This window comes from Macaca mulatta, chromosome 2 (assembly GCF_049350105.2).
Source record: "Macaca mulatta isolate MMU2019108-1 chromosome 2, T2T-MMU8v2.0, whole genome shotgun sequence".
Lineage (NCBI taxonomy): Eukaryota > Metazoa > Chordata > Mammalia > Primates > Cercopithecidae > Macaca > Macaca mulatta.
This window is the reverse complement of record NC_133407.1, coordinates 164,627,887-164,916,244: the sequence shown is the minus strand read 5'-3', so window position 1 is coordinate 164,916,244 and position 288,358 is coordinate 164,627,887. Positions and strand designations below refer to the sequence as shown.

The window sequence follows — 288,358 nt, the reverse complement described above, 5'->3', positions numbered from 1 at the left end:
TGGCCCTTGCCTGGCAATGGCTGGGTCCTTCCACATACCTGCGTTGCTTCTGCTTTCTCTGAGGTGTGATGGCTTTGTATTTCCCATCTCTGAATGTCCTCCCTTGCTGCTGTCAACCCACACGTCTAACTCTCTCTCATTCCCTGCCATCCCTTTTCTTCATCTTTGCTTTTCCCCTGGGTATCTCTTCATCCCACCCCTTAACGCACATGCCCATCCATTTTCATCTGTCCCTTTCCCCACCACTTACCTGGCCATAATGTTAGTCTAAAGTACATTTTATTTGTTATGCCTATTGATTAAAGCTTTATGTTCCCTCTTCTTAATTAACTTATCATTCATCCTTCTCCCATATATTGCTGTTGTATATTTCAAACAATAGATATATTGCTGATAAAGCTATTTGTAAATCAATGTTCTGTAAACTGAATCATGTTTCAAATGTACTAGAAGAACTTGCTAGATAAAAGAATAGTGTGATGAAAAATTAAAACAATTCCCAATAATGCATATTTTTGTATGTTTGAAGTTTCAGATAATGGCCATGTAAAATAAAACAAACTCATTTTAATGCCACCTGCCACAATCATTCTACCACAGTTTGGTTGATCACGTCAAGATAGATAGTAAATCTAAAAATAAAAGTCTGTAGAAGGTACTAGATGATTCCCCCTGGAGACTCTTCTATATGAAAATGGAAGCGCTGGAAGATGAAGGATGAATGAGTACATGCTTAAGGTTTGAAAATTTACAAAAGGTAAACATGCAAAGAAGATTCATTCATTATATATACATACGTTTAGTTACTGTTATATTCCAGGCAATCTGCGAAGTATTGAAGATAAAAACTGGATTAAGACAGTGCTTGCCCTCAAGGATTCACAGTCTAATAGGGGATACAAGCACAAAAATAATTTCAAAACAATGTGTAAGTATTACATAAATAATGGTAGAATGTATCTTTTTTAAGGCTTAGTTGTGGCACCATGTGGGGAAAGCTTCACAAGAGCAGAAACTGGGTTTGTTTCATCTCCAGTGTCTAGCTCAGAGCCCCACTTACATCAGACACACAACAAATATTTGCTGTTAAGCTGTCGAGTGATCCACTCTGCTGTGGTGGGAGTTGGAAAGAGCAAATCAGTAAGGGCGTCAATGAGGAGAAGATACTTAAACTGGGACTTCAAGAAGAATAGATGTTCTACAGTAAGGCAAGGATGGAAAACAGCATTCCAGGTAGGAGAAACTATGCATTGAAGTACAGAGGTGACGGAGATCACTGCATGCTCAAAAACTGCAAGTGCCTCAATGTCAAGGCAGCACACATCACTCAGAAAGTCATCTCTCATATTACCAGGAGAAAGGAGAAACTACTTTCTTTTATGTGTAGCTCACTATCTTGGTTTCTTTTTCCCCTTTATGGTTTTGCCTATACTTATCATTGAGTTGTCTCCTGTTCCTCTATGCCTCTTTGACAAAATTGGTCCCTCAAAGGTCTGTCTATTAATTCTTCCAAATACTAGCCCCTCTTTTCTTTTCTTTCCTTTCCTTTTTTAAAAATTTTATTTATTTATTTATTTATTTATTTTTCTGCGACAGAGTCTCACTCTGTCACCCAGGCTTGAGTGCAGTGGCGCAATCTCTGCTCACTGCAAACTCCACCTCCCCAGTTCAAGAGATTCTCTTGCATCAGCCTCCCGAGTAGCTGGGATTATAGGCATGCACCATCACGCCTGGCTAATTTTTGTGTTTTTTCAGTAGAGATGGGGTTTTGCCATGTTGGCCAGCCTGATCTCGAACTCCTGACCTCAAGTGATCAGCCCGCCTCGGCCTCCCAAAGTGCTGGGATTGCAGGTGTGAGCCATTGCACCGGCCCCTTCTTTTCTTATACTCCTAAGCTAATGTCTTATCTCAATTGTTTGAAGTAGTTCCTTAGCATGTATATGTTAGTGCAAGATGTGCTACTCATTCCAAATGACTTTTTGGCTGCCCCTGTAGGACCTGTCAGAGATGGTATACCAACTATGTGGGTTTTCATAGGTAGCATGAACTTACATCCAGGATTTTCTGGGACACATTTTATTTTAAACACTCTGTTCTATTGTTCTCTAAACCTTCAAAGTCTCTGAAGTTTGAATGTTTCATCTTCTATCTATGTATCCCAGTCTGATTCACAGCATGAAGCCGCACAAACTTTTTTTGTTAGATCTTCTGTCACAATTTTTGTTTCAGAAAATCTGAAGACCTGCTTCATGGGTCTTGTCCCCTACAACAATTTGTACACCTTAACATTTGGTGCAACAACTTTTCTTCTCCATGGCTACTCCGGAAATAGGAGCTGCATGTTTGTCATGAGTGTGCAACACATTAGCTGAAAACTGGAAGCTATCAGCATTGCCCTCAGGAAGGGCAGAAGCAGTAATAAAGGTAATGAGGCGGAATGTACAATGCATGGGCTTTACAGCCAGCCAGGCCTCATTCAAATTCCATCTCTCTCACTTACTAACTGAGTAACTGCCTAGCACAGAAGCTTGTCTTGGCCCATCTCAGTGCTTTTCCTCTTCCACCAAGGGGTGAAATAGAGGCAGGAGGTCTCCTAGTCAGTGAAGTTGGTCACCTACCAATGCCTAATGCAAAAAGAAAATATTAATAGATACTCTTGGCCTTCTCCACCTGAAGATTTCCTTCTGCCATCAGTCACATATGTTCCTATACCACCTTCATGTGGAGATATGGCCCACACTCTATCCCTTCTCTCTTCTGATCAGTCTTCCCTTTATTCTCCCTGCCCCAAGTTTGCAAGCAATAATACCCCAAAGTGTAACTGTGACTCACACAGCCACAAGCTAGAGAAAGGGGTCATGAGCTAGGCAAAGGCTCTTTGCAAACCTTAGATTTTCAACCTGAGTTCCCAGCTCTCACTTCTCTCTCACCCCTCAAGGATGCTGCATAAGATTCTGTAAGTTTGTCCTGCACAGATGTGCCCAACCCAGTCAAGGGATGCACTCATGCAGCCACATAACTGCTAATGGCTGTCTTTTCCTAAATCACACAAAGATACTGGATGGGCCAGTAGTGGCCCTTTTTCTGACGAAGTAAATGTGCTCCAGATGACCATTTATATAATGCCTGCTCAGGACCCATCACCTGCTCAGAGCCCCCTCCTTCCCTTCTCTTGCCCTCCCCTTATCACCCCAGCTGTCTTTTTGTCTTCTCTTTTCAATTTATTCTCCTCTTTATTCTCCTTTCAACCCTTCCACATGCCTTGGTCATTTTATGGGAATATAAGGACCATGCATTTCATCTTACAATTACACCAGACCCTCCTTAATTCTAACTCTTATCGACTCCAAATTGGCCTTCTGGGGCTGAAGTATAGGGCAGGACTGCACAGCAACATGTGGGCAGTCATTTTCTAAGAACTAAAATACACACCCGATTTACATGACTATTTGCATTTGTGTATAAATTACACATCAATATGTATCCTCCTAAGATAGTGAGTTACTAAAATAATTTTGCTACTCTCAAACTTGTCATTGCTCAATTTTTCCTCTCTTCCTCTTGTTACAACACCCACACACATCTTTTCATTCCTTGGGAGAAAGAAAATGGGAATAAAAACAGGAGAAGAGAGAGAAAGAATACGCTAAGAGTGGAATACAGGAGAAAATGGAGCAAAGGAAAAGATAAACATGAGAAAAGGGAAGTATCAGAGAAATAATAAACATTTTTGAGGAATCATATAAAGGATACCACTATCATGATCTTGAAATTATGATTAGACACAATGTAATTCACCCCCAAAGAAAGCAAAATAAATATAAACTCAATTATACACAACCCCTCCATAATTTCAGGTAAAAATTATTAGAACTTAAATTCTTCAAGAAGTTTCCTTAATCGGTCGCTTTGCTGTACAAATATAGATTCAGTGTTTTAACAGTAAGTGAATGCCATAAAATACTTCAGTTTCAACTGTTTTGTGCTCACATGAAACTGGCTTTATGCAGTGGCACTACAAGAGGATCAAACAAGATGGAATCTCTCTTCCCTGCCCCATCCCATTCCACCCCAAATCAGGCATCCAGGCAGCCATGTCTTCACCGCAGGCAGGCGAATCATATTCTTTCTCCTAGGTATCTGCCCTTGGGACTCAGAGATGCCAGGTAGTCTGAGCTCTTCGTTTGAGCTCACGAACTGAGTTTGCCTTAGAGAAAGCCATCTTCAGCTGGGCAGAAAGAAGTTCAAACAATGACTGCAGAGAGAGAAAACTAAAGTAGAGAGAAATCTTGAGGTTTAAAACGTGCTTATGCCTAGGTTTGGGTGGGTTGTTAGCTTCAGGTTGCAATCCCATTTTCTGCCCTTGGGAACTCTGAGACACCCATGGGTCCTTATTAATAAACTCCCACTCTCTGTGCCAGTCAGTGTGAATAGGTTTTTGTTATTTTCCACCAAAAGAATCTTGACTACGATTATTTAATCAAATTAATCCAGAGGTATTTCCATTTCAGTTTTGTATTTCTAATCATGTTTAACACATTTGAAGTGTTTTACGGATGATGGGATATTTTTTCTTTTTCTATTAAATAAACTTGACTCTTTAAGATTAAAATATGGTTAGTTTGTCTAAGGAACTTTCCTTAACAGCATTATATTTTCAACCATAACAATATCAGATACTGTAGGGACACGTATCACTTTGTGTTACACAATATGTTATGGCTTTGCGAATTACACATCTTGGAAAATAAAATACATTGAAGTTCAATAAAAGTCTTACCCATGGGCCTCACTTCTTCATTTCTGCCATCAAAATACCAATACCTCATTAAATGTGAACAAACCTTAGAAATGTGCTAATTCACTTAATAAATACATGGAAAGAGCAAAGGCACAAATAACCAAAAAAAAAAAAAAAAGCAGTAAGAATGAGGCAATAATAATAAAAAAGAATAACTATGGTAAATTCTGCAGGACAGGCTGCAGACTTGATAAGAATTTATTATAGTAGAACTAAGAAAGTAGAACGTGGTTGGAGATTCACAAAACCTAGAGGAGGAATCTGTGCCAGCCAGAATAGAGTCCATTCTCTCTGCCCTACTTGTGTGTGGCACCCAGGAGTTAATATCAAAAACCCATAATGCATAATTTCTTGTTGGTTGTATAACCATGCATTAAAGCTAATATATGATGAAATGCATGTCCTTTACATTGCACAGTGTAGAATCAGTCATTCTCAACTATTTTTTTATATTTTCAGAAAAATATAGACTCAGATAATTTATAATCTATGCATTCAAAACAATGTTTATTTCTGTCCTACAAATTATGCGTATGACTGGGAGATCCAGTCCCTGCTGTTAGTTGAGACAGGTTTGAACTAATCCTATGTTCATGCTCTAATTTCTCCATTCACTGTTACTAATGTAACTGAAGTTGGATTGAAAGACACAGAACCATAATTATCATTATTAATATTCAATATCTACTGTGTGCCAAAGACTGTCAGGTGACATACAAATATATATATATATATATATATATATATATATATATATATATATATGACAAATAAAATTATCTTTCCAATTCTATAGGGCAGGTATTACTCTACCTATTTTACAGATAGCAAACTGAGGTTTAAAGAAATTAGATAATTTGTCTAAATCACACAATAAGTACATGAGGGTATCAAGATTGAACCCAAGTCTCTCTTAATCCATAGTTCATATATTTCTATTTCACTTGGACTGAATATAAAACTACACTAAACAGCCTCTGAAAAAAATGAAAAGAAAGATACTCATTCAATAACTTATTTGTTCATTCATAAATTTTAATTTATTTTTATTAAGTGCTACTGCTGTGTTGCACAACTTCAGGGGTACCCCTCACAATGTATCTCATATTAGGCTCTCCCCACTAGCACAACAGTGTGTCTAGTGCTCCTGGAACTGCAAAACTTACAGACCCTGTCTACCATTGCATGAGGCCTTGTATAAGACACCAAAGTAAGGCAGACAGGCCTTTCCTTACAGAAGCTTATGGTCTGTTCTTTCTGAGGATAAATAAAATACCTATTAACCATTAAATAAAATACCATAATGCCTCGAGAAAAGTAAAAATACCGTGGACCTTCCAAAGCAAGCATCCAATTTCCCAAAGGGCTGCTTGAGGAGATTAATAAAGGAGCCCTTTAAATACCATGAGCAATTTGCTAACTGCACAGGTGGCCTGACATGGACCACTGCTGCCAAACACATTCAAAGACACCACAAGGAAGCGAGGCGAATGGGAAAAGCTTTTTTACATTTTTTAATCTCCTGTGTTGATTTATCTTCCTCTGTGCTATGAGTGGAAACAAGTCCTTCTCCCTCCTCCTCTCAATTTCACCTCCTCTCCCATTTCCACACACACACACACACACAACCGACACTCTCCAATTTAAATTTATAATTCATCTGCGTTCCTCTTCATTCGGGTTTCAGTGATTCAAGATTAGGGAATGCAAATAGGTGTTCTCTTGTTACCTGCCCTAGCTCAATAATCACTTGTCAGTACACTGACAATACATGAAATTAAAGGACATCTGAAAAGACCCATGATTCTAAGAATAGACATCAGAAAATATTAAAAAGTAATGAATCTATAATTGGACACCAAGTAAACCTCCCTTCATTGTATTTCTTTGGCTCATAGATATCTGATAATGCACTTATGCCTACGAAAGTTAAGTATATTAGGTCAAGGATTCAATTTTGATATTTTTTCACATATCTAACATTATCTATTTCTATAGTTCCATAAAAATATTAAACTGATACTAATCATATAGATATGTGAATACACACACACACACACACATACCCCAATGCATGTTCCCTACCCTGAAATAAACTGCAGCTGTTCTGCATTTCCCTTCTTCCATTGGTACCTAAGATTTTATTCTTACTGAGGAAGGAAGATACTAATTTTTTGCTCTAGTAGTCAGAAGATTAGAAGCATTAAAACAGATGTGCCACAGTCATGTTTATTTGAGTTATTTTTTAAATCTAAAGACCAAAAGGAAGCAAATCTAATTGGTAGATACATGAAACAGGGCTGCTTTCTCAAATAGATTATTTTCTTGCTGCTGACTTTCTTCTCATGCTCTATCCAATGCCTCATCTTTGAAAATACAGGGTTTGCTTTATAATGAATCTTAGGAAATCCTCCCTGTCACTCAGCCAGCCAGGAGCAGTCCTCTATGGCATGGCACATCCCTTCAGAGGTGGCTACGCCCGTCCTGCGGAGAAGACATCAGAAATTCCCCAGAGGGAAGAAAAAACACAAAACAGACGGCTTTGAAGTCAAATAAAGAATTAAGTGAGAAAGGGTGTTTTCCTTTGGGGAGGAAGAAGATTGGGGAAGGTTACAGAGAAGATGGGGACTAGACAGACTGGGAAAAGGATTGCCCTCTTAACTCCAGGGGGAAATCCGCAGTAAGTGATGCCTTAGACCAAACCAAACCTGCCTGGTCCTTAGAAACCTGAGTGTCATCAAATACAGATTTGTGGGTTACACCCCCAAAAAAATTGCTGAATCAAAACCTCTGGAGATTGAGCCTAGGAATGTGTACGTTTTTAAAGTGTACCAACCACTGGAGCTTATTTGTGTTTGGAACCTTACATGACACAGAAATATATGCTGTTTTATCCTAGTAGAAGCCAGTTTCCTCAGTGCTGATGCAGAGCCTGGGGTGGGATGAGGCCCTCATTAAATTGGGGAATTGAAGGGCAGAGGAACAGCAGTTTTCAGTAAGCAAACCCTACTAGGAGATGGCTATAATTTAGACATGAAGCCACAGCCCTGGAATTAAGTGGCAAGACCATGAATGGAAAGAAAAATATAAATGCAGGTATTATACAGAAACATTGAATGCAATGTGTTGGCTGGTTGAATACTAAATGTGTTCAAATATAGTGATACTGAGGTTTGACTTTGTGTCTGAGAACCCACATCTTCTCTCGACCTCCACAACCACCTCCCTTGCCCTTATTTGCATTATTCTTACAGTCTCCAGATCAGACCAGTGTCTCTAGGTCCACTCTTGCCCATCTCCTTTCCCTTTTCTACCTATGTTGTTTTCCTTGTTACTTTGACCTGTAAGGTTTCCTCCCACTACAACCCACATCCCAAGACTTTCAGGAATGCTATTTTTGTCCCTAAAATGTCCTTCCTTAGCCCTGATTCATCAATCAGATCTCAGGGCAAACATCCTTCTCAGAGAAGCTTTCTCTCCCCTCCAGTCTAGGTCAGGCCCCTGTTATACATTTGCATGGCTCCCAGTACTTTTCCTTTATTCCTCCTCTCAGGTGTGTGGCAAGCTATATTTTTGTGATGAGAGAATTAATAATATAACTCTTCCACATGGATGCAAACTCCACTGAGGTAGGGACCATATCCCTTAGTACATAATCTACCCAGAATCTAGCACAGTGTCTGAAATAAAATAGATAATTGTATTTGTTGATTGGTGGGGGTGGAGAAAACAAAAATACTTGGATGGCTGGGAGAATAAGAATACCACTGAAAACATAAAGAAACCAGGAAAGAAAAGAAAAACAAAATGTTGGATTTCAAGGATTGACAATAAGCTGACAGAAGCAAGTTCAGGTGGAGATATGTAAAGATAATAATAATTACAATGACATTTGACTTAAATGTATAATGGATCATGCATGTTGCAGTTTAGGGCTGAATATAATGTTTTGAAACATATCACGTAAGTGGTAATGACTGAGAAGTCCAAATGAAAACAGATACATAGACAATAATGTCCAAGAACCAGGTACTGGGTCTCAGGGAATGTCCATGGTGAGGTAGTGAGAGAGTTATGTGAGAGAAGGATGTACCGGAAGGACATAAGACAAACCAAGATGGTGTAGTGAAACAGCACGAGGGAGGCAGTTTTCCAATCGGCATCATTAAGGTTGTCAAATGCTGCAGAGAAGATAAGGATGGTAAGGATCAAACAGACCATTGGTATTGGCGAAAGTCTGCCCCTTAAAGAGTTGAGCACTGGAAGCTCTATCATGAATGACAGGTAAGCAAGTTAAGCAGCAGACAAAAGCCTATATTCAAGCATCACCCACATATATATCTGCAAATGTAACCCCAACATCTTGAACAGGTCAGTGTGTCCAGCAGCAAATTAAAGGCTCTTCGGATAGCATAAATAAACACAATGTTCCTCCCTCACTCTTCTTACAATCTTAGTCAGATGCATGGGTTCTACCTTCCCTCTGTTCAAAAGCATCTCTGACTGTCCTGGATGTTTGCTGACCTAGAACACACATCTTTTCAGGTGTGGTCATTCACCATGCTTTCCTAGGGCTTTCTGGATGGTGCTATTTTGTTCTTATTAAAGGGGTACTAAAGAAACACCAACAATGAAGGGCCTTGCCCAAATCTCCCCCAGATTAGAACTCCAACTTGTTCCCACCTGAACCAATTACGTCACATACCCTCAGTGAATATTTACTGATTCTGATGGTAATGTTATGGCCTTTGAGTGTACCCATTTTTTTCCAGCAGAGCAGAGCTTATTTTGTTATCAAATATTTGTGAAATATTTTATTAAATATCAGTATAAAATTCAAAGACATAGTGGCATCCCTTCTTGGGATGCTAATTGGCAAACATAAAGGGAGGGTGGATTGGGGCAAACATTGAAATCATCCACTGATGGCGGTTCCGACTGGTCCATAACAACACTGACACCTTAAAGTATGTAAAAGGTCTCCCAGCACTTTGAGAGGCTGAGGCAGGGGGGTCACGAGGTCAGGAGATCAAGACCACCCTGGCTAACACGGTGAAACCCCATCTCTACTAAAAATACAAAAGATTAGCCGGACGTGGTGGCGGGCACCTGTAGTCCCAGCTACTCGGGAGGCTGAGGCAGGAGAATGGCACGAACCAGGGAGGCAGAGCTTTCTGTGAGCCGAGATCATGCCACTGCACTGCAGCCTGGGCAACAGAGCAAGACTGCATCTCAAATAAAATAAAATAAAATAAAATAAAATAAAATAAAATAATAAATTAAAAAGTGTGTAAAAGGTCAAAGAGGTCACTAATTTAAGAGTTCCCGTAAAGCCATAAAGTAATACTGGAAATTAATGCGTGTACTCCCCCATCTAGATCACAGCACAGATTTTAAAAAAAGAGCTGAAAAATGGACTAGGCCAGTTTGTATCCAGAAGTGGACACCAGAACCAGGAAAGTCCATTTCTTCCAGCATTGATAAGCAGACACATGAAAATCTGGTTGCATAAAGAGTTTTACCAAATACTGGCTCCTATTTTGAATGTAGTGTTTCACACTCACCACTGTATCCCTTTCAGGTCCACTTCACTTAGCAAATGTGCCCACCTTTGGATGGGCTCATCCATGGCCCTCCAGGATCAGTAGCATAATGGGTCAATTCTCAGAATGTTTACATGTGACCTTAGGTACCCACAACTACCAAAGAGAAGGCAGACAAGGGAAAGGGAAGTTAAATTCCTTCATCCCTTTGCTCTGACATCAGCCTTGCCTTCCCTGTCCTCCTGTTCACCCAAAAAATAGATTTGCTTATTACAAGTAACCCTGGATATATCAAGGAGTCCTAATGACTTTAATTGTCCACCACTTCATGAGGAGCCAGCCAGCAATGTATCATCTAGAAATAGAAGGAAATAGATAGCAGTCCCCTTCTTTGGTATATTCAGACTACATCTGATACCTGTAATCCATGCTGGGAGTGACATTTTATTAGGGATGCAGAAAAATTGAAGTAAGTTCAAACTATGGTAAACAGAGGGCTTCAAAACAATATCATATGGAGACAAAGTGAAGGAATTGGGGCTACACTGCCCTACAGTAGAGAAGAATAAGATGGAGTTGGTGCAGGGCAGGGAGGCAGGGGACACCAATGTATTGTTAAGCCGTACTGTCATCATTGCTTTTTCCATGTTCCCCACAAGACTGTGAGCCTGGGGTGTACAATGACCATATCTTATTTGTGTTGGAGTCCCACTACAGGCTTGGGCCTATAATAGGCAGTCAGTAAATACTTGGTTTTAAAAAAGTGGATAAGTGAAAATTGCCTTCAAATTTTCAAAGAACTACCATATGGAAATATTAGATTTTGCACTTTGTGGTCTCAAGTAACACAACCAGGAGCAATGGATAGAAGGTATAAGGAAGTATCTTTGTATCAATATGAAGAAGAACTTCCTATAGAGCTCTTTAGAGAGGGTGAGCATTTTCCTTGGAGGTAACTAACAAAGAACAACCAAATTTGGGCCAGTCATAATAATGCAGGGGAGATTTGAGCACCAAGTGGGTTTACCTAGATCATGGTTCTAAATCTTGGCTACACAGTAAAATCTGAGAGTTCATTTTGTTTTTATGCAAATGGTTGGCACAATCCCCCAGAAGCTTGGTTTCAACTGGTCTAGGTCATGAGTATTTCTAAAAGCGCTCCAGATGAGTCTAATGTGCAACCAGGAGTAAGAAGCGCTAGTCGAGATGAAACGTTAAGGTTCCTTCCAACTTAATACCCTGTGACTCTACATCTGAAGAAATGGGAGCATCTATTTAAAACACCCCAATTTTGACTGACTACCTAATTCATTAGATTTCCTTTAACATTTGTTAAATAAATAAGGCATCTAAGGCAATATTCCAAACAATATTCTAGCTATTCCAAACAGAATAGAAAATTGAATAGAAGGCAGGGGGAGGGGAAGAGACAGTGAGTGTGTGCGCTATTAAAAAACATATCTTAATTTGTAGTTTGCAAATTCTAAATAACTAGATTTGCACTTTACCAAAATTTTAGAAAGTGCTGGCTGTACAAACATGTAAATTTCTTCTCCTGAAGCTTCCTGATATGGAACCTCAGCAGTTGGATCACCAGTAGGTGTGGATTTAATCAAAGACCTCAGAATTCTCAAATCTCAAAACACTGTTTGAGACCTTTCAGCCTCAGGGCTGAAAATATAGAAAGTGAATGGGAGAGTACATATGGTTGTTAGAATGCAAGTAGGTGACAATTAGATAATTGCATATGCTGCTTTTTATCCTGAACTATTTTAGTAAAAGTCTGCTCTTTGGTAAATGAATAATTCACTTATGTATCTCAAATACATTTTAAATGTGTTATATTTGAAAGTGGGTAAGATACATTTATATAATTTATCACTTTTTAATAGGTTGAGAAGTGGTTTGGGGCCCTAGATGGAAGAAACTGATTACTTGAATTTCTAGGAAAACAGAAAAGAGATGAGCATTTCATTCTTTCCTTTCATCCAATAACTAGAGGAAAATTCTATTTAATGCCTCCTCTAGTTTCTGGTTTCCTTTGACTTGGCTTCCAAGATCCAGATTATGTTGACTGACCCTGTTCAGTTACCTGTGGTTCCCAATAATTGAGGACTTAACTTATCTACATCTGCATCCTTAGAGGAGATCATAATTTTAGAATAAATGTATAATATTATCAAAATATAAAAGTCTTAAAAACACATTGAAACAAATATATAATTAGCTTCCAGTAAAGAGAGTTGGGTGGTAAGAAGGCCCAATGCCATATCCATAAAGTTCCAACAGTCTAAGTGCAGCAACAGAAGGTCAGCTCTTCAACCAGACAGACATACAATACTCTCCATTAAATAACACAGACACTGCACTTTTTTTTAAGACAAAGTCTCACTCTGTCACCCAGGCTGGAGTGCAATGGCACAATCATGGTTCACTGCAACCTCCGCCTCCCGGACTCAGGTGATTCTTTTGCCTTAGCCTCCAGAGTAGCTGGGACTACAGGAGTGCACTATACCAAGCTAGTTTTTGTAGAGATGGGTTTCACCACATTGCTCAGGCTGGTCTCAAACTCATGGGCTCAAGCAAATTACCCACCTCAGCCTTCCAAAGTGCTAGGACTACAGGCATGAGGCACACCATGCCTGGCCAACACTGCATTTTTAAACAATATGTTTGAACAGAGTTTTTGGAGAGTGATCACTATATTCAGGGTAAAAAGCTTCAGAAATTGAAAACATTATTACCTTCAAGAATAAAATTTCTACACAGTAATTTTTAATAAGATTCATGATCAAATTTTCTTTATAAAACCATTGTCTTTTAAAACTTCTATTTCATTTTTAATAAGTCTATAGTACAGCAGGAGAAAAGGTAGGAGGCTCTGGGATGAGTGGGTTTTCCACTTTTAAATAAGATGATCAGAGAAGGCCTTACTGAGAAGGTGACATTTTGGGGAAAGAACCTAAGGAGGTGAGGGAATTAGTCATACAACATATATGGAGAAAGAAAGTTCCAAGTAGAAGGAGCTGCAAATGAAAATCTTCTGAGGTAGGAATGTGGCTGGAGTATTGGAAGTCAGTGTTGTTACTGACAACACACAGAGAAAGAGGCTATTAGGACATTAGCTCAGAAATGGGTTTAAAGAGCCTTCTAGGCCTCCGGAAGGACTGGCAATTACTCTGAGTGAAATGTGGATCCATTCAAGGTTTTGAGCAGAGGAGTAGCATAACCTGAATTTTGTTTTTAAAGCATAATCCTGGCTTCCACACTGAAGCTCTACTAGAACGCACCAGGGCAGAAGCAGGAACACATTCAGGAAGGATATTGCAACAAACCAGGTGAAAGAATATGGTGGCTGGGACCACCACAGTGATAGCTGAGAAATGATAAACCATGGTCAATTCTGGATATACAGATATTGGGAAGATAAAACTATTAAGCTATGCTGATGCATTTAAGTGAAATGTGAGATCAAAAGATAAGTTAAGAATGACTTCAAGGGTTTGGGCCCAAGCAACTAGAAGGAAAGAGTTGCCCTTTACTGATAAGGGAAGACTAAGAGGCGCATGTTTTGGGGAGAAGTTCACTTATACATTAATTTTTCAACATGCCTGTTACCAATTCAAGTGGAGAGTTGAGCAAGCTCATGGTTCTATATATCTCTCATCCACGGGAGAGTTTCAGGCCAGATATATATATTTGGGCATCTTGAATATGAATTTAAATCCATGAGATGGGATAGGCATGAGTATAGACAAAATAGGAAAGACATCCAAGGACTGAACCCTAGAGGACGCAATATTTAGAAGTCAGGAAAAAAAAAAAAAAAGAAGTCAGGAAGATTAGGCTGCATCAGTCAATGGGAGAGAGATGGAGCTGTCAGTGAAGTGCAAGGAAACCAGAAGAGTGTGATGTCCTGGAAGTCAAGTGAATAAATGGTTTCAAGTAGAAAAGTATAACCCAACGTGTTAAATGCGGTGATAGCACAATTAGAATGGGAGCTGGGAACCGATCTCTGTTTTTAGCTATGGGGAAGGCATTGGTGGTCATTATAAGAGTACTTCGGCTGGAGTGGAGGGAGTGAAAGTCCTGAGTGGAATGGATTTGAGACAGAAGAAGAGGAAGTTTAGAGAGAAACCACCCAAGTAGCCATCATAGACTGCAGGAGACAATGAAGAACTAAATGGATGTATCCCCCAATTTAAGCAGTTGAACTCAGCACACATAAAATGGGCCCCATATTCCTACTCTTAGAGGAAGAAAGGGGTGTTCATCTCTTTCTCATAAGGTGATTCATTTTTAAACTGCTTCATCTTGTCAGTCTACCTGGCCTCCAAATCTAAGTCACAGTATTTCTGCTCAATTTGACAAACTCATCCGTGGCAGGCTTAGATTTCATCTCCAACCATTTTTTTAGGCCATAATACAATTCCACACCTCAAATGCTTCAGGCCTCCACCCAATCAATAAATTGCAGTTAATGTCCTTAGGGAAAATGTTCTTTGATGAGTGTCGGTGTTAGCAGCCAATCCAAGCCCATTAACTTGCACATCTGGAAATAAGGTGAGTAAGGAAAATGAGGCTGATGGCTTCAATTTAGTTTTGATTTATCAGCATCACAATAACCTGACTCAACTACATACAATTCAGGGTGATTGGATGAATTTGCTGAGTAGAGGCCCAGGACTGAACTAATAAGGAGGTGGAAGGTTAGGATCCAGGACTATTGGTAGAGTTGTTTCAAAGGACCAGGTGTAGAGTCGCGGAGCAAGAATAAAAGGGCACCTAGTAAGACGCGCAGAGGCTCAAATCCCAGAAAAGCCATCAGGGCTGATGTGGCTCCACATCACTCACAGTTCCTGTGACTTTTGATCCTTACTATCATCTAAAACAAACAAATATTTCTATAATTTAATCCCCTTAAAATGTCTTATTGTCTATGTTTCTCATTCAAGTCCCTTAGCAGGCAATCACCTCCATTTCCTAGATGGAAAAACTGAGCTAGAAGAGGGTAAAGTACACAGAACAGTTAACAGTGATAGCAGGTAAAAGAGCATGCTTTGTTTCAGTTAACAACACATTCCCCTAAGGAGGTAAGGAATTGGCTATTTGCAATTGACAAGATTTGAGAAGTATATATATATGTAATGGGGTGAAAACAGTTTTATCAGCTAACACCACAATTCTCCTTATGGAGAAAATGGCCATGGTTAGAAAAATACCTTGATAAATAGCAGATTCTGATTTATCCAGAACAATTCAAAATTTTGACTTGTATCCGAGGGAAATTATTAATACTCTCCACTATAACTTTCAAAATTGTTCCAGTTCCTAGGATATGGTCACCCTATTGACACACATTCTCTCTCTCTCTCTCTCTCTCTCTCTCTCTCTCTCTCTCTCTCTCTTCCTCCACACACACATACATACCCCATATATAAGCTACCTGAGTAGAGGCAAGTAGGAAGGTGAGATCTCACCCAAGAGGAGGGATTAGCCAAACACAAACAGCTCTGCCTTTGATATAAACATGAATAGAAAGAAGAACAGAAGAGATAAAAAAAACAAGTAAAATTCAAAGTTAGTAGGCAGATACTGCATGGCTGGCATACTACGTTGGGATTAATGGTCAAATTCCCTTCCCCGTAGCAAGGTGGCCAAAGCACTTTTAAGAACAAGGATATCTGATTTTCAATTTGAAATTATTTTTGTTCCTACAATATAAAGCCTTCCCTTTCTCCCTCTTCAGTCAAGTCCACCATATATGCAACTGCTTTAGGTAAGATTTTTTTTTTTAAACACATAGAAAGTAAGGAAACCTGAGTTTACAGCCAGGGCTAAGTGACAGAGAACAAAAAGAATACACAAACGACAAATGATAATGCAAAAACTGAAATACAGGGAACCAGAAGGTTAGAGCCAAAGGTGACCACAAACATGTAAGTCTCCCAGGAATTCTCAGATTCCTGGGCCTGGTGTGGAACTTTAAGGACAATGTCCTGTAATTCTGAAAGAGCAGAAACACCCAGCTCATGTTTGGGCTTCATCAATAGTGAATGCAATAGGGATTGACAGTTGTTGCTTAATTATAAAAGGCAGTCAGTGTTCCTTAATTTTATTCAAAGTTAAACCTGTAAGTATAAATTTATTTGCCAATGTATTAATCTGGAGTCCAGGGTGCTGCTTCTACCACGAGCCTGTTGGTAAGAGTCTTCTATTATCTTTCTTGTATAAACCACATCCATCATGTAGCATCTGATTTCTTCAGATAAAACAAAAAAAATCTTAATGCAGAATTCTCCTAGACTTTTATTATTTCTTTAACTTTTTGCAGATGTTTTGTCCACTCCTAATTTGATAACAATTCATATTAACAACTTGTATTTAAATCTTTCTAAAGAAGCTTAGCTTTCATAGAAATGCTTTTTGCTTGCATTAACATCCCATCTATTTGTATAATTTTTTTTAATTATATAATTATAATAGCAAATACAACTGGCATTTAAAAGTTTGCTACAAATGCACCTGATTCTTGAGAGGTGGAAATGTCATCCACAGGAGTTGAAGTGCCAGGGATATTGCCCCAACTCACACGGTGCCTGTCATTCTCAGGGTCAGGTTCCAGCCCCAGCTGAGGTCTGAGGGGTGTGGGTGGGTTCCGCAGGGAGCTGGAAGAACACTGGAGAGACAGCAGGTAGATGACATGGTTTTATTCAGTAGCCCCTTCACAGGGTTGGTGTTACATTTATACACTACACAGACAATAGTGGCTGGGAGCCAGGTGGTGAGATTCTCTATGTTATGTCTAGATGGCCGTGATTATATAAGACACGGGACTGTGTGCCTGCACCCCAATCCCACTGAGTCATCTAGGCTGTTTACCTCAGCCTATACCTGTTACCGTATGCCTGCTAGGATGAAATATAGTCATGCTCCTTACACTCCACCCCCTAGGCGGAGGGGGTCCTCTTGGTGGGGACCTGTGCACGTAAGGCAGCACCCCGGACCCATAGGCCACAGCAACAATACAGAGAGCAACAGCCTACCATTAATATTCCTGCTATGTCACTTCGCTAAGGTGGACGTCGGCGCCGTCCCTGTCCAGGGAGGGTGGCGCGGGGCGATCGCTATCCATGAGCACACCCATCCTGCTATCGGGTAAGTGGTCTGCATGACGACTGCAGCCTGTCCTCCCACACTCTTTATGAGCCTGAAGGGCAGCATATACAGTTACTAACTGCTTTCCCAGCCTGCGGGGTGGTTATCCATGAACCCACCCATCCTGCTATTACTAACTGCTTCTTTATCAAGGAATACCAGAGCTCAGCTCCCTTGCATAATTGGGACCAAAAGCCTATTGACGTACTCCGGTGCTCCATGTGCTACCACAGGCCCTAAAGGAAACAATCTGTGGTCACATGCACATCTAGCTTAAATGGGCACCCCGGCCCACTACCCATAGGGCTTGTGCCTGCTAAATAGCCTGCTTGGCTACCAGGAAGTCTGCTTTAGCTGCACACCCATCTCCTGGAGCACCTGCACCGAATCTGTGTGTGATTGCCATTTACTCACAGTTTCTGGTATCTCACCGGCATCATGCCAAACAGTCTGTATGGCTGCCATCAGCCACTTGATTAACATGTGGTCACCTTGCCCGTGTGCCAACCCTTGGCACAACTGCAGCCGCTGACGAAGGGAGGGGTGAGTTGCGATAGAAGCCAGCTTCTCCATCTCGGAGGCGGAGCAAGAAATGCGGTCAGCCCCCTCATCCCAAAGACAGAGTCATCAGGGCTGGGAGGGGCTCCCCTGGGCGCTGCCTGCATTGCCTACCTAATTTCCGCAACTCATGGAGGGTATAAACACCATAAGAGGCGTATTCCACCACTGTGGGAGGCCCCTGGGCTCTCCTCTGGGGTCCCGTCGGCTGCCCATGTTCTACTTCTGACGGATCACAGGGCGAGCCCACCACGGAGGAGCCTCCTTCTTCTCCGCACCAGACCAAACGGGAGTATCCGGCCTGGAGGATGGGCTCAAGGTCGCGTTGAGAGCTGTTTCCACTGCCTGCTCCAGGCTGCTTATCTGAGCCTCTAAAGTGCCCTGCTTGCACCTGGAGGTCCTTCACCCCCAGGTTTTGCTCCAAGCTGTGCATTTGGGCTCCCAGGCACTCAACTTGTGCCTGCAGGTCCCTTACCTGTACCATGTCCCACGGAGACTGTGCATGTGCTTCATGTAGTATGGTCAGAAACACCTATCCAACTCTGCCGGCGAAGATGCATTTCTTCTTGGTGCTGTGAGCTTCCAGCTGCTTCAGTGCCTTCTCCACACTCGTGAGAGACCCGTCCACTGCCTCCCACATTTCCACTGGGGCCCACCTAAGCAGCACCTCTACCACTGCCTACCACAGCCCATGCTGTGGCCACATAGCCAACCCGGGAGCCCCAGGGGCTCAAGACCCACTCACCTCATCCTGCCAACGACTATGCCAAATGTCATGCTCAGGGTCAGGTTCCATTTCCAGCTGAGAGCTGAGGGGAGGGGGTGGATGTGGGGCAGGGAGCTGGAAGAACACTCAAGAGACAGCAGGTAGATGAGACCCAACTTTATTCAGCAGCCCCTTCACAGGGTCAGTATTACATCTATACACTACACAGACAACAGTGGCTGAGAGACAGGTGGTGACCTTCTCTATGTTATGTCTACATGGCTATGATTATATAAGACACGGGACTGTGCTCTTGTACCCCAAACCCGCTGAGTCATCTAGGCTGTTTACCTTGGCCATGCCTGCTGCCCTATGCCTGCTTGGCTGCAGCACAGCCATGTTTTTCACGGTGCCCCATTTTTTACAGAGGAAAGAGCAAGCTCTGGTATTCTAGGGAGCTTGGTAAGTGGAGTTCAGCTTCTAAAAAGCTTCCTTTGGGTCTACACATAATTTTCTCAAAGGGTTAAACAGCTTGCCATTGGAAAGTACATGGAAATACGGCCCTGCCTTGCTCCCTCTAGCAAACGCATCGCACTTTTTTATTTATTTATTTATTTATTTATTTATTTATTTATTTATTTATTTGAGATGTAGTCTCGCCCTGTCACCCAGGCTGGAGTGCAGTGGCACGACTTGGCTCACTGCAATCTCCGCCTCCCAGGTTCAAGCGACTCTCCTGCCTCAGCCTGCCTCCCGGGTAGCTGAGATTACAGGCATGTGCCACCACGCCTAGCTAATTTTTGTATTTTTAGTAGAGACGGTATTTCACCATATTGGCCAGGCTGGTCTTCAACTCCTGACCTCTTGATCCACCTGCCTTGGCCTCCCAAAGTGCTGGGATTACAGGCATGAGCCACCATGCCTGGCCTCAAAGGTATCACTTTCAACCTTCCAGATCCCCATGATCTCCATTCAGTGGGTCCAGAGTCCAGAGAACCACCTCTCCTCGTGGGAAAAATTCACTCCCAATCCTAACTGAATGATCATACTCAGTGACAGGCTTTGACATAGGCTCAAACTTCAGTGAAGCCTCATAAAAGAAGCTAGGCTGTACCAAAAGCCAGACAGAAGAGTTCCAGGAGATTCTCAACAAAAAGTTGTAACGTTTAGTGGTAATGACTAAATGTATGTATTCAGTGTAAATTAGGACTCTCTTCTTCAGCTGGAAAGGGCAGAGAGCTAAATCTGAGAAGCAGTCAAAGAAAGCAAATTTTCTCCTAATCGGAAAAGCACAATCATGGTGAAGTAGAGCAGGTAAATGGAGCTAGGGTGTGTAATTGGGATTGTTTTTCTTTTCCTGCAAACGATGAGAAAGAAAAAGTGGGCATCTGAGGAAAAGGAAGCTAAGACTTCCAGAAGATGACTTTGTTTCTTAACTGAGGACAGATTAAGCCTTGAGAATTATCTTGGTAAAGAAAAACTGAAGACACCTACAGTCTGGGGAAGGGCCATTTAAAGGGACTTCTGATGTCAAATTCTAAAGTGATAACACTATTTCTTTAAAGTTGTGGACTTTTAAAGGACTGATATGAATCAGTATAAGCAGTTAATAAGCAAGTTTCATAGCTGTACCTAGATTCCATGTGTCTTTAAATTTTACTGATCATATGTATTCTTCATAGAGTGTTTAATAAATTCCACATAGTGGGGAATTTAGTACAAGAGATTATTTCTTATAAGAAGGGCAAAAATTGAGTAAAAGAAATGTCCCATTTGTTCTGGTACTCTACCCCTCACACATGGGCAGTCTAGCCCACCATACCTGAATCAGTTTAATCAGAGACCTAGCACTGCAGGTAAACCGGCAGCAGACTGAAAACTATATGGAGTATTGGTAACTGACAGAAGGTAGGGGATGTAAAAAGTGACTCAAATTGAACTGGAGATGTTGTTGATTTGTTTTTATATTTTAAAAAAATACTAAAAGAAGCAAAGAAAGTAAACGAAGTTGCTATTTGGGGACTGGGGAACAAATACACAAATTTTGTTTTACCTGCCCCCAACCTTGCCTGACAAATGAAGACTTTGGTTCCAGCCTAGCATTTGTGTTTTGAAGTTGGAAGGTAGATATTAGTGGAGTCTCCACACTTCCCTCTTCTCTTGTTCTCCCCCAGCTCAAATTCATAGCAAGAAGGCCCACACGCTGAGGCCTCTGCGGGAAACCGTCAACAGTAGCTGCTAATGGGAAACCTAATGACACTTTAATGGGACTAGTAAAGCTAAGAGAGTTGTGCAGATAATATTTATAATAGAAGAAAAAAGAAACTACACACTAAGCGGAAACAGGAGCTGGCCAACCTGACTGGGAACTGTTAAGCCCAATAAAGAAAAAGCTGTAGTCCTAGAGAAAGGACATTTATCACTCCTTTGAAGGCTTCCATCACATCCACTGTAGCTGACAAACAGAGAGAGTACTGAGGCAACATTCATGGGGCACCATGACATCTCACAGGACACCTGTGCTAAGCAGCAAGCTGTAGACTGAGGTTTTTCCTTCATTTGAATTTATGAAACAGTTTTAACCAATAGGAAATAGGCTGGGTGTCCAAGACCTGGGCTAAATCCAACTGAAACAAAACATGTTGTCAATTGAATTTAAACATGGCCATTGTAGCAGAAGAGCATCGTTCTACAAATCTTTCCCAAGCCCTGTTACATCACTTTGTTTTACCATCTAACCCAAATTCATCTTTATAGCCTGAATATTTCCATCCCATCCATTCTAGTAGTAATAACATATCTGAAACTCTAAAATGACGTTTCTCCAACTAGAATCCCCAGGTCAGTAACATCAGCATCACCTGGGAACTTGTGAGAACTACAAATTCTTGAGCGCAATCTCAAGCCTCCAGCAAATCTTGAGGGTAGAACCCAGAATCTGTAGTTCAACAAGCCTTCCAGGTGATTCTTCTACATGCTCAAGCTTGAGAACCATTGGTCTGTTACAGAACAGTGTTACACTGGATCTCAAACTTAGCTGCATGTTGTAATCTCCTATAAAACTTTTTTTAATGCTGATGGCTGGTTCCTAATTCCTCTCTGACCTCCAGAGATTCTGATTTAATTGGCACCAGGTGCACCCTAGATGTCTAATTTTTCTTAACTCTCCAGGTGATTCTAATGTGTAAGAAAGCATGAAAACCACCAGAACATACTCAGAAACTGAAAGTGAACAGCCAGCTTGTCATACCTGGGTCAAAAAGCAGATAGATAGTCAACAGATATTCAGAGCCACCGATTATAAAGAGTACTAGAAAATCTATACTGAGCGACTCAGCCATGTTTTTCCCTGATTATACTTCATCAAAAGAGAAAATAAATTTGCGTGCAAAGTCTTAGACTTGATTTATTTAAGTATAATTTGAGAACTAATGTTTTGTCTTTGCTGGTAGTGAGCTCAGAAGTTAATTTTGTCTTTAGGAATTTTGTCTCCCCTTTTTAAAGTGTCTGACTCCTGCCTTTTACATCTATTTGAAAGTTCTGTGGCCATGCTTCTCACACTGAAGTACACATGTGCCCAGGTTGTGCCATGGTGTGCTGTGGGATCCAGGAAACCACAGGTTAAAGGTTGCTCATATGTCTGGCAACTCCAATGTATTCAAAGCTAGGTAATTTAAAACTTCTTAATATTCCTATGAATATTGCGAATTGGAAGGCAAAATTTAATCATTCTGGGTTCTCCCCTCAAAGCCTCCTGAGAACAGTGTCCACCTATTCTCCTCTGCCATTAGGAGCACCGCACTAGGCAACTTGAAAAGACACGAACATTGTATATATCAGCCTTATTGAAAACTGCCTGAAATTATTCCGGAAGAAAGAAAATTATAAATAAATGAAGACACCCCTTCTATGCATTTGTTCAAAAGCAGTTATTAGTATATCGATATCTCCTCTCCTTCAACCACTATTTATTCTTTGGAGTATCTCAGACTCCAATACTCCATAAAGAGAAAGGAGCTATTCCCTATTTGATATGATTGATAGATTGATACATATGATTCTACTGTGGGAGACATTCAGGACACCTTCAAAGTATTAACAACAATAAAGTTAACCCCTTGTCTTTCTAAATGAGACCTGACTTTGGGACTAGTTCCAGGTGTGTATATCTGTCTCTGGGAGGACGATGATGGGAGCAGGTCAGAACTTAGTGGTAGAGACAAAAAGGAACTCAGCAAGAAGCAAAAAAGAAATAGTGTTGAGTCACTAATGATCAAGGAAATGCAAATCAAAACCACAATGAGATACTACCTTACTCCTGCCAGAGTGGCTATAATTAAAAAATCAAAAAATAATAGATGTTAGCATGGATGCATTGCAAAAGGAAGAGTTCTATACTGCTGGCGGGAATGTAAGCTAGTACAGCCATTATGGAAAACAGTGTGGAGATTGCTTAAAGAACTAAAAGTAGAACTACCATTTGATCCAGCAATCCTACTACTGTGTATCTACCCAGAGGAAAAGAAGTCATTATACTAAAAAGATACTTACACATGAATGTTTATGGGACCACAATTCACAGTTGTAAAAATATGGAATCAGCCCAAATGCACATCAATCAATAAGTGGATAAAGAAATTGTGGTATATATACATGCAATGGACTACTACTCAGCCATGAAAAGGAATGAATTAATGGCATTCACTGCAACCTGGGTGGAACTGGAGACTGTTATTCTAAGTGAAGTAACTCAGGAATGGAAAACCAAACATTGTATGTTCTCACTCATAAGTGGGAGCTAAGCTATGAGGATGTAAAGGCATAAGAATGATATAGTGGACTTTGGAGACTTGGGGGAAAGAGTGGGAGGGGGGTGAGGGATAAAAGACCACAAATTGGGTTCAGTACATACTGTTCATGTGATGGGTGCACGAAAATCTCAGGCATCACCGCTAAAGAACTTACTCATGTAACTGAATACCACCTGCTCCCCAAAAACATATGGAAATAAAAAATTATAAAACAGAATTTTTTTAAAAGTGTAAAAGTGTTGAAATTGGGATTCCAGGGGAAAACTTGTAAACATATACAAGGTAAAAGCTTGAGAAAATAGGACATTCCCACCCTCTTTCACAAGAATGAGAGTACAGAGTGGAGAATGAGTGACAAAAATCCAAATCAGGATTGCAACCTCAAGGAAACATTGTCAACATTTTATACAGAATTTTTGTGCCCTATTTACACATTTATAACACCCAAAGGGTTTATTGTCCAGTCTTTCTGCTATCCTCCAGGTGAAAAAATAGAACTCTGCTTTTCAGAGCTTTTACATTTAAAAAAGAAAAATGAAAAAAAGGTAATAATATTCCCCATAGAGTTGACCCTGTCTCCTAGCTTTTTCTTCTTCACAACCGAGTTTGAGCTTGTGGAATTGGCTTTGTGGGGTGTTTTTTATTTAACTTTTGCTTTAGGCACTGGACGCTGCACTGTATTTTGGGGACTTCTCACTTCTGTTGTGTTCCACTGAGGGCAGATGGCGGCACAAATAAGTGCAGCATCCCTTGGGTGTGTCAATATTTTAGAGAAATGCAATTTCTCTCTTTCTGTCAGAAAAAAAAATATATATATAAAGCTCCTAACTATCCTTAGCATTACCTGTTCTAAGCAACAAAATAGGCATACCCAGGAAACTGAGGAGGTGAGCCTCTAACCTTCCACAAACATCACATTTGAGCCAGAGCATATTAGTACCAGCGAGAAACTCAGTAAACCTATTCTAACAATAAAAGAATGGGGCACAGAGAGAAAAAAAAAAAAAATGAACTCTCAGGACCACACAGCCAGTGAGACCAGAGTCCCAGTCTCTGAGTTAGTTTTCTTTTCCCCGCAATCTACCTCATCACGCCCCTGAAATGCCACAGAGCACAGCTGGGCTGCAAGCTGCTGTTGCAACCAGCAAACAATGATAAAGGAAACAGAATAAAGCCTAACGAGATGGGAAGAATAGGAATGAAAACTTGACACTTGACAAGTGTGGAATATTGATGCCTACACAGGAGGCAACCAGAGGAGCTGCAATAGGTCTTGACTCACAGGCAAGCAACAGAAGCAGAAAGCAATAGCAGGGACAGAGAAGCCAAATGAGACTGCACAGGAAGCTCCAGAGGATGCAGGTGAGGGCCAGGCCTAGGGCGGAGACCCTCTTGCCTCTCTCCTGGTTTGATGCTCCTAGACGAGTACAAGGTACAAGGCCTGGCACATGTGTTCTTGCACCCAGAGATGTGGAAAGGACAACAGATTCTAGAATATATTCTAACTTCTCTGTCCTCATCTGCAAAATTGAAGCAAATACTCCTGCCCAGTAAAAATGAAGTGAGACAGATGAACTTCTTTTTAAATTACAAAGAAGGGCAAAATAGCACTTGTCTTTGTCAGTTAGGACTTCTAGAAGAAAGTACCGTAAACTAGGTGGCTTATAAACAACAGACATGTATTCCTCACAGTCCTGGAGGCTGGAGCACCCACCATCAGGGTTCCAGCATGGTCAGATTGTGGTGGGGGGCCGCTTCGGGTTGCAGCTGCTGACTTCTCATTGTATCCTTACTTGGAGGAAAGAGGGCTATATAGAGCTCTCATGGGTCCCTTTTTTTTAGAGCTCTAATCCCATTCATCAAAGCTCCACCCTAGGCCAAGCACAGTGGCTCATGTCTGGAGTCCTAACACTTCGGGAAGCTGAGGTGGGAGGATCACTTTAACTCAGGAGTTTGAGACCAGCCTGGGCAACATGGTGAGACCCCATCTCTGCGAAAAATACAAAAGTTAGCCAGGCATGGTGGTGTATGCCTGTGGCTGAAGGTGAAGGAGAAGCAGGCACTTTCTTCACAAGGCATGGGAGAGAGAAAAAGCACAGGGGAAACTGCCACTTTTAAAATCATCAGATCTTGTGAGAACTCCCTCACTATAATCAGACAGCACCGGGGAACCACCCCCATGATCCAATCACCTCCCACCAGGTCCTGCCCTCGACAGTTGGGGATTACAATTCGAGATGAGATTTGCAGGGGATACAGAGCCAAACCATATCAGCTACCTATTTCAAATCCAATCCCAGATGGGCTTATCTAGATACACCTTTGTCTTGAAAAGATTTCCCTCTGTCCCCTTCTGACTATCCAGGTGTGGAAGACCAAATATCAGTGACAGTTTAGTCTTCAAATCAAGAAGAGAAATACAGCTAGAACAAAGTAAAAAAGAAAGAGAAAAACTATTCCATCAGAATCATCAGTTTTAACATTAACTAGCTAGCCCGAGAATCAAATATTCAATGCATGATTTTGGAAATTTTTTAATAATAACTTGAAATAATTGCCTTTATTTGGCTTTCTTTTTATACATGCAAGAAATTAAATGTTCTAGTAAGTCAAAGAAATACAGCTGAAAAATAGCAAAAGGCATATTGGATAGAAATGACAGAAACCACAGTTATCCGATCTGTATCAAAAATATTAAACAAAGAAAAAATACTCATTATTCTGTCAGCTTTAAGACATTTTCAGCTTGTTCAAACTGGAACACGTCCCCCTGTGGTCTTGTAAAACTCAGTGGATTGGAGTAAAGCAATGTAAGCAGTAGCTTCATCTTCAAAGATGCCATGTAAAATATACATATTAACAAGCAGGGTTGGGTTTTTTTCCTTTTGTTCTTATCCCTTCTGTTTGTTTCTCTGCTCTGTTCCAAGAACTGGCATGTCTTAGTAGTGTAATATCCACTAGAGTTTACATTTTCCTTCACCTACAATCACCTCCCAACCTTGAAGCTTCCACCACTGCCCTCTTGGCTTTCTCCAGTGGGGACTGAACTTCTGGAGCCAGTAAATTTTTTGAACCTACATCTCTTTCCTCAAAGACAGTACCTGGTAAATAATGCCCAGGTTACTGTTTATATTTGTAAAAGCAAATAAACCAAAATGGCATGTTTGTGGGTATGTGTCTTCATGATTCTCTCTGTAAATTTTTGAGTAACTGATCGGACCACGAACAAGCAGATTCTTAGATCTGAAACAAGGATGTAATGTATAAATTCAAGATTTTACATACACATTGCAAAACTGGGGAGTTACATATACATCTCAAAATTTGGGAGTTCCAATACACCATACCATTCCCATTTTGGTGGATTACTGTAGATAAGATTCGGGATTCCATTCATCTCATCCTGACCACACACCATCCTTTGCAAAGGGTAGGTGGATGAAGTCAGGAAGCAGGACAAATGTGAAATAAGAGATAGAAGTCCTGATGATGTCAGCTCTTTGAATTTTAGCTTCCTTTTTCCTTCCCACCCAAGGCTATTGAGGTATGTCTCTCTAAAGGTAAAGTAGCTACCAAGGGAGTGGTGACACTCTGTGCTTCATCCTTACAGTGCAAATTAGCAACCATTTTTGGAGACTCCAAAAATTATGAAAATCTGTATCTCCAGCATTTAGCACAGTGTCTGGCACATTGGAGACCCCCAAAATAATGCCTGTTTAAAATAAAAAGGAAACATGCTGAGAGGCCAGAGGGAGCAGACAACCAAGATGTTGGAACCTAGGAAATGGACAAACCCACCAGAGTGGGGCAGGTGGACCAAGCTTTTAGAATTCGACAGCAGAAGTGTATGCAGGTGTTTTGAGCATCATAAGAGTTTGGCATGGGCCACCAGCAGTCAGACAGGGGTCAGGCCTGAAAAAGACTTACTGCAGCTGGAGACTGCCTCATGGTGTCTGAACACCCAGGATAAGCCTCCAGGAACTAGGTAAGCACCCTGCTGTGTAGGCCAGGACTTGCTTTAAAGCTCTCACAGTGCAGCTGCTGAAAGAAAAGACAGTGTTCCTTAAATCTCCCTGCCTTTCCTAGAAACACAATTGGCCCTTGAGACCAAAGTGGAGCTGAACCTAAAACAACCATATCAACAATAAATACTGATATGGTATTCACTGTGCTGGGTACTGTTAAACATATTCACCCTATGAAGTGGACACTATTATTAATCACCTCCATTTTACAGATAAAGAAATGGAGGCACAGAGCCCTTCAATGCTTGCCCAAGGTCATGCAGCTAATAAATGGCACAGCTGGAATGTGAACCTAGGCAGCCTGGTGCCAGAGCCCACGTTCTTCACACCACATCTGCTTCCTTGTAGGGCCCCTGGCTGCGGGATGCTGACAGGGGTGGTCAGGAAGCCTTCTGTACTTCCTAAGCAGTTTCAATGAATCCAGTTGCCTATATGGAGAACTCCCTGATGAGATCCACACTTTCAGATGTGCAGAATTAGAAAGCAGCGGAGCACATAACCAAAGACTCATACACAGGACTGCACAACCCTATAAGAACAATTCAGCAGGGAAAAAGCCCCAAAGGCCCTGAGGTTTGCTCATGCAGTGAATTTAAAATTTGCGCATTATGACTCAGATGTGCAGAAATGGAGCTTAATTCCCCATACTCTCAAGCCCCTATTTCCATTTGCCTGCCCCTATAAAGCCACCAAACAATCACTTGTGGTTTAAAACAGTCTCCTTCGGGTCGATGTTCAGGGCAGTCAGGAGTATCCCCTTTATTGTTCTCCTTCCCTTCCCCCAGAGGGTGGACTTAGCTACTGTCTTAACCCTGGAGAAAGGAGTTCTGGGTGAGAAGTCCTGTCCCCCTCTTACTCCTGGGCAAAAGCTTCTTTAGCCTGTTGATATTTCAATTAAAATTAAATAAATGAAAAATCAGTTTCTCAGTCACACTGGTCACATTTTAAGTGCTTTATAGCCATCTGTGGCTAATGGCTACCAGAATTGAATAGTACAGACATAGAACAATTTCTGTCATCATAGAATATTCTATTGGACAACACTGTGTGTGTGTGTGTGTGTGTGTGTGTGTGTGTGTGTGTGTGTGTGTGTGTGTGTGTCTGGGCATCTGGGTGTTATGTGTGTATTCTTGTCTATGTATAGTTTAGTTTCTTTTGAAAATAACAGACACACAATAAAACACATTTATAAGAAGACATTCAAAAGTCAAGTTAGAGATCCATGGTTTGCAGAACCACGTTCTGCCAACTGGTCACAGTGGAATCTTTGAGCAAGTTACCTAGTCTCCCTGAGTCTGTTTCCTTGTCTTTAAAATAGACAATAACACCAGTGCTACAAATCTCACAAGTGGTTGTAGGATCACACGAGATAATGCATCTAGAAGTACTTTCAAATTTTTAAGACAAAATTTAAATTTATCTAGTGTTATTCCTATTCTAATAAAGGATTACTCTTATATTTTTAAAGGAAAAAAGCTTGTAGCAGAACCCGGACTCATTATATCTCAGGTGCTAAAGGAATTTGCATCTGTATTTCAGAGCTACTCTGTTAGTATGATAAAATCACAAAGAACAGACAATGTATAAGAAGACTGAATATGGAATAGCTCTTAAGTTTTTAAAAGGAAGAAAAAGAATGGTTCTACTAAACTATGGAACAACACATTACTTATCAATTCTCAGAAAATTTAGTGCATACTTTATAAAAAATGATTTCAAAATATTCAAGACACAATGTATGTGTTAGAATTACTAGGCTATTCATCTGCAGACCAAATAATTTAAAAAATAAAAAATAAAAATAAAAGCAAAACTAAAGAATTACTCATGAAGCTAAAAAACTTCAGGGAAATTGCAAACATAGTATGCCTTGATTTAAGCAAAATATTTAATATTCTTCAATATACCCTTATTGTTTGAATGGTGAGATGGGGACTGTATTAGTCCATTTTGCATTGTTATAAAGAAATACCTGAGACCAGGTAGTTTATAAAGAAAAGAGGTTTATTTGGCTCGTGGCTCTGCAGGCTATGCAAGCATGGCACCAGCATCTGCCTGGCTTCTGGTGAGGCCTCAGAAAACATTTGCTCACCGTGATGGGTTAACAGGGAGCAGGCATGTCACACGGCGAGAGGGAGCAGGAGAGAGAAGGGAAATGCCACACTCTTTTTTAACAATCAATTCTCACATGAACTAATTAAACGAGAACTCACTTATTACCAAGGGGATGGCACCAAGCCATTCATGAAGGATCTACCTCCATGACCCAGACTCCTCTTACCAGGTCCCACCTCCAATACTGAGGATCACATTTCAACATGAGATTTGGAGGGGATAAACGTCCAAACTATATCAGAGACTAACGGCATGATTAGGTCTACTCATGTCTGTTTGAAAAATTACCCCAAGGTAGTGTTAATTTTGTGTTCAAAGTTAGCTTGAAAGGGAGTCTGGAGACCCTTGTCCTTGGACTATTTATTTTGCACATTTTGACAAGAATGGATGCTCTCAAGGGAAGCCTTTGCATATGACAACAACATACAGCAATTCACCTAAGCTTCAGCAGAGCTGGACTTTGAAGGAACGCTCTCCAGACGGGTAGGGCAGACATTCACCTCCATCTTGTTTAGCCTCACCTGTACATTCTCCTTGGGATGCCTTTCTGTAATCCCCAAGGCCGCCCATCACACCCCAGCTCCCAGGATTACTTTTATATGATGGAAATAAGATGAAGAACAGCTGGCAATGGGAAAGAGCCCACTGAGCAACATAATGGAAGCCTACTACTGCTTTCCTCATGGTGGGAGACCACCAGATCTCTGGATAAGAGCACACAGACATACACACACACCCACAAATTAGTACCGGGACATTGTGTCCTGTTAAACGTACTACAACCATGCAAAGATCGATATTATTAACCTTACCTTAGAATTAAGGGAACTCATCATCAGAATGGTTAAGTAAATTGCTTAGGGCCACAGGGTCACCAGGTAGCACAACTTGGATTCCTGCCCTGGGTCTCCTAACTCCCAAGCCTCTAGTCTTTCCTCTGCCTCACATCTGAACACAGCCAGGAACTGTCTTCACTCCCCACAATGTACCACTCTCTCTTTGTTCTTTCTCTGCCTTCTTCTTCTCTTTCTCTCATTCCCACTTTCTTTCCTTTTTTAGTATCTGCTCTTATCCATGCCTCATACCTATTCAGGTTTAGGCAGGTTTTGTACCACTAGATTTCTTAAGGAGAGGCCACGGGCTGATCCCTGCCCTACAAAATAATATTCATGTTCCTCCAAAGGCAAAACTACTAGGTATCCCAAATACACTTAGTAATGACCCATATTTTAGTGGTTGTTCCATTTTCAACTCCATTGGGACAAATAATTGTCCTATATTTTAAACTGGAATTAGGGTGTGGAGGGTGTATATGTGTGTGTGAGTGAGAGAAAGAAAGAGAGAACATGCAAAAACCTCACTTGCTGATTTTATTATGGAAACTGCCAGGTCAATCATATTTTGTTCAATCAGCATTCACAAAGCATGACCTCTCTCACCCAACACACACCTACTATCAGATACCAATAACCTCTGTCTGTAGCACTGACATCTGGACCCTCAATATTATCATTCACATCTTGCATGTTCATTTTAACCTTTATAACATTCCTATCTGATAGGAGTAAAAAATATTACCATTCCCATTTTGAGTAATCAACAAATTCTCTAATGTCGGTCATTAAATATATATGACATTTTATCTCCAAGTCTCTAAATCTGGATTCTCCTGGCTTCCACGCCAGCTCTCTCTAACCTCACAAGGCTCCTTGATAACACTGCTAGGAGGAAAACTAGGTCCCCTGCCCTCTTATTCAGGTGTTTTTGCAGCTGAAGTTCACATCCTTTAAAAGGAGGGAAGTTGACATGGAAATAATTTATTCTCCCTTTAAGTAAAAAAGAGAAAAAAGGAATAGGAAAATAAAAAGACAAAACCTCCTACCACTTCAAATGCAGCAAGATGACCAGCTTCATGCCTAACAGGGAATTAGTTATCCACAATTATAGAGAGCTAAGAAATCTAAGAGCAGAGGTCTCAGAGTTCTTCCAGCTCGACTCCAGTTCCATGCACAGAATCTCTGGCATGTGATGACATTAGTGACACTAAAATGTTCACTGAGTGCCCTCTAAGTTGCAGGTGTTTTTCTTAGGAGTTTCATATGTTTTCTCTTGTTTACTATCTACCACCCTAAGAAGGAACTATTATCATAGCATTTTACAGATGAGAAAAGACATTATTGCTTGCCCTTAATCTTCATAATAGTCCAAAAAGATTGTTGTTACCATGATTGCCATTTTAGGACTCATGAACTGAGGCTCAGAAAGGTCAAGTGGCTTGCCCATGGTCCCACGGGTCTTCTGATATGGAGCCTGCAGCTCCTTCACAGAGCAATAGCTCAGCAGCCCAGAAAATGCCTTCACACTCTCCTCCCATTTGACCATTCGTTACAACACATTTAAGATCAGACCCTGACGGTGACATTCTGCAAATAAGTCCAACACTGGATGTTGTAGAATCTCAGTGAAGAAAGGCCGGCACTCACCCCTAAGGATATCCACAGTCAATAATTCAAAACGTAGGCATGAATTTGTCACTAAGCCAACTTAACCCTCAAAAAAAAAAAAAGTTTCATAAGAAGAGAATCTTTAAAAGAGAAACAGAATTGATGGCTTAGGAAAGGTAAAGTTACGGAAACGGGTTGTAAATCCTGGTCATAAATTAGGGCTGAAAGGAAGAGGATTTTTGATTCAGTCGCTGAGTAAACTGTCTTATTGGATACACTACCACCACCTTGTGGTGAGGAGCAGGAACTCACAAAGTACCACCTGTTTGGCACCACGTACACTAAAACATACCTTTGCTGTGGAGGTAAACAATGTTGGATACAAACCACAATGCTCCAGAATTTCATCACCAAAGTGATGATGGTTATTTTGACTAACATAGACTACTTTTCAAAGAGCATGTTTGTTTTTATCTCAGAGAGGGCAAAATGCAAAATGAGACCAGTCCTCTGGTGCATTTCAAGAGTATCTTTATTGATGAATGTGAAAACATAATATTGAGATATGAGATTATCTCACATTTGTGTAGCATTTTTCACATACATGATTTTATTTTGTTATCAAAACAACACTGTGAGTTAGGCAGACAATATATTGATCCCATTTCACAGACAAGGAGAGAGGTTCATTTGTGTTAAGCATTAGTGTGAAGTTACTTGTGAAGCTCCCAGAGAAAGTTCGGTAGTTATTAAGCCTTCTCAGGAACTGAGGATATTGTAAATACGAGTATGCTGAAAAGGTAAAAGAGTTAGGATCAAGAGTCAGTCAAGCAAATGATCCATTCACTTCTAAATAACTTCTAAGCAGTTGATTTATCAGCAAAAGTGTGCTAGAGTTCAAAAATTATTTATTTTTGAATCATGGCAACAAATGCCCCCATGAAATAGGCAGCCACAATTGTCTGGACCACTGGGCCAGACCCATGCCATATCCATGTGTTGATTCATCACTAAATCCTTCAGGGACAACATGTTTATATAGAAAACATTTTTGCCAAGCTGGCCTCATCATACTGCAGTTGAAATAATTACATCATCCAAATCAGACCTCCTCACCCCATCCCCAAGTTGTCCAAAATCTGCTTGTAATTTCTTGTGTGAGCTCCTGTCCACAAAACATCAGAGACATTATTTTCATTCCTCTGTCTGGACTGAGACAAAGAACCCCATTTAGCAAATAATAGTTCTAGATGCAATCTTCCTACTAGGCCTGTGGCCTGGTTCATGGTGAAATGACATGCATTTGACAATTTTTTTTGACTATGCTTTTAGTGAGAGCTGTGTCAGGGATGGGGTGCTCACCTGTCCCATTTGAGAGACGGCTTACTTGATGTCTTATTTTTGTGTGATATCATGAGACATTTGGAAGCTCGTCTGTTCATTAAGCATTAATCTGATTGATCTCAAATGTCAATTCACCAAATCTATGATAAACATTATAAAAAATTCATACATTAATCTTTTCTGCATTTATAATTATTTTGTATTAGATTTTTTTTAAGAAAAGGTGTAGAGCTTGACAAATTATTCTAAATTTTATTTGGAAAAAGGAATAGATAAGAATATATTTTTAAATACCTTAAAGAAGAATGGGGAACTTTTTCTTCAGGATATTAGTTATTCCAAATATTTTTCCCTGTTTATTATTTGCCTTTTAATTTGATGGTGAAGTTATTTGACATAGATTACTAGAATCAGAAGATTTAGGAGAATTTTTGGCTAAAGATCAATATTTTTCTTCCTTGCTTTGCCCCAAATTAATTAATAGGTTCTTTTTTAAAGGCAGTGATTGAAAGGTCCAGATACCTATCAGACATATTTTTAACAAAGTTCCTTTATTTTCTACTCAAGATAACATCAAGAAATCATCAGATATCTCTTCTCCTTGACCTGTTTCAGAGACCTGAGCCAAACCGAAGGCATATCTGCACACACACACACGCACAGATACACACATGCACACACACACGCACACACCCCTCATACACCACATGCTGCCTTAGGTGCAACTATATTCAAGTGATATGACCTGGTCCCTTCATCTCTCCCCTGAGAAATCATAGCCCCCATCATACTCCAGATGACTGACAGTAATCACTTTCAATCGCTTTTTCCTTTTTTCATCTAGGTCTCCACGAAGTGGGCTTCCCGATCTCTAAACAAGATTTTACAAAGTAGCCAATATGCAAACATTTTGATGACATAATACAATATAAAGGTAGTGAACATTTTAAGAACTCATTCTCTTTTCCATTGTTATAACTTATATATATGTAGACATACACACACACGTATCACACACACATATATGTGTGTGTACATATATATTTCTAAATAATAAATTAGACCACACTGTTCACAGACGAAGGATATGTTTTCCCATAGCAAAGACTGAGAAACCTATTGGCATATGGTAGCAAGACTATCTGAGGGATCCTGAGAACTCCAGGTCAAACAATATTAAGAACACGAATGAATGGAAGACATCTCAAAGAATATTTTTGATATATTTGTTTCTAGTTTATATGTCAATAAAATAAGAAATCAATAATGAATATATGAAAGTGCTACAGGAAAATAGAGAAAAAACATAGACAATTCCAGCAAACAAATAAAAAATGACTGCTAAAACCACAACGCCTATCACTAGCAGCTGCTAAAAATATGTTAAATAAAAATAATGATAATTAAGGTAATGGAAACTATATCAGCAATGAAATACTTTTTTGTCTCTATCAGGCTGGAAAATATTAAAACCATGAGAACATTATAAAAATGCCCTATTGTCCAATAACACGTATATATTTTATACTGCCATTGCCCCATGCCACTCATTGTGAAAACACTAAGACAATATGTATTAAAAATCTTAAAATTTATATACTCTTTGACTTAGTAATTTCAATTCTAGATAACTACGCTAAGGAAATCATCAGAAATGCAGGCAAATTTATGTGCAAATATGTTTATTATAGCATTATTTATTATAGTGATAAATGGAAGCAGTAAAAATGCTCATGATAGAGGACTGCTTAAATAAATTAGAGGCCGTACATACATGCATACCATGGACTGTTACACAGTCGTTAAAAATTACATTCACAAGGAATTGGAATGACATGGGGAAATGCTTACAATGCACTCAATAAAAGAAGCAGAATATACAGCTATTTATATAGCAAAATCTCATCATTTTTAAAGTAAGTTTGTAGCAAAGAAAAATAACTAAAAAGTATGAAACTGTGAACAATATATAAGATTATACGTGATTTTTATTTCACTCTTTATAAAACTTATTTTTCCAAACTTTCCATGATGATCATGATTACTTTAATAATTAGAGATATATTAATTTAAAATACATTCCATTCACGGCCCTGTAAAACCTTTGCTCTAGCCCTGCTTGTTTCCTAAATACATCAGGCTTTTCCAGATCCCTGTGCTTTTCTGCTTAATGTCTGACTGCTTGGAAGGCCTTACAGGAACTTGAAAATCAGTTCTTCCAGGTGGCATTCTTTGAAGCCCCGAGTAAGAATTGGTTGTTACTTCATTTTTATTTTAAAACCACTTGATACTTGGCTGTAGGACGCCATTTACTAAATTAATCATAATTATTCATTTATGTGTGTGTCTCCCCATTGGACTTTGAACTTTTCAAAAGCCGTGGGTCTTAGAAACCCTTAAATCTCCAATATCTGGTACTATTCCTAGCATGCCATAAATATTAAATGCATGCATGAGTGAATGATAAATGTATGGAATGATGGATGGATAGATGGAAACCTATAAATTTTCAAAAGGCAATAGAATCTAGAAGCTAAGGCATCTTCAAGTTGTTTCCTGTATGTGGATGTGTACATACTACAAATGACATACAGGAAACCCTATGTTGAGCATTCCTAAGACAAGTTGAGCTATAATTAGCTTATAATAGAACTGAAATTTTTCTAGCTGAAACAACAAATCTGTTATCCTACTTTGCTGTAAATGGCTTTCTACGAAGGATACCCACACGCTTTTTTATTATTAAAAACCATTCCAATAAAAGATATGCTAAAAAATTATTGTAATTTCTACTAATTAAAAACTAATTAAGTCATTTGCTGAATAATACATGTACTCTACTTGCATTATCTATAAGCATGCTCTTCGCTTACAAATATTTGTCTCCATTTCATTAAAGTAATTAAACTGCTCCAAGTACGGTTATTTTTACAAGCATTTTATAGCCAACTCTCAATTTTCCATACCAATGGAGAAGTATAATTGAAATATTTAAAACTGAATAACAGATAATACAGAACCTCCCTGCAGTTCTTCTCCTCCTCCAGTTTAGCAAACAACAAAAGCAACCATCCTGAGGTTTAACTCAGCTGTCTTCCCTCACGCCCACTCTGGTAGCCTATACAGAAAATAATTACACGTAAATAGTATGACTGTATTCATGCACTTAGGTCTCCTTCCCACTCCCACCTCTCAACACTCTCATTTTAATGTATGTTGAGGCAAGATGGAGGAATGTGCTCGCCTACTTTACCAGGGAAGAGGGACCATCCCGAAATCAATGACAAAATTAATTGCACTCTGTCTCTCCTACCACATTGCTCATACTTTGTCCCTGGCAATTATGACAATTCCTTAAGTTCCTAGAAAAAGAAATGCTGCATCAAGCAAAAATTCTTTATGCTAAGAATTATAATGGAGATTCTGAGTGAAGGTGTCAGCGTGCACGTCACATTGTGCCTGGGTGCAGCATTTTTTGCTATTATAAAGGAAAGTGAATTATGTGGAGGATGCATTCTTCTTCCCAAAATGGGAGGGAGCATAATTATGAAGGGGCAGAGAGTAAATATAAGTTGGATGCATCTAATTACATATATTTAGAAATGTGACGAGAAAACATTTATTGCAAATGGGTTGACAATCTATCTTCCATAATAGGCACTTTGTTGTGGATAAACAGAATAGAGCCCTTCTAACTCCCTAATGCTGGTTTTTGCCCTAAGTGTCAGAGGCTATAGTAATACTGCCTGTGAGAGGAGAGAAATGGTGCCAAGTAGAGAAAGCACCATCCGCAGAGGCAGAGTCATGCAGTGGGGAAAGCTATGAGGAGAACAGGGAGGGAAGAAGGTGGTCAGGGAACAAGCTGGTGCATGGGGCATAAAGATTGATTCCAGGCTGGGCACAGGGGCTCACTCCTGTAATCCCAGCACTTTGGGAGGCTGAGGCGGGCAGATCACCTGAGGTCAGGAGTTCGAGACCAGCCTGGCCAACGTGGAGAAGCCCCATCTCTACTAAAAATACAAAATTAGCCAGGCGTGGTGGTGGTGGGTGCCTGTAATCCCAGCTACTCAGGCGGCTGAGGCAGGAGAATCAGTTGAACCTGGGAGGCGGAGGTTGCAGTGAGCTGAGATCACACCATTGCACTCCAGCCTAGTCAACAGAGCCAGACTCCATCTCAAAAATAAAAATAAAAAATAAAAAAGGATTGATTCCAAGGGCCTGGAAACTACAGTTGTGCTACAAAACAGATTACAGATAGATAGATAGTGGTGGTGGGGGAAGTGCTGGTGATGGATATGTAAATAAAAAGAAAGAATATTTGTTATACACCCCTAGTGCACAATAAGTATTTAATAAATGTACTAAGCACTTGAGGTCCTCAGAGACATTTGGTTCCTAAGGTTAAAGACACAAAAGAAGTTGTTGGACAAGAGGCAGCGGGAGGTGGTTTTGTTGTTTTGTTTCATTTTTAATACAGGCCTCAGAGGCGGTACTCAAAATGTGTTCAGAAGGCTTGAAACAGAATTAAATTCAGACCCTGCATGTTAGATGGCATCTCCTTTATTCTGGACTTTCCCCTGCTTTAAATTTTATTGGATTTTAATCGGAGACCATCTGATGAAATGTTCTGAACCTAGATTAGAATGTAGCATGTACAACAGCTGAATGAGAGGGAGGACAGTGGAATCACATAATGGAATATAAAATAGATTTTAAAAGCAATAAAACTGCAGCAGGTGGAGGGGTCTCCTGAGGGTCAAGAAGAAGCGGGAATGTTGAGGTGCTCTCTCACTGCCCAGAGAAAGAGGAATCCATCAGTCCCTCCCTGGGACTGTGCCCAGGATGTGCCCATCCTACCCAGGGCACAGGAGAAAGGAGAAGCAGAGCCTGAGCTGGTTTATGCAAATAAAACTGAACAATATTATAAAAAGAAATAGCCAGCGCCCCCAAGGACCCAAGGCAGGCCCTTGACTTCTCCAAAATTCATGATGAGAGACAATGGAGGCCAGTTTTGCTCTACCACCTAGAGCAGGGCTTCTCAAATTCACTGTGCAACTGAACTCAGGTCTTATTAAAATGCAGATTCTGATTTTGAAGGTTAAAGATGGGCCTGAGAGTCTGCATTGCCAGCAAGTTTGCAAATGATGCTGATGTTGCTGTTCCAGGAATCACACTTTGGGTGGTGAGATATAAAGGTGCTTTGCTCACCTGCATCAGCATCACTTAGTGCCCAGTGAAAACTCCGACTCCTGAGCCCCACCCAGACACGCATCCCTAGGGACAGTACCTGGGGATATGCAGGTTTTACAAGCTCTCCGGTTTTTTGTTTGTTTGTTTTGTTTTGTTTCTTAGACAGGATCCTGCTCTGTCACCCAGGCTGGAGGGCAGTTGCACCATCTCAGCTCACTGCAACCTCCCCCTCCCAGGTTCAAGCCATTCTCCTGTCTCAGTCTCCCGAGTAGCTGGGATTACAGGTGCTTGCCACCATGCCCAGCTAATGTTTTTTTGTATTTTTAGTAAGTAGAGATGGGGTTTCACCATATTGGTCAGGCTTGTCTCAGGCTCCTGACCTCAGGTGATCCACCTGCCTCGGCCTCCCAAAGTGCTGGGATTACAAACATGAGCCACCGCGCCCGGCCACTCTCCAGTTGATTTTTATGCCTACCCTTCCAAATGCCAGGCAAATTCTTGAGAATTTATAATAAGGAGTTATCCACATAATTATAAGACAGGAAGGTGAGCAACAAGTTAACCAGAAGAACTGAGAGTGATGTGAGGAGGTGTGGGGAGTGGCTATCATCTGGGAGTTCAAGAGCGAGTCCACAAACAGAAAAGGGCACCAGGAACCCTCACTTTGGGGCATCCAGTGCATGCTTTAGGGCAAGCAAAGCTACTTAAGGAGTACATCTGCCTGAGTCGATTTTTTTTTTCTTAAAACAAATCTCATTACACTATTTTATTTAATGGAATCATTTTGGGAGCCATTTTCACTCTGCTCATTCTCCCTCACATCCTCTGCCCACATCCCATTACCAAGTCCTGTTGGCTCAGCCTCCAAGATCCATCCTCCCATGCGTCTCCTTCTCCCATTCCCAATGCCATCATCCTAGTCCCACCCGTTACCTTCTCTCACCTGGGCCACAGCAACCGTCTCCTAGCTGGTGCCCCAATTTCTGTCTTGTCCCCTAACATCCATTGTCTATTCCACAGCTAGCCTAGAACTACTTCAGAAGCTTCCCTTTGCATTCAGAATAAAATCATCACTGAAGCTGTGAAAGCCCAACAGGATCTTATCCCTACATTTTTCTTGAACCTCATCTTTCTCTCTCTTTGCTCCAGCTACACCAGTTTTCTTTAGTTTCTCAAATACACAAAGCTTGTTCCCACCTCAAGGTCCTTACCCATGCTCATTTTTCTGTTGTTTGCCAAACATAGCTAGCCCCACTCTCACTTTAGGTATAATCCTAAGTATCACTTTTCCAGAGAGAACTTCCCTACCCACCTAACCTTGAGTAGATCCCTCTCCAGACCCTCGTTGTTCCTTTATAACATATATTATAATTGGCAGTGATTTTACTTTGTATGTGTCCTTCTCTTCCATTGTAACTCTGATTCTCAAACTGTGGTCCCAGACAAGCAGCACCAGCATCACTTGGGAAACTCTGAGAGTTGAGCCCACTGCTGTTTTCTCAATCTGTCCTAGTAAGTTGGTGGATGCTGAAGTTTCAGAACCACTGTACTAGATTGTAACCACCATGGGAGTAAAAACTGCATCCGTCTTGTCCATCATTATATGTCCAGCTCTTAGATTTGGGCATATAGTATATCCTTGGTAACATTTTCCTCAAATAAATAGATAAATGAGTCCCATGAGGCAGACAATTTACATTTCCCAACCAGTATCCCATTCCAGTATACTTACAAAAGCTCTATTTGAAAGAGAAATCTCACAGAAACTTGGCTTTCAATGGTGGAGTTCTAAGCAGGCTCCAGAGTAGAGAATCCATTATAGGGGACAAGACAGAAATTGGAAGACCAGCTAGGAGAGTGTTGCAGTGGTCTGGCTGAGCGATGATGATGATGGCAACTAGAGTGATGGTGGTGGAAATGGAGAGAAGGAGGTAAATTTCAGGATGGATCTTAGAGTCTGAGCCACTAGGACTTGATGTGACTAGTCACAGGCGAACGGGTGTGAAGGAAATGCGGGGTCAGGAAAGGTATAACCTGCATCATGCTCGTGGTGAAAACGGGGGAGCACAAGTATAGTGAGTTCCAAGTAAGGAAAGTGCAGCAATCAAATGAATCAGCAGACTGCCTTTGCTTAAGAATGGTCAACCTGGGCCCTCTCCTCTCCCTTCCTATGGGCCCTTTTCTCTCCCTCCTTAACTCGCTTCTATTCCACCATCCCAGAAAACACATGCAAAAAGTAGATCTGCTAATGTAACCCAAAAATGAATATATGGAAGAAATCAAAGCACATTTAGTGGCCTCACATGTTTATTAATGTGGCTGAGGATGTTGCAGCTTGTACAGGGTGAATGGCTCATTCAGGTCACACAGCTGCTGGAGGCCATCAGGACCAAGCCCCAGTCTCCCACCTCTCAATCTATTGGAAGACTTACTTTATTGGATGCTCTGTGGGAAAACAAGAAAAACTCTAGGGTTCAACATGTTTGGAAATGCTGCAAGCAATAATCCCTCTAGAGAGTTTCAGTGGTGGACATTATATTAAGGTTACAAAAAGTCTTCCATCAGAGAAACATGTTTAATCCAGCACTCTGCAAACAGCTTTGGCCATGAATTCCCACTGGCCCACAGAGCTTCATAGCATCTATTAGCACCCTCAGACTATATATACGAAGCATGAGCCATAGGAAAAAGAAGGATAAGTTAATCCCAGTTTAAAGGTTATGCCTCATAGAAGTCCTAGTATCTTTGCCCACAGAGCTTCATAGCATCTATTAGCACCTTCAGACTATATATACAAAGCATGAACCATAGGAAAAAGAAGGATAAGTTAATCCCAGTTTAAAGGTTATGCCTCATAGAAGTCCTAGTATCTTTGCCCACAGAGCTTCATGGCATCTATTAGCACCCTCAGACTATATATACGAAGCATGAGCCATAGGAAAAAGAAGGATAAGTTAATCCCACTTTAAAGGTTATGCCTGAATTTTTCATATGCTCAAAGAAGTCCTGATATCTTTGCCATGTTTATCCACATTTTGAAACCTTTAAGTGACTATTTTAAACAGCTAGCTGGGCTCGTTGAAGGTACTTGGCTAACACCAAGGGAAAATAACATGGGAAGCCCCACGGGGCTGATGCTCTCATGAGGTATTCCTTAATGCTTAGGACATGGGCTTCCCAGGCCTGATCTGTGGTGACCTGTACTCACAAGGTCTCCCCTGCCAGTTTCCCTTTTCTGTTGTATGACCACAGCTTGCACAGAAGCCCCAGTGTGAACAAAAGGAAGTGGTAAACAGTGATGCATAGGCCAGGGGTGGTAATAGTGATGCATAACCCAGAGTGATCAGGCAATGCTGCTCACCAGGAAGGCGAGGGATGGGGGATAGGAACTGGTGCTCAGGAGGCCCATACCTGGAGCCATGGAGACTTGCGTAGGCTTGAGGCAAAACTCGGAGACCTGGAGGAGATCTCCCAGAAATATAAGATTCTGAAAGAAGGGATTTCTTGGAGGGGTGCACAGGCTTAGGACCTTCCCAATGGGCAATGTCCTGAGAAGGACACTGGGAGCTTCACTGGGCTGGGTCATCCAACTGTGAGGCAGGGAACAGTCGGAAGAGCTGAAGCTTTAGAATTCACACAGACCAGCGTCCAAATAAGCAAGCTTATCATGTTTTAGTTTCATAACTTTAGACAAATTACTGAATGCCCCCAAGCCTTGGTTTCTGCATATGTAAAAAAGACACCATAATTTCTGCCTCTCAATTGCTGAGTGGTTTAAATCACATAATGAGTATGCAAACACTGACAGATAATAAAAGTATAACCAAACACAGGTATAAATGTAATAATTATTACATTTATATACAGTTATATACAGTTATACAGTTAAATTATTACATTTATATACAGTTGTTTATTGAGCATTTATAATGTGCCAGGCACGGGGTTAAGTACATGAAGAGACATTAGGTTGTTTAAACCTTCTAGGAAACCTCTGAGGTAGATACTCAAACACAGCTCTGATTTTATACCTGAAGAAATTGAAGCCCAGGGAAGCCAAGTTAACTTGCCCAGAGGCACACAGATAGAAGGCAGTGTAGCTGAGATCAGAATGCAGAGAGTCTGAGTACAGGAAATATTTTCTACTCTGCAAACACTGATGCAAGAAAGTGGCAGAGAGGCAGACAGGCACCTTAACAGACAAGCAGCCAAGCTCACTAGGAGGGTGGGCTGTATGTGCCACGACAGTCAACAGCCCCTCCTGGGGTCAGTTTAGCAAGCAGAATCTTTTGAGTTCAATTTGCACATTCTTCCTGAGACGGAAAAGGAACTAAAAATTCCATCAGGGTATTTACCCCGTCCTCATCATGGACGGCAAAGAAAGCCTAACTGGGTGACAATGGCCAGAGGGGATATGTGCTGGCACAAGAGGTGGCCATAGTGTGCTCTGTGCTGACTCCTGGAACAAGCATCTCCCTCCAGCCCCTCGGGCTGAGCCCTACGCTGAAGAGACAGGGTGCACAATGCAGGTCAGCCCGGCAGCAGGAGGCCCCACGTCAGCCACATCAGGTGGCAACTGACCACAAGCCCCCTGTGGATGCCCATTGAGTGTGGTTTGTGCAGCAGCCCTTGGCAATCCTGAGGCAAAAGCTCCGAGGTGGAGATTAAACCATAAGAAAGCTATTTACCTAGTTGGGATTTGATGGACAAGCCCAGTCAACCCTGAGTGATCTTTGGAAGAAGGTCTGTGGGGGCTTTAAGGAGTGAAAGCATCCATGGAATGGGGTAAAAGCAACTTTCACAGCACCTGGCCACACCAGGCAGTCCTCAAAGGTGTGTAGAGCGCAATTACTCCAGTAAATAACAGATTCCAGTCATCTGTACCCAGATTTCCTGGGCTGGGAAGAGGCAGACACCAGCAGAGGAGATCCTCTCTGTTTTGCAAGATGGGTGCACAGGCTTAGGACCTTCCCAATGGGGAATGGCCTGGTCAGGACATTGAGGAGGGCTTGAGGAGAACCCTTGAGATGAATTGCATCTCAGGGTTAGGTTAAAGGGTTGGAGTAGGGGATTTCAGATTTGAGGCTGTAGTGCAGGGCACGGGAAGGAGTGCTACATGCCTGCCCCAAATCCCATATGCATCATGAAATTCAGTATAGAAAAGTATATCTCATGAGTGAAATTATCTCAGCCAGAAACCTACAGAGCAGTCCAGAAAACCAAGCAGTGTAGATGAGAAGGACAAAAATCTGTCTTAAAGCACTTGAGGCAGAAGATGAGGCTGGGAGAAGGAAAGAAAGAAAGGGGAAAAAAAGAAAGGGGAGAAAAAGAAAGGAAAAAGGTAAAGAAGAAACAAACGAGGAAGGGAAACAGGGAGGGAGGAGACAAGGGCTCCTAAATTAAATCCTTTAGATTAAGAAACTGCATATCCAAGCCCAGCCCATACGTGATACAACACTTTTATTCTATTGGTTAGAATTTCAATAAAATCTATTGGTTTAAAATAATACCGTCAGACTTTCAGACGAGTCTGCTCTTCACTATAGCTTTACTCTTGTGATAAAGTAAAAAAAGAGTTTAAAATTAAACGTGAATGATAAAAACCTCAAAATTTTCAAGTCAAATTTCATTAACTGATAAAGGTCTACCCTGAGCCCTGGGCAAGGGCAGTGGAACGGATTTGGTTAATTTGGAAGATTAAAGGCGTTTTGAATAATTGAGGCCACATTAGAGAGACTCCATAGTTCAAATGACGTTCCAAAGTCAAGAGACTAAAGAGCTAAGAGTTCTTACCCTAAAAGCCTTGAACTTCAAGGGCTGATAAGAAGAAACAGACAAGACCAATTGGTAATCTACCTGTTTATAAGTAGATTTATCTTTCCTTTGGTTGAGGAATTTGACCAGTAGAGTCTTGAATATTTTAAGGTGTTCTGTATAAAGTAATGTGTTATCTTGACAGTTTATTAGCAACAAAGTCAAGAAGGTCAAAACTGAAGACTCCTTCTATAATTTTATTTCCGCTCTGCTTACATCTTAATAAAAGGTATCTCTTGCAACAGTAAACAGAAACCAATCTGCATTTGCAGGTGCAGAAAAAGGTGCTTTCAAATCTATTATAATCACAGAATGATATAAGCTTACAAGGATGAGCATTACTCAACATTCTTTAGACCTTGGCAAGTTACAAAATGATCTCTCTTTTCTTGGTTAAATAGAAAGTAAATAACAAAGTCAATAGGATCCAAATCTAAACCAGTTAAGACTATACTCATTTTGTTATTGTTGTAATTAATAATTTATGCAGTGCTTTATAGCAGGGATCCCCAAATCCTGGATCACAAACTGGTACCTGTTAGATACCAGGCTGCACAGCAGGAGGTGAGTGACTGGAAAGTGAGCGTTACTGCCTGAGCGCTGCCTCCTGTCAGATTAGCAGCAGCATTAGATTCTCATAGGAGTATAAACCCTATTGTGAACTGTATATGCAAGGGATCTAGGTTACGCGCTCCTTATGAGAATCTAACTAATGCCTGATGATCTGAGGTGGAACAGTTTCATCGGCAACCATCTTCCCCCAATCCCCACGGCTGTGGAAAAACTGTCTTCCATGTAACCAGTCCCTGGTGCTTTATAGGTTACTAACAATTTCCCACAGTTCATTGGTCAGCACTGCTTTGGTTGAAGGTATGTGTGTTAGGGGCAGGTCGGACCTGAGTGTCTCATCCCTCACTCCCACACATCCTATGAGGTAGCCCTTGAGGCTGAATGAGACACAGAATTTTAATAACTATAGCCATAAATTGTCTGATTTTATAATCTATTTACTATCATGGTTATAGTTGCCTCCTTAACTTATCTTTCTTCTTCTCTTGGTAAACATCAAGATTATCATTCTAGAACCCACACCCTGCCCACTGTAGCCCATGTGCTTTGGTGGAAACTAAGGCACACCTGATTTCAGATCTGGGACATGTAGGAAAATAAGTGTTATCCTGTCCCTAGGCCACAGTTAGTGATTCAAGGCTAGGAATATAACACAATGTGGGCCCATGAAATTGTGTGCTGGAGTTTTCTAGGAGGACATAAGATAGAGCATCCCCTCTTTTCCAAATGACTCCCAGTGGGTTCCCATATTTACACACAGCAAATGTGGACAAGAAACCTGTTCCTCGAGTTGGAGAGTGATGCAGAATTATTCTCAAGATGAGGTTCGTACATAGGAAGGCAGAAAAGGACAGAGAGAAAAAGAAATACACTGACATTGTGGTCTGCTGAATCACACCCATCCTGAAGCTCACCATGGTTCTAGACCTCTGATTACATGAGCTAATAAATTTTTTTGATTACTTAAGCTAATTTGATTTGGATTTTCTGTTACTTGTAACTGATTTGACCCTAACTGATATAGTTACTAAGTGAGGTTGTTTGATCAAACGTTCTCTCTTCATTTTAGAAATAAGTGTGAAGTTCTAATATTTTATATGACACAAGAGCACACAGCTAGTAATTGATGAAACAAAGGCTCAAATTCAAATCCACCTACTCCAAGTTCAGTGCTCTTTCTTTTGACATATGCTCTGTCCATGATGGGTCCTGAAAAGCCCCTTTTTCAGATTTATGATTGCCACTAGGTTTGAATTTAAATATTTCAACATTATGCAATTAAAATACAAATTTGAGTGTTGGCTCAAAAAAATTATCTGTTAATGAGTAGCAGTGTTACTTTTTATAGAAAAGCACCATCAACCCACTTGTGGACTGGGCAGTAAACCCATCAAATAGCTCCACTCATACCACCACCACCAATATCAGGCATGAAGACAGGGTGGCCAAAATATGTGTAGATGGCTAGGTATGCTGTTCTTATAGGAAAGGTTATAAAATATATTATAACAGAAGTCCTGGGTCAGTTATTTAATGCCAGTTAACAACATTGGTTATTAGGCAGTGTAGAATCTTAAACATAGTTGTCTTCCAAGAGTCTGTTATCTAATGGGAAGAGAGAAGATATGGATACCCTCTCCTGCTACTTCTCTCCACTATATTCCTCTCCCATAGCCTGGTTGTAAGATTAACTCTATGCACGTACATGCTAAATAATTGAGGGTGGATCAGGAATCTTTCTACCGTCATAGAAAAAAGGGCCCAGCTTTCCTTAAAAATCAACTAATTAGGCTGTGAACAGTGGCTCATGCCTGTAATCCTAGCATTTTGGGAGGCCAAGGTGGGAGGATGGCTTGAGCCCAGGAGTTCAAGACCAGCCTGAGCAACATGGCAAACCCCGTCTCTATAAAAACTACAAAATTTATTCGGGCATGGTAGCACGTGCCTGTAGTCCCAGCTACTTGGGAGGCTGAAGTGGGAGGATTGCTAGAGCCCAGAAGGCAGTGGTTGCAGCAAGCCAAGATGGCATCACTGCACTCCAGCCTGGATGACAGAGTGAGACCCTGTCTCAAAAATAAAAAAATTTTTTAAATGAATTGCATAAAAGTGGGTACAGGCAGGAGGAATAGAGAGAAAACAGAATAAAGAAAAGTGATTTGTTCCCTGAAGTGATACCTCAGGTCATCAAAGATGTAGATGCAAGTTGAACCAAAGGTGAAAAAACTTGGACTGCCTAGAGGTAAAACAGACACCAATTATCATTCTTTTAAGTTAACATTATTTTTATTACAACTAATTTCAGACTGATAGAGAGGAGTAGAACTAGGTAGTTATAGCCTATAGCCCCTATAGAAAGGGTTAAGCTCTTTCCACTACTTGGAATATTGACTTCTTCTCTTTTAAAATTTCTGCATAGTAAGAAGGTCAAGAATAGTGCTCAGGAGTTCTAGATTCAAGATAGATTTAAAAATCTGGATCCAACGCCCATTTCCAACATTAACTATTACATGACTGCATGACTGGAGAAATTACTGAATCTCTTCAAAACTATTTCCTCATCTATAAGATGGGTTGTTGTAAGGATTAAAAATACCTGTGAAATATTTGAGAAATAGTAAGTATTCAATAGATTGAAGATGCTATTAACTACCATATTCCAATCATCATTAAAAACTTTGGGCCAGGTGCAGTGGCTCACGCCTGTAATCCCAGCACTTTGGGAGGCCGAGGCAGGCAGATCACAAGGTCAGGAGATTGAGATCATCCTGGCTAACACAGTGAAACCCCGTCTCTACTAAAAATACAAAAAATTAGTCAGACGTGGTGGCGGGCGCCTGTAGTCCCAGCTACTTGGAAGGCTGAGGCAGGAGAATGGCATGAACCCAGAAGATGGAGTTTGCAGTAAGCCGAGATGGCACCACTGCCCTCCAGCCTGGACGACAGAGTGAGACTGTCTCAAAACAAAAACAAAAACAAAAACAAAAAAACTTTGCCCAGATTCCTAATTGCAGATCAAGTGTTCTCTGGCTTCCCACAAACCCTGATCATCTGACCTAGAGCAGCTACTGAAGCAGCAGTTACTGATGCTCTTCTAAAAGCTCTGGCCACAGACTCCAGAGAGGGTTTCAGTATTAACTCTTTCCATTCCAGACACTCCTTCTTAGGTGGTTTTGCAGACTCTCGGTAGGCTAAAGATCATTCCCCTACATCACTGCTTTGTTTTCTGGGTTCCTGAGCTCTTTCCCAGGTTGTCTTAGCTCAGATATACCTGCCCTAGCAGTAAGCAACTTCTGATGATCCAGGTTAGCATCCTGGAGAAGGGGTAGCTCTTGGTGGGAACCATTGTATAAGGCAGGATTCATGTGATCCTTTTTCACAGAGGGTCTGGGAAACTGCAAAGGCTCACGTCTCTTTCTATATTACGGTAAAGACTTATGAGTCTCAAGGGCTCCTATATGGGCCTTGTCTGAGAATCTTTACTCCAGTTCCAAGCACAAACTCAGGTAAGATTTTATATCAGTTAAGGTACAGTCAGGAGACAGAAAGCACCAAAGAAATGTGAAGAGAGAGAATTTAATATAAAGAATGGTATAAGGCTATTAGCCAAGAAACAGAAAGAAGGAAAGAACATTAAGGTACTATGGAGGCATCAACTGCAGGAAACAGCTATCACTTTTAGGGCTTGGAGAACAAAGTAGTTTGCAATTATTAAAACTTAAAGAAGGAAAAAAAAATACAGGAGGGACATTGACCTCCGGGGGGAGTGGAGGGGTAGTAGCTGACTAGTGCTATTGTCTCTGAGGGGAAATAATAAAACTGATCTTCCAGGAGTTGGAAAATCTATAAACCAAATTCAGGTACTGCTACAAAAAGGAACTGCTGCTGCCAGAGTGAAGAAGCTTTACTGAGTGACACCCAAAGGAACAAAAAGCAAACAGAAAGGAGTTAAGTCCCTTCTTCTTCCTTTCGCCTCTCAGCCTCCCTCTTAGTACCCCCTACTGGCAACATGAGTAAGTGACCAGCTGGCAAACCATTAATGTGATTGTTAGAGTATCACAAAGCCAAGTGTAGGAGGGTGCTTTGGAGGTAAGAAACAATGGATTAATGACTGACAGAAAGCACCTATCCTTCCCCTTGACCAGATATTTTCCACACTGGGAAATTGTGGAGGCTCAGAGACATCCACTATGCTCTTCCCTATTTCAAAGGACCCCCAATATTTAGCCCCAGTAGCCCCTGAAGAAGCCGAGGATTTCCCAAGAATATGAAAGGCATAAAGGACCTCCTAAAACTGTCCAGACTAGATCTAGTTCCTAGGTTATAAATTCTAGTAAAAATGAGAGCAACTAAGAGAAACAGCCAAGTCTCTAATATCCACAAATGCCTAAATACTGTCTCCTATGACCATCACCACTGCTCCACCAAAGTTCCTAAGATGATTAATAGATAGATAGAACAGAGCCAAAAATGCATGATCATTATCACCATGAGTTGTTTACCCCAATCCCAGTGTGGTCCTCGGTGACCAGACTTAATCATATGGAAGGCCCCTTTTGCCGAAGAGGCATATAAACATAGCAAACTCAGAGACCCCTAGGTCCCTTTCCCATAAGCTGACACTCACATCTTAATCCTGTGAATATTACCACTCTAATGAGAAGGAAAAGCAATTCCAAGGAAAAACACATCAAGAAAATAGTTTCTTCCTACCATCCAAGCTTACACATAAAGGCAGGTAAGCTCTTCCCAGGAGGAAAAAAGAAGTAAAGGAAGAGGGTCACCCTTACTCCTCTCACCAAGGCCCAACTTCAAGTAATATGGGCCAATAAATGCCCTTAGACCTGTTTGGACACAAAGCAAGGAAACAAAAAATGGTTCCAAGATGAGTCATGAGCTCCCAGTAGACTAAAATTACCCTGACTATTCTCTTTCCCTAGTATGGTTTTCTTCCTCAAAATAATATTCCAGTAACATATCCAAAAAAAACTCGGTCTTTCACAAAGCCACATTTCCCATCCTTGTTCCCAATTTTATAAAAAGACTTAAAATCCAGGAGATTACCAGTTTAGCTCATCAAAACTATTGCCTACAGGAACATCTGAGATGGGTTAAAGCAGAACATTAAGTTGTTACCAAGGACATGTATTACATAAGTCCATATTAGTCCATTTTGTGCTGTTATAACAAAATACCACAGATGGGTAATTTGTAATGAACAGAGATGCATTGATTTGTGGTTCTAGAGGCTGGGAAGTCCAAGATCAAGGGACCAGCATTTTATGAGGGCCTCCTTCCCTCCATAGCAAAAGGGCAAAGAGAAAATAAGAGAGAGCAGGAGATAACAAAACTCATTCTTTCATAAAGAACTCACTCCCTCAATAATGACATTAATTCATTCATAAAGGCAGAGCTCTCATGGCCAAATTACCTCCCATTAGGACCCACCTCCCAACACTGTTTCATTGAGGATTACCACTAGCACTTCATAAAAGTCAAGCACAGTACACAGGCACCCACAAAAGATCATTGGAAACTGGAAACACTGATTTTCAAGCTAAATATCTCAGTAAATTAAGTGACAGAGAAGCGGTTAACAGCGAGACACAATTAATGCCCTGGAACACCAATTATAAGAACAATCTCAAAGCACAGAAAAAAAAAATTGTAAGGGGAAAGATAAAAGACTTAAAGGATAAATTCAAGAGAATAGAAATGCCAATAATAGGAGTTGTAGACATCACAATTGAAATACAGGAATGAGAAGAAATAATTAAAGTAAATAAAATAAAAGAGGACTTCATGAGATGAAGGAAAATTCAAAATTTCAGATTAAAAGTATACATTAAATTACAGACAAATTTGACTGAAAAAGATATTCCCAAGTATATCCTGTTAAAACTGCTGAATTCCAAGGATAACAAAAATATTATAAGTTTCTAACAGGAAGAATTAATTATCTACTAAGAACTAGTATAAAACTCCTTATCAACCACATTGGAAGCTAGATGTTGGTATACTATCTAAAAAACTACTGAGAGGAAAGAACTGCAACCCAAGAATTCTGTATCCAACCCTGATATTATTTAACTGTCAGTAGGAAAAACTAATAATTTGTAGATATGCATGTCATTCATATTTCACCAGAATAAAATGCCCAGGAAAGCACTATAATAAAAAACAAATGATTCATAACAGAAAACTCAATATCTAACATAGTGAAGAGGAGAGGAAACAATGAAGAATATCAAGCTTTGCAGCCTGTGTGTGTGAGAGAGAAAGAGAGAGAGAGAGAGAGAGAGAGAGAGAGAGAGAGAGAGAGATAGAGAGAGATGGAGACGGAGATAGACACAGAGAAAACAATAAATGGATACTGATAAACTGTGGGAATGAGTGATGTAGGCACTAAATAAGGATTATTAAAATAGAAGGAATAAACATCAGTGAAAATTTTAATAATGCCTAAGAACAAAAAGTATTAAACTATTTCAGCAAAATGTTAAGATCAGGAGTACAGAGAGGAAAGAGAATGTTGATGTATTCCAAAGTGTCACCTGGGTTTGGGCTGGAATTTATTAGATGATGAAAGTTAACATATTCTTAAAGTTTTATTTTATTGACATCATGGTGAGAGAATAGGAGGGGGCATACAGGGTCTTGATAAGGGAAACAGGCAAAATGTTTAAAAATTAAATAGTAGAGAAATATGTATATGAGTTTGAATAACACAAAAGAAAATGGCAAAGTATAGTAGAACTTCCAAATTAACAAGAGGAGACAAATTAAATGAATATCAACTTTAATAAACCAGCAAAAATAATAATTTTAAAATAATACTCATTTGGATTATTTAAATACTTTTAGTATTACATTTTAATTTATCTATTGGCTTTTTGGTTATTTTTTTGTTTTATCTTATTTCTAATGGCTTCTCAAGGGGTTTTAAGATAAATAACCTTACCATCTCAGTCTAATTAGAGATCATTATGTACCAGTTTTTATAAAAGTAGAAGACTCCCAACCATATAGCTCCCTTCACCAAACTTTATGCTGTAAATATTATATATACTGCATATTTGTGCAGTGAAAAACCCAGTTTTTGCTTTTTTCAGTCATACATAATTTAAAGACTTTAAGAGATTTTTAAAAAGTCTTTTGTATTCACCCAGAGATTTGCCACTGTTGTTTTTCCTTCATTTCTGAAGATTCTTTCATCCTGAAAAAAACTTTCGTAGACATTTCTGAGAAAGCAGATCCACCCATGATGATTCTCTTAGCTTGCCTTCATCTAAAAAAATCATCTTCATTTTATCTTCATTACTGATGAATATTTTCACTGGACATAGAATTTGAGATTGACAGTTCATTTCTTTCAGTATTTAAAGTTTTCGTTTCATTCTTTTCTGTCCTTCAAGGTTTTTGATGAGCAATCTATAATCATTCTAATCATTGCCTCCCTGTATGTAACATGTAATTTTTCTCTAGTTGCTTTCAAGACTTGCTTCTTTATTTTTTCTTACATCACTTTGACTATGCTATATCTGGGTGCAGCACTCTGAGTTTGTCTTGTTTAGGTTTCACTGAGCTTCCTGAATGTAAATGTATGGGCTTTTCCCCTCCAGATTTGGAAAGTTTTTGCCATTATTTCTTAAAATTTGTTTTTTCTCACAATCTCTTTTTCTTCTAATTCTAGAACTCCCATAAAATGTATGTTAGAACTTTTAATATTGTTCCACAGCTCTCAAAGGCTCTGCTCATTTTTTCAATCTTTTATTTCTTTGTTCCTCAGACTGGACAATTTCTATTGGTCTATCTTAAAATTCCCTTACTTATCTGTCTTATCCACCATGATTTTATGCTAATCCAGTACACTTTTCTAGTTTATATATTGTATTTTTAGTCCTAAACTTTTCATTTTATCCTTATAATTTTTATTTCTCTTCAGAGAGCTCACATTTTTTTCATTTACTTCAAGTGTGTTTCTATTAGTCCATTTTCACACTGCTATAAAGAACTACCTGAAACTGGGTAATTTCTAAACAAAAAAGGTTTAATTGACTCACAGTTCCACAAGGCTGGGGATGCCTCAGAAAACTTACAATCATGACTGAAGGTGAAGGAGAAGCAAGGCACGTCTTACATGGCAGCAGAGGAGAGAGAGAGATGGAATTGCCACATACTTTTAAAGCATCAGATCTTGTGAGAACTCACCCACTATCATGAGAACAGCATGAGGGAACCTGTCCCTATGATCCAATCATCCCTCCCTCAGTATGTGTGGATTACAACTTGAGATGAGATTTGGTTGGGGACACAGAGCCAAACCATATTATTCTGCCCCTGGATTCTCCAAAATTACATGTCCTTCTCATATGTCAAAACACAGTCATGGCTTCCCAACAGTATCCCCAATTCCAGCATTAACTCAAAAGTCCAAGTCCAAAGTTTCATCTGCCTGTGAGCCTGTAAAATCAAAAACAAGTTAGCTGCTTCCAAGATACCATGGAGGTACAGGCACTGGGTAAATGCTTTCATTCCAAATGGGAGAAATTGGCCAAAACAAAGGGGCTATAGGCCTCATGCAAGTCCAAAACCAAGAGATCAGTTTTAAATCTTAAAGCTCCAAAATAATCTCCTTTGACTCCATGTCTCACATCCAGGGCACACTGATGCAAGGGGTGGGTTCCCATGGCCTTGGGAAGCTCTGCCTTCCCAAGGTAGGGTACAGCCCTCTTGGTTGCTTTCATGGGCTGGCATTGAGTGCCTATGGATTCGATGCTGGATTTAGCATTCAGAGGTCTATAGGATACTAGCCCTCTTCTCACAGCCCCACCACGCAGTGATCCAATGGGGACTCTGTGTGGGGACTTCAACCTCACATTTCCTCTCTGCACTGCCCTAGTAAGAGGTTCTCCACGAGGGCTCTGCCCCTGCAGCAGATTTCTGCCTGGATATCCAGGCATTTCATACATCCTCTGAAATCTAGACGGTGGCTCCCAAGCCTCAACTCTTGTCTTTTGTGCACCCACAGGCCCAACACCGTGTGGAAGCCACCAAGGCTTGGGGCTTGCATTCTATGAAGACACCACTAGAGCTGTACCTTTGCCCCTTTTAGCCATGGCTGGAGCTGGAGTGGCTGGGATGCAGGGCACCATGTCCTGAGGCTGCACAGAGCAGCAGGGCCCTGGGCTCAGCAAATGAAAGCATTTTGCCCTCCTAGGCCTCCAAGCCTGTGATGGGAGGGGCTGCCATGAAGACCTCTGACATGCCCTAGAGACATTTTCCCCATTGTCTTGGCTAATAACATTTGGCTCCTCATTACTTATGCAAATTTTTGCAGCCAGCCTGAAGGTCTCCCCAGAAAATGGGTTTTTCATTTCTACTTCATGGCCAGGCTGCAAAAAACATTTTTTTTTTTTTTGGTGGAGTCTTGCTTGGTTGCCAGGCTGGAGTACAGTGGCACAATCTCAGCTCACTGCAACCTCTGCCTCCTGGGTTCAAGTGATTCTCCTGCCTCAGCCTCCCAAGTAGCTGGGACGATAGGCACACACACCACACCTAGCTAATTTTTGTATTTTTAGTAGAGACAAGGTTTCACCATGTCGGCCAGGCTGGTCACAATCTCCTGACCTCATGATCCACCTGCCTCGGCCTCCAAAAGTGCTGGGATTATAGGTTTGAGCCACCATGCCAGGCCCAGGCTACAAACTTTTATGCTCTGCTTCCCTTCTAAACATAAGTTCCAATTTCAGATCATCTGCTTTTTGAATGCATATGACTATATTCTGTTAGGAGCACCCAGGTCACACCTTGAATGGTTTGCTGCTTAGAAATTTCTTCCCCTAGATACCCTAAATCATCTCTCTCCAGTTCAAAGTTCCAAAGATCCCTAGAGCAGGCGCATAATGCCACAAATCTCTTTGCTAAAGCATAGCAAGAGTGATGTTTGCTCCAGTTCCCAATAAGTTTCTCATCTCTATCCAAGACCACTTCAGCCTGGACTTCATTATCCATATCACCATCAGCATTCTAGTTAAAACCATTCAACACATCTCTAGAACGTTCCAAACTTTCCCTCATCTTCCTGTCTTCTTCTGAGCCCTCGAAACTGTTCCAACCCCTGCCTGTCCCTCAGTTCCAAAGTAGCTTCCACATTTCCAGGTAGATTTATAGCAGTGCCCCAAAATCTTGGTACCAATTTTCTGTATTAGTCCATTTTCACCCTGCTATAATTAACTACCTGAGACTGGGTAATTTATAAACAAAAGAGGTTTAATTGACTCAGTTCTGCATGACTGCAGAGGCCTAAGGAAACTTACAATCATGGCAGAAGGCAAAGGGGAAGCAAAGTACATTTTACATGGTGGCAGAGGAGAATGAGTGAGGGAAACTCCACACACTTTTAAACCATCAGATCTTGCGAGAACTCACTCACTGTCATGAGAACAGCATGGGGGAACCACACTTATGATCCAGTCACCTCCCACCAGTTCCCTCCTTCAACACATGAGGATTAGAATTCAAGATGAGATATGGGTGAGTACATAGAGCCAAACCATATCAGTGTTTAACTTAACTTCATGGAGCATAGATATAAAAAAAAGTTTAAAAATTTTGTCTGATAATTCTAACAACTGAGTGATCTCAGGATTGGTCTCTGTTGATTGTCTTTTCCCTTGAGAATCAATCACATTTTTCTGACACTTTGTATGTCAAGTATCAGATTATTATGTCATGCAGACTTTGGGTTCTATTAATAATCCTTTGTGTTTATGGGTATGTAAAACTGGGTCTCTCATATATCTCCAGAATGTAAAAAGTTTTAGCCACTTTACAAAACAGTTTTGCAGTATCTTGTAATGTTCAACATAAACCTACTAAGTAACTCAGCCATTTTATTCTAACATATTTGCCCAAGATACATAAAAGCACATGTCCATACAAAGACTCCTACATGACAGTTCACAGCAGCTTCCTTCATGAACTCCCAAAACTGAAAAAAAAAAAAACATATATTCATCAATAGGCCACTGAATAAACAAATTGTGATATATCCATAAAATGGAATACAAAAGAAAGGAACTATTCCTACACACAAAATAGATGGGTCTCAAAATCATATGCCCTTTGAAATAAGTTAGGCAAAAAAGAGTGCATACTATATGATTCCACTCATATAAAATTTTATATGTAAACTAATGTATATTAGCAAAACACAGAACTGTGTTTGCCTAAAGACAGGAGTGAAGAGAGGGAGAGAATAAAAAGAAACACAAAGAAACTTTTGCAGGTGTTAGAAACATTTGTTATCTTGATTGACTATGATTTACAAATGTATACATATATCAAATGTGATCAAACTGTCCACTTTAAATCTGTACATTTCATGTGATTTAATTATTTACATCTCAATAAATGGGATGAAAAGAGGACCAAACCATGTAATGAAAACAAAGCATAAAACAAGAGAGATGAAGTACCATCAAATATATCAGTCCTTACATTGGGTATGATTGAATTCTTCCACTAAAAGATAAAAGACAAAGTTTGTTTTCTCTTTAAAAAAAATTCTAAGCTTAAAAAAAAAACACTTAAAGCACTCATGATAGGTTGAAAATAAAGAGATATACAATGAAATCCTAGGAAGATATAGATAAAAGAAAGCTGGATGGAGCATTTTAAAATCAGATCACCATGTAATGAATACAAAGCATAAAACAAGAGAGATGGAATACCATCAAGTAAATCATTCCTTACATTGTGCATGATTGAATTATTCCACTAAAAGATAAAAGACAAAAATTTTCTCTTTTAAAAAAATTTAACCTTAAAAGAAACACTTAAAGCAGACATGAGAGGTTAAGAACAAAGAGATATACAATGAAATACTGGGAAAATATAGATAAAAGAAAGTTGGATGGAGCATTTTAAAATCAGACAAGTTTATTTTTTAAAAATTTTCATTCTCAGCAAACTATCGCAAGAACAGAAAACCAAACACCGCATGTTCTCGCTCATAGGTGGGAACTGAACAATGAGATCACTTGGACTCGGGGAGGGGAACATCACACACCGGGGCCTATCACAGGGAGGTGGGAGGGGGGAGGGATTGCATTGGGAGTTATACCTGATGTAAATGACGAGTTGATGGGTGCTGACGAGTTAATGGGTGCAGCATGCCAACATGGCACAGGTATACATATGTAACAAACCTGCACATTATCCACATGTACCCTAGAACTTAAAAGTATAATTAAAAAAAAAAATTTTTTTTAAAGCAAGATCAGCTGGGCCCAGTGGCACATGCCTGTAATCCCAGTGAGGGACTAAGTGGCTAAATTGGCTGGACTTCCTGGGTCAATAGGGACTTCCCTAAGGTGACTTTCCCCTAAGCCAAAATGAGTCACAGCTGCAAGCTAAGGGATTTAAACTTCAACCAATCATATAGGGAGTTTAAGCTCTAGCTGCAGCCTGATGTTTTCAACCAATCAAGCCTGTCAACCCACAAGCAGATAGAAAATAAGCTAATTCTATAGGACAGGAAAAAGAAAAGGGGAGGGGTCATGAGGGGATATAAGCATAAGACACTCAAGCCAGGCCACCTTCCAGGTCCCCTTCTACCGCGTGGAAGCTTTACTTTTGCTTTTGCTTTACTTTCGCTTTTGCTTTAATAAATCTTGCCACTGCACACTCTTTGGGTCCATACATTTCTCTAGTCAAGCTGTAACACTCGCCCTGTGGTCCACGGCTTCATTTCTTGAAGCCCGTGAGACTATGAACCCTTCAATTGAGAAGAAAACCTTTGATCAGGAGGAGACTTCTTGTCTCATTTCTGGGGGCTCGTCCAGGATTTCTCCAAAGCAGTGCATAACATCAGACCCCTTTTGCTTGCTATTCTGTTCTATCATCTTGCTAGAAATTGGAGGAAAACACTGACACCTGTCGGCCATTTAAAAGTGACAAGTGCAGCCGCTGCACTTAAGACACGCATGTGAGGCTTTCTGGGAAAGGGCTCTCTAACAACCCCTGGCCCTCTGGGCTAGGAGCATTAGTTTGCCTGGAACCAGTTCCACCTTTCTCTACCTTTCCTGGGAAAAGCTGAGGGCTGGCTGCAAGTGGAAAACCGTAGTCCCGAACTCCTGGCACTGACCCAGTCGAGATCATGGCACAGCGAGAATCCTCCACTCCACAGCTGCCCATGCATGCATTCCCTGCCCTTTCTGACCCATGCCTCCTGGGTCCTAATGTCCTCAGAGAAGACTTTCTTGAGGCACTACCCTCCAGGATCTTTCCTACCCCTGAGTCTAAGAATCTTTTGGCTAGGAGCCTAAGTCGAATGGGGAGGCAATCCAAAAACCCTTGCTCATGGTGCCCTCAGGCTTATTCTTATGCAAATGGGTATCAATATCCTTATACAGGACCTGTCCCTCATAACCTGTACCCTCAGCACTATCTGGGACATCAAAAGGTATGTCAGTGGCTGATAGAAGGCCTGAGACATTTTTCCTTTTGTTGCCTTAAACTTACTCCAAATTGTAGAGGCCACTTTAATTACCATCTTTCCTGTCTGGGATCAGTGATTAGAACTGTAGAACATCTCCACTCGAAGCAGTCAGATGTATGGGCAGAAAACAATATAATAAACAATAGGTCCCCTGGTCCAAGGCCAAAGGTCAATGAATATTCTTATAAGGGCAAATGGGGACAGAAAACTTGGATACAAAAAGCACTGTTTCAACCTTGGTCCTCCAATTTGCCACTGCCTACTCTAAACCTGTTGTGCTCCGGTGCCATTTTCAAGGAATTCATCTTGCTGGGACAGCTCCAAGCCCAGAAATATTCTAACAGCTGCCTAGTCTCTGAACTCAAAATACACCCCGACCTAAGACCCGCTCATAGATGCAAAGGCAATTGTGGGCATGCTGGTAAGGAGCCACTAAAATCCAGCCCCCTTTTTTGTGGCTAAAAAGTTGCAGGAAATGTGTGCACACAAAACTGCCACGTCGGTAAATGCAATCAAATCCAATCAGTAGGGTTCCATGGGTAATTGCACACCCTGGAAAGTAAAGGACACTAGGACCATAGGTGACACACTACGGCTATTGCTTACTAGGGGAGGACTGGGGTATTGCAGGATCTGGCCAGCAGCTCACAATGCAATGGGGCTCTTTCTTTGTTCCCAGGTGGATCAGCAGGTCAAGAAATAATAGACACACACAAGATAGTGAAAGCTGGGTCCGGGGGGGGTCCCCGCCTTCTGGTCCAGTGATGCTGCCAATGCACTGGATATACCAGCATTTATTATTAAGTTTAGTGAGGTCAGTGTAGGTTAGTGAGGGATTTAGGGTCAGTTGATTATGAGGTGAGATGGTCACATGGGGATGAAGTAATTCTTTAACATAACATCTATATGCAGAAGTACTGTATACAGAGATAAGAATTTACAATATAGTATGTGCATCAGTAATTTCTAACAGAGCCTTAAAACAGAAACACAGTCTTTCCATAACCTATGATTAGCAAGATATTAATCAGCAGTAACAGTTGCAGCAAAAGCTGCTTACAAACAATCCATAGAAACAGTACTAGACAACCAGTTAGACCAGAAATTCTCAGAAGGCAGTATGCCTTAACCCTAAAGAGGTCTAGAAGAGCCGTGGCAAGATGAGGGTGTTTATAGCCCTATCTTATCCATATGAACAGGCACCCCTCACGTGTCCGTTTATAGGCTCTCCACAAAGGTCACATTCCATTTCAGAGCTAGGAACATTTGCTTTTCTGTGATAGGAATCTTTGTGATGTGAAACCTCCCTGACTACACGTCCATTCATAGGCTCTCTGCAGGGGGAAGCACATCACACACTGTTGGCTCATTCTGGCAGTCCAACCTGACATTGTCTTTACATAATCCTGCATGCAATTTTGTATTTATAATTTTGTATTATAATCAGGAGCATTTCATATTTTATTCTGTAGCAATAGTTTCAGGGGGTCTCCCTACATAGGGGTGTGGGTACTCCTATGTTCTCCTTTCAGATGGGAGATGTTCCCTCAAAAGTGAAGCCACCCCTGAGGTGTATTCTGGATAACTGGGGCCAATTTGACCCTCAAATGCTGAAGAAGTGACTTATATTTTTCTGCAGCACTGCCTGGCCACAATATTCTCTTCCTGGAGGAGAGACATGGATGCCCAAGGGAAGTAAAAACTATAATACCATCCTACAGTTAGATCTCTTCTGTAAACGAGAGGGCAAATGGAGTGAAGTGCCATATGTACAGGTTTTTTTCTAAGGGATAACCCACAATTATGTAAAAAGTGTAATTGACATCCTACCAGGGGTCCTCAAAGCCTACCCTCATACCCTGGTCTCCCCACAGCTCCCTCTCCCACTAGTAAGAACTCTTCTTTGGCCATAATGATCCAAAAGGAACCAGACAAAAAGGCAGTCAAGGAACAAAAAGGTGCCAATGGCCCTTGCTTGTGCCCCCTCCAAGCCATGGGAGGAGGAGGAGACTTTGGCCCGGCGTGAGTACATGTCTCCTTTTCCCTCTTAGACTTAAAACAGATCAAACCGGACCTAGGAAAATTCTCAGATAATCCTGATGGATACATAGACATCTTACAGGGATTAGGACAATCTTTTGATTTAGCATGGAGAGACATTATGTTGTTGTTAGGTCAAACATCAACTCCCAACGAAAAAGAGGCCACCTTAGCTGTGGCCCGGGAATTTGGGGATCTCTGGTACCTAAGCCAGGTAAATGATAAAATGACATCAGAAGAAAGGGAACAACTCCCTACAGGCCAACAGGCGGTTCTCAGTGTGGATCCCCATTAGGACCTTGATTCTGAGCACGGAGACTGGAGTCGCAGGCACTTACTGACTTGTATACTAGAGAAATTAAGAAAGACCAGAAAAAAGCCAATGAATTATTCAGTGATGTCCACCAGAATGCAGGGAAAAGAAGAAAACCCTATGGCGTGTTTAGAGAGGCTAAGGGAAGCATTAAGAAAGCATAACTCCTTGTCACCTGATGCTATTGAAGGCCAACTAATTTTAAAGGATAAGTTTATCACTCAGTCAGCTGCAGACATTAGAAAAAACTTCAAAAGTCTGCCCTGGGACCCAAGCAAAATTTGGAAACTCTATTGAGTTTGGCAACTTTGGTGTTTTACAATAGGGATCAGGAGGAGCAGGCTGAATGAGACAGACAAGACAAGGAAAGGCCTCTGCCTTCGTCATGACCTAAGGCAGACGAATTTCAGTGGCTCTGAAAGAAGGAAGGGCTGGGCAGGCAACCTGCCTAACAGGGCTTGTTATCAGTGCAGCTTACAGGGGCACTTCAAAAAGGACTGCCCAAACAAAAATAAACTGCACCCTCGTCCATGTCCCTTGTGCCAGAGGGATCACTGGAAGGCACACTGCCCCTGAGGGCAAAGCCAGAGGCCACTAACCAGATGTTCCAACAACAGGACTGAGGGTGCCTGGGGCAGGCACCAGCCCATGCCATCACCCTCACAGAGCCCCAGGTAAGCTTAACCATTGAGGGCCAGGAAACTAACTTCCTCTGGACACTGGCACGGCCTCGTCAATTTTACTCTTCGGTCCTGGACAACTATCCTCCAGGTCCGTTACCATCAAAGGGATCCCAGGACAGCCAGTTAGTAGGTATTTCTCCCACCCCCTAAATTATGACTGGGGAACATTATTTTTCTCACATGCCTTTCTTATTATGCCTGAAAGCCCTACTCCTTTACTAGGAAGGGACATATTGGCTAAAGCAGAGGCCATTATACACTTGAATATAGGAGAAGGAATACCTGTTTGCTGCCCTTTACTCGAGGAAGGAGTTAGTCCTGAAGTCTGGGCACAGGAAGAACAATATGGATGAGCAAAAAATGCTCATCCAGGTCAAGTTAAATTAAAGATTCTACCTCCTTTCCTTATCAAAGCCAGTAGCCCAACAAGGGTTACAAAAGATCATTAAAGACCTAAAAGCAGAGGGATTAGTAAAGCCATGCAACAGTCCATGCAACACTCCTATTCTAGTCATACAAAAACCCAACGGACAACGGAGGTTAGTGCAAGACCTCAGAATTATCAGTGAGGCAGTTGTTCCTCTGTATCCAATTGTACCTAATCCTTATAACCTACTCTCCCAGATACCAGGGGAAGCAGAATGGTTTACAGTCCTAGATCTTAAAGGATGCTTTCCTCTGCATCCCTCTGCATCCTGACTCTCAATTTTTATTTGCCTTTAAAGATCTGTCAAACCCAGCATCTCACCTTACCTGGACTGTCCTGCCCCAAGGATTCAGAGATAGCCCCCATTTATTCGGCCAGGCCTTAGCCCAATACTTAAGTCAGTTCTCCCACACGGATGTTCTCATCCTTCAATATGTAGATGATTTGCTGTTAACTACTAACTCAGAGAACTTATGTCATCAGGCCACCCAAGCACTTTTAAACTTTCCCGCCACTTGTGGCTACGAGGTTTCAAAAGCAGAAGCTCAACTATGTTTACAACAGGTTAAATACCTAGGGCTAAATCTATCCAAAGGCATTAGGGCCCTTAGTGAAGAACATATTCAACCCACTCTGGCTTAGCCTCGCCCCAAGACATTAAAACAACTAAGAGTTTCTTGGCATAACAGGCTTCTGCCAGATATGGATCCCCAGGCGAGTTGGCCAGGTCACTATTACGTTAATTAAGAAAACTCAAAAAGCTAATACTCATTTAGTAGAATGGATACCTGAGGCAGAAACAGCTTTTCAGGCCCTAAAAAAGGCCCTGACCCAGGCCCCAGTGTTAAGTTTGCCAACAGGGCAAAGCTTCTCTTTATATGTCACAGAAAGAACTGGAATAGCTCTTGGAGTTCTTACTCAGGTCCAAGGGACCAATTTGCTACTTAAGTAAGGAAACTGACATAGTTTCAAAAGGCTGGCCTCACTGTCTATGGGTGGTGGCTGCAGTAGCCATCTTGGTATCTGAGGCAGTTAAAATAATACAGGGAAGAGATCTTACTGTATATGAACCTCCCATGATGTAAAAGGTATACTGCTAAGGGGGGGTTATGGCTATCAGAAAACCACCTGCTTAAATATCAGGCTCTATTACTTAAAGGGCCGGTACTGCAACTGCACACTTTTGCACCTTTTAACCCAGCCACATTTCTCCCAAACAGTGAAGAAGAAATAGAGCATAACTGTCAACAAGTTACAGCCCAAACCTATGTTGCTTCAGAGGACCTTCTAGAGGTCCCCTTAATTGATCCTATCCTCAACTTCTATACTGATGGACTTTGGAAAGCAGGATACGCAGTGGTCAGTGATAATGCAATACTTGAAAGTAACCCCCTCGCTCCAGGTACCAGTGCACAATTGGCAGAATTGGTAGCACTCACCCAAGCACTGGAACTGGGAAAAGGAAAGCAAGTAAATATATATACAGATTCCAAATATGCTTACCTAGTTCTTCACGTCCATGCTGCAATATGGAAAGAAAGGGAATTCTTAACCTCAGAGGGAACACCCATTAAGCCTCAAGAAGCGATTATGAAATTATTGCAGGCTGTGCAAAAACCTAAAGAGGTGGCAGTCTTACACTGCCGGGGCATCAAAAAGGGAGAGAGAGGAAAGCAGAAGGAAACCGCCGAGCAGATGCTGAAGCCAAAAAAGCCGCAAGATGGGATCCTCCATTAGAAGTGCCCATAGAGAGACCTTTAATATGGGACACTCCTCTCCAAGAGACCAAACCCCAATATTCATCTGAAGAAATAGAGTGGGGAACCTTACGAGGACATAGTTTCCTCCTTTCAGGATGACTAGCAACTGAGGAAGGAAAAATACTTTTACCTGCAGCTAGCCAATGGAAGATACTAAAAACTCTTCATCAGACATTCCATCTAGGTATCGATAACACCTATCAAATTCTAAACCATTGTTTATAGGACAGGGCCTTTTCAAAACTATTCAGCAAATAGTGAAGGCCTGTGAAGTCTGTCAAAGAAATAACCCCCCTGCCTTATCGCCAGGCTCCTTCAGGAGAACAAAAACAGGTAGTTACCCTGGAGAGGACTGGTAACTAAACCTCACCCACATTCCCAAATCCCAGGGACTTCGATACTTCCTAGTCTTGGTAGACACCTTCCTCAGTTGGGTTGAAGCCTTCCCCTGTAAGACAGAAAAAGCTCAGGAAGTAATGAAAACCTTAATTCATGAAATAATTCCCAGATTCCGGCTTCCCCATACTTTACAAATTTACAATGGCCCAGCCTTCAAGGCTGCAGTAACTCAGGGAATACCCAAAGCACTAGGACTACAATACCACCTCCACTGTGAATGGAGACCACAGTCCTCAGGAAAAGCTGAAAAAATGAATGAAACACTCAAAAAACACTTAAAAATACTAACACAGGAAACTCACCTCGCATGGCCCACTCTGTTACCCTTGGCTTTGTTAAGAATCTGTAACTCCCCTTAAATAATAGGGTTCAGTCCCTATGAAATGCTCTATGGACAGCCTTTTCTCATGAATGACCTAGTAATTGATAGGGAAACAACAGACCTTGTGAAAAGCATAACTTCCCTAGCAAAATTTCAGCAAATTCTAAAAGCATTGCCTGAAAGACATCAGAGAGAAAAAGGAAAAGAGCTATTCCATCCCAGAGACCTAGTATTAGTCAAATCCCTTCCCTCTACCTCCCCGTCCCTAGGCCCCTCCAGTCATCCTCTCTACTCCAACTTCAGTTAAAGTAGTTGGGATAGAATCTTGGTTTCATCACACTTGAATCAAGCCCTGGACATCACCAGGAGGACCCGAGGAACCAACAACCCAGAACCCTGAAAACAATGCCTCCTACACCTGTGAACCACTGAAGGACCTGTGTCTGCTCTTCAACCAAATGCCTAAGGAAATTAACTAATCACCACTCTCCCCTATGGCCCCCTCCTATTTCAAATTCCTCCTAATAGTCTTTATGCTTCCCTCGGCTAATACTGTCCCTTCATGTACCTGCACCACCCCTGGCTTCAGTTCTTCATGACTCCTGGGAAACATGGCAGTAGTCAATTTTGCACGCCTGTTTGGAGGGGGGCCTCCTTTACCACCCAAACTTATATGTGCAGAGAGTGCTATAAGGCTGCTACCCTCTGTACACATGCAGGCACCAAGTATTGGACAGGGAAAATGAAAGAGCTGATTGTCCAGGCGGATATGGGGCCACTCCTTGTTGGACCTACTATACACATGTTGATCTACCCAACGGAGGTAGGGTCCAAGATCAAGCCCTAGAGCAACATCTTCAGAAGGTGATCTCCAAACTGGTTCAAACCCCCAGAACACCCAATCCCTACAAAGGATTAGACTTCTCAAGCTACATAAAATCCTTCGTACTCACTCCCTCTTGCTAAATTTATTTAATGTCACCCTTACCGAAATTCACAGGGCCCCCAGCCAAAATCCAACTGACTGCTGGATTTGCCTCCCCTTATGCTTTAAACCATATGTCCCAGTTCCTGTTCCCAAACATTGGAATGTCACCGAACTGAGAACAAACACTACAGGCCTGGTAGGCCATTTAGTCTCAAATCTAGAAATAACACATACATCAAATCTCACCTGTGTAAAGTTTAGCACAACAATTGACACAGCTGCCTTCCAGTGCAAAATATGGGTTACCCTACCTCCACGACTCTCTTGCTTACCATCAGGAGTCTTTTCTGTTTGTGGCTCCACAGCTTACCGCTGCTTAAATGGTTCCTAAGAAAGTCTATGCTTTCTCTTCTTTTTGGCGCCCCCCAATGACTATCAACACTGATCAGGAGTTACAGGATTTTCTTCTACTCAAACTCCATTACAAACGGGCACTGGTCATTCCATTCATTATCAGGGCTGGGATCCTAGGAGAACTAGGAACTGGCATTGGAGGCATTACCAACTCCACCCAATTTGGTGATCACCGAATAACACAGCTGGGCCGGGCGTGGTGACTCAAGCCTGTAATCCCAGCACTTTGGGAGGCCGAGACAGGCGGATCACGAGGTCAGGAGATCGAGACCATCCTTGCTAACATGGTGAAACCCCGTCTCTACTAAAAAAAATACAAAAAACTAGCTGGGTGTGGTGGTGGGCGCCTGTAGTCCCAGCTACTCCGGAGGCTGAGGCAGGAGAATGGCGTAAATCCAGGAGGTGGAGCTTGCAGTGAGCTGAGATCCAGCCACTGCACTCCAGCCTGGGCAACAGAGTGAGACTCTGTCTCAAAAAAAAAACAAAAAACCACAGCTGATCATTACGTCAAAAGAAAAGCGTTGAGATTACAAAGAAAACTTAATAAAAATACAAATATAGTAGAATGGTTCAAAACTTCTCTTTCAGGAATGGGTAGCTCTACCACACAAAAAAGTAAGCAAATACCTAGAGAAACAGGCTGATGCAATCAATAAATTGAGTAATACAATCAATAACTGTATTAGATATATGAAAACCCACATAGCTCTAAATAGAGAACATACATTTTTGTCTTATGTCCATAAAACATTTACAAAAATAATCATGTATTTTTCTTAAAGATTTATTAAGAGAATATAGTTTATAGGCTATATTTTTTATTCATAATCAATTAGAAACAAAAAATAAAAGTTGCTTTCTAAGGTACTGTCAGAACTTTTCTGAGGCTAAAATATTGCTTGACATTGATCACGACACAACATGAAACTTGTGGGCAGAAAATTTAGGATTAAGTTTTGTCTGATTTTCCTGACTGTGTGACATTGGGGCAGTCACACAAACCCTATGAGATTCCAACTCATATAAAATAATGCTGACTCTACCCACTCTACGAATTTTATAAAAGTTGTTACTAACAACCAGGCCAATTGAGGTCATGAAGATTATAGCATTTTTCAAATTATAAAGTACCATGCAAGCATAGGGTTTCTGTAAGAAAATGCACCCAAGTAGCAATCAATTGAACTCATGAAAAGACTTTAGAAAAAGCGAAAATGCTTTAGAAATATATTCCTCCTTTTTGGGGGTCTGCCTATACATGTATGCAAAGATCTTTTCAAAGAAATCCAGAAAAGCCGTTCATACTTGGAATAGTAGAAGCTTTAGCAACTAACAATGATAACTTGTTACTCACTTACAACTAATGAGGAGTAAAAGTCCCTCAGATAGGCACTACTTAAATATTTGATGACTAATAAATTAAATGTTAATTAAATACTTCAATGATTTTCTTCCCTGACCAGCATATAATTAACATTTAATTTGTTATAAAATATTTAAAGTTATGAAATATCCTATGGCATCAAAATGTCTCCATTGTCAAATCATCTTGGGACAATGTGTCAAGGGCACAAGAGGTTAGACTGGCATTTAAACCTCAGGAGACAGAACATAAAAAGTACCTTTTGTGATTTTCTTACATAACGAAACTGAGAATAAGATAAGGGAAATCTCATTTTCCCATTAAATTTAACCATAGAATGTATAACTAAGTGCTACTAAGGTGTAAGGGATGAAATAGGAATGAGATATCCTTCCAAGACTAAACCTACGTTGAATCATGAATGTTGCAACCACCTTAAGTGAAAAACACAATTAAAAGTTGGTTAGGAAGAAAGCATCATTCTCTTTGGCTTCTTTGAACTTGAAATACATGTGGAAGAACAAATGTTAGGAGGTAGATTGGATAGGATAGTTATTTAGCAAGACAAGGGGTGCCGTGAGAGAGGTGTCCTACTCCTAACTTCCCCACAGGACTGGCTGGAAGTCCCAGACAGAAATGCGTTTTCCATATTGGTTTTAAGCTAATCTTGGAAAGTACATGAGCCTGGGCTTAAATAAGGAAAGTAGGGGCTGGTAGGGCAGAGACTGCTGTGGAAAGACAACTAGATAATAAGGATAGAGGGATTTGAGGTCTGAGGAATGAGCATCCACATTGTTAGTCTTTAAGACCATGCACAATAGTCACCACAAGAAACAACATTTCTTGTAGATCATCAGCAGATCTATGTGATGAACCAGGCTAAGAGCAATCCCCTCAAAGAAGGCTCCCCTGACAAATGCCCACAACATCAAAGGGAACAGGTGGGTTTCTCTACCAAAGACCATGACCCGGGGTGTAGTGTCTTCCCTTCCATGCTTTCATGACCCACTTGCCTGAATGGTCTTCAACACCAACCCCAGTTCAGTGGTTCAGAATACACGTGTTCTATGAGAGGTGAGATCAGTGTGTATTCACACCAGACACTAGACCTTGGCCAGCTCCAAGAGCTTTCCAACCCCCCTAAATTTCTATTACTACAGGTATGATGATAAAATTACCTACTCAAAATCCTTGACTCATCAGCTCACTTCCACCTCATGTTTAAAGAGAGAATAGCTCCATCTCCAGTCCCCCAGCCCCAAGGAATATATTCTGCTCAGCCCAATATATGCCGTTAATAAAAATCTCATTTTGCTTGTCAGTGATTGATTTAGGAGGAAATAGGGACCTCGTTCTCGCCACAGAGATACGAGAAGAGGTGTACTGGGATCTCTCTATGAAGAAGCAGAACTAGGAAAGCAAGTTCTCATAATCTCCTTCTGGTGGTTATGTCTGTACACAACTACAGAACAGAGGCAAACATCTCGTCACCATGGGAAGGATGACTCTGAAGATCAAGCATCCCACTAAAGATGAAAATGAAAAGAATGAAAGAGGCTGGCCATTCTTGACATTAGTGAGCTACTGAATTAACCTCCTCTGGGGATGCCCCACCTCTGGATTTCTTACACTGTGTCTTTTCTTTTTTTATATATGTATTCCTTCTTCTCTTCCATTATGCAGCCTTCCATTATTGCTAACTTCTATTTTCTCAATATTTCTGCCCTTTATAAAAACTAATATTAATTCCCTCCTATCTGATTCACACAGAACTCCTACTTGGTCAAGTTACAGCCTTCTCACATTTAGTCTAGCTCAATTCAACAAACATAAATTTAGTGCCCACTGTGTGTTAGTTACTAGGATTTGAGCTAGTAGTAAAGTTCACACTGCCTCCATATAATGTGTCTAAAATCTAAATTGCAATACGATTGCAGTTGCCTCTTCCAGACAGCAGTGCTTCTGAGTTGTCCTGTAATTTTAGATACAGGGGACATCCAAAATTGCATAAATAATAGTGTCTACACCAGAAATTGACTTTATTTTCATTCCTGTAACTTCCATCCCACCCTCCATTCCACAAAGTTATTTCATTCACTGCTACCTCCAGGTCCAGAGGCAGCCATTTCAGGGAATCCACAAAGTTATTTCATTCACTGCTACCTCCAGGTCCAGAGGCAGCCATTTCAGGGAACAGATTTGAGTTTAACAAGAAAGATCTATAAACTTCTAGGACTGAACATGGCTTCATTAGACACCACCATTTTGCAGCTACCTTATAAGCCTTGGTTTTCTTGTTTGCTTTTCTCTACCTCTTCTGCTTCTACAGAACTATAAGTCTCAACTCTTTCCCTGGATGGTATACTGCCTACATTGCTTTGCTCTTCAGGAAACTGTGGCCCAAATCAGGCTTGCCTACATGGTTTCTTACCTGCTCTGTGGTAGGTTTCTCATCCTAGCTCTACTTTCCAAGCTTGACATTAACCACTGACTTGTTACATAAGAAAAGCTGCTGCCCATAACCCAGAATGACAGATGTAGTCACAGTTCTAAGAAATATCAGCAAGGCTGAGAGAAATATGTACATAATACTGTGAAACACACTATTCTATGGATATAAGCCAGGCCAAGTGACAAGTAATTTTTCAGTGGAAAGGTGATAAAGCAATAAAGGAAAATTACACAGGGATAATGACATATGTACTAACAAAGAATATGGGCATACTTTGTTTTTTCATGCTTCATGTTATTATGCTTTATAGATATTGCATATTTTACAAATTGAAGGTTTATGCCAAACCTGCATCTAGTAATTCTATCAGCTCCATTTTTCCATCAGCATCCACTCACTTCATGTCTTCGTGTCACATTTTGGTAATTCTCACAATATTTTAAACATTTTCATTATTATCATTATATCTGTTATGGCAATCCGCAGTCAGTGATCTTCAATGCTACAACTCTAATTGTCTTAGAGCACCACTGACTGTGCCCATATGATAGCCAACTTAACAAAAAATGTTGTGTGTGTTCTAACTATTCCACCAACCAGTCATTCCCCTGCCTCTCTCCTTTTCCTTGGGCCTCCCTATTCCCTGAGACAAAACAATATTGAAATTAGATCAACTAGCAACCCTACAATTACCTCTTAGTGTTGAAGTGAAAGAAGAGTCACACATCTTTCAATTCAAATCAAAAGCTAGAAGTGATTAAGCTTAATGAGGAACACATGTCAAAGCCAAGCTACGCCTAAATCTTGGCCTCTTATACCAACAGTTAGCCAAGTTATGAATGAAAAGGAAAAACTAGTGAAGGAAATTAAAAGTACTACTCCAGTGGAAACACAAATGATAAGAAAGGGAAACAGCCCTGTATTAGTTCATTTTCACACTGCTGTAAAGAAAGATCTGAGACTGGGTAATTTATAAAGGAAAGAAATTTAATTGACTCACAGTTCTACATGGCTGAGGAGGCCTCAGGAAACTTACAATCATGGTGGATGGTGACGGGGAAGCAAGGCATGTTTTACATGATGGCAGGAGAAAGAGAGAGTGAAGGGCAAACTGATATTTTTAAACCATCAGATCTTGTGAGAACTCACTCACTATCATGCGAACAGCATGGGGGAAACTGCCCCCATCATTCAATCACCTCCCACCAGGTCCCTCCCTTGACATGTGGGGATTAGAATTTGAGATGAGATTTGGGTGGGGACACAGAGCTCAACCATATCAAGCCTTATTGCTAATATGGAGAAAGTTTTAATGGTCTGGATAAAAGTTCAAATAAGCAAACAGTCCCTTAAGCCAAAACCTAATCTAGAACAAGATCCTAACTCTCCTCAATTCTATGAAGACCAAGAGAGGTGAGGAAGCTAAAGAAAAAAAGTCTGAAGCTAGCAGAAGTTGGTTAATGAGTTTCATGAAAAAAAGCTGTCCCATAACATAAAAGTGTAAAGCAAAACAGCAAGTACTGATAGAGAAGCTGTAGCAAGTTATCCAGGAGAAATAACTAAGATCATTAATAAAGGCGGCTACACTCAACAACAGATCTTTGATGTAGCTGAAACAGCCTTCCACTGAAAAATGATGCCATCTAGGATTTCCATAGCTAGAAAGGAGAAGGCAATAGCTGGCTTCAAAGCTTCAAAAAACTGTCTCTCTTGTTAGGAGCTAATGCAACTAATGACTTTAAGTTGAAGCCAATGTTCAGTTATCATTTCAAAAATCCTTAAGCCCTTAAGAATTATGTAAAATCTACTCTGTGCTCTGTAAATGAAACAACAAACCTCAGATGACAGAACACCTCTTTGAAACATGGTTTACTGAATATTTTAAGCCAAATGTTGAGATCTGCTGCTCAGAAAAAAAGAATCCTTTCAAAATATTATTACTTATTGATAATGTACCTGGTAACCCAAGAGCTCTAATGGAGATGTACAAGAGGATTAATGTTGTTTCATGCCATCCATTCTGCAGTCTATGGATCAAGGAGTAAGTTTTACATTCAAGTCTTACATTTTAAGAAATATATTTTATAAGGCAATAGCTGCCATAGATAATGATTCATGATGGATCTCGGCAAAGTCAATTGAAAACCTCCTGGAAATGATTCACCATCCCAAATGCCACTAAGAACACTTGTGATTCACGGTAGGAGGTCTAAATACCAAAACTAATGGGAATTTGGAAGAAGTTGATTTCAACCTTCACAGGTGACTGTAAGGGGTTCAAGATTTCAGTGGAGGAAGTCACTGCAAATGTGGTGGAAATAGCAGGAAAACTACTAGAAGTGAAACCTGAAGATGTGACTGAATTTCTGTAACCTCATGATAAAACTTTAAGAAATGAGGAGTTGCTTCTTATGGATAAGGAAAGAAGGTGGTTTCTTGATATATAATCTACTCCTGGTGAAGATGCTCTGAACATTGTTGAAATGACAACAAATAATTGAGAATATTAGATAAAAGTTGATAAAGCAGTAGCAGAGTTTGAGAGAAAAGACTCCAAATCTGAAGGAAGTTCTACTTGGGTAAAATGCTATCAAACAGCATTGCATGCTACAGAGAACTCTTTTGTGAAAATAACCATTAATGCAGCACATTTCAGCATTGCCTTTTTTAAAGAAATTGCCAGTCACCTCAACTTTCAGCAACCACCACCCTGATTAGCCAGCAGTCATCAACTCTCAGGCAAGACCTTCCACCAGCAGAAAGTTAGGTCTTACTGAAGTCCCAGATGATTGTAGTATTTTTTAGCCATTAAGTATTTTTAATTACAGTATCTGCATTCTTATTGTAGACATAATGCTATTGCACACTGAATGGACTAAAATATAGTGTAAATGTAAGTTTTATATATACTGGGAAACAAAAAAAAATGTGTGTGACATATTATTGTGATACTCAGTTTACTGTGGTGGTCTAAAACTGAGAGGTCAGTATCTCTGAGATACTCCTGTATATGTAGAAGTTCTTTGATCTATGTGAAGCTTTAAAATGTTAGATTGGAGGAAAATGGTCAACAGAATGAAAGGCTGAGAAAAAAATGAGGTTTTGGGAAACATCATGAATCTTAGTTCATTTCAGCTACTGTAACAAAACATCATGGGCTGGGTATCTTATAAACAACAGAAATTTATTTCTTACAATTCTGTAGATCTCGAAAGTCCAAGATCAGAGTGGTGGCAGATTTGGTGTCTAGTGAGGTCTCATATCCTGATTCATAAGTGGTGCCTTCTCACTGTGTCCTCACGTGGGATTAGCTAGCTCTCTAGGACCCTTTTTTGTCTTATTATTATTTTCAATTAAAATATAATAATTGTATATATTTATGGGATACAAATATATGTATACAATGTGTAATGATCAATCCAGGGTAATTAGCATATCGATAACCTCAAGCATTCATGTTGGGAACATTCAAAATCCAATCTTCTAGCTATTTAAAAATTAAAAATAAGTTGTTAATTATAGTCACCCTATGGTGCTATAAAACACTAAAACTTATTCCTCTTATCTGGCTGTACTTTTGTATTCATTAACCAACCTATGGCTATCCTTTCCTACCCCCACTCTTCCCTACCTCTGGAAACCACTATTCTACTCACTACTTCTATGAGATCAACTTTTTTAGCTTCCACATATGAGATATTTTTCTTTCTGTCCCTGGCTTATTTCACTTAATGTAATGTCCTTCAAGCCCATCTGTGTTGTCACACATGCCAGAATTTTGTTCTTTTTATGGCTGAATAATATTCCATTGTGTATATACACCACATTTTCTTTATCAATTTATCTGTTGATGGGCACTTAGGTTGATTCCATATCTTGGCTATTGTGAATAGTACTGCAATAAACAAGAGAATGCAGATACCTTTTTGACATACTGACATTCTGTCCTTTGGATATATGCCCAGTAATGGGACTGATGGATCATACAGTAGTACTATTTTTAGTTTGGCTGAGGAATCTCCATACTGTTTTTCATAATGACTGTAACAATTTACATTCCCATCAACAGTGTATGAGTTCTCCTTTCTCCACATTCTCACTAGCATTTGTTATTTTTTGTCTTTTGGATAATAGGCATTCTAACTAGGGTGAGATGATAGCTCATTATGGCTTTGATTTGTGTTTCCCTGATGATTACTGATGAGCAGTTTCTCATATACCTGCTAGTATACATCATTTGTATGTCTTCTTTTAAGAGATGTCTATTCAGATAATTGGCCCATTTTTTAATCAAATTACTTGGGTTTTTGCTGTTGAGTCATTTGAGTTCCTTGCATATTTTAAATATTAATCCCTTGTTGGAAGAAGAGTTTGCAAATATTTTCTTTAACTCTGCATGTTGTCTCTTCACTTAGTTGATTTTTTGTTTATTTGTTTTGCTGTGCAAGAACCATTTTACTTTGATACAGTCCCATTTGTAGTTTTTGTTTTTATTGCCTATGCTATTGAAGCTGTAACCATAAAAACCTTTGCCTAGACCAATGTCCAGAAGCATTTCTCCCATACTTTCTTTTTTTTTTTTTTTTTTTTTTTTGTAGGTACATAGTAGGTGATATTGTTTAGCTCTATGTCCCCACCCAAATCTCATCTTGAATTATACTCCCAAAATTCCCACATGTTGTGGGAGGGACTTGATGGGAGATAATCTGAATCATGGGGAAAGTTTCCCCTATACTGTTCTCATGGTAGTGAATCAGTCTCATGAAAGTTCTTGGCTTTATCAACGGTTTCTGCTTTTGCATCTTCCTAATTTTCTCTTGCCACTGCCATGTAAGAAGTGCCTTTTGCCTCCCACCATGATTCTGAGGCCTTCCCAGCCATGTGGAACTGTAGGTCCAATTAAACCTCTTTTTTCTTCCCAGTCTTGGGTATGTCTTTAGCAGCAGTGTGAAAACAGACTAATACAGAAGGTGTGTATATTTATGTGGTATATAAGATGTTTTGATAAAGGCATGCAATGTGAAATAATCACATCATGGACAATGATGTAGCCATCCCCTCAAGTATTTATCCTTCATGTTACCAACAATCCAATTACACTCTTTATTTTTAAATTTACAATTAAGTTATTATTGACTGTAGTCACTCTATTGTGCTGTCAAATAATAGGTCTTATTCTTTTTAACTAATTTTTTGTGTCTATTAATCATCCCCACCTGGCGCCCAGCCCACCACTACCCTTCCCAGCCTCTGATAACCATCCCTCTACTCTCTATGTACATAGGTTCAATTGTTTTGATTTTTACACCCCACAAATAAATAAGACATGTTATGTTTGTCTTTCTGTGCCTGCCTTGTTTCACTTGTAATAATCTCCAGTTCCATCCATGTTATTAAAAATGACTTGATCTCATTATTTTTATGGCTGAATAGTACTCCATTGCGTATATGTACCACATTTTCATTATCTATCCATCTGTTGGTGGACACTGAGGATGCTTCCGAATTTGACTATTGTGAACAATGCTGCAAAAAACATGGGAGGGAAGTTTTTTTTATATAAACTGACTTTCTTTCTTTTTGGTATATATGCAGCAGTAGGATTTCTGGATCACATGGTAGCTCTATTTTTAGCTTTTTGAGGAGCCTCCAGTGTACACCCTCACCAGCATTTGTTATTGCAAGTCTTTTGAACATAAACCATTTTAACTGGGGTCAGATGATATCTTATTGTAGTTTTAATTTGCATTTTTCTGATGATCAATGATGTTGAGCACCTTTTCATGTCTGTTTGCCACTTGTACAGCATTTCTTATTTTAAGAAATGTCTATTCAAAACTTTTGCCCATTTTTTGAACAGACTATTAGATATTTTCCTACAGAGTTGGTTGAGATCCTTATATATTCTAGTTATTAGTCTCTTGTAGATAGTTTACAGATACTTTCTCCCATTCTGTGGCTTGTCTCTTCACTTTGTTGTTTTTCTTCTCTGTGCAGAAGCTTGTTAACTTGATACAGTCCCATTTGGCCATGTTTGCTTTGGTTGTCTGTGTTTGTGGGGTATTACTCAAAAAATTTTTGCCCAGACAATATCCTGGAGATTTCCCCCAATGTTTTCTTCTAGGAGTCTCATAGTTTGAGGTTTTAGATTTAAGTCTTTAATCCATTTTGATTTTATTTTTGTATATGGTGAGATATAGGGGTCTAGTTTCATTCTTCTGGGTATGCATATCCAATTTTCCCAGCACCATTTACTGAATAGACTTTTTCCCCAGTGTATGTTGTTGGCACTTTTGTCAAAAATGAGTTCACTGTATATTGTGTGGGTTTGTTTCTGGGTTCTCTATTCTATTTCACTGGTCAATGTGTCTGTTTTTATGCCGGTTCCATGCTGTCTTGGTTACTATACCTCTGCAGTATAATTTGAAGTCAGGTATTGTGATTCCTCCAGCTTTGTCCTTTTGCTTAGGATAGCGTTATCTATTCTGGGTCTTTTGTTGCTCTGTATAAATTTTAGGATTGTTTTTTCTATTTCTGTGAAGAATGTCATTGGCATTTGACAGAGATTGCATTGAATCTGTAGATTGCTTCAGGTAGTATAAACTTTTTAACAATATTGATTCTTCCAATCCATAAACATAAAATATTTTTTCATTTTTTGGTGTCCATTTCACTTTCTTTTGTCAGGTTTTATAGTTTTTACTATAGAGATCTTTAGTTTCATTGGTTAATTCCTAGTTATTTAATTTTATTTGTGGCTATTACAAATGGGATTACTTTTATGATTTCTTTTTCAGATTGCTCACTGTTGGCATTTAGAAATGTTACTGATATTTGTATGTTGATTTTGTATCCTAATTTACTGAATTTGTCTATCAATTCTAATAGGTTTTTTTTTTTTGTGGAGGCTTTAGGTTTTTTTAAATACAAGATCATATCATATGAAAACAAGGAAAACTGTGTATTTTCAAATAGCTTGCCTTCAAGCTCAGCAAGCCTTTCTTCTGCTTGAGCCATTCTGCTGTTTAAGGACTTTGATGCATTCTTCAGTATGCCAATTGCGTTTTTCAGCTCCAGAATTTCTGCTTGATTCTTTTAAATGATTTCAATCTCTTTGTTAAATTTATCTGATAGAATTCTGAATTCCTTCTCTGTGTTTTCTTGAATTTCTTTTAGCTTCCTCAGCACATGTATTTTGAATTCTCTGTCTGGAAGGTCGCATATCTGTTTCTCCAGGATTGGTGCCTGCTGCCTTTATTAGCTCATTTGGTGAAGTCATGTTTTCCTGGATGGTGATGATGCTGGTAGATGTTCTTTGGTTCTGGGCATTGAAGTGTCAGGTTTTTATTTTAGTCTTCACTGTCTGGTCTTGTACTTGTACCTGTCCTTCTTAAAAAGACTTTCCAGGTATTTAAAAGGACTTGGGTGTTATGATCTAAGTTGTATCTACTTAGGGGGTACCCCAAACCCAGTAACACTGTAGTTCTTGTAGACTCTTAGAGGTATATCCTTGGTTGTCCTGGATAAGATCCATGAGAATTCTTTGGATTACCAGATAGAGACTCTTGTTCTCTTCCCTTATGTCCTTATGTCCCCCAAACAAACAGAATCTCTCTGTTCCGAGCCACCTAAAGTTGGGTATGGAGTGACACAGCACCCCTGTGGCCATCACCACTATGACTGTGCTGGGTCAAACCTGTAGCTAGCACAGCACTGGGTCTCACCTAAGGCCTGCTACAACTACTCTCTGGCTACTCCCTCTTTGCTACCTTGGGGCTCTATATTCAGCAGGTAGTGAGGCTAGCCAGGCCTGTATCCTTCCCTTCAGGGTAGCAAGTTTTGTCAGGCCCTGGGTGGGTCCAGAGGTGCCTGGCAATCAGTGACTAGGATCAAAAACCTTAGAAGTCTACCTGGTGTTCTGTGGTATTGTGGCTGAGCTGGCACTCAAACCCACAAGACACAGTCCTTCCCATTCTTCTCTCCCCTTTCCAAAGGCAGAGAAGCTTCACCCCAGGTCACGAGGAGTACTGCCAGACTACTGCTGCCACCCCAGGCCACAAGGAGTACTGCCGATGTTTCCTTAAGGCCCTAGGGCTCTTAACTCAGCTTGTAGTGAATGCTGCCTGGCCTGGAACTCACCCCTCAGAGCAATGGGCTCCCCTCTTTCCCAGGGCAGGTCCAGAGAAGCTGTGCAAAAGTCAAGTTCTGGAACTGGAGACCCCAAGAGGTCACTTGGTGCTCTACCCCTCTGTATCTGTGCCAGTACCTAAGGTGCAAGACAAAGTCCACTTTACTTTTCTCTCTGCCTTTCACAAGCAGAAGGAGTTTTATCTGGTAGCACCACAGCTGGTAATATGCTGAGTCTCACCTGAAGCCAGTAAGTCTCAGAGTCTCACCCAAGGCCCTTGAAGTAGTGCCGGGGTATCATTGCTGGTTTTTCAGGGCCCACGGGCTCCTCAGTTAGCAGATGATGAACGCTGCCAGGACTTGGCCCTTCCCTTCAAGACAGTGGGTCCCCTTCTGGCCCAAGTTGTGTCTAGAAATGTTGTCTGGGAGCTAGGGCCTGGAACGGGGACCTCATGGCTCTGACTGGTGGCCTACTGTGCTTGGCTGAGCTGGTATCCAAGATATAACACAAAGTCCTCCCCACTCTTCCCTCTCCTCTCTTCAAGTGGAAGGAAGGGGTCTCTCTTGGAGCCACAAGCCATGCAGCCTAGGGTAAGGGGAGAAGTGATGCCAGCACTCCCATAGTTGCCCGGCTGGTGTCTCATTGGGTCACATGCCACTCCAGTCCATTGTCTCTGGGCCAGGTTCAGGCCTAGGACTCATCTAGCCTTATGGCCTAGACTGCCTTTCAAGTTTATTTACAGACTGAGAGCACTTTGGCCCTTGGTAGCAATGTTTGTGGGCACTGAAGTTCAGACTGCTTCTCGGCGATTCCCCTCTGGCTAGGGCTGGTTTCAATGCTCCCTCCCTACACGTGCTTCAGCTGAGTTTGGTCCAGTTGTCCTTTCTGCTCTAACAGGGCAGCACTGAATTCAATGTCTCACTGTTGCTGTACTCTCCCTCCCTTATCCTCCAGAGCTACTCTGGGCACCACCTGCCATTGCCAGGGGTGGGAAAGGGGTGGTGTTGCACTCCAGGACTGTTTTTTCTACCTCTTCAGTGCCTTTTTCAGTGATACAGAGTTAAAACCAGGTACCATGAGGGATCACCTGATTTTCTGTTCTTATGAAGGTGTTTTCATCTGTGTAGATAGTTGTTAAATTGGTGTCCTTGAGGGGAGGATGATTGGCGGATCCTTCTATTCTACTATCTTCCTCCTGATAAATCTCTCTTCTATGTTTTCTTCTAGTAGTTTCATCATTTCAGGTCTCACAATTAAGTCTTTAATTCATTTTGGTTAATTTTTGTGTATGCTGAGAGATATGGGTCTAGTTCCATTTTTATGCATATGAATGTCCAGTTTTACCAGCACCATTTATCAAAGATACTATTTCTTCTCCAATGTATGTTCTTGGCAACTTTATCAAAAATCAGTAAGCTGTAAATAAATGGATTTATTTCTGGCTTCTGTATTCTCTTCAACTGGTCTATGGGCGTATTATTATTCCAGTACTATTCTGTTTAGCTTACTATAGTTTTGTAGTATATTTTAAAGTCTGATAGTATGAGGCCTCCAGCTTTATTCTCTTTCTTAGAATTCCTTTGGCTATTCAAGGTCTTTAGTGGTTCCATATAAATTTTAAGATTGCTTTTTTCTATTTCTGTGAAGACTGTCAGTGGTGTTTTGATAGGGATTCCATTGAATCTGTAGATAACTTTTGGTAGTATGGTCATTTTCACAATATTTTTCCAATCTATGAATATATCTTTCCATTTTTTGTTTTGTGTCCTCTTCAATTTCTTTCACTAGTGTTTTACAGTTTTCCTTGTAGAAACCACTTACCTCCTTTGTTACATTTATTTCTAGATATTTAATTATTTTTTGTAGTTATTGTAAATGAGATTGTTTTCTTAAAATTTATATGGAATCAAAAAAGACCTTGAATAGCTAAAGCTGCAGGAGACCCCAGTGGTGAAGTCTGTAGGTGTCCAAGATGTTGATGGGGGTTGCTGGGATTATCTTGCTTACCTCATCACCACAGGGAGAAGTTCCTTCTCATTCCCAACTGATCCTGTTTGGGAAATGGGGTGGTGGAGGCCCAGCATTTCCTGCTGTTTTCTATGTGACCATCTCAATTTTTTACGCTCTTTAGAGTTTTGTTTTGTTTTGTCTTTTAAACTCTTATGATATACTCCAGCACTCTCCCTGTTATTTTTATTAAAATAATTGTTTATTCATTGCTCTGGCTTTGTGACAGAGATGAGCTCAAGGAGATTCTAGTTAGCCATCATGATGCTTATGTCACTGGGGTCTCTTTTATAAGGGCAATAATCCCAATCATGACAGTTCTGCCTTCATAATCTAATCACAGCCCAAAGGTCCCACTTCCTATTATCATTACCTTGGGGATTTGAATTTTAACATATAAATTTTGGGGGAAGACACAAACATTCAGACTATGGCATCATGTGATTTACAATTTCAGAGGTCATATTAACTAAGTCAGAATACAGAACATCTAGATTAGTATTGCTTTTAGAGGAGGAACTCTCATTTTTGTTGCACTTATACCCAGGGGTGATTCAACAGAGAAGCTGAGCACAACAGATAGTGTTCATCAGATACTACTCAAGCAAATGGCAGATCTAACAGTCTCATGCTGTCAGAAATTACATGAACCTCACATGAGGTTTTACAGCAACATCAGCTTCGGTAATGGCTGAAACTTTGCTTACAGTGTCAGATGTTTTCATGGTAGAACAGCTTTCAGTCATGCCATTTAACTCTCCAATGAGCCCGCCACAGTGATAAAGCTCTTCAGATCCCTAGACTTGCAGGGAACATCAGCATCACGCATAATTATCATCCTCAGAGAAAAAGTCCATTAATGATCTGGGCTGAAACAAGGTCTGAATACTAATGAAAGGGTGGCCTTCTAGGATATTAATTAGGGGTGACACTTTCAGGGCAAGTTTGACTTTTCTTCCACAGATTCCAGTTGAAACTGTGCATTGCATGTGAGCAAAATGCAGATCAGAATGAGAAAAGAAAAGAAGAAACAGCAGAGGATTGGCAAAAAAGCAACAAAAGGGAAAATGACCATGAAAAGCAAGTCAAGAAAATTCCAATCCTAAAACACAAAATGTAATTCAGGTGCCTATAACTCAGATATTAGCTTCCCTCTCCCTGTCATTTGAGATTTAGTAGAAGTGGGTCCACCCTTCTTTCACAAGCTCTGTGGGTAGTGTAATACTTTACTGCAAGATATCTGAGAATCTCTAGGGTTTATGCTCTCAAAGATTTTTGGATTCTAAGTTTCTCAATCTGCTGAACATGATGTTTCTCCTGCATTTCTCATGCCTGTGATTCTTGCCTCTCTCTTTGACAGTTGAAGTATGGTCTTGAGATTGGTGTATTGGTAATCCCTGGGTCTTGTCAGTAATGCAGACTTTCCCACCTCAGACCTACTAGATCAAAATCTGCAAGGTTAACAAGATCCCCAGTGATTTTCATGCATATTAAAGTTTAAGAAGCTCTACTATAATCAATGCAGACAATCTAGATATGGAATACAGTTACTTCTTTGTCTCCCAGAAGAAGCATGGTAGGAATAACAGGTTTTATTACAGATTTGGTACAGTGGAGGGGTTTATACAGAAGCAATGCCTATACTTTATAATTGCATATTAGGTGCCCCTAAATTTAGAAGTCCTTGAACCATATTTTTTATTTATTTTATTTTATTTTATTTTATTTTTGAGACAGGGTCTCACTCTGTTGCCTAGGCTGGAGTGCAGTGGTGCAATCTCAGCTCACTGTAACCTGCACCTCCTGGGTTCAAGCAATTCTCCACCTCAGCCTCCCAAGTAGCTGGGACTACAGGTGTGCACCAACCACCACACCCAGCTAATTTTTGTATTTTTGGGTAGAGACAGGGTTTCACCATGTTGGCCAGGCTGGTCTCAAACTCCTGACCTCAAGTGATCTGCCAGCCTCAGCCTCCCAAAGTGCTGAGATTACAGGCATGAGCCACCATGCTCAGTCTTTTTGGACCATCTTGACTGTTGCTTGACTACCTCTTTTTCTCAAATCTCTCATCTCAATTCCTCTCATTTTAATTTTCAGACTAATTTAGTTCTCCACCCACAACCAGGCTTTAGGCTCACATTTGCATATGTAAAGATTCATTTATGTCCTCCAATAAAAGAGTTATCTACTCTTGCTCTCAACCTTTGGTACCCCAGAAAAACTTGCGGTGACTTTGAAGTTTCATCCTTTCCTGTCTTTCTTTCCTTCTGGCCTCTATGAGTAGAAAGAAGTTGTACAGACACATAATTTTTCTCTGACATGAAGTATGTCATCTCTACCCCACTTAAAAGGCGGAAACTGCTATAGTCACTTTGGATTTTGAAACATTCTTTTTTATCCAACTACATGCCTAAATCTCAATTCTTCATTGTAAAGCAAGATAAGAATAGCTTGGGTCATTCAAATCCACAGAGTCTAAACACCATATGTGAGAAACCACTTTCAAATATTTTAACAGAATTACAGACAGGGAATGAGAATTATTCTAAGAACAAGTTCTAATTGGTTTTTCTTTATTGGATCATTCTGTTTTGTCAAGACCAGCTATTATCTCAGACTCATGACTCTGGCTGGAGTAACCTAGTATCACCTTCCTTATCCAAGTTATTGACTGCTTGTGGGTTTTAGAGGGATGTCTCTCTAGAATTGGTTACAGTCCATAACTGGACATTACTAAATATTCCTGGCCAAGGCAGGTGTTGAATATGGGTTTTCTCTGTGTTCCCACCCAAATCTCATGCTAAATTGGAATCCTCAGTGTTGGAAGAGGGACCTGGTGGGAGGTGATTGGATCACGGGGGTGGATTTTTCCCTTGCTATTCTCATTATAGTGAATTCTCATGAGATCTGGTTGTTTAAAAGTGTGTAGCAGCTCCCCCTTTGCTCTCTGTCTCCTGCTCTGCCATAATAAAATGTATTTGTTTCCCCTTCACTTTCCACAATGATTGTAAGTTTCCTGAGGCCTTCCAGTCACGCTTCCTATACAACCTATGGAACTGTGACTCAATTAAACCTCTTTTCTTCATAAATTATGGAGTCTCAGGTAGTTCTTTATAGAAGTGTGAGAACAGACTAATACAGAGACTAGGTACCAGAGAAGTGGGGCATTGCTATGAAGATACCTGAAAACATGGAAGTAACTTTGGAACTGGGTAACAGGCAGAGGTTGGAACAGTTTGGAGGGCCAAGAAGAAGACAGAAAGATGAGGGAAAGTCTGGAACTTCCTAGAAACTTGTTGAATGGTTGTGACCAAACGATGCAAACGATGACAGTTATATGGATGGTGAAGTCCAGGCTGAGGTGGTCTCAGATGGAGATAAAGAACTTATTGGGAACTGGAGTAAAGGTCACTCTTGCTATGCTTTAGCAAAGAGACTGGTGGCATTGTGCCCTGCTTAGGGATCCGTAGAACTTTGTAGTAGAGAGAGATGATTTAGGTTATCTGGCAGAAGAAATGTCTAAGCAGCAAAGTGTTCAAGATGTGGCCTGGCTGCTCCTAACAATATACACTCATATGCATTCACAAAGAGATGGTCTGAAAATGAAACACATTTAAAAGGGAAGCAGAGCATAAAAGTTGAAAAACTGTGCAGCCTGACTGTGTGGTAGGAAAGAAAAACCCATTTTCTGGAGAGGAATTTAAGGCTGCAGAAAGCTGCATAAATAAAGAGGAGCCAAATGTTAATACCCAAGACAATGGGAAAAATGACTCAAGGTCATTTCAGAGACCTTTGTGATAGCCCCTCTCATCACAGACCTGGAGGCCTAGGAGGGAAAAATGGTTTTCCAGGCCAGGCCCAGGGCCCCACTGCTCTGTGAGCTGCAGGACCTGGTGCTCTGAGTCCCAGCCACTCCAGCGCCAGCCATGGCTAAAAGGGGCCAAGGTACAGCTACAGCCCTTACTTCAGAGGGCGCAAGCCCCAAGCCTTGGTGGCTTCCACAAGGTGTTGGGCCTGTGGGTGCACAAAAGACAAGAGTTGAGGCTTGGGAGCCACTGCCTAGATTTCAGAGGATGTATGCAAATGCCTGGATGTCCAGGCAGAAGTCTGCTCCAGAGGCAGAACCCTCATGGAGAACCTCTACTAGGACAGTGCAGAGAGGAAATGTGAAGTTGGAGCCCCCACACAGAGTCCCCACTGGGGCACTGCCTAGTGGAGCTGTGAGAAGAGGGCCACCATCCTATAGACCACAGAATAGTAGATCCAGCACTAAAGCCACAGGCACTCAATGCCAGCTCATGAAAGCAACCTAGGGGGCTGTACCTTTCAGATCATGGAGGCAGAGCTGCCCAAGTCCTTGGGAGCCCACCCCTTGCATTACTGTGCCCTGGATGTAAGACACAGAGTCAAAGGAGATTATTTTGGAGCTTTAAGGTTTAATGACTGTCCTTCTGTGCTTTGGACTTGCATGGGGCCTGTAGCCCCTTTGTTTTGGCCAATTTCTCCCATTTGGAAAGAAAGCATTTACCTAATGCCTGTACTTCCACTGTATCCTGGAAGTAACTAAATTGTTTTTGATTTTCAGGCTCATAGGCATAAGGGACTTGGCTTGTCTCAGATGAGACTTTGGACCTGAATTTTGGGTTAATGCTGGAATTAGTTAAAATTTTGTGGGACTGTTGTGAAGGCATAATTGGTTTTGAAATGTGAGAAGGACTTGAGATTTGGGGGGTGGGGATCAAGGGCAGAATGGTATCGCTTAGGTCTGTGTTCCCACCCAAATCTCGTATCAAATTATAATCCCCAGTGTTGGAGGAGGGACCTCGTGGGAGGTGATTGGATCATGGGGCTGGATTTCCCCCTTGTTGTTCTCATGATAGTGGGTGAGTTCTCATGAGATCTGATGGTTTAAAAGTGTGACACTACCCCCCTTTCTCTCCTGCTCTGCCATGGGAAGATGTGCCTTGCTTCCCCTTCATCTTCTGCCATGATTGTAAGTTTCCTGAAACCTCCCAGTCATACTTTCTATACAGCCTGTGGAACTGTGAGTCAACTAAACCTCTTTTCCTCATAAATTACCCAGTCTCAGGTATTTCTTTAAAACAGTGTGAGAATGAACCAATACAGTGTTTCCTTGGAATCAGATGACCAGGAACATAGGGAGTTATCAGACTTATTGAGAGAGTGGAAAGAAGAAAAGTTTCACCTATCTCCACATAAAGTGGAAGGAAGAGAATGTTTCACACATAGTAGATAGAAGGATTAACTTGGTGGGTGGCCTGCATGACCAATAACACATCAGATTAGTCTGTTTTATAATCAGCAACTTCTAGTATATACTAATCAACTTTGATCAATAGACGAGTTGATAAAAATAGTCTTGAGTTCAATTGAGTTCTAATATTCAGATTCACAAACTTTTTTTAGCATCTACTATGTGCCATGTGTGAGGCCTGGAAAACCACAAATACTTATGAAATAGTTACCACCTTCAAGGAGCAAATAATTACAAAATAGTTCCCATCTTCAAGGAGCATAGTCACAGGACAAAATTAATTTGAATATGATATGGTATTCCTATAATAAGTATACATTATATTAAATAATCACAGAATATTTATTTTCTTGTCTTGGGCAATCAAGGAAAGCTTCAGGAAAAGATATCACCTAGGAAGAGATTTTTCTATTCTTCTGTGGTGGAGATTCCTATCCTATTTTCATTATATCCTTTCACCATGAAAGTTAGGTTTCTAAGATAAGCAACATAACTTTCCTGAAGTTTTGTCTCAGAGCTATTAAAACAGAGATGTTGAAAGAGTCAACAAAGCTGTAATATGAATGTGAAGATCTATGGAAAACTGATGTTAGATTGTGAACTCCTGACATAAAATAATTTGGAGGATGATTACTAGATAACATTTCAAGCTGTGGTGACCTTATAAACTTATTGCCCAAATTAAGACACTCTGAGAGTAATTGAGGGACACTATTAATAATTCCTAGGCTACAAATACAAACTAAGACTAACTTGGGTGAGTTGGTAATAGGGTCACTCTAGTGTACGGCCATTATTTCCAGTCATCTGGGAAATAGTAAAGACTTCTAACAACAAACTTTTTAATGACCATTGGTCTTCCCATATCATATTGAAGTTAAACTGCTTGTGATAGATTTTTGAATAATATTCTGAAACATAAGATTAATTTTTGGCCTTGAAATTCAGCAACTTTTAAATGTTAAGTGCTGTTGTCTGAATGTTTTCAGAATTCATATGTTGAAACTTAATCCCTATGGTGGTGTTGTTATGAGGTGGGGACTTTAGGAAGATGATTAGTCATGCTGGCTCTCCTCTCATAAATGGATTAGTGCCTTATAGAAGATCTGGAGGGAAGTGACTTAGGGTCTTTTTGCCTTTTTGGCCCTGCAAATATGTGAGGACACAGCAAGAAGGTCCTCACCAGACAATGAATGCTGGTGACTTTATCTTGAACTGTCCAGCCTCCAGAACTGTAAGAAATAAATTTCTATTGTTTATAAATTACCCAGTCTATCATATTTTGTTCTTAGCAGCACAAATGGACTAAAACAATGAGACTAAGATCACATCTGAATTGACCATTTCTTAGAACAGGATGTGACCAGAGAGGAGGGTCCAGGAGAGCACTCAGCACAGCTATAGGGGACAGGCACTGGGGAAACTGAATCAGCCACTAAATGCCAACAAAGCTTCCTGACCTACGGCTCTCCTAAATCTTAGCTCATGTAAATACTCACCAGTGGCTGAGAGAGAAAGAGGAGGAGGAGCACAGGTAAAATCAGAGGCTATCTCAATTGGTAAGCAGAGACCATTGAAAAAGAATACAGGATAGGTAAGACTCAGCAAGTCAGGTCAGGAATCTGATATCTAGATGGTATTAAAGCCCAGTCATAGCCTTGGGTTCTGCCTGGAGAAACCTAAATCACAAATTCAATTACTGGTACTGCGGCACTGGGGGAATGCAATAGTCTTAAATACAATGTTGACTTTGCATGTATTTTAAAATATGTATAACAATGAGACATTTCAAATAGTGATAGTGGCTAATGTGCACTGAATAATGTTTCAGTGACTGTTCTAAGTGCTCCACATCTTAAATGCTGTAAACTATTATCCTCATTTTGCACTTGAGAAACTGAAGTATTGAGATATGAGCTGTGAAGTCTTGGAGGACACAGGAAGCAATGCATTTACTATTGTTGCAATTTTGTCACTTAAAAGGTAGACTTGGGCAGATGAGAAATAGGGCTCCTTTAAGGCAATGCTATTTACTTAAGAAGCGCATAATGAAGGTTTTGAGATTATCCTAGAGAGCATCTCAAAGGGTAAGATTTTTAAAATTCTTCCAAAAATAGTGAGAATTTTCCTGTTCATTTACACAATGCTAAGCTTGGTGCATTATTACAAACGCCCACTATAATTAATACAATAGTACAATGTAGTTCACCTAGAATTAATGGACGAGGGAGGAAGCAAACTTCCTCCTATTTCTCAAAGAGGTGTGGAGAGACAGAGAAGTTAGGGAAGACTTTCTAATAAAAAATCAGCTGTTGCAATCAAAGAAGCTTTAGCAGGAACCAAATTGCTAAGAACCAATGGCAAATTAGAAGATGGTAACTAGGTGCTGGGATCCTAAAAAGAGATCTACCACTCAGAAACTCAGACTGGAATTTGATAACCTTCTGAGAAATATCAGATTATTGTTAAAGCACATTCCAAAAAACTAGAGCTCCTATTTGGCTCAGGATGAATGTTTTTAATTTTGAATACTGCTCTGAATTGCTTATCATGAAAATATTTAATAATGCAATGTGACTACAATGTAGGAATGCACTGTAAAGAGGGGCAGAAGCTGAATAATTGACTGGGTAAAACAATCTCAGTTTAAAATGAGCAGGGCAGCTGGTTCATAAAAGAAATACTGTATACATGAGTGGAAGAAAATAGCTGGAGAAAAACTAAGAGAATCAAAAATAGTGTAACACAGAGAAAAGGAACTGCAGTTCCTTTCTCTTTTAAGTCCTAAATAGAAAGCCATGTGATGTAAGCAGTGGGTTTCTATAACACCCAGGAGCCCAGACAACAACTAAAGATCTAAAGATGTGCTTTTGGCAGTAGAGTTGGAGAAAAGAATAGACTCCAGATGACTTAGATGATGCCCCCATGGAGGCCCGGGAAATATTTGCTAAGGTGTCAGCCACATGGACAAGGTAAAGAACATCACAGTTGGCCACACAAGACATTCGGGCCTCTATATGAAATTAATGTTTGTTGTGTGTTGTTTCCCAGTAAAATTTCAAATTAACTATTTCTTTGATAAGAAATCGCCATAATTCTTAGAGTGCTGAAAGGGAGAAAATGAACCAACTATAGTCATGGCCAGTGAAATTAATTACCCGAAGATTTTCTGTAAAGGGCTCTGGATTAGGTCACAGCACACTTACGTTAAATGCTGTACGAGATATTCTCCAAAAAAATGTCCTAAATGGGGCCTAGATCTCCTGGCACTGTCATATAAGGAGTTCTTCTGATGGGACTAAATTGAACAAATAGAAAGTAATCGTTATCTGCTAGAAAGGTGTAGCCAGGTCTTTTTGTACCCTTCCAAAAGAAAAACTGTACATCTTCCATGAGAAAGATAAGCATGTACAGGTATACAATACATAATAATCACATTAGGGTAGATGGGGTATCCATCACCTCAAGCATTTATCCTTTCTATTACAAACAACCCAATTATACTCTTTTAGTTATTTTAAATGTACAATAAATTATTATTGACTCTAGTCACCTGTTATGCTATCAAATACTAGATCTTATTCATTCTAACTATATTTTTGTGCCCACTAACTATTTCCACTCCACCTCCCGCACTCACTACCTTTCCCAGCCTCTGGTAGCCATTATTCTACTCTATTATTTGTAAGCCTCATGGTAACCATAAAATTTAAAACAACAGATACACAAAAGAATAAAAAGCAAGAAATTAAAGCATACTACCAGAGAAAACCACCTGCATTAAAAGGAAGACTGGAAGCAAGGAAAGAAAGAAGACCACAAAACAACCAGAAAACAAACAAAATGGCAGGAGTAAGTGCTAACTTATTAGTAATAACATTGAATGTAAATGGACTAAACTCTACAATCACAAGACAGAGTGGCTGAGTGGATTAAAAAGCAAGACCCATTGATCTGTTGCCCATAAGAAACACACTTTACCTATAAAAACACACATAGACTGAAAATAAAGGGATGGAAAAAAATATTCCATGCAAATAGAAACAACAAGAAAAAGAGCTGGAATAGCTATACTTATATCAGACAAGACATATTTCAAGACAAAACTTTAAAAAGAGACAAGGTCTCTTTTTATATAATGATAAAGCAGTAAATTCAACAAAAGGATATAACAATTATAAATATATATGCACCCAACACTGGAGCACCCAGATATATAAAGCAAATATTAGAGCTAAAGATAGAGACAGGCCATAATTCAATAATAGCTGGAGACTTCAAGACCCCACACTCAGAATTGGACAGATATCTGGACAGAGAAATGACGAACAAATAGTCATGATATCCTTACTTCTATTTTTACCTGGGAACCTTTTTGAGACTCATTTTATAAATAGGGTACGGTTGGAGCTGGATTGTTCCATTATGCCCATATTTACAAGGTAGAGGCATGTAATCTCGTTGTTTGACTTTTCTATTGACAAAGAACAACAGGGAGCACACTTAGAGTGCTGTTCAGCAACTCTTTCTAAAAGGGCTTTCAAGTACTAATTGATCAGGAACACACACCACTTCTTATCAAGGGCCAAAACCTAGTGAGCCATAACATTTAAAAAATAAAATAAAATTTGAGACAGGGTCACACTCTGTGGCCCAGGTGGGAGGACAGGGGTGCAATCATAGCTCACTGCAACCTCCATATCCTGGGCTCAAGCAATCCTCCCATCTCAGCCTTCTGAGTAGCTGAGACTACAGATGTGCACCACCACACCTAGCTAATTTTAGTATATTTATTTTCTGTTTTTCGGTTTTTGGTTTTTGGTTTTTTTGAGACAGAGTTTTCCTCTGTCACCCAGGCTACAGTGCACTGGCACAATCTCGGCTCACTGCAACATTCACCTCCCAGGTTCAAGCAATTCTCCTGCCTCAGTCACCCAAGTAGCTGGGATTACAAGCACCCACAACCATGCCCAGCTAGTTTTTTGTTGTTGTTGTTATTTTAGTAGAGACGGGTTTTCACCACATTGGCCAGGCTGGTCTCGAAATCCTGACCTCAGGTGATCCCCCTATCTTGGCCTTCCAAAGTGCTGAGATTATAGGCATGAGTCACCACACCCAGCCAATTTTTGTATATTTTACAGAGATGAGGTTTCACCATGTTGCCCAGGTTGATCCTGAACTCCTGGGCTCAAGCCATCCTCCCATTTCGGCTCCCAAAGTGCTGGGAATACAGGTGTGAGCCACTGTGCCCAGCCAAAATACATTCAATTTTCAAGTTTCTCACATCTCTCTTGGTAATTATGGAATATAGGCTGTTCTGGTGATGGCATCAGGTAAAGAGAGCACATTTCTTTTTTAATGTTATACATCAGGGGTCAGCAAACTATAGTCTGTGTGCTGAATCCAGCCAGTTCCCTGTGTTTGTAAATAGAGTTTTATTGGGACATAGCTATGTTCATTCATTTACATATTGTTTACGGGTACTTTTATGCTACAATGTTAGAAATGAGTAGTTGCAACAGAAACTGGTCCACAAAGCCTAAACTATTTTTTACCTGATCCTTTACAAAAAAGGTATGCCAACTCCTACCCTAAAGTAAAAAAGGATTTGAACTTTGTAAAATTCTGTGACAGTTTAGTTCTGTGAGCAAGTCCTGATGAATTGCTTCTCCTGCAATACAAGTAAGCAACAAAAGGTCAGTTGAGTCTCTGGGGTTGCTGTGATTGTAAGGCAAAGGCAGAACCATCTGGCCTGCTGAATCTCAGGAGACAAGTGTCTTCAGAGGTACCAGCCACAATTTCAGAGACCCAGGACTGGCTGCCAGTCTCATAAGGAGTTGTGGCATGTGGAGTGTGACCCAGAGGCATGTTAACCTTGAAACTCTGAACACTGCGATAGCCAACCACCACTAAAACTAATTGTCATAAACCTTGAAGAGAAATAACCTTCTCCCCAAAGTACTGGGCTTTCAGCTCTATCTCAGATAACAGCAACAGCAAATGGGACTTCCGGAAGGTGAAAACTCTGGGAAGCAGATTGCCCAGGAAAGAGGAGCTCAGCTTCTTCTCTGAGCTCACTGACCACTAAAGCAGAAAGGCCATTTCTACTTTTCACATTTGGGCAGGACAGCTCCTCTGAAATGCCCAATACTGATTCCCTTACTTTTCTCTCATGGAAATCTCTAAACTGTTTCTTCCACCTGTTGGCTCAGCTCTGCAGTGGTTCTTAGCCACTTGGATGCAAACCCTCCACAGAGTACAGTGGATTACTCTGGTCATTCTGCTACCGAATGGGCTTTGCTTACCTTTTAGCTCATGGGTCTGCATGTGAGGGAGGGAAGAGACAAGCCTTAGGGGTGTCCACGAGTTACTTTGTTGTGGATACGATGCACTTCCGAAAATTTCCTGCTGCCTCTTCTCCTATCATTGCCTCTGACAAAGTAGCTACGTATATCCACTAAAGGTGGCTACTGGCCAGGGGACACTGAACTCTGTGAAACTGGCCTGGATGTGCCTGCTTTCTAAATGGCTTAGGCAGAACCTTCAAGGTGTTTGAACTTAAATGGCAACTTGATTATTTTCACTGGTTCTCAGCCCCTTTCTGGTCTCTCCTCTTCCAATTGCAAAAAGGCCTAGCCTCTTTTGAGTGTGAGCTCCTAGTCCCCATCTGCTCCTCCTCTTCTACCAACTGTATCTGATATGTAATCACACTAATTATCATTCTGCTACATTACATTCCTCACAGGTTTGAGGAGAGGCTGGTTTCTGGGTGCAATTGGAACTAACCACTTCTCACCATGAGAGGGTCCTCCAGTTGGTTTTATGCCAGCTTCGTGCATCATGAGTTAATGCAGAGGAACTCCCAGTCCCAAAAGTAGATCCCAGTATTTGGTTCAATGCTATCTATATCTCAGGGGCAAGGATCAAGAGCCACAGTTCCCCCAACACGGTGACTGGGAAAACACCACCTAGCATTAGGGACTTCAACAACGCTAAACCAGGTCAGGTGATGAACATTCTCTGCTCTGGAAAGTACCTCAGGCTCATCAGCATATCTATGTGGGGCTCATCTGTGTGTGCTGGGGCGGGGCACGGCTGTGGTCGGGGTCACGGTTGATTCTCTCTCTCTCTCTCCTGCTCCCCTTGGCCAATCCTCACTTGTCTATCGGCCCCCATCATTTGTAAGTTAAACAAACAGTAAGTGATGGGGGCTGATAGACAGGTGAGGATTAAAGCAGACTGGGAGACAAAAAGACAGTGGTGCAGAGGATTCTCTCTCAAAAGCCTGAGAAAGGAATGAATAATTTTAGAAACAAAACCAAGCCTCTGCCAGTGAAAATACTGAGCCCCACTCTGCCAGAGCTCCTCCCTTTCCATGACAGAACTCTTGAGTTGGTCACCGTGCTGGAGAGTCACTACAAGTTCATCTTGATGGTAATGGAGAAAATTCCACCTCTGATCCCCCCAGGGCTGAAGTTACCCTATTCTTTCTATCACTATTGCATGGCAGATGATGTGAGGACCTGACCACCTCTGAAGTAGCAGACCTCATCCCCCCAGCCACCTGCTCCGGCCCCTTGCTACCTCCTCGTCACTACCTCTTTGTCACATCCCTCCATCCCTTGGTGCTTTGCTGCTCTTTCCTGTGCCTGCCACACTGTGGAGGTGGGAGAGGCTTTCTCACCACCAAGATTCCAATGTTCGAACATGGTCCTGGTATGGAATAAATTGTGCACCCCCTGCCTCAACTCATATGTGGAAGCCCTACCCCAAATGTGACTGTATTTGGAGACAGGCCCTTTAAGGAGGTAATTAAGCTTAAATGAAGTCTTAAGGGTGGGCCCCTAATCTGATGGCACTCGTGTCCCTATAAGAGGAGGAAGAGACCCTGGAGATCACTCTCCTTCCATGTGCATATAGAACGAAGGCTATGAGAGGGCGCAGGAAAAGGCAACCACATGCAAGTCAGGAAGAGAGGCCTCCACAGAAACCAACCCTGCTGCCACTTTGGTATTGGATTTCCAACCTCCAGAACTGTGAGAAAATTAATTTCTGTTGTTTAAGCCACCAAGTCCATGGAAGATTGTTATGGAAGCTGGAGTGGACAAATATGGTCCGACACAGGAGGGACATGCTTTGTCACTGGCTTCTAGTGTACCCTTCCATAGTATACCCTTCCACAGTGTACTCCTCAGAGCAGAGACTGAGACTTCTATCCTCAGTCTCTTACAGTACCTTCCACAAGAAGTTAAGAGACAGCCCTTCGGCACTAAGTCTCAGGAGCTATGAGAGGGAACATCAAGTTGTACTTGAAACTGTCCACCCTGCCCTTCCTGCCTAGCTTTGTCCAGAGTCTCAGCTGTAAGTTCCCTAAGTCCTCTTCACGATTTCCCTCAGCAGGCTCATTTATTTTGTCACCACCCAAAAAGGACCCCAGCCCTTCTCTTGACCCTATAGAAATCTTGCTTAGGAAGACAACACCGGCCTCTGCAGAACCCTTACTCTGCAATGATTGCTTTTTTCATTTAAAGGTATCTTTTCCTGTGTGTCTCTGTGCTTCTCACAGCATCTTTCCTTGTCTCTCTCTTTTGAAAATATCCTTGTTATTCTTTCTCTGTCTCACTCTTGAGGTCTGTCCTCATCGCTTACTCCTAGTGATTCCCTTTCTATTTCTTTTTCTTTCTTCTCTTTCACCCTTAACATTGAAGTATAAGTTATTTTTAACTTATTCAATATGGCTTGTTCTCTAATACTAATTTGATAAGTAAATGAGTCCAAAATATATGCCTCTTCTTGCATAACAACAAATAAGCAAAGAGAGATAAAATTAACAGCTTTTCTAATCCTTGACTCCACTTTTCCTGGGTTCCTCTGCTCAGCACTACTAACCAACATTTGTTGGTGCCACAAGGGGGCAGTGCGATCAAGCAGATTATTTAACCCAAGCAGCTATAAAAGAAGTCAGAGGAGGCAGGGAAAGGTAGAGGCAGAAATCAAGAAATTGCCTGCTTCTGTCACTGGGGAAGGCCCATGGCAGGCAAAGAGCATGGAGAATGATTCCACTGGCTTTCTGACTCATCAGTTTTTATATCTATGAAATGAGATTATACCCAACTAGAGGAACTTAAAGTTCATCCTGGCGCCAAAGTCTTTTGATTGAAAATCAAAAGGCAGGGGAGGGTGGTGAGGTCAAGGATGACTGAATCTTTGAGTACGGTTGAGCAGAGGGACCTGGAGGCTTGCTTACGCACATACTGACTGTGTGGTAATGAAATGGATAAAGAGAAAGATCTAGCTGGTATCTGGAAATTTGTGTCTAGAACTCAGAAGAAAAATGAGAAAAAGAAATGTGATTTGGGAGGTCACAAAAGCTACTTACATGGAGAGCCAAATGTTCTGCGATCTCCACCTGATGACTTAGGCAGGGCTCTGCTTCCCAGTCCTGTGTCTTCCTAACTCCCAAGCTGGGACCCAATATGCGCCTGTCCTAACTCTGTGATTTGTAAGCGACAAAAACTCAAGTCACATTAGAATTAGTGAAAAAGGTGACTGGTTCTTATCTCTGAATTCTAGAGAAGCACTAGCACAGTGTGAGACACACATGTCGTTTAAAAATTGTTAGTAGACACATTTTACAAAGCTGAAAGGTCAAGGTAAAATTAACTCTAGAAATGTATTTTTAAAATTCGGTATATCCAAAATTATTCCACTTTCAACATGTAATCAGAATGTTAAAATTATTGAGACATTTGAAAATTTGTGTACAAAACTCATCAAAATTGGTTGCATTTTACATTTCTGGCCATCTCAACTTGGCCTAGCTATATTTTATTTTATTTTTTTATTTTTTTATTTTTTTTTTTTTTTTTTTTGAGACGGAGTCTTGCTCTGTGCCCCAGGCTGGAGTGCAGTGGCGCGATCTCGGCTCACTGCAAGCTCCGCCTCCCGGGTTCACGCCATTCTCCTGCCTCAGCCTCCCGAGTAGCTGGGACTACAGGCGCCCGCCACCTCGCCCGGCTAATTTTCTTGTATTTTTAGTAGAGATGGGGTTTCACCGTGTTAGCCAGGATGGTCTCGATCTCCTGACCTCGTGATCCGCCCGTCTCGGCCTCCCAAAGTGCTGGGATTACAGGCTTGAGCCACCGCGCCCGGCCGGCCTAGCTATATTTTATGTGCTCAATAGCCACATGTGCCAATGGCAATCATATTAAACAGTGCAAATCTAAAGCTAGACCCTTGACGTAGGGCTGGATCCAAGAACTTAAATAGTGTGGTGTGTGCTAAGTTTTGCATTTCTTTGTACGTTGGGCTCATCCTCTCCAAAAAGATACTTTGGGGAAGATGGCCCACATGTAGTTGCAACTTATATTGTGCTTACACCTCACAGTCACAGAAGAAAAGACAATGCAGTTTCAATAGCCTTGATTGGTCCTGATGATGTCACGTGATCATCCATGAATCAATTACTGAGGCCAGGGGAATGGAACCAAGCCTAACCAACATTGTTTTCAATAGCTCGGCAAACAAAGCTCCGGTTGCCCAGGCCTGGCCATATGCTCCTCTCTGGACCTGACGATAGGATGAGGAGCCTGTTCAGCCCCACCTGAGCCACACAGAATCAAGGAAGATGGGTCTCCAAAAGAAGGGATGTGGCACACATCCCATACATCCATTTAACTGCCACTTGTAGATTTAAACAGCCCAGAGACCCTCGATTCCATGCAATCCTAAGGCAAGGGAGATTAGGAAGGTTGGTATTAATAGCTGTCCATCCAGTCACACCTTGATGACCAGTTCTTTTTCTACTTACACCATAATCGTAGTGTCACAGGAGTGGAATTCCACTGGATTCCCACTTCTGAATCTGCAAGTCCATTTAGCCAGCTTCTCAATGCCTGTGGCCAGATCCCAGATTCCTCTGAGGGTCTACCCTTTTCCTCCATCAGGCCCCTTGGAGCTTAGACTTAATTTTGACCACATGCCCTATCCTTTTTCCCTTGTGGAGCTCACATTTGCTCTGAAGCTCAGGATTAGTAATCGTAGGCTCAGCTCCTTCATTCAACTATAGTTGCCTTTGAGAGGTAACCTCAGTCCTCATGGCACTCTCCTGACACTGAACTCTGATAATTTAAATAGCAATAAAAAATAACACAGAGAAACTGTATACTATAAAGAATAACAACATAGTCTACGGAGCCGTATTAAAGCTGGGATTCAAATCCCAGCTCTGCCACTTAGTGTCTCTGTGATCTGTGATGTTGGGCCAATTAACCTTCCTATGCTTTTTTTTTTTTTTTTTTTTTTTGCCTTCAACATATGGATAAAAGACAACTTACTTACCAGGCTTGTGGTGTAAATTAGATCTATAAATATATGCAAAATGCTTAGTATCTTAGTAAAACCACTTTATGCACAGAGTTTATGGAGTTTTTACGTACACGATATTTAATCCACATAACAATCCAGTTGTGTAGGCAAGGTAGGGTTTAGTTAGAGAGCTAGAGAGTGGCAGGGCTGAAATTCCACGGCTGGCAATCTGATGAATTCCAGTCCAGTGCACCACCCAGTCTGCCCATTGCCTCCGACACCACCTGGGGGCAGCACAGGGCACAGTGTGAGCACTCAAGGACACCATAACTGGCTTGCCATTTACAGGTGCACATCAGTTAAAGAAGAATGAGTATTCCACGTCACAGTGAAACTGATTTTCATGTGGGGCTTGTAGGATCTGTCATTACTAATTCATCACACTTCAAATATTCAACCCAAATGTTGAATTTTTAAAGGTTGCAGTTTCATATAATTTGCAGTAAGTGTCACCCTACAGCTTCTGAACAATCAATGCCCCAGATCTAAAAGTAACAAGAAAGTGAAAAGGTATAATGCACATCATATAACATCACCTACATTTTAACCTAGATAAAACACCACAAAGCAAAAAGAAAAACAAAAAACATTGCACCATTTCATGTCACATTGCAGATGATTGTTTTTGCGGCATATTTCTTCCCACTGCATCCCCTTGACTCCCTATTCGTCAGGAAGTGTCTCTGGGACACGGTTATATGCTATTTGCTGGAGAGTGGCAGACTGTTAAAGTAGAATTTTCAAAAGTGTTACTCGTTCTGTTGTATTGATATCCCCCAAGTCCTTATGACTATCCCTGAGTTGGATCTTCTTGATGCAAAGCAGCCCCTAACAGCACACCATCCTCTCTGTACCTTCTTTGCTCTTCCCAGATCAACAGTCATGATGAACTTGGTTGCCCTTATAGCTGGACAAGCATTTTTTAGGACTATTTAAAAACATGGGGGATAATGGTCCCTTGTATTTGTTTTACCCCTTGTACTTTTCAAAGAATTTTAAAAATATATCTGTAATCTCACTTGAGATTTATAACTACCTTGTATAATGAGTAGGGCAGATACTGTATTCATTTTAGAAAAGTGGAACTAGGCTAGAGAGGTTAAGTCAATCGACTAAGATTACACAGCTGGTCAGCTGAAGGAAGTACCGCATTTCCCAAATCCAATCCCAGAACACATCCTGCTATTGTTAAGAACCAGGGTCTAATATGCATATTAGCATAACTTATGTGTGTTCCATACTATGTAGATTTTGACTGAAAGAGAATAATCAATTCAATAGTCTCAGCCGCAAAATCATAATCTCCCATTTATCTACAGTCTAGAATGGTAAAGAATAGAACTTTCTGGTTAGAGAGCCACACATGTATCTGATTTGATACTGCTAGAGTGCTATCCTACTCATGATTTATGTTAGGGTTTCTAGAATGTAAGTTTATTTGAGGAGACAGACTTTGGTTTATCTCTGCAACTCCACTCCTGGAACAGTCCCAGGCACATAGTAAGTGCTTAATTTGTAGTTTTAAATATTTAAAAATTTTAAATATTTGTTGAAAAAATAAAATCCAGAGAAAAACAAAGCAGAAAGGAAAAACAGTGAAAATGTGTGCACTGTGGCTTTGTACAATTCAGCTTTCTAGGTTTGCCTCAGTCACTTTATAGAGGTATATATCTTCCATTTTATATCTGATTCTATTCAATAGACAGAACTACAGAACAGAGGATACATTTAGCAGTAAGCATCCCTGCATTTTCCCTGAGCCCTTGTTATTTCCCCACTATTCATAAATGCCATATTCAAATATTAAAGTCATTCATAGTCATCCAAATCAGAATCTTCAATCCACAAAGGGATTTCCTGCCCTGACTCTCACCCCCCAATCGAGTTAATAGTTTCCAAGTTTTGTCCATCAGAAATGGCTGAGTTTTGAGAATAATATACTGTGATTTTTTAAGTGTGTTTTTCAATGGCCCTATACTTGGATTGTGTCCCATCCCATCATCAAATTGCTCCGGAAATATCACCAAACCCAGGCCATCAGAGGATTTCAACTGCTGCCTTGGGGCTAGAGGCTAGGGAGCACAGTAGAGTCTCATGGAGTATACTGGGCAGTTTGTCATCTGATTTTTCCATCGGAAAGAAAGACTGGGTTCCCAGGCACATGCATTTCTTGCCTGAATTATTGAAATAATCACCCAGCTAACTTATGAAACTTAGTTTCTCCTCCACTTTCTCATTCTGTAATATAGGGCTCACCTCATCACTTCACTTTCTGCTTTCAAACCGTATGGTGCTTCAGTTCCCAAGAATAAAGGAAAAAAACTTAGCAGTGCATATAAACCCCTGAACTCTGGCCCTAAACTATTTGACTGTATTACTGCTCTCTTCCACCAACTATCCATGAACAACACTACCTGCTATAATCAAAGTTAATAAACACTTTCAACAACCCCGTCTCAATTCCTTGATTATTCGGATTTCTCTGCCCTGGAATGTGCATTCCTCCCTCCTCTAATGCCTGAGAATGTTCACCAGTCAGGGCCCAATACTAAAAAATTCACCTGAGCACATATGATGTTGCCGGTAGTACAACTTGGTATAATCTTTCTAGAAAATAATTTGGCAATAGGTATCAGGGGACTAAAAGCTCATATTCTCTGGCCCAAGTATTTGCCCTATCTATCCTTTCTAAGGAAACAAACTTAAGAAATTATCCACCGGGAAATCCATTACAGTGTTATTTATAATAGTAAAAAATATAATTACCCAAATTTCCTCCTGTTGAAGAATGTTTAAAACAGCAACTTTCAAACTTTTTTGACTATGATCCTCAATAAGAAATAAAAGGTGTATTATAATCCAATTACACTATTCATTTATATCCACACAGCAAATACACATTTATGTGTGTGTGTGTGGAGAGATCTGAAATAAAATCTTCATGAGACAATACAAAATTTATCCACATATAATGCATACAATTTCATTTTTTAAAATGTTGATTACAACCCACTAAACCTACCAATTAATGAGCTGTGAGCCACTGTTTCAAAAACACTAGATTTAAAATATGATTGTAGTGTAATGGAATAATATTTAGTTATATAAATATTTCTTAAAATAATAATCACCCAAGAATATATTAATAGTGATATAAAGCAAGGTACTGGTCAGGTATGGTGGCTCATGCCTGTAATCTCAGCACTTTGGGAGGCCAAGGCAGGTGCATCACGAGGTCAGGGGATCAATACCAGCCTGGCCAGCATGGTGAAACTCAGTGTTTAGTAAAAATACAAAAAATCAGCTGGACATAGTGGCAGGTGCCTGTAATCCCAGCTACTGGGGAGGCCGAGGCAAGAGAATTGCTTGAACCCTGGAGGCAGAGGCTGCAGTGAGCCAAGATCATGCCACTGCACTCCAGCCCAGATGACAGAGTGAGACTCCATCTCAAAAAAAAAAAAAAAAAAAAAAAAAAAGCGAGGTACCAATTGTCTACACAGCCTGATTTTAATATTTTTTAAAGTATATATGCATTGGGATAGTTCTCTGGGCCCACTGCTAAGACAGAAGGTACTCCACTGTGGTCAACAATTTGCCTAATATTTCTAAGTTGCAGTTTCCTGCAGGGAGCATAACAGAAGAGCATGGGATTCAGACAATCCTGGAGTCCTGTGTGCTCTTGGATTAACTGTAAAATGTATTCATTTTATTTGGCTGGGCACAGTGGCTCATGCTGTAAACTCAGCACTTTGGGAGGCCGAGGCAGGCAGATGACTTAAGTCCAGTAATTCGAGACCATCCTGGGCGACACGGCAAAATCCCGCCTCTACAAAAAATACAAAAATTAGCTGGGCACAGTGGCACACGCCTGTAGTCCCAGCTACTTGGGGGACTGAAGTGGGAGGATCGCTTGAACCTCGGAGGTCAAGGCTGCAGTAAGCCAAGATCGCACCACTGCACTCCAGCCTGGGTGACAAAGTGAGAACCTGCCTCATTTAAAAGAAAAATAAAAGTACTCATTTTATTCAATAAACACCATTGGCTATAAATATTATATGCTCAGAACTACAAAATGTGAAGGTGCTCCAAATCTATCATGTGAAGGCAGACATTTGAACAAATAAATGCACTAGTGTTGCAGATGATGGACAGACGATGTACAATGGGGGCCAAAAAAGAGAAAGAGAGTGCTCATTTCTATTGGGAGATAATGCCTGAGCTGAGACTAAACATGGGTTTCCAAAAGGAAGAAGAGCAATCCAGATAGAAAGAAGGAGCACAGAGAAGGGTGAATCTTCGTGGTAAATTCACGGCATAGCACGCATACTGCCATGGTTGGAGCATAAGAAAAGGTGGGGATGGGGCTGAAAAGTGAATCTGGAGAATGGAGTGCAGGCAAAATCATGGAGGGCCTTGGGTGTAATGCCAAGGACCCTGGACACTCTGAGCCACTGATTCTTAAAAGAATGCACATAGTCTGTGCAGCTTTAAAGACGGCAGGTGCTTAGCTCACCCCCAGTAACACTAATTAGTTAGCCCTTGGTGAGATTTGCCATGTTTTATTTTTTTACTCAACCTCTTTGTGTAGGCAGTAAGGCGCCACTTAAGGAATGCAATAAGCAGAGGTGTAGCATCAGTTTCAATCAGCTACAGTGTGGAGAATGGATTGGAAGTGGACAAGATTGAAAGCAAGAGATCCACCTAAAGAGACCATCATGGTGGTCCAAGACAGTAAGGGCAAAAACACAGGCTAGAAAAAAAGGTGGAATACAGAGGAGAGGAAGGACATTGAAATGTCAAATACACAGTCCGGACTTACCATAGAGGCAGGGATGGTGTGAAAGGGTGGGTTGGATCATGGGGTTGAACCTCCCATGATCTCCTGCATCCCACCTAAATGCATAGCTAAAATAAAAACACATATTTTATGTGCTAAAAGAATCACAGGAAAAATCATCCACCTTCCCTTCCTCCATCCTGCACACTTTCCAATAAATTGTTGCCTCTAAGTAGTTCTTCCTTTTAAAGTCATAATTAGTGTCTGGGGGCAAAGAAAGGAGACATAAGGTGGAAGGGAATTAAGAATGACTACCTTTCCAACACTTCGGGGAAAATAATACTTAACCTCATGGAGTGAGAATAAGTAAGATAATGTATGGATTGTGTCTGGCCCAGGGTAGGCTCTCAAAAAAATCACTTCCTTTTCCTGGGAGGGAGTGACTAAAGCCTAAGCTCTCCCCTTGTCTGAGCAAAAATTTCTACCCAGCTCTGTCTTCCTCTCAAACATATTTATAAGTTTTCTAGTACAAGACTAAAATGACAAGTTTTCACTTTCTTTCTCAGATAAGACAGGATTTTTCTTTTCATCCTAAGGAATAAAGTCGGAACTGGATGAAAGATTTTCCCCTATCTGGTGTGTTCCATCAATTGAGAAGAAACTCTGTTTCCTGATAATCCTCTCTGAAATGTAACATTTTTTTTTCACTCTTATACTCAATGTGGGGAAAAAGGTGCTAGCAGCAACACATCTGAAGATTCCTTGTACCCATCTAAAAGTTAACTCCTCTTTAGTGCTTTGCAAGTAACCAAAAACACTACACTCCAAAAAAAAAAAGAAAGAAAGAAAGAAAGCAAGTTGCAAAGGACTCTATGAAAGCTGTTCTTTTTATAAAAGTGTGGTCACAAATCAATGCATTGTTAATGAAGAGTTTCCTCTATAAAACTCTTGAGTTAATGTGGAGACTCAAGACTTGCTTGTGACTTCTTCCTGTGGGGAGGGGTGAGCTGAGAGTTTACACAATGGGGGCTTTCAGCTCCATTTACTTTAGAAGAGCTTTGACCGAGAAGCCTGATGAGAGAACTGGCCTTTTCCCCACCTTTCCAAAATGTCAGCCCGGATTGTTTTGAGAACTAGCAAGAGTAGTGTACTGATCTAAAGCATTGAAATATTCCTTGAAAATTTAAAATTACCAGAAATGCACCTTTTTTCTTCTGAAAGCACAAACATTAGAAAATACTATATAGCGATTAGGAGCCAGGTTGTATACATGTGAATCCAGATCCCAGGTCTGCCCATGTAACCTTAGGCTAGTTACTTATCACTTGTACCTCAATGTTATCATCTGTAAAATGGGATAGTATTTGTACCTATCTCATACAGTGGTTGTGAGGATTAAAATGATTTAACAGACGTAAAGTGCTTAGAGCAGCACCTGGCAGATAGTTTCCTGTTACTGGATACTATTCAGAAGAGAGCTTCAAGCTGGATCCCCCTGTGAAGCTGCTGGAAACAAGTCTGCTCAATAACAGAGATTGTAAGTACTGGACCACAGGCCACATAGACCCACAGGAATGTATAATTAAGCAGGATTTAACTTAAAAAAATTCACTGAGAACATATACAATCCAAGAGAGATACAAATAAGCATTTTTGCCTTCTCTTGAAGATTCAAGAGACCTGGCCATCCTGGACCCAAGTCCTCCTGACCAGTCTTGGTGGGAGCTGAGTAGCCGCTAACCCCTTTGGGCAGAGCATAATCTCCAAGTCACCATGCTCCCCATCTGACCCAGTTCTCTCATTTACTTTACCTTCACAGACATTTCAGGTTGTGATCTCCATACTAAATGGATTGGGGCTCAGAAATCACAGCCTCACCTCTACTCACATCATAATACAGGATCAGCACTGTGAGGTTGGAGGGGTGAACACACCTTGATCTCTGGATGACTGAGAGAGGGGAGGTGAAGAAAAGAATTACAAGCTGGTTGTATATGAGACACAGGTCTTCTCTAATCTCTCCAGTGGAACTTCCTTTTTTCTCCTTATAAAATTCAAATACATGACTTAAAAAGTAAGCCAGTAACAGCTACAATTTATCTATAATTATGCCATTTTATACACATTATCTAACTGAATCCTCAGACCTATGATGTAGCAATTATAATCCCCATTCTATATCCCCAGAGAGGCTAAACAGCTTGCCTCAAGTCAGTAGGGGGTGACGAAGCTGGGACTGAAGTGCAGGACCAGGGTAGCAAAAGGCATCCTTCCATGTAGAATTTCCTCCAAATTCACCATGTCTTCAAAGATCTCTGTGTTCCCCTCAAAACCTCTCACCTACGAGAATTTCCTCAAACCAACCGTCCCCTGGCAAGAGCTCTGACTGTTGAGCTGAAGGTGGTAAGGCAACCAGTGTTTTATGCAAATTGCTAATGCCCTAGGAAACTGATGAGAAAGAATTAAATGGCTGTGAGACTCCCCAGTGTGTAGAAATTAAGAGGAGAAAAACTCAAAAAGTTTGACTGCATGGAAAAAAAATATTCTAATAGTCTTAGAAGTCAGAGATGGAAATTTTATTAAATAATTTTTAATGGGCAAAGAATGACTGGAAAGAATAAAGAACTCTGTCTATGCCAGGCCAAATTTGAGGCAGTACCAAGAACTTTACTATTTATTGGCTATCTTAGTGGAAGGACAGTATATGGCAACAGATGAGTAATGCCCTTGGCTCTACATCTGACAAGCTTTATGACCTTCAGCAAGGTACTTAACCCATGAAAGCCTGTTTCTTCATCTGTAAAATCAGCATAATACAGTACTGAAATTGAAATTGTTGAGGATTCTATGGGATATACACAAAGTGACCAGTATGCTGTCTAGCATACCTCTATAAATGTTGATGTTTTCCCACCCTCTTAATTATCCTCAGTGATTTGAAATTGACAATCACAAGATAAGTGTGTTATTTTGGAATGTGAGGAAAGGGGAGACAGGAGAAAGTATTTGGGTAGACAATAATTACTAAGGCTTTTCCTTTCTCTTAAACAAAAAACATCCCAAAGTGCTATTTTATATGCGGTAGCACTCAAATAGTACTTCTGGCAAAAAGAGTTGGAATACTGAGTAGGTGTAAATGACATAGCTATTGCCTAGAAATTTAAAGCTTCTGAACTACTACTAATAATGGCAAATATCAAGTGTTTACTATTACCAGACACTATGACATTCATCTTATGTGCATTATTTCATTTAGTACTCACAACCCCAAAGAAACTATTACATTATTTCTATCTTGTAGATGAAACTGAGTCTTAGAGAATTTTGTAGTTTGTCCAATGTAATGGACAACTGAAGCTCATTCATATATATATATATACACACACACACACACACACACACACACACCCCAAATGCAAAACTGCTGCAAATCTGATAAACTGAGGGAGCAACTGATGGATGATACAGAAATATGGCTTCAATGTAAGTTATAATAAGCTAAATTATCTATTCTAATCTGACCTGCTAAAATCAATCAGGTATCAACTGACCTCATGTGTTAAACACATAGTAGGCACCTATACTTACTGCTTTAATAAATTTGTCTCTATCATTAATGTCTTATGATTAAGTCAGAATTTTGTGCCCTGCGTTTACCTAAAATAGGGAAATAACACCTTCTTCACAAGGAAGCTGTGAGGAAAAGCTATAAATAGCTATATACACATAGAATTTACAAGTCAACTTTTCTCTGAATTGCATTTATTGTCTCTGCATTTTTTCTGTGAGGCTGAATATCATCTTACTTAACACAAGTGACTTGTCCAGAAGAGGGCTATTAGAAGGCAAAACGAGGATCCCAGATCTTTCTTTTTAGACATTGGTTCAGTCAGATAGAAATATCGACTGAGAAAAGCAACTGATTACTGACTAGTCTGGAAAAACTGTTTAACCATTCTTAGCCTCAGTTTCTGGACTTGTAAAATACGAGTGATGTTATCTTCCATGTAGGAGTGTGACGAAATTAAATTAGTATTTGAAATGCATTTTTTCACATACTGCCATGTAGTAAGCACAACAGATACTATTTTTTAAAAAAATCCTTCATAATTAGCATAAGATTCTTCCAAACCACTGCATTAAGTATGTTATCTCCACAGCTTTCCCAAACAATACTGCATCTCCAATAAAACATCAAATGCCCCCAGGGAACTGGCACAACCATTTGCCACCTGAGAAAACAACTCTGATGTGGCCTTGCTTTGGGAATATTCTAATATTTGACTGCTACTTTTAATACTGAAGTTAAGAGAACAAATCATATATTTTCAGTTTCATGAATTTAGCACATCCTTCAAGCACTTTCTCTGAATACAGCAACGTGTTAAGTGTTGTGACCATAACCAAGATATAGAAGTAGTCCCATACGCTTGAACTTGTATAAACATCCACTCACATATGACTTACTACTTGCTCACAGATGTGGATCCCTCCTGCAATACGGACTTTTTGAGGATACGGCTGCAGTTATTTCTCTGTTTTTACCTTCAAAACCCAGAACAATGTTTAGCACATAATTAAGGATCAAAAATTATTGTAGAATGACTCATTTTATAGTCCAGCAGGAGGGATCAATCATGTACACAAATACAGAAATAAAATACCAACTGTGGCCATTCTCTTACAGGTAGCAAATGCTATACCTCGTTAGAGAGGGCAGTCACTTCCCATTAGACTGAAAAAGAGAATTTACAGAGGACAATGCATTTGAATTGGACTTGCGGTACCAGAAGATTTGGGTGGAGATTATAGCTGGAAGGTGTAGGGGAGAAAAAACAGAAACAAAAAGAAAAAATTTACTTAAAGGGAAGGTGAAGAGCTCTGAAGCAAAGTTTGCACGTAGAGGAGGCACAGACATTGAGAATGAAAAAGGCAGTGAACTATTTGTGGAAGAAACTGAATAAGTCAAGGCAAGGAGTAACAATTTTATTTAATACACAATTGAGAATCCTTAAAGCTTTCAAATAGTAGGGTACTATGACATTTGTTTAACTGATGATTATTTCAAAAAGTAATGATTCAGGATTTCTGGTTCCAGCCAAGATGGGATAGGCCCACTACAAACTCCATTTTAAGATGGTCTAGCCTCTTAAAATTAACACAAAATTGACATAACACAACAAGCAAGCATGGGAAGACCCTAAACCGTAGAAAGGCAGCAGACTCTCTGAGGAAGTTGGGATTCCCCTTGCACTTAGCATTAACAAGGTGCAAAGAGGTGGTGTAAGGCAGGGCAGGTGACACTGTTTCCTCCTTCCTCTGGTTTCTGCCAATGGGGAGATAAGCCTCTACCCTCCACCTACCATCAACAAGCCCAAATGAAGGGGCACTCCACTTCCCTCTCCCCCGTTCCACTGGGGTCGGCAGGGAAGCAGGACAGTGAGTTTCTACCCCTACCCTATGGCAACAAGTGGCATGGTGTCACCAGGGCCCAGTTTATATTTCCTCTTAGGAGCAACCATGTGGTGCAACTTGATGCCCCACTTTCACCAAGAAGGTATAAGCAGAGCCAAAGGAGGAGCCATCCTTCTACCCTGTTCATCTGCATTGAGGCAGTATAAACATTCCACTGTCAGTGAGACCCAATGGTAGACTCAACATACACAGATCCAGAGTCCCATAATATCCAAAGTGTCAAACAGAAAACAGTCAACTCATCACCCCAAGAACTAGGAAAATCACAACTTGAGTGAGAAAGGACAATCCATACATGCCAACATCAAGATGAATCAGATGTTGAAAGTATCTGACAAGATATTTAATGCAGCCATCAAGTGCCTTAATTATAAATTCTCTTAAAACAAACAGAAAATTTACAAAATGTCAGTAAAGAAATAGAAATGAAGTAATACATGCTACTATATATGGATAAATGTAAAAACATTATGCTAAGTGAAATGAGCCACACACACACATAAAAACAAAACCTCACATATTATATGATACAATTTATAAGATATGTCCAGAATAGGCAAATCTACAAAGACAGAAAGTAGGTTAGTAGTTTCTGAGACTAAAGGTGGCATGGAATGAGGACTGTCTGTCAGTGGGTACAGCTTTCTTTTTGGGGTACTGAAAATGTTCAAATACTAGATTGTGGTGGTGCTTCTACAACTCTGCATACATACCAAAAACTACTGAAATGTATAATTTATATGAATTAACTTTATTGTATGTAAATTATATCTCAGTATAATTTAAACTAATAATTACATTTTGTTTTAAAAAGGAATGTCATCAAAATAAGAAGTCCAGTAACTGAAATAAAACCTTGCTGCCTGGGTTCAACAGTAGAATGGAAATGACAGAGGAAAGAATCAGTAAATTTGAAGTCAGCTCAATAGAATTTACACAATCTGAACAACAGAGATATAATAGTCTGAAAAAAATAAACGGGGATAATAACAAAAGATCCATCATCGGAGTCTGAGGGAAGATATGAGAAAGAGAGTATTTTAAAAGATAATGGCTGAACACTTCCCAATTTTTTCAACTGCTGAAAGAAAAGAATTGTCAACCATGATTACGATATCCAGTGAGGGATGAAGGGGAAACAGAGACATTCTCAGACAAAGAAAAACTAATAGAATTTGTTGCCAGTACATCTGTTTTTAAAGATTGGCTGAAGGGTTTTCTTCAAAGGAAATGACAGAAAAAGAAATCTCAGACAATCAGGAAGGAAGGAAGAACAAAATAAACCCAGATGTATAGATGTATACACTGGACTTCTCATCAGTTTTAAAAATCATACCTGATCATTAAAACAAAAATTAGACAACATCTTATACTAAAGAAGAAGATATTTAAAATAGAGAAAGAAAAGGGATGTAAATGGAATTAAGTTTCCACAAGTCAAAGTGGTAAAACATTGATACAGATAGACTGGGATATATTATGTGTCCATGTTTTAATACCTAGAACAAACACTAAAAATACATATGTATATACACAAAGCAATATACTAAAAACACTATAAATAAATAAAGATGGAATCCTACAAGTTATTCAAGTAACCCACAAGAGGGCAAGAAAAACAAAATGGATAATGAGAAACTGAGGGAGAAAAACAAATCATGCTCTGATTAAAAAGACAATAAGGAAATAATACAAACAATTTTATGCTCACAAAATTGACAGCCTAGAAAAAAAATCACAAACCACAAACTAGATTAAATAGTCAATCTTAATAGTCCTATAACCACTAAATAAATGGTATTAGTCATTTCAAACCTGAAATAGAAATCTCCAGGCACAGATTTCACTAGAGAATTCCATACACACACACACACAAATTCTCATCAAAATATTAACAAATCAAGTCCAGCAATGTTTAAAAAGAATTATACATCATGAGCAAATGGGATTTATTCCAGGTATGCCAGGCTGCTTCAACATTCAAACATCAAACAATGTAACCCAGCACATCAACACAACAGAGAAAAAAAAAAAAATTATGTAAATAAATGCAGAAAAAATATTTAACAGAATTCAACACCCATTCATGACTAAAACTCTCAGAAAATGAATAGAGTGAAACTTCCTCAACTGATAAAAAACATCTACCAAAACCTACACCTAACATCATATTTAGTGGTAAAAGAATGAACGCTTTCCCCCTGAGACTGGAAAAAGGGAACACCACTTTTATTTGGCATAGTACTGTTAAGTTGTGGTCATTGCAAGATGGTAAGAAAATGAAACAAAAGGCACACAGTTTGAAGAGGAAGAAATAAAACTACACCTATTTTCAAATGACATGATATTGTATGTAGAAAATCCCAAGTAATCTGTAAAGAAGTTTTAAAAAAAAAAACCCTCAGAATAAATAAATAAGCAAGGTTGCAAAATACAAAATCAACCACATAGAATCCAATCATTTAATCCAATCACTAAAACCAACATTTAAAAAACAGAATCATTTACAATTGTTTCAAAAAATTAAATACTTAAGTCCAAAGAAATATGTATCATATCTGTATTGTAAAAGTTATAAAATGCTAATGAAATAAAATGAAAGAAGACTTAAATGAATGAAGAGACATTGTGTTCATGGCTAAGAAAATTCAACATAGTAAAGATGTCAATTCTTCCCAAAATGGATTCTATAGGCTTCAACGTAATTCATATGGAAATGGCAAGGTGTTTTGTAGACAGAGACAACTTTATTTCTAAAATTTACAAAGGCACAGGACCTAGAATAATTCCTGTAACTTGGGGAAAAAAAAAAAGAACCAAGTGGGAGAAACTGCTCCACCAGATGTTAAGGCTTACTAAATTGCTACAGTTATCAGCATAGTATTGGTGGAGGGACTGACACACACACAAACACACACACACACACACACACACACACACAGAGAGAAATCAATGTAACAGCTAGAGGAGTCTGAAACAGATTCACACAAATATGCCTAAGTGATTTTTTACAAAGGTGCAAAAGCAATTCACTGAAGGAAGGACAGGCTTCAACAAATATTACTGGAGCAACTGGACATCCATAGACAAAAATATGAACCTCAACTTGTTATTTTAGAAATTAACTAAAAATGAATCACAGAATTAAATGTAAAACTCTAAAATTTTTATGGAAAAAAAATAGGAGAAAATCTTCAGAACCCAGGCAGATCTAGGAAAAAAGTTTAGACTTGACATCAGATGTACAATCCACAAAAGGACAAATTAAATTGTACCTCATCAAAATTTAAAACTTTTGCTTTATGAAAGACTGAAGAGAATGAAAAGACAGGCTACAAACTGGGAGAAAACACTTGCAAACAATATATTCGATAAAGGACCTGTATCTAGAATATGTAAAAACCTCTCAAAACTCAACAGTAAAAAAAAAAAAATTCTAGAAAATGGGCAAAAGACACAAGCAGGTATTTGTTGAAGAGGACGTAGAGATGACAAACAAGCACATGAAAAGATGTGCTTAGCCATCAAGAAAGTGTGAATTTAAACCATTATCACAAATTTCACATGTTCTCACTCATAGGAGTCAAAATGAGTGAAAAATTAAAACAATTGTTCTCATAAAGATAGAAAGTAGAATGATGATGATCAGAGGCTGGGAAGGATGGCAGGTAGTGGGGGGAAGTAGGAATGGTTTAGATGCAAAAATATAGTTAGAATGAATAAGATCTAGTATTTGATAACATAACAGGTTGTCTGTAGTCAACAATAACTTACTGTTATCTTTTTAAATAACTAAAAGAGTAGAACTGGAATGTTCTTAACACAAAGAAATAATAAATGCTTGAGGTGATGGAGATACCCTAATTACCCTGACTTGATTACCACACATTGTGTGCCTGTATCAAAATATCACATGTACCCCATAAACATATATAACTATTATGTACCAATAATAATTTAACAAAATTTTTTAAAACCACCATAAGATATGATATCACTACATACCTATCAAAATGGTGGCTACATGTAAAATTTTGATAATATCAAACGCTGTCAAGGATTCAGGGAAACAGGGTCACTCAGATGGCTGAAAGAAATGTAAAATTATATGGCCACCCGAGAAAAGAGTATGTCATTTTATTTCAAAACTAAACATGTACTTACCACATGCAACCCAGAAACTGCACTCCTGGACATTTATCCCAGAAAATGAAAACTTAACATTCACACACAAACCTATGCACACGTTTATAGCAGATTTATTCCTAATAGCCAAAAACTAGAAACAACACAAATATCCTTCATATCCTCCAATGGGTAAAATAAACTGTGCTACCTCTTCTGTACCATGGGAAACTACGCAGCAATAAAATGGAATGGATTATTGATACATGCTACAACTTGAATGGATCTCAAAGAAATTATTCTGAGCAAAAAATTTTATAACAGCAAAAGCCAATCCTCATACTGTATTCTACTTATACAGCATTCTCAAAATGACAAAATTACAGACATGAAGAACAGACAGTGATTGGTACAAATTAGGGACTTGGGAAGAAGGGTGGTGGCTATGACTATGAAAGGGTAGCATAAGGAATCCTGTATCCTGACTGTGGTGTTGGTCACATGAAATGTACATGACATTACTGAAAGCTGAAACCCTAGGAACAGAAACCAGACCAGTGATTGCTAAAGAGCGGTTGGGGAGAGTGGTTTAATTACAAAGGTAAGGAGGGGATTTTTGAGGGTGATGGAAATATTCTGTATCTTGATTGTAGTCATTGTTACATTCATCATACATCATACACACATCACCTTAAAATGGTGAATTTTACTGTATGCAAAATATGCCTCAATAAAGAACAAAAAAATCTGTTTGTAAATAAATGAATGTAAATACTAAAAAATGTTAAGAGTGGCATTCTATAAGTGGGAGTATTACTTGTTGATTTTTAAATCTTTTTTCAGTATTCTGTATTACTTTTTAAATAAAAACTAATGAAAGTTTTTTTAAAAATCTACACATTTGATAAACCTATATATAACTAAATATGCACATACACACGAGTGCATGTATAAGTGATGAAATCTGAGTATGGTTGATAGATTATATCCATGTCAACTTGTGATACTGTTCAATAATTATGCAAGATGTTACCACTGGGAGAAAGAGGTAAAAGGTATATGAGATCTCTATTATTTCTTTTTTTTTTTTTTTTTTTTTTTTGAGACGGAGTCTCGCTCTGTCGCCCAGGCTGGAGTGCAGTGGCCGGATCTCAGCTCACTGCAAGCTCCGCCTCCTGGGTTCAGGCCATTCTCCTGCCTCAGCCTCCTGAGTAGCTGGGACTACAGGCGCCCGCCACCTCGCCCGGCTAGTTTTTTGTATTTTTTAGTAGAGACGGGGTTTCACCGTGTTAGCCAGGATGGTCTCGATCTTCTGACCTAGTGATCCACCCGTCTCGGCCTTCCAAAGTACTGGGATTACAGGCTTGAGCCACCGCGCCCGGCCAAGATCTCTATTATTTCTTACAACTGCATGTAAAAGTATAATTATCTCAAAATAAAAAGTTAAAACAAAGGAATGATCCAGTACACATCAAGAGCTACAATCATGCTCATAACTCGACTTAGCAATTTCATTTCAGAAGTCAGCATTTATCTACTCAACACCCACAGGAGGCACTGTGGTAGGTGACGGAGATTCAGTGGTGAAAAAGGCAAGCATAGAGACTGTCTTCATGAACTTTCATTCTAGGAAATGGGAAAACAGTTCAATGTATGAAAAGGGTCATTAATCTTCAGTCATATGGGTAAGAATTGGAATCAAACTAAATTTTTAATAATAAGAGAAAGGTTATGTCATTTTTGGAATACCATATGCCTATTAAAATGATTATAAATATTATTTAACAGGATGGAGAAAAGCTTGTAACATTAAAGAGAATACTAAGTTTTAAAATGACATACTCATTAGTATTGATAATTAATGACAACTTATTTTATATGAATAAAATTTTATTGAATTTTAGATAATTAGAAAGAATAAAGAAATGCAAGATAAATGCTTTCTAAACAGCATCCGATAGCATCATCTTTTCAGTGTCATGGTATTTTCACTTTTCTTTATAAAAAGTATAGACATTCATTTATTTAAATTTTTACAAAGTAAGAACCATCAAATGGAAAAAAATAAGTAATGCTAAAGTAAATTCAGCTTTTTATCAATACTGAAATGGTTGGCAATGGTTAGGTTCTGAGTGTAGCCTTTTGGAAAAACAGTGTTTGCAGCAGCTGTTGGTGTCCATTCATTCAAATAACTAAAAAAAAAAAGTTAGGAAGGAAGCCACTCCCTGTGAAGACTATGCTTGCAGGAGAAGAGGGCAAAAAGCATGGTGGTAAGAGGGAGTGAGAGAACACATCCCAGAAAGAAAAGACACTCTTACTGAGACATGGGATGAGTATCATAAATAATCTAGGAAACAAATCTGGGAAGAAATTTGTGAGTTGCTTAAAGTGTGGTTAACGCAAGACAGTCAAATGACCAGATCTACATAGCACAAAATAAAGTGGGGGAGTTTGTAAATTAATCTGGTGAACCGCAAGGCCAGCCAAGCCAGGTAGTAACCACAAAAGGAATCCCTTTACAATGGTGTAAAATGCGTCTGGGCAACACTGCAACCCTGAGCTGACACAAATGTAGGGTAGACACTTCCAGCAGCACACCAGAAGATACACCTTTTGTCTCAGTCTTACCTCTTTTGCAAAAAGAATTATTTTGAAAAACAGAAAAACAACTTCTGCCCTCCCTGACAAGTAAGTTAAACTCTACTTGTCAAATAAAGAGAAAGTTATCTACCTCAGTACAAAAGGCATCAGGTGCTGTCCTCATTAATATTAACCTACTGTAATAGCAAGGGAGATCTGAACAACCTTGCTCTGAGAGGCTGCCCAGTAAGCCTACAACCTCTTAGCCCTACCTTCCCGCCCACACAACCCAGCTCGTTCATGATATGATGGACCTCTATGAGCTCACTAAATACAACCATTGAACAAGGTATTATACAACAGTCTTTTCTTTCTTAGCCCAATGCCTCTCATGTATTTTAAAAAAAAAATCTTCTATAAAAAAATATTTTTCCAGGAAAAAATAAACAGTAATTGCCATGGACCTGTAACAGATCCTAGAATAACACAGACAGGCAAGAATCTGTCAATATAGCAATATTCCAAATATGAAATTCATGGTTCAGGAAGACATAAATAAATAAATATGAAGGGGCTTCTCAAAGACGTTTCCTTTGTTTTCCCCCATTTCTTACTGAATTTTGCTCATGTAAAAAGTTTTGATTATATGATAGAAGAGTCAGCCCTGTTGGGACCAATATTAAACATTTATACCATTAAGCCCTCTACGTAACGAGGGAATTGGGAGAGACAGAACGTATCACAGGGTTGCTCATTATTTTCTTAAAGACACATACCTTTTAAAATAATTTCAGTATTTAAACTCCATCTGGCACTTTAGTCTCTTAAAAATTATTAAGTTAGGCATGAAGAACAAACCCATCTGGGCGGCAGTTTGGATTTTAAGTGCTATTTTGCTCTTGTATCTTTTTCCTTGGCTTGGCACATCTTTGAGATCCAGCAGAATCCCAGGACATCTTTGGTGGGGAAGTAAGTCTTCAGGATAGAGCATTCCAGTCCATTTTACACATCTTAGTGGCTAAGTAACAGCACTGCCTCCTTCTTTGTGCATTTTACTCATTATAAGGAAGTGTTTCTTTCCCAGCACTCCCCCACCCCACCCTCCCCCTTGTATGAGGGCACTCCATTTATTCATTTCTGAACACAACACTTCCTCATGTCCTATACCAAGGACCCGGCCCGACTCTGGGCTGGTACCATGACAGGTACTGCACCAATTCGCTCCAGCGTTGCATGGCTGATGGTGTAGGAATGACTGTGTGGAGGCCGAGGCTTCCTACTGACTGAGCCGTTGCTCCTGGACATCACCTGTGGTGATGACCCTCTGTTGGCTGTCACTACCAGAGTCTTATGTTGACCCGGGACCAGATGGCTCCCATTAGCATAAATGGACGGTATGCTGGCATTGCCTGAGCGGAGGGAGAAAGACTGGCCCAAGTCACTGAAGTGGTTGACTGACTCTGTGTTTCTATGAACTTTTGGATTGTTGCTCCAGTATCGACTGTTGTAGGTATTGGAAGAGGTTAGTGTGTTGTTGTCTGAGGAGGAAATCTCAGTGTGAAATGCTTTGGCAGAAGAACACTTGGGTGGAAGATCATCCTCTCTGAAAGGAACAAAATAAAGTTGTCATTAGGATTTACTTCAAGTTAATCCTATCCTCCTACCCTGGAATCTTTCTTTTCATGTTAAGGCTTATACATCCAAAAAACAAATCCAGGACGTCTCTCGTGAAAGCAGGCATGGCAACCCTGGATGGCCTCAGCTTTGGCATCCATTCCCTTTGAGACAATGGTCAAGAAAATCTCTCCTCAGCTTCTCAGTCTCCAACAGCAGAAAAGGAAATCTCAGATCTCTCAGAGAATGTCTCTTCCAGTACAACTTTTAAATATATATGTAAACAAAATTCACATAAATATGTTTATATATCATATAGTAAATATATAAAAAATCTTGATTTATATATATTTATAGTAAATATATAGTATCTTGCTTTATATTTATAGTAAATATTCATATATATAGTAAATATATATTTATTCACTCATAAATATTTACTATAAGTAGGAAATTGGTCCATGAAGAAATCTACTAAACTAGGTGTCATAAAATAGCTGGGAAATCAAACTATAGGTATGCAGAACTTCAAGAAATAATCAGAGTTGGCCTGACTGTATTGCTCTATGGAGACTGAGAAATAACTGTGGGGTGCTGATGAGAGGTTCTCCTCAGTAATCTTATCCTGGGGAAGACTCTATCCCTGCATATGGCCCAACACTTAAGAATTACAACAGGCTAAAAGAAGTCATTTAATTTAAGATGTTAACCAATTCATTTAACATTTATTGAGTACACTTTACAATATGTTTCATGTAAAAAAGACACAAATCCTACCTAAGAAACCTCTAGTCATGGAGGGTAGTAATCAATGAAGAAAGTTCACAAGTCTGAAAGGTTGGGCAAGGCGCTAAAGACAACTTATGTGAGGAGGTGATGGCTGGTCTAATCCAGAATCAGATTAAGGAATTTAGTAAAGAGATAGATCAAATGAGAAGCATAGTCCAGGAAGAGAGTAGAGGCTTGAGTAAAACCTCTGAGTAATGGGAAAATGCAGGACAGACTAGAAGGCAAAGTATGCTGAGAGTGGTGAGAGCGAAGATACGCAGGCAAGAATCAGATCCTGTAAGGCTATGGTATGTCTCACTATGGAGACTGGAGTCATTACAGCATTTTCAATACAGATATGCCATGATGAAATCTGAGACTGAGCCTGGACCCTCAAATCTCCCCAGTATGACTAGGTCACTTTTCTTTAAAGATCATGTTGGCACTATTTTCTTAAAATGTTCCTATTCTTGTCTGAACTACCTTTCTGAGCCAAATTGCCTTTCTGAGCCATAGTGCTGTGGCCTGACTGTGTACAGGCACTGGTATGCTCTTATGGCATTCCTTCTTGCTTTATGTTCACATCTATTATAAATGTCAATAGTAAACACATGCTTTAGACACTACCTTTCCCGTTGTGGTAGCCACCTAACCCTGCCTATCCCGGAGATATGGAAGAGAAGGGGAATTCTTCATTTGTATCTTCCTAGTTGGGCACATGCTGGACCGTCCCCTCCTTCATGATCCAGTGAATAAAGCTGTGTGGTACCATGAAGAAAAGTGATATACAAGAAAATATCATGTGGCCACTTTAATAGTCTTGGCCATTAGAGCTTTACGATTAGCAGATATATCTTAACTGCCAAAAATGAATAGAAATACACAATGGCTATGCAGGACAAATTTGAAAAATCTGACACACAAACCTTATTTCATTAGGAATTTCTTCTTCTTCCTCCTCTTTATTTTTGCTTCTCCAATAAAAGAATGCCCCCAAAATTAGTGCAATGCAAAAAATGATAATAACTGCACCAGTGCCAACGGCTCCAGCTATGAGTCCAATGTTCCTGGGCTGGGCTGCAAAATATATTTAAGGTATATTTAAGAAAAAAAGAAAGAGAGAAATAGCATATACCCATGCAACTGTAATAAGCACATAAGCTTACTAGATAATCTGCTTAAAATGTATAAAACTGTCTAAAATCTTTCATCCATATAAAGTTAAACCTCAATTAACTTTCTATATTGTCAGTGGCTAGGACCAACACATAGTAGGCTCTGAACATATTTTGAATGAATAAACAATTAAATGACTTGCACATTTTAGGAGAACAATACCTACAGTAGGTAACAGACAGCACCAATCTAACTTGCCTAATCTACCCTACACGAATGCTGGAAACTAGGGGATATCCTTCTACCTCAACCCAGCCAGATCACTCCCTTTCGCAACTGGAATTCAAATATCCCAGAATTCTCAACTAAAGAGAAGTTTTCTACACTGCCATTTACAACCTAGACACTCAAAAATTATGCAGATATAAAAAATTAGGAAAAAACACGAGAAGGTCTTGCTATACTCGTAAGATTATTACCATTTTCATAATATATATAGCATTATACAATAAGAACTTGTTCAATTTTATTGATCCTGAGGAGAAAGATATTTTGTCATAAAGATTATCATATTGCTGAGGCTGGAAAGTATACTAAAACATTTATAAACTATTTTCAATAATAATTAAAACCAAAACAATTTCTATTTAATCTTCAGATAACCTTAAGACAATTCAGCAGAACTCTTCATTTTCTGGTATAACAAAGATCTTAGAGTTTCAGATCCAGGGTTGACATCAGAATTCCATATGCTTACGTGAAATAACCTGGAGATCCAGAAGACAGGTGCTGGTTCCAATAGCGTTAGAAGCCACACACTGGTACAAACCTGAAGTCAGGGTACTGATGTTCCGGATGGTGACTGTTCCCTGGACCTGGTCTGTCACAAAAATAATAATCAAGTGAGGATTTGGCAGGACTAATAGCAAAACCAAAGAAATCAGGAGAAGACTACAAAAACAGATGAACACTGGAGAGCTATCAATAAATTTTTGGGGGGGGGTAGAGTGAGAAATTGGTTCATGAATGTTAAAGACTAAAATTACTGTATCACTTTAAAGACCTGGAACTTTGGAGGGCTGTCCTAAATAAGAACAATCTTAAAACTCAATCTGCAGGTTAGCATGTAAAGTCCTAAATGTTAGTAGATTTCTCTGAGGAAATGGTGGCTAATACTTATCCTAGAGAATTTAAGGTAACACCAAATTCTAGTTCTCAGGAACTGCAGTAACATAAAGATCATGTTAAACTTATAATAACTTTAACTTCATACCTGATGAAGAAAATATCAAATCTGTGCTCTAAGATATAGACTGTTACTCCCTAACAACAATTACAGTTGTTTGTGTTAAGTCAGATCCTCCAAGAAGTAGGCACCAAGACAAGCATGAGGTTTCCTGGAGGAAATACCAGTAAAAGAAATGTGAGAGGAAGCTGCAGGAGGCAGGGAGAGCCTCAGACTTCGGTGCAGGTCTCACCACTCACTGTCAAGGGGAGAGGGAAGCAAGGAAGATCGGGTAGGAAGAGTCTCAGGCTGCAACACAGTTTTATGGAAGTGTCCAGTAGGCAGATGGGGAGTCCTTGAGCCAAAGTCACATGTTAAAGGAGTCCCATGCTTTGCAGAAATAGGCCTGCATTAGGCCCTAACCCTAACCCTAACTCCTCATCACTGGCTGGGAGCAGCCCAGAGGAAGCTTGGTCTTGGTGCCAAGCAGTGGTGGATCTAGAGGAGAAGCAGCAGGGCTTTCAGTCAATTATGTTCCCCATATCAGGAGTCTGAACAATAACTTTTCAAGGCCACTGCACTGGTATTGCCAAGAAATGTTTCACTAGTCCACATTTTAGTAATTCATCATTAGCATATTTTGATTATTTATTCCTATAAAATACAAATGACTTACAGGAATAACTTTAAAAAGTTAATAGTTATTAATATGTGCCAGGCATTGCGTAAGCTTTTATATGTATTATTTCAATCTTTACAATTACCCTGAGGTATTTTTATTATTAATCTCATTGAACAGTCAAGGAGACTGAAGCTTTAGATGTGTAATAAGATTACACAGCTGGTTGTTAAGAAATTCAATTGGATGAAGGGGCTGTTTCACCTCTAAGCTCTAGGCTTCACTGCCTTCCTTATGCAGGAAAGAGAATACATTCAGTCATCTCAACCATTCAAAATAGTTGCAAATTTAGAAGTAAATGGAAAAGCTTCCTAATAGGACAAGTAAAAAAATACTCTGACACAAAGTCCAAGTATGCCTGGGGCTACACCTGGAGCTATCCCCACCCTGGGTTACTTATTTTTAGATGGAACTAAGATTTAGTTAACTGGTTTCTGCTGGCAACCATCATCTCTATCTAGATCAAAGGCAGAAGCAGACAGGAGGGTTCAGCAAAAGCAGACCTGAGTAAAGTGTGCATGCATTTATTAATTCATTCATTTAATAAATAAATATTTATTGAGCATCTTCCTTTGTGTTTGGTTTTCTGAGGATGGTGATAAAATAATGAACAAGACAGGCCCAGTCCCTTACCCTAATGAGACAAGTATACACACAATTACAATATATGGGGTAGTGCCAGCCAGAGATAGAGAACAGAGAGTGATAGGGGAGCATACAGGAGGGGCATCTAATGAGGGATTGAGAAATCAAATAGACTACAGGGGAGGAGAAAATAATTGCTGTCTCAAAAATTACCAGGCACACAGAAAGGTGCTAAATAAAGGTGATCAATAAATAAAAGGGCTGCCTACTCTTTAGTGTCTGTTGTGTACCACATACACTGTCCTAAGAAACATTGAATATGCCTCATTTAATCTTCGTAACAAGCTTATGTTCTATATTCCCTACTTTTCAAAGACAGCTCAGAGAAGCTATGTAATTTGTCCAAGATCACAGAGTATACAAGTAGCAGCAATCTATAAAATGAGGTTTGTCCAAGTTCAAAGCTTGTACTCACCATATATACACTTGGCATTCTAGTAAGGCATTTAAAATCACATTATTCTATAGGATGCATCTATAGAATATCTCCTGACCAATACATGTTCCAAAGCTGTTAGTATTATAAACTAAGCAACGTGCCTATCTCCCTCTTCAACACATGTACTAATATCATCAATGCAAGAAAACCATAATCTCCAGGCAATCAACTACATAATTTGTGTTCCTGGGGTTTTTGCTGTTGTTGTTGTTGTTGTTGTTGTTGTTGTTGTTGTTATTGTTGTTAGTGGTGGTGGGTTTTCTCCTAAGCTCTGGAATTCTAAAAATTTGAATAGAAAACTGGTAATTTTGTTGACATTTCCAGAGACAATTTGGGAAACTGTAAACAGCTCCTCTACGCAGCATTCTGGCATGCAGAAAGAGGTAAACTCTAAATATTCTTGCTTTAAAAAGTTATTTTTAAAACGTGAAGCCATTGTCTTCCTTTTGTCTCTATAGATGCCAACACCATGAGCATGTTACTGTAAGAAAATATTACTAAATGAGGTTGATATACCACGGTAGATTTAACTTGGAATATAATCAGAGAAGGAGACAGGTATATTGATAACAGAAGATTAACCAAAACAAAACAGCCTGTTTATGCAGACAAGGCAAAATAGAGAAGGGAGCAACTCCAGCAAACAGCAGACTGTTTGCAGCCACAAAGCACACAGCCCTTCCCGAAACTAGCAGGCTAATTCCTCAATCTGTCATTTCACTTGGTCTGCTTGGGCAGGGAAGTAGTTTTCTGAAATAAAGTCAGAGAAAAAATATTCTTTTGAGCTTCTTTTAAAGAATAGGGAAAGTTCAATGGCATGAAACTACATAGTTTGGGGAACTCAAAGGACATCACACTCCACTGTTTTAGTTCATAGCAACTATGTACCTGGTTCACCAGCTATATATCTGGCATAGAAGGCCCTTCTGAATTAGAAAAAAACAAATGTTAGTGTACATTTCCAGTTCCATCCTTTCTCCTTAGCTCCAGAATGCTGCCTCTGGCTGCCTAGTAGCTGATGTATCTGCTAAGAGCACATTCCAGTTGGACAGCCTAAGTTTGAATCTATTCTACCTACTACTAGTCATACGGTCTTGAGTGTGTTCCCTGTTCTTCATCAACATTTTAGTTTCCTCATCTGTAATTTGTAGCTACCAAAGTACCTACAACCGCAGATTATTGTGAGGACTAAATGAAAGGTTAGTATGGTACATGGTAATGTTTCCATGTGGGAATTCCTTCCTGGCACTTCTAGGGGAACTGATATATTTTTCTGAATCATAAAATATTCAATCAAGAAATATGAAAAATGTCCAGTGTCTCCCAATGGATATTAATTCCCAATAGATACTGATCTTCAGGATTTGAAGAGTGATAGATAAGAATTCTTAAATCATAAGTTATATATTTTTCATGATTTATATATTTTAAATAATGAGTGACTATAATAAACTGAAAATTTCTTATATAAAAGTTTCAGAAGTATTCTATAGGCTATGTAACAATGGATGCATACTTTATTGCTATTTGAATGAATATGTTACATCAAAATTACATATTTCAATAATATGTAAAAATGATCCTAACCTGAAAAAGATATTTAATTTTTAAAAATTGTAAATAAAGGGAAAATTAATACAAAATAAATGTCAAATAAAAATCTGTGGAAAAACTTAAAGATAACATCACAAATACTTAATATCAAACTCTATTACTCTTAAAGATAAATTTAAAATATAACATTGGACACAGAAAATTTTATTTCATTTTGTGTTGATGCTGGCTGAATTAAGGCAGAGATGGAGAAGGGACAGGGAAAGAACCTGTTCCCATTAATAGAATTTCCAAGAACACCATCCAGATGGATGTTAGGATACATCCCGCTTCACAGTAGCTCAGTTCCTTCAGACAATGATAAAAATATTTTGTCTGTTTGCCCTGATTTTGTTTTGGCATTGAAACAGATATTGTTTTTGCCAAATCAGACTTTAAATTCATTTCTGATCTCATGTTAGTATCCTGCAGAGCAACATTCTCATCCTCTTCTATTTGTGTTTCTGCCATTCAAGTATTCACAAAGAGCTGAAGCCTATAGCAAATATTCAAACTTGTGAAACTACCAAAGAACATTACTCAGCATTATTTGAATAATGTAGTATGTATAAATACATTAGTATTTCTTTGCAAAAATGATTCACCATTAGCAACATACAAGAAGGCCATGACCACACACTTATCACATGGCAAAAGCTACAAGCAAGACCAACTAATTGCATTTTGACTGCTTCTCTCCTACCCACTTCTGTTTACTCTGCTTTTACTTTTAACTGGACATCAACAGATTCTTCTGAATCAGTATATCTCTATGTTGACTGTTGCTCTTTAATTCTCAAAGAATGGCACATGGTGCTCAAGAAATGTTATCATTATCATTATTTCAATCCCCATCTAGAGGTCCCAGGAGACCACTCAACTCACTACTTTCCTCAAGCAAACTTCTACAAATTCCTCTTCTGAGTTAAGATGGTTACTGTTGATTCAGCAGTCCACAACAGGAATCTGGGTTAACTCTGACTCTTCTCAGTTCAAACATCTAATCAAGCTCCATATATTGTAATTTTTTCCTCAATCTCTCTTGAATCTTACCCTTCCCCGCTGTGCCTTCTCCATCCCTGTCACTAGAGACTTAGTTCAGGTCCTCTTCATTTCTTGATGGGGCTATTATCAAAGCCTTCCATTTATAACTGGCTGCCAATCTTTCAGTCTGATTACTGACACAGTTTCTAAAAGGCATATCTGGTGATCTTCTCTTGTTTATAAATGTCAGTGCATCTCTACAGTTAAAGATAACATCCAAACTCCTTGCATATTACATAAAGCCTTTCACAATCTGGACTTTACCTCTCTGGTCAAATCCCCATGTCGCTTTATGTCAGCTTCACAGATATTCTCACTTGAAAACGTCAAACTTTTACACTTGCAAGATTTTGTAAGCATGGTTCCCTGTATTTATAATACCCACTTTTAACCAGTAAAACTTCTATCCATCATTTAAGACCCCTTTCCTGCTTGGGAATCTTTTTCCCTATAAAATTCTTCCTGGACTCCTCAGGGACAAGTAATATTTCTATCATTTAAATTTTATAGCACTGCATACATTTTTATAGCACTAACATGTAGTGCTATGATTTTCTCTTTATATCCGTCTCCTCCATTAGGCAGTGAGCTCCAGGATGGAGATATGTTTCCTTGTATTTCTCTACCTTCCCCAACACTCAACTCTGAAGCAGTTGCACAGAATAAGGTGTGTGTTTATGTGTGTATGCATACACACACATATATTTAAAAATGAATGAATATATACACAAATTAATATAGTGATAATTGTTGGCATTTAATCTTTTTAAAAAGAGGAAGTACTGAACATTATATAGGATTTGCTTCTTTATGTCAGAGGGCAAAAAAAAAAAAAACTCAACTTCAGTTAGAATAACATCTTGATGAAGCAGAAAAAAGCACTCATTTATTCAGCACTTTTAGTGGGCAAAAATGTTTCTGCTCCCCATGAAAAAAATTATGGAACCACTCTTACTGGGAAGGGAAACAGCAGTGTCAGTCCAAGAAACAGAATCAGTGTGTGTGGTGGCTCATACCTATAATCCCAGCACTTTGGGAGGCCGAGGCATTTGAGACCAGCTTGGTCAACATAGCAAGGCCCCATCAGAACACTAAGGCACGAAGATAACTGAGCCCAGGAGTTTGAGGTTACAGTAAGCTGTCATCATGCCACTGCACTCCAGCCTGGGTGGGTAACAGAGCAAGACTTTGTCTCTAAAAAATGAGAGAAGAGAGACAGAGAGAGAGAGAGCAAAGAGGAGAGAGATGAGAGAGAGAGAGAGAGAGAGAAAGAGAATATCAAGATTCCTGAGTGTTACAACCACGCCAAGAGAATTTTAGTACTTCCTATCACTTTTGGGCAAACCTGCTCTCTTCTAGGAGCCTCAGTCTTCTCCCTCATGAGAGTGGGACCATGGTGATATTTAAGATACTCTCCTGCTACAGCTATGATTTCTAAAGATCTACACAGAGTTCTCAGGCAAGCAGGAGAGTTAATCATCTCTCTTCACTGTATTAAATTATGAAAGGATGAGGAAAACAGAGGATTTCTTACAAACCATGAAAGAAAAATGTACAATCTAGTTTGAGAAAATGCTAACCATTAATAATGAAACTAAATATACCATACTTTATATTTACCAAATAAAAGAATGGATAGAAAATGAATTGCCATTATTTACACATAATTTTTAAAAACACATTTTAAACTTCTCTATGCATCTTTAAAGTGTGAAGGATATTCTCCCCTTTAAGTCAGAAAGGAGGTGGCTTTTTTTCTAATTATCCCTCAGCTTTCCAAGTTTTCCTGACCATTGTGAGAAGTAACTGTGCTTATCTCCACCCTTGGTTGCCAAGAAGCTGCAGGACTTGGAGAGTGGGTGTCATTCCAGGAAGGAATTCCACTCCATGGCTTGATATGCAGCTCCTGTGAGCTAGCTCCAGCCCTGGATTTTCAATTGCTGCAGGACAAACCCCGTGTTGCCTCACATCTCCAATCATCTCACTCACCAGCACAGGGCCCAGCCGCCCAACCACCCTCACTGTACAGACAATCATCCCTTTCCTGTTTTGCTCATCCCTTCATCTTCCTGAAACCTCTAGAGCTGTTGGCAGAAACAAATAGAAAACATAACCTACAGCTTTAGAGAAACTATAGAAGAACGATCCAGGTGAAGAGTTTACATGAGGAAAACAGGAAAGGAATGTCACCATGAAGAAAAGTTAACTACACAACAAACAGAAGGATTAGCATACAAAGAGCATAAAGTTATGTGAAGTTCACTATAAAATTAGTATGCTTAAAATTATTAAACATATACAGAATAGTCACAATAATACAAGAGGATGATGCCATGAAGAGACAAAAGCAACACAGAAACAGAAATAGCCAGGTGCTGCGGCTCAAACCTGTAATACCAGCTACTCGGGAGGCTGAGGTCGGAGGATTGTTTAAGGGCCAGGAGTTTGAAGCTGCAGTGAGCAGTGATTGTGCCACTGCACTGCACCCTGGATGACAGAACGGGACTCTATCTCTTAAAAAAAGGAAAGAAAAGAAGAAAATAAATTTAAAACTCAGAGGACAGGCTGAACAGCCATCAGAGCAGGAGCGAGAACTGGTGATCCGGAAAAATAAAAAACAAAAACAAAAAATAACCAGAATGCCACACAGAAAGGTAAAGAAATTTACAGATAAGCAAAGGATTAAAAAACATGGTTTACAGAATTAAAAGACTAAACCAAGAGCTAATAGGAAGCAATAAACAAGAGAAAAGGCTATATTCAAAAATATAAGGACAGAGATTTTTCAATAAGTGACAAAAAAACTCTCAATTTAAGAAGCACCACAAGCCCACAGCAGGATTAATAAAAATTAACACATACCTAAAATATATTCTAGGATCTACACAACACCAAGTACAAAAAAAATGCAAAAAGCAAAGGTAGAAAAATGCAAATGCCTACAGACTACCAGGGGATTTCTCAACAGAAACAAGAAAGGTGGGAAGCAAATGAAACATTTTCAAATTCTCAAGAAACAATAACTGATAATCTAGCATTCTATACTCACTAAACTGCATTAAAGAGTATAGGGGAAAAAAGATATTTTCAGAAAAACAAACCTGAGAACAACTTAACACTCATAGATCATCCATGTAATACCTACTGAAGGGTGTGTGTACTTAAGAAAATGGAACACAGAAAAAATGACTGTGATGAAAGAAGCAATGTTGAGCCAAAAAACTGGCAAACTTTTGGGTAAATCTATATAAAACTGAAATGTATGTAAACAATGACAAAAATGGGGATGATTAATAAGGAGACAAGTTAAAAACAAGATGGAACAAATATACTAAAGCCAAGAAAATAACTAAAATGCAGACAATAAAAATACAGAAATTAAGCATATGAGAGAGAAGCTGAGAGTCATGGTGGACAGAATGAAAAGGTCCAAAAACTGGCTAATAGGAGAGAAGAGAGAGAACTGATGAGATGAAATATTCACACAGATTAGGGAAAATGGAAGAAAGACAGCTTTCTATGGTCCTATTATTTGGATAGAGATTAGAGATTTTTTTTTACTTCTAGACTACATTAAATCAAGTATGTATTTAAGAACTTTAAGAATAAGCACTAAGAGAAATACACTTATAACTTCAAAAGTAGAGGAGAAAAAATATTATAAAGAATATTCAAATAATCAGTAGAAGGTATGGGAAGAGGGGACAAAGAAAAAAGCAAAAAGCTTAATAAATGGAAAACCTCAAATAAAATATTAGACATTGAACCATACCCATAATCATTAATATAAATGAATTCAGAGGACAGACACTCTCAGATTACAAACTGAAAACCAAACTAATCCAGATATATGTTGTTTATAAGCACTATACCTAAAACATAAAGCACAGACAACTGAACGCCAATGAACCATATAATAGAAACATACCAACAAGAATTAACCAAAGAAAGCCACTGTATCTTTTAAGTTTAGTAATTAAAAAAACACAAAAAGCTTATTAAACATAGAGAAACAATGAAATACAACAAGCTTGTAAGCATCTAATGACACAGGCTCAAGATGGGTAAAGAAAATTGGCATAATTGTAAGAACAAATTGACAAATCCACAATCTTACAATGTGATTTTTAAATACATATTTCTCATAGTAACATAGCTGAAGCATGTAAAATATTGCTAAAGATACAGAACATTGAATAATACAACTATAACGCTTCCTATGCAATGCATGTACAAATACCCTAACACCTGCAACATAATGGCTCTTAAAGTCTCCACCTTGGTGGCTGCACTCCAAACACACTGGCCTCTTTGATAATTCACCAAGTACATGGACACATGCCTGCCTCAAAGCCTTCATATGTCCATTCCCTCTGCCTGGAATGCTCTCCAGTCCCCATATGCACAGGGCTCATTCCTTCATTATCTTTAAATATTTGCTAGAATATAATGAGGCTTACCCTAAGCACCTTACTCAAAACTGCTGCTCCTCATACCCTAACTAATCTATTTTACCCTGATCTAATTTTTCCCCACAGAACTTTTCACCTTGTAACAAATTCTACAATTTACTGATTATATTCCATCTCCACCCATTAGAATGTAAGCTCTACAAAGGAAAGAATATCCTGTTCAGCAACGTATCTTCAGCATCTAGAACAGTTTCTGGCACCTGATAGGTGCTTAACAAACATCTGAGGGAGGGAGGGAGGGAAGGAGGGAGGGAGGGAAGGAGGAAAGAAATTTATGCAAGTTACAAGAGGGGTTAGATAAAATCGAAATCGCAGTTTAGCAAGATAGATTTTTAAAATAGAGGAAAGGTACATATAAACAGTATTAGGAATGAAAAGGGGACTAAATACAGAGTTTAAAACTTCATAACAATGATGATGGTAATTTAAATATTAATATTTAGTAGGGGCTTACATATGCCAGCTGCTGTTCTGCACATCTTACATGCTTATTCAATCTTTATCCAACCATAAGTTAGTCATGATGATTGTCTCCATTTTACATATAAGAAAACTAAGACACAGGGTCACATACCCAGTGATTCCTGGATTCAGGGTTCAAAACTATGTCCACTGTCTCCAGAACTTACACTCTTAAATACATTATTCTGTTTTTGTATAGAGAATTCTATGAACATCTTGATGGTGATATGTACAACTTGGACAAAAAAGACATTTTCCAGAAAAACAGGGTATAGAAAGCCTGTACCATTAGAGAAACTAAATCAGAAATCAAAAATCTACGAAAAAACATAAGAGCAAGGCAAACATTCATAGGCAAATTCTATAGAATCATTATGATGCCCAACTTATTCATACTATTTCAAAGAATAGAAAAAAGGAAAAGTTGCCAAACTCTTAAGATTATTTCGTATTATATGGTACTAAAATTGAACCAGGACAATAGAAGACAGAAAAAAAAACCCATAGGCCGTTCTTACTGGTGATCACTGATGCAAATATTTTATTAAAATATTAGCAAACCCAATGGAACAATTTATTTTTAAAAATCACAATCAAAGAGACTTTATTCCATAAATGCAAGGATGTTTTAACAATAGAAAATGTTAAATGTAATTTATTTATTGAAATTCGGTCCCAGATAATTCTTTGTTATGAGGGTTTTCCTTGTGCATTACACAATTGTTTTTCTTTTTTCCCCAGCTTTATTGAAGCACAATTGACTAACAAAAATTGTATATATTTATGGTATATATTTTGATATACATAAATACTGTGAAAAGATTACCACACCCAATCTAATATGTCAGTCACATCACATAACTACCTTTGTGTGTATGTGTGGTTGGGAACAATTAAGATCTACTCTCAGCAAATTTCTAGCATACAATATAGTAACGCTAAATATAGTCACCATGCTGTACATTAGATCTCCAGAATTTATTCATCCTGAATAACGGAAACTTTGTACCCTTTAGCCCACATCTCCCCATTTCCCCCACTCCCCAGCCCATGGAAACCACCATTTTATTCTCTGTTTCTACCAGTTCAACTATTTTAGACTCCTCATTGTCTTAGTCTGTTTAGGCTGCTATAACAAAACACCATAGACTGGGTACTTTATAAGCAACAGAAATTTATTTCTCATAGTTCTGGAAGGCTGGGAACTCCAAGATTAAGACCCCAGCAGATTCAGTGTCTGGTAAGAGCCCATTTCCTGGTTTCTAGATGATGATGTCTTCTTGCTGTGTCTTTCAGGACAGTTCTTTGGGTGGTCTGGGACCAACTCAGTTCCTCCCATTTTCTTGCTTGCTGTTCTCAAGCATAAGTATAGAACATGCTGGGAATAAAACATCCTGAGTTAAGAAGGAACTGACTGGAACACCTCAGGCTCTGTTCCAGACCCTCCTAGAAACAGGATGTCCTTCAACACTTTAGCGCAGTGACACTTGGGTATAAAACTCAGAGTGAGCTGCTTTCTGGGTTCTCTCAGCTGATGTGCAAGTGGACATGTGCAGACGAGACTCTATCTGTTCCAGGAAACTTTTCTGAGCCTTGGGGAACTGGCTTTCACTGAATGCTAGGCTTCTGTTGTCCTTTGCTGCCTATTAAATAATAAATCCACTTCATGAAACTTGTTTTGTGTATGAATGCTCTGTCTCACCAGACTCGGGCAAGTAACCAGTGCACGGTAAATTTGCTTTACAGTCCTTACTTGGTGAAAGGAACTAGCTAATGCACTGAGTCTCTCTTATAAGGTTGAAGACATCATGTCTTTTTACCACTAAGTACTTTAGTGAATACTTCCTAAGAACAAAGACACTTTTTATATAATCACAGTAAATGTATCAAAGTTGAGAAATTTAACTCTGATCTAAGAGTATTAGCTAATCTATAGTTTATACTCAGTTTCATCAATTATCTCAACAATGTCCTTTATAGCTATTTCTCTTCCTGTTCAGATTCTAAGCCAAGGTTCTTCATTACATCTACTCATCTTAACCCATTTATGCCCAGTGTTCCATTACTGGAATGCTAAGCATGTGGGAGTTATTTACATCCTACTGCTCAAGGTCATCGCCAATGTCTGAATGCAAAAAATCAAAAACTTGCAACCTCAGGCATAAATGGGTTAACTCCCTAGTCTTTTTCAATCTTGATAGTTTTGCCTTCACATTTGTTTGTTTGAGGTTTCCTCATGATGAGATTTAGGTTATGTGTTTTTGACAGTAATATCACAGAAATGATGTGTCCTTCTCAGTATATATATTAAGAGGTACGTGACATCAGTTTGTCATAATATTGGTGAAGTTTACTTTGATCACTTGGTTAAAGTGGTATCCAACAGGTCTCTCCCTTATAAAGTTACTTTTTTGTCATTAATAAATAATTTGGGGGACATACGTTGTAACTAAATAGCCTGCTTCCCATCAAATTTTTGCTCACTGTTTCACCTCAGTGATGATTTTCTAACTCCATTATTCCTTGTATATACATCAGTTGGCATCATACTGAGAAAAAAAAAAGGCTTGCTCTTTGACTCCATTTATTTATCAGTAGGGATTTGGTGATTCTTATTTTATTCTATGGGCTATATATTTATTTTAACGTCTGAATTGTCCCAGATTTGGCTAGAGGGAGTTCCTGCAAGCTAGTCTCTACATATAAGAGAAATTCTTATCTCAATGTATTATTCCCCTGTCACCAACCAGACTTCTGGGATTCACTCTCCTAGTGTCAAATATTCTTTTTTTCAGAGAATGCATCATGAGTTTATATTAATAATGTAAACATAATTAGTAAAGTAAATCTTCTGAAAAAAATCTGAATTATTTTGGGGTAATATTCTATTTTGAGATCAACTTTATTAATATGGATATCAAGAGATAAATTTAGAAGAAAAATATTACCATTTAATGTACATGATTATGATAGATACGGTAATCCAAAGTAAGTTTGATAATCAATCCAGAGTTTATAAAAGACAAAGTTTTCATCCTTGTCATTCAAGTTCACTTTTATACCTAAAGCTGCAAAAAGTATTCAAGTTGAAAAAAGGATACAATATCAAGAAATCTGACTGATAGACACTTATCCAGAAATAAAGAGGTTATGGAAGGCTATTTCTACAGCTATTTCTCAACTTACATACAAATAACCACTGTCAATTGTTCATTTAAAATTCCAAACTCTATCCAATATTCCACAGAGATATTACAAATAAAAACAGAAAACGCTGCCACAGAGGACCTTGAGGATGATACTGTTAACCCCTTTATTTTTGTTTTAAAAAAGCAACATGGGCCCAGAGAGGCGAACTGTTACAGAAACAGTGGAAAATCTAAAATTTGAATATAGTTTTCAGTATGTCAAGACAAGGGCTATTTTAATCATGTCATTTACAATGGTGAGATTGACAAATCAGTCCACAAAAAGCAGCTATTTAGCCAACAGTGTGGCTGAAACATTTAGCAATGAGCAACAGTATTGCAGCAATCATTCTTAAAGTAATAAAAGTTATTATGTTGAAAAGTTTTTTTAATGATGAATTTGAGGCTAGGTTAATTAAAAGACGATTGTAAGGTCCATCAATATTTGTTGGGATTACTAGCAGAAATTTATAGGGTCTTTAGAGGCTTGTGGCGCTGGCTCTTTAATGTGAATAATTTTACAACAACTTAGGACTTTCCTTTTCAACGACAGGCGTGGACCATCAATATGATTCAGACTTATGTGGCCTAATTAAGGTTGTTTGTGGCCTCTCCATTAACTGCCAACACTTTACGTGTAAATTTCAGATTTGTAAATCTACCCTGAGAATACAACAAGAAACATTTTCTGTATTAGAGATGATGTAATACTCGAAGCTGCTAAATTTTATTTTCTTGAACTAGAGTATTTTATAATGTAATTCTATATCTTCCCCTCATTTTATTTGACAAAAATCTCTTCAATTTTTTAAGGATGTCCTCTTTAAAACTAAATTTAAGGAGCTGGGTTTACATGTAGAAATCATCCATGACACTCAGGCTTCCTCCATTATTACCTGTTTGGTGTGACCAATTCCAGGATCTCCTGTGACCTGAGGCCTTTTCCTTTACTCTTTCCTATCTTCCTCCTCTAACCAGATTTGAGGCTGAAAACAGGAGAATCGACCCTCCTGACACTATGCTCAGGTTTCTCCCAGTAAAACAGGCAGCTCTACCTCAAGCAGGAAGTGTATTCTCATATATAAATTTCAAGGATTGTCTTACAGTTAACACAAAGAAGCTATTATTTAGGTGCTTTAAATCTTCATGTGAATGGGAAGAGTTCCCATATATAGTTACCACTGGATGAAATACATTTCATAAAGGCAATATAGAGAAGAGAGAGAAAATGTTTTATTCACTTTAAAGTTGAAAACACAAAATGATCCAGAAAGCTTTTTCAGCAGTTATAGGGTGTTATTTTTCAAAACCTATTAAAGTTAATTACTTTTTTAATATTAGAATTGTCCATGATAACTAATAAAATGGGTAAAGCAGCACTGTACATACCCTGAGTAGCTGTTGGAGGTAGTTTGAGGGTATTGTCTAACTTCTCCCAAAGGTAAGTTGGTCGAGGAATGCCTTCCTCTGAGCTACAGAGCAGGATGACATCGCTGCCAATATCCTGGGATCCTTGGATTTGGCAGTGTGGGGCAGAAGGGGGAACTATAACAGGAAGAGTAAGCAATAGAGTACACATTTTACTGTGAGCCAAGTGATGACGGAGGAGACATCAACATTCAGTACACTGGACCCTTAGATTACATTGTTTTGGGAACATATACCAGGAGACAGCCTCACACCTGAACCCAGAGGAGTCATGTACCAATTCACGAGGCTTAGGCACAGGAGCAGACCGGCAGCTTTGGTAAGCAGAGAGCAAATGTGCACAAAGGGGCTTCACCTTTTGATTATATTTTCAAGGTATCTTAAAATCTTCTTTTCACTCTGCTTCCTCTGAAGAATTCTTAAGATCCATTGTATCAACATGTTGCTTTTAAAAACATTGCTGAAAGAGGCCACTTTTAGAGATTTCAGGGAAAAGCAACCCTTATCCTGCCAACTATCCTCTGGCAAAGACCACTTTAACAAGGTCCTGCGTTACTTTACAGACAAAAACCGGACAGACCTACTTTATACCAAATTCTGCTTTATGGTGGGGAAAGTGAAACTAAGGTTCAAGTAAAAGCAGAGTTGATAATAATGTAGTGGACATTTCACAACCATTAAGACTGGACACAAAAAACATGGAACAAAAATTACCAAAAAGAACACTAAAGGAAGAAGGTGGTAAAAACCAAAACAAAACAAAACCATAAACTAAGCCCATGGCTTGAAGTTTCATGCAGGGGAATGCAGACGGTAGAGTTTAAATCCAATTTATGATTTATCTGTAATGCTAATGACTTTTCAGTAAATATGTACACCCTTTCCAAAATGAATAAATGAATGAATGAAAAAATGAATGCAGAGTATACATAGGAATCAGAAAAAAAAAAAGACTGGGTAGGGGAAGAGAACAATAAAAGGGTGTGGTTAGGAAGAGTAAAAATCAGCAAATCCTAGTATCTACTGCGGTGGGGCAAACTAATCTTTGATTGCCTTTGTCATTGTCACTGTGATGCCAGGAACAGAAATCCAAAATAATTCTTTGGAGGTAGCATTAATTATAAAATAAATTAAGGACTTTCTTTTATCTTCTTTTTAAAAATGATGCTGAGAAGTTAAGTCTGGACAAATGAAAAAAGAAATAATGTTAGATAATATAGGAAGTCAGTCACCTAACTTATAGGTATAAGTATCCGAATATTTAATTCCATTAGTACACTATACTCAGTACTCAAGAGTATTTTAGAATCTATACCATTTTTAATATAATACAATGAATATGATTTTGAGAATAGAAATCCCCGACTTGGTCATTAGTTTTCTTACTCTGTTTGAAGGCTGGGAGAAAAAGGCACCAAAAGCAGAGGGAAAATGACAAGAATTCCCAACCCCCGTATTCTTAAGTGACTCAACAACAATGAAGGAAAAAGAAAGGGTGGGTGGAGTTTGACAAGGACTACAGGAGTAGATTCTGAGACTTGAGTAGGATGGAGGAGAATCAAGAACATCAACCTTCTCTAAGTACTTCTTCCATCTCCCCAGATGAACTGAGTTTAGCCACCTCTACACAAGTATTCATTTAGAAAGCAGTATTTTATATTAGAGACAGAAGAACTGAAAAATCAAACATGTTTATAACAGATATAACTTAGTATGAGATAGTCTAACAATATGGTGTAATGGAAAGAGTGCTGGTTTGAATAAGGAGATTTAAATTTTAATCTAAACTTTGTTGTTTATTTTCTATGCAATCTGGGGAAAAAAAAAACCTAAATCTATTTGGTCTCAGTATTAAGGTGATAATATTATTTATTCTTCAAACAAGGATACTTTTGAGAGTAAAAGGAGGCACTATTATAATTATGCCAGGACAACACGTGCAAGCCAAGAACTGTGGTGATCCTACTCAGTGTCACACAGATGTGAAGTAATAGTATTATTCTCACACATGCAAAAACTTCTGCTCTGTATTAAAATACGTCATTCTTGATTTAATTTGTGCTCAACAATAAGTTCTGTCCTGTAGAAGCTTAAGAAAACTGAGAGACCACTTCTGATGGTATTTGATACCATCTTTCTTCACCTTCAGAAGAAAGTCATTAAAGAGTAAGTTTTAGAGACCACCAGAAATGAAGAAAGGAGGGGGAGACTATATATAAGAAGCATGGAGAAGCAGAGAAGAGATGGAACTGAGAGAAGACAGAAAAGGAACATAAGCAGACTGAAGGTGTAGAAACAAGGGCAGAAGCAAGTATGCTTGAGAGTAGATTCGTAAGTCAAGCCCAAACAGCCCAGGACTCTTGTGTCACTCACCTAACACCGTGAGACCGGTGACCCCTATGTTCCTGCCCCCTATGTCTGGAAGGTTGTTGACCAGGCATTGGTAGGTTCCAGTATCTGATAACTGAGTGTTATTAATGAAGACAGAGACATTGGTGGCTGGCATGGTGCCTGTAAATCCTACCCTACCATGGAAACGAGGGGCACCGTCAAACATCTGTCCACCCTGATACAGGATGACCTGGAAAAGAAAGCAAAATAAATACACTGGCCACTCTATCCTCTCCTAGACACAAAACAATAACTATTTGGTAGACAGTACTAAAATGCTGCACCAAACGTTGGAAAATTTTATTTCTAATATGAGAGTTATCATCAACTTTTTTTCCAGTACTTGTTCATAGGTATCTTGGAGTTTTAATCTTTCACATACCAAATTAGAATAATATATTTTCCTTATCTAACACATCAGAACATAAAAAATGTCTTTGCTGATACCCACCCTACTATCAGTTCATAAATATTTTTACCAGTTCAAAAAATTGATTCCAAAATAAAAATTAAAAAATATTAGCACTGCCATTCTCATGCTTATTAGGTCACACAATGATAGATCATAGGTATAGATTGAAAGTAAATAAATGTCACAGAAGGGAAGTAGATTTACAAGTCCATGACTGCTGTTCTTATGTCAGCCTCTATTATCAAAGTTAAGTCTTCAGGGAAGACCTAGAATGACATAACAAAAAGCCCATTGGGCTGTGAGTGAGGGACTCAGTTCTATTCAAGTTCTACCTGTAAATTTATTTAGTAACTCTACTCAAGCTCTTTACTTCTTTAACTCCATCCTTGATTCCTAAAATAATAAGGTTGGACAAAATGATCTTGCAGGCAGAGTCTAACTACAAAAATTTTGTGAAGAAACAAAAGAAGCTTCTATTTAATTTCATATCAGAAAATTTAGCTTATCAAATATTTTGAGGTAATAATAAGCTTACTGAAGGAGAAAAGCTTCATTAACATTGTAAATAAAGGTATAAGCATTATCACAATTCATTAACTTCCTGGGCATTATTTTCTGCAGTGAGTTCTGCAAATTATGTGTCTTTTTCCTGTAATTTTGCAGCTTATTGGGGAGTAGCTTCCATTTTCATGTACATTCTTTCATGTACACATTATATTAATAATTTATATGAGACTTTTTGAGCTGGCTAACATGGCTAGTCATGTTTTACTTTAAAATACTAGTGAAATTAAATTAAAAAAAATCAACCACAACCTAATGTTACTTCCTTACTATTATCACTATCTTTTAAAAGTATGCTCTCAACCATCTATGTTGGTGCCAGTCCCTTACGGTCAAAATTGCCTATTAGCAATGTTTTTGATAAAATTACAGGTTCCTACACAAAACACTCAGGAGGATATTCTTAACATCTGTTACCTTTCTAAAAAGAGGATAGCCTCTTCTGATAGTTGACTGATAAGGCAGAGGAGTAGGCCTTAAAAGAGCACACACACATTGAAAATGCCACCTTACTCTTGAAACCAAAGATGTACTCAGGATGCTTCCCTACCCACCTCCTCTGAAAAGATTAACCTTTCAGAGGTAGCGCAGGATGGAACAGAAGTACCTGTTCAGGTTGGTTGGCATTGGAGAGAGGAGTGACCATCCAAATGACATTGAGGTTAATGAGGGCAGCGCTGGTAGTGAAAGTGCAGGGCAGGACTGCTGTCTGACCCCGGGCCACTTGGATACTCCCAGGGCTCTCTGACACTTCCAAGGATGCTGCAACACCTACAGAAGAAGGAACAGGAAGGTTATATGCTTGTCCTTTCCCGATAGTCCAAACTCCTTCAGGAAGGTTTGTGTGTTTTATGTTATCACATTATTATTGATCATGTGAACAGACTGACATGATAGTCTTACTAAACAACTCCTGACCAGTCACTGAGTCAAAATAATAAAAATGGTTCATCCCTTTACCTCCTGGAAACTACAATAAAAAAACATTAGAAGCTCTTTACTCTCTTTTGGAAGATGCTATCTGATATGCGGCCAGATTCAAATACGACACAGATGAATTCAACTGATGGGGTTTGATGAAAGATTAAAAATAAACTGAATTTTCGAAGTGTTGTTACATAAGCACAGTGCAAAATTAAATGTTTACATATAAATCTAACAAATCATATAAATCTAACAAAATACGTACAGCACCCATACACAGAAGAGTATACAATGCCTAATAAAAGAAATCAGTTAAGACTAAATATATGCAGACATATGTAACGTTCATGAATTGGTAGAGTCAATCTTAAGATGCCACTTGTCCCTAAATTGATCTATAGATTCAGAGCTAGTCCAGTCAAAATCCCAGTAGTTGTTTTGCAGATATTGACAAACTCTAAAACATATAGAAAGACAAAGAACTAGAACAGCCAAAAGAATACTGAAAAACAAGAATAAAGATGAAGAATTCACACTACCTGATTTTAAAACTTGCTATATAGCTGTAGTAGAAGAGTATGGTACTAGCCTTTTAAGGATAGTCATACAGATAAATGTCACAGGGTTGAGAGTACGGAAATAAATCTTTATATTTATGGTCAAATGCTGCTCAATAAAGGTACAAGACAACTACATGGGGCAAAAACAGTCTTTTCAACAAATGGTGCTGGGATCATTTTATAGCAATATGCCAAAAATTAAATATTCTGAATACAAAATCAACAGAAAATGATCACAGACCTAAATAAAAATCAACAGAAAATGTTCATAAACCTAAAAGAATCATAACATACAAGTACTCAGCAATTTCGTTTACTAGGAATCTACTGAAGTAAAATGAAAAAGTATGTCCACACGAAGACTTGTCCATGAATGTTCATAACAGCATTATTTATAACATGTCCTGAAAAGGAAATAATACAAATATCCATCAACTGGTGAATGGACAAACAAAATGTGATATATCCATACAACAGAATACTGTTCAGAAACAAAAATCATCAAAGTACTGATACATCTTACAACATGCATGAGCCTCCCAAAACATATTTCTCAAGGAAGCCAGATGCAAAACACTATGTAATATATGGTTCCACACATACAAAATGTCTAGAAAAGGCAAATCTATAGAGACAGAAAATATATTAGTACCACCCAGGGATACAAAGGATGGCAAAGGGACTTGTAAATAGACTTAAAGGGACTTTTTAGTGATGGAAAACTAAAACTAGGTTCATGTGATGGTTGCACTCTGCAAGTTTAAAAGTCACTGAAATTTTTTTTTTTTTTTTTTTTTTTGAGACAGAGTCTCACTCTGTTGCCCAGGCTGGAGTGCAGTGGCACTATCTCGGCTCACTGCAAGCTCTGCCTTCCAGGTTCATGCCATTCTCCTGCCTCAGCCTCCCGAGTAGCTGGGAGTATAGGCACCCGCCACCATGCCCGGCTAATTTTTTTGTATTTTTAGTAGAGACGGGGTTTCACCGTGTTAGCCAGGATGGTCTCAAGCTCCTGACCTCGTGATCCGGCTGCCTTGGCCTCCCAAAGTGCTGGGATTACAGGCGTGAGCCGCCGCACCCAGCCAAAAGTCACTTAATTTTATAGTTCAAAGGAGTAATTTTATGGACTATAAATTGTATGCCAATAACACTTAAAATTCTAAAAAAGAAAACTGATTCACCAGAGCCAACTCATGGGAAATCAAAATAACTGTTATCTCTTCTGCAAAGCCTCCTCCCTGGGATGATGAAACAGTATGGAAATAACAGTAGATCAAAATAGGCCATGGAGACCCTACAAAGAAGTTATTTTAGATCATGAAAAACACATTAAGTCTGTGACAGTATCTCAAACTGTTTTACTTTGAAGTGATAGTATCTCAATTCTCCCAAAAAAGTTAACAGAATAACACACTGTTATGATTACAATTAGTTTAAAAAATAAACATACATAACACCTTCCCTCTATAGAACTTCATGTTCTTCACATATAGTCTGATGATGTTCTCAGGAGTTAAATTTGCAGAATAAAATGTTTCATAAACTGTCTGTGATAGAATATAAAGATATTCTGTGATATATAGAAGTCTATAGAAGAAGAATGTAAAGAAGTCTGTGATAAAATATAAATTTGATGACATCAGGAAAAGTTTCTAAGATAAATAACATTAGGGGAAGTCTCTAAATTTTTAAAAAGAAATTGAAAGAACCTCAGGAATTAGTGACAGAAAGGGAAGGTTACTTGATCATGAAGCAGGCAATGAATAGAATGAGCTACCTCATAAGGTACAAGTGGGTGAGAAAATGTATTTGTTATAATGATATGATAAATTCACAATAAATGCTGATAGAGATGTTTTTAAGAATGAGTGTGGAAGTCAACTAGCGCCAGAACCTCCATCACTGCATTCTTCAGACAATACTCCAAGGAAGAGGTAAAGGAAATATGATCCCACCTTAAACTATACGGGATTGTAAGTACCTTCCACCAGCAATTCACTGATTTCAAGCTTAACTCAAATAATCTTTGATGTAAATTTTTAAAAATAACCAATATGAACTAAGAATGAAAGAGAAAGAGAAAGCAATCACAATAGGGTGAGCAGAGGACAAGGAGCTGTGCGTGACAGGGCTGGGAGCCAGGGAAGCCACAGGACTGCTGGCACAGAGCAAGCCTCTGGGGCAGCTGAAGTTGTGAAAGGCCAACTTCACTTACTTCACGTTTTTACATAAGTTCAATCCTAAATCTCACATTCTGAAATAGTTGAAGAAGAAATATTCTAGATGAGCTGCTTTCAGAACTTCAAAGGTGTAGGTTTAAAGCTGTACAGATCGGGTTTGAAATGTGGTACTTTCATCTATTTAGCTGGATGGCCCCAAACAAGTAACTTAATCTCTGAGTCAGTTGCTTCATCTGTAAGACAGAGCTAAATATTATCATCACATCATACAAGGAGTATGACGAGGGCAGTACCAGACGCTGAGAATGACTACCACCACCACTACAATTGCTAGCTAATAATTTTAGGTCACACTGACTACACCAAGTCCACATTAAGCTCTCTCTATATATAACATGTATTATATATATACATATATGCAAACTCATTTAATCCTATAAGGTACTTACTGACATTATTTTCATTTTACAGTAGAAAAACAGAGAATTAAAAATACAGCTCAAGGTCACACAGTCACAAAGCTAGGAAGTGGTAAAGGTCTGGCTTCCAACCCAGGCAGTTAGTCTATAAGAAACACACACTTACTACTACACATAACTCAACACACAGAAATCATTCCATATGTGTTTGTTGTTATTACTATCACCCCAACATTATATGAGGACAAAATTTAAAACCAGAATGGACTTTTACATAAAGGCATTAGAAACTCCTTCTACTTCCTGCTTCTCAATCTGCAAATCAGTCCGCCTCACCCTCATCTCCCTCTCTCCTGTCAGATTAGAGGAGTTTATCTAGGACCAACCCCGTATGTGAGCTTTAAATACCATCTGCTTGGTGGTAGTGACCTTATCATAGTGACCTTATCATAGACTGCCCCATCCCGTAACTTCAACCCCCTTCTCTGCACTGGAGACTTCCTGATAGCATTTAAACATCCTCAAGAATTTAAACTGAAAACAAAATTCCTACCTGCCTACACCCCACAGTCCTCACCAGGGAGGTCCTAGCTCTCTGATACTTCATGTTAATCTTTTTGAAAGCACTGTCTATACTCTCTCCACAGAATCTATTCCTACTCCATAGTCTTCAATCTACTTCTGCCCCAATCACTTCTTAAAAACAATTTTCGCTAGGCTTCCCAGAGACCTCCTCGTGGCTGTATGACACTTGTCATCATTCCTGGACTCTCGTAAACATCTGACAGAGATGACCCTTCCCTCCTCCTTACAACATACCTTTCTCTTAGCTTCAGTGATGTTAATATAATTCACTTCTGGTTTTCCTCCCAACTCTCTGGACACTTCTCACTTTCTCTTGCTGTTTTACCCTTTTCCACATGGTTATTAAATGTTGGTATTTCTGAAAGTGCTGACTTGATGCCTTATTCTAAACTATCTCCCTATAGAATTTCATTTACCATCATGAATTCAATTCTCATGTAAATGCTAATGGCTTTCGAATTCATATCTCTAATCAAAACCTCTCCTGCTATATCCAATTGTCTCCTAGACTTCACCACGTGGCTACCTCAAAGGTACCTCAAAAGTCAGCGTGTCCAAGATCAAACTATTCCTTTGCATGCTCACCTCCCAGATATATTCTGGCTCCTTCCTGATGCTCCCTATGATGGTGAATGGCTCAAACAGGGCCAAGCTGGGCAAGCCAGACATTTAGAAATCTGCAAGTCAATTCTGTCATCATCTCCCAAACCCAATCCATGATCAAATCTGGCACATTTTACTAACTAAATTTCTCTTGACTCCTGGAATCTGAGTCTTTACTCTGTTTCCTATCTTTCCTCTGTCTGGTTTGCTTTGTTCCAAACCTCAACTTCTTTACTTAGTAACCTACTCATAAACCCTGGCTTCTTTACTTAGTAACCTACTCATCATTTACAATAGCTCAAGTGATACCTTCTCACAAGAAAAGCCCTGACCTCTCAGTCTAGGTCAGAGTCTCACGAAGTAGTGTCAGAACACCACCAAGCTTTTAATCATACCTGGCGATTATTTAACAAATCCTCATCAGTATACTGTATGGTCTAAGAAAGCACACCACAGGAACTCAATAAATACATGTTGCTAAATTGATCTAATCCAATTCCTTCAATTTCCACATGAAAATATCAGGGTATTACATATACCCTGAGATACACACACACACACACAGACACACACACACACACACACACACACGTATATACATATACACACGTATACATATGTACATATATACATATATATATACACACACACACACACATATCAGATGCCAAAGAGAGTTTTAAGACAAACTGCCCTCAAGAATTTGCACAAAGAAGATAGCTGAAAATTGGTTACATAACTTTGAGGACTACACAAAGGGAATAAATGAGTCAAGGGTGAAACTCTGTAAAGAGGCTTTGTGGAGAGAACTTCTAAATTAGAGCTGTGGTACACTATAAAGACTCACTCACCCTATTCCCACCTTGTAGGTGAACACACATGAAAGCTGGTGCAGGGTCATCTTAGGTCCTAACAAGAGGGCTCGCTGATGGGACCTCAGTAGAGGAAAGTTGAAGCCGGATATCTGGACTCCTAGAGGGTATCTCACTGGCAGTCAGGGAACCATACTTATAATTCTGTATATAAATTAAGATTTTCTTGTTTTGTTTCATTTTTTAAATTTAAAGTGATCAGAAAAGTTGTATAACCTGCTTTAGTTTCTCATCTAGGGAAAGAACTGACTCATGAATGAATGTAAAGGTATGCAGAAGAAAACATTTAAGTTACTCTGTGAATGTGTCTCATGGTTCCTCTTTAGTATATTGATAGAACTATGTGTAATGAAAAGTTCCTTAGAATAAGAATGAGGGAAATGGGTGTTTTATTTTGCATTTTTCATGCTTAATTTTTTTCTATCCTATTTAAAAAAACGAAAAAAAAACCCCTATTTCCTTTTAAAGTATATTTCCATGTTTGAAATTCTAGGCAAGAATTTAAACTTGAATGCTAAATATTAGATTAAAAATCCACTTAGGCTGGGTGCAGTGGCTCACGCCTGTAATCCTAGCATTTTTGGGAGGCTGAGGCGGGCAGATCACTTGAGGTCAGGAGTTCGAGATCAGCCTGGCCAACAGGGTGAAACTCTGTCTCTACCAAAAATACAAAAATTAGCCAGGCATAGTGGTGGGCACCTGGTAGTCCCAGCTACTTGGGAGACTGAGGCAGGAGAGTCTCTTTAACCTGGGAGGGGAAGTGGAGGTTGCAGTGAGCCAAGATTGTACCACTGCACTCCAAACTGGGCAACAGAGTGAGATTCCATCTCAAAAAAAATAATAAATAAATAAAAATACTTAAAATATCTTACAATTTGCAATATTTACACGTAAAATGCATACTTTAAGAGCGAAAGTGACAGCATTTTGCACTTGAATCTTTTCTTTGTATTTCACCCAAGAAAAAATGAGTCAACTCATGAATTCTGAATGACTCTCAGCAATTACATAAAAAAGACATAAAGTGCATGGTCATATTTCCTCTGAGGAGTTAAAGTCATAAATACAGTTGTCTGTAATCCTTATTTATATTCCTATTTCCCAAGATTTAAAGCAGAAAGGCATTCACATTATTTCAAACCTCTTGGTACATGTTAGAGGAAATGAAGCTGGCCACAAAGAATCTTTAAAAATCCTAGGAAGTACCATCCACACTACACAGCCAAGAGAACAATGGACATTTTACAGTTATCTGCCTACTGCTAGAGTCAAATGACATGAAATCCCCCCTGCAAACGCATCAGAGAGAGAACGTCGGAAGTTCACAACGAGGACTGGCCCAAGCAATCCAATGGAGATTTCACAATAGCGTTCTCTGATGACTATGGAGCAAGGGCTCATGTTTCAGGATCAGCCCAACTGCCAGAACACTTCCCTCTGGGAATATAATCAGCAAAGCATCAAAAAGACTTTACGGCACTTTGGGAGACCTATGTTATCCTTCTGCCTAAAATGTTAATATCAATGGTCGCAAAATGCTTATTGGTTTATATCATCCCATATGATCTCACAAGCATTTCTTACATAAAGACATGTAAGGCATGTAATACAAACTTATTTAACCTATCAAATTAAGTTTTATAGTTTATCAGACTGACATGAATTCAAAAAGCAAAAATTCTACACTATCCTATCCTCGTTTTCTGAAGGAAACTAAGGAATACCACAATTCTCTAGCATTGTAGTAGTTTTTTAAACAAATCATTCTCCCTTCATATTTTAACCAAATTTTAATTAGATGAAATAATCTACCTTTATACTTACAATATACTCTTTCTTTTTACAAACTGCCATCTCAACTAACAAAAATGTTTGCATTAGCTGAAATTCAATTATATTTTGGCCATTTACTCAGTGCTAAGTGAAATGAAGAGTAATAGCTCACTAACTTATCAATATAGATGGCTCTATTACATATTGGTCATCTACATTAATCAATTTACAGGATCACTGCCAAGTTTCTACTTCATTTTATGTCATATCACACAATATATTTTATGGTTGGTATACGATGGCAAGCTACCATAAAATTATATATCTTCATTTTCTGGCTGAAGCATTAAACATTCATTACACAGTCTATGTAACATGTAATAGTCTGGCTGTAATATGTAATTGTATTCTATTTCTGTGGTACTACAGTTTCCCTTTAGATATAATTTCAGTGCTTTCTCATTGACTTCTCCCCTTCAACCACAAACATTGCTCAGGGACCATCCCAAGGGCAAAGAGCATGCCTTATACTGAATTAATGCACACTCTCTAGATTATCACTCCTCTTTGTCACTTTCCAAAAGATCTCTCTCTCTATATATATATATATATGTGTGTGTGTGTATGTGTACATATGTATATATGTGTATATATATATGCGTGTGTATACATGCTTATTTGATTCCTACATGTCATGGCATATATATTACGTGGGTAGCATTAACTCAGCAGTATCTCCTAAAACTTGGTGCGAACTTTATCAGAATTCTCTTCAGCAAGTTTCCTCTTATTATCACTTCCTCCTGATTTCATATCTGGCTATCAGTTTACATATTCTACTCCACTTAGGAATCCCCTTTTGAGGGGCAGTTAGTAACACCAGGCCTGCATTTCACATGGCAATTAATTAGTGCTGCCCCTTTAGACAAAACAGGAGCTTTCCACACTGCCAGGATCCCCACCCACTTCCTGTTATTCCACGATATAACCCACTTTACTCCATCATGTTACCTGTCTGACTCCTATGGGCATTTATGCTTGCAACCTCTTATTTAAAACTAAGCAAGTAATGTGATTACAATTAGCTATAAAGAATCAAGGCACAAAAGCAGAACCAGGTTTTGCAGTGTTATGATGGACATGCTACTATGATTGCTACCACACTCAAAACCGACTTCAGAGAAAGGACAAAGAAGCAATTCCTTGAACATGAGTCGCTATGGTTTATGAAATAGGATCTTATTTACATCCTGGCTACAAGTGATCATACAAGGAATCAGCAATTCACCAAGGAGAGGCTGGACAGCTAATTATGAGGTAACTATTATAAGATAATATAGTTTGAGAAAGCAAAGAATTTGGGAAAGCAGTAGCATGTGAAGACAGAAGAGTCAAGTAACTATAACAGGCATAAAGAGGGATATTACATAATGACAAAAGGGCAGTCTGATTCATCAAGAACATAACAGTCCTGCGTATGCACCTCACAACAGAGTTTCAAAGTACAAGAAGCAAACTCTGACAGAACTAAAAGGAGAAAAAGTAAAAAACCTGCAATTATGGTGATTGCAACAAGTCTCAGTCATTAACTTATAGAACAGATAAAAACAGTAAAAACACAGAAGACCTCAACAATGAACATAATATAAATGAAAATTTTAGGATGTTCTACCTAACATCATAGAATATACATTATTTTAAAGTAGACATGGAACATTCATCAAGGCAGAACATATTCTGGACTATAAAATGAACTTTAGAAATTTTTAAATAATTAAAGTTATACAAAGAATATGAGTTAAACTCAATTAACAGGAAGAAATCCAGAAAACCATCATGTATTTTTTTTAAATCACTTCGGGCCGGGTGCAGTGGCTCATGCCTGTAATCCCAGCACTCTGGGATGCCAAGGCAGGTGGATCACCTGAGGTTAGGGGTTCAAGACTGGCCTGGCCAACATGGTGAAACCCCGTCTCTACTAAAAATATAAAAATTAGCCAGGCGTGGTCGCATATGCCTATAGTCCCAGCTACTTGGGAGGCTGAGGCAGGAGAACTGCTTGAACCCAGGAGGCAAAGGTTGCAGTGAGCCAAGATCGTGCCACTGCACTCCAGCCTGGGTGGCAGAGCAAGACTCCCTCTCAAAAAAAAAAAAAAAAAAAAAAAAAAAAAAAAAAAAAATCACTTCTAAATAATTCACAGGTCAAAGAAGAAATCACAAGGAAGACTAGGAAATATTTTTAATTATGTGAATATGGAAACACAACATACCAAAATTTATGGGGAAGCAACCAAAGCATTACTTAGAGAAAAGTAATAGCAGCATCTAAATGTGCATATTAGAAAAGAAGAAAGGCTTATAATCAATGACCTAAGTTTCCACCTTAAGAAACTTTTAAAAAAAGTAATATAAATTAAATCAAATGCAGGCATACAGAAGCAAAGTATCAAGATGGAGTAGAATTCAATAAAGACAGAAAAACAACAGGGTAAATCAAATCAAAGTTTAGTTATCTGAGGTCAATAAAATTTATAAATCTCTAACCAGACTGACAAAGAATAAAGAGAAAAGTCACAAATTATCAATATCAGATAAGAAAGAAGAGACATAATTACAGATCCTACAGACATTAAAAGAAGAACAAAGAGATATTATCAGTACCAGTAATTCAAACAGCTAACAAATTTAATGGTAAAAGATTTTCCTCCGACAGTAAGGAACAAGGAGAGATGTCTGCTCTTCCACTTCTATTTAACATGCAGATCGTAGTCACTGCAATAAGGCAAGAATAAGAATTAAAAGACATATAGATTGAAAATTTTAAAGTAAAATTGTATTTATTTGCAGATAACACATCTACATTAAAAATTCTTACAAGTCTACAAAAAGAAACTAATTCTAATAAATGAGATTAGCAAGGTTTCAGAAATCAAGGCCAATATACAAACAGCAACTATTTTTCTATACAGTAGCAATGAATATTTGGAAATTAAAATTTGAAAATGATACCACTTACAATAGCATCCAAAACACGAAATAGTTAGGGATAACTTTAAGAAAATATCTGTAAGATCTGTGCAATGAAAATTACAAAATTTTTCTGAGAGAAATTTAAAGACTTTACTGCATGGAGAGACAAACTGTGACCATTAGTCAAAAGACTCAATACTGTTAAGAGGTCAAGTCAACCCAAATTTATCTTTAGATTTAATAGCATCCAAATCAAATTTTCACTGAGCTGTTTTGTATAAATAGACAAATTACTCCTGAAATGTATGTACAAAAGTGAATATTAAAATAGTCAAATTTTCAAAAAGAAGTTACAAAGTAATATAGATAAAGTAGCATTGGCATAAGGACATACAGAGAGTCCAAAAATTGATTCATACATAAATGGGCAACTGATTTCCAACAAAGGTGTCAAAGCCATTCAGTGGGAAGAGTTTACTCTTTTTGAAAAACTGCACTGGGGAAAAAATAATCTCCATATGCAAAAAAAAACAAAACAAAACAAAAAAACCTCTGCCCTTATCTAATACTTTATATAAAAACCAACTCAAACTAGATACAAAATTTAAACAGATCAATAAAAACTGTAAAACTTCTGGAAGAAAACACAGGAGAAATTCTCTGTGACTCTTAGTTAGAAAAAGCCTTCTGGAATAGGATACAAAACGCATTAACTACTTAAAAATTGAGAAGACCTCATCAAGATTAACAGTTTCTTGTCTTCAAAAGACACTATTAAGAAAATAAAAATACAAGCCATAGTTTGGGAAAAAATATTTTCAAAACGCAAGTTCTTATATTTATAATACCTAAAAACTCTTAAAGTTCAACAAAACAGCTCAATTTTTTAAATGCACAAAAGATTTGAACAGACACTTCACTATAGATAGAAAGCATACAAATGAGTGATAACACCCTGAAAAGACGCTCCACTTCATTAGTCAACAGGGAACTTAAAACCATATTGAGATAATACAAAACATCAACTAGAGTATACTATATTAACATGACAATGCTAAGTGTTGACGAGAATATATAACAACTAACTCTCATACATTTCTGAAGGAAATGAAAGGTAGTACAGTTATTTGGAAACATGTTCTTACAAAATTAAATGTATACTTAACTATAAATCTAGCAATTCCAATTACCGATATTTATGCAAGACAAGTAAAGATACAGATCCACAGGAAAACCTATATGCAAATGTTCACTGCATCTTTATTTTTAATAGCCAAAATACCAGACACAACTCAAATGCCCATCAACTTGCAAATGGATAAAACAATTGTGACATAGCCATTTAATTAAATATTACTTATGAAAAAAAAACACACAAACTTCTGATATATGCAAAATGACTAAATATTAAAGCTATTGTGTTAAGTGAAATAATCCAGAAACAAATGGCTATATACTGTATGTATCCATTAAAAAAAAAAAAAAATCCATGGAGAAAGCAAACCTATACGGGCAGAAAACAAAGCAGCAGTTGCCAGATGCCGGAGCTGGGACTGAGGGTTAGAGTGGGGCAGGGAATACTACATAGGGCAGAAGGGAACTCCTTGGAGGGATAGAAATATTGTACATCATGGTTATGGTAGTGAACACAAGACGAAACATTTGTCAAAACACAGTAAACTATATACCTAAAAAGAGGGATTTTATTGTATGTAAGTTATACTTATATAAATCTGATTTTTTAAATTTTTTTAGCAAAAGGTATGTTGGGAAGCTTACAGAATCATGGAGTTGACTTGAGAAACAAAGAAAGAGCTAATCTTCCAGGAAAACATCCATAACTATACCATAAAACTGGCTTAAGAAAATTGCTGCAACTGTCCCTGTCACCAAACCCCAAATGCCAAAACTTTACTGCAACTACGAATGATGTCCCACTGCTGTATCAGGCACTTAACCCTACAACACTATGACCCTGCAAAGCCATACATACTCTTATGCTGCTATGTTAGCAATAGAAGCTCAACATAGAGCTTGTTCTATCATGTTTCTTCTTTCAAGTTTCTTCTTTCCAGTCAGGGCCACAGATTCTCTATGTGAATCTGACTGAAGGGCCGAAGTCCAAGCTGCACAAGAGGCCAGAAATTCAAGTTCTCATTTCTAACACTGGGGAGGCAGACTCATAACGTGGGAATGCCTCCAAATAGAAATACTATTCAAAATATGATTGCACCCATGAATATGACTATGCTGACTATAGCAAGCAACAAATGAAAACATTAAAAATTATGTCTTTCTCCTTCCTCTCTCCTACCTCTTCTAAGCCTATCTTTGTCAAGCCCTCTGTGTATTCCTTTATCTTGTGGGCTTTGCAGGGTGGAAAGATGAAACTACCGAAGATCAACAGGCTTCCCGTCTCATGTGAAGCCTATGCTCACTGAGGAAGCTATACCAGGGCAGAGGAGGTGGGAGGGGCTGCCTTTGAGCCTGAAAAAGGAGAAAAAAGACTACTGGGAGGGAATGGAAGTTGGCCAAGTTCCTTGACAGAGGAAATCCACGCTCTACTTTGCTCAGAGGACAAAGGAAATAACGGTGCCTCAAAGAGGACGGCTGTCCTGGAGACTGGGGCTCTGGTCATAACAACATTCCATGTGTCCTACAAGGCACAGAAGCTGCAGAGCAACACAAAGGATCCTGTGGGCTTGAACAAAAAGCAGTTACTCCACAGAAGACCAGAGGGGTCCTCCCAGCATTCTGGCTCTATAAGAGACACTGCAGCGTATAGAAGGGAGCCCCAATAATTGATAATGACCACATTGATTTTTTTAAAAAGGGGTCTCAGATTTGAATTCAACTTGACATTTTAAAAAACAGATAAATATACATTTCTTACAAAATGTTGTAGAGCCTAGAAATGATGAATAAAGTTTAAAAATAAATCTTAATGCCCCAAGCATTAGATAAGGACTTTAAAAAAAAAAAAATCTCTGTGCTTTCAAAAATTTCAGAAATCATAGTTTAAAGACAAGGCAGGGAATGAACAGAAAAAACTGACAGAATCTAGGGGCTATTTTTTCGCTATTTCAGGATTGTCTTTTATTACAGTGATACCCCTCTAGCCAAATCTGAACTTCCATGTGACTGGCCTTTTTCAGGGAAAATAAAATAAAAATTCCTTGCTGCTTAGCTTTCTAAAGGACTTCTGAAAATCTAGGCTTTTAACTTGGATAATGAATAGGGTGAGAAGAACGCATTTTTCTTTCCTGTATACGGAGCACTTTATATTTTGGTAGGCCTCTCTGACATTGTGATGCTATAGTTGCATGTCCTTATCAGTCTGGTTACTACATTGAGATTTATATTGGGAAATGCTATCTAGAGTTTCCAGATGGCAAGAGGCCAGATAAAGGGCCTTTGCTGTTAAATACAACCGTGTACTCTCAACTTCACCACTTGGTTGAATATAGCTCTACTTGGCTATAATGAGCAAGCTCCATTTGTTTAATGAAGCATTCATATGACAAAAGTGGCTAAATCAACAAGTAGAGTTATTTATGAACAAATAAAGCCATCTGAAACCATCAGGAAGGATGTTACATTCTGAAACCAATTAAATTCTTTTTAAAAATGGCTCAACTGAAATATTTTATTCTTGTTCACCAGTAGCACTGCTTCTTTCCAAATTAAACACTACTTTTAAAATTTTTCTTGATTTTTAGATACGTTTGTGTTAGTACTAGTTTAACTTCTAACTAGTTTAAAGCATTCTTCAGTTTTTAATATACAAATATTTTAAATGTGGAAGCAGAGAGTTTGGTTATCCTTTCAGAAGTTCTCTTGAAGTCTAGGAATATAGATAAAGGTAATACGGCATCATCATTAGGTTCTGATACAATGTATCTAAGTTTACTTTCTATGACCTTCAAGGCTCTGCTTAATCTGACCTTTGCCTATCTTTCCAGCCAGTCTTATAGTACTTTCTTCCACAGTGGACTTTTCTCAGGTCCAGCAACACACTGCGCTCTCCCATCTAAGATTTGTGTGGTCTATTGCCTTAGCTTGAAAGACACACACACACACACACACACACACACACACACACACACACACTCTCTGTATCCCTCTCATTTCTACTCATCCTTTAGATTTCAAAATTCTGCTGACCTCCAGAACAGACTACGCTTCCTTTTTAAATGCCCTCATGGCACCCTGTACTTCCTTGATATAGTCATGACACTTTAAATTCTCTTAATAGAGGCCTTTCTCAATTTGATTCTAAGTAGAACCTATATGCTCAGGTCACTGTACACATAGACCACAATATAGTAAATGTTCAACATATTTAATGTTCAATATACTTGATGCTATTCATCAAGAATTTATGTGCCAAGTATTGTTTTAAGTGATATATATAAAGCTTAGTAAAAAACAAGACTTGGAGGTGATATGACTATTAATCATATTTTACAGATGAGGAAACTGAGACCCAGAGATGGAGCTGGGATTCAAAACAACATCTAGTGTGACTCCAGAGCCTTTCCTAACTCCTACCCCTTACAGCCTCTGAGGAATGCTGAAAACAGCACAGGATGTAAAATTCAGGTATAGCTACCGACTAACTGTGTAGCCTGGGGCACATTATTTTAATTTGTTGGCCTTAGTTTTTTGGCATCTTCAAGAAAAGGCATAAAAATATCTGCCTCACAAAATCACTTTGAAGAAATATACATTAAATGCCTTGCACAAAGGAGGTTTTTAAAAAAGAGCAATTGAATTTGATCTCAAAAAATAATGTACAAATAAGCAGAAAAAAAAAAAACAGAAAACAGAGGACAGAAAATAGCACGTATTCACCTAGTGTCATATAATCGTCCCAGTAGCATCAAACTTCTCAAGAAAATTGTGGTCATACTCTTATTTTGACACAGACCTACAACTGTGATTATTGAAAGTAACACAAAGTTACTCTGAAGCATATATTAGGAAGAAGCTTATTTTGGCATATGAGTTATTACATATCCATGCTTTCCACCCTGCCACCTCAAAGTCAAAAACCCCATGATGAAGCCATGGTGAAATTCAAAAGTAAAATGTAAAGGAAAAGTAGGAAAGAAATATTTAAAAACAAAAATTGGTAAGAAATGAAAAGATAAAACTAAATGAAACCACAGAGTGCAGGAAGAATAAGCAAGGAAAGAGTAGAGGAAGATAATGGGGATAGAAGGCACTGTATTGTTGACAGCATCTGATCTAGAGATTAGTGTTATTTCTAAGCAGATTAACCAAATCCTAACTGTTCCACATCAGGTCCTTTCTCTAAGCTTTTCTTACCTCGTATCAGCAAATAAAAAATAAAAAAAATTTGAAACACACAAATGAAATTAAAGGAAAAAACCACCCACACAAACCAGAAATGTCCCGGGTTGACAATTCATCCTAATATGCTTATTCTCTCCTTCCGTTCTGTGCCTAGACTAAAATTATGAAAGTCATCAACCTTAAAAGAAGCAAAAAAGAAGAGAATTAGCTCCTCTGTGTAATTTTTTTAAATATAGCATCAAACCATCTCCCCGTCAGCAACAGGCACTGCAGTATTGAAGATCATCACATGAGGGCAGAGGGCGTAAAAAAGGATGGTGTGGTGGCAGATTGTTATTTCTGTCCCAGATAAAGAGAAGAACTTTTAACCTTATTGTGCTTTTCCTTATCATAACCTTCTCCATAGCAACCATAGAACTGCAGGAGCAAGAAACAGATGGGAAGACAAAAAATATACATACATTATTAACCACTGGTGCTACACACACACACACATATAAATGCTGAAAAATGAATTCAGTAATGATTTTTTTAGAAATCACACAACTTCCTCCCAAGATTTCATATTGTTATAGAAGACTAACCACTAAAACACTAGGCTAGCATAGTATTATTGTAATTTTTCTATAGTACTTATACTTGCAACCTATTTGTAGCACTTTACAACAGATTTAATCTCTAAAATGAGCCTATTTTACTTTAAAAAAAAAAAAGAAGAAGAAGAAGAGGAAAAAAAGAAATCTTTTGAGGCCCAAGAGATTTCTCAATGTTTAGTCCAGAAGAATAAGCTTTTACCTCTCTTACTATTCCTGAATAACTAAGACTGACATAGTAGTCATGTTACAGGATTATGACTTTGTGTCCAATGTATGTCATACTGCTGGTGAAAAGCACTTCTTACCCCTATTAGTCATTCTCCTAGGTTTAAAACCAGAAAATCTAGAAAGGGTCACCACTAACAGGCATTTTTATGACAGGTAAAACAATAAGAGTACAGCCACTCTTTGGGCACAATGCTCCCTAGTCTGCTATCACTGTTTCTTTATTTTGGCTTAACGTTAACTGTTTAACAAATGCACATGGCCGGGCGCGGTGGCTCACACCTGTAATCCCAGCACTTTGGGAGGCCGAGGTGGGCGGATCACCAGGTCAGGAGTTGCTTCCACCAACTTCTGAGTTAAAGGGTTGAGAAAATTGTTAAGAATTTAAAGTACTACAACTACTTAAACAATATTAGTAATTTCCTTCCAAATAATTTTTAAAGTTACTCTCTTTTCTCTCCTTCTAAAACAACTTCCAGTTGAGACCAGAAGAGCAGCAGTCCTAGACACTAACTACAACTTTCCTTCACACAGTGGACACCCTCTGATATACTGAACCCCCTAAGAACTAGAGAGGGAGCCTCACAACATTTCAATTTAATCCTTCAGAAAATTCATTACTCTTCAAGGTTGTCTGTGGTTTTGTGACAAAGATATTACTAAGTGCAAAATGGCTTGCAACTAATTAACAAACATAGAAATATCCAACAAACATATACATGCACAATCTGAAGATTTAGGGATGAAATCAGTTATCCAGGTTAGATATCAACAAAAGAGCAGTAATTATAAAGTTTCATGAAGAAAGTGGCTGTTGAGATGTGGATTATAAGAGTAAGACTGACAAATAACAAGAAACGATTTTGTCATAATCAAGAAGTGAAATGAAATAAATGTTCCTTAAATTGATGGATAAATAAGAATTTATTTACAACAGTAAATAAATCCAATACTGTTATAAATAAGACAAAAGTTAGCTATAAATTCACATTTTCATGTGAGTGTTTTGAAGCATGTGGACATAAAGAAAAAACACACACCTCAAGTATACTTCTCAATGATTTCTCATAAAGAACACACCTTTGTAAGCAGCACATGGTGTAAAACAAGAAACAGAACACTACCAGATTCCTAAACAAGCCCTCTTTGTGCCCCTTTTTAGTCACTAGCCTCCCCCATTCAGGGTAACTTCTATCTTGACTTTTAACATCATACTTTTAGTTTTGCCTATTGTTAACCTGATATAAACAGAATCATACTGTATATTTTGTGTGTGTTTGGCTTCTTCTGCTCCAGCTTTTGTTGGGAAGATTTATACAGATTGTTAAATATAGCTACAGTTCATTTATTTCTATTACCATGTAGTATACTTGGATTCAGGAATACACCATAAGCTAATCATCCATTCTATTGTTGACTGGCATTTAGGTTATAAGCACATGCACAGATGTAGAACAACCACTTTTTAAAAAATGGTTTGGCAATTTTCTAAACATACGCAAATTCTATGAACCAGCAATTCTACCCCATGTATGGGTATATACACACCCATGTTAAATATATACATAGAAACATGCTGTGAAAGTGCTTTGCAAATGGCAAAATGTAAAATGTAAGGAATGTTACCAAACAGCTGAAATGCACTGTGTCTTTCTTGCAACACAGATTCCTGGACATATCAGATAATAAATGTATTTTGTACTGAAAATAAGATATTGTCACTGTTACCCTCAGAAATTACTATAAGAATTCAAGAGTCATGGGAGGAAAAGGCAGAGGAGTACTTCTCTGCAGGAAATCTGCTGGGACACGGCAGGTCTCAGGGACTTGTGTCTACGTGAAAACTTGAGACTTCAGAAAGCAGTGGATATGAAAGCAGCATGCTAAGTCCCAAAACACAAGAAATGAAGTTCCCACAAAATGGGTGATTACAGAATCCTTGACTTGACCAGAAACTCAAATTAAGCAGGGAAAAGGTCTACAGGTTAAACTTTGGGTCTGGTAAACAGGGTGGTAATAGTCAACAAGGGGGATCAGTGTTGGATGTCATAGTAAATACAGCCATTTGTTATCCTGTTCTCTGACTCAAATGCTGGGAATTTATCCCTAGTTCCTTACGAGAAAACTGTAAGAACCTTAAAAAGCAAACATTAGGCCGGGCGCAGCGGCTTACATCTGTAATCCCAACACTTTGGGAGGCTGAGGCAGGTAGATCACGAGGTCAGGAGATCGAGACCATCCTGGTTAACGTGGTGAAACCGCGTTTCTACCAAAAATAAAAATTAAAAAATAAAATAGCTGGGCATGGCGGCGGGCGCCTGTAGTCCCAGTTACTCAGGAGGCTGAGGCAGGAGAATGGCGTGAACCCGGGAGGTGGAGCTTGCAGTGAGCCAAGATGGCGCCACTGCACTCCAGCCTGGGTGACAGGGCAAGACTCCATCACAAAAAAAAAGAAAAAAAAAAGAAAGCAAACATTACATTTAAAGGCACAATTTTTTAAATAAAATGATAACGAAGGCAAAGACATCCTGATAAACTTCATAAAATAACTGGTAGGAAAATGATACTCTTTGGCCCCCAGCTCAACCAGGGTAGCACAGGGGATAAAGGGCACAAGAGGCACCAGAGAGTCCACAGAAAATGTCAACAGCCACCAAGACCATCGTCCCAAGAAACCAAAAAAGAGAACAAAGATTTTTACCATTCTACTATTGGAGCAGAAAGTCACAACTGCTTAACTCCTCTGTTACTATTACTCATGCACTGTCTCACTAGGATTGCTTTAGCCACCTGAGGAAAAAAAAAAAAGGTTATACTCTGCCTCAGAGTTGCCCAGAAGCTTAAAAAACCCTACGGGTAGTCTGACCACTCACATCATTGAAAAGAAATACAACACATGAACATACACAGACACAAAAACCACACAAACACCACTTCAATAATAAGATTCTCCTGAACTCTAAACAGACTCCATAATTGTTAACATCTAAGAGGCTTTAATAATGAAGTATGCATAACTGAAATGTGATGAAACCTGAACCTGAGATCTGTTATCTTTCCTCTGAGGGCTCTAAGCAGTTTCAATTTTGCATGTATTATTCTCAACATTCTCGCAAATTAGGTGGGCATTGCTGCTGTTACCTTCATTTTACACACAAAATAAGGAAGGACTCAGAGTAATAAAGTAGCTTGCATAAAGTAATCCAAAACATTTATCAAAGCCAAGACTAAAATTCAAGTCTCATGATGTTCATTTTCTTTCTACTGTAACACACAGCCCCAGGAGAAAGGATTAAGCAAACAGCTGTTCCAGGTAGGTCAAAAAGCCTCTGCGTATCTTCCCTTGGGGAGAAGTGATGCATTTACTCTAATGTGAGGGTAATATTTGAAATTAATTTACCAATGAAAATTGGCCTTAGTCCTCAAGCCCAAGGCCTAGAACAAATTAGGTTATGCTGGAGAGGGGAAGGAATAATTACCAATGCAAACCCTCAATAAAAAAGGGAAATATAAAGAATTATCCCTAATATTTATTGAGTCAGGAATGGAAGCATAAATTTATACTTCCCATGAAACATGTAATACTTGATGCTATCACTCTTTCTAAAGAAACCACAGCACATACATGTTCCCTCTATACTTTCTCTGCTTAAGGAGTAACACGTGGGCTCCATCATGAATGGCAAAAGAGACACAATCCTATCCACTAACCTGAATAGCCCTAAGGGATCTGATCTGTTATATCAACTCCTCGCCAGATCAAGCTCTCTCCGGTTAAGTTCTAACACAGTAAAAATTCTTCAAATCACCATTAAGGTTAAAATTGTGCTATTTCCTATTATAAACAATAAAGCATTATTCTAGTGATAGCAAATGTTGATTGCCACGACGAGATACAACAGTATGATGACACAGTAAAAAATTCCTAAGGTAATATGCCTTTTATATATTTTATAGACAATATTCAAGGTTAAGCTTTCTCACTGATGTATTTCTCCTAGTAGGTGAAAAAAATACATACATGCAAGCATATATATACCCCAAATCAATTTTCCCCTTCTTGCCTGGAAAGGCATTAATAATGTATCCGTTGATGTTCATGGGGGAAAATAAACTACTTTGTTCCCCTATCAAATTTTCTCCTCAACCTGGAGAATCAACTAATGCCAGAGGCCTATAGTCACCAAACCAAGAGCTTTGCGAGGTTGGGGGAACCTCAAAAACAAACTTGTAAGCCGCTGCTGGGGAGCAGATTAACAGCTAAGCAGTATAAGACCAATCTTACAGTACTGAGCATAACCGGTCTACTGGCTCTGGCTTGGTGATTTCTCATCAAGGAACGGATAACTTGGTAGACAGTAATAAATGAATATGTTTATAAGCCATTAGGTCAGCTCTATCCAACAGAACTTTCTGTAATGATGAAAATGTCCTGTATCTGCACCACTCAACATAGTAGTAGCCACATGTGTCTATTCAGCATGTGAATTGTACCTAATGTGACTGCGGAACTGAATTTAATTTAGACGTCCATATGTGGTTAATGGCTAGCATGATAGCACAGCTTTAAATACTCAGTCTTTTTATAGAACTAAGCTATGTTTCATGCATGTATACCTTATATCAGGGATTGCAACTGGTGATTCATACATCAAAGCTGGCTGACAGATGAGTATGGTTTGGTGATTAGAGTATTTCAGCTTTTAATCTAAATTGAAACTTATAGGCAGGCTACTCCCCAGTTGGCCACTGCATCTTAACATTTTCTAATTCTCCATCACACAGATACAACTACACACACACATAAGCATTTGATTTTTCTATCCTACAAAATGTGGTAGTATTATTTTTCAGATTCTTTTTCACAAAACATCAAGAAAGCTTCAAGTGATACTTCTTTTAAAAATAATAGTAGACTAATAATATCTATCACTTTATTGGTTATTAACTATGTGTTAGGAACCATTCTAAGTCCTTCGCCTGTATTAGTTCAACCCATCAGTATCCATTGAGATTGGTTCCAGGACACCCCCCAGACACCAAAATCCCAAATGCTCAAGTCTCTTATATAAGGTGGTACAGTATTTGCATGTAACCTACAAATATTCTCTCAAATACTTTAAATCATCTCCAGATTACATACAATACCTAACATAATGTAAATGCTATGTAAATATAGTATTGTGTTTCTATTTGTATTTTTTATTGTTGGTTTTTTTTAATTTTTTTCCCCAAAATACTTTCAATCTGTGTTTGGTTGAATCCATGGATGTACAACCCACAAATATAGAGGGCTGGCTATATACATGCAGGCATACTTATATGTATACATACAGGCATACTGTATGTAAACATACAGACATACCTCAGAGATATTAGAGATTTTGTTCCAGACCACTAAAATAAAGTAAAAATCTCAATAAAGCAAGTTACACACATTTTTTGATTTCCCAGTGCATATAAGTTGTATTTACACTATACCGTAGTCTACTAAGTATGCAGTAGCATTATGTAAAAAAGTACATATCTTAAAGTAAAAAATACTTCATGGCTAAAAATGCTAACGATCATCTGAGCCTTCAGTGAGTCGTCATCTTTTTGCTAATAGACAGCTGCTGAATAATCAGGTTAATGGTTACGGACAGCTTGCCTGGCTGTGGTAATAAGGCAACAACGAAATTTGCTACTTTGACACTCCTTTCATTAAAGATTTCTCTGTAGCAGGCAATGATGTTTGATAGCATTTACCTACAGCAGAAATTCTTTCAAAATTGGAGTCAATGAACAGACATTTCTCAAAAGAAGACATTCATACAGCCAACAGACACATGAAAAAATGCTCATCATCACTGGCCATCAGGGAAATGCAAATCAAAACCACAATGAGATACCATCTCACACCAGTTAGAATGGCGATCATTAAAAAGTCAGGAAACAACAGGTGCTGGAGAGGATGTGGAGAAATAGGAACGCTTTTACACTGTTGGTGGGATTGTAAACTAGTTCAACCATTATGGAAAACAGTATGGCGATTCCTCAAGGATCTAGAACTAGATGTACCATATGACCCAGCCATCCCATTACTGGGTATATACCCAAAGGATTATAAATTATGCTACTATAAAGACACATGCACACGTATGTTTATTGCAGCACTATTCACAATAGCAAAGACTTGGAATCAACCCAAATGTCCATCAGTGACAGATTGGATTAAGAAAATGTGGCACATATACACCATGGAATACTATGCAGCCATCAAAAAGGATGAGTTTGTGTCCTTTGTAGGGACATGGATGCAGCTGGAAACCATCATTCTTAGCAAACTATCACAAGAACAGAAAACCAAACACCGCATGTTCTCACTCATAGGTGGGAACTGAACAATGAGATCACTTGGACTCAGGAAGGGGAACATCACACACCGGGGCCTATCATGGGGAGGGGGGAGGGGGGAGGGATTGCATTGGGAGTTATACCTGATGTAAATGACGAGTTGATGGGTGCAGCACACCAACATGGCACAAGTATACATATGTAACAAACCTGCACGTTATGCACATGTACCCTACAACTTAAAAGTATAATAATAAAAAAAAAAAAAAAAATTGGAGTCAATCCTCTCAAATCCTGCTATTATCATCTAAGTTTATATGACATTCTAAATCCTCTGTTGTCACTTCAACATTGTTCACATCTTCACCAGGAGTAGATTCCATCTCAAGAAACCATTTTCTTTACTCATCCATAAGAAGCAACGTCTCGTTTGTTAAAGTTTTATCATGAGATTGCAACAATTCAATCACATCTTCAGGTTCCATTTTTTTAAAGACAGAATAAGCTTTTAATATAATAAAGATGATTGAGCATTTGTCAAATTAGGGTATAAATATTACCAGAATTTCCCATGATTTTTTCAGAAAACTTGTAGATATGCAAAAATGAGAAGTAAAAATTGGATCTTATAACTGAAATACGACTCATAAAACACAAGCACTTAAAGGAATTATAATAATAAAGTTTTGAATGCACTGATCAAATGGTGAAATCACTTTATTTGGAAAACTCCCGTTTTTATGTTGTTATTTTTCCTGAGATCTTAAAATTATTTTTTCATTTTTATTTTTATTTCCACATGTTTTTGGGGAACAGGTGGTGTTTGGTTACATGGATAAGTTCTTTAGTGGTGATTTGTGAGATACTGGTGCACCCATCACCTGAGCAGTATACACTGTAACCAATATGTAGTCTTTTATCCCACACCCCCCTTCCAATCTTTCCCCGCATTCCCAAAGTCCCTTGTATTATTCTTATGCCTTTGAGCCGTCACAGCTTAGCTCCCGCCTGTGAGTGAGAACACAGGATGTTTGGTTTTCCATTCCTGAGTTACTTCACTCAGAATAATGGTCTCCAATTCCACCCAGGTTGCTGCAAATGCCATTATTTCAACCCTTTTTATGGCTATTATTTCACGGTATACATGAATATATACCACAATTTCTTTATCCACTTGTTGATTGATGGGCATTTGGGCTAGTTCCTTATTTTTGCAATTGCAAATGGCGCTGCTATAAACACACATGTGAAAGTATCTTTTTTGTATAATGACTTCTTTTCCTCTGGGTAGATCCCCAATAATGGTATTACTGGATCAAATGGTAGTTCTACTTTTATTAACATTTATTTAAGGAATCTCCACACTGTTTTTCACAGTAGTTGTACTAGTTTACATTCCCACCAGTGGTGTTAAATTGTTCCCTTTCTACCTCATCCATGCCAACATCTAGTATTTTTTTATTTTTATTTTTTATTATGGCCATTCTTGCAGAAGTGAGGTGATATCGCATTGTGGTATTGATTTGTATTTTCCTGATCGATAGTGACGTTGAGCATTTTTTCATGTGTGTATTGCCCACTTATGTCTTCTTTTGAGAACTGTCTCATGTCCTTAGCCCACTTTTTGGTTGGATAGTTTTTTTCTTGCTAATTTGTTTGAGTTCCTTGTAGATTCTGGATATTAGTCCTTTGTCAGATGTATAGACTGTGAAGATTTTTTCCCACTCTGTGGGTTGTCAGTTTACTCTGCCGATTGCTTCTTTTGCTGTGCATAAGCTTTTTAGTTTAATTAAGTCCCATCTATTTATCTTTGTTTTTGTTGCAGTTGCTTTTGGGTTCTTGGTAATGAGGTCCTTCCCTAAGCCAATGTCTAGAAAGGTTATTCCAATGTTATCTTCTACAACTTTTATGGTTTCAGGTCTTAGATTTAAGTCCTTGATATATCTTGAGTTGATTTTTGTATAAGGTGAGAGATGACTCCATTTCATTCTTCTATTGCATGTACCTTGCCAATTATCCCAGCACCTTTGTTGAATAGGGTGTTCTTTCCCCACTTTACCTTTTCATTTGCTTTGTCGAAGATCAGTTGGCTGTAAGTATTTGGCTTTATTTCTGGGTTCTCTATTCTGTTCCATTGGTCCATGTGCCTATTTTTATGCCAGAACCAAGCTGTTTTGGTGACTATGGCCTTCTAGTGTAGTTTGAAGTCAAGTAATGTGAAGCTTCCAGATTTGTTCTTTTTACTTAGTCTTGTTTGGCTATGAAGGCTTTTTGGGGAGGGTCCATATGAATTTCTAATTCTAGCTATTTTGCTATTTCCGACACATCTGCAGTGACTTCCTCTTCTAAAGTCTTGAACCTCTCAAAGTCATGCACCAGGGTTGGAATCAACTTCTCACAAATTCCTGTTAATATTTTGACTTCCTCCCATGACACAAATGTTCATAATGGCATCTGTAATTGTAAACCCTTTCCAAAAGGTGTTCAATGGACTTTGCCCAGATCCATTAGAGGAATCACTATCCATGGTAGTGATAAAATGCATCAAACAGCCAAATTGTGAATGAAAAGGGTAAGTTGTGTGTTCACTGGAGTAGCATTTTTAATTTCCTTCAATACTTATGAAATATATTTCTTAAACGAGAAGACTTGACAGCTGAAGTTATTCCTTGATTGATAGATCACAGAATGAATAAATATGGGTAAATGCTATCAAATGGTGAAATCACTTCAAAACCACAATGCAATACCACCTTACTCCTGCAAGAATGGCCATAATAAAAAAATAATAATAGATATTGGCATTGATGAAGTAGAAAGGGAACAATTTTACACTGCTGGTGGTAACGTAAACTAGTACAACCACTATGGAAAACAGTGTGGAGATTCCCTAAAGAACTATTAATAAAAGCAGAACTACCGTTTGATTCAGCAATTCCACTACTGGGTATCTACCCAAAGTCATTATATGAAAAAGATACTTTCACATGCATGTTTATAGCAGCACAATTTGCAATTGCAAAAATATGGAACCAGCCCAAATGCCCATCAATCAACGAGTGGATAAAGAAATTATGGTATATACATATATACACACACACACACACACCATGGAATACTACTCAGCCATATAAAGGAATGAAATAATGGCATTCACAGCAACCCAGATGGAACTGTAGACCATTATTCTAAGTGAAGTAACTGAGGAATGGAAAACCAAATATGTGTTCTCACTCATAAGTAGGAGCTAAGCTGTGAGGGTTATCTTCTATAATTTTTATGGTTTCAGGTCTTAAAGTCTTTGATCCATCTTGAGTTGATTTTTTTATAAGGTGAGAGATGGGGATACAGTTTCACTAGCTGTCATGAAAACAACATTAATCTCCTTGTATGTCTCCATCAGCACTCTTGGGTGGCTAAATGCAATGTCAATGAGCCCTAATATTTTGAAAAGAATCTTTTTTTCCCGAACAGTAGGTCTCAACAGGTGGCTTTAAATTTTCAGTAAACCCTGCTATAAACAGATGTGCTATCACCCAGGCTTTGTTATGCCATTTACAGAGCACAGGTAGAGGAGATTTAGTGTAATTCTTAAGGGCTCAAGGATTTTCAGGATGGTAAATGGGTGCTGGTTTCCACTTAAAGTCACCAGCTGCATTAGCTCCTAACAAGAGAGTCAGCCTGTCCTTTGAACCTTTGGATCCAGTCACTGACTTCTCTAGCTATGAAAGTCCTAGATGGCATTTTCTTCCAACAGAAGGCTGTTTTTCATCTCCGCTGAAAATCTGTTGTTTAGTGTAGGCATCTTCTTCAATGATCTTAGCTAGATCTTCTGCATAACCTGCTGCAGCTTCTAAATCAGCACTTGCTGCTTTACCTGGTACTTTCATGTTATGAAGACTACTTCCTTCCCGAAACTTCATGAACTAGCTTCAAACTTTTTTCTGTGCCTTCCTCACCCCTCTCAGTCTTCATATAACTGAAAAAAGATAGGGCATTGTTCTAGATTAGGTTTTGGTTTAATGTTGTGGCTATCCAGACCAGCTTTAATGTTTAACATTGTGGCTATCCAGACCAGCAAAACTTTCTCCATATCAGCCATAAGGCTCTTTCACTCTAAGTTGTGTGTTCACTGGAGTATCACTTTTGATTTCCTTCAAAAACTTTTCCTTTTCATTCACAACTTGGGTGTTTCTTTTGATTTCCTTCAAAAACTTTTCCTTTTCATTCACAACTTGGGTGTTTAATACCAAGAGGCTTAGCTTTTGGCCTATCTAGGCTTTCAACATGCCTTCCTTACTAAGCTTAATCATGTCTAGCTTTTGATTTAAAGCAAGAGACGTGTAGCTCTTCCTTTTCACTTGAATACTTCGAGGTTATTATAGGGTTAGCAACTGGCCTAATTTCCATATTGTTTTGTCTCAGGGAACAGGGAGAACAGAGGAGAGAAAGGCAGGCAAACAGCTGATCAGTGGAGCAGTTGGAACACACAGTATTTACTGAGTTTGCCATCTTGTATGGCTAGTTTGTGGCATCCTGAAACAATTACAACAGTACTATCAAAGATCGTTAATCACTGCAAAGCTGCAGAGTTAAGAAAAAAGAGATCACTGATCACAAATCATGATAGAGTAATAATGAAAAAGTTTGAGATATTGTGAAAATTACCAAAATGTGACAAAGAAACACAAAGTGAGCATGTGTTGTTGGGAAAACAGTACTGATAGACCTGCTAGATGCAGGGCTGCCTTAAACCTTCAATGTGTGAAAAATGTAGTATCTGTGAAGCATAATACACTGGAGCACAATGAAACAAGGTATGTCTCTGTGAGTGTGTTGTGCGGGGGAGAGGGGGGTTATTATGAGGAATTGGCTCACCAGATTAGACAGGCTGAGAAGTCCCATGATTTTCCATCTACAAGCAGGAACCCCAGGAAAGCTTGGGTATAATCAGTCCAAGTCTGAGGGTCTAAGAACCAGTGGACCTGATTATGCAAATCCCTGTCCAAGGGCAGAAGATGAGATGAGACCTGTCAACTCAGACAGTAAGGCAGGAAAAAAAGGTGAATTCCTCCTCCTTTCATTTTTTGTTCTATTCAGGCTCTCAACTGACTAGACGATATCTACTCACACTGGGGAGGACAATCTACTTTACTTAGTCCAACTACTCAAATGCTAATCTCAGCTAGAAAGACCCCATAGAAACATTCAGAAAAAAATGTTTAATCTAGGTACCCACAGCCCACTCAAGTTTACACATAAAAGTAACCAGAGTTAATTATTAATTCAATATCTTTAACAGACATAGGCTTGTTTAAATTATTTCTTCTCGTATGAGTTCTGGCAAATTGTGTCTTTTAAGGAATTGGTCCATTTCGCCTAAGTTAACAAATTTGTTGACATAGAGTTGTTAATAGTATTCTCTTATCAGAATCAAATTTTGAATATAAGAAATCTGGTCCCACATGCATGCTCTTAACCATCACACTCTCCATTCCTTGTAGTCTAGCTTATTTTCTCCAATCATCATTTATTTCACAAGCAACATATTTTAAACATAATTTTTCAATGCAATTACTAGTCCCCACTTTACCTCTGTTTTGAGGTAAAGTAGAAAGTAATTCCTATTTTGAAAGAGCAGTCAACTGCCAGCAGAGTCTTAAGCAGAAAGTGCTCTGTCAATTGGCTAAATACAGGAACACGTGGTTTTGTTACCAACTTGACCAAGGGAAAAGTAACTAGCATTCCTTTCTTTGCCTCCAAAAAGGACATCAACCCACAAACTTCTATCTTTCTTACTTTCTCTAGGCTACTAAGCTTATTACATATTTCCAATTTGACTAGGAAGACATTAGCAAAATAAGTTAGTTTTACAATAGCTGAAAAGCCCTCCTCCTAAAATCAAAGGTGCTAAAATACAAGAGTCGAAGTTCAGAAGGAAAAGAAGTCTTAAGCTTAACATTGCTTATTCTAGAATCACTTAAAAATCACCTTTTTTTCTTCTATTTCTCAGAATTGCACATACTGCCCCAAATATCTGTATAGTATTTCAGAGGAGGTAGGAAAAAATTCAAAGTCAACTAAAAGAAAGGTTAAATAAATTTCATAATTAGCTTTGCCAATGATGAACACCATGACTGTCTTTCCATAACAAAAGAATTAATTACATGAAAGTTGACAAATGTTGCCAACAAACTGGAATCCAGAAACCATTGTTATTACCGTTACTCTGACCACCATTTATGCTTTAAAGTGAAAAGGAGGAGGAACATAGACATATTTTGTAACTAAATTTGTTAATTTTTCCCTTTCCTTATCACATTGTATTCAGAGATGCTTATATGAGGACTATGGCCAGGAATCTTATAGCCATGCATTTCATTAGTCTCCAACTTTCCCTAGTCAGTGGAAAAAAAAAAACAAGAAAATGTTATAAGCAGTAAGATAAAAAGAATTATTACAAAGGATGCATGCACATTCACTACAACTTCAAGAAATATAAACATTTTATAGTTATGTTTGTTTCTGCCACTGGAATGAATTCAAAAATGAAGAAAGATAGATTCACTTGCAGTGAGTAAAAACTGATATAATGACAAGGTCAGTCTGTGACATTAAGGATTAATAAGTGTGTTTTATAATAGATATTCTTCAACACTTAATTATCACCAAAGGCATTATAATAATAATATGATGAAACAGAAGTATAGACAAACAGAGAACAGCTATTTATTAAGGGCGAGTTTTGCCCTTAGCATTGAGTTAGGCATTGTGGAGAACACAAAAGCAGCAAATGAGATTCTCAACATTAATAGAAGTCATCATTTCATTTCATAAATTCCAAGTGCAGACTCCCCCTATTTCCTTCTGGCAGAAATTCTACTTTTGCTGAATTCTATGGACTGGAGAGACACCTACAAAATACGTGTAGGGGAGAGAAGGCTGTTTTGCTCATAAAGTTGGACACACCATATCAGATGTTAAAGCTGCACTTTAGAGGTGCTGTACGGATTAGGTAAGGAGTACAAACAGAAAACCCATTCTGCAATGTGTGTAGGAGTTTTCTTTAGACAGAGAATCCATTAGGATGCTCCCTGCCATGAACTGTGGGCCTCAACTCTCTGCTTAGAGAAGATACAAGCTTCTAAGTAAGATTCCTGATTGAGATTACATATGCTACTGGATGTCAGAAAAAGAAGAGATAGACACGGCTTGGCTCAAAAGGGAAAGACTGTGGACAGTTTGAGTAGTGAGAGATGGAAAAACAGGGAGAATAATTAAACAGCAAGGAAGTGGTACCATACTCCAGACAAAGGAAACTGCAATAAATGCGTTACAGAGAGATATGTCAAGGGTTATTCATGATGGAATAATAGGTAAGTAATAATATTCACGGATAACGTGACCCCACCAAAGGACTACCAAAGCCATTCTTAGCCAGTTGTGACTGTTGAATTCACAAAAGGAGAGCAACTACTATGAATAGTAAGTGGCTTTCCCCAAAGAAAACAGATAACAGGTATCCTAAATTTTTAGGGGAGCATGGCCTGAGGAAGTCTTGATTAGAGAGAATAGCTGTGTATGTGCAAACATGTGTGTTTAATTACTGCTCCTGCTGTTGTAAGTAAGAAATAACAAATGTGGGATGGGTGCAGTGGCCCACGTCTGTAATCCCAGCGCTTTGGGAGGCTGAGGTGGGCGGATCACAAGGTCAGGAGATGGAGACCATCCTGGCTAACACGGTGAAACCCCTCCTCTACTAAAAAATACAAAAAATTAGCTGGGCATGGTGGTGAGTGCCTGTAGCCCCAGCTACTTGGGAGGCTGAGGCAGGAGAATGGTGTGAACCCGGGAGACAGAGCTTGCAGTGAGCCAAGATCACACCACTGCACTCCGGCCTGGGTGACAGAGCAAGACTCCATCTCAAAAAAAAAAAAAAAAGAAAAGAAAGAAGTAACAAATCTGTCGAACAAAAAGGTTATACACCCAGGTAATAATGTGGCTCAGTCCTTAAAATTAAGGCTCTCAAACGACCACTGAAATTAAAACTGTTTAATATCTAGAACTTTGAAAATGGTCCTACTATCTAGCCCAGTAATTCCATTTCAAGGAATATATACCAAGAAAACAATCAAATATGTCAAGATTTACAAAGAAATGTGTGTAGTACAGCATTACTTAAGATGGTGAAATTTAAAAAATAACCTAAATGTCCAGCAACAGAGAAACTGTTCATCAAAAAACTATTATACGGCAACTTTTCTAACTGCTTTTGTAAACTACTTAGGGAAAAGGAAAACTGATCATGTTATAATATTAGATGATGAAAATGCAGGATAGAAAATTCTATAAAATGTATTTTATCATATACATATGTATAAAATGTATCCTATACAGGTATTAATAATGCAAATATATCTAATAAAAAATTACTATTTTGCCAGTTGATTATTCTTTAATAGTATTTGTTTCTCCTAGCTACAACATATACAATTTATTTCAGACAATTTAAGGGGAAAACAACAACAACAACAAAAAACTTATAAATATCACTACTCAGAGATGAAGACTGTTGTTGTATATATACACCTAATCTTTTCTCATGCATTTATTATATTACTTTTATAACCACATAGTAAGGCTACAAATCTATTTTTTGGCAGGGGTTAATTTTTGTGGTGACATATTACAAACTTACTTTCGAAACATTCAACTGTGTAAAGAAAACGCAGCTTCTTTCATTTATATAGTTGATTTAATCATCCTTAGGAACCCCATCCTAGTGGCTAGTAGGAAAACAGACTTGCTAATCAACAATATTTCAAGCTTTTCCAGCTTAGACAATCCTTTGGTTTAAACATTCATTTATTTGAAATCTGACCTGCCAAAACAGCTGGTTTAAATGATCCCCTTTGGATGACTCAGGGACTTCAAGACAGTCTCTTAGAGCTGCACTCCCACCCAGGAAGATTAAAAGACAATCTGTAAAGAGGCTCACAAGAGCCTTCTGGTGAGGGGGAGGGCTTTGGTCCAGCTGATGTCCCTAGGCATCATTGCTGTTGTCAGCTACAAAGTGACCCTCTTCCTGGGGCCAGTTCCTGCGGAGATGTGGCTGGTCCTAGGCTTTTTTGAAGAAACTTGCTGGCACCTGCACTGTGGTCGTAGACAGTGGACTCTGCTCACAAAGTCCCTGCATAGAGCCTGCTCTGCTCCAAAACTAGGCTTCTGCAAGTTCACAGGCTCTTTCATACATCCCCACCATACTCATTCCTTAAAACTCAGGGCACTACAACACACACAGGGGCAATTTTCCTGTATAAAAATTATACCTCGAAAAAGCTATTTTTTACAGTGGCAAAGGAAAATTTGTTTAAAATGTTCACATTAACAAAAAGAAAAGTCTCAAAATAAATGAATTAACCACACAATGAATAAGTTAACCACTTATTCACTATTATAAGTTATTTTGAGAAAAGTCTCAAAATAAATGAATAACCACACAATGAGATTGCATAGAAAAATAAACTCTAAAAACACAGTAGAAAAGGAATTTTTCTTTTTTATATATTTCTTTTTTTTTTTAATTTATTTATTATTATTATACTTTAAGTTGTAGGGTACATGTGCATAACATGCAGGTTTGTTACATATGTATACTTGTGCCATGTTGGTGTGCTGCACCCATCAACTCGTCATTTACATCAGGTATAATTCCCAATGCAATCCCTCCCCCCTCCCCCCTCCCCATGATAGGCCCCGGTGTGTGATGTTCCCCTTCCTGAGTCCAAGTGATCTCATTGTTCAGTTCCCACCTATGAGTGAGAACATGCGGTGTTTGGTTTTCTGTTCTTGTGATAGTTTGAGAATGATTTTAAGAATGATGGTTTCCAGCTGCATCCATGTCCCTACAAAGGACACAAACTCATCCTTTTTGATGGCTGCATAGTATTCCATGGTGTATATGTGCCACATTTTCTTAATCCAATCTGTCACTGATGGACATTTGGGTTGATTCCAAGTCTTTGCTATTGTGAATAGTGCCGCAATAAACATACGTGTGCATGTGTCTTTATAGCAGCATAATTTATAATCCTTTGGGTATATACCCAGTAATGGGATGGCTGGGTCATATGGTACATCTAGTCCTAGATCCTTGAGGAATCGCCATACTGTTTTCCATAATGGTTGAACTAGTTTACAATCCCACCAACAGTGTAAAAGCGTTCCTATTTCTCCACATCCTCTCCAGCACCTGTTGTTTCCTGACTTTTTAATGATCGCCATTCTAACTGGTGTGAGATGGTATCTTATTGTGGTTTTGATTTGCATTTCTCTGATGGCCAGTGATGATGAGCATTTTTTCATGTGTCTGTTGGCTGTATGAATGTCTTCTTTTGAGAAATGTCTGTTCATATCCTTTGCCCACTTTTTGATGGGGTTGTTTGTTTTTTTCTTGTAAATTTGTTGGAGTTCTTTGTAGGTTCTGGATATTAGCCCTTTGTCAGATGAGTAGATTGCAAAAATTTTCTCCCATTCTGTAGGTTGCCTGTTCACTCTGACAATAGTTGCTTTTGCTGTGCAGAAGCTCTTTAGTTTAATTAGATCCCATTTGTCAATTTTGGCTTTTGCTGCCGTTGCTTTTGGTGTTTTAGACATGAAGTCTTTGCCCATGCCTGTGTCCTGAATGGTACTACCTAGGTTTTCCTCTAGGGTTTTTATGGTATTAGGTCTAACATTTAAGTCTCTAATCCATCTTGAATTAATTTTCGTATAAGGAGTAAGGAAAGGATCCAGTTTCAGCTTTCTACTTATGGCTAGCCAATTTTCCCAGCACCATTTATTAAATAGGGAATCTTTCCCCCATTTCTTGTTTCTCTCAGGTTTGTCAAAGATCAGATGGCTGTAGATGTGTGGTATTATTTCTGAGGACTCTGTTCTGTTCCATTGGTCTATATCTCTGTTTTGGTACCAGTACCATGCTGTTTTGGTTACTGTAGCCTTGTAGTATAGTTTGAAGTCAGGTAGTGTGATGCCTCCAGCTTTGTTCTTTTGACTTAGGATTGTCTTGGAGACGCGGGCTCTTTTTTGGTTCCATATGAACTTTAAAGCAGTTTTTTCCAATTCTGTGAAGAAACTCATTGGTAGCTTGATGGGGATGGCATTGAATCTATAAATTACCTTGGGCAGTATGGCCATTTTCACGATATTGATTCTTCCTATCCATGAGCATGGTATGTTCTTCCATTTGTTTGTGTCCTCTTTGATTTCACTGAGCAGTGGTTTGTAGTTCTCCTTGAAGAGGTCCTTTACATCCCTTGTAAGTTGGATTCCTAGGTATTTGATTCTCTTTGAAGCAATTGTGAATGGAAGTTCATTCCTGATTTGGCTCTCTGTTTGTCTGTTACTGGTGTATAAGAATGCTTGTGATTTTTGCACATTAATTTTGTATCCTGAGACTTGTGCTGAAGTTGCTTATCAGCTTAAGGAGATTTTGGGCTGAGACAATGGGGTTTTCTAAATATACAATCATGTCATCTGCAAACAGGGACAATTTGACTTCTTCTTTTCCTAACTGAATACCCTTGATTTCTTTCTCTTGCCTAATTGCCCTAGCCAGAACTTCCAACACTATGTTGAATAGGAGTGGTGAGAGAGGGCATCCCTGTCTTGTGCCAGTTTTCAAAGGGAATTTTTCCAGTTTTTGCCCATTCAGTATGATATTGGCTGTGGGTTTGTCATAGATAGCTCTTATGATTTTGAGGTACGTTCCATCAATACCGAATTTATTGAGCGTTTTTAGCATGAAGGGCTGTTGAATTTTGTCAAAAGCCTTTTCTGCATCTATTGAGATAATCATGTGGTTCTTGTCTTTGGTTCCGTTTATATGCTGGATTATGTTTATTGATTTGCTAATGTTGAACCAGCCTTGCATCCCAGGGATGAAGCCCACTTGATCATGGTGGATAAGCTTTTTGATGTGTTGCTGAATCCGGTTTGCCAGTATTTTATTGAGGATTTTTGCATCAATGTTCATCAGGGATATTGGTCTAAAATTCTCTTTTTTTGTTGTGTCTCTGCCAGGCTTTGGTATCAGGATGATGTTGGCCTCATAAAATGAGTTAGGGAGGATTCCCTCTTTTTCTATTGATTGGAATAGTTTCAGAAGGAATGGTAGCAACTCCTCCTTGTACCTCTGGTAGAATTCAGCTGTGAATCCATCTGGTCCTGGACTTTTTTTGGTTGGTAGGCTATTAATTATTGCCTCAATTTCAGAGCCTGCTATTGGTCTATTCAGGGATTCAACTTCTTCCTGGTTTAGTCTTGGAAGCATGTAAGTGTCCAGGAAATTATCCATTTCTTCTAGATTTTCCAGTTTATTTGCGTAGAGGTGTTTATAGTATTCTCTGATGGTAGTTTGTATTTCTGTGGGGTCGGTGATGATATCCCCTTTATCATTTTTTATTGCGTCGATTTGATTCTTCTCTCTTCTTTATTAGTCTTGCTAGCGGTCTGTCAATTTTGTTGATCTTTTCAAAAAACCAACTCCTGGATTCATTGATTTTTTGGAGGGTTTTTTGTGTCTCTATCTCCTTCAGTTCTGCTCTGATCTTAGTTATTTCTTGCCTTCTGCTAGCTTTCAAATGTGTTTGCTCTTGCTTCTCTAGTTCTTTTAATTGCAGTGTTAGAGTGTCAATTTTAGATCTTTCCTGCTTTCTCTTGTGGGCATTTAGTGCTATAAATTTCCCTCTACACACTGCTTTAAATGTGTCCCAGAGATTCTGGTATGTTGTATCTTTGTTCTCATTGGTTTCAAAGAACATCTTTATTTCTGCCTTCATTTCGTTATGTACCCAGTAGTCATTCAGGAGCAGGTTGTTCAGTTTCCATGTAGTTGAACGGTTTTGATTGAGTTTCTTAGTCCTGAGTTCTAGTTTGATTGCACTGTGGTCTGAGAGACAGTTTGTTATAATTTCTGTTCTTGTACATTTGCTGAGGAGTGCTTTACTTCCAATTACGTGGTCAATTTTGGAGTAAGTACGATGTGGTGCTGAGAAGAATGTATATTCTGTTGATTTGGGGTGGAGAGTTCTATAGATGTCTATTAGGTCTGCTTGCTGCAGAGATGAGTTCAATTCCTGGATATCTTGTTAACTTTCTGTCCCGTTGATCTGTCTAATGTTGACAGTGGAGTGTTGAAGTCTCCCATTATTATTGTATGGGAGTCTAAGTCTCTTTGTAAGTCTCTAAGGACTTGCTTGATGAATCTGGGTGCTCCTGTATTGGGTGCATATATATTTAGGATAGTTAGCTCTTCCTGTTGAATTGATCCCTTTACCATTATGTAATAGCCTTCTTTGTCTCTTTTGATCTTTGATGGTTTAAAGTCTGTTTTATCAGAGACTAGTATTGCAACCCCCGCTGTTTTTTGTTCTCCATTTGCTTGGTAAATCTTCCTCCATCCCTTTATTTTGAGCCTATGTATGTCTCTGCGTGTGAGATGGGTCTCCTGAATACAGCAGACTGATGGGTCTTGACTCTTTATCCAGTTTGCCAGTCTGTGTCTTTTAATTGGAGCATTTAGTCCATTTACATTTAAGGTTAAGATTGTTATGTGTGAACTTGATCCTGCCATTATGATATTAACTGGTTATTTTGCTCGTTAGTTGATGCAGTTTCTTCCTAGCCTCGATGGTCTTTACATTTTGGCATGTTTTTGCAATGGCTGGTACCGGTTGTTCCTTTCCACGTTTAGTGCTTCCTTCAGGGTCTCTTGTAAGGCAGGCCTAGTGGTGACAAAATCTCTAAGCATTTGCTTATCTGTAAAGGATTTTATTTCTCCTTCACTTATGAAACTTAGTTTGGCTGGATATGAAATTCTGGGTTTAAAATTCTTTTCTTTAAGAATGTTGAATATTGGCCCCCACTCTCTTCTGGCTTGGAGAGTTTCTGCCGAGAGATCTGCTGTTAGTCTGATGGGCTTCCCTTTGTGGGTAACCCGACCTTTCTCTCTGGCTGCCCTTAAGATTTTTTCCTTCATTTCAACTTTGGTGAATCTGGCAATTATGTGTCTTGGAGTTGCTCTTCTCGAGGAGTATCTTTGTGGCGTTCTCTGTATTTCCTGGATTTGAATGTTGGCCTGCCCTACTAGGTTGGGGAAGTTCTCCTGGATGATATCCTGAAGAGTGTTTTCCAACTTGGTTCCATTTTCCCCCTCACTTTCAGGCACCCCAATCAGACGTAGATTTGGTCTTTTTACATAATCCCATACTTCTTGCAGGCTTTGTTCATTTCTTTTTCTTCTTTTTTCTTTTGGTTTCTCTTCTCGCCTCATTTCATTCATTTGATCCTCAATCGCTGATACTCTTTCTTCCAGTTGATCGAGTCGGTTACTGAAGCTTGTGCATTTGTCACGTATTTCTCGTGTCATGGTTTTCATCTCTTTCATTTCGTTTATGACCTTCTCTGCATTAATTACTCTAGCCATCAATTCTTCCACTTTTTTTTCAAGATTTTTAGTTTCTTTGCGCTGGGTACGTAATTCCTCCTTTAGCTCTGAGAAATTTGATGGACTGAAGCCTTCTTCTCTCATCTCGTCAAAGTCATTCTCCGTCCAGCTTTGATCCGTTGCTGGCGATGAGCTGCGCTCCTTTGCCGGGGGAGATGCGCTCTTATTTTTTGAATTTCCAGCTTTTCTGCCCTGCTTTTTCCCCATCTTTGTGGTTTTATCTGCCTCTCGTCTTTGGTGATGGTGATGTACTGATGGGGTTTTGGTGTAGGTGTCCTTCCTGTTTGATAGTTTTCCTTCTAACAGTCAGGACCCTCAGCTGTAGGTCTGTTGGAGATTGCTTGAGGTCCACTCCAGACCCTGTTTGTCTGGGTATCAGCAGCAGAGGCTGCAGAAGATAGAATATTGCTGAACAGCGAGTGTACCTGTCTGATCCTTGCTTTGGAAGCTTCGTCTCTGGGGTGTATCCAGCCGTGTGAGGTGTGGGGTGTCAGACTGCCCCTAGTGGGGGCTGTCTCCCAGTTAGGCTACTCAGGGGTCAGGGACCCACTTGAGCAGGGAGTCTGTCCCTTCTCAGATCTCAACCTCCGTGTTGGGAGATCCACTGCTCTCTTCAAAGCTGTCAGACAGAGTTGTTTGCATCTGCAGAGGTTTCTGCTACGTTTGTTATTGTTTACTGTGCCCTGTCCCCAGAGGTGGAGTCTACAGAGACAGGCAGGTTTCCTTGAGCTGCTGTGAGCTCCACCCAGTTCGAGCTTCCCAGCAGCTTTGTTTACCTACTTAAGCCTCAGCAATGGCGGGCGCCCCTCCCCCAGCCTCGCTGCTGCCTTGCCAGTAGATCACAGACTGCTGTGCTAGCAATGAGGGAGGCTCCGTGGGTGTGGGACCCTCCCGGCCAGGTGTGGGATATGATCTCCTGGTGTGCCTGTTTGCTTAAAGCGCAGTATTGGGGTGGGAGTTACCCGATTTTCCAGGTGTTGTGTGTCTCAGTTCCCCTGGCTAGGAAAAGGGATTCCCTTCCCCCTTGCGCTTCCCAGGTGAGGCAATGCCTTGCCCTGCTTCAGCTCTCGCTGGTCGGGCGGCAGCAGCTGACCAGCACCAATCTTCCGGCACTCCCCAGTGAGATGAACCCAGTACCTCAGTTGAAAATGCAGAAATCACTGGTCTTCTGTGTCGCTCGCGCTGGGAGTTGGAGACTGGAGCTGTTCCTATTTGGCCATCTTGCTCCGCCCTCGGAATTTTTTTTAATGATCCTACAATTCTTGGCCTAAGGTGAGTGTGTAAATGGCAGGATCCAGTGGCGAGATCCAGTGGATACTAAGGGTATGGGAGTGAGTTCAGACAATAATGGGGTGCACCGTTTGCAATCAATTAAAAAATAATAGTATAGCTCACTAAAAGTCAGTTTGCTTCTTGTGGTCACTACAAAATAGCAATTGTAAATAATGTCATTAATAAATTACTATGTAATTTATGTACCCAATAATTGCCATGGTTACCGTTAAGTTTTAGTAACAGCTACGTAATATATGTGTAAATGTTGAACTGACACATTCTCATTTCATATACTTTAATAAATGTGGTATGCCCCATGAAAGTTATTTCAGAAGGAACACTAATTATACGGGATTTACAGATAATAGGTAATTTTACGGCCTGGACTCTGATACATGTTTGTTGGAAAGAACTGGAGGTCATTTCAGGTGCAGTTTCTGTCTCTGACCCATATATGTCTCCAGTTACATATTCCTGTGCTTAAAGATTAGATTCCAAACAAACCATGAAAGAAAGAAACACAATTTGAGGTATTTCCATTTTGTTCTTCTACCTGCAAATTATTTTCTGAAATTTGCAGAGTTCACTCTTTTGGAAGTTTCTTCACAAGTTCTCCCCTTCCTTTTGTCAGTGATTATATTATTATAATTACATGACTATAATTTACAAAATTTCCTTTTTATACTGTAATACTTTGATGCTGATATGATTATACGCAAACAGATTTCAATAAAAAAATATTTTTTGGCCATTATTTGTTTCATTTCATTATTAGCAGTGAAAATAATTTTGTCATATAGGAAAGGTGAGTCTTAAAAAATAATCTACTCTGGTTGTCAAGCACTCTGGAGAGGTCACTGGTGGGACCATTTACTAAAATGGAAAATACAGGTGGAGGAAGTATTTGGAGGAAAATGACTTTCAGTTCCATTTTAGACACTGAGTTTGAAGGTTCTGAGGGACAGACAGGTGAAAACAACCAGTATGTAACCATAAATAAAGGTAAAGAGCAAGATCTGGAAATCACAAAAAACTGGGCCATCAAGGTAGTGAAACTGAACAAGAGATCATCCAAGTAAAAGACAAAAATAAAAGCTAGAATTTTGTGGGTATACCTACAAATGAGTGGTAGGCAGAGGAAGGGGAACTGGAGAAAGAGAATAAGAAGGAATAACTGGAAGGGCGAGACAAGCACCTAGACAAGGGAGAAATAGGGAGGAAAATGGTAATCACAGGTATAAGAAGCTATAAAAATCAATTTGTAGGTGTAAGTCAGTTTATTATGAAGCTTGCAAGCCAATAACACTAGATTTGGCTACCAGGAGGTCTCTAGTAGTCTTTACAAAAGCAGTTGCCAAAGAGTAGTACACCTGGCCACTTTGCTGACACAGATGATTGGACAATTAGAAGCCTACATTGCCTACTTTAGGTGAGCCACAGTGGAAATCTCTGGGCTCTGGTGAACTATAGAATGTGGTCCCTGAACCACATGCATCAGGATTATCTGTCGTACCCGCTTAAAATGCTGATTCAAGGACCCTACTGCAGATACTCAAATCAGAATCTCAGAGGTAAAAGTCAACACTATGTATCCTAAGCACCCAAGTAATTCTTATGCATGCTAAAATTTGACGACCACTGCAGTATATGTTCTTCAAGGTCCATTCTATCTCTGATATTCTGGACTTCAATGGATTGTCTCTCTCTGAAAATAGGATGTGAAATCATGATGACTAAAGTCAATACAGAAGTCAGCAATTACATGATAAACACGCAATAATCAGAAGCACTGAGGGCAGAAATAATACTTTTTATTTATATTCATTTTTGATCATTTGATATCTTTATTCTGATGAGGGCTGAGGTGCTATAGCCCTGGGGGATAATTATGTTCATAGATAGCTAAGAGACTCATGGAGACAGGATTCTGGGCCAGGAAAACTGTGAAACAAGAATAAAAAAAAAAGAAAAAGTTCTGTTTAGTAGTACTGAGGTGCTGAAAAGAAGTCAGAGAACCTAAAAGCACTAGATTCCTATTGTTGGATGTATTCAGAAATATTTAGTTATTGTCTTTCTTTTGGTTGGGAAAAGAACAATATTTCTATTTATCTATATACAGAAATAAAGAGTCAATGTTTCTAATCTATATATAGAGACAGAGAATCAATGTTTTTTTTCCTTAGGGAATCTACAATTTTAATTAATATTCTCTAATTGACATTGACTTTAATTGACTGGTGACAGTCTTATGATGGGCCCCTCTGCCAAGCTTCCTGAGTGAGAATCACAACAAGCTCCATTATGAAGAGAAGCCTTTTGTTCTCAGTGATCTCGTCTAAGCAATGTTTTTTAGGTCTCAGAATATGAGAGCCAGAAAGATCCTTGAGAGACCATTTAGTTCAACCTTCTATACTTTACTTTCTAAAATCATTACACCTACCCATCCCCACCCCCACAGTCTAAAGGATCTGCTCACTTCACTTGAGTTCTTCCCCAGTTACGTCCTTTGGACTCACCTACAGCATCCTATACATTGGATTACCTTGGGAAAACTGGTATTCAGGTATACATTACATTGTGGGTTTGTATATTTGTTTCAAAGAGTTTTTAATAAAAGAGCAACTAAGTGAAAAAGAAATCATGAAAGTTGGGTGCGTTAAATCTGTATATGTGTACTAATCATAGCGTTCCATAGACAGTTAACCAACATGCAGACAATGAGTGCGAGTCAGAGGATGGGATGAAGAATGGTCAGAGCTAGAGAGGAAAAAAAAGGGTCCAGATAGAAGACTTCCCACCAGTATGTCACAGGCTAAGAAGAGGGTCTGAAAACACTAGCTTAAGGTAAGTACACACTTTACAGCAAAGACACAAATTATTTGCAGGAAGAAAGCATGGAGAGGGGAGGAGACACAGACAGGAAGAAGGGAAGACATTTTATACTTTTAACTGCCTATTAGGATTTCTTAGACTCTGAGCATATGGAATATTTCACAGGTAATGAAAATTGTTTTAAATTCAAATCAGATCACTTCTAAAGTACTTAATTCAAATAAAAATCTTACCCAATTTATGAGAAGAGTATTACACAAACTCATTCTAATGTTTGAAATTCCTATTAGGAAATGTCTACCAAATCTATCATATAGTCTACCAAATCTATCATACAAGAGTTTAAAGCAGCATTTTGTCTTCAGCATTCCATAGCTCATAGTTAGCCTCAGAATACAATAGTTGATATGGTTCAGACTAGAAATACACTGTCCCTTGACTTTTTTCCTAACCACTAAACCCAATTTTCATAATTGTCTTTAAATTTTTTATAATTTCCATGTACTTTACTCACAAGTGACTCCTCTTTCCAGAGAGGTTACGTACCTTGCCCAGAGTTGACAAGAATTCAAGGGCTAGGCCACAAGCAGATCTTAGATTCAGATCCTGAATCTTTTTTCTGGTCACAGAATCATTTAAAAATCTGATAAAACTCATAGGCTGATAATCCTCCCAGAAAAACAAACATAAAATATACTATAACATATAATTTTAGAAAATATAAATAACCCCCAGATCAGGAGCCTTCAATTTAGATAAAGCATGTCTTCTCAGGGACCATACTCAAATTCTAATATGAGCTACATAAGGCACCCCAAGGAGACCCAGTGGGATGCCACTCCTTAGCTAAATGTGTGAGCTGTAAGGAGTATAAAAAATAAACGGAGGGAAAAGTAAGAAGCAACGAAAAGAAAATTAACTATTTGATGAGCATCTAAAATGTATCAGGAATTACTAAACAAAAGAGTTCTTTTCTCTCCTAATTTATGCTTTGTTGCTTCTTCTTTTGGCTCAAAAATGAATCAATGTTAGTAAACACAGTCATCTTATGCCAGATAGAGGTAAAAAAAAAAAAAAAGTCATTAAAATTCTTGAGGAAAACTAGTCCCAAATTATCATAGATCATAAATAAATGTGGTGCTGATCTTCTAAATCTAACAAATATATGTGAGTTACACTGAAAATCCAAACATTTCCTAAATAATTTTTTAGGAGATAGCAGATACATTGAAGCTCTAGGTGCGAAGCATTAGGGTAATTTTAATTTTCTTCTTTGTACTTGTCTACCACTTCTAAAATCCCGGCAAAATGTATATTATGTTTGGAATTAGGGAAACATTTATTAAAACATGTTTACTGCATAGTAATAAAGTGTCATTTTAGAGGGATGAAAGAAAGATGAGGAAAGGCCAACTTATTTTATACTCAGCAGTTGGGTGGATGAGTTCTGGGTATGAAGCAGTTCACAGGGTTCAGAAAAGACCAGACAAGATTAAGGAAAGGTAAGAAAAGGCCACAGAAATGAGAAAAAAAATAGAAGAGTAAAAAGAATTGTGTGAACAAAACTACAATAGTAGTTAATCAAAGAACCTAGTGCGATGCAAATGTAATCAAAACCCATGTCAGTGAATAAAAATACTATCTCCTTTTATATACATAATGCATAATGAATAATACAAAACCAATACCAAGTATTACCCACTTGGTAAATTTCACCTCGCTACATACCACCAGTCTCTGTGTTCAGGCTTCATCACAGTTTCATCAAGCAATCTCTGCATGCCAACTCTGCTGCATTTCCAGCATCACTCATGTGATCACGGAGGCTCTCTTCCACCTATCCTGCTCTGGCGGACTGACCCCCCACTTCATCAACTTGCACAGCAGCCAAACCAGATGCTTCTCATGTTGCGTGATCACATGTCATCCAGTAAGGTGGCAAGACAGTCTGCTTCCTGTCCCGCCGTCCTCTGTCTGAGGCAGGACCCTGTGAATGACCCCTGCCTGGTCTGGCCACTGAATTGAAGCATGATGCAGAAATGGCACTGCTAATGCTTCTCAAACAACACATGAGGCAGCTACAAAGGATTCAGGTCGCACAGCTACTGAACTGTGAACTGCTTAAAGGCAGGAGCTAGGACTGTCTTGCCCAGCATAACCCTGCACATAATATATGTATGATCAACGATTACTTAATTAAACTCATCTGAAGGTTAGGGACCACACATATGTGTGGAGCACTTTCACATGTGATCTTCACAAATGCCCCTAATAAAGTAGGCGTTATCTCCATTTCATAGATGAGGAAACAGCTCAGAAAGCCTGTATGTTTTCAGTCTAAAGTGGCACAGCTCTTTCGTGGCAGAACTGAGGTGTTAAAAGGCCCCTGGCTCCATGTTGCTTCTTATCTACACGACAGCACCTTTACAAGCTTGGTTATTTGGTTTACCTTAATTATATTCTACATAAGCTAAATATCAGAAAAGTATGGTAAGTTTACCGAAAGACATCTAGCCTTTCTGATTTGCATTTCCCTTCAAGCATTTAACAATGTGCTTACTACGGACTGGAATTAAAAAGGTAACTTTCATCTCCATATCATGTATCTTCAGTGACAATCATAAGGATCTCCAAGTTCAGGTTAGCACAAAGGCAGCATTAAGAGAGCATATCAAAGATTATATATTTACCCAAATAAAAAGCAGCCAGATCACTTTAATAAGGGTCAGGTTTGGATTTAAGTTTAAGTGAGTCAAGTGAAAAACCATTTGTCACTTCTTATTCTTTATATCTAGTTTATCCTTCCACAAACTGAATGTCCATGTAGCTTAGCCAAGCCAATCTTCCTCTCTCTTTGTCTAGTTTCCATTCCCAGGACATCTTTGGAATGCACAGGGCTCTGCCTGCACAGGAGGTGGTAACACAGCACCACATTTAGGAGAGACAACTGCTCCTACCACTTTCTGTAACTCTATCTAAAAGATAAGCTAAGAAAGGGAAAGGAGAGGAAAGAAAAAAAGATACACCTTCCAAAGTAAACTCAGGATTCTGAAGGAGGGCTCTAATTTAAATATATTGTTATATTCTCAAGTAAGATAAGCTATAAAAGGTTCCTAAACATATGGGGATGCTAAATAAACTGAGCTTCAAGAATTAATGCCAAAAAACCCAAAAGACTATCCATATATATATACACACACACACACATATACACACATATATATACACACATATAGAGAGAATCTTTTAAATAAATGTCCAGATATAACACTCATAACTTGAGTAAAAATGTTTATAAAAGCCACTGACCACATGGCATGATCTGCATTAAATCTTAAATCTCTAATCTTTCTTTACATCTCTATTAAGATTAAGATATAACTTTACAAAATGATGCTGTTTCAACCATATTAACTCTTCAAAACAAACTATTTCACTTTCCACAGCGATTTGCCAATCGAGAGCCCAAGACACATCTTTTAAAAATTAAACATAAGCATTTCTAGATGAAGCTGCCTCCATCTCCTGCCATTCTCCCCCTACTGCTGTGCCATGTTGTCTAGACCTCAGGTCCTCCAACATAACTGGCTATTTTCAACTTCACTGTAACAATCTCTTCAACTCTTTTGCTCTTTAATTCCTACTGACAAGTCTACTAGTCAGTAGGAATTCAGCTTAGAAATTTAGTAGGTCCCAGCTTAAAAATTACTTTCTTAAAGAACCCTTCTCATAAAGGACCCCCTTCTCCTGTCCATTTGTTTGCATAGCACCCTGTGCCTTTTCTTGTCTGCACTTATTGAAAACATGTCAAGTAAATAAGCAAATGAGAAAGCAAGTGAATACATATAGTTGTGTTGTCTTCCTCTTTGTAGGAGCCTTTCTATCTTATTTTTTTATTATGCATTGGCAAGCAGTGCCACTGAATGAGGTGGGCATTCCTCCAAAAGTCAGTGCACGTTCTTCCTTATTCTCACAATAAGGACACATTTGCCAATAACTTTAACGTAACACAGGGTACTTTCAGGTTCACTCCAGTAGAAAAGAGAGAAAAAAAGAGAAAATTTTTGAGATCTTAACCAAAAAGCACCTCAGATAAGGGTGACTTATACACAGAGCACTGCAAAGCTCAAATTATTTGTCAGGTGCCATCTGAGATTTTAAAAATATCAGATGCACATTTTTAATATGTGAAAAATAATACATGTTTTATAGGTCATCCCTAAAGAGAGGCATATGGCCTACTTCTGCAAAATGGGTTTTACGTTCTTCTCTGGATCTGGGGGGAACCAATGCACGACTAGGGGAAGGTGCTGAAGGGGAACAGAATGACATTCCTGTGTGCCTGAAGCCTCTCAGGTTTCCGTTCCTTCCTTCCCAGGTCTCTTGCCTGCTTTGGGTCCCCAGGGAATTATACATAATAGCCAGAGGAATAACAAGAGAAAAGAAGATCAAGCGTCTTTAAAACCCAACGGGGAAGGACTCTTCTGTGAAAAGGTCCTTAATGTTGAATAAAAAAATAAAGTACAGGACAGAGAAAGTCAAGTCCAGAATGGGGAAGGAAACTTATCCAAGCACATAAATGAAACACTAAGCTAGAATTTAGGACAAAGCATTCTTCTGAAGCTACATCAAAAAAGGGGATCCTAATTAACAACAGATAACTTAGCAATTAAAAAAAATATTACACAAGACAGAGCAATAACTCTCTTTATATCTTCGATAACTTTGAGCAAGTGTTAACTAAAGACGTTAAATCTGTGATACCCATATTCCAGAGGCCCCTTTATAAAAGTATCCCATTGCATTAAAAACACTCAGAGTACTTATTTAGCTACCTATTTTTAAGTGACATTTGAAAAATTAACACCATCAAGCTTTCTAAAAATAGAGCAAGTCAGCTTTGTTGTACTTGTCAGAGACAGGAACAGTGCATCCACCCACTGCTTGCTTCCTTAATTTAACTGCTAGTGTGGTAGAGACATAGAAATACATAAAAAATAAAACAGATAAAGATAAAATTCATCTCATACACATAATGTAAATAGAAATGGCTTCCGCCCCATTAATTAACGAGTAATTTTTCAGTATCTGCTCTATGCCCACCATATGCTAGCACTCAAGAGAACACAAGAAAAAACAGGGTATGGCCCATGTTCCTAAGAAGCTTATCATCAAGTTGGAGGAAAAAAAACTAACAGCCATAGAACAATAATCAAGAAACAAAAAGCACTATGTAAGTGCTAAGTGGTAAATATTTTAAAAATAATAATAATAATCCAACACTGTAGTGACTATGAAAATAAAGAAAGGTCATTAAATGACAGCTCTGTCAGGGCTGAACCATGAAAACTGGTAAAGATGTAGACTGGCAAAAAAAGAGGAAGAAGACAGCTCATGTCTGAATGTAAGTGGGAAAAGTATACACAAACAAAGAGCAGTTAGGCAGGAAGCTGAGAAGTCTCCCGGTAGGCATGAGGCTATGAGGGGACTGGGCTGCGTAAAGGAGAGGTTCAGGTTGGAAAACAGCGGGAACAATGAAGCGGACACAGACCATGAAGAATCAACACGTCCAGGCCGTGTATTGCCAACAGCCATGGTAGCTTCCCCCATGAAAGCAGCAAGATTAGAGAGGCTTCACTGCAAAGGAACTAGTGCAGCAGGTACCAGGGCAAAGCACAAACTCAGGTGTGCAAGTAATTGGGAGTTCATTTCTGTACAACTGAACTTAATCTCTGTTTTGAAACTCCTATTCTGCTGAATGGGGAAAACTAAATTTCAGCCAAGTCAGGGTAATCTCAATTTCTGGTTTCCCCTTCCTCATGGGCTGCATCTAAATTCCAAAAGATTACAAAATGCTAGAGTTGTGTGGTAGAGGAATGGAAGGATGGTGGAGGTCATTAGCATTTATCCACAAACATCTGTAGCTCTCCTACAGGTAGGTCTACCCAGATCCTTAGCTCCTTCCCTCATCCTCATCTCTGCCACAAGCCTTCTGCAAGTCTGACTTTCTGTTGGCTACATCCATGTCCCTCTGGGCATACAGGTATCTCCTCATCGCCCCGTAAGTTATCCTTGCCATGGGAAATTTGCAAAGTTGCCACAGGTCCCTCTAACTTAGACAGCCATATCTACTATTCTCCAGCCATGCTGGGCACAGGGGATCTGAATGCCACCACCCCTACCCTCTACTTTTCTGAGGACAGACATAACTCATTCTAATTCTTCCAAAACAGTTACCTTCATGCCTAGAATTTGACTTATAAAATTCAAAAGTCAAGAATTCAACTCTTTTGCAGTATGAGATATGCTACATTTATCTTTTCCTGAAAAAAAATCTGATTTCCAAACAAAAGGAAAGGGCAAGTATAATAGAAAATAATAATAGGGAGAGACACTGATTAAAACTCCAATTGTTACTGCATCAAAATAACTAGACACAAAGAGGATCTGAACTAGGGGATCTCTGAAAATGAAATAAATATGTATGGAGGTGCTAAATGGAAAAACTGGCAGGAATCGTCAATGGGAGTGAAGGATACTACATAAGCAAGAAAATAAAACAAATTCATGGTTTCCTGCCTTTAAGATGATCAGAATTCTGGCAATATCAAAACAGAAGCCAGTTTGAAGTGGAAAGGTTTTGAATTTGGTTTTGAATTATATTCACATACTTTTTTCATTTCAAGTTATGATTTAAAATAGCAGCAAAAAGGATATGTTCTAGTAGTTGGTACTATTGCATTCTCAGTAATACACATTACTGTGGTTTTCAAATACTATTAGCTTTCAAACAGCTACACAGTTTTACAAAAAAAAAAAAACACACAACTAATTTTAAAAGTTTTTAAAATCTTAAAGCATTAAAATCTGCTTTTCTGTTCCCACTCCTCTATTAAATAGTCTTTTCCTTTGTAGAAATAGGTACATAAGTTACTTATTATTTGAAAAAAAAAATGTTTAGCTAAAAAGAAGACCGAAAATAGTGTTTGGTGTCACAGCAGTATTGGCAGCTGATGCAGAACAGGCAACAATAAAGCTGGCAATAATGAGGTGCCAGCCCCAGCTTCACATGCCCTGCCAAAGCTCAGGGGTGAATCCTGCTGAGCTGTGGAACTCACAGATGTGCCTCATGCTCCCTTATGAACTAACACTCTGCCCAGATGATAACCTGAAGAAATAAAAGAGGCAATTATACTATTAAAGAGCAAAAAGCACTGGAATGACTGAAGCATACAATGGGCATTTATGGCACACTGTATTTACAGGGCAGAAAGCAGAGAGACATTTTTACACTCTATATTATTAGGTCAGCTTCCATCAGATTAGCAAACTTCAGGGAGTGACAATCTAGTAACAGAAAATAAATACTGAAGGGGAAAACATTTTAGGTTTATGTGTAAACACGAAAAACAGAACACCAAAATTCAGGATTATGCCAAAATAAGAAAACATACCTTAAAATTAAAATCAGTGTGGTTTGATTTTAATTTTAAGGTACGTTTTCTTATTTCAATAACATTAATTATCCCGAAAAGAAGTGACTGGAAGAAAAAGGGAAGATAAACAATAAAAGTATAGTTGGGCCAGGCGCAGTGGCTCACGCCTATAATCGCAGAACTTCGGGAGGCCGAGGTGGGCACATCACGAGGTCAGGAGTTCAAGACCAGCCTGGCCAAGATGGTGAAACTCCGTCTCTACTAAAAATACAAAAAATTAGTCAGGAGTGGTGGTGGGCACCTGTAATCCCCACTAGTCAGGAGGCTGAGGCAGAGAATTGTGTGAACCCGGGAGGCAGAGGCTGCAGTGAGCCGAGATTGTGCCACTGCACTCCAGCCTGAGAAACAGTGAGACTCCGTCTCAAAAAAAATAGACAGTATAGTTGCTGGATAGAAGAAACTTCTGCTCCAGTGCCTTCTCATGCCTTGACTGATACCTGAAAATTTTAGTTTATAATTAAGAATAAAGAACGGCATGTTTAAGATAACACATTCCCAACATCATATTTAAATATATTCAATACAAAGATATTCAGCCAAACCACCTAAAATTCAAATTATTATTGCTTTACATTGAAGACAAATATTAGAACAAATGCATTTCTATCTTAAAGGAGCAACTCCCAAGTTCCTAAGAACAGAAAGGAAGAACTCAAGCTTCTCCTTTGTTTGGGGGGTTGCTATCACTACATTTTGATTTGGACTTGAGATTTGGGGGTTTATTCCTGTCCTTCTCTCCAATTCCCAAATGGCGAGAACTAAATGGCCAATTATTCCTGTAGGATCCAGACAGACACAAGGATTTCAATGCCTGTTTCCTTTTAGTTCTGTAATCTAAAAAGGAAATGGAAAATACTAACCTGTAATTAATCTTGTTCATGTATCTTCAACTCATGCTCTTACCACTTTTTCTATTTTGCAATGTACTTATGACTTCCTAACACACTTAGCAGCAGCATTATACTTATGCTTCATGTCTGTTATCTTCTCTCCTGGCTAAACTGTACATTCCTCAGGGGCAAAGATCTCCTATTTTTTCAGTGTATCAGAGAATACTGCTCAATAGTTGCTGAATGGATAATTTTGCATAGTCTATGCAAATTCTGACATCCTATTAATTTGCCATTTAGAAACAATACAATTCATGTGCCTGACACATAACACGTGGGTACAGGGCTGGACAGATAGATCCTCGTTATTCAGGGTAGACACCATTACTAAATTTGTAGAAGCTATAGCTTAATGCATGGGAGGTATAATTCAAGGATAAGTGAAACATTTTCAGATATGTAGCCCAGGGTTTCACTGGCATAAACAATAAAGCAATTAAAGAGTTAAGTAGCCCCTGAAGAACTAAAATATAGACATTTTCAATAAAGAATTAACATCTCCCAGTAACACTGGGATAAAGCATAGGCCACACCATAAATGAATAGAGTTGGAGTCAGTGACCTTCGGGCAATGCCAGAACCTGGGTAAATTCTAGACAAAGATGCGCACACTGAGAAGGACAAAACCCTGCTCTATGTGGCTCTTTCCACCGGCAATATGGATATCAATTTCCTCTATTATTAATATCTCCTTTTATGTCTGTCCTAACTGCTTACTTGCAGTCTCTCATTGCCACTGTTTTGTTCTCTCCGCTGCTCTCTCACCCAGGATCTCTCATCCAGGGACATGCCCCACCCAGCAGGAAGCAGAGCTTCTCATATGTACACAAAAGCCAGGCCTCTCTTGCCCACCAGCACATGCCAAGCTCAGCAGCGGCTTGGCACATATAAATGAGTCCTGATCAGAACAGAATGGAGCATGGACATCCCCTAGAATTAACTGTTCTATGTATAAGGCACTGGGCATACACCCAGAAGCTGAATCTATTCAATGCATCTAGAATAAGTCCCCTCAAAACCAGGGAAAATCATTTTCTCTGGCAAGTGCCTGGGCTGTGTAGAATTTGGTGACACCAGGGCTTTGACAGGAAATTAAACAAAGGAGTGAAATAAAAACCGAATTCATTTCTCTAACCTGACTTGTCTGGGTTCCCAAAGGCCTGGTGCCACAGCAACTTGAAATACAAAGTGAAGTAAGCCATCCTGATCTCTCCTAAAGACCTATGCTTCAAGCACTAGCATCAACTTTTTGGCATTGCTACGCTATAAACAACTATGCTAAGCACTGTAAGGTCTCTTAAGTAAAAATATAACAGAAAATAAGTGTAGAACACAATTAAGATGGTGAGGTACTGAATCGGACCTTAAAGGATTTAAGACTTAGAGAACCAAGGAAGTTTCCAAACAAGAGCAATCATAAGTGCAAAGAAGCAATGGCAGAGACGAACACGACACATTTTAAACACAGGCAGGACATAGGCTAGTGGAAAATAGGGTTCATCAGAAAACCAAACACCGCATGTTCTCACTTATAAGTAAGAGCTGAACAATGAGAACACATGCACACAGGGAGGGGAACAACACACACTGGGGCTTGTTGGAGGGGCCGGAGGAGGGAGAGCATCAGGATAAATAGCGATTGCATGCAGGGCTTACTGCCTAGATGATGGGTTGATAAGTGCAGCAAACCACCATGGCACACGTTTACCTATGTAACAAATCTGCACGTCCTGCACATGTATCCTTGAACTTTAAATTAAATTTAATTAAAAGAAAAAAAAAGAAAATAGGGTTCATACAGAAGAGCTAAAGGAGATAAAGTGGGTTGGTCTCTCTTCAGGTGACCTTGAACGTCAAGATAAGATGCATGGTATTGTAGGCAATGTGAGCCTTTTCTAAAAGTATTTGAATAAAAAAGAGACAGGGATAGAGCAGTATTTCATAAAAATGTATTTGTTGACCACAAGTAGGTTGAATAGATAATAGTCTTTACCTGAGAAAGATCCGTTGGAAGAACAGGCAATAGTTCAGTATTAGCACTGAGAATCATCACTCATGTGTTGGCAATTGGAAATAAAGGGTGCAGAGAGGGAGATTAGGAAGAACAGTTAGATGTTACAAGAAGCCTCTTCCAGGATTTGGAATGACATGCTAATCTTACGAGAGGGTCGAGTGGCACTGCAATCTACCATAAGAATCCTACAGTGGTTTAGCACATTTGTGGTTGCAGTACCTAATCTCCTGGCACCTCTTCAGTACAAACCACATTCCATGACTGGCTTCCCAAAAGAGAGTTTTGTATATCCCTAATTTTGCCTTCTCCTTTAAATTTTCCTTCCTCCTTTTCTCCAAACTTCTTAGCGTTGAAAATCTGGAGTGAGGTTTCCACCATATCACCATATCACGAAACCCATCTTCTTTCATTCTACAATCTTTCTTCTTATCATTTTCTCTATCACTATCACTTTCTTCTTTATCATGAGTTAATCTCATTAAAAATATATTTGTCAAAACACCTAGTTACCATGGTGATAAGAAAGCAACGTAACAGATAACAAAAAAATTGCCCTTCTCCATTTCCTAGCTTAAATATATCTCAGTTTCTATCAATTTACCTAAAAGATTAGGCCATTAATCTCCAGTCTCTCAAAACAAGCCTGGAAATAGCTCAACCCTCCTTCCATGACCAATATACAGTGCAAGCCTCATCCTAATTGCTCTAATTACATGAAGAACATAATGAGATACAGCAGCAGATGGCTACAGATTACACTCTGGAGAAGAAATTCTCCTCTATCTCTCTTATTGAAGAGATTTTTGCCTTGAACAACAAAAAAAAATCATCTTGTTCACAAAGCCACATATGTTTTTTAAAATGTTATCCCACCACTTTCCTATTTCCTTCAATAATATATTTCCTTAAAAAAATTTACTCATTTCATATAGATTTTACCATATGTGACAAATAAATTTGTAGCCCTGTTGGATTTTTAAAAAAAAAAAAAAAAAAAAAAGCACAAAGATGTGCTCATAGAACGTTGTTAGGAGTTTATATATTGAATCACATACTTCCGCAAACCTGAACTATAATCTCAAAGACATGCTCTATCAAATAACGAATAGGGTCTTTAATTTGAGCCTAACAAAAGGTCTCTAAACAAAAAATTGTTAGCCCTAGCTTTGCACAAAAGATGAAGTGTCAACTCATATGTTTACTGCAGCACTATTCACAATAGCGAAGACATGGAATCAACCTAGATGGCCATCAACAGTGGACTGGATAAAGAAAATGTGGTACACATACACCATGCAATACTATGCAGCCACAAAAAAAAGAATGAAATCATGTCCTTTGCAGTAACATAGATGCAGCTGGAGGCCATCATCCTAAGTGAATTAATGCAAGAACATAAAACCAAATATTGCATGTTCTTATTTATAAGTGGGAGCTAAACATTGGGTACATATGGACAAAAAGATGAGAACAACAGACACTGGGGACTACTGGGGGGCAAGGGGAGGAAGTCAAGGGCTGAAAAACTACCTATTGGACACTATGCTCACTACCTGGGTGACAGGATCATTTGTACCCCAAACCTCAGTGTCACAGGATATATCCATTTAACAAAGCTGCACACATACCCTCTGAATCTAAAATAAAAGTTGAAATTAATAAAAATTTTTTAAAAAGAGAGAACATGAAACTGATACATGAAATAGAAGAGACAGCCTTAACTAAATTCAAGTTATGTGTTCCCAACCAGCCCTAAAGGCAGTTTAAGCTGTATGCATTTCATAGTTTGGTTATATGCCCCAGTAAATTCCTCTTTTTAACCTTAAAAAAGAAAAATAAGAAGGAGTGTCAAACTTCCAGACACCATTTTAATAATCATCACTTCAAAGTCAATGTCCAAAAATGAAGTCAGTGTCTTCTCCTTAAAAATTAGTTTGTTTTCCCAACTTGTTCTTTTTCGGCTAATGGTAACAGGCTCAAACCTTGAAGTTATCTTTTCTAGTTCTCATGTATTGTCTGTACTTTCAAATAGCACCTTGTATATAGGAAATCCCCAAGGCATGACCCCAAAACCACCATCATCACTGAAGGGCCCAAAGCTCTCTTCGCCTACTTCCCAATATCTCAAAGTAGGAATCCACCACTGCTGCCGTGATCTGGGGTTCCAAGGAAGTTTCCATGCTGCTACAGCGAGCACAGTAAAGGAGAACAAACCTCCTGCTACCAGGGAAACTAGAGACAGAATCAAGCTTTTATTCCAGTCTGAAGATAAAGGACATTCTGAACACTGCATATTGGCAACCCTCCTTCCCCGAAGTTATAAGCCTCTTGCTTCATCTCATATAATTTCTATGTGGACTATATTAATGTATATCAAAGTTCCTACTACCATGGCAATCTACAGTGGACCTGGAGAGATATGAAAGGTAACAGGAGCGTCCATCCTTCCTCTGACCAACCCCCATAATGTAACATTCTAGCCTCAATATCAGAAATTACTTTTCATAACCATATTTTCAAAAACAGTGATAAATTCTCTAAGAAGTGAACTTCCTGTCACCCACTTCTGTAGGAAAAAAAAGAGATACTGAATTTTATCAGTTGCTCTTAGGGGTCCTAAGCCAGGGCAAGTTCATTTATCAATGGAAATTGATATGTGAAAAAATATTTGATCCACAGCATTAGGACAGTGATCATTTATCCCACATTTCACTTTATGTTATCATAATGTCTGCTCTGAGAAAATGGCAGCAAGAAAACACATATTCCCCAAATTTTCCTTTAACATTGCCCTGGCTTGGATCTCTAAGTAAGCCACCTAAATACTTTATTTGGACACTCCTGGGAGGGTGAGCTCAGAGGTCCCAGCACCTTGGTTTGCATGAGTTTATTGGTTGAGCTCTGTTTCTGCTGCCCTCAAACAGACAGCAACAGCTTGCAGGGCCCTTGTGGCTGAGGGGCAGGACCACATTCCTCAGTGTCCCATGCTATACCTGGAACCTCTGAGGCATGTTCTAGTTTGGTCTTGGGTAGTAATTCTTGAAAAAGACAATGTCCCAGCTTCAAGATGGCTCATTAGAGGCATCTCCTAATGTCTACTCATCTCCTCCACCACTAAGAAGAAACAAAATAGTGAGGAGAAAAATAACACTTCAAATAGATCATCCAAGAGAGAACACTGAAATTCAACAAAGTGACAGGAAACACCTAAAGCAAGAAAGCAGAGGGAAGCGAGGCAGCCTGTTCAGCAGGGATCATCTTGGAACTCCCTCGTGTGGGGAAAGGGTGAGAGACCCCAGTGGTCCACACTCCCATCATGGACTACGACTATCCTAGCCAGGGGAGAGCCCTTTGACCCTCAGAGGCCTTGAAAGTAACATAGAGTGTGCCCTAGAAACCACATGAAGGCACTGTTCCAGAGAGGGAGCTCACACTGAGTCCCACAACCTGCTGAGTCCTAAGTAGCTGCAGCACAGTGCCATTTTAAGAGCCCAGCCCACACTGGACTGCATCCTGCCCTGCAACCAGGCCCAGGTCAAGAGTCTCGAGCAACAATCCCACCCCCAGCCCAGCAGAGGGGCAGCCACACATTCTCATGCATCCTGAGGACAAATTCCACTGCCCACAACCACTGCAGCTACAGACTACTGTGGGATGAGGTGTAAGAAAAACCCACACCCTCCAGCTGCCTGCCTATGGCTGCCCCCAGGGAAAGCAACCAAGCTTTCTCCAATAGCAGGTCCACAGCACAGATGGTGCTGCTTCCACCTGAGCACACCATCCAGGAGCTTGGAGACTGCCTGACCCAGTGCCCGTGGTACCTGAGCACTCCTCCCAGCATCTAGGATCAGGTCCACTCAACCTGCTACTACCACCACAGCCGGCACCCACCCCCCACATGCCACCTGCTGGTCATCAGCCCACCCAACTGGTCACAGCCACTGCCAACACTAGCACAGACCACTTGGGTTTCAGAGGGTTGTCTCACTGCTGCCACTGCCATTGCTCATGCCACATCCCCTGCCAGGGGCTCAATAACTCTTCCATCCACCCAGCCCACCACTGCCATGCCTGGTACCTGAACAAACCACCTAGAAGCAAAGAATCAGCCTGCCTGGACCTGCTAACACTGGTGCCAATGCATGCCACCTTGGGCCCAAGGGCAGGCACAGTCAGCTCCCTGCTGCCACCACTGAAACCTGAAGACTGGCAACCAAGATCCCAGCAAAACTTCACCACAGCCTTCTCTGACAACCGTACCCTAAGCCACCAAGGAAATCAGACACCACTGATGCTGTTTATAGTAAAGAAATCATACAGACACTGCACTATTGCATGTACCCAGAATCAAAGCCAAAATGCCCTACCCAACCAACACCATATATTCATCTTCAGGAAAAAGTCCTCCCCTATGAAAGCAAAATCACAAAATTGGAAGACGCAACTGTTACACCAGATGCACAGATACCAATGTAAGGACACAGAAAACATAAAAATGCAAGGAAATATGAAACCTGCAAAGGAACACATCCAGCAATAAATCCTAATTGAAAAGAAATTCATGAAATCTCAGGAAAAGATTTCAAAATGTTGAAAATGTGAAAAAAGAAAATCTCACTGAGCTACAAGATAACTCTGAAAAACAATACAAAGAAATCAGAAAAACAATTCAGGATGTGACTGCGAAACTTACCGAAGAGATAGATATAATAAAAAGAACTAAATAGAAACTCTCAAATCATTGAATGAAATACAAAATACATTCGAAAGTTTTAATGATAGACTAAACAAAGCAAAAGAAAGAATCTTAGAACGTGAAGACAGGTCTTTTGAAATAACGCAATATAAATAAATAAATAAGAGCAAAGCCCTCATGACATATGGGACACAATAACGTGACTCAATATTCAAATTATTGCTTACCTAAAAGAGAATGAAAGAGAGAAACTATTTAATAAAATAATAGATGAAAACTTGCCAAGTCTAGAAAGAGTTTAAGACATCCAGATACAGAAGTTCAGAGATCCCCAAATAGGTACAACGTAAAAAGAATACGCCTCTTTAATATATGGTGCTGGAAAACTAGATAATCATGCAAAAGAATGAAACTAGAACACTCTCTCACCATATACAAAAATCAACTCAAGATGGATTAAAGATTTAAAAGTAAAACCCAAAACTATAAAACTACAAGAAGAAAATTTATGGAAAACTCTTTAGGACATTGGTGTAGGCAAAGATTTTATGGCTGAGGCCTAAAAAGCACAGCAACGAAAACAGAAATAGACAAATGGGACTATATTAAATTTAAAAACTTCTGCATAACAAAAGAAACAAAGGAGTTAAGAGGCAACTTCTTGGTTGGAATAAAATATTTACAAACTATTCATCCAACCGGGGACTAATATCCAGAACATGCAATCAACAGTAAAATATAAATACCACGTAAAAAGAGTCAAAAGACATATACAGAAATTTTCAAAAGAAGACATATAAACGGCCAACAGGTATATGAAAAAAATGTTCATCACTAATCATCAGGGAAGTGCAAATCAAAACCACAATGAGGTATCATCGTACTCCAATTAGAATGGCTATTAATAAAAAAACAAGAAATAGTAGATGTTAGTGAGGACGTGGAAAAAAGGAAACTCATACACTGTCGGTTGTAATGTAAATTAGTACAGCCACTATGGAAAACAATATGGAGATTCAAACAACAACAACAACAACCACCATCACAAACAAAACGACCATACAATCCAGCAATCCCACTACCAGGTATTTATCCAAAGGAAAAGAATTCAGTATATCAAAGGGTCACCTGTACCCTCACATTCACTGCAGCACTATTCACAATAGCAAAGATATGGATGCAACCTAAGTATACATCAACAAATGAATGGATAAAGGAAATATTCTATATTTATACCATGGAAATCTATTGACCATAAAAATAAAGGAAATCATGTCATTTGTCACAACACAGATGGAGCTGGAAGTCATTATGTTAAGGGAAATAAGCCAGGCACTAAAAGTATTCTGTGTTCTCACTCATACATGGGAGCTAATAAAGTTGATCATATGGAGGTAAAGAGTGGAACGACAGATACCAGAGACTGGGATGGATGTAAGGGTAGAGGGTGGAAGTGAGATAAAAAGAGGTTTGTCAAGGGGTACAAACATACCATTGATACACAGAATATGTTCGAATGTTTGATAGCAGAGTAGTGTGATATCATTATTTTTGAAAAAAAAAATGGTTGTATTTTTCAACACAAATAGTAGAGAGGAAATGAAACGTGCCCAACACATAGAAATGATAAAGACTTGGGCAATGGATACCCTAAATATCCTGACTTAATCATTACACATCTACACATGTAACAAAATTTCGTGTATGCCCCATTAATATGTACAAATATAATGCATCCAAATTTTTTTTAAATACTTGATTTGTATTTTTTCTTACACTTTATTCTGGTATTTCTTTTTTATCTTCGCAATGAGTCAACCTAAGAAGTACATTTTAAGAAGTCACATTTTCTTGTTAAGTGGTTAAAGATACTTGAAAACTCATTTCCCAGGAATCAAACCCATTTACCACTTTATGTGGTATGTGAGGGAGGCAGAGTTAACATCTGGGACAGTGGTTGACAACACTTTGCCACTCACCAAGTTTCACCTCAAGGATCACTTGTGTTTATGACTAAGCTGAGTCCTAACTACATTTTCCACTGTAGCAAATTCTTATAATTATTTTATGTTGCTTTGGCATCCATTTTATTTTATTTTTTTATTTTGAAACAGGATCTCACTCTCTCACCCAGGCTGGAGTGCACTGGCATGATTTCAGTTCACTGCAACCTCCACCTCCTGGGTTCAAGCAATTCTCCTGCTTTAGCTTCCCAAGTAGCTGGGACTACAGGCACGTGCCACCATGCCTGGCTAATTTTTGTATTTTTTATAGTAGAGACAGGATTTCACCATGTTGGCCAGGCTGGTCTCAAGCTCCTGACCTCAAGTGACCTGCCCGCCTTAGCCTCCCAAAGTGTTGGGATTACAGGCATCAGCCACTGTGCCCAGCTCTCGGCATCTATTTTAAACATAAGTTGAATTTTTTCATATCAGAAGGAAGGATAAGTCATCCCTGACACAGTATCTAGTTCTTCACCTCTTCCCTATTCCTCAATGTGATTTATCCAGATATCCCCCTTACACAACTGCCTCCTGGGCCACCTCCCTGTGGGAGAGCTAAACACAACCTACTGGACTTGCCCCACTGACTTCCACACCCCACAAGTACTGTGCAGATATGCCACCATGACCTCCTCTCACGGACACAGCATGCCTACATAGAACTTGTGCCTCCTTCCTCTAAACCCACCAATTAGAACTCCTTGTGGGAAACTTACTTGGGTAACACCATGGACCCCAATAAAGACTTTGCTATCTCTTTCTCTCTTCTTCCCACCCCCTGGTTGAGAGTACATGTCCTGGATGACTCCCCTTCCTCCTGCTGGCCCTGAGGTGTGCTGCCCTCTTCTTTCTGGGTCTATAAATAACATTGTGGCTCTCCTAGAGAGTGGCTATCTCATAAACTGGACACAAGTCAGGCATGAACCACAAAGGTACCTGCCAGTATATTCAAGTTCCCTGTAAGAGGGACACCTGGTCATGAGTTAGACGCTTAGGTTAGACTGTCCACCGGGATAAAGAAGTATCACGTAAAGCCACTTTGTAAGTATCTAAGACCACCTCCCTTGGATCCCCATCAGGGCAGAGCTAGAGTTTCTAGCAACTCTCCGGAGAGAGACCTCAATACCAAATGAGAGGAAAATACAACATCCACTGTGCTCCATCCTTAGCCTGCATTTAAAGCCCCCTCTTTTCCTCAAAAACTTAATTGGAACTCTTAACGTTTTCTCCTCCATACCCTTTGATAAAATCTTCTCCCAATAAAAGGAGCTGATAAACTCATTCACCATTAAAATTATTAATGACCACTCCAGAATACAACTGTTTCACATTTAGAAAGATGTAAGAAACTTTAAAGAAAGAAAAATCTATTATAGGATATGCGACAATAAAAAGAAGGACAAAGGGTTTTATCACCAAAACATGCATTTACATAAAACCCATTTCAAATAGAAAAATTAAGGTTCCTTTTTTAACCCTGTTTCTGTTTCTTCAATAAAATCCTCCCTCCTCCTTAATATCATTAAGGAGGATATGTTAATGAATACCTTAATTCACTGAAAAGGCCTTCTCCTAAAAATGACCCCTCAACAGTTTGTTTCATTCCGTATTCATCTACCAAAATTAGTCATATTAATCTACATAGGCTCATAGGCTAGATTACGCCTTGACAGCACAATGACAAACTCTCAGCAGCTTTACACAAAGATTATTTCTTGCCCACACAATGTCCTATATGCACCCAGAAGCTATATTCCAAATGGGGATTTAGAAATTCAGTCTAGTATCACCTTGTGAATCCATCATCTCAATATGCAGCCTACACAATCCACGTGGCAAAGGCTTTGGCTCATAAATGACACATATCACCTCTACTTACAGTTTACCAGTTAGAATAAGCACATAGCCCCAACATAATTGCAAGGAAGGCAGAAAAAAACAGCTTATGTCTGGCTCTAAAGGTGAAAATAAAACAGGACTAGGTGAACATGTAACCACTGCCTCTGTCACAATGAGATATTTACTCTATGTATAATTAACTAACATGTGCCTATAGGTCTTTATCTGTATTAACATCTTTTATATTCACAACTAACCAAGGAGATAGGTATTATTAATATCATCTCCAGTTTACAAATAAGGAAACTGAGGTTCAAAGAAGTCAGGTAACTTACCTAAGTGTGTAAGTGGGCTAGCTGAGATTCCAATCTAAGAAACGAATTCCAGAATACACTATGGCACACTGCTTCTCAAATATTCAAGACACAGTTAAGGACACTGGCCCTCAAATATTTGTAGAGCTGTCATATGAAAGAAGGGTTTAGATGTAGTCTATAAGTCTACACAAAATAGACTTAATAGAACACAAAATAAAGACATAATACTGAGATTAAAATGCAAGCAGAGTATTTCTGAGTACCTACTGTGAGCCAGGCACCATTCTAGATATTGTACATATATCCTATCCAAGCATCAAAACACTTCAAACAAGGTGGGTATTATTATTCCAGTTACATAAAAGAGAAAACAGACCCAGAGAGATTAAATAACTAGACTAGGGTTTTACACAGAGCTAGTATTTAAACCCAAATCAATCCGGCTTCAGAGCCTAAGCAATTTTCCACCATATCTCACTGTTACTCAATATAGACATAGTAGATGCAAATCCCACTCCATCAATCACGGGGGTAAAAAAAGTAATATAATTCTTTTTATTTTTTACTATGACTAAACAATTTCAGTTGTGAGTCCCCATTTAGTTGAGAGGTAGAAACTTAATCTTGGCACATTTCCTCTCAGGTCTTTCTGCTTTCTTAGCTTCCATCAGAGGTAGGGTGAGTCATGGTAGGGGGAAGTCCACTCTCCTCTAGAATTTATAAAACCTTCCTAGGGGGTTCAAATACAATCCCAGTACCTAGGTTCATTCAACTCCCTACCCAGCTCTCCTTCCTCTTCTAGTCTATAAAATCTTTTTTCTTGACTTTTGTTTTTTCAAATTCAGTTTTATAGCCATACTCAGGCTTTGTAATTTCTGAAATTCAAAAAACAAAAACCAGACATTTGCCCCTTTTTATATATCCCCTTATAACCTCTTTTTTACATCCTGCTGAAGTGTCCTTCCCCTCCCCTTATAACCAAAAAAAGTAAAGTCCTCAGAAGGTTGCAGGAAATAACAGGAACAGAAAGCACACTGGTTAATGTATCACAATATCACCATGTTACATAAAGAAGACCCTTCAACAATTAATGTTGCTGAAAATGAAATGAACCATATGAGACCATGAACCTCCCAGTCAATACAAAACATATATAAGAAAAGAACAGTTGGTCATGTAGCTAGGATATTACAGAGGTTTAAAAGATACATATGAATTGGGGGTAGGGTATAGTGATTGGACCTGGAATGTTTTACTTTAATGGATAGAAAAAAATAGAAGGAAGGGAAGAAGAGAGGGAAGGAGGAAGGAAGACAGATAAACCCATAATTTCAAGGGAGCCAGGACACAATGGCTGATTTTCTATGTAAATTCAAATGAAAGAGGGTAGGAAGAGACAGGTTACCATAAATCTCAATATTGGCATGAAGATAATTCAGGAAAAATATGTCTAGAAAGTTAAGGAATAAATCAAAAACATCCAAGAATATGATTTCCTAAGATTTTCCTGAACTAAAATGAAGTCTACCTTCCACGCTGAGAAAAGAGGAGGGAAGGGTAAGGAAGCAAGGTGAAGGTGTAGAAGATTCTCCCAAAAATGCAGAGATGCAAAAACTGACTGAAAGCTGCCACTGAGTGACACCTTGATTCTGATCTAAAACCACAGAGCCCTTCTAGGAAAGAGAAGGCAGGATGAGTCACGTGAGAAGATAAGAAGCCATTGCCACCAAGGCATTTACATTTATCCCTTCCACAGCCTAAGGAATACATCCTGACTTTTTCTGATAATTTTCTCTAAACTTCTGTCTGAGATCTAATAATGAAATAATAATAATAATAAATTACTTTAAAGCACTCCCAGAGGCATCAGAATATATGCTGAGCCACATTAAAATGCAGCTTGGAGTTACGTAAAGTATCACATTAAAATTTAAAACCCTTCAAAATTCAATCTTGTTTAATTTCAAAGCTATATCTCAAATCAAAAGGCACTATGGGAATTGAAAGAGAAAAGGGAGGTAACAATATTCTATCTCCATTAATGAGAGAATTGAGGTAGGAGGGAAGTGGGGAATCTACTGGATATTTTTAACGACAGCTTCATTTGTGACATATTCTACATTTCTGTCTCTGTCACAATGCAAGGACAAAGGGATCGTTCTACTTGTTGTTTCTAAAGTCACTGTCATCAATGAAGACTAATGTTAAAAAGCTGTATTTCTGGCCTTGACCTCTGTGAAGCCCCAGACCTACCTATCAAACTGCCTGCTGGTCTTCCCTCCCCTTGGATAACATCCCACAAGCAGAACAAATTCAGTTTGTCTGAAACTGAATCGATCATGTTTTCCCCAAAATCTGATCTTTATTTGCCACTCCAATTAGATACACCCAACAAAAGAACTTGAGAGTCACCCTTGACACTTTCTCATCCTTTACAATGAAACTATCACTCATTTTACCTTCTAAATTGGTCTCCTCAATTGGTCTCCTCCTCTTTAACCCTCTGCCATTTGCTCTTTCAGTTCAGCCCCTTATCAGCTCTCCTCTGAACCCCTGGCACCAGCTTCTTGATATGTCTATTCCTCCTTCTCCCTTGTCTTCCTGCAATATATTCTGAGCACCAGCACCAGAGTGATTCTTAAAAAATGCAAATTTGATCTTGTCACAACCCCAGTATAGAGCCTTGAAATGAATGGCCCCCATTCTTTATAGGATATAAATCAAGTTTCTCAGCACGACAAAAAGGCCTTCCATGGGCTGGCCATTAACAGCTTCCCCTCCTGCCACTTGCCATGTCACAATCTGCAATTAAGCAAGCCTGAACAATTTGCAGTTACACTTGTTATGCAGCTTCTATACTTCATCTTCCCTCATGTACCTCCCTCTGCCTGGAATGTGTGCCCTCTCTTCAAGGAGCCACAGTTCAAAAATCCACTGCTTTACCTCCCTGACTTTGTGCCACCCCTCACCCCTCTCCCACTGAATGAGAGCAAGTGCCCTCTACCTTATGTGCACAGCAACCATCATGCCTCTAAAGCACCTATCACACACCCCATTTAAATGTCTATTCACTCATCTGTTTTCCTCATTAGACTGTAAATTTCCAAAAGCTGTCTTCTCCACTCACAGTGCCTGGTGTGCAATAAATGTTCATTGAACTGAACTGAATTTTATTCATTAAGTGCCTCAATTTCTACTTTATACTATCTGTAACATTTTCTGTTAGTTTCTAATATAGGCACAAGTGGGGAATTTATAGTAAATAATAATTTGTATGCTCAATTTAACAGGAAAAAGGAAAGGAGCTTTTACTAAAGTGTTCTCCAGGTCAGCAGTGCATGGTGCCAAGTACATACTTCCACCATGTTATTTAATATGTAATATAACCATGCATGTTAAGTAGTGGCTATCGCCTGTTTTCACAGAGAAGGAAACCACAACTCAGAGGGGATAGCAAACTCTTTCAAGATTATCTAGCTGGAAAGGATGGGTTCATATTGCAATACAGGTTTTACATGTATGCACTAGTGCTTCTCACATAAGAAAGAGAAGAACACAGAAATTGAGCAAAAACAAAAGGCAATACAAAGATTAAATAAAAGAAAATTTTCTAAGTTCTCCTCCAGTCTCACAACTTCCTCTTTTCTCCACATCCCTCAGCAGAATATGTGACTCTGGGTAATAAGGTCACTCTAAGACCATGGCTGTTGCTTAGAACACAGTTGTAAAGGAGACTTATGGTTAGCAGTTCCATAAAGTTAGGCATTAGTTACTTTCTCTAGACATCTGTCCACTAAACCCTTGCAACCTATCTCACAAACACATGGACCAGGAAAACGTGTAGAAGCTCAGGTTGAATCCATCATTACAAATACAACTGGAAGTACTAACTTTCCGAATGGTGTTTTCACATTTTGGTATTTGAAAGACACTATAAAGAGGTACAAGGCTTAGCTCTGCAAACGGAATGCAAAATAGAATGCCTAACTAGAAAAGCGAGGCCAGGTAAGTGTGAGGGGTATTTCTTGTGTTCATCCCAGAGGATGAGAACACCTCTCCTCCAGGAAATGGGTGAGGATAATAAGCTGCCTCTCATACGACACCCGTACATATTCTAGGTTTAGGGACACTGGGAACAAGTGGTGAACACTGAGAACTATGAGCTGATATGAATCAGGGCTTCAAGTTCAGGAGTAAGGACTAAACCAAGTCCAAAGCCTGCCACTTCTAGAAGTCCTGCCTAGCAGTGTGAAGCCATAAAAACAAGCCTGGCCTCATCAGTGGAGGTAATCTAGCCCCAGTAAAAATTGCTTCTGCTGCTAAACAATGTTTGGAGTTCATCACTCAGAGAGTTAAAAGGGCTACAGTTCAGGGACACCAGGCAAAGAGCCCAACATCAGTAGCCTTGAAAAAGACAAGGAAGAAAAAATGTAGCAGTAATTCACTAGGCATGTGACTTGAGACTTGGCAGGCTGCCTTGGCGGGGCTGGACAGTCTGTGGGCAAAAAATTCACATATTTTTTCCTGCAGCCAGAAGCCAAGAAGGCACAGACAGAGGAATATCAACTCAGATCCTTCATCAAGCTAATAATCAATAAGACCTTCCTAAGGAGAACAATGAATGAATAACCACAACTTTCATCTGTTTGACACATGCATATGACTGATCAGCACTACTCCAACTGAGCTTTATTACTTTTACAACCTTAAACAGTTCTGTAATATATTAATTGGATATCAAATACGCAACCAATCCAAGTTTTCTCACCTGACAGACTGCTAAACAAAGGTCTGAAACAAAAGCAAGGGACAGAGTTCAGCTCAACTCAACCAACATTAATAGTGCATGAATTAAGATACTGGGCCAAGAGCAGCTCATACAAACATGAATAAGGTACCTCTGAGGAAAGTATAGTACACTGCAGGAGGAAAAAAAAGCAAAAAGAATGTCAATATAATATCCTAATTGCTGGCATAGTATGTACATGATAGTGTATGAAGATCATTAGCCAGGGTTAAAAGACCAAAAGCAAGGCAAGCAAATGTCAATCAACCCCTGTGAGGACTAAAAGGAAGAGTTAAAAAGCCACCCTACAGATAACTTAGTCTGGATTTCAAATGAGGACACATGTTAAAAAGGGAGTATGACCTGTGCAGAGTCATACAGTTAGTTGCAAAACCTAGGCTGGAACTCAGGTTTACAGTACTTTCCACCACAGCAGAACACTTTTCCAAAATCACAGGAAATTGGGCAAATTGCAGGCTTCTGAAGCTGGGAATATGACTTTCAAAAATGCAAATTCTAAAGACATATTGATTAATGATCTGTGAATGAGGATGGGGGAAGTGCATGGCAGCTGGCTGTCCTCAGGGTGGGAAACTTGGAGGACAGAATGGCATCTGCATGTGGTTTGTCAGTAAAAACAAAAAACTTAAAAAAGCATTGCATTTGTAACTCAAAGCAACTATTTGCTTAAAAAAACTTGCTTCAATGGTGCTACTAGTTCTATTCTCCTCTCCTACAGCAAAGAACTGTTTTATTACTTGTGCTAATAATATGGAAATGTCTCCTTCCTGAACCGTGAGGTTTCTCGGAGATCAGCAAAACTAAAGCATGTTACAACATTAATACCTCTACTTCAGACTGAGTTAGAAAGCTCTTTCTCCAGTAGACTTTCACTATGACATCATGAAGTTCTAAGTCCCACATGAACTAAAAGAAAACCCTACCCAATGAAACGCAAGCTAGTTGTGATTACAGGGTAATGAGACCAATCGTTAATTCATTCAACGAACATTTACTGATTAATCCTGTGTCATGAACTATTTTAAGACCTAAGATTTTGAGAGGATGGAACAAAAGATGGGAAGACAAAACACAAGATCAATCAGACACAACCCTTGTCTAGTGAGGAAAGCAAATACACAAGCAAAGGATTGTAAAATTGTTCGATAAATGTTATAAAGCAATGCTACTCAAAATGTGGCCCTGGACCAGTGCAGAGCTCTGAATTGTTGGTTGTTGATCCACAAGAAGATGGCTAAGTACACACCTTGAGAGTAAATACACAGAAACCTTTATAGCATTCTTTTTTCTTTTTCTTATTTTTGAGACAGAGTCTCGCTCTGTCACCCAGGCTGGACTGCAGTGGCTTGATCTCGGCTCACTGCAACCTACACCTCCCAGGTTCACACCATTCTCCTGCCTCAGCCTCCCAAGTAGCTAGGACTACAGGCACCCACCACCACACCCGGCTAATTTTTGTATTTTTAGTAGACACGGGGTTTCACTGTGTTAGCCAGGATGGTCTCAATCTCCTGACCTCGTGATCCGCCCACCTCAGCCTCCCAAAGAGCTGGGATTACAGGTATGAGCCACCGCGCCCGGCCCCTTTATAGCATTTTAATAGTAATTTTAGGTCTGTTGAAGCTAACAATTTTTAAAATGAGGCTATTTTATGTTTTTTACACTTCATTTTTCTAGTATTTCATTTTTATTACATTTTACAAAATCATCAGTCCAAAAATAGTTTAAGGAGCAATGAATACAGTGATGTAACAGAAGTACTATTTTCTATACTATACTATACTATACTATACTATACTATACTATACTATACAGATGAAAAGAAATGGCCTTTGAGATTTAAGAGAGGCTCCAAAGGGGAGATAACTTTTGAGTAGCAAAGGATAAGTAGGGGTTTTCCAGAGATATTAAGAAGTATCAGGCAGAGGAAGAGCATCCGCAAAGGCTCGGGGTCATACTAGTGAATGGTATTTTTATAAAAATAAACTTTGAGGCACAGTAATAAACAGTAAAAGTGCAGAAAGTTAGGCTACAAAGAGATTCACAGAGACTGGCATGATTTTATAGTTCAGGCTTTGGACTCTCCCCCCAAATGCAATAGGGAACCACTGAAAAGTTTTATAAGCCAAAGAAGGATATATTTATGTTTTCATTATTCTGACAGCACAGCAGTGTGGTAGATAGATTTGAAAGGGAGAGAGGGAGGGACACAGACCAGTTGTGAACATACTGAAATAACCTAGGTGTGAAGTGAAGAGGACCTGCATTATATCAAGGAAAACAGGCAAGAAATAATGGCTTAGAGAAATGTTTTGAAGGTATGGATGCATAATGTGCCTTACTTAAGATGGGTCAGAATCTGTAATTAGTTGTTCACTCAATTCAATTAAGTGTCCTGATCATATGAAGAGGAGATCAGTAAGCATAAAGATACTAAGTGAGTTAATGAGAGACAGGAGATAGACCTGGGAGTGAAATACGAAATTCTAGAAAAATCTTGGGTTTTAATAGTCTTACATAGATTCATATATATACATATATATATATGGAGAAGAAAAATGGATAAAGAGTTATAGCCAACACATTTATTTTCCACATTTTATGTACAGAGCAGTATTGCAGACACTATGGGAAACACAAAGGGAAAGAGTAATAGTCCTTTTCACTGTTTCTAACCCCTGGGCAACTTGAGAGTCTCCACCTAGAAGTTAGTTCTGGACGACAGAAACCTGATGTACTTATTTCAATAGATTTCAAACCGAGACTCATTTTCAACCCAGAGAAATTCTGTGGGTTCAGGGAATCTCTAAAGGGCAAGGGTATGTATATATGTGTAGGTAGGAAGGGACAGTTCCTTGTTCCTTGATTGGAAGAAATGAATATTTCCTGAAATGTTCCCAAGGAAAATATGAGTCCCTCGGATGAAATCTGTTGAATCAACCAGCTCCTCTGAAATTACCTAGTCTCCACGGAATGCATAGCCCTCTTAAATCCAATGTAAACTCCACAGAGATCCAGAGAATTGCATCACCTAAGAATACGGGTCACCGGCTTAGAGAGCCTGTAAAACTCACTTAGAAAGGACCAAAGTAGAAGCACTGGGCAAATATATACCATTTTTCTTAGAGTATTTTTTAAAATGCAACAGAAAATCAGATGGAGTCAGAAACAATTCAATTATTGTTCTATCACAGATATTCTGTACCTCCACTAACCATCACACATACAGGGAACACCACTTATCATAACACTATTGCTGTGGGCAGGCCCAATATCTATGTTATGGTGGTCTGATTGTGTCTTGTAAGTGCCTACTATATTTCAGGGCACATGATTTTACCAAAGTATGTAACAGGCTTAGTTTTATAACAACGTCTACTGTATTCTAGTCATGAACTGGGACAAATAAGCCTTTTTGTACTCCACAGCTGCATCTATCCAAGTGAAATACCACAATTAACCTGTGAATTTAATCTAAATATTCAACAAGTATACAAAATTAAATATTAAAAAGTTTAATTTACCTAAAGAGTAATAAGCTTTTAACATAAAATCTTCAACTGCCACTTAATTTTCTTTTATAAAAACATTATTAGCCTCTGCCTTTGTAAAATGACAATGGATATAAGATAAATGCTCCCATATAAGAGAACAGAACATAAAATTATCTCCTAAGAGCATTAACTACCATTTTTTAAATTTTGAAAATGAACAAATTCTCAATCAGTGCCTACCATCTGCAAGACACTATTGGGAATCAATGGAAAACAAAAAGATCTAATTATCCACAAGGTCTGGAAAAGATAGAGAACAGAATCACTTAATACCACCAGTGTATGGAGGTAAGCAAGGAGAAGCTCTCCATTCAGTATCCAAGATCCTCTGCTAGTCCCGTACAATGCACCAGCATGGAAAGTGATGAATAAGCTTCATTGATAATAGTGACTACGTCACAGCTGGCTGAACATTCAGTCCACAAACAGAAGGCTTCTGTATTTGCTCGAATCAACCATAGGAAAGTTTTAGCAAAAAGACTGTTATATTCAAATGGAAATCAGTACTTTCCAGCAAGAATGGACAATTAGCAATTCCTTAAACTGGCACTAAAAGGAAGAACAGAGAAATGTACCAAAAATTATCACAAACAACCTATATTCCAAAATGTGAAACAAATAAGAAAGATTACTATTGTTAGCATTTTGAAAAACTCATGTACCAGTCATAAGGTAAGTCTGGATGTTGAGTCTCCCAGTTATCAACTTATACTGATAAATTTTACCCAACTACTCTCCCTTTGTAAATTTCTTATCACATAAAGTTTAAACTGTAGTCCAAGATTTCAGCACACGGTTAATTTAGATGGCATTCTTTAAACATTTAGCAAAAAGTGCAAAGTCTGTTTATACAACATTTGAATCTACATTTTAAAAGTGTTTATTCACCAGATTAACAGATTCTTGCAAATACTTCTTCAAGACTAGCAAGGCAAATAATCACCAACCTCACTCCAATCTCCAAGCACACACACAATTATGGCCTATCTGACTTACGGATCTGGTTTTGTGAATCTGATCCTGCGACTAGAGAAGTTTGCAGGCCCTTAATTAAGTTACAATGATTCCATGGCTACCCTTGGTGTTGAAAAACACAAAGGTCAAGGAAATAGGCAAAAGAAATTTCACCGGAGTTAAAGCAATTATTTCCTAGATATAATGTCAAAAGCACAAGCGATAAAAGAAAAAAACTGAGGTTCAACTTTATGAAAATTAAGGATTTTGGTGTTTCAAATGTGACACTACCGAAAAAGTGAAAAGAGAGCCAACAGAATGGAAGTCATATACAAGGGACTTGTATCCAACATAAATAAAGAAATCTTAAAATTCAGTAACAAAAAGACAAATAAAGGTTAGCTGCATCACATCTAGAATACCAGCACCTTGGGAGGCCAAGGCAGGAGAATTGCTTGAAGCCGAGAGTTCACGACCAGCCTAGGGAAAAATAGCAAGACCCTGTCTCTACAAAAAATTTAAAAATTAGCTGGGCATCGTGGCACATACCTGTAGTCTCAGCTACTCACAGTAGGTTAATGTGGGAGGATCATTTGAGCCCAGGAGTTCAAGGATGCAGTGAGCTTTGATGGTGCCACTGCACTCCAGCCTGGGCAACAGAGTGAGATCCCAATAAAGTAAGTAAATAAATAGGCAAAGACATGAAAAGATGTCCAGTATCATTAATCATTATAAAAATGCAAAACCACGAGACACTATTTCAAATCCACTAGAATGGCTACAATTAAAAGACAATAACAAGTGTTAACAAGGATATGGAGAAACTGGAGCTCTCAGATAATTCTGTGGAGAATGTAAAAGAGTACAGTCACTTTGGAAAACAGTCTGGTGATTAAACAGAGTTGCCAATTCTGAAATTACTAAGCAATTCCACCTTTAGTTATATATGCAAGAGAAATAAAAACATATCACATAAAAAATTTTACCTATATTTATAGAACATGTGTTCACAGCATGACAGCCAAAAAGTAGCAACAACCCAAATATCCATGAACTGATGAATGAAAAAATAAAGTTATATGTCCATACATGTAATATTATTCAGCAATAAAAAGGAATAAAGTAGTGATAAATGCTAAAACACGGATGAACCTCGAAAACATTATATAAAGTGAAAGAAGCCAATCACAAAAGACCACATATGGCATGATTACACGGATACAAAATGTTCAGAAAAGGCAAGTCTATATAAACAGAAAGTAAATTAGAGGTTTCCAAGGACTGAGAGAGGGTGCAAGGGTGTGGGAAGTGAATACTAATGGGTACAAGTTTTCCTTCTGGAGAGTGATGGAAATGTTCTCAAATTAGATAATGGTACTGGTGGCATAAATTTTTTAAACATACTGCAAACAACCAAATTGTACACTTTACATTGGTAAATGTTGTGGTATATAAATTATATGTCAATAAAATAGTTTTGCACTGTGCTGAACTGCAAACCTTTTCACACTTCTGAAAGCAGTCCCTCAAGTTACCTGATATTTTATGGGGCAAGGCATATATGAAGTAGAGCAATTATTCTCCTATCAACCTGTGTCTTTATCTCAAGCATTAATCTAGAGTTGGACTGGCTCTGGGGGCACCAGATAACTCAATGGATACACTCTAAACATTACAAATTCCTAAGAATTACCGAAGCCTAGCAGCACCTACTGCCAATTTTGGTTCCATTTACTTCAATAAACATTGATTGAGGCCCATAAATGGCTAAGGACTATCTCTAGAATACAAAGACAAAAGAAATATTGGGGCTGGGCACAGTGGCTCATGCCTGTAACCCTTGCACTTTGGGTGGCTGAGGCAGGAGAATCCCTTGAGCCCAGGAGTTTGAGACCAGCTGGGGCAACATAGTGAGTCCTCATCTCTACCAAAAATAAACAAAAGTAGCCAGGTGTGGTGGCACACAACTATAGTCCCAGCTACTCAAGAGGCTGAGATGGGAGGATCACTTAAGCCTGGCAGATTGAGCCTGCAGTGATTCAATATCGCACCACTGCACTCCAGCCTAGACCTTGTAGAAAGAGATGAGATGAGAAGAGGAAAATAGTGGGCCTGATACCCAAGAAGTTCACCGCTTGTTAAGTCTAAGACAGATACATACGCACATGGTTCCAGTTCAGTATACCATGTGCAAACTACAGGAATAAGCATGGAGGCAGAGAAATAGTACAGAGAAGGGAGTAGTTAATTTTATCTCAATATGACCCACAAAGGTTTCACAGGAATAAGAATACCTGAGCAGGGCTTTAAAGGATTGGTAGACAGGAGAGGAATGGTACACGGAAGAACGTGGAGGAAGGAAAGCAGGCCACAGTCAAGGCAATGAAAAGGGGTATGTAATAGCAAAGCAGCTTGAAGGGCTGAAAGAAATTTGGAAACAAAATTAAGGGTCATGCAAAAAATGTCAGAAGATGAGTTTGGGGAATTAAGCTAGATTACGGATATGCTACAAATTCCAAACCTTATCCTAAGGCAATGGTGAGGCTTTGAAGGGTTTTAGGCAGGTGAATGAAATTATCAGATTTATTCTAGAAATATTATCCTAGCCAATCATTTGCAGAACGATTCACTAGAACAAGGGTTCTCCAGGTTTTATTTACCTAAGTGATCACTTTTAATGTGCTTTCAAATGCAATGTTATATAGTAACCGGAGACAAAAGAAAGCAAAAAGCAAAGCACTTCTGGTTGAAACACTGGAAGGCCTGGAGCCCTGTACAGGCAATGACCACCGTTTAGCCCCCACAACTGAAGAATCCCTACAGCTCAGCAGAAGATGGTGTGGAAATTTTTGGACTAAGGAGAGGTATTAATAATAATGGAGGACTGGAGATTAGTTAAGAAGCTAGTTTAATAGTCCAGGGGTAAAGTGATCAGTACCTAAAACAACAGACAAAGAAGAAAAGAGAGTCCAGAAAGCTCTAAACAAAACAATTAATAGAATTTCTAGACTGACTAGATGTAGCATAAGAATGAAGAAAGAATCCAGGATGACTTCAGGGCTTATGGTTTATTTATTTATTTAATTATTTATTGAGACAGAGTCTCACTCTGTTGCCCAGGCTGGAGTGCAATGGCATGATCTTGGCTCACTGCAACCTCTGCCTCCCGGGTTCAAGCAATTCTCCTGCCTCAGCCTCCCAGGTAGCTGGGACTACAGGCACCCGCCACCAGTCCCAGCTAATTTTTTTTATTTTCAGTAGACGGGGTTTCACTCTGTGTGAGCCATGATGGTCTCTATCTGACCTCGTGATCTGCCCACCTCGGCCTCCCAAAGTGCTGGAATTACAGGCGTGAGCCACTGCACCCGGCTAATTTTTTGTATTTTTAGTAGAGACAGAGTTTCACCATGTTGGCCAGGCTGGTCTCAAACTCCTGATCTCAGGTGATCCACCCACCTCAGCCTCCCAAAGTGCTGGGATTACAGGCGTGAGCCACCACGCCTGGGCAGCAAGAAGGCGTATGGTTTAGGTGAAGAGACATGACTGTTGATAAAATGGACAGGGATAGTCGGCTTACCTAAAGATACTTCAAATTTAGTAATCCCCAAAATTGAACTCTCTTGCTCCTCATCAAACCTGTGTTAGCAGTGTTAGTGGTTTCATATCTCAGTACTATGGCTCCAGATTATGCTGGTGCTTGAGCCAGAAGCCTCAGAATCACCTTTGATAGCTATTCCCCCACATTCCCTACATTAAGTCCATCAGCAAGTGTCATTGATTCTAATTTCAAAATTTGTTTCATTTATCCACTACTTCCACCACCACTGCCACCACGCTACTTCCATGCCACCATCATCTTATACCTTGATTTCTACAACAGCCTCTTAACCCAGTTTCCTTGCTACTATCCCTAACTCACTCCAAACCATTCTACATACAATAATGAGCTCTGTAAACTGTAAACCCTTCCGTGGATTCCCATTGCACTTTAAAGACAAAGAACATGCCTTGTTTTATTCATCTTGGGACACTCAATGCCTAGTACACTGTAGATAATAAATTTTTTTTAAAAGAATAAAAGAGAAAGGATCAGGCGTGGAGTAAGATGATGAGTTTTGTTTCAGGATTCTTGGGTTTGAGGTGTCTATGGGATGTGCAAGGGATGACCCTATGGCAACTGGTAGTAGGAGCCTGAATCCAAACTGACATTTGGCCTCACTATTTCAGGACTAAATAAGTAGAGTTATCTATGGTAAACAGGACTAAGACTATTTTAGATAATCATGAACTAAGTTAACAAAGCTTGAAGCAAGCTCAGCTTCTCAGAAAGATTAAAGTGTCTCTCTAATCTGGAATTCTGCAGCTCTGGGTCAGGTCTGGGTCAGCATTTCAAGGACCACAGAAACCACTGACCTAGCACTAGATTTGTGGTGGAATCTTTACAAGAAGCTATTTGGCAGCAAAGCCTGTGATTTGCCCACTTCCTTCAAACTATTTTCACAACACCTCTGCCCACCCCCACCCACCCCCCAGCTCCCCAATGTCCTCACCAATTTCCAAATGACTTCTCTATTAGTTAATCATGAACCTTACCTGACTCTCAGACAGCACATCTGCGGTGGTGCCTGGAAGCCTGTATTCTGACAACTATACCAGGCAATTTCTCAGTCTGGGGAAAGTTAACAGTTTAGAGAACACATGCAAAAGTTACTTTCATTCCTCTCTTCTACTGACCCTAGAGAGCTGCCTTAGGACGTTACTGTTATGAGGACTTTCAAACAATAACAAAATTGTAATTTATTGCAGATTTCCTATAGTACTACACGAAAATATTTAATATAATGTACTGATCACAGCAAGTGCTAAGAGCTTCCAGGTTTCTAATAAGTAACCATTACTTTTCCAAACACACATGTAAGAGACATTGATTATAATATCCAACATCCCTTTTCCTCCTTAATTTCTGCCAACATCAGTGTTTACCTACTGTATACAAACCCTTCAAGTTCAGTAAGCTTGGTAATGGCACCTCTACTTTGATTTTTAAGTCAATATATAAAATAATTATATATTTTCTTTTAAAACAGAGCTTCTGAGAACTTCTGCCTACATATCCAGGGAATGTGTAAAACAGTAAGTGTCAGATGAATTGGCTTATGACCTAATCATTTGGTTTACTATTCAGGTGATCAGAGGTGATAGCCTGGTAACTCTGTCAATCCTAAGGTTTTACACTGACTTATGCTTGGTTGCATATCAATTGTTTTACATCTATAAAGGACTACTGGTTAAATGCAAGACATATTAGAATTGTTGAAGACAATAAAGAACATAAATGCTAAATCCTGAAACTTCAACTCAAGACGACTTTTACCAGCTCTGTATATTGCATTATCTGATCAAATTCCTCAAGATTTTAAATGTCTCCAATACTTCAAAATCCATTCGGGAAAAAAAAAAAGAAAAAATGAAAACACAGCAAACATAACATCAAACTGACTATTTTTCTTATTTTTTTTTGAGACGGAGTCTCGCTCTGTCGCCCAGGCTGGAGTGCAGTGGCCGGATCTCAGCTCACTGCAAGCTCCGCCTCCCGGGTTTACGCCATTCTCCTGCCTCAGCCTCCTGAGTAGCTGGGACTACAGGCGCCCGCCAACTCGCCCGGCTAGTTTTTTGTATTTTTTTTTTTAGTAGAGACGGGGTTGGTCTGGATCTCCTGACCTCATGATCCGCCCGTCTTGGCCTCCCAAAGTACTGGGATTACAGGCTTGAGCCACCGCGCCCGGCCAAACTGACTATTTTTCATTTATGGTGAATAAGTATTATCTGCACTGACAATGTATTTTTTGCAAAAAAAAAAAAAAAAAAAAAAAAAAAAAGTTTGCAAATAGCAGTTTGAAATATGTCATATTTTACTGTATTTTAAAAGAAAGCCCCAAAACTATTTTTATAAATAAGCAGAAAATACAAGACTCTCAACTGCTGGGTGGCAGACTAAGGTTTTTATTTATTTTTGAAGCCTCAATATAACCTTAAATTTCAATCTGCCCTTTAATCGACACTCATTCCCAAAAGCATGTGATTTTAAAAGTTGACAAATGGTATCTATTTTATGTGGTTAAAGCAAATTAAGCAACCTTTACATATGCAAAACGGTATGTACAAAGTTGTTCATTTTGGCACTGTTTGTAATAGTAACAGTGGAAACCATCTAAGTATTCATCAATAGAGGGTGCAAGTTATATTACATTCATACAATGAAATGTTATGAAGAAATTTTTTAATAATAAGGAAATGGGTATAATGTGCTACTACCTGTGTAGGAAACGGGGGTGCAGTGGGGAATATGTAAATATATTAGATTGTATATGGGTAATATAACTCTAGAATTATACTTAAAAAAAAAAACTGACAATACTAATTCCCTGTGGGGAAACAAATTGAGTGAAGGGGGCCAGGATATAAGAAAAACTTACTAATAAATATCTTTTTACATTTTTTAAATTTGAGCTATATGAATATATTAGCTAAGAAAGAAATGGTTAAAATAAACATTTTTAAAAAATGAACCATGTATAAGAGTACTTTAAAAGAAATGAACACTTTGAAAAACATATTGCTCAATGACTAGGTTATATATAATTACATAGATAAAACCAATGTGTAAAGAAACTGTTATAATTATGTCTTCTCTTAAAACTTCTCACTATGTACTCCATTGAGTTGTATGACATATAAAAATACTAGAGTTAATCTCATCCCAAACCCTTTAGATGTCCCATCAATGGCTGAAACAGCAACAACAATAGGTTCCTTCATTCCTCAGGTCTACGGCAAAAAGGCAGCAAACATGAGGTTCTTGACATATCCCCATAAGTGACTGAGCAAAAAATTTTGAAAATATTCAACTTTTCTCATCACACTGTATGTCACTTGTTAAATGAAAAGTCAAAATCTCTTCATTCATAATGCTATATTAAATCATATATTTAAAAAACTTTATAACACTACTTAATAATAAAATATCCATTTAAAATCTCTATCTTATTCACATTATCTTTTATAGACCCAAAATGACAGAATGCTTTTTAAAAAATAATTCATAAAGCAGTTCTTGAGAAATAAGATCTTGGGTCCAAAAAAGTTGAGTACAAAGCAAGATGACTACAGTACCAGCAATCAACACCCAGAGTTGTTGAAAAACAAAAATCAACAATGTAAAATAAGATGAACAAAAAGGGTTGGCTTCTCGATTAACCATCTAAATTCAAATAGATACTCACATTATTCATCCCTCACTGAGTTCCTGACAGATTGGCTTTAAAAGCTCTTCCAAAGATTCATTATTCTTAAACTTTACCCCATCACACCCGTCCAACCTTTGGCAAACACCTCATTTTTTATCTTTACTAGAATAAATTGAAGGAATTCTCCCCCTACCATCTCAGAGTATCCACTTTTTCACCTGTCCTTTCCCCTTCTCTCCCACACCACAGGAAGCAGTGTAAGCCCCATCGTTGTTTTAACCCATCTCCCAACTTCTACCAAGATCTTGCTTGCTTAATCACCCTACAACTCGACATCTCAAGTTTTCCCTTTTCTTTGGTCCCTTGCTTTGTGCCTTCAAAAAAGCAAAGATCTTCTGATATTTTGAAGAATGTGTCTTGATCACGCTTCCTCCTTTAACTATTATATTTCTTTCCTTTTTCTAGTCAAGTTCCCTAAATATGTAATTCACATCCATTGCCTCCTCCTTCTTCACTCAGAAAATATATACTTCAGCTTCAAATCCTCTACTAAAATAGCTTTGTCAAAGTTCCCAAATGTCCTCCTAATCATCAAAAGTGAAAGCGACCTCCATGTTAATCTACTCCATTCGCTTCCCTCTATAGACAAGGAAGCTGAAACCTATGAGAGATTAATTTTACCAATATTATAGTGAATCTTCAGGGCTGAAATCTCAACCACCTTCCATTCAGAAGAATAGAATTTTCTTGGTTAAGAAAGAAACAAAAAACAAGAAAAAAAAAGTAAATAAAAACTCCAGATTATTTCAGAAATCTCCACAAAAGAAAAAGAAAAAGCCATATTTGTCTAAAATATAAGTCAATAGGAATATACCAAGAGATCATCCAAAATCCATTCCAATTGTCTTTGGAATACGGCCTTCCTTGCACTTCTTGAATTCCAAAATCTCCAAACCAAATAATAAAGTTCCACTGTGAAAGTTTTTCAGGAAAGTCCATTTTTTCTCTACTCCTCCATCTGGCATGCACTATAGTACACAGTCTAAATTTGAATATTGAAAGATCCTGCACAGAAACCTAGGGATTATTCAGAGAGGTAGAAGGAGAATCAGGGAAATAAGGAGGAGGAAGTTTTTAGGAGGAGGAAGCAATCAACAGTGCTAAAAGCTAATTTTTCATATCTTCTCCCCTATACACCTCCACGACATTTTTGGTCATTCTGAATAGGTCCGTAGAGTGTTCCTGAATTAGGGTATAATCTCTTCTACAAAGAAACATGCCTATCACCTGTGAGGGCTAACGTGCCAAATTGACTGGACTATGAGGTGCCCGGATATTTGGTCAAACATTATTCTGGGCATTTCTGTGAGGGTGTTTTTGAATGAGATTAACATTTAAGTCATTGGACTGAGTAAAGCAGATTGTCTTCCATGTGTGGGTGGGCATCATCCAATCAGTTGAAGGCCTGAATAGAATGAAAGACTGATCTCCCAAGAGCAAGAGAGAACTCTCCTGCCAACTGGAACATCACTTCTCCCTGGTTCTATAAGCAGCTTCCAGGCTTCAGAGTCAAACTAGGACACCGCCTCTGCAGATTTTGGACTTGCCAGCCTCCGTATTCACAGAAGCCTATCACTTATAAGAAATCTCTTTATACATACATACACACACAGATACACACACACAAATTTCTCTAGAGAATCCTAATACAACATCTGAGCATGAAAAGTATATATTCTTTAGTCTATTTGCTTCAATGTTCACCCTTTCAGACTAAATTTTAGAGGCCAATTAATAATCTTAGAGTAAAAATTCTGTTACCCAAGCTTTCTCATGATAAAGCCCTTTGCAACATCCATGTTACCAGAAAAAAAAAAAAGCAATATGAAGACCAAATACAAAGAACCTATAAACAACTGATATGGTTTGGCTGTGTGTCTCCAACCAAATCTTATCTTATCTATCTTATCTAGAACCCCTACATGTCAAGGGAGGGACCTGGTGAGAGGTGATTGGATCATGGGGGCAGTTTCCCCATGCTGTTCTCATAGTGAGGGAGTTCTCAAGAGATCTGATAGTTTTAAAAGTGGCAGTTTCCCCTGCATTCGCATTCACATTCTCATTCTCATATTCTCATTCTCACACTTTCACATTCTCTCATTCTCTCATTCTCTCTCTCTCTCTCCTGTTGCAGCTTTGTGAAGAAGGTACTTGCTTTTCCTTCACTTTCCACCATGATTATGTGTTTCCTGAGGCCTCCCCAACCATGTGGAACTGTGAGTCAAATAAACCTCCTTTCTTTATAAATTACCCAGCCTCAGGTAGTATCTTTATAGCAGTGTGAGAACGAACTAATACAATGACCAACAGGAATTAACAGAATTAAAAGATTATTTTCCTTATCATTTAGCCTCTCTAACTATTTTGATGGTCAAGTAGTTGGGAAATTTCACAGATTTTTTGCTTTATTTATTCCTATTTTGTCATGCTATTTTCAACTACCACAGAAATTGAGAAAAGGCAAGGCACTATGAGGAACATAACATCTACCTTGACATCTACCTTGAATTATACATTACCTAGATTACAAATTAAACAATTTAAACAAAGTAAAATCGTGTTTTATTTTGATATTTTGAATATGAATTTAACAAAATAATCAGAATGAGTAGAAGCAGCATAATAAACAAAAAAAGGGAAAAGAGATGGAAAGACAGATGAAAAAAGTAGAGAAAGTCATACAGAGAAGAGTCATCCTATTGGCCTCCTTCTGGGGCGCTGTGAAGTGTCAGTTTGTTTTCCTTTCCTTCAGACTCCTATTTCAGAGCTGAGAAGATTCCCTACAGGAACCAGAGTATACCCATGGAACAGGACTCCTTCTGGAAAAGCAGTGTACATGAGGTTACTGAAATTCAGCCGGGATTCCCCAGCAACCTTCTCACTCCACTGTCTTGTTTAAAAGGAATAAAAAATAGAAATACCACAAGAAGGAGAAAAGCAGGAAAAGATGAGAGTCCTCCTGCTATGGTTAATTGTTTGTGTCAACCTGACTAGGGTAAGGGATATCCAGAGAGCGGATAAACGTTATTTTGGGCGTATCTCTGAGGGTGTTTCCGGAAGAGATTAGCATTTTAATAGGTAAGCTGAGTAAAGAGGATGGCTTTTCCTTATGCGAGTGGGCCATTCAGGGCCAAAATGAAAACAAAAGGCAGAGGAAAGGTGAACTAAACTCTCTTCTGTAGCTGGGACTTCCCTCTTTCTTGCCCTCAGACATAAACTCCCCTGATTCTCAAGCCTCCAGGCTTGGACTGGAGCTACACTACAGGCTTTCTTGGGCCTCCAGCTGACCAACAGCAGATCATGGGACTCTCAACCTCCAATGCTGTGTAAGCCAATCCCTCGTAATAAACTTCTTTCCACATATCTATATGTATCTAATGGTTTCTTTTCTCTGGAGAACCATGAATGATATACCTTCCCAGGTTAGCAAACACCAAGGACGCTTCTCTAAGTACCTGTGTACTCAGGAATGGCAGCCAAAACAGGACATATGGCTCTCTTAATATAATTTTAGAATTAAGGAATCATACTAGTTAAAAATGAACTAAGAAGTCATTCAATTCATTCTTCCTACTTAGAAGTTACTGAGATAAAAGGCACTTGAGAAAAAAAATCATTGCAAGGTTTCCTATGGAAGGATAAGCCTCTAACAAATTATCCTTCCACAAATAACAACTTTGGACAACATATTAAAAACAATTACCGGAGGGCTCTGGCAAGTGAATATAAGGAGCCATGTTTCGGAGGGAAGTCTAAACTGTGGAAGTGACTGGCATAGGGCCAGTTTCCGGGTTTTGCAGCTTTTCCCTGAGGACCGTGGTGATCGTGGTGCTAGGCAGCTAAGCTCCCACTGAAAAATAATAAAACATCTAAATGGCCTGTAGAACCTAGAGCAGGAACTCAGAGAAACCAGAGCCCCCGGATAGTGAGGGAAAACTGTAGAAAAGAGAGACCCAGAGGAGAATGTCAAATTCTATACTAAAAGTTTGCCCAAGTTTTAGACCCCTGAAGCACCTGTGCGTGGGACAGACCAAACAGCATAATCTGTGAGAAGAGCCACCACCTACTGTGGCCACAGCATGTGGAGCCTGAAACTCCAGTAGAAAAATCTGCCATCCTTCTGCCAGAAGAAACCAGGGCCCAAGGCAACATAGGCCACCAGAGAGAGAAAGAGGAACCCTGGAAAGAAGAGATCCACGGAAGCAGAACCCAAAATTTTATAGAAATACTATATAAGTCTCTGGCTAACCAAGGAGCCATATATGTACAGGCCAGACTCAAGGCAACCTGAAATTAGATCTGAGTCACCATCTACTGCAGGCATGACAGAGGTTGCAGCTTGAGTCTAACCATGTTAAATGCCTGCTTACAAAGGAAAATATTCAACATACTTTGAATCAAGATAACAGAAACAAGAATCTTACAACACAGCAATTCAAAATGTTGAACATATAATCTAAAATTATTCCTCTAAAAAAAGGCTAAGAAAATCTGATTCATTCTCAAAGAAAAAGACAATCAACAGATGCTATATTAACCAGTGTTCTCTCTCTGTGTGTGTATATATATATACACACATACATATACGTATAAATTCTTTCCTCTGGCAGTATGGTGTAAACGCATGCGTGCGCACACACACACACGCACACAGAGAGAGAGTGCACGAGCGCACTAGAAAGAATTACTGGTGGAAAGCTGAGGATTGGCGTTGCAAGGGTCCATTCCCAGGAAGCATAAGATAGAAAAGAAAAGTGACACACAGGCAACTCAAGACCCCCAAAAAGACCCTTAAGGACAAGAGTTTGCCAGAGATTCTTGGGGACCTCTGAGAAATATGGAGAAACTGGCAAACTATCAGTGATTAGTCTCTCAAGGCAAATTCAGGAGAAAAAAACTACAAAGGTCTGCTATTCTCAGAATTATTCATTATGATATTTCCAAATCTTTCATGAGCTTCCCAAATAAGTTCTAAACTATAATTTTACAGGTTTTGTTCAACATACCTGTAATTTATATACCAACCCTCCAAAAAAAGATGCCTTAATTTGTGCTCAGAGGTATATTGTTTAGTAAACTGAAACTGAATTTCCACTTCACAATGCAATCTAGATTTCTAAGATCTGGCTGGCTCATCAACACAAGAACTAGAAAATGGATACAAATGGCTAGGATTCAGTCTCAATACAACACCAATAACCTCTCAGTTTTTCACATTTCTCATCTCTTAAATAAAACTCCCATCAACATTTTTCCCTTCATACATTTCCCCCATTCTTAAAAAAAAAAAATCTTTTTTAGGAGTTTTCCACTCCCCTCCATTAATTTTTTGCTTTGAAACATATATTATAACAAGTATTTTAAAGATCTATTGAAAATCCATCCCTCTTCTGAAACTTAATTTACCAGCACTTACAAGGAATTTCACATGATCTTTAACGACCATGACAGCCTCAACTGATCTCCCCATCTCCCTCCTGGTCCACTTCCAATCCATCCTCCACACTGCTGCTAAAGTCGAATTGCTAAAAAAGCAAATTTAAGCAAGTTATTCCTCTGTTTAAAACCCTTGGATGTCTTCCCACTGCTCACCGGATAAAGTCCAAATATCTGGTGCTTGCCTATCCTTCTGGCCCCATCTCTAGCCTCTGCTTCCCTTAAACCCTACCCTATTCTCCAATCATGTAGAACTACTTGTGGCTCCCAGGCTATTTTATGCCTCTGTAACTCTGCTTACCCGTTCTCTTTGCCCAGAAAGGCTAGCTCTCCCATTCCCTCTCCTTTCCCCATTACCTCCTTGCTTCCTGAACTTCTATGGAGTTCTGTGAACACTAATCACATCTTGGAGGATAAACAGAAGTTCAGCAAGTCCATCCTTCTAGGCTCACTTCTTCGGCCCCTCATCTTGCAAGACTTTCTTTGGTGATGGACTCAGACTGTTTTCTGCAATTTCCTCTTGGAACTTTGGAATAAAAGTGGTTCTATCAACATATTCATTTGTATAAAATGTGATTCCCCACAAAACTCACACTCAATGAAAGGCAATCTGCATATACAAACCTCCACACTTGTTTGGTTATTGCTTTTTTTATGTACCTGGATCCCTTTTTGGTCTCCTCAACTTAACTGTAACAGAGAGAAGTAATGTCTTCTAGTGGTGGCCAACATTTACTTTCTAAATAAGTTTCCCAATGAATTTTAGTAATTGAAAATATAAGGCAAACAGTATCAATTCTTTTGACAATGTTTATTAGACATCGACTAATAAATGTGTGCCAGGCACTGCGGTAGATTCTGGCGACACAACAGTATACAAAAGAATTTACAGACACAGATTCATTTATAAAAACAAAGAACTTTGTAACTTACAAACATACATTAGAGACCAACCAGGGAGTCCAATCCACTCATTTTACAGTGGACAAAGTGTCTTGCCCAAATTCACCCATCTAGTTAATTGCAAAGATAAGATACAAGAGTTTTCTCATTCAATGTCTCTCTTTCCAACTTATTTCACCAGTTTGAAGGAATTTTGAGTAATAAGATTAAACACTATTTTTGGTTTCAGATACAATATACATCTCAAAGTTTAAAATAATATTAATCTATATGTGAAAAGAGACTTGACACTACTTTTACAGAAAGAAAAGCAGCAACATAAAACAAATCTAAAGGGGATGAAATAACAGAAACCCAGCAGTGGAAGCTGAGCTTCATCTAAGTCAGCAGATGACATCTATTTGCACTCGTTAGCACTGCCTGGCATGTGCTACACCACCCCCTCGGGTAATTTACATTTTTTTAAAGCATGTATTTCTAAATTTAGGAAGTTAGGATAATCAGGGTGGAAAAGCCCATCTGTTTGACGTTCACTCCAGCTGCTGCAGATTCTGAAATGAAATTTGAGTATTTTCTTCTGTTTCATCTTACCCAGTCTGGAATACAATGGCATGACAGAGGCATAAACAGGTAGCTACAGGCAATGTATCCAATATATATTTCATTTGATCACACAACATCCCCATGGTGCCTAAATAACCCTGCCACAATTACACAAGCACATGCACTATTTATACACAGTGCATAAATATATCTGTGTACATTCATGGTACATACACATTTTTCTTGTGTAATATTTGATTGCGATGGAAAGGCAGAGACAGAAAGGCATCAAGAAGAGAAGATTTTTGACCCTGAAGAAGTTAAAGTTAGTTTGAATAAGACAGAAAAAGTAACTGAAATATTGCTTAGTTTTATTATTTCACTCATGTTATTGGAAAGAGCATCAACGTGGATTCTGGCCTAAACGCTGCCACTTACATGCTGTGTGGCTTTGAAAAGATCACTTTACCTCTCTAGATTTTTAATTAAATGACATGCAAGAATAGAAGCAGGAAGAAAGAGTTGAGTATAAAGGAGAACCTAGAAGACTAAAGGTATCTTCCAGATCTACAATTCCAGGACTGTATGACAGCTACATAAAATTTCACAAGGAAGCCATTGTAAGTGGAAGAAATCTTCACCTTCTGGTTTGGAATTATCAATATTAAACCTTCAGAAGCAAATCAATAAATGCCTATTTATATACCTTTTTATGTACCTAAAAAGTGCGTGAGTCATATACAGTATGCTAAATGTCTTTTTAGTAGTACTAAAACAACTTAGAAGTACTTTTAAAATAAACACAATTCAAACAGAACAACTTTACTTTTCTAAACTATACAAATAAATTAAGAGACAGATATTATCTAGGATGATGTTTATTACTGCAAATAAACATCACATGTAATTGCTGATAAAGCCCCCAAAATGGAAGTATAAAAGTACCTCCAGAAATAAACATTTGCTGGGTCCACACGTCTTTCCTAAATACCTTCCCTCTGTAAGGCACTGTGGTATAGGCAATATTGGCCAATGAATGTCTCAGACAAAATTTTATTAAAGTTTCATTACTGCTCTTCGCAACAGTCATTTATTTAGAAATGAAAACAATGCTTGTGTAAGATCTACCTTATTTAACGCAATTAACTGCAGGGGTGACAGAGACCCTCTACGCACTACAACCCTGTCACTTCACTAAGGAATCCATTATAAACCTGGATGACACAAACAAAACTGAAAGGTTGTAAAAGCTTTAAAAAGTATATTTACCATGACTTAAGGACACCTAAGTACCTAACATAACATTTTTTCTGTGTCATATTATTCTTCACATGCCTCTATTTCAGAGGTAAGTAAACACTTTAAGAGGCAGGGACTTGAGAAAAAACAATGTAGTCCCATCTCATTTTTTACTGCCTAAGTTGTTGTTACAAATGTCTTTAGTCTATTTTTGCCTCTGCTATATCCTCAGTACCTAGAACATAGCCTAACACAAAGTGGGCACTAGATAAATATTTACCAAATATGAGTAAATGCTTTAAAAAGCTGTTTTATAATGTTAAGAGCTGGGGAAAAGGAAAAGTTAGAGACTCCTATTCACTAAGCACCTGGTGCCTGAAGTCCATCACTTCATCCAGTCTAGCCACTTGGTGTGGGTAGGCATTACCTGTCCCACTTTCCACAAGAGAAAAACGATTCAAAGGTTAAACAGTACTCTGACCAAAGAGAAGAAATGGACCATCTAGTCTAACCACTGAACGGGGGCGCAGGTGCAAAACTCATCTGAAAGAGGGAGGGAGGACATAAAAAGAAAACCAGTCTAAGTACACCAGGCAGAAAGGCTGAGCTAGGAAGTTTAGGGATCCAGTAAGAGACAGCATGGGAAAAGAAGAGCTGCAAACACAAAGGTGTAACTGGCTGGGCCAGAGCCAGGAAGGAGGCACAAAGGGTGTCACACTGGGCTGTGGAGCACAGAAGAGAAGGGACAGAGGTGTGGCAGCCCTCAGGAGTGAGGCTGTAATGGTCCTGGGAGCTGGGAAGCTGGGGAAGCCAGGTGGCATGTGGCATGTGTTCAAAGGTTCTCAAAGTAAAAACTGCCCAGAAATATGTCAATTCCAGCAAATAACAGCATGCACATGAGTGACAAAGATGATGGTCATTTATGGTAATTTACTATTCATGCTGTCATTCTTAATTCTTTTTAAAAAAAAATCTTTAGAAATCTAAGAGGAAAAGCCAATTTTCGCCAGAAGAAAGAGAACATTGTAAATATAGGATTATTGACTATGCAAGAAAATATTTAGAATGCTGAAGCAAATAGTTCAATGTGTACAAATTACATGCATAACAGAGCTTCAAATGAGTTACCATAGCTACCAAAGGATAATTAATTTTGAGGAAACAAAAGAAAAGACATATCATTAGGGGCAGTTTTCAAAGAGCTGAAATGATAAACGTGGCATCCAAATTTAACTCATGTTACTTCCTAACAGGAACTAGCAACGCTCCTTTCCATACGACTATTTCTAACATCATCTCCCACACTCTTCCCTCCCCAGTCTTGTGTACCAGGCCACCTCTGTGCTAGTCTACATCCCACTTAGATCCTGCAAGACTCAATTAGTTCCTACCTGTTCCATAAGGTCTCTGACTCTAGTTGTACTTCTAACCTGACAATACAATTATCATGTATTGTTTATGAAATAAACGTGTATCAAGCACTGGCGAAGAAAGAAGAGGGTTAAACAAATAGGCAAGTGCATAAATTACAGTAAACAGATAAAGGCTAAAGTTTGAGCAAAGTTATATGGATGTAGGGGGGGAAAAAAGCTAACTCTAGGGAAGCCTTCACTTGGGAAGTGACATCCAAGCTGGGTACTAAAGCATAAGCATTATTTTCCAGGCCCAGAAAAAAGAACAATAAGGGAAATCTGAAGGTGAAATACAGTCATGTTTCACTTAATGACAGGGATATGTCTTGAGAAATGCATCATTAGGTGATTTTATCATTGTGTGAACATCGAGTGTACTCACACAAACCTAGATGGTATATAGCCTACTACACATCTGAGCTATATGGTGGAGCATCTACACTACAAACCGGTAGAGCATGTTACTGTACTGAATACCGCAGGCAATTATAACACGATGGTAAATATGTGTATCTAAACATATTTAACACAGAAAAGGTACAGTGAATATACGGTGTTATAATCTTATAGGACCACAGTCACTGTATGTGTGGTCCATTGTTAACCAAAACGTCATCATGCGGCTCACAACTGAAACTCTTCTCTGTTCCTTAAGCCAGGAAGACGAGTTTTGGAAACCAAAGGAATTGAGCCATGTGATCTTATTTAACCTTTCTGATCATCATTTTTCTTGTTTATCAAATGAAAGCAATGCCAGGTTGTGGTAAAAATTAATTATATAATGCACACTGAAAGACTAGTTAGGCATTCAAAAAAATTTTTTCCCTTTTCTTTTCTAAAAGTATAAACTCAGTGGAGGCAAGAACTGAGTTTTTTGTTTCTTCGTTTTCTTTTTTTTTTTTTTTTTTTTTGAGACAGAGTTTCACTCTTGTTGCCCAGACTGGAGTGCAATGGTGCAATCTCGGCTCACTGCAACCTCTGCCTCCTGGGTTCAAGCAGTTCTCCTGCCTCAGCCTCCCTAGTATCTGAAATTACAGGCATGTGCCACCATGCCTGGCTAATTTTCTATTTTTAGTGGAGATGGGGTTTCTCCATGTTGGTAGGAACTGAGTTTTATACCTCTTTCCTATCACCTACATTGTCTAACCCAACAGTCGAGCACAATTCCTTAATGACTGGTAATCTCTAAAACAGGATTTTTAATAATTCCCCTTTGAATTTGATAACACAATTATTTGATACAAATTAAAATAAAATTGTAGACTCTCATAGCTAGTGCTTTATTACTTAATAGGCACACCAAACAAAGAAATAAGGCATCAGCAAGGCAGAGAGAAAGAGGTAGATGAGTGAGAGAGACAGAGAGAAAGAGAGAGAAGTCCTCTTGAGGACAAAAAACTCAGAACTGTATTACCTCCTCACCTATACTTCACAGTTTACTGTTTGGAGCTTCACAGTGCTTAAGATTCTAATGTTTAGGGTTCTAAAGCTCTGCTATAAGATCTGCCCATAACTTCTACAAATGCTTCCCAAATTCTCCAGTTAGGCCCTAGAATGCAGACAAAATCACCACAAAGGTAAATGGAGCTTACAAGAGAAAATGTAATCCACTTACTGATCACCTGAGCCTGACACAGTATTAGGCACTTTATTATTTTTACATGTTACATATTATCTTTACCTACCATCTTAATATTCCAGGCTCTTAACTACAGGTACTGGAATTCATTCTGCTCTACAACTGAATCATCTATTTCTTCACTTGGAAATAGGACTAATACTCATCTATCTCACAGGCTTAGTTTAAGGATTAATGTACATACATACATAAAATGTCTAGGCAATGTATGGCACATGGTGGTAACCCAACAATGACAGCTATGCCCTTAATGAAAATGTGACATCCAGACTGGACACTTGTGACACTAAAAGAAGAAATGTGTGAGACTCAGAGAGGCATGCAGAAGTGCTGGCAGCAGCAGAACTGAAGCTCATCAGAGCTGGCACTGGAGGCTGGATGACTTGGCTTGCCATCCTTTGGCACATGTGCCCAGAAACTATTCAACTCCAGTGTTCCAAGCTGTTTAACCACATTCAGTTTACTGTGAGCACCTCAGTATCAGAAAAAGCCTGCCAAATCCAAGTATTTTTAAAAAGCACTTCAAGTGATCAAGCGAATAAAGAGGCTTTTCTTAAAAGAAAGTATCATTTATTAAGATTCAATAAACCATTGCAGTGCAGTTCTTGCAACTGCTTATATATTTGCTGCCCTGTTGGTATATCAGCTTAAGTTAAAAACTAGGACAGAGGTCAAAATTGGTGCATCTGGCCAGATAAGGATCCTTGATTCTGTGGGATTAGCCATACATCTATAGCAAATTTTATCAAGAGGACAGCAGTAAGTACATTTACATTCCTTTGTTAATAAATAGGCATATGCAAAGAAACAGAGTCTATTTTCTCTCAAACCGATCTGATCTTACTACTTCTCACTCACACACACCCCCAACTCACTCTCATACTAGATGGGTGACAGGGGTCAGGAAGATGATTAGATTGGACTGAATTTAGTTATTTCAGGCAGATCCAAGAATTTGCACAGCCTAAGAAACCTCTAGATTTCTCTTTTCAATAGCTCAGAGAAATTCTCGGTCTTTCAGATTTCTTTCCCCTTGTGCTGCTTTGCTTCAAGACGGTATCTTCCTGCATGAAGGAGAGAGTACTCAAATTACCCCCAGCCAGAGAAGAAAAGAGTTGCCCCCATAGCCACACCAGGTTCTCTGGTTTCTTTACCTGCCTCTGCTGGAGAGTATCTTGACAGACTAGGCCAGACTGGTAACCAGTAAAATATGAATGCTCCTTTGTGAGGGTTTTCTTTCCATTGTTGCTGTTATTGAACGGGAACAGTGGTGGGTGTGTGCAGGTTCCCACCCCTGTACTGTGATCCTGGCCATTTGTCTCTGATTGCTATAGACTGAATGTTTGTATCCCCCACAAAATTCATATATTGAAACCTAAAACCCAAAGTGGTGATACCTGAAGGCGGAGTCTTTGGGAGATGATTAGGTCATGATGGTGGACCTCTCACACATGAGATTTATGCCATCATAAAAGAGGCCCCAGGGAGCTCTTTTCCCCTTCCACTATGTGAGGACACCGCAAGAAGAGAGCTGTTCACAAGCCAGGAAGCAGGCTGCTAGACATTAAATTTGCAGGCACCTTGATCTTAGACTCCCCAGCCTCTAAAACTGTGAGAAATACATTTCTGTGGTTTATAAGCCACCAAGTCTGTCGTATTCTGTTACTGTGGCCCAAACAGAGGAAGACACTGATCTTGAAATCCCTGCACAGACCTCTACATTGTAACACAGGCCTCTGTCAATCCCCTTATAAGGACACACAGACACTGCTTGGTCTCTCATATACTTCATGTAATCCTGAGTAACCAGGTGCACTGCCTCAGACTCCACCTGTTTTCTGTCACTGCCTCGATGTCATCACTTTTACATACTCATGCACAGTTGCACAGCGTGCAGACTCCAAAGGACCATACTCCAAAGAATACATACTACCAGGGAAAATCGAATGGCTTGGTGAGGACAAGAATGAGAATTGAGCAGGAAATTACACTTCACTCACTCCACAAATGTAATACATGACACCATAATGAGCTAAGTCATGTCTGTCTTTCAGAGTAAATCATGGAAGTTTAGTCTAAACTTGAACACTGGATCATCCACATTTGTCATCCTTCTATCCCCAGATGCCTGGAGTATAATAAACCCTCAGTTGTTCTTTTTCTCCTTACAAACCACTGAATACATAAGAATCAGATGTGCCATGCCTCACTGGCTGGGATAAAGACCAGACAGGCAATACACAAGTTTATTAGCTATCTGGCTATATCTTCTTCCACATGACATTTTAACTATGATATATCTATACTTCTGTTTCCCCACACAATCCTGATAATAAGTATTCTGCAATTACTTCTTTCCTGATTCACATACATCTCCAAACTGTAACTACAGTTATAATTCCAACTGTAGTTATATAAGTATAAAGTTACTTAAGACCAGATATATTGAACATCTCTTTATAACTCACAGTGGTGTATATAGAATAGGTTCTCAATAGTTTGTTGGAAAATGAAATACCATATTTTTAAAAGTTGATGAGACACTCTCCCCAGGGAAACGAATAATGTCAAATGCATATAACACTAAATTTGGAATGAAATTTCTGTGACCTCCCCGAAAACCATCTTTTGGTCACAGGTTAAAATCCCTTGTACAATACAAATGTAGGCAGTGGTTATATGATGCAAAGGATTCAACAATGTAAAAGGCCATTTAAAACTAAAATGATTATTTTAAAACAAATTACTATATAATAGAAAAATTAATATTGTGAGATTAAAAACTTAACCTCAACTCCAGATGATGAAGATTATGTTAATGAAGTAAAAGGATATGACAGTGATAAAGATGATGGTGACAACAGAGGAGGAGGAAAAAGACAACAAAAGGAGGAAAAAAATAATGCTTACATAGCATTCATATACAGAATTCTGTTTGGGACCCTATGTGTTTTTTGGGAGATGAGTCTTCATGACTTATTTATTAATAAGAGTTTATTGATCACTCACCATATGCAAGGCACTGTACTAGATTCTACAGGTAAAACAAAGTATAAGACCACATCTTATCTTCCTAAAAAGGCTAAACATAAATAAGCCAGCCATCACCAAAAAAAAAAAAAAAAAAAAAAAAATTTGTCCTTACCCCCAACTCTCATTGCACACAAGACAATGAATTCCAGATAGGCTGTAGGTTGAAATATAAAAGGTAAAACAGTATAGCTTACAAAGGATAACAGGAAATATCTTTATGACATTAGGAAAGGCAAAAAATTTGTAGTCAAGACACAAAAAATGCTAGTAAAGGAGAAAAAAGTTGCTTAAATGAATCACTTAAAATTAAGAACTTCTGTTCTTTAAAAGACGCCAAACTGAGAAAGTAAAAAAGCAAGTCACAGAGTAAGAGATTTTACAACACATATAAACAATAATGTGCCAGTACTTCAACAAACATGTTTTTTAAACCCACTGAAACCAAGGGAGTGGGAGGGGACACTGACTCCTTAATTTTGAAAACTGGCAAGAAGCCCAAGTATCCGTCAACAGATGAGCATATAAAATGTGGTATATTCATACAATGAAAAATTATTCAGCAATAAAAAGAAATGAAGTTCTGGTATATGCTACAACATGAATGAACCTCGAAAACATTATGACAAGTGAAATAAATCTACTATGCCAAGTGAAATAAATACCCAGACACAAAGGATAAATGTTGTATAATTCTACTTATATGAGGTATGTGGAACAGGTAAATTTATAGAGATAAGAAGTAGATTAGAGGTTACCAGGGGTTAGGTGGAAACTGGGAGGTATTGCTTAATAGTTATAGCTTCTGTTTAGGGCAACATAAAAGTGTTGGAAATAGTGGTGATAGCTGCACAACAATGCAAATGTACTTAATGCCACTGAATCATATACTTAAAATGGTTAAAATGGTAAATGTTATGTTATATATATTTTACCACAATTTTTAAAATAATGTAAAATACCAAAAATTATTGGTCTGTATACTTTAAGTGGTTGAACCATATCGTTTGTGAATTATATCTCAACAAAGTTTTTTAAGAACTGGCAAATGACTTCAATAGAAAATTTGTAAAAGACAATACCCAAATGCTAGTAAAAAGGTGAAAAGGTGTGTAACTTCATTAGTAATCAGGGAAGTACAAAACCACCTACATACATACACACACAGACACAATGAGATATCATTATGCACCTATCAGAATGGCTGAAGTAATAAAATAGATTGACAATACCTAGTGTTCACTGACAAGGATGTAAAGGAAATGAAACTCTCATTTCTCATACACTGCTAGTGGGAGAAAGATCAGCACAGCCACTTCAGAAAATGGGCCATACCTACTAAAGTTGAACATATGCAATTTGTTTCGTAGGGATATACCCAACAGAAATTCATTCTGATATGCATCAAAAGACACACACAAGAACATGTGCAGCAGCATTACTCATTACAGGCCAAAACTAGAAAAAAAAAAAAAAAACAAATGTCTTTGGCCAGGCACGGTGGCTCAGGCCTGTAACCCCAGCACTTTGGGAGGCTGAGGCGGGAGGATCACTTGATGTCAGGAGTTCGAGACCAGCCTGGTCAACATGGCGAAACCCTGTCTCTACTAAAAATACAAAAATCAGTCAGGTGTCATGGCTGATGCCTGTAATCCCAGCTACTCAGGAGGCTGAGGCAGGGAGAATTGCTCGAATCGGGGAGGCAGAGGTTGCACTGAGCCAAGATCGCGCCACTACGCTCCAGCCTAGGTGACAGAGCGAGACTCTGTCTCAAAGGAAAAACAAATGCGGTGAGGAACGAAAGGATAGTAAGAAGATCACAAAGAAGAAATACTTCAAAAATTCAATGCTTTTCAAGATGTTAAAAAAAAATAACTATTTTTGCCTACAAATGGGCTATGGGATCATGCACTTTTACAGCATAGTGCTGCTACAACTGACATAGTTCCTAAAGTCTGGACAATATCAGAAACCTGAACCAGATATAAAATCAGTCTGCCAGAGACTTAAAAACACATATGCACATGTATGCACCCCCTACACTCAGTTTACACATATGTAAACTGCCACATATAAAATTAGATAAATCTATGTGCATTTCTCTAATTAACATACATGAAGTAGAAGAAAAAGTAAAGTTTTGTGACGTTTAACCTAAACATGAAAAAGCTGAATTAGTTCACTTGCCACAGTTGGGACAAATATAATGAAAAGGACTAGGAGAATGGACTTCACTACTCTCCACTCAAGTCGAAGAAAAAGCTGACACGCCAACCCCCACTATGTCAAGAGAATCTGAGCTGAGAACTCAAAAGGAAGTGCTGAAGACTGCAAATTATTTTTGTGTTCATGGTCTTCATCATCATCAGTTTATAGAATATTTGTTAGACACTGAAGGAGTAAGCAGATTTGATTTATTTTAATGCAGGCAGATGGCTTGGTCATGGAAATTGTGAAGAGATTTACCGAGCGGCTTCATCAGATCAAGGACATTATGGAATTAAAGGGCTCTAAGAGACCTTACTGGTCCAGCTCTCTGTGGCTCACAACATTATACTTTCTTATTAATGAGAAAGATAACTCAACTCCTCAACTCCCTAAATTCAAAATAACTGCAGTGGGAGTAAGGGGTTGGGAGGATAAGAGCACAATTAATTTGTTCAAAGAAATGCAAATGTTGAGACTGAAAATGAAAATACATATTAATCAACAGGCAACTAAAACTTGTCCTGTTCTGAGGACAATGAACAAATTAGAAAGAATCAAAAGTCACAATTTTAGAAAACATTCTCATGAAAATGAATCATGTTTAAATTTCTTTTACTATTAATATTTTGGAGTACAAAATTCAAGAAGCATCTCTTATCAGTATGGTTGTTTCAGGAAAAATTTAATGACCTGAAAACAGATTCTACTTACCAAGATAAAATACTAGGCAGTGAGTTTACGAATCTCAGAATTATTTAAGTTTTGTCAATGTAATTAATTCCATCAATTTTAGAGACCACCTGGCTTTGTGTAAAAACCACCTCTCTCATGAAAATGCAAAAAAAAAGAACAGCTAGGCAACACTATTGATGATATAATCAATGATATACAATCAAAATTAAGATGTGCCCTAACCACACCCCTCCAAAGCTTTCAGTTTAAGTATCACTATATTCCTGCCTAAAACTTGTTTTTTTTTAATGCTCACGAGCTTTTCCCTTTTAATCAATAATAACACTAGTAAAATGTCTATATTTATCATGTTACCTAGTATAGCTAAAATTTAGACATCTATGCTTGGCTTAAGACAAAGAAAGCTCATTATCAGAGAAAAGCAGAGAAAGATCACAGAAATTACGTTAAAGGATTAGAATGCGCTGATTGAGGTAAAACGAAGATATTGTCATACTTACAGCCTGCTTTGAACTGACCCTTTCCTGATACATACAAGATCTGTCCGTGATACAAAGAACTGAAGAGAAAAAATAGGTATGTACACAGCCTAAGTCAAAGTGAGTAGCAATCAATTTTAAAATAAATTTTTAAAATAAGACTATATTCGAATGACATTTTGTAATCTTTCTACAACAGACGGAGATAGTTTTAATTCTGAGGACAGAAATTACTATAACATTTTATTATATTGGTAGGGGGAGGGAGAGAGAAAAGTAACTATTTTAGGAAAAATTTTATAAACATGTTAAAACCAGCCACATAATATCTCCAGTTTATCTTATTACAAATATTTTCAATACTGGAAACCATGTCAGAGAATCACAAGATTATAGAACTGGAAAAGAACAAGAGATTACCTAGTCTAATTCCCTCATTTTGCAAATGAAAGCAGGCCTGGAGAATTACATGATATGCCCTAGGCCACAGCTCCAGTGGCACACCCTAAATAGACTCATCTCCTGACTTAAAAATTGGGACTGATTAATCCTTGTAACAGTAACTGCCACTAACTGAGCACTTGCTGTCAGTCAGGCACTATGCTAGACACTTTACAGATAACAGTTCTCATTTAACTTAGTACCTCTCAACACAGTAAGAAGACCATCTCCGTTTCACAAGAAAAACTCAAGCTCGGGACATTAAATAACATTCTCAAAGTCACAGGGCAAAGAAATGATGAGTCATAATTTAAACCCAATATGTCTGACTATACAAAGCCCATGAACTTTTACATAGGCTTTGTATAGTCAGACATATTGGGTTTGAATCACGACAATGCTATTGTCTCCCCCCAAATGTTAAATGTGTACATCCAAACAATTGCACTTTGGGCAAGCTAGACCACAGAAATATCTATACAAATGTATAGGGTATATGTACAAAGATGGTCACTAAAACATTATGAATATCAAAAAATGAGAGACAACACAAATGTGCATAATGGAGAAACAGCTAAAAATTATGGCATACTTGCTATGAAATACTAAACTTCCATTAAAAAGAATGAGATAGATCCATGTAACAGATGTGGTAAGATGCCTATATTAGGCTGGGCACAGTGGCTCACACCTGTACTTTGGGAGGCCAAGGCAGGCGGATCACGAGGTCAGGAGTTTGAGACCAGCCTGACCAACATGGTGAAACCCCGTCTCTAGTAAAAATACAAAAATTCTTCTTAAAAAACTTCTTAAATACTTTTTCATTGAGTTTTTACGCTAGAATGTTACTTTTACATGTTTTTAAATTATAATACAAAACAATGAATTTGAAATGAGTTCCTTTTTTATTTTAAAATAACACATGTATATTCCATTTAATGCCACCCCATATAGCACAGATTTATTGTATGGCTAGTTGTCTCTACAGCAATTCCAAAAAAAAGAGAATCCAACATTCTATTACGGATACCAGCATTTCAAGTATAGTCCATGGGCTGATGCAGATTCCCAAGACCCTTTCGGAAAGTCTGTGTAGTAAAAACTACTTTGCTTACTAACAGTGGAGTTTTATCCCTTTTTTCCTGGGCTAACATGTGCATTGATGGTACAAAAGCAGTAGTGGGTGAAACTGTTGGCACCTTAACACAGGTCAAGGACTTGGCATTAGACTGTACTAGTAGTCACTGTAGTCTTTGCTATCATGTAGTCACAGTTAAAAAAGAAAAAAAAATCCAGTTTCACTAAAGAATGTCTTTGATGAAACAATAACAATAATTTCATTAAATCTTGACCTTTTGTAATATTCTGTGTGACAAAATGGGTAGTATAAAACAACTTATGCTGCACACTGAAGCAAAATGGTCATCTCAAAGTAAGGCACTGGTGCAATCATTTGAGCTCAAGGCTGAAAGAACTAATCACTTTCCTTCATATTTACTTGAATGAACAACTCGCAGACTATGGTTAGTCAAACTTATATATTTAGCAGACATTTTCTCAAAACAGTACCAAATGAGACCATCACTTCAAGTGAAATAACTGACAGTCATTTGTAGGCAATGATAAAATTCAAGCAAATATTAAAACTTTGGAAAACTTGTATCTGACACTGTGAGCTTAACAGCTTCATAATACTTAAAAGACTATTCTGAATTATCTCAGTGGTGATATTGATAAATGTAATTTTTAAATGTTACATAATATAATATGTTAACATTTGTAAGATCTGTGTAACAAAGTGAACCAATATTTTCCAATGATCAATGCATAGATTTATGAAAAATCATGCATGAGTAAAAGATCCATTCAAAGTGCAAGATAAACCAATGGATTTTAATATAACAAGTAGGAAGTGTCCACTGATATGGCTTCTGGTTCCACATTTCAACCAGTCTGTAAGAAACTACTGCATATCATGTTTTGGTAGAATATCAAAGATGAATATCCAAAATTATCTGAAAATGCTATCAAAATACTAAGTATCAGTGTGAGACCAGATACTCTTCACATTTTCCACCAAACCAAGATGACATATCACAATAAATGAGATGCAAAAGCAAATAGGAGAATCTGTTGTCTTCTAATAAGCCAGACATTAAAAAGGGTCCCAAAAATGTGAAAGTGCCACTTCTCTCACTAATATTATTCAGTTTTGGGGAAAAAAAGTTAATTGTCATAAAAATATTTATGCCAATGTGTAATGGATGTCTTGTTTCTAAAGAGATTAATAGATTCTTTTAAATGTTCTCTCTTTTAATTTCTAATACAGTATCGATAGACATAATCCACATAAACTAAAGCTCTTTGCAGTCCTCAATAATCTTTAAAGCCCCAATAATCTTTAAGGCCAGGAAGTTTAAGAATCTTTGCAGTACACTGTTAACTAATTTTTCACATGCCCTGCATACTGTCTTAAGTCTTGATCAACAAAGCTATCTGTATTTACACATGAGCAATATACATAAGTGAACTGTACTATAGACTTTCTTAACCAATAAAAGCCTAAAATGTTAGCCTGATTTGAACATATTCTTCAAGAAGTGATGTTTACTACAGTAGTGCAGCCTCTGTTTTTGCCATGTATTCTGTGTTCTGGCAGATGATCTTGACCCATGGGGGCTAAAAGAAGTTCTATACCTTATAATCATAGACCTGGCCCAAAGAAAAAAAAAGATTAAGTATTAAGCCTTGATGTTTGATGTTATTTAAGTCATCTTTAAGTATATAGTGCAGGATTTATGATTAGTAAATGACTTTTGACATTTTGAGAGATGTATAAATACTTCAGACTGACAGTGTGGTCCATAAGGGTATAAATCATGTCTGGGATAAACTATGAATGGAAATACATAGACTTCAGGAGGAGGGAAGGGAATAGGAGAGGCAGACAACTGGCAGTCTTGCAAAACTCCCCCAACATAAGGTTGATTTATAGTTAATGCTCCTATTTCTAGAAAAGTGTCTCCAGTACTTTGTATACGGTAATGTAGGAAGAAAGAGGGTGGCCTCAGGCTACAAAAGATGTTATTTTAACTAATTATCTCCATCTTTGGGAGACTAGTTCTAACATACAGGTCCCTCAGGACTAAGAACACCAGACACGAAAATGGTAAACTTCAAGGTTCTAAAGAAATTGCCAAAAGTCCAAGATCATTCCTTACAACATGAAGCAAAAGCTTCAGAATTCCTTAGGAAAAAATTTTTCAAATATTTAGGATTAAAGATAAGCTAAAAATCTATTTCAAAAGATCTGTAAGTATTGAAATTTTGAATAAACTTCCACAGAAGTCATAAAATTTGAAAAAAAAAAAACTATGAAAATTGATCTCTATCACCTGTTTCACAAAATATTTACCAAGGTGTAAAGATTAGTTGAAGCTGACATAGTCACACCAAATCCCTAAAGAAACTTGTAACAAAAATTTTATTTTTCTTTAAAAAAGAAAATGTACTTAAATTTTCTTTGCCCACTGAATAAGTTCTGTGGGCATACCAACACCAATTTCCTGGTTTTGATTTTGTACTCTGGTTTTGGGGGATGGTAACATCAGGGGAGGCTGAGTGAAGGGTGCATGGGACCTTCCTATACATTTCTTACAACTTGCTATGAATCTATACTTCAAAATAAAAAGTTTAAAATATAAAAAAAAAAAAAAAGAAAACAACAGTCTTCTCAGGGGTACCACCTACATTAGTAAACCTTCATTCACAAGTGTCTACTGAGCATTACTATAGTGCCCAGCATGGTACACATGGTACTGCCTTTTGGGGATAATACACAAACACACACACACACACACACACACAGAGAGAGAGAGAGGTAGGGGGGAGAGAGAGCGAGAGAGAGCAAAAGAGAAAGAGCACAAGCACAGGGGGAGAAAGAGAATTCTATTATAAAGTTAGCTTCATTAAACAAGGGGAAAATATTAGCATATAACTATGCCCACACTCCCATATACCCCCACCAACGCTCACCTTCTATGGTGATTTCTGTGTCTGCCTGGTTGGCTCCAGTGTTAATTTTTTGTAAATATCAATCCTTGAAATGGGTAGAACTGAATAATTGGAAAGAACCAGGACTGGATTTATTACCATAGAAGAACCTGATGTTACTAGCAGAGGAACATAACATCTTGCAAAATGGAAGGAGACGATGACAAGTAAAAAGAAAAAACAATCATTAAGGGGAATACAGAAGAGAAAGGTTTTATGTGTGTGACTGCTGTGAACAGTGAAACTTTGGGCAAAAGTGAGTAAAGGGGTTCTCTAAATTAGGACACTGTTATGTTTCCATTGTTGGGATCTTCAACAGACTTTGGTAAATATTTAAACTTAAATTTCTAAAAATATTGAACTGATAATTCTTTTAAGACCAGCCTACAAGTGGCCTCATTACATTAGAGTTACATTCACAAAGTCATATTGTATTTAATTACCTATTTGTTACCCTCAGTGAAAAAATGGCATTGGCTTTCCAGTCCCACAAACCTATTATACTTTAACCACCTATTCCAACCCTAAACCCTGGTCTACTACCATTAATGGCTGCTAACGTTAACCTAATTATCTGAAGATCTTCCCAAGGAACTCTACGTGATACAAGAATTTTCTGAACTCGGTCCTTCTAAGATCTGTTTCTTTCCAGGAATCCTTTTCTAAATAAAAGTGTCCTCTAATACTGTCAGCTTATATCTCTCTCAAGATCAACAGAGTTAACTGCTAAATGAAAACAAACCAGTAAGTAGACTTTTTCAAATAACTTTTTATTGAACACACTTTGCCCATAATAGTAAATTTGTATGGGTTTTATTCTATTCTGTAAATATTCTAGTGACACTTATCAAAATATGATCCTTTCTGTAATATATGAATGAGGCAGAGCCATACTGTACCTATATAATATCTGATAAAGGCAATGATGATGTGGTAGATCATTGGCTGAGTCTATTATGTGCAAATTGGAAACACATTTTCTCTCTGTGGCTAACTTCATACTTCTACAATTTAAAACCATTACAAATGCAAACCACTACTCTGGTCTTGTTCTTGGGTGGTAGAAAACCAGGTACACAGAAAATTAATTACCCAGACATTAACAGAAAAAAAAAAATCCTTCCATGGCTTAGTAAGATAGGCTTAACTAATAAGTAAACTAATTAACTTTCCACTTTTAAGACCAAACTCAGCTCAAATCAGATGGCTTTTTGAATACCACCCAAGAACCAACAACCTCTCTGAAGCCAGTTGCTCACAAAGTACGATCAAGAGAAGATTTCAGATCCTCCAGATGGTGTGGGGGCAGTTCCCAAAATGCAGGGATGAGATGTATTAGTGCCAGCTAGTCCTCACCAAACAAAGAAAGAGAAAGTTGAGATGACTGTGTTCACTTGAAGTAAATTAGAAAACAGAAATTCAGCAAATCCTCCTCAAACTGCCTAAAATAATTAAGTGTTGAGAGAGTATAAAAAATTATCATTAGTCTAGACGACAATAGATTTGGAATCCCTATTCTAAATAAACTAGTAATGGGGCCAGGCGCGGTGGCTGAGGCCTGTAATCCCTGCACTTTGGGTGACTGGGGCGAGCAAATCACTTGAGGTCAGGAGTTCAAGACCAGCCTGGCCAACATGGTGAAACCCTGTCTCTACTAAAACTACAAAAACTACAAAAATTAGCCAGGGGTGGTGGTGGGCACCTGTAATCCCAGCTACTCGGGAGGCTGAGGCAGGAGAATTGCTGGAACCCGGGAGTCAGGGGTTGCAGTGAGCCAAGATCGCACCACTGCACTCCAGCCTGGGCAACAAAAGCCAGACTCCATCTCAAATAAATAAATAAACAAACAAACAAACTAAGTAGTTACAGATGGAAAGCCTTAGTGGGAAAGCCACCATTTTCTGTACTTTCTCCCAGCTCAGTAAGTACTTCCTGTCCCTTGTTTTGTAATACTCACTGCAACTAAAGAATCTTTTGCACCAGCACATCACCTTGTTTGACAATAAATCACATGGCGTAAGTATGAAGACTCAAATGAGAATTTTCATTATAAATCTTTCCACTATGAAAGTGTGAAAACACATTTCAAAATGTGCCACATACTGTTATCCGGGGAGGGGAAGCCAAAACAAGTACTTTTACCCCTTGCATCATTACCTAGTGTCTGACAACAGTTCCAAGCATAACGCTTTTTAAGTGCTTGGTAATTTAATATTTAAATTTCTTCCTGAATAGTCCATGTTGAATATACATGTGTATTAGGCTCAACGTCTCTGAAATTTTCATCCCGTAGCTGTCACCTTTCATGTAGGTTAAACTACAGATTTTTACTGACAGGTGAATCCTTCTAAAACAATTACAGTATTAAATTTAGAGCTGAGAAACTGGATTTTACAATAAATTTTTAATAATGGTAACACTGAAAAGGTTCACGACTTTTTTCATTTTCATAGCATTTTATGTGGTCGTTTCTTTCTTTTTATACATTTTCTCAAATTCTGAAAAGTTATCTGCTATTTCAAGGAATCACAAGTACAAGAAACACTTTAGTTATATCTAACCCATTGGAAGAACTATAAAGAAGTCAGCTTTTCAATTCAAATTACCTTTGAAGTTACTCCACAAATATAAACAAAATTTAAAAAAAACAGAAATAGAAACAGAAATTTATTAACATCGATTTTCTTTCATTTATTGAAAAGACCCTCTATTTCTACCTTTGGTGTATTATTTCACTGTAGTGGCCACTACTATTGGTTATTTATCTAACATCCATTCCCCTTTACCCCTTTGTAATAGAACAAACTTTGTTCAGATATACACCCCTCCTGCTATTCCACATTGAAAGTTCTGGGGATGAACCATAATTCATTCAAACCAAGTTTGCCCTTGACTAGTTCAAGAATAAAATTCGATTAGGGCATAGTACTCTCCTGGAGATAGGTGGGCTAGCACAAACAGGCACACTAACTGTTCATCCTCTTTCCCTCCCCCCCCCCCCCCCCCCGCCCACAGTAAGGAAACTGAACATCAATACTTTTTCCATGGCCAGCTGAATAAAGCCCAAACGCAGCATTCAAGATTCTCTACTATCTTGCCCCCAACTACTTTCTGGCTCTTTCTCCCTTGCACACATCTCCTGCTCTAGCAGCTTGGCCTTTCAAGAGTATACCTCTGCCTGCTCCACTTCACATCCTTCCTTCAGGCTGTTCCTTTGGTTAAGAAAGCCCGTCCACTACCATCTGAGCCAATTCATACCCTACTCATTCAATGCCCAGAAAAAAAAGAAAACTTCTCCAAGAAGTCTTACTTGATACCCACATTAACAAATAGAACTCCTCATACATTCACTGTATCATAAATTATTTGTACATGCTTATAGCCTGTTTTAAAAATGCAAACTCCTTACGGGCTGCAGACACTCACACACACACATCTTTGTATTCCACCACCACCTTTCCCCACCAGATACTCAAATGCACAGACTGATGGCTCTGTAAATATCTGTTGAACAAATGAACACTGTTTTTGAAAGTGGAAAATGCCTCTACATAACAGGTTATTGCCAAGACTGAGATGTCCTTGAAAGTCTTTAAAAATATTCTTGTATGGCTTGGGAATAGTTTTGCTGAAGAAAAAAAGAACAAATCAGATGACCTTGCAAGGCTGATTCTGCGAATTATATCAACTCTTTTAAAGTACTGCCTGATACTTCAAAAACAAACTATACACAAACGCTACTTACAAAAAGAGTAGCATTTATTATAATATACAACTTTAATAACAGATTATTCTACCAAAAATTTGAGCTGCTCTTGTAATATTGGTAATATTTAGAGCTGTGTCCAAGGACTTCATAAAAAGCCGATTTACCCTCTTATTTCACACTTAAAAAGTAGTAGGGCAGAGAGAAAAACTGGCCATCTCAAACTAGTAACAGTACAAAAGATATTTGGAAGCACAAGTTCATAACGTACATATTGATGTTATTGTCTGCACACCATCACTAAAAATATACCTACTGAACTCTAGAAAATTATCTGTAATTTTGATGATTACAGCTTCACTAGTTTCTATGGAGAAGACATACAAAAAGTTCTCGTATTCTCTTCTCCCCTATTCAATGAATCTGCACAATTTAAGTTGGCTAGAATTAGGTTACTTCAAAATCAGTTCGAATAAGGCCATAAAATGACTGGAAACATGCTGGTGTCTCCAGAAAAAAAAAAAAAAAAAAAAAAAAACAGGGTTAACCACAAAGTTCCATAAATCACTGAACCCGCTTTTTATTTATAAATAACACCCTTTAGAAAAAAACTCAGTAAATCTCAGCAATAAATGGGACAGAAAACTGGATTGCACAGGACAATGCACACACAAAAAACAAACAGCATTGTATAGGATGAAAATCAGGATCTAAATATGACGGCTATTCACTGAAAATAAAATGTAAGAAAGATTAAGCAGAGAGTAGAAAATTAAATTTATAAACAGATGTTTTTAAAACTGTTAACAAGAAATTTAAAGACATTTATTTTGTTCTAATATTGTTATATTCTACGTATTTTTGTGAGCCAACTTAAGTCATCTGGAGATGAAGCTAGAGTATAAATAAATTATTGTTTTCTAATATAGCATAGCACAGTATACAATTATTTTTTAAAATAAAGATCATTTTCGGCCAAAACGTGTATAGGCTTCCAAAAGATTACGTTAAAGCTATAAAGCTTTCCAAATGATTTTAAAAGCACTTCTAGTTTTCCTAGGGCCGCCTAGTAAAGGCAACTGGTTCTAACTACAGTTTCTAACTGGACCAGTGAGTAAGGGAGTTCGTTATCTAAAAACGATCCTGCATCCCCCACAGCGCAGCGAGGTGAGAGTCGGGGCCCAGCCCGGGACCGGAGGTAGCGGGGCGAGTTTAGTTACCTCTCTGATGAGGAACACCTGGGCTGAGCGGGCGGCGGAAGCAGCCGCTGCAGGTGCGCGCGAGCCTCGGTCGCAGCAACGAACACAGCCCCTGAGAAAGTTGGACTCTCGACCCTCGGCAAAGCAAGGAGGCTCTTTGCCGTCCCCAGACAGCTTCGCCCCAGGCCCGCCGACCCAGCCTGGCCCCACTGGGAGGAAAGGGTTGGGGCTACTCACCGTGCAGAGAGAGGAGCAGCAAAGGCGCCAGTGGGGAGCGCCGAGAAGTCATCCCGGGGCCGCAGGGAGCGCGCCTGCCGCCTACTCGGCTCCCGGTCGCGGCAGTAGAAGCGCTGGCGTGACTCTCCGCGCTCTTTGGGGCAGCCTGGTCCTCCCGGACCCAGCGCCGGGCCGCTGTCCTCCGCGCGGAGCTGGGACAGTCGGACGCACAGAAGAGCCAAGTGCAGCTGCAGCGCCGCCCGGCTCCGCGGACGCTGAGCTGTGACCAGAGGCGTTCCAGGCTCGCCAGCCGCGCCCCGCAGCTCACGGCCACCTAGCCCTGCCCCAGGACCAGTCGACCCCTCGCGCCGCCCGGGGAGCCACTCCCCCCAACTCACGCCCGCTACTTCAGCCGCAGCTCGGCTCCTCGCCGCGCCGCCCACTCGCCCCACTCGGTCTCCAGGGCAACCGCGGCTCCAGCGCGACGCCTGGCGGCCCACCCGCGGAGCAGAGCGTGGCGCGCAGCTGGCGCGGCCCCCGCCACCTGTGCACCGCGCCGCCCGCTCCCCAAACGCCTCCACCGGCTCCGGGAACCGAGGAGGGGGCGCCCTCCTCCCCGGAGTTAGGGCCCCTTCCTTGCTCTAAACCCCTCCGCAAACAGGTGGTCGGCCTGATGCATCCTGGAGAGTTCTAGGAATGACTTTTCCACAGCCGTCTTCTGAGCCTGCAAGAGTCTTTCCTGTGGCAGTTTTCGGATAATTTATATTTGGCTTTTTCATTTTCACTCCTCTCTTATAAAACCTAAATAATCTGAAAGAACCTGACTCTGGCAAAATTAGGAATTCCTAATTTTACAGTTTTTTGGTTTTGTGCTGTTTCCTGGATACCTTTTCACCGTTCTTCCTTGAAAAGTGGATAGGGGCTGTACCATGCCGCTAACTCCCCATTCCTATCAGAGAGACTGCCGTCTTCTCTTGCCCCTTTTGTAAACCTTATGTCAACTACTAATATTTTAAGTTTTCCATCTTAAACGTTAGTGCTTTCTTAAACTGACCTTTAGTATAAGTATACATGTTAACTAGTGGGAGAGGTGCATTTATTGTAATGGTTGTTTAGTTGGGTTTTTTGTTGTTGTTTCTTGTTTGGGTTGGGTGGGGAGAAGGACTTTCCTAGCATCTGAAATTATTTTACTTAAATATCTACCTACATCTTTTCTTATAAAACCTATCTTTATTGCCTTACACTGAACTCTGCTCGTTATTGTACAGCTCATAGTCACTTCCTGCTTCAGCCTCCAAACGGAGCCTTCTAAATTTGAGGACATACCTGCCCAGGGGATGCCAACCCATTTTGGTCAGTTTCTACAGCAGCATAAATTAGGATTCTCAGAGCCATTCAGAAATTGAGCCCTCATCTGGCAAATACAGTACTCCCAGGGAAACTCAGAAACAAAAATAATATGCACAGAAAAAAATATGTAAAATATTTTTAAACATACATTTGGACAAGGATTGGAAGATATATGTAAGATTAAAATATCAAGATGGTGGAGTTATGAATGTACTTCTCTTTTGAAAATATGGATGTTATATTTTTAAGGTAAAAAAAGGAAACATGTTAAGAAATGTTAATTTTTAAAAAGAATATCCTGAAAGGATAAATTTTGATTATGAATTACAGATGCCTCAACTTTGCTCACTGCTTCCAAGTTGCTAGAATTCCCTACCAGATCTCTAATGGCAAGAAATAAATGATGTGACGGTAGAGTTTTTCATATTAATAACAAGTTTAAATTTCCAACTATGATATCACGAGGCTCATTCTCATTCTTTTAAACTCCAGGGTGAGGACTAGTGTTTCTTTTTTCCATCCAGTTCAATTCCTCACCCTCTCTTGTACATATTCCTGCAGTCTAATCCAGTCCTAAGCAGGGTATAAGAGTAAGCAATGTAAGAAAAACAAGGACGCTGTCAAGTGATAGGAGCTACTCAAAGCAATTCTTCATGTCACCATAATCCCAGATACAAATATAGAGACAGAATATTTTCCTTTAAATAACCCACTAATCTGAGCTTAAAGCCCTGATAAAGCAAGTTATCTGATATATTTATCACATCAATTTAAGAACTATTTACCAAGTACCTACACTTTGTAAGGCACCGGGTTTAAGGTTAAACCAAAAAAATGACCCCTGACCCCAAATAAGTTCCAATTGCATATGGGCTACGTCTGTGCTATCATGAATCAGCAGATAAGAGTTCTGCCTCTTTGTCACCTAAGGATAATTCTGCCTTGCCACACAAGAGCTACTGAGTCATTTAAGAGGACAGTGCTCACAGTTCAGTGGAGGAGCCCTTTCAATAGAAAAAGAAGTGTGGCTTCTGAAGGAAGAGTGAGGATGATCAGATTTAAGGAGGCAATCCAGCTGCCCAGAATCATGGGGGCAGATGGTAGCTGGTGGACCAGAAGAAGGCAGATCAGGAGTACTGGAAGCTCCAAGTGCTGTGTACAGAGGCTTCCAAGGACACTCTCCCAGGAAACAAAAAGTGTGGTTTAAAAAAAAAAATTCATAGAGACAGTACCATTGGCATATACTTTGAGTAATTTTTTATTAGTAATGATGAGTTTCACCAGCTTTTATTCTAATCTGCTTTACAAGCACAGAATGATTTCTTTAAATCCCTTAAGTATTCTGAGTACTAAAGACACAGACAACATGTTATATTTGTATAACACTTTACACATTTCAAAGTACTTTCACACCTATCATCTGATTTGATCTTCACAGCAAAACGGGGGGGGGGGGGTTGGGTAAGGCACGGATGATGACCCTGTCTTCACACAGGAAGATACTGTGTCTCAAAAAGATCAAGAGACACCCCAGAGATTGCAGATGTAAACAGGGAGACCTGGAACCAGGATCTTATTTACCGTATAGTTTTTTCTACCACACCATGAAGTCTTTTTCTTTTATCTCTTTTTGGACCAACTTTTTTTTTTTTTTTTTTTTTTTTTTTTTGAGACGGAGTCTCGCTTTTGTCGCCCAGGCTGGAGTGCAGTGGCGCGATCTCGGCTCACTGCAAGCTCCGCCTCCCGAGTTCACGCCATTCTCCTGCCTCAGCCTCCGAGTAGCTGGGACTACAGGCGCCCTCCACCTCGCCCGGCTAGTTTTTTGTATTTTTTAGTAGAGACGGGGTTTCACCGTGTTAGCCAGGATGGTCTCAATCTCCTGACCTCGTGATCCACCCGCCTTGAACTCCCAAAGTGCTGGGATTACAGGCGTGAGCCACCGCGCCTGGCCTAGACCAACTTTTAAAAAATTATAAATGATACTGTCTTAAAGCTATCTGAGGGTAACACTGTACTTACCTCCTAAAGATTTATCCCACCTCTGCCCTACCACCATCACTACCACACCCAGACACCACCTCAGAAGCTATAAGATTTGGATGAGATTGGCCCCACCCTCATCTCTGAGGGAGCTGTAGTTGGTCTACCTTACCAAGAAAGAAATGGAGAGGGGAATGATCAGAATGAGGAACCCTGGTAGAAGACTCTGCTATATAGCACCTTTGACTCAAAAACATTGATGACGTGAAAATAAGTCAACTTCTAAAGTTCACGTTTTAATCCTAGGCAAGCTTCTCTCCTCAACCCATCAAAATGCTGGACCACTTCTTTCCACAATCAGTTTATCTGCATTCAAGAATGGAAAATTAACTTTCTTATTAGCTTAGGAGGAACATAAGAAAGAAAAATGATGTAGGGAATTATAAGGATTTCCAATGCCAAGTATAATTTACTTTTGAATTAGCTATTTTAAGTTTTTAATGCCTCAGATCCCTCTTCATTCATGTACATAAATTAAAGGTTAATTGCATTTAAGTTTTGGTTGTATTTGTCTATGGAGTGTTTTATAAGATCATTGTTCTTAAAGTTAGGAAAAACCTGTTTGATCCTTGTTTGAGCCAGTAACTCATTCTGTATATATTTTAACCCAGCTGCTTAGAGACAGCATATAGTCTAGAGCACAGCTTAGTCCTTTTAGAAGTAAAATTTTTGAAGAATTTTTCTCCCTTCCCCATTGCAAAATGTCAAGAAAAGCTCTAAAATAATAAAGGAATGGAGAAGAAAATAGTGGCATCATTACAGTAAGACAGAAAGCAAACCAACAAGTGTTTATTGTATGTTGACATAAATAGACCATTTAATATTTTAAAACAACACTCTCGAATTCTGGATTAACTCATAACCTAGATATATTGATATCTTACTGTCTTTCTTATGTATCTTTCTTCCCACTCCTCTGTCAACCCTTGCTAGATAGGATTTACAAGGAGCTAAACAGCAATACCCATCCTCCTCCCCATAGCCCAATCCCTATCACTCTTGTGAATATTGTCAAAGTTTCCCATCTTCATTCATTTTGGGAAAAGTTAGCTCTTTTTCTTGAAGCCCTAATTTATTTTTAGGTAAAGTCACTCTCTGAGCAGGGAACATTGTAATGAAATGCTACAGAATTAATTCAAATAGCAAATTTAAAATAATACCACTATGTTTTTTAGGACTTGAAAAAGGCAATAGCATAAGTGGCATTTTATATGTCACCTGAACATTTTTTGTATTTTCATTTTTATAAGGAATATAATTTTCAAATATTCTTACAAATTTCTTTACCAATTTTCATTAAAGGTAATATGCTTCAGATTAATTCACTCGATTTTATATATTGGGGTATAGGCAGTTACCTCAGTATTTTTCAATTCTGAGGTGTTTTACAGAGAGGTTTAATTTAAACTGCAGTTCACACTTTCACTTCCAGCAACAAAACGGGTCAGAGACCTTGATTTATTAAAAATGTGAACTTATATATTTTTATAATCTTAAATGAATAAAATACAGAAAGGTAAAGCCAAAGGCTGCACAAAGGAAGGAATCCATCTACAGTCTATTCTTAACACAGCATCCACGATGATCCTAAGAAGTCAGATCAGGTCTGTCTAAGACCTTCCAATGGCTTCCTGTATCACTCAGGATGAGTCTTACTGTAAATCACAGGGCCTATGTTAGTTGTCTATTGCTGCTGTAACAAATTACTACAAACTTAGTGGCATAACACAACACAAATGTGTTATAGTTCTTGAGGTCAGAAGTCCAACATGATTCTCAGTAGACTAAAATCAAGGTGTGGGCAGGGCTGTGTTCCTTTCTGGAGGTTCCAGAGGAGAATCATTTTCTTACCTTTTCCAGATTCTTGAGCCCACCAACTTTCCTTGGCTCATGGTCCCCTTCCTCTATCTTCAAATCCAGCAACATCAGGCCAAGCCCTTCTGACACTCCTTCTTCCACATTTAAGGATTCTTGTGATTACACTGGGCCCACTCAGATAATCCAGAATAACCTCATTTCCAGATCAGTTGAACAGCATCCATCAGCAACCTTAATTCCTCTTTGCCATAGGAGGTAATATATTCACAGGTTCTGGGGATTAGGAAGTGAAGAATCCCCTTTGTGGGGGGACCTTATTCTGATTACAAGACCCTACTGGATCTAGTCCCCCATTATCTCTCTGACCACATCTTCTGTTTTTCCCCTCAGTCATTCTGCTCTCACCATAATGACCTCCTCAATGTTTCCTAAATAAGCAGGAACGTGTTTGCCTCAGGACCACTAAAATTGTTCTTTCCCTACATTTTTGCATAGCTCTCCTTTCACTTCTTAAGACTTTTTCTCATATGTCATCTAAGTCGTAACTGACCATTGAAACCACCTTTGCAAAATTATGACTGAGACAGTGAAAGAGATCTAACTTAACCAACTCCATCTTGCTTCTAACCTCCAACCTGTCCTCGTTCATTCCTGGGCGTAGGCTGAACTAACTTTGGGAGAAACTTTATAGTTTAAACAAAGATGGTAACAGCCCTTTCCTAAAGCAGACCTTCTTCTTGCCTGGGGACTAGATTGCCTTTGTAGGACTAACATTAGCCACAAGGTTAGAAATTATGGTTTAGGAGTCATGCAGCCAGAGGTTACACGATTCTGACCCTCCCTAAACTGCTCCTAAGATCAGTGCTTGAGATATTTTGCAGACCCTGCACAGGATGGATGGATCAGCTGGCACCACCCAGATCAATAAACTGGCTCATCTGATCTTGTGGCCCCCGCCCAGGAAATGACTCAGTGCAAGAAGACAGCTTTGACTCACTATCATTTCATCCCTCACCAATCAGTACTCCTGGCTCACTAGCTTCCCCCCACCCACCAAGTTATCCTTAAAAACTCTGCTCCCTTAATGTCTGGGGAGATTGATTTGAGTCATAATAAAGCACCGGTCTCTCACACAGCCGGTTCTGTGTTAATTACTCTTTCTCTATTGCAATTCCCCTGTCTTGATGAATTGGCTCTGTTGAGGCAGCGGGCAAGGTGAACCCCTTGGGCAGTTAACATCATCCTTCTAAAATAAAAAATTTAAAAGACATTTTAAAATCTGTCTCCCTGTTGTATTTTTTTCTTAGCATTCTGTCATTAACATACTCAATTATTTTAATAATCTTGTTTGTTTGTTGTCTGCTTCACCCAATACAATCTACAAGGACAGGAACTCTATTCATTGTTGAATTCTCAGTCTCTTTAACAGATCATGACACGTGTAGATACCAAATAAATATTTTGAATGGATGAATCGATGAATGAAGAAATTCTCAAGAAATTTGACAGGATTGAAATTATTTACAACACATTGTTTGACCACATGATATTAAGGTAGGTATCAATAACAAATACAAACACACACACACACACACACACACACACACAGATATTACAAAAAGCAATTCTAAATAATTCAAAATCAAGAAATCATAAAGGAAACTAAAGTGTATCTAGAAGAAAATAAAAATATTTTATATTGAAATCAGTAAAATGCAGCTAGAGTATCTATTTGAAGGAAAACTTAAAGTCTCAAATGCTTATATTACAAAAGATGAAAACCTAAACACAAATAAATTACTATATAGCTTAAGAATTTTGACAAAACAAAATAGGTCTAAAGGAAGTATTAATAGAAGAAAATAATATAGAGGCAAAAACAATAAAATGTTTAACAAATGTATAATACAGAAGATTGACGCAGTCAAATATTTGCACCTTGAAATCGTTAATTAACCAAATTCTAGTGACACTAATCAAAATTAAAAATGAGAGAGACCTCAAATAATATCAGAATAAAAATGGTGGCCAGATGAGGTGGCTCATGCCTGTAATCTCAGCACTTTGGGAGGCCAAGGCAGGTGGATCACCTGAGGTCAAGAGTTTGAGACCAGCCTGGCCAAAATGGTTAAACCCCATCTCTGCTAAAAATACAAAAATTAGCCAGATGTGGTAATGCATGCCTGTAATCCCAGCTACTACTCTGGAGGCTGAGGTGGGAGAGTCGCTTGAACTCAGGAAGGAGAGGTTGTTGTGAGCCGAGATCATGCCACTGCACTCCAGCCTGGGCAACAAGCAAGACTTGATCTCAAAAAATAAAAATTAAAAAAGAATAAAAAAGGAGACATTACTACAAATGCTGCAGATATTTAAAAGATAAGAAAAATGATGAATAATTTTCTGCCAATAAATCTGAAAATTTGGAGGAAATGGGCAATATCCTAGAAAAATATAACTTACCAACATTTGCTCAAAAATAAGCAGAAAACCTGGATAGTCCTATACAATTAAGGTAATTGAAGCAAGAGTTTAAAACCTTTCTGTAAATAAAACTCTAGCTCCAGGTAATTTTATCAGCAGATTTCACCAAATGTTCAGAAAACAAAAACAAACCCAATCTTTTACAAACTATTTAAAAATAGAGAAAAAAATGAAACACTCCACTCATTTTATGATGCTACTGTTATACTACATACCAAATATTGACAAGAATGATAGGAGAAAAGAAAATAGGCCAATTTTTCTTATGCAGAGATGCAAATGAGCATTAGTAAACTAAGTCTACTAATACATATATGAGATAATGCATCACACCAATTGGATTTATTTCATGAGTGTAATGTTTAATATTTAACAATGCAATTCACCATATTGAGGTTAAAGGAAAAAAATTAGATGATCATCTTATTAAGTGCCCACTGAAGGCAAAGAAGCCATTCCTGGACTTATCTAACAGAGGTCCTTGGGGAAGAAAAGGCAGCCAGCGGAATCAGAGAGGGCCACAGGGTGAAGGAAGCTCATAGTGCAGATCTGAGTGCTCAGTGGGCAGGCAGAGAAGCCTGAGAAGCCTGAGAGCCCTGCTTGCTTTCTCAACAGGGAGGATTGTAGCCTTGGACAAGATCTCAGCCCTGATTGCAGGCTGACTGGATATAAAATCAATGTGGTTGCAGAGGCATGGCACATGACTGACCTTGCTGATTACGAGGAGCTGGGTAAGGCCTGTCACTGCTGGCTCTCCCCCACTTCCCTGGTGACGTGTACGATGCAGCAGAGGCAGCCATAATCCCCCTGGGAATAAAACTCCATTGGCCTGGGAACCACCTCCCACCCCCCACAGTGGTGGCAGCAAGCCCCATCCAAGAAGAGCCTGAGCTCAGACCCACCTAACAGTGCCCACACCTGATGGTTTTTCTCTACTCACTCTGGTAGCTGAAGACAAAAGGCATACGCTCTTGGGAGTCCTATGGCCCTACCCATCACCTGAGAAACCCGAGTACCCATCCTGCCAAACATAGGAAGATTATATACTTCTACTGCCTCAGCTGGCGCTCTCTTGAAAACACCACCTCCTGGCTGGAAGCAAACCAACTCAAGCCATTACAGCAACTCATAACAGAACAACTGTTACTAGGGGGTCCTTGTTCTTAGAGCTTCCAGGATGGTGGCGGGCCACTTCCAAGATGGCGGCAAGCCTCTTGTTCTCTGACCTGGGGTTCTTGGCCTCACGGATTCCAAGGAATGGAATCTTGGGCCATGCAGTGAGTGTTATAGCTCTATTAGAAGCCATGGGTCACAGAAGAGAACTGTGGAACCCAGCGACTAGTTTTCAGCTCCATTTGGATGAACCTGGGCACTTAGCTGTACATGAACAATGGCAAGCCTTTAGCCTGATTGTGCAGTTGCAAGATTTAATAGAGTGAAAACAGAGCTCCCATAAAATGGGAGGGGACCCAAAGGGGTTTGCCATTGCCAGCTCGAATGCCTGGGTTTATATCCCAATCATTGTTCCTCCCGTTGTGCTCTCAGGTGATAGATGATTGGCTATTTCTTTACCTCCAGTTTTTGCCTAATTAGCATTTTAGTGAGCTCTCTTTACTACCTGATTGGTCTGATGTGAGCTAAGTTGCAATTCCCATGTTTAAAGGTGGATGTGGTCACCTTTCCAGCTAGGCTTAGGGATTCTTAGTCAGCCTAGGAAATCTAGCTTGTCCTGTTTCTCACAACCATGCTCCAAAGAAGGAGGAAACAACAGCTGATTCCACTGCCTGCAACACCCCAGCTAACCAGAGGTCCTGAGTCCATCCACATGACAATTTCACTGCTAGCATAACCACCATTCAAGAACACCAGTGCAGTAAGCAAAACTGCAACCAAGGACTCCCACAGAGTTCACTACACACCTCTGCCACCTCCACTAGAGTAGGTTCTGGTATCCATGGCTGGGAGACCTAAAGGTGGATCAGAACACAGAACTTTTTTTGCAGGCATTCCCCAATACCAGCCTGGAGCCCATTTAGCCCCACTGGGTGGCTAGATGCAGAAGGGCAATAACAATCACTGCAGTCCAGCTCTCAAGAAGCCCCATCCTTAGGGGAAGCAGGAGAGTACCACATCCAAAGGATCACCTCATGGGACAAAACAATCTGAACAGCAGCCCTTGAGTTCCAGATCTTTCCACTGAAACAGCCTACCCAAAAGAGAAGGAACCAGAAAAACAATTCTGATAATATGACAAAATAAGGTTCTATAACAGCCCCAAAAGGTCACATTAGCTCTCCAGCAATCCAAACCAAGAAGAAATCTCTGAATTGCCAAATTAAGAATTCAGAAGGTTGATTATTAAGCTACTCAAGGAGGCACCAGAGAAAGGTGAAAAACAACTGAAAGAAACCTAAAAAACAACACAGGATATGGATGAAAAAGTCTCCAGAGAAATAGACATCATAAAGAAAAGACAATCACAACTTCTGAAAATGAAAGACATACTTAGAGAAACGCAAAATACACTGGAAAGTTTCAGCAATCAAATTGAACAAGTAGAAGAAAGAACTTCAGAGCTTGAAGATAAGACTTTCTAGTTAACCCAATCAGAAAAGGGTAAAGAAAAAAGAATTTAAAAAAAAAATGAACAAAGCCTCCAAGAAATCTGGCATTATGTTAAATGACCAAACATAAGAGTAATTATTATTCCTGAGGAAGAAGAGAAATCTAAAAGTTTGGAAAATGTATATGAGGAAATAATTGAGGAAAACTTCCCTGGTCTTGCTAGAGATCTAGATATCCAAATATAAGATGCTCAAAGAACACCTGGTAAGTTCATCACAAAAAGATCATCATCTAGGCACACAGTCAACGGTTATCTAACATTAAGATGAAGGAAAGACTCTTAAGACTTGTGAGGCAAAAGCATCTGGTAACCTATTATACAAAGGAAAAGCTATCAGACTAACACCATATTTCTCAGCAGAAATCCTGCAAGCCAAAAGGGATTGGGGTCCTATCTATAGGCTTTTTAAACAAAATAATTATCAGCCAAGAATTTTGTATCCAGCAAAACTAAGCTTCATAAATGAAGGAGAGATAAAGTCTTTTTCAGACAAACAAATGCTGACAGAATTCACCACTACCAAGCCTGCACTACAAAAAATGCTAAAAGGAGTTCTAAATCTTGAAACAAAACCTGAAATACACCAAAATAGAACCTTCTTAAAACATAAATGTCACAGGGCCTATAAAACAATAACACAATTAAAAAAGGTATTCAGGCAACAATCAGCATGATGAATAGAACAGTACCTCACATCTCAATACTAATATTGAAGGTAAATGGCATAAATGCTCCACTTAAAAAATAGAGAATGGCAGAATGGATAAAATCCCACAAACTGAGTATCTGTTGTCTTCAAGAGATTCAGCTCACACATATGGACTCACATAAACTTAAGGTAAAGGGGTGGAAAAAGATATTCCATGCCAATGGAAACCAAAAGTAAGCAGGAGTAGCTGTTCTTATTTATATCAGACAACACAGACTTTAAAGCAACAACAGTTAAAAAAAATAAAGAGGGGCATTACATAATCATAAAAAGATTAGTCCAACAGGAAAATATCACAATTCTAAATACACATGCACCTCACACTGGATCTCCCAAATTTATAATACAATTACTACTAGACCTAAGAAATGAGACAGATGGCAATACAGTAATAGTGGGGGACTTCAATACTCAACTAACAGCACTAAACAGATTATCAAGACAGAAAGTCAACAAAGAAATAATGGAATTAAACTATACTCTAGAACAAATGGATTTAACAGATGTTTACAGAACATTCTACCCAACAACTGCACAATATACATTCTATTTATCAGCACATGGAACATTCTCCAAGATAGACCATATGACAGGCCACAAAACAAGTCTCAATAAATTTAAGAAAATTGAAATTATACCAAGTATTCTCTCAGACCACAGTAGAATAAAATTGAAAATTAACTCCAAAAGGAACCCTCAAAACTATACAAATACATGGAAATTAAATAACCTGGTACCAAATAATCTTTGGATCAACAATGAAATCAATATGGAAATTTAAAAATTCTTTGAACTCAATAATAGTGACACAACCTATCAATACCTCTAGGATACAGCAAAAGCAGTGCTAAGAGGAAAGTTCATAGCATTAAATGCCTACATCAAAAAGTCTGAAAGAGCACAAATAGACAATCTAAGCTCACACCTCAAGGAACTAGAAAAAAAGAACAAACCAAACCCAAACCCAGAAGAAGAAAAGAAATAACAAAGATCAGAGTAGAACTAAATGAAATTGAAACCAAAAAAATGGACAAAAGATAAATGAAACAAAAAGATGGTTCTTGGCTGGGGGCAGTGGCTCATGCCTGTAATCTCACCACTTTGGAAAGCGCAGGTGGGTGGATCACTTGAGGCCAGGAGTTCAAGACAAGTCTGGCCAACACGGTGAAACCCTGTCTCTACTAAGACTACAAAAATTAGCCAGGTGTGGTGGTATGCACCTGTAATCCCAGCTACTCAGGAGGCTGAGACAGGAGAATCACGTCTGTCACAAAAAAAGAAAGGAAGGAAGGAAAGAAGGAAGGAAGGGAGGGAGGGAGGGAGGATTTAAAAATTGCCAATAAAAAAATTCAGGACCAGATGCATTCGCAGCTGAATTCTGTCAGACATTCAGAGAATTGGTACCAATACTGACGAAACTATTCCAAAAGACAGAGAAAGAGGGAATCCTCCCTAAATCATTCTATGAATTCAGTATTACCCTAATACCAAAAGCAGGAAAGGACATAGCGAATAAAAAGGAACCTACAGACTGATATCCCTAATGAACATAGATGCAAAAATCCTCAACAAAATACTAACTAATCAAATCCAACAGCATATCAAAAAGATAATCCACCATGATCAAGTGGGTTTCATACCAGGGATGTAGGGTTGCTTTAACATATGCAAGTCAATAAATGTGATACACCACATAAACAGAATTAAAAACAAAGGTCATGTGACCATCTCAATAGACTCTGAAAAAGCATTTGACAAAATCCAGCATCTCTTTGTGATTAAAACCCTCTGCAAAATCAGCATACAAGGGACATACCTAACTGTAATAAAAGCCATCTGTGACAAACCCACAGCCAACATTATACGGAATGGAGAAAAGTTGAAAGCATTCCCCCTGAGAACTGGAACAAGACAAGGATGCCCACTTTCACCACTTCTATTCAACATAGTACTGGAAGTCCTAGCCAGAGCAATCAGAAAAGAGAAAGAAATAAAGGACATCCAAATTAGTAATGAGGATTCAAACTGCCATTGTTTGCTGATTTGCTGCTGTTTTCTAGGTATATGATCTAAACACTCATCCAAAAAGCTCCTAGATATGATAAATGAACTCAGTAAAGTTTCAGAATACAAAATCAATGTACAGAAATCAGTAGCACTGCTATACACCAACAGCGACCAAGCTAAGAATCAAATCAGGAACTCAACCCCTTTTACAAGAGCTGCAAAAAAAATACTCAGAAATGTACCTAATCAAGGAAGCAAAAGATCTCTACAAGGTAAACTACAAAACACTGCTGAAAGAAATTATAGGTGACACAAACAAATGGAAACACATCCCATGCTCATGGATGGGTAGAATCAATATTGTGAAAATGACCATACTGCCAAAAGCAATCTATAAAGTCAATGCAATTCCCATCAAAATACCAACATCATTCTTCACAGAGCTAGAAAAAACAATCCTAAAATTTATATGGAACCAAAAAAGACCCTGTACAGCCAAAGCAAGACTAAGCAAAAAGAACAAATCTGGAGGCATCACATTATCCAAGTTCAAACTATACTACAAGGCTATAGTTACCAAAACAGCATGGTATTGTTATTAAGTACAAGCACATAGACCAATGGAACAGAAAAGAGAACCCAGAAATAAAGCCAAATATTTACAGCCTACTGATCTCCAACAAAGCAAACAAAAATATAAAGTGGGGAAAGGACCCCCTATTCAACAAATGGTGCTGGGATAAATGGCAAGCCACATGTAGAAGAATGAAACTGGATCCTCATCTCCCACCTTATACAAAAATCAACTCAAGATGGATCAAAGACTTGAATCCAAGACTTGAAATCATAAAAATTCTAAAAGATAACATCATAAAAACCTTCTAGACTTTGGCTTAGGCAAAGAGTTCATGACCAAGAACCCAAAAGCAAATGCAAAAAATCAAAGATAAATAGATGGGACTTAATTAAACTAAAAAGCTTCTGCACAACAAAAGAAATAATCAGCAGAGTAAACAGACAACCCATAGAGTGGGAGAAAAATCTTCACAAATTATGCATCTTCACAAACTATGTATCCAACAAAGGACTAATATCTAGAATCTACAAGGAATTCAAACAAATCTGCAAGAAAAAAACAAAACAAATAATCCCATCAAAAAGTGGGCTAAGGACATGAATAGGCAATTATAAAAGAAGATATACAAATGGTCAGCAAACATGTGAAAAAATGCTCAACATCACTAATTATTAGGAAATGCAAGTCAAAACTACAATGTGATACCACCTTACTCCTGCAAGAATAGCCATAATTAAAAACTAAAAAATAATAGATGTTGGCATGAATCTGGTGAAAAGGGAACACATTTACATCGCTGGTGGGAATGTAAACTAGTACAACCACTATGGAAAACAGTGCAGAGATTCCTTAAAGAACCAAAAGTAGAATTACCATTTGATTCAGCAATCCTACTGCTCCTTATCTGCCCAGAGGAAAAGAAGTAATTATATGAAAAAGACACTTGCACACACATGTTTATAGCAGCACAATTTGCAATTACAAAAACACGGAACCAGCCTAAATGCCCATCAACCAACGAGTGGATAAAGAAAATGTGGTGTGTGTATATATACCCAGATACACACACACACACACACCCCACCATGGAAATGACTCAGTCATAAAAAGGAATGAAATAATGGCATTCACAGTAACCTGGATGGAGTTGGAGACCATTATTCTACGTGAAGTAACTCAGGAATGTAAAACCAAACATTGTATGTTCTCATTTATATGTGGGAGCTAAGATATGAGGATGCAAAGGCATATGACTGATATAATGGACTCTGGGGACTCAGGGGAAGGGTTGAGGGTGGTGAGTGATTACAAAAAAGTACACCTGGGTTCAGTGTACACTGCTCAGGTGATGGATGCACCAAAATCTCAGAAATCACCACTAATGAACTTATCCGTGTAACCAAATACCACATGTTCCCCAAAAACTACTGAAATAATTTTTAAAAAGGATACATTTATTATTTTTCAGTATAACTACAAGGGAAAGGGTATTGGTGGATGTGGGACATCCAAAACTGCAGACACTGGTGATTTTTTTTTTTTTTTTTTTACTGCCAAGCTTTTTTTTTTTTTTTCTGCTAAGCATCAAGACCTTCTTCCAATGTTCAGGCAATTTTCCAGAGTTTGATTTTCAGTGGAAAGTAGAGTCCACCTTCCCCTGTAGAGGCCAGAAATACCCCCTAACAACCAGGGTGCAATCACATAACAGAAGGTTCAGCCAACTGGAGAGCCTCATATTTGGATTTTTAAGTCTTGAGCAAGTGTAACAAAAATTTACGGATAAGGAAAGAAGAAGGAAAAGGAAATGATAAGAGATAAAAGAAGGAAGAGATGAAAAAGAGTTCATTCCACTGTCCACTGACCAGAGGCAGTTGTAGGTGTGGTGCCAGCAGTGGTGGTGGTGCCAGGAGCTGTCCAGTGAGTCCCCACCAGAGTGTTCCTTTGGTGTCATTTGGCTATTCAGCCTCCTTTGGTTGCTGCTTATTTTCTAATCCTTCAGACTTCCCATCTTTTCTATGAGCTACCTAACAGCCTGGACCTTTTCTTCTTTAATGAACCATCATCAGTTTCTGTTTCTTGCAACCAAGAACATTGTCTTTAGGATTAAAGTGTTCTGAAATCCTTGTCTTTCCAGAAAGTTAGAGATATTGATTAACTTATACTTCAAAGAGGTGAGGAGGGTCCTACCTGATGAAAGCCATCAGAGATCTTTCTAAACCAGCAACATCCAAGAAGATATTCAAAAGATAAGAAAAAACAACCCTGAGAAGAACCAGAAGATTTTGAAAAAATGGCCTCCAGTCTGATAGAACATACGATCAGTGTGTGGATCAGAACCAGTGACAGGTGTACGTTTCACACTAAAATTTAATCCGTATTTATGGCATACTTACTATGTTCCAGGCACTGTAACTACACTACACTTTAACACAATTGTCTTATTTAAATCCTCACAACAATGCTGTGATACAAGTAATTTTGCTTCATTTTTCCAGATAAAGAAAACTGAGATTCAAAGAAGCTTTAAACTGCATAGTCAAGATGATACAGCCCATAAATAATAAAGCTTAGAAAGTAAAACTCAAGTTTTCTGTCTCTATGGCCAGTGTTCTTTCCACTATACGCAGATACCTCCATTTGAATTAGCACCCTGATTGACAATTTGAAACGGATAACCTTTCTGCTACTTTTTAATACTAAAATATCTTTTGTTCAGATTTTAGCCTGTCTTTTTTATCTGTTAATGAACACTCTTCCTTAAAAGATGCAGACATATACAATTAAATAGATAACCCACCTTTTAAAAATTAATCAGATGTTTTATATTTTGTAAACATGAAAGGCTAAGTAAATACCTGGATTTTAAATGTTTTTAATAATAAAATCAGGAATAACCCATAAAAATTGGAACTCAAAAACAGTGAGCTATGCTGTTTCTATGGTAACTCAATGAGGAAAAAATTAGATGGCCTAAAAGATATTTTAATTCAAATAAATTGGTTCACAGTTTTAATATCATTTTTAGAAAAATCAATATATATCTAATCATTATTATTACCAAAATCCACATATTAATACCATGTATTCTTAAAGAAAGAGTGCCGCAGTATTAGAATCTTCTTATGCACCATTTCATATGTTCTCAGTCCTACCTCTTATTCTAGTTTCTGCTGCAGGCTTAGATCAGCTTCTCACAGGTAAAACCTAACAATGTCTTGCTTTGCCTTGGACTATATCAAGTACCTCTCTCTTTCTGTTCCAGAGATTCTCTGACACCAGCAGGAATCCGGTGCCATAGACATGTGCAACCTGGAAGCACAGGGGCCACTCTTGACCAATGTAGAGTGGGAGTCAATAGATAATCCTTCTCCCTTGCATCCTCCAAGTAGCAGTTCGTAGCCACATTTCATCAGGCTCCCCAGAAGTTCCTGGCATGATCAATAGCAGCCAACCAACAACAAATGCATCTTTGGCTTTTCTTCTTGCCTTTTTCATTTCCCCATCAATTACTCTTTCTCCCTGAAATTACTTCTTAAATAAACTAACTATATATCAACCTTTAACTCAGGATATACTTTCAGGGGAACCCAAACTAAGACAACTAACTTCAAATAGACTTTATGTATCTATGTACATGGTTCCTACTAAGATTAACTATAGGATTTTTTTTAATTTTTCAGTAGCCAGCTCTTTTTAAATATACATCAAAATTATGATAATAGTATACTTCTTGTTCTAGAGATTTGGGTGTGTCTATAGTGTATATTTCTTGATGTCTAGAACTAAATAAGGTAAATACAAAATAGAGCTTTTGCATTTGACCTTCTAAATGATAAAAGGTTTGCTTAATTTCAACTCTGCTATATTATTAACATTGGGAAAGTCACTTAACTTCTATATGTCTCAACTACCACCTTATAAAAATAGAATATAATTCCTACTTTGCAGGTTATTAGAATTGAATCAGGTAATATGTATGCAAATGCCCATTACAGTCCCTAGCTGATAATCAGCCTGGCAAGTCCGATTAGCTGCTGTTATTATTACCATTATTAGTAGAATTGGTTTTATTTGAAAGTTTGCCATCATGGGGATAAAAGATCCATTGACTTGATATTTCCACCCAAATAGTTCACTGCATTGTATTTTGTAGCCATAAGCAAATATTTGAATTTAATTTAATGTGGAGAATCAAGATACCTCCCCAGAATAAACTGAGAATACCTCTGTATAGACCTTTGAAATGAGAGACTGCAAAATATTATCGCTTCCACAAATGCCTTTGCCTCACAACCAACCCCACTCTGTCCTTCCATTGAATTTGCACTGCTCTTGTGCAGTCTTTCATCAATTCAACAACTATATAAAAATTCTGCTATGATGTGTTGAGTGGAAATTAAACAGTCAGAGCATGCAAAATATACAGTCATATTATTATGAGGTTCTAAAATGACTGGGGTAATAAACTGCCTAGCAAGATGGCCAAGAATTACAGAAATCCTGTTGCTGAATCTGCATCTATTTATGTCCTAGCTATGGTTTAGCAAAGTGGCACTTCAAACTAAAGCTTAGCTATTGATGGAAATGTTTCTGTGTCCTATATTGATTGGTACTTCCAGGGTTGCATCAGTGATACCAGGAACAGTGAACTGACACTTGTTTCATCAGCTTGATGCAAGAATACTGGGCTGTGATATACAGGAACACACCCTCTGCTTCTCAAGGCAGGATTAGGAAGGATTTAACCCTCTAACTTCATTCACCCCACCACATCCTCCACTTTAGCCTCCACTCCCTTTAACTCCCCTCCCCGCACTATGAGAAAAGGACTAAACATAGGACAGGAATTGTCAATAGAATTATATATTCATTCTCATTATTAATGGGGTACACTGGATTGGGTTTTACAGTGCTTTTTGAGAATATACGATCTCCCAGGCTTTGTCCAGGATACTGGTGATAATACATGAAGTAGAAAAAATCAATAGGTCTTTGCTCTTATGAAACCTTCAGTCTAGTGGAAAAGGCAGAAATTTACCACATAATTCTACAGACAAATGCGAAAAGTGGTATGAAGGAGAGGGGCTGAGTTCTGAATGGACCTGTAACAGAACAATTTGACATAATCAAAGAAAGCTGGAACGAATTCCCCGAAGACATGATTCCTCTACAAAGACTAACGCTTGGCTAGGCAAAGGGTAAGTGGATAATTTTTGGAACAGGTGAAAAAATGGAGATATTTTGAAACAGAACTCTGCATTTTAATTTCCCTTTGTAAATCATGTTTTCTTGAAAATTTTCCCTTTTGAGGACAAGCCATGAGGGTTTTTTTTGTTATGTTTTGTTTTGTTTTTGTGCACAGACATGAACAGTGCAGGTACCTCGAAAAAAAAATGTCGTTCTTCTGCTTTAAGTATGATGGTTTCATTTTTTACTCCCATGCAAAAATACTTTCTCTTAGCCAGGCTTCAAGATAGGGGACGTCTTACTTAGTTGTGTTCTTGTTATTATAGTGTATAGTTTTGTTTTTAATTTCAATAGTTCCTTTTAAAATATCTAAAGACAAGTCAGATGTATTCACACAAAGGTGTTATATCATGTCTTCCTGAATACAAATCAGAGGATATCATATAGATGATGTTCCAGCCCTAGCAAGAAGGAAAGGAAAACTTTTCAAAGAGGAACCAGGGAGAGAAATAAAGAGGCCAGGAGGTCAAACGTGAATGTCCTCACTTTTTCTGTAATGTGTAGTAGTGCAAGAAGGCACTGCTGCATTTTAGCAAATGAGCTGTGGAAGAGTGATGGTTGGGAAAATGTCTTGATGAGTAGGCCAAAAGATGGTCTCATGGAGTTGCCCATGTTCCATTATAGTGGTCCAGAAAGTGCAGAGTAGCGTTAGGTTCCTGGTTGAAAGGAGGAAGGGGACTCTGAGATGCCACGGAAACTGGTGTGCCAGAGGAACCCTGAGTCGGAATAAAATGATCACAGATCAGGGACTACAACAAAGTCAGAAAGAAGTTCTCCTACATTTTACTCTAAAAGCTTTTTTGTTTTACTTTTCACATTTATATCTGCCGTCCATATGGATTTAATTTTTATAAATGGTATGAGGTAGGAATAGCCAAAATATTGAATGTAACTAAGCATCATTTTTTTAAAAAGGCTTTTTCTTACTGAACTGCAGCACAGCCCTTGTCATAAAGTAGATGGCTGAGTATGTGTAGGGGGTTTTCCCTCTATTCTGTTCTCACTGGTCAATTACTCCATCCTAATCCCAATACCACACTGTCCTACACACTGTAGGTTTTTAAGTCTTGATGTCTGGTAGTATAAGTCCTCCAGCTTTGTTCTGAAGATGGCTTTGGCTGCTCATTTTTTTTTTTTTATTTCCATGTGAACTTAGGAATCAGCACCTCAATTTACACAATAAAATCTCTGGGATTTTGATTGGGGTTGTACTGAAACTATAGATTAATTTGGGACAAAATATCTTTATAATATTAAGGCTCCCAATCCAAGAACATGGCATATCAATCAATACATTTAGGATTCTTTCATTTCTCGCAATAATATTTTGTAGTTTCTTGTTCCTTTTTAATTAAATTTATTGCAAGTATGTGACATTCTTTGATGCAATTATAAATAGTATTGTTTTTCAGATTTAATTTTCTATTTGATTATTGCTGGCATACAAAAAAATTAACTCTTATACATCTAACTTGTTTCCAAAAATCTTACTACATTCACTTATTGATTCTAATAGTTTGACTATAGATTCTTTTGAATGGTCTACATACACAATCATGTCATGTAAAAATAAGTTTATTTCTTCCCTTTCAATCTTTATTCACTTATTTTTCTTGCCTTATTGTATTTCCTGAGACCTCCAGAATATGTTGAATGTAAGTGTTGGTAGCTGGCCTCTTTGACTCATACCCAATTTCAGAGAGAAAGTTTTGAATATTTCATCTTTTCAAGTGATGTATCACATTGGTTTTTAATAGATATATTTATCAAATTAAGAACATTCCATTTTATTGCAAGTTTGCCAAGATTTTAAAAAATCATTAATGTGCACTAAATTTTCTCAAATACCTTCTCTGTATCTGTTGCAATGATAATGTCACCTGTCACTTTTTCTTGATAATATATAGTCTTCATTGATTTTTTTGAATACTAAACCATCAGTGTATCTGTGAAATCTCCCTGGTCGTCATCATGGGATATGTTTTTTACATATAACTGGATTTTTTTAATGTATCTACTTTCATGAGACAGTGGTCTATAATTTTCCTTCCTTGTAATTTCCTTGTCAGGTTTTAGAAGCAAAATTATGCTGGCCTCACAAAAAACAAGGAAGCAGGCCGGGGCAGTGGCTCACACCTGTAATCCCAGCACTTTGGGAAGTCGGGCAAGTGGATTACCTGAGGTCAGGATGTTGAGACCAGCCTGACCAATATGGTGAAACTCCCTCTGTACTAAAATTGCAAAAATTAGATGGGCACGGTGGCATGCATCTGTAATCCCAGCTACTTGGGATGTTGAGACAGGAAAATTGCTTGAACCCAGGAGGTGGACGTTGCAGTGAGCCAACATCGCACCACTGCACTCCAGCCTGGGTGACAGTGAAACTCTGTCAAAAAAGAAAAAAAAAAAAGAAGCAGCAAGGAAGCATTCCTTGTAGTATTCTGTTTTATAAAAGAATTGTGAAATATTTGTTTCACAAGAATTTCACAAACTCTTAGAAGAATTTACTTGTGTATTCATTGAATGTGTAATTTTCATTATGGGAGGGCTGTTTTTTAACAGCTAACTTCTAAATAAACATAATACTTCAGGTTTTTTATTTCTTCTATCAGCTTTGGTTAGTTGTATTTTTTAAAAATGCATCCATTTCATCATAATTTATTGAAACTTTGAGATCTGTAAAATACATAGTAATGTCCCCTTTTTCATAACTAATACAAGTAATTGTATTTCTTTTTTTATCATGGTGAAACAGGCAGACAACAATTAGGGCCCACCTGGATTAACTGATCCAGGATGATCTCATCTCAAAATTCTTAATTATATCTGTAAAGATCCTTTTTCCAAACAAGGTAACATTTGTTAGGACATGGACATATCTTTTTGGGTGTCACCATCTAGCCCATTATATCTTGGTTTGCAACAGTTTCATGATGATATGCCTACATATAGTCTTTTATGGATTTATCATATTTATAATTTGCTGTGGTCCTTAATCTGTGGCTTGATTTATTTTCAAGATTTTGGAATATTCTCAGCTGTAATCTCTTGAAAAACTCCTTCTTTCCCATCTCTATCTTCTCTCTGGATCTCTAATTAAACATATTTTAGATTCTAAGTATGATTCATACAAAGTGGTGTGCTGGAGCAGCTCATATCAGCTTGTCAGAGCCAATGGTTAAATATTCAGGAATTCTGTGAGATTGTTGTTAAATCATTGGTAGCTTGAAATCATCCATGGTGACAGTATCTACACCATGACAGTCAGCAAACACTGCAAGTTGATACTTTATTTTTCCCAGAGAACTGGATTGTCATCATACCACTATACCTGTTTGCTATACTCCAGTTTGTTCTTTTGATCCTTTTGTCTTGCTGTGCTTCAACTTGGATATTTTCTCTTGAACTGTCTTCTAGTTCACTTAATCTGTGTTCTGCTGTGTCCATAAAACCTATCTATTGAGTTCTTGATTGCAGATATTATACTTGTTAATTTTAAACATCTATATCATTTCTATTATTTGGCAAAATTTTCCATCATTTTATCTAGTAGTCCACATTTTCCTTTATTTTCTAAACATATTAATCACAGTTATTTAAATTTATTGTCTGCAAATTCCAATATCTGGACCACATGTGGCCCTAGTATAACTGTCTGCTTTTTTTTTATTATTATAGATCCTATTTGTCTTGCCTCAATGTAAATCTAGTAGCTTTTTATTGTATACTAAGCTCCATGTATTTAAAAAATGATACAAAACTCCAAGTAATGTTATCTTTCACCAAAGAGTTTCTTCTGTACTGTACTAACATATATGATGAGTGGTTGGCTGATCACCTCAATCCAATTACTGAACCGGTTGGAGCTGAGTTTCAGTGTTAATAAAAGTCAAGTCTACCTCTGGCTCACCTCTTTCCCTCAGGCTCTCGTGAGTTTTCTTATGGAAATCCTGGTGAGCTTTCCATTTCTTCAGTTCTGACAAACTGTAGATCCAGCTCTGCCCTTCCAAGGTCCTCAGCCCACCTTTAGCCTTTTGCCTCCCACATTTTAAAATCTAGCCAATATCTTCAGAAGGAAATCAGCTGTATATTTAAGGAAGGTCCCCTCCCTTGGTGGGTCTTTGTTTCCCAAGTTTCATGAGACTGCAGGGAGTTTCACTCTGCCTTTTAGAAGCTTTCAGCTTAGCTCTTCAGCTCCCTGTGCAACACCAAAAATTGGCTAACACACTGTGGGGAAAAATCAGATATGCATTTAAAGTGCTTCAAGTTTCCTCTTTTCCATTCTAACCCTGCATGACCACTAAAAACTATTTCTTGTATTTTGGTCTCCATAAAGTCCCTCTACTTACATCAAGCAAGATACTCAATCCATGCCCAGAACAGGCCAAGGCCCCAGAGGGAGGCATTTGCTCATTCACCTACCCTCTCTAGGTTCTTCCCTCTCTAGGATTTTAGTATTATAAACTTGCTTTTACAGGTATCTGATACCTTTAAAAATAAATTCATAATTTATTTGGCCATTGCAATGGAAACATTGGCCTGCTGCAATCTATATACATCTTACCCATTAGTAGAAGTCAATATTCCTAGCAGATTCTAATGAGTAGCCAATCTTAAGCAATACTGACTGCATCTAAGAAACTATTACAAGGCTGAGGTCTAGGCTGAAGTACTTAGGTTCTCTCAGCTTTCCCTCACTGCTACAAGATAAATGGGTCTTCACCTATCATGCCTATCATGTTTCATGCAGGAGAAAGGAGACCATCCACAGAGCAGAAAAGGCATACCAACAGTGGATCACCAACTTTTGAAGTATTTGCAGAGGTCCTAACTATAAACTTCCATTTGTTTATGTCATTGACCTAAACCATATTAATCTGTCCACTTCTATCTATAAGGGAGGCTTGGAAATGTAATATTTTAAACTTGAGTACATTATTGCCCCCATGAAAACGTCATAGCAAAGAAAAAGAGAAAATGGATATTAGGTGGGCAGCTAGCAATCTCTGCCACAGTTCCCTTCTTAGCACTTCTTTTAGCTTCTTTCTTATCTAATAAATTCCTCTCTATAATTGCACAAGAGAAAAATTATTTTCTGCTCCAAGTACTTATCAAAAGCCCAAAGAACATTAGGCCATTTCACATTTGCATGCTAGCAGCACGACTTCCATATCTGTAGTGGTCCTTTATCAATGAGAAGGAAGTAATTTTACTGGCAACACGTTTCTCTGTCATTCCATTCTTCTCTCTAATAAGAAATTTTTCAGTAAATAATTTATTTACTGATCTCTGCCAAACTGCTTTTGAGGACTCTAGCTTTCAAAGTAACTTTTTTAAAATAAGCTTTAAGCAGAACAGTATTTTAAAATAGCTTCGTACTGACTCACATGATAAAAGGACAATGGTTTCTTTATTCTAAAAAAGAGATCATAACTTAAGAGTCTTTCTTAAGTAAAGCATGTAATTAGAGCATATAAAGGTATGATTTATGAGTGACAATGGTTATTTTCTTTTTTTTTTTTTCTTTTTTTTTTCTTTTTGAGACGGAGTCTCGCTCTGTCGCCCAGGCTGGAATGCAATGGCACAATCTCGGCTCACTGCAAACTCCGCCTGCCGGGGTTCACGCCATTCTCCTGCCTCAGGCTCCCGAATAGCTGGGACTACAGGTGCCCACCACCACGCCCGGCTAAATTTTTTGAATTTTTAGTAGAGATGGGGTTTCACCATGTTAGCCAGGATGGTCTCGATCTCCTGACCTTGTGATCCACCCACCTCAGCCTCCCAAAGTGCTGGGATCACAGGTGTGAGCCACTGCGCCTGGTCGACAATGGTTATTTTCTATATCTTTGGTAGAGAGAGGAGAGACAACACGCTTACATTTTAGTAGGCTGGGTTGGTAATCAAGACCACAAAAAAAAATGAGTGACTGAAATATATTGCCATGGAAATTAATTGAGTCAACATTAGGTATTTTGAAACAACAAGTAGAAAAATCCTTTTGGAAATGAGCCTCTTGAGAGGGTGAAGGAAATACTACATGACCATTGTAGTCTTTGAGATTTTATGAATATAGTATAATTATGGCTTAAAGACATCTGACAAATACATATATTGGTTATGGAAAGGCCTAATTTCAGATAATAATAAAACCCCAGGTACCCTCCACAATATCCTGCAAGCAGCAGTGTAAGTGATATAAAAGTGCTAGATATTACTGTCAACATTTTCACAGTAAGTAGAAATTCAAAAACCAACTTCTCTTTTTGGTCCTTTCAGAATAAACAAATAAAATTAGGAAAACTAGTTGAAGCAAAAAGGGGAAAAAAAATCACATACTTGCCACCAATTAAAAAGGTGCTACTTTGTTAACAGTTGTTCACTGTTTCAGGAGAAAATTTTTTACTTCTGGAATTCTGTTGTCATGGCAATAAAAATTGAAACCTATTTCTTCCCAGTTCTAAAACTCCCATATAGCAATGATTCACTTGAGTATGAGACAACCCTGTAAGAAAAAGCAATGGGTAGGAGGAACTAACATCTGTTGAGCCCCTACTAGGTGCTAGGCACTTTGCAGCATCTCCTTAACATTGGGAAATATATTCTGTTTACAAAGGAGGAAACTGAAGCTCACAAACTTGATCAAGAATACATAAGAAATGAAGTTGGAATTCAGATGTTCTAGACTTTAGAGCTCATGCTTTACTCCCTTTATCACAGTTCTTCTAGACTAAAGCAGATTATATAATTTTTAATCCCAGGCCCTCAGCAAGAATTTCAGATGTGTTTTTTCCTTAGTCTTTTGAAAACTGAAAACAAAAATAAATGAATCTTCAACCAAAAGGACTTACCACTTTTCCTGGGTGCCTGCATATAGGAATTGCTGGTAATTATACCTATGTCTGAAATAATGTATTATAATATTGTTCTAATTAGAATATTGATATATATTTGAAATACATAATGGAAGAATGTATAAAGTGATGGGAGTTGAAGTGACTAAGCAAGCACACCAAAATAACTACCGATTAAGGATATTTTGTGCAGTCTCAAAATTTAACTACTTTAAGATGATTTTTAAAATTGTGTTCTATCTGAACAGCTAAGGATCACATCTTCTGATATGCAGGTAACATTCAAGTATCTACATTTAGAGTTTATGTGCATGTTTTTTATTCATCCCTTTTTTGTTTTTTGTTATTGATGATGTTTGCTTTGTTTAGGTTTGGGTTTTGGGGTTTTGAATTTTTTTCCTAAGTGAGTATAGAGTAGTATAGAGGCACCTGTGGAATAAAGACAAGAGGAAATTGGGGACAATGATCAAGATGCTGTGCCATTTCTCTCCATGTTTATACTGGTGGATGGGTTCAAATTCCTCCAAGAGCAGTATTAGGGAAAAAGGCTAAAGGAAGTATATGCATGACAGGAGGCTCTGACCATAACATAGCTACTTTTCTGTCCAAGTGATCATGTGCAATACAAAATCACAGAGATTATTTTCCCTTTCCTCCAACCCTACCATGAACATACTTTTGGCCTACAGTAGGTAGAGAACAGCAATACCCACTTGAGTAGCATCCTCAAAAAAAGCTGTTGGGAGAAATGTTTCTCCCTGGTGGCTTGCGTTAGGAGGCTTACACAAGAGTGAAATAACACAGATAGAAGTATTCATGAGCACATGTGAAACACCAGAATCATACAGCTTCTATGAAATAACTAGAAAAAAAATTCTGAGAGGAGGATGAAGTCCTGAAACACTAGAAAGAGCTAAGAGGCAAAATGGGCACAAATGACCATGGCCACAGTCCTACTCACATAATTTGTAATTATTTATTCCCATTCTGTGTGTCATCTTTTCACTTGATACTGTCCTTTAATGCACAAATATTTTTAGTTTTGATGTAGTCCAAATTATCTATTATTTCTTGTTGCCTGTGCTTTTGGTGTTATATTTAAGAAAGCATTCCTTAATCCAAGGCCATGAAGATTTAGACCTATTATCCCTTCTAAGAGTTTTATAGTTTTAGCTTTTATATTTAGCTTTTGATCAATTTTGAGTTAAATTTTGTATATGGTGTGAGGTAGGGGTCCAACTTCATTATTTTACATTTGGAAATATAGTTGTCCCAGCACCATTTGTTGAAAAGACTATTCTTTTCCCATTGAATAATTGGACATCCTTGTCAAAAATAAACTGACCATATATATGAGCATATATATAATTTCTGAACTCTCAATTATATTCCATTGATCTATATGTCCATCATCATGCCAGAGATACATTGTCTTGATTCCTTTAGCTTTATAGTAAGTTTTGGAATCAGTAAGTGTGAGTCTTCCCACTTCATTTTTCTTTTTCAAGATTGTTTTGGCTACTCTGAGCCTCCATGATATCCATATGAATTTCAGAGCTTGTCAATTTGTGCCCAACAAAAACAAAACAGCTGGAATTTTGATAGAGATTGTGTTGAATCTCTAGGTTGATTTGGATTGCCATCTTAAAAATATTAAGTCTTTTGATTCACAAACACGGAATGTCTTTCTACTTATTTATGTACTCTTTAGTTTCTTCAGGAAATACAAGTCTTACACAGGAAGCAAAAATAAGAGACTCTAGGAGAATCTTCCAAGAAAAGAAAAGTTGCCTAAAATCTTTCCAATTTCCATAAGATCTGGCTATATTTAGCACATGTCTTCCATGAGATTTCTTTGTTTCCATACAGTAAGTTCACTACATTTAATCTAGCTTGAGTTGGATTCTCTTTGTTACAAGAAAATGATCCTGAGCTAAGGCATTATCTATCAAGATTAACAAATACGCCTTATTAAAAATCAGAAACTGTCCCCAAATCAGAGCAATACTAAATACCAAAGTTGAGATTTGAACTCAGATCCAGCTAATACTACAATATCCATATTTTTCCCACTACCATCTTTTATGACTCCTTTAATTGCTTGCCAATGTAACTTTAAGAGTTAGGTCACCTAAATATATATGAACCCAACACTGGAGCACCCAGATTTATAAAACAAGCTCTTAGAGACCTACAAATAGACTTAAATAACCATACAATAATAGTGGGAGATTTCAACACCACATTGATAATATTAGACAGATTATCAAGGTAGAAAGCTAACAAAGATATTTGGAACCTAAACTTGACACTTGACCAAATGGACCTAACAGACATCTACAGAACACTCCACCCAACAACAACAGAATACACATTCTCATCTGCACTTGGCACATACTCTAAAACCGATGACATATTTGACCATAAAGCAATTCTCAACAAATTTTAAAAAATAGAAATCACACAAACTACATTCATGGACCACAGTGCAATAAAAAAAGAAATCAATACCAAAAAGTTCTCTCAACCCCATACAATTACATGGAAATTAAACCATCTGCTCCTGAATGACTTTTGGGTAAACAATAAAATCAATGCAGAAATCAACAAATTCTTTGAAAATAATGACAGTACAGATACAACATAGCAAAATCTCTGGGACACAGTTAAAGCAGTGTTAAGAGGAAAGTTTATAGTGTTAAACACCCACATTAAAAAGTTAGAAAGATCTCAAATTAACCCAACAGCAGACGTAGAGGAACTAGAAAAACAAGAGCAAACCAATACCAATGCTAACAAAAGAAAATAAATAACCAAAATCAAAGCTGAAATGAATGAAATGGAGATGCAAAAAAAAAAAACAATACAAAGAATCAACAAAACCAAAAGATAGTTCTTCAAAAGAATAAGTAAGATAGATATACCACCAGCTAGACAAATAAAGAAAGAAGAGGATCCAAATAAACACAATCAGAAATGACAAACAGGACATTACCACAGACCTCATGTAAATACAAAAATTCCTTAGGAACTCCTTTGAACACCTCTGCACACAAACTTGGAAACCTAGAAGAAACAGATAAATTCCTGGCAATATACAACATCCCAAGATTGAACCAGAAAGAAATCGAAACCTTGAAGACACCAATAATTAGCTCTAAAATTAAATCAGTAATAAAAAACCTACCAACCAGAAAAAACGCTGGACCAGATATATTCACAGCTAAATTCTACCAGACATAAAAGAAGATCTGGTACCAATCCTACTGAAACTATTCCAAAAAAAAAACAAAGAGAAGAAGGACTCCTCCCTAACTCATTCTATGAAGTTAGCATCATTCTGATACCAAACCTAGCAGAGACACAACAACAAACAAAAACATTCAAGCCAATATCCTTCATGAACATAGATGCAAAAATCCTCAGCAAAATACTAGCAAACCCAATCCAGCATCACATCAAAAAGCTAATCCACCGTGATCAAGTAGGCTTTATTCCTGGGATGCAAGATTGATTCAACATACACAAATCAACAAATGTGATTCATCACATAAACAGAACTGAAAACAAAACCCAAATGATCATCTCAATAGATGCATAAAAACTTTTTATAAAATTCAATTATCTCTTCATGTTAAAAACCCTCAACAAACCAAGCATCAAAGGAATATACCTCAAAATAAGAGCCATCTATGACAAACCCACAACCAACATCATGCTGAATGGGCAAAAGGTGGGAGAATTCCCCCCTTAGAACTGGAACAAGACAAGAATGCCTACTCTCACCACTCCTATTCAACATAGCACTGGAAGTCCTAGCCAGAGCAATCAAGCAAGAGAAAGAAATAAAAGGCAGCCATATAGAAAGGAGAGGAAGTCAAACTCTCTCTTTTCACAAATGATATGATTCTATACCTAGAAAACCCCAAAGTCTCTGTCCAAAGGCTCCTAGATTTTACAAATAACTTTAGCAAAGTTTCAGGATACAAAATCAATGTACAAAAATCAGTAGCATTTCTATGTACCAATAACGTCCAAGCAGAGAGCCAAATCAAGAATGCAATCTCATTCACAAGAGAATAAAATACCTAGGAAGGCAGCTAACCAGTGAGATGAAAGATCTCTACAACAAGAATTACAAAACACTGCTGAAAGAAATCAGAGATGGCACAAACCTATGAAAAACCATTCCATGCTCATGACTAGAAAAACATCAATATTATTAATATGGCCATACAGCCCAGAGCAATTTACAGATTTAATGCTATTCCTATCAAACTAAGGCATTTTTCATAAAACTCAAAAAGCTATTCTAAAATTCATATGGAACCAAAAAAGAGCCTGAGGAGCCAAAGTCATCTCAAGGAAAAAGAACAAAGCCAGAGGCATCACACTACCTGACGTCAAGTACTATACTACAAGGATACATTAACCAAAACAGCACGGCACTGGTACACAATCAGAGACCATGACAAATGGAACACCAGCACAACATGGTACTAGTACAGAAACAGAGACCATGACCAATGGAACAGGTTAGAGAACCCATAAATAAAGCCACATACCTACGACTGTCTAATCTTTGACAAAGTCAACAACAAGCTAAGGGGAAAGGACTCCCTGTTCAATAAATGGTGCTGGGATAACTGATTAGCCATATGCAGAAGATTGAAGTTGGATGCGTTCCTTTCACCATTTACAAAAATTAACTCAAGATGGATTAAGGATTTACATGTAAAACCTAAAACAATAAAAACCCTAGAAGAAAATCTAGGAAATACCATTCTGGACATAGGCCCTGGCAAAGATTTCATGATGAAGACTCCAAATGCAATTGCAACAAAAAGAAAAATTGAAAAATGAGACCTAACAAAACTAAAGAGCTTCTGCAAAGCAAACAAAACTATCAACAGAGTAAACTGACAACCTATAGAATAGGAGAAAATATTCACAAACTATGCATCTGACAATGATCTAGTATCCAGAATCTATAGGGAATTTAAACAAATCAACAAGCAAAAAACAAATAACCCCAATTAAAAATGGGCAAAGGACAGAACAGAAGTGAACAGACATTTCTCAAAAGAAGACATACAAGTGGCCAAAAAGCACGTGAAAAAATGCTTCACATCACTAATCATTAAAGAAATACAAATCAAAACCACAATGAGACACCATCTCACACCAATCAGAATGACAATTATTAAAAAGTTTAAAAAAATAGGCCAGGCGGGTGGCTCATGCCTGTAATCCTGGCACTTTGGGAGGCCGAAGTGGGCAGATCACCTGAGGTCAGGAGTTCAAGACGAGCCTCATCAACATGGTGAAACCCCGTCTCTACTAAAAATACAAAAAATTAGCCGGGTGTGGTGGCAGGTACCTGTAATCCCAGCTACTCGGGAGGCTGAGGCAGGAGAATCACTTAAACCCCAGGAGAAGGAGGTTGCAGTGAGCTGAAATCACACCATTGCACTCCAGCCTATGTGACAGGAGTGAAACTCCGTCTCAAAAAAAAAAAAAGTTAAAAAATAACAGGTGTTGGTGAAGCTGCAGAGAAAAAGGAATGCTTATACTCTGTTGATGGGAACGTAAGTTAGTTCAGCCACTGTGGAAAGCAGTATGGAGATTTCTCAAAGAACTTAAGAGAGAACTACCATTCAATCCAGCAATCCCATTATTGGGTATATACCCAAAGGAATGTAAATCATTCTTTCATAGAGATACATGCATATGTGTATTCATTGCAGTGCTATCCACAATAGTAAAGACAGGAATCAACCTAGATGCCCATCAGTGGTGGACTGTATAAACAAAATGTGATGCATATATACTATGGAATACTATGCAGCCATAAAAAAGAATGAAATCATGTCTTTTGCAGCAACATGGATGCAGCTAGAAGTCATTATTCTAAGCAAATTAATTAAGGATCAAATACCACATGTTCTCTTTTGTAAGTGGGAGCTAAACAGTGAATACACGTGGATACAAAAAAAGGGAACAAAAGACACGAGGGCCTACCTAAGAGTGGAGGGTATGAGGAGGGTAAGGATCAAAAGACTACCTATCAGGTACTACACTCACCACCTGGGTAATGAAATAATTTGTACACCAAACCCCAGCAACATGCAATTTACCCATGTAACAAACTTGCACATGTACTGCCTTGAACCTAAAATAAAAGTTGGAAGGAAATTAAAAAGGGTTAGGTCAAATTGCAACCCTACTAAGTAATTATTTATCTATCAAATTGCATATCTGCCTCCATAGGCAATTTTTCTTAAATCATATTTCTAATGTTACATATGACTCCTAAACTGTTTAGCTGAAACTCCTAGAAGTTTCCCTTTTATAATTTTTCTGTGCTTAGTAATGGAAGCTTTGATTCTTTACACTCTGAGGATTATGGGAAACATTTTTTCTTTATTCTTGAATATGCTTCTATTAATATATTCTAGCATCATATTGGCTTTTAATAATACCACAATTCTATGATCCCTCTCATGTTACTCCAAAAAAATTATGGACATTTGCAAACCACAGCTTTGTACCAATCAATATGACAGTGTGCAAAAAAGTAAACACTATCCATACAATTTCAGCCGACAGATTTTCTTCTCTTATTTCTTAATAACAGTGGGAAGTCTTCTGCAAGAACAAGTAACATTGAAGAGACAAAGCCCAGAGAGGAGGGGCAAAAGCCTGAGATGGTGTATTTTTAGTCATTTTGATTAAATTATGGAGATGTGAAGTTGATAATTTATTGAAGGGGAACAGGCAAGTCTATGTAAATGTTTGCAGATGAATAATTAATGTGACTTTCCTACATAACTAGACCTTTAATTAAAGCCACTGTGAAACAAAGAAAGAACCAAAGAGCACAATTATTATAGCAGCTAATTGTAACTTTCCTATCCTAAGTACTATTTGAAAGTCCATGCTTAATTTGCATCTTTAAAGAAAGATAGCCCAGACCCAGGGTGACAGTTGCTTTTTATCCCAGTTTAACTAATTCCCTGCAAATCAAAAAATCTATTAATATATTAATGAATTTCCTCCTACTAAAATTTTACCCAAAAAGTTTCAGGGTTTATTTAATTTTTTTTTCAATGTATTAACTTTCATTTTAGGGCAATATATTGGTGCCTCTCAGTAACTTAGAAAGTAAAATGAATACTCAATGTTTTTAAACACTAATTGTGTAATGTGTTGTTTCACCTGTTATTTACAACAGCTGATTGAGCATTTGACTGTCTAGGGAGTATTTTTCATATCTTTCATATTTTATTCTTTATTATCTCCTTCTTACTTTTCATCCTCACAATCCCATTTTTCATCTGTTTCTCATCTGCTCATTTTTATTCTCCTATTTCTTTTACTTCTACTTTCGTCTCTATCTTTCCATCTGCCTTGCCTCTCCTCATAATCTTATCCTTTACTTCTTTTCCCTCTACTTTTTATTGCTTCTTGTTCCAGATATTCTTTTTCCCATTCTGCTTCTTTGTGCTCTACTCGATCATTATCATGACCATAATACCTAGGTGAATACTGAATCCACAAGGGCAGCGTGGGTCCGTACTAGCTCCAAAGGTGACAGTCCTTTGGTAGAGTATTTTATATATACTAAGCATGGACTAAATATACATAAAGATATAAAGAACTGTCCCATGTCTTACAGTTCTTTTAAAAAGCCGTTTTCTAACATACACTGGATTTGTATTTAGGAATTCTAGTCCTGGTTTTCAGCAATTACAAACTGTATGCCCTTTGGCACATTACTTTACCACAGGGAGCCTCAATTTCCTTACTTATAAAATGAGAGTTGTCTGGGATTTCTAAAGACCCTTTCAGTTTTAGGATGCTGTTACTTACTCACACCTACTTGTGATGACAGGTAGGAAGATTTAAATCTTACTACTTCCATGGGTATTTGCTTGTCCAAATAAATCTGTGTCTGGTGGAAATTTATGAAATATATTTTGGGACAAGAAACCTCCTTTGGGACAAGAAACACTTCTTGGCCTGTGAAGCCAAGGTAAGCAGTGAGAATGAAGAATAGGGAAAAAAGGGAGTTTGAGGTCACAGTACCCAGACGACCTGAAATGTAGGAAACTCCAATGTGAGAAATTATAAAGCCTAACCCTCTAATCCCTCCTACATTCAGAATCCTGAGATCCTCAGATAGAGAAACTTCCTGCTTCATTTAGTTTGCCTATAGTTAGCTCCAGTCCTGAAATCTGACTATGTAAACACCTTCCACTTGTAATTATTTATATTCACTTTATTTATTCAGACCTCTTGCTAATTGAAATTTAATGGCTTACCAAAAACTAAAATGAATATAATAAGTTGTAAAATGTAATAGGTAAGAAAAAGTGGCAACATAAAAGTAAGATAAAATGTGAAGTTAGGACATATACTTTATGCCATAATATCCTCCACACTTAACTACAGATTGGCCAGAAGTCTGGCTCTGAGCTTCCTGGCAGGCAATGTGAAGAGGAATATGATCGGTTATAAAATACAGAGTCTCTAAAAGGTAAATAAAACAATAGTTTATAACCAGCAGAACTATTACAGGTTATAAGAATAGAGAAAAATCTTCCATGAGTATTGATACAGAAAATAATACATAATGAATTAAATCCTATCCTCGATAACATCCTTACAATCAATACAATAACATGTTTTATGGGTTACATCTATACTATTCTTCCACAGATAAATTACATCAAAGTTCAATATTTATCTTTAAATTTCATAAAGTTCAACAGCAATCATGCTCATCATGAAATATTTCAGATTAATGTCACTGTAAGTTTCATTGGTTGCAATATCAAATTCAGTTTGTGTTTAGTCTTTAGTGTTTGTATGTTCAAATATTTTTAACAAAAAATTAAACTTTACTGAAATCTTAAGGGAAGAATCTAGGAGGGTAAACTTTCTCTAAAACCATCAACTTAGCATGCTTCTATGACTAAATCTACATAAAAAGTAAGGTTTTCAAATATAAAACAAACAAAAAAGTTCTTTTGTCTCAAGGGAGTATAAAAAGAAAAATACCAGTAAAGATTATATAGACTTAAAATCAATTGTTAGGGCTATGTTTTAGGACAAAACTATAATCAAGCAGACTAAATTGACCACTTATTCAAGTATAGCACCATAAGCTGTGGGTTCTTTCACTGATTGCTCCAGATACTTATCTTCCTAGACTAATTCTTTTTTGGGGGGAGCGTGGACAGCATCTCAATCCTGTTGCCCAGGGTGGAGTGCAGTGGCACGATCTTGCTGCGGCCTCGACTTCGTGGGCTCAGCCCATCTCAGCCTCATGAGCAGCTTGGACTACAGGAGCATGCCACCATGCCCAGCTATTTTTATGCATTTTTAGTAGTGACAGGGTTTTGCCATGTTATCCAAGGCTCAAGTAATCCTCCCGCCTCAGCCTCCCAGAGGGCTGGGATTACAGGCATCGGCCACTGCACCTGGCCAGACTATTTCTATGTAGTAATTTATTCCCACCTCCTTTCCTATCCCTCCTGGGAATAACTGACCTAATTGATCTATAGAACAAACACTCTTACCACAAAGATCACACACACATACATACACATGCGCACGCACACACACACACAGAGTCATGTACCACATAATGATGTTTCAGATAACAGACCTCATATATGATGGTGGTCCTATAAGCTATAATAGAATTGAAAAATTCCTATCGCCTAGAGACATGTAGCCATTGTAACATCTTAGTGGAACACATTATTCACCAGTTTGTGTAAACAAACCTACTGCTCTGCTAGTCATATAAAATATAGCACATACAATTGTGTGCAGTACACAGTATTTGCTAATGATAAACTACTAAGGTAATTGTTTATGTATTTATCATACTATGTTTTGATCATTATTTTAGAGTACACTTCTATTTATTTATTTTTTAATTTAATGTAAACAGCCTCAGACAGGCCTTTCAGGAGGTATTCTAGAAGAAGGCATTGTTATCACAGGAGATAACAGCTCCCTGTGTGTTACTGCCCCTGACGACCTTCCAGTGGGACAAAGTATGGATGTGGAAGACAGTGATATTAGTGATCCTGACCCTGTGTGGGCCTAGGCTAATGTGTGTGTTTGTGTCTTTGTTTTTAACAAAAAAGTTTTAAAAGTATAAAAATAGAGGAGTGGGCAAGATGGACAACTAGATACAGCCAGGAAGTGCTGCTCCTACAGAGAAAGACAAGGATTTTGTCTAAACCAACATAATTTGAACAGATCTTTGGAGAGAAGACACCAAATGTGGATGGTGAAAAGGCACAAACACTGAGGCTGAAGGTAAGGAAGCTGGGAAGCTGGGAATCTCACGTGGGGTGCCTGAATGCTAGGACTGGTTTCCTGCCTCGAACCGCGCTTAGGGAAAGGGTGAGTGAAGAGGATGGGGGACTTCCCACTTGCACCACGGACCTCTGGGATCCTAGCTGCAGGAGACCCCACATCCCTCACGAATGCTTGAGCTAGCAGGGGCATTTCCCCAGAGATTAGACAGAAATGGACCTGCAGCAAGCATGTGAGGGGTAGTTCCAGTGGAGCACAGCCACAAGCACCCACTCCCACCTCAGGCTGCCCATCTCCCTCTCGAGTCTCCCAGCTAATCACCGGGAAGAAAGCAGGGCTTGCTTCCACATGGGACTGGGGCACATCTGTCCTGCAGTCTTGCCTGCCAGCCAAACCTTCCAGGGCTCCTCCCTGGCTGCCCTGCAGAAGCGTGCAGGCTCTGCTGCCCAACCTGGGTCCCTTGCCTCACCTGAGTGCATTCTGGCAGTTTGTAAGCCCTTCATATCCCTCGGTGCACCCAGAACCCAGCCCTGAGGGCCTGGAGGAGGAAGCCACAAGCAGGTCCTGGTGTTCCAGGGTTGTGGCCAGTAGCTCCAGACTGCTAAGACAGGATCTGTGCCCAGCACTTGAGCTGGGGAGGAGTCCACATTCTCAGAAAGCAGAAAGGGCTGAGTTGCACAGGTTCACAGGCTGGTGTGGAACCTAGGTATACCTCCTTCCACAGGGCTTGTCCGATAAGGGTGTGGCCTAACTCCCTACTAGACCTCTTCTGGAGGGAGCCTCGCCACCCAAAAGATCTAATAACAACAACAACAAAATTGTGGGCACAGTGCCAATGATGGGAGGTGGCTCCCCCAAGGCTCAAGAGTGGAGCTGGTGAGGTCACCTCTCTCCCTCTCGTAACACAGAACACAGGTGCAAATGTGAGGATACACAAAGAAGATGGGTAGCTGAGTAACAACCTGGTGCCCATTTTCTCAAGCGTCACCTACTGGATCGTGGCCCAAATGACAATGTCAAAAAACTAATTCTCCCACCTGTGAAACTAAGAGCAAGAATTTAACAAAGACCCTGTACAAAGTTTTAGCCCTCTGAAAACTTCCATAAATGAAGCCAACTGACTGTGTACTCAAATGTACACCACAGTTAAGAAATAAAAATCTTTCCAGTGAGATAGAATCAGTGCAAGAAATCTGGCAATTCAAAAGGCCAGAGTGTCCCCCTACCTCCAAATGAGCCCACTAGCTTCCTAGCAATGGTTCTTAACCAATCTGAAATGTCTGAAGTAACAGATATGGAATTCAGAATCTGGATGACAAGGAAGCTCATCAACATCCAGGTGAAAGTTGAAACTCAATCCAAGGAAGCCAAACAATCCAATAAAATGGTTCAAGAGCTGAAAGATGAAATAGCCATTTTAAGAAAACCCCAAACTGAACTTCTTGAGCTGAAAACTTCCTTAAAATAATATAATAATACAATCTGAAGTGTTAACAGCAGAATAGAGCAAGTTGAAGAAAAGATCTCAGAGCTTGAAGACCAGTTCTGTTCATGGTGAATGGTGTCCAGGTTCTTGGCGTCTTGAACAAAGAATCAGACAAAATACACAAAGCAAGGAAGGAATGAAGGGTTTTATTGAAAAGGAGAAAGTACACTCCATAGTGTGGGCCTGAGTAAAGCGGCTCAAAGGCCCTGTTACAGAATTTTTGTGAGTTTCAATACTCTCTACTTGGGGTATGCCCTATGTAAATGAAAAGGATGAAGTAAAGTTACAGTTACAAAGTCATTTACAGAGTATGCCCTTTGGAGAGGATATTTCCTGTTATAGCTGAAGTGTGAAACGGCTTTATGTTCCCTGCCTTTGGACCCTATTTTCCTGCCTCAGTTCTTCAAATAAACTCAGTCAGACAAAAATAAAGAACTTTAAAAAAATGAACAAAATCTCTGAGAAACAAGGGATTATGTAAAGAGACCAAATCTATGACTCACTGATATTCCTAAGAGAGAAGGAGAGAGAATAAGTAACTTGGAAAACATATTTGACGATTCAATCCATGGAAATTTCCCTAATCTTGCTAGACAGGTTGACGTGCAAATACATGAAATACAGAAAACCCTGACCAGACACTATACAAGTCACCATCCCCAAAGAACAGTGTCATCAAATTCAGCAAGGTCAACGCAAAAGAAAAAGTCCAAGTTGGAGGGGGAGGAAGAAAAAGAGAAAGTCTTAAAGATAGCTAAAGAGAAAGGTCAGGACACCTACAAGGGGAACCCCGTCAGACTAGCAGCAGACCTCTCAGCAGGAACTTACAAGCCAGAAGAGATGGGGGCCTATTTTCAGCACTCTTAAAGAAAACAAATTCCAACCAAGAATTTCATATCCCACCAAACTAAGCTTCATAAGTGAAGGAGAAATAAAATTCTGTCAGGACAAGCAAATGTTGAGGGAACATGTTTCAACAAGATAAGCCTTACAAGAAGTCCTTAAGGGAGTACTAAACATGGAATCCAACACCTGCGACCACAAAAGCACACTTATGCACCTAGCCCACAGGTACTATAAAGCAACTACTTAATCAAGTCTACATAACAACCAGCTAACAATATGATGACAGGATCAAAACCATACATATCAATACTAACCTTGAACGTAAATGGGCCAGAAGCCCCACTTAAAGGACAAAAGTGGCAAAATGAATAAAAAGACAACACTCAACTATCTGTTGTTTTCAAGAGACCTATCTCACATGTAATGACACCCACAGGCTCAAAGTAAAAGGGTAGAGTAAGATCTAACATGCAAATGGAAAGTAAAAAAGAGCAGGAGTTGCTATTCTTATATCATATAAAACAGACTTTAAAGCAATAAAAATTAAGAAGGACAATATGGAAAATAGCGTGGAGATTCCTTACAAAAGTAAAAGTAGATCTACCATTTGATCCAGCAATCCCACTAGTAGGTATCTACCCAGAAGAAAAGAAGTCATTATATGAAAAAGGTACTTGCACATGCATGTTTATAGCAGCACAATCTGCAATTGCAAAAATACAGAACTAGCCCAAATGCCCATCAATCAATCAATGAGTAGATAAAGAAAATGTTATACACACACACACACACACACACACCATGGAGTACTACTGGCCCATAAAAAGGAATGAAATAATGACATACACAGCAACCTGGATGGAATTGGAGACGATTATTTTAAGTGAAGTAACTCAGGAATGGAAAACCAAATATCATATGTTCTTACTTATCTGTGGGAGCTAAGCTATGAGGATGCAAATGTGTAAGAATGATACCCTGGACTTTGGGGACTTGGGGGAAAGGGTGGGGGATGGCAAGGGATAAAATACTACACATTGGGTACAATGTACACTGCTCGGGTGATGGGTGTACCAAAATCTCAGAAATCACCACTAAACAACATATTTATGTAATCAAATGCCACCTGTTCCCCCAAAACCCTACTGAAATAAAGTAAATTTTTAAAAATTTTAATAATAAATAAGGAAAAGAGTTAAGAAGGACAATGAAGGGCATTACATAATGATAGAGGGTACAATCTAACAAGATGACTTAACTCTCCTAAATATATACCCGCTCAACATTGGAGCACCAAGATTTGTAAAACAAGTTCTTCTTGGCATACAGAAGACTTAGACAACTATACAACAATCATGGGAGACTGCCACACCCCACTGACAATGTTAGATGAATCACTGAGACAGAAAATTAACTAACTCTGGACTTAAACTTGACACTTGATCAATTGGACCTAATAGACATGTACAGAATACTCCACCCAACAACCACAGAATATACATTTTTCTCATCTGCACATGGAACATATTCTAAGATTGACACATGCTCAGTCATAAAGAAAATCTCAATAAATTCAAAAAAAATAAAATCATACCAGGAACACTCTGTGGACCATGGTGAAAAAAAAAACAAAACAAAACGGAAATCAATATCAAGAAGATCTCTCAAAACTACACAAATACACGGAAATTAAACAACTTAACTTCTAAATAACTGCTGAGGGAACACTGAAATTAAGGCAGACATTTTTAAATTCCTTGAAATTAATGATAATAGACACACAACTTACCAAAATCTCTGGGATGCAGCTAAAACAATGTTAAGAGGAAAGTTTTACAGCCCTAAACACCTTCATCAAGAAGTTAGAAAGATCTCATATTAACAACCTAACTTTGTGCCTAAGGCACTACAGAAAAAAAAAAAAGAAAGAAAAGTAAAACAGGAAAAACCAACCCCAAAGCTAGCAGAAGAAAAGAAGAAACAATTAAATTTGAGAAGAACTTAATGAAACTGACATGCAAAAATCCATACAGAAGATCAATGGAACAAAAAGTTGGTTCTTCAAAAAATAAATATGATTGATAGACTGCTAGCTAGATTGACAAAAAAAAAAAGAGAAGATCCAAATAAACACAATCAGAAACGGCAAAGACAGTATTACAACTGATCCCACAGAAATACAAAAGAAAGATTCTCAGAGACTCCTATGAACAACCCTACGCACACAAATTAGAAAATTTAGAGGAAATGGATAAATTCCTGGAAGCACATAAACTCCTAAGATTGAATCAGAAGAGACTGAAACCGTGAATAGAGCAATAACAACTTCTAAAATTGCATCAATAATAAGGAACCTACCAACCATAAAAAGCCCTAGACCAGATGCATTCTACTGACATACAAAGAATAACTGATACTAATTCTGCTGAAACTATTCAAAAAAAATCGAGGAGTAGGAGCTCCTCCCTGACTAATTCTATGAAGGCAGCATCAGCTTGATAGAAAAATCTGGCAGAGACACAATGAAAAGAGAAAACTTCATATCAATATCCCTCATTAACATAGATGCAAAAATCCTCAGCAAAATGTTAGCACATCAAGTATTTCACCTTCAGTCATTAGCACTGTACTTTTTTGGACACTTCCCAGGGATTACACTGCATCAGCTCCATGTCAGTGGAATGAGCTCTGACTCAAACACACTACCATGGAGAACTCCCTGAAGAAGCTGCTGGCCATTTACACGTGTGGGCTTCGGAGACCCTTAAACCAGACTATTAAACTTACTCTGGTTGAAAACACTTCTTAGGAAAAATTTATGTCAGTAAATGCCCGTACCCAACCACATTTTAGGATGACAAATCCTTAGTAACCACCAGGCATCTTCAATATCAATACTGAAAGCAAAGTATTGTCCTCCACATTAATTTGGGGCTCAGCAGCAGTTTACTTCCCTCTACCTTCCAGAAAGTTCACTAGATATTTTCATAAAGCTTTGACAGTCAAAAAGCCTAGGTTCCTTTTCTGTCAGGGGTCTGACATCATCAGAGGTAAAGACAGGTCCCTAATGCCAGCAAACCACTTGCCTTTGAGCTCTCTCAGTGTAGGGACTATGGTTTATTCAACTCTCTGATTCTCGTACCCAACTCATACTGTGTGGCACAAATAGTAGGCCCAAAAGAAGGCTTAACCTGAATTGAATATATGAATAATTTATCATGAGAAATAGAATATCCAAGAGTATTTATACATCTCAGCTAATCAACATGAGCACTTCTAAGGGAGAAATCCAATTAAGATCAGAAGATAGCCTAGATTCAATCAGAAAATAGGATCTTAACAGATTATAAGAGACATTTTCATAAAGGTGCAGTATCTTGGTAAATTACCTCATGAGGTATAACATGTAGCAGGAATATACTGGCCGAACTAATGATATTAATAGTTATAGTTGATAAAAATTTTGATATGTGAAGGAGTGGAAATACAGCTTCTCCATTTTTTCAAGTCCCCACACAAAATGTAAAGAAAAACTACATAGCGAAGTAAAAAAAAAAAACAACAACAACAACCACCACCAAAAAATGAGTAATATTTATTTACTAATTGAACAACAAGGTACTCCTATAAACCACAACATACAAATGGGTAGTGGTGAACCACTGACAGCCAGAACACCTGGATGGTATTAGCATTTGTTTGGTAGGAAAGATGAAGAAGTAATTAGGCACCGTCTGACAGATATAACAAAAGAATCCTTTTATCAGTTCATGTCTTCCAGGAAGGAGATGCTGAAAAAGAACTAGGAGTGCTAGAGAAGGGTGGAACAAAGAGAGAATCTGCTGTGAGTGCAATCAAAATTGAACAGAATAGGAAAAAAGGAACGAGAATATCCATGCCAAAGTAGGGTAGGTGAACAAAGCCAGAAAATCCCAGGGAGCAACTCTATTTTTTTTTTTTTTAGATGGAGTTTCACTCTTGTTGCCCAGGCTGGAGTACAATGGCGCAGTCTCGGTTCACTGCAACCTTCACCTCCCAGGTTCAAGCAATTCTCCTGCCTCAGCCTGCCAAGTAGCTGGGATTACAGGCTCCTGCCACCACACCCAGCTAATTTTTGTATTTTTAGTAGAGATGGGGTTTCACCATGTTGGCCAGGCTGGTCTCAAACACCTGACCTCAGATGATCTGGCTGCCTCGGCCTCCCAAAGTGCTGGGATTACAGGTGTGAGCCACCGAGCCTCGACAAGTCTCTATATTTTTAACACCAGATAAAGGAAGGAGTTCTGTAATATTATGAAAAAGTTTCCTAAAACCCACCCTATTCCAAAAGTTCAGGAAAACTAATTTCACATTGAAAAATGAGCTAAAGAAAAGTATCAAAGTAAAAACTCAAACAAAATTGGTATTTGAAAAATGACAATAAGAAGCTGAATCTGATACATACACACTTTGGATGGTTCATGCTCGTATCTGAGAATGTATAGTCTTTGTTAATACCTTCTCCTTCACACTAATAACTATGGACTATAAAAAATCTGGCACAAAGAGAATATACACAATATTTCCAAGAACTGAACAATGAACCAAGTAGATATACAAGGGTCAGAAATAACAAGAGAGCTAAAATATTCACATGGTGGCCTTGCCTGACTCTGTTATCTGACATGGTAGAGGTGACCTTATTGTCAGCCTAAAAATCCACATTCATTCTTCAAGTCTCAGCTGAAATATCGTTTAATTTCCCAAGGTAGAGTACAGTCAGGGATTGTGAAGGGTCTAGGATTCTACCCTACTTACAAGCTAACAAATTAACCTATTACTGTTCATGGATCTTGGCAGAAGACATGAGATTCCTAGATAGGGACAAAGGATTTCATTACTTATAGCAAAAGTAGTAGCCAAAGCTTCATGTTCATGCCAGTTCCTCGCATCCTCCAAGTCTCACAGAAAAAAACAACATTGAGTTAGGGACCGTGGCCTACACATGCAGTAGGTTGCCTTACAGGAGAGAAACACTAAAGTTGGAGATTCAGCACTTTTACAGTAAGCAAGCCTATTCTTTGGGGGAAGAAATTCCCTTAACCCTCAAGGTTGCATGCTGTAAACCCAACGCTGCGAATGGCTTAGGTAGAGATAAATCAGAAGCTTTCATTCTTGGTATACCCAGAAGGAGTATACAGGGATACTCAGGGCCCATGGAAGATTGTGTCTTATAAACTTCTTTATTTTTTACTTATCTTATATCGTGCTCTAACTATCCACTTGCATGTCTTTCAAGTATACTTAGAACTCCTTAAGGATGAAAACTGTTTTATTTATTTATTTATAGTTAACTCCAGCAACTACCTAGCACAGTGTTTAGTACTTAGTAGAAACTCTACGAAAACAATGAATGTATCGAATAAACTCTACCATGGTTTCGGTGACTTGGCTTTCAAGCACTCTTCTTGATGGGAGAGTACCTACTGGTGGGAATACTCACCCTCAAGGCTTTATTAACTGGTCTACCCCTTATGGCCCAGGCTTTTGGACATACACGTGGAAGTGGGAAACATGGCTCTGACTTCAAGTAGAATATATATATACACACACACACACACACACACACACACATATATACACACACGTATATAACTACATATATATACATGCACACACATATATACATATATACATGTGTATCTATACACACATATCCAGCCATATACCATATATATGGCTGTAAATTCTTAAAATGAAATGTAAGCTATATTAATGATAATACAGTCCAGAAATACCAAGGAATCTTCAAATGGAGAAAAGCAACTGAACTACACTACTTCATCCTGTCTGAGACTCTTTCAACTCCTTTGAATCTTCTTGCAGATTACTAATGCCATCATCACATGTGCCTCTGCGTTGTGAAGTTGTGCTATTTTGTGCTGCCACCTCTATTATTCTTTCACATTTCTCTTCTACTTTTAAGATTTATTACACTGGATCCACCTAGATAATCAAGGATAATCTCCTATTTTAAAGTCAGATGGTTAGTGAACTTAATTTCATCTACAACCTTAATTTCCTTTTGCCATGTAACAGGACATTTACAAGCTCCAGGACCAGAATGCAGACATCTCTGGGAGCCCCTATTTTGTCTACCATAATACCATTCTCAAAAAAAGGAAATCGCTGTCAGAAGTTGGGAAATATTAGGGAGGAATGCATCATCTCCACTACTTCGGATGTTTCCTTCCCTGGAGGAGCTCAGTAACTATAATTACGGCATCTCTGCTCACAGGAGACGAACTGGTTTATCTTACTGGTAAATTGGGCATGCTTGGCTCAGAACCTCCCATTTTCCCTCTGGGGAGCAAACTGCTTATGGAGAGCACACACGTCACTACTCCTCCAGGGAATGTACCCCAGCAAGCACAGGTCGGGGGTGAGGCTCACCCCACACCTAGCCTTCCTGGGGTGGAGAGGTAGAGAGCGCCTGCTAACTTGGGGACTTGATATCATTTGGCTAACAAATCCTCCAGTTTGGCCTCTATCAGAGTGTGATATTTTGACCCCATCACCCAACTCTTTTGTTTTATTCCTCAAACCGTTCAATAATCCAGGTGGAAAAGGAGAGTACCTTTATTGAGACTCCATTACAAACCTCAAGAGAAAGCACTTACTTCATATGATGCTGTTTATTTTTCCAAGAAGTCTCATTTCTCCATATGTGATTGGTTTTCTTGAGGAAAGGTCTTGCTCTGCCACCCAGGCTGGAGTGCAGTGGTGCAAACACAGCTTACTGCAGACTCAATCTCCCAGGTTCAAGCAATCCTCCCACCTCAGCCTCCCAAGCAGCTAGGACCACAGACACGTGCCACCACATTCACCTAATTTTTTTTTTTTTTTTTTTTTTCAGAGAGACAGGGTCTCGCCATGTTGCTCAGGCTGGCCTCCAAGTCCTGGGCTCAGGCAATCCTCACACCTCAGCCTCCCAAAGTGCCGGAATTAAAGGTGTGAGCCACCACACCCAGTCAATTTGGTTTTCTTTTGGAGAACAAAGCTTATGTGGGAAACAGTACAGTACAGTGATGAAGTATGCAGGTGTATTAAAACCACCTTAGTTCAAATGCTGACTCCATCATTTATGTCGTGTGATGTGTGGCAGATTACTTAACCTTTTCTGTGCCTCTGTTTCCCACCTATAAAATGGGAATACTAATTCTTACTTCTTAGAATGTGAATAGTAAGTGATATAGTGGAAGCAAAACACTTAGAACAGTGCCTAACATATTATAAGCATTCAACACATGCTATGTATTACTATGTCTTATAACATATTTGCATACTCCATTGTATTTAGTATAGAAACACTAAAACAATTTTTTTTTTTCATGAAACAGTGTTCTCTGAAGCAGGGACTATGTCTTATTCAGTTTTGTACCCTCAAGAACAGCACAGTGCCTAGCACAATAGAGATTAACACATGTTTGCTGCATGAATAAATGAAATAAGGAATGAAGACAAAAACTAAGTTAAGAAAATTGTTCTGCCATATAGCACAATTTGCTTTACTAAACTTAAAAGCCTTTACTAGGGATTAGTTTCCACTTGGCCAGAAAGTCAATAAAACATGTTTTTTAAATTAATGGAAAAGGCATTTTGTGCAATTTAGCATTGGAAACTGTATATCAAAAGTAATCCCAAAGCATTTTTAGCTATTGCCTGATTCAATTATGAATCTTTGCTGCCCTCTAGTGGGAGAAAATGTAAAGCACACAAAGGTGATGTCCTCAATTGGCTGGCATATATTTTTTAAAAATCAAAACAACTTTTCTACTCTATCTTATATGTTTTCCAAAAAAAAGTTTCAAAACTTGCATTATTATCTCAGGTAACAAATTCTTTGCATTCATAATCTAGTCCCTTTGGGAAATCAGTCATATTAAGTATAATGTTTCACTTTTTAAAATATGCCCCAATTGTAACAAATTGCAAAATAAATAGGATATGAAAATTGGGGGGAAAAGGGTCACAGGTTCAGAATGACATTTAGAAGTATAACACATTTCAAGGGTACTTTTGTTCCACTATTACTTAAATGTTTGTGGATAATCCCTCTGGTGTCTAACCTCAGATTTTACCTCAGATTTTAATCCAATTTCAGATTAACCTCAGATTTTAATCCAATTTCAGATTACTGAAGTTCTGCAGAGGAGTCACAAAGAGTTCTCAATTCAATCCAGAAAATTTTCTGAGCACTGAGAATGTGCAAAAACTGGGAAAGGGAAGGTTAGTGTAGTATACCAAAACGAAAAATACATTCTCTCTTCATGAAGGAAGGTACATGGACACAATACCACTAAGTAGAATGGAAAGCAAACTGTGAGAACATAATTCCATTGGTGGTACAAATTCAGAGACATGGGAGTACAGGGAAAGAAAGTTTGCTCTAGAAATGCTTCCCAAAGTAGATGGCAGATGAATGAGCTCTTTAAGGATACTTAAATCATCAACAAAAAAATAAAATAAAAGTTACTTCACATAGATGGAAAAAGGTAAACTACTGCACATTAGTAGAAAAGCACAGCTTGAATTTTGGGAAAGATGACGAGTCAGGTATGGCTGCAGTGGCAAGTGTATTCAGAAATCAAATAAGAAACAAGGGCTATTTAGAAATCATGGAGGGCCTTGAATGCCATCAAGAAATCTGGACTTTGATCTATCTGCTTTGAAAAGTTATTGAACATTTTACAAGAGGTCACAGTAAAATCCATGGCTTTAGAAAGAAACATTTTGCTGTGTATTAGTCCCTTCTTATCCACCAGTGATACATTCCAAGACCAGCAGTAGATGCCTGAAACTCTGGGTAGTATTGAACCCAATGTACACTGTATTTTCTCAATCTGATAACTGAGACAACTACTAAGAAACTAATGGGCAGGCAGAGTGTACAGTGAGGATACGCTGGACAAAGGAATGATTCATATCCCGGGTAAGACAGAGCGGGATGACATGAAATTTCGTTCTGCTACTCAGAGCTTCATGCAACTTAAAATATAAATTGTTTATTTCTGGAATTTTCCATTTGATATTTTTGGACTGCAATTGTGGGTAACTGAAACTTCAGAAAGCAAAAGTATGGATAAGGAAAAACTACTGCAGTTTCAAAGACAAACTGAAAAAGAGAAAGCCTAAAATCAAGACCAGTTTGAAGGCCACTGGTATCATCCAGAGATGAAAATGTAAACCACAGCTGTAATAATGGTGATAGAGAAAAAGACACGGATATAAGATGTTTCAGAAAAAGAACCAAAGTCACTCAACAGTGGGTTGATGTGGAGTGTTGGATAAGAGAAGATCCTTAGAATAAGAGAATGAAGAAGTCTCTGAGGCTTTGAGTCTAGGCAGCTAGAGAGATTCTGAAGCCAGTGTGGCAGAGATCACAGAGATGATGACAATTTGTCATTAATTCCCATATGTTGCCTATGTGTCACATGTGGTT

At 38.7% G+C, this 288,358-nt stretch overlaps 1 protein-coding gene across 2 annotated transcripts; it reads right to left on the bottom strand.

The window, feature by feature from the left end:
- Positions 1-112,707: 112,707 nt before the first annotated feature.
- On the bottom strand, positions 112,708-240,837 carry IGSF11 (immunoglobulin superfamily member 11). 2 transcript variants are annotated; one of them, NM_001257906.1, is given in 7 exon segments: positions 112,708-115,018; positions 116,724-116,874; positions 117,671-117,793; positions 132,050-132,205; positions 134,462-134,669; positions 136,063-136,226; positions 240,523-240,821. In NM_001257906.1, coding segments are annotated over 7 exon segments (1,296 nt in total). In that variant the 5' UTR covers positions 240,575-240,821; the 3' UTR covers positions 112,708-114,576.
- Between the last annotated feature and the right edge of the window lie 47,521 nt (positions 240,838-288,358).

Bases quoted from the DNA above. Each gene is read 5' to 3' on its own strand.
- IGSF11 (XM_077990830.1), bottom strand. From the start codon at position 240,574: ATGACTTCTCGGCGCTCCCCACTGGCGCCTTTGCTGCTCCTCTCTCTG. The intron at 136,227-240,522 runs GTGAGTAGCCCC...CTTCTTCTGTAG, and splicing joins GCTGCTCCTCTCTCTGCACG to GTGTTGCAGCATCCTTGGAA. The intron at 115,019-116,723 runs GTTTGTGTGTCA...TGTTCCTTTCAG, and splicing joins GAAATTCCTAATGAAATAAG to AGAGGATGATCTTCCACCCA.